Below are 288,358 nucleotides of genomic sequence, written 5' to 3' on the forward strand. Positions count from 1 at the left end.
CTCACAGGCCAAGAGATATTCCAACAAACCTGACTTATTTCATTATGGGCACTGAAACCTCACTCTCCTGATGCCTTCATAAGTTTTGTTTGTTTTAGGGAGGATATATGTATATACATATGCATATGTATATATGGTTTCATGATTGAAATATCCAAAGCATGAGCCTTAGGAGAGACTTGGTGGTAGAAATAAAAGCAAAAAAATTTCCTTTCTGGGAAGAAACAAAAATGTTTTTGTTTTTGTTTTTCTACATGTTAATAAATTCTCAATTTGAGGTAAATGCCATCCTATAGCCTTCATCCAGTAGCTGATGGAAGCAGAAGCAGACAACCACAGCTGAACACTGAGCTGAACTCTGGAATCCAGTTGCAGAGAGGAAGGAGTGATGAGCAAAAGGGTCAAGACCATTCTGGGGAAACCCACAGAAACAGCTGACCTGAGCAAGTGGGAGCTCACAGACTCCAGACTGACAGCTGGGGAACCTGAATAAGACTGAGCCAGGCTCCCTGAACATGGGTGTCAGCTGTGGAGGCTTGGGCAGTCTATGGGGCCACTGGCAGTGGACCCAGTATATATCCCTAGTACATGAATAGGCTTTTGGAGCCCATTCCCTATGGAGGGATACTCTCTCAGCCTAGATACATGGGGGCCTAGGTCCTGCCCCAAATTATGACAGATTTTGATGATCCCCCATGGGAGGCCTCAGTTTTCCTGAGGAGTGAATGGGAGGTTGTGATGGGGGGTTGGTGGGGAGAATGGGAGGACAGGAGGGAGAGGGAAGGGGGATTGGTATGTAAAATAAGACTTTTTAAATTTAAATAAAAATAAATTTAAAAATTCTCAATTTGACCTAAATATTACCAGACAACATCTCCCCCTGGTGACCAAAATATGTAAATGTACATTCAAAATGTCAAATTCTGTACACCTATCCTGGGACAAAAAGCTCACCAATTTATCATTCCCTCTCAATTTTTCATGACAAAAGTTATATATTGATTAAATAATTACTTTATATAGAACATCAATCACTAGTTCTCTAATGTATATCTGTGCAATAGCAGTGGTGATGTAACTGTTGTTCACATGATTGCATGTGTATTTTAAAGTCATAGAAAAATCACAAGATTTCCCAACAAATGTTAGATCACCTTTGCTTTAGATTGCCACAAAACTTTACACAAGTCCCTTATATGCATTTAGAAGTAGCAAACTTATTGCCTGTGATGGAAAGCATATGAAAGTATAGAAGGAAAGAGGACAAAAAGATGTTTGTGAGTTCTGGAGCTACCATAGGGAGTTGTATGAGCACCTTGAGACTTCTGGGAGTTGAAAAAGTTTCTCTCTTGAGGGGTCACCCAAGAAAATCACACTCCAGAAGTCTCCCAGGCTATCTTCAAAACTGCACCATGCATCTTGTGTACAATCCAATTTGCTTGGTTTGACGATATGAATACCTTTGCTGAATTTTCAATGATAAAATATCCCATCACTTCACAAATAAGTGATTTTGAAATAAGTCACGTGTGTTTCATATTGCTATGTCCAGCTATTTAATCTCTTTTCGTTGTACTGATGCCACCAAATGAATGTCTGAATTCTTATATACATAGGACCTGCATGCTACTGTTTTGTCTAGCACCTTCATCAAGTTAAAGACCCGTTTTTGAAGCAATCCAGCGCCGGTAATAAGTCACTTGTGTGTAGACTCCAGGTTTGTTCTTTTGACCACAATTATCTCCCCAGCTCACAATCCCAAGAAGATACCAGGTGTCTTTATTGTCTCTTACAACTAAGGGTCCTCCAGAATCACCCTGAAAATAAACAAGAGAAAAACTGTTAGCTAAACAGTTCATCATCTACAAAGGTGTGATGAACCACTTATTTTATTATTAGTGCATGTATAGATTACCAATACCAAATGAATAAATAAAACAAAGTTGAAAATTAAGGTAAGGCGACACATTTTCTACTAAATTTTGATTTTGAGTAAGCAACATAGAATTAAAGAGAAAAAATGAGAATGCACATATCTTCATCTAGTCTGTTTCCTAGGGTAGCCCTTCATGGCTTAACCGTAATTTTTAAATTGTATCTAAGTCCTTATCTAGTACTCAAATGCTGTCCCCCCATTAGACTTCTACTATTGCTTTTTCTGTAGCAGTAGTGAATATTTAACTCTTAACCCCCTTTGCAACTTTTCCTCACCAGATCTTAATGAGTTCTACAGTCTATTAATTAACAGTGACATGTGTTTTGTACGTATTACTTATGAATGAGTCAAGTTCTCCAGAAAGATGTTGCATGAACCCACCCACTGATTTCTTTTTGTTTTAATTGAAGACAGATTATTTTATACAATAAATACATTCTGATTATGGTTTCCCCTCCTTCATCTCTTCCAAGATCCTCCCCTCCCAGATACCTCCAACTCCAGGATATATTTCTATCTATCTTAAGAAAACAAACAGGCAAATAAAACAAATAAATAACAAGATGAATAAACAGAAAAACAAAGATAAAACAACACAAATACACACACACATAAACCCACACACCTACATGAAACAAAACCCATAAAACAAAATATACACAATGTACAAGCAAAAACCACAATATACAAGCAAAAGACAAGTATGGAAAAAAACAATGCCAGAACAAAAACTCTCTCAAATTATGATTGAGTTCATTTTGTGTTGACCGTCTAGTGCTGGGCGTGTGGCCTACCCTTACATGTGGTTTGTACCCAGTGAGACTCCACCAGAGAAAACTAATTTTTTCCTTTGCAAGTGTTGTCAAATGGAGATGGCTTCTTCCATCTGGGTTGTTCTGTAGTGGTTGAAATCACCTAAAGAGAGCTTTCCCTCAGTGCCTGGTTCTGGTTAATAGCCCCAATCTATTTTTATTAAACTCTTGACTGAGCGACAACCAGAAACAAAATTGCAAGTCTGTATGAAGTTGTGAAAACATTTTTCTTCTTCTGGGTTTCTCATCAGCAATTCTGATCCTTTTTTGTTTGCACTTGAATCTTTCCTACCTAGATGTTTGGTGGAGGAATTCTCATTCTCACACTCTTGGACTCTTGCACTGCTGCTCTTCCCCTCCCTCCTCTCCCTCCCTCCCTCCCTCCCTCCCTCCCTCCCTCCCTCCCTCCCTCTCCTCCCTCCCTCCCTTCCTCCCTCCCTCCCTCCTCTTCCTCCCACCCCCTCCCTTTCTCCCTATTTCTCCTTTCCCTCTTTCTCCCCTCCTCTACCTACATTAGGGACATTTCTTGAATTCTAGATGAACACTTGGTGATGCAAGGAATCCAGGTTGATGTTGGCACTTTTAATTCAGTTTTATCAGTTGCACTGAAGCCCTCATCCTGCACCGCAGTCACCATTACTGCACTTAAGCATTTGAACCTCTTTCCCCGTGACTTTTTCTATGAGTAGGGGGTTTTCTTAGGTTTCTTTGCTTCACATCCCAGTGAATCCTCTGGACCACAGATCTGTCCAGATAATCTGTATTACCATTCCTTATCTGCTCCACAGCAGAGGTTGCTCATTCTGTAATTTGTGGGCCTATGGGCAGGACTCTTAGGCATCCAATACCACTAAGTCTCATCATTTCACTGCGTAGATTCACCTCTTTGAAATTTTCAAGAGTCTCATGTCAAAAAACAATGGTTGCATATGGAAAGAAACATACTCAGACCTTCCTCAGAAAAATGTACATTCCACATGGGTTCCTGAAGACTGAGGGATACCCATGAAGAACTGTTGGATATTTACAGAATGACCTATTCATACTTTGTACCATTAAATAAACCTCCCACATGTCATGCTGCTTATGCTTTGTTAGGGGTTACCAATTATGAATTACAGTAGTTGGTTATAAATGAAAATATAAACATCCTCACAGCTTTAATTATTCTCTCTTCTAACAGTGTAATTTATAAGTAAAGCATTATCTCTCTAGTTCTTGTTCCAAAATGTTTCCTTTAAGGGAAAACTGCTTCTTTTCCATTATATTCTTAGAGTATCACCATTCACTGCACACGGTTGCTGTCTTTAATACTCGAGCCCATTGTACAAGAAGAGGTTCCTATCCTTTTATCCTGTGAGTTTAATCCTTTGCTTGTTTCAGGTTGTTTAATAATAAAACTTCTAAAAGTACTAATATACTATGATGTTTACATGTTTGAGGGTGCCAGCATGTCTGTGTCCTGTGCTAGCAAAAAGAACACAGAGTATTTCCTGGGCTGGGTGAAAAGGTTAGTGACTTTGGGTTATTTTCTCTCTTTAACCTACCCTGCAGGCGTCATAAATTCCTTCCAGATACCCAGCACAGAACATCCCACGCTTTATGTCATTGCCATACACCTGTGGTTGCTTGCAGATGTTGTTGCTTATAATCTGTACTCTGGCTTCTCGGAGCTCATTTTGAGATTCCCCTTAAGAAAAAAACAAAGCAGTCTCAGAGTTATCAATAAGTATTCATAGATGGACTGAAGTGATTGGACTCTTTTTGACTCTTCTTCATTCTCAAGTTGTTTATACAGACTAAGGTTAGTGTGAACAGTCCTAGAGGAAAAAAAAGTTCTAACTAAAATCCGGCACGTGCCTTTAACCCCCATATGTGCCTCTACCAGTTTGAGACTAGTTTAGTCTACAGAGACAGTTCTAGGATAGAAGACCCTGGCTCAAAACAAAGACAAAACACAAAGCCTGGTGCATTTAATGATGGCTATTTTATTACCTATTTTAATAAATACTCCTATAATCAGGATGACCATTTGTTTTCCTTTCTTAAAAAACTTGTATTTTTACTTTCAAAATAATTTATTTTTATTATTTTTGAGTATTATTTCATGTGTACAGAAGTTTTGCATTCGTGTGTGTTTGTGCACCCATCCATGCAGTGCCTGTGGAGGTCAGAATAGTTGGATCCCCTGGAGCTGGAGTTATATATGATTGTCAACCATCAAGATGGTGCTGGGAACTGAACCTGGGTACTTTGGAAGAACTGTCAGGGCACTTAACTTCTTGAGCCCTCCAAACCAGTCTTTATTTTAAAAAAAACTGCATCCTAATTTCAAAAGATGAACTTTGTGTTTATGGATTCCAGATTGTTCCCACAAACAATACCAGTTTCTTGGCTGGCTTAAACTATGTATGTTTATCCAGTCCCGTGCATCTGCAAAAAGCTTTCATGTATATAAGTTCATCACATGACAATGTAATGGCTTATAATACATTTGTCTTAGATAAATTTAGGCATCCAGATCCTAAGTTAGGTCCCTGTTGTAGGAAGAAGCAGAGGGAAACTAAGAACATCACAAACATTCTGGAACTGGTTTTCTCAGGCAACCATGGCACTTTGGTTGGCAGAGCTCCAGCATAGCCCCCAAATTTCTTGTGTTATTTCTCTTTCCCCAAGTATAGGTTGGACTCTGTGAACATGATGGAAATCATTTTCATGATTAGGTTTAATATATATGGCAAAGTGCTAGGAAAATTTTTATATAGATAATACAATAAATAATATTGTCAGAGTGACTTTAGAATAATCAAAAGGGAGATTATCCAAGGCACACCTGGACAAATTCAGGTAAGTTTTGGAATTCTCTCATGCTCGGACACACTTTCTTGACAATGCTGAGGATGCAGGCTCTATAGCTACAAGAAACAGAATTCTATCCACAACCAGCTGGTAATAGCTGAGAAGAGAACCCCAGCCACAGATGAGGTCACATGCAGACCACAGTTCTCAGAGACTCAGAAGAAGACACAATAAAACTGTCTGAACTTCTGATCCAGAAAACAATAAATTAATAATATTTGTATATGGTCTATATACAATGTATCATGACTCTATTATTAATTTTAAAAATGGTGTTCAATTCTGGGAAAAGCTAGTGAATATGGCAACCAACAATTTCTAGGTGGTAGAGAAGTTGATTACTTTTATAGGAACTGCTTGGTAAAATGTATTGTGGTTAATGTGTGTCCTACTGTTTTAAGAGAGAGTGTTCTAAAAATGTCTAATCTTATTGTTATTCATAATGTATTCAGTCCATTATGGGTCTGTTCCAACCTCGTACTATTGCCAGAAAAGGACTTTTCTTATACCAAGGAGAATTCATGGTGTGACTTCCATAGTTATGTTGCAGAGAAAGCCCATCAGAGACAGTGCAGGCATAGTGTGATATAGCCCTTGCTACTCAGCTGGAAGAGACAATGGGTAAAATCTTCTGCAACAAGTTATATGACCATAGAGAAAACAATGCATGGTCCGTGTGTCTAAGATGGAACTGAGTGGAGTGAACGTCTGAAGTAAATCTAGAGTCCATAAAGCCTGTCCCTGGTGATGTTCGTGTAAGTGTTTTCCCAGCTCCTTGGTGGAACCTGTGATTAGAGACTTATTCTTTGACATTTGTTGTGTCTCCAGATTATAGGCTACTTCGACTGGATTTTGCCATTTTTCAAAAGTCCGTTTCTCATTTCCTCAAGTTCATAGTTAAACCTTCTAGCAATAGTTATATATGTATCCAGAGTGTGCCCGAGAGTGAACGAAAACACTCAGCAACAGTCATTATAAGTTCATAATAAAGTTGGATCAATTTAAAGAGGGTAAGCGTGTTTTGGCGATTTATCTCCATACTGGCTTTGCTCTTAACCACCATTAAATTAGCTTCTTTAATACCAAAGCAAAATTAACCGCACAGTCGTAAAAATCCAGTACTCCGGGACAGCCTGTAGGCTACTTCTGCCACTAGGTGGAGCTAGAGTCCTCGCTGGTGAAGCTAGGAGACAACAGGACTGGGAGGTATAAAGACTTTTAGTCCAGGCTTCAGCAACATCATCTAAATTCTGCATTCTACCTACGTTTAAGCCAAAGTTCTCACACAGGCTCCTGAATTTCAAGAGCCAAATTTTCTTTGTTTCTATTTTGTGATGGATTTCTTTCTCTTGTAAAACAAGAGCTCTAACTAATCAAAAGAAGCTCTGGGGAAAGGGCTATCCACATGACACAGGTGATGAAATTACTCTGCTAAAGAGATGAGATGCCTCCTGGCTTTTCAGAGGTACCCACCACTGTAGTAGAGTGCTCCAAATCCTGTGATGTAGACAGTCGAATTTGGCGGGAAGGATGCAGAGGGTTCTGGCAAACAAATGCGGCGTACGTCGTCTGAAAAGGTGACTCTCGGAGAAAACTGCACAAGGGCAATGTCATGGTCTCTGGCTGGGGGGCGGTATCTCTCATGCATAATAATTCTTCGGACGTCCCTTTTCATTAAGGGAGGGTTTATTGTTGTTCCAAAACTAAGTGTCCATTGGCGTGGCTTTGCATTACTGGAAAAGATTAGCAGCATACATGAGCTGCAGTTTACTACATCGTTTACATTAGTTAACTACATGCATTTAGGTTAATTCAAGAGACAAAAAACACTGGTAATACTTCTTTGAAATTACAGTTTCATCTCACTTAAATGTCTGTTGCCCATGATTTGAGAATAAAGTATATACAAATAGCATATGGGAAGTGAATTCAATATTTAATTATTCACTTTTAGAAGGTGTGCGATGATCAAGAAGACAAATTTCCAGGGAAACATCTGAGGGCCTTGGGCCAGTTGGGATTCACTTTAAGACAACAGTGGAAGAAAGGTGGAAGATGATGCTGGAGAGGTAGGTGGGTACCAGAGTGTCTTACAGGGAGAGAGAAAATGCTTAGGCTATATTTAAGGGATACTGAAATTCTTTTGAAGTTTTAAAACTGGGAGTCATGTAGCCTCATTTACATAGTTATATCTTTTCATGCTAGAACATCCCCTTCAGACACCAGTCTTCCATGTAATGAATTCTGTGTTAACTCAATATTAGATCAAAATAATATTAAACCTGTTATTTGGGGTTTTTGTTTGTTTTTTATTTGTTTGTTCTTTTTATAAATCTGTATTTTTGAGAATTTCCATATTCACCTCTCAGTGAAAGGACTCCGGGCATCAGGGCTTATATGGAGACAGGGTTGTAAGAATTCTATAAAGAAATCTCAGTAACCAATCAAGTGCCTGTAGCACCACAGAGCTCAGTGATTGTGCTGTTTGTTGATACAAAGCCACTGTCAACTCTTCCTTGCCCCTGCCTGATCCCTCCTGCAGATGGAGGCATGCTCTACTTTAGAGTCCCTTTGTTCATCTTGGCATCCCTTTCATCTCTGAGCAACCTTTGCCTGCTGACAAGTTCTTTCTTGACTCCCTTAGTCTTCTCCAAAAACATGACAGGACTTCAGATCAGTTAATACAACTCTACCATCTGTATTAAAAATTTCTCAGAATAACATTTCAGCATGTAGGACAATGTTTCTCAAACATTAGTGTGCAAACAAATCATTAGGGGCTCGTATTAAAACTCAATTCCTGAGTCTGTAGCTCTGGGGTAGAGCTTAACCATTTTCATTTCTGACGAACACCCTAGTGCCGTGGGTGCTGCAGCTGGGTGAACTGCGCTTTGGGTGGCAAACAGTTTGCTGCCGGTCCCTTTGTCATTTGAGACTTTAGGAATATTCCATTTTGTCCAGTTCACTTTAACTGTGTCACACAGTTCAGAATTTGCTCTCCCAGCTTAGGTCTCACATGGCATATGTTCTGGCTCTGATTTTTAAAGATAGAATGTGAATCATAATCCAACTGTGGTGACCTGTCGATGTCAGTGCTGTAAATTTGAACAGAGAAGTTCTGCAGCAACAGTTACCCACTTCTTGCCTCCTCAAAGATTTCAGCTTTAGTTTGTTAACAACACCATGAGACTGACCAAGGGCTTGATGGCAATGGGCACCAATGTTAAGTGCAGAATATTACTTAACAAAGAACTGGATTTATTAGTAAATATTTTGCTTTAGGCTGACTTCTGCTTTGTTATAATTTCTTTAGTTGAAAATCTGAAGACTTAATTAATGGACACTGGGACAATGTTCTGCGCTTTTTGTTTTTGTTTTTTTCTTTTTTTGAAGTTTAAATTAGAACAGAGCTTGTTTTCCATGTCAATCCCAGTTCCCAACCCCCATCCCATCCCCTTTCTGCTCCCCAGGGAGGGAGAGGTTTCTGTGGGGGATCTTCAAAGTCCATCATACCATTTGGAGAAGAGCCTAGGCCCTCCCCCGTGTGTGTGAGAGAGTATCTCTATGTGGAATGAGCTCCCAAAATCCATTCATATACTAGGGATAAATACTGATCCACTGCCAGAGGCCCCATAGATTTCCCAGGCCTCCTAATTGACACCCACATTCAGGGGGTATGGGTGGGTCCTATGTTGCTTTCCCAGCTATCAGTCTGGGGTCCATGAGCTCCCCATTTCTCTGGTCAGCTGTTTCTGTGGGTTTCCCCAGCATGGTCTTGACCCCTTTGCTCATCACTCCTCCCACTCTGCAACTGGATTCCAGGAGTTCAGCTCAGTGCTTATCAGCACTACTTTCTCCCACCAAACTTTCCAAATAAGTTTGCAAGTAGAGCATTATTTTAGAGAATGACCAGAAAGATTTTCTTATTTTACTTCAGCCATATTGGGGACCTTGATTGGTACTCAGAACACGGAAGTACTCAGAGAGTTTAGCAAACACGGGAACTGACTTAAGTTCAATAACTTACGTTCTGAAACAGTGTGCTGCAGTGACCACCCACATGTTGCCAATCAAAGTGCCCCCACACTGATGGATGTTGCTTCGTTGAAGAGAAACTTGCCAAGGCCAGGCACCCTTAGCTGCAAGGTTTCCAGACACTATTCTGTTGGCAATTAATGGGATAGCTCGCTTGCCACAATCTGAAAAAGATGAAACCATTTATAAGGAATATCTGCCTAGTTTCTGATGCAGAGGATTCTGCAGAATACTGCAGTGCAGATATCTCATTTGTCACTTTTAAAACATGACCACCTAACCATTTTTTGTTTTTCCTTTTACACTGATACATTGCGTAGTCCGACCATTGCATATGTGACTATATGTTATTTACTAAATTATAAAAAAATAAAGTATTAGCAGCATCAGCCTCACAGACTCCCAATCACCATTTATCCAGTTAGTGTAGGAGCCCCACTGAGGTTATTGTTTTGCAGTTGTACATAATCCAACAGTGTTGTGTTGTTACCATGGAGTCCTCATCAGAAGAACAACTCCCTTTAGCCAGATAAGCAGTAGCCTGTTTGGTGAAAACACCTTTGATGTGTACCTTTCTAGAGTGACTACTTTGTAAGGTGTGTAAGGATGAATGCATCACAGCTAGGCATTTATTCTTTAGAATAGAGGTTTCCATGTTTTCATATAAACATTACATCTGCCATCGACAAGAATAAACATGCACTCCATCACATCAGAGGCTGTTTTGGTTCTTGGGGTGGCTGTGAGGGCAAAAATGTATTGAGATCATAGATCATTTGCTCAGGGTCACCATCCCCTGAGCAAGTTGAGAACATGGGAAGAGGGGGGAGGAAGCTATGATAGTGAAAAGGGAAGAAAAGGAAGGATGCAGAGGTCATGAGGAAGCAGAAATTTTGAGTCAGGTGCAGATTAGAAGAAAAGACATATGATAGGTAGGATTTTAGTTGGGGGGTGGTAAAACAGGAAGGGAGGGAGAAGGGAACTGGGATCGTGATGTAATTCAACCTTGTTTGTAATTCAAATATATAAAAAATAAAATACTAAAAAAAAAGAGATCATAGTGTTAAAAAAAGAGAAAGTGTAGTAGGTTGGGTCTTGTTCTAACAACTAAGTGTAAGAAAAGAAAATTCATTTTACTTATGTTATTATCCCCCAAGCACGGCTGTTTGAGAAATCTCCAGCATGCTCCCATTGTTTTCACTTGAACAACAGTTTTCCTCATATGAAAGTCTAGAACATAATTCCACATAATTCCCTTGCTTCAGTCTTGCCCTTGTACATTTTGTTTCCCTGCACTGGACATTCAATGATTTTCTGAAATGTGTGAACCTTTTGTTGCCCTCCAAATAAAGTAAACATTGTTCCAGGTGATTCTGGCCTCTGATGACTATTAATCACATCTCTTTCCCATATACTCCCAAGTCTATGTTACAGCCAAGAAGACATTTTTCATTTGCAGGAAGTGATGATGTCTTCACCTCCTTATCTTCTTGTCCAGAACACTTACTCCCAGCCTCTTGATTCATGGCTTCACTTCTCTGCCATTTCAGGGATTATTTTCTGATCCAACAAGACCAGATGAGCTAACTCTGATAGGCCCTTAAAGCATTGCTTATTTTCTTTAATCATTTGTCACACTGTATTAATAATTTCCAATTAATTTCTGTCTTCTTTTACTTTGGAAATATGTTTTGAAGAAGATCATGTCTTATTCACAGCAGTATGACCGGCTCCTGGCACACTTTTTAACACTGTATTAGCAGATGTTAAAAGGTCAATAAATAATGATAAGTAATGAAATTGTAAAATAATGAAAACAGATAAATGAGTGAACAAACAAAAATAATACAGGTGTTTGTAGCACACAGACCAAAAGCATGGATTGCTGCTCAAATCCTTCACCACAATTGCAAAATCTTTCAAAAATTAATACCACATTAAGTTGAAATGAATTGATAAAGTCACTGCTGGATATGGAAACAATGCTAGTATATTTTCAGTAGTTACTCTCAGATAATGGCTTCATTTTTCCCCTTGTATCTCCCTATATCATTTTAATTTCAGCAGAAAGCAGGTCTCAAAACTTTTTTTTTAAATTAGAAAAGTAAGCCCAATCATTAAAACCCAGAAATATATATATATATATATATATATATATATATATATATATTTCTTAGTCTTAGTATTAGGAAAACGCGTATCTGTCTGTTGCCCAATTGTTATTCTTTCAGATGAAAATGCGAATGTAGATGAGAAATTATGAGCTAATATTTGAAGATATGATTGCTGATGTGGAAATTGAACTTGTTTGTATAAGGTAACTAGACTTACATGTTCAGACAGTTAACGTCCCTGATGATGAGCACATTGCTCAAAGCCAAATAGAAGAAGAGTGATGACTTGATGTTCCCCAGGTTCATTGCAATAACCAGGAATTACCAGGCCACTGACCATAGATTCCAGACAGTTGAGCACACAGACCAGCTAGGACATGGCTTTCTCATATGCATTTGACATAAAAGGCAACATCTAATTAGTTGGGTAAGTTTTTACTCATTGTGTCAGACAAAAGTAGTGGATGAATAAATTCTGCAAATAGTTTACATTAATGTAGAACTGTGGTTTTCCAAGAGTGCCCTGTAAATCCTCTTGGATTCCAGTTTAAGATGAGAAGAGGGAATAGGTAGATAGGCCCTGAGGCATCACACTCTATCTCAACCAAAACATGTCTACTTTTGTCTCCTTTGTTTACTTAAGATTTCATATAAGCCTGTTTTGCTCAAAGAGTTTAGTTTGAAAAGACTTTGAAAACCTCCAACATAAATTGTGTTTAAAGTGCTTCTCAGATGTGTTCCCTAACTAATTAAATGCTGTGGCTTAAAACAAAAATTAAACTGGACACAGCAATGTATGCCTGTAATCCCAACACTCAGGAGGCTAAGGCACAAAAAAGACTAGAAGGACCCTTTCTCAAAAGAGAAGCAAAAATAAAAAATACAACTAAGTGCATCATTATATAATATAAGCTGAATATTGTTAAAGGTCAACTTTAATGCTGACAACTTCCAAAAGTTAGAAGTCTGACAAAGGACACAAACTTTTATGCATACCTGAAATAATGTGTTGTACATAATAAATATGTAAAAATATTTGCTTGTACACTCTAGTTCAGTAAAATGGGAAACATGATGGTGCAAATGGGCATTACAGTTGTGGTGGTTTTTAGTTATATTACTAAGCAATACAGTAACAAGCTACAGGACCATGCTTCTCAGAATTAGTTTCTGCATCTTATTTCCCTTTGAGGAAAACAAGAAGGTGTCATTCTGTCAAGTCCTTGTGAGTCCTATGTGATTAGCTGGTGACAATGACCTCTATGAAGCAGGAGCTTAAGAAAGAATGAGCTCAAAAGCATCCTTCAAGGCATCCACTAGACATAGTGACAATACAATTGCTTAAGTGCTTAGACTAGGGAAGCAACTCAATTTTTTACCTCATGTAGCTTATAAGTTTCTTGTTCAGCTAAAGCCAAAACAAAACACAAAAAGAAGGAATTTAAATTTGTCCATGGCGATGCATGGAAAGGGTGTCTCAGGTGGAAGGCTTAAGGGAACCTTCATGTGCCTCTTTCTTTCAGTTGGCCCTCACTAGCTCTGCTACCATACAAGTTTCATCTCACTGGGATGCCGCAAAAGGGTTAAAGACTTCACAGCCAGAATGCTTCCTCCCCTGACCTCTGGAAGAAAATTGCTTGGAATTCTGGGAAAAGGTGGCCATTTGCTATCCACCCTTTTCTCCAGTGAAAAGTTTCTCTTGGTGTACTGATGATAACCAGAGAACCAGTTATTCTCTGGAAAAGGCACTTTAAAAAAGACAGTAACTCCAAAAATTCTTCCTCAGTCACTTTTCTTTACAGAACACGGGCTATCCAATGATGTGGTACATGGGCAGTCTGTGTTTCAGAAGAGCAGACTATTCTGAATTTGTAACCCCCACCCCTAGTGCCTACTTTCTGTACAACTCCCTAGATAAGTTGGGTGTTTGCATCCACAAAAAATGAGATGATATTTTTTGAGAAGGTCTGTGGTAGTTTGAATAGGAATGGCACCTGTAGGTTTGTATGTTTGAATGAACGCTAGGTCCCTAGTTAATGGAACTGTCTGGGAAGGATGGGGAGGTGTGGCCTTGGTGGAAGAGGTGTGTCATTGGCAGGGCAGGTGTTGAGGTTCCAAAGGGTATGCACCATTCAAAATGTGAGCTCTCCACTCAATGTTCCAGTGCCATGCCTGTCTCTCTTCTGCTATGCTTTGTCATGGCAATGGACAAGTATCCGAGACAGAGCCTCTGTCTTCTTTGGTTTGGTTAAATGTTTGAATATTTTTTTCCCTTACTCTAACAACTTACCATTGAGTCATTGGTGTTTTTGAGTAGCAAGTGAGGTACATAGGCTCAGAATCACACATTAGAATTCTTTTATTAAACCTTCATCAATTCAGTATCAGGATAATGCAAATTATCCACCTCCAAAATGACTCTAGGGCAAGCACTAAATTATCATAGTTGTAAATGGTATTTTTCTCCTTTCTTTTTGTTTTTGTTTTGGAGAGAATATTGTCCCATAATCCCGACTTGCCTAAAACTCACTATATATACTGGTCTGGCTTTAAGTTACACCAATTCTCCTGCCTCTGCATCTTGAATGTTGGGATTATAGGCATGCACTTTCATGCCTGGCACTGTAACTGGAATGATAAGAATATTTTTTTAGGGAGAGTGTTAGAACCAGAGGTTGTCTGTCAATTCCTTGTTGAAAAAAATCTAATTTTTATAAAATATTTTTCATTCCAAGTGTAGACATAAAATATTTTTACTTAATCCAAAGTGACCATCCCCAAACGTTTTGGAAGCATGAAAAATATAGTAGTATTTGTATTTTGCAGACTACAATCATTATGATGGGAAGTGGGGCACACTTCTCCTGAGTTATTTGTACAACAGTGGTAGCCTTAGGAAGAGGAAGCTAATGTTAGCTTTGATTTCACAACACTGTATCTAGCAAAGGACCCAAACTGTACAGTTCGAATAATATATCAAAATATATCAAAATAAAACACAGAATCTCTAAAAAGTATGGAAGAACCCTGGGCTAAAAGGTTATTTCTAGCTGCTCATAAACACTGTGCATTTGGAAATTTGGAAGTCTTTAAAGTTCTAGCTCTTTCTCCTACCAGTCAATATCTAGAGGGCATAAAATTCAACAGCTCCTGAAACCATAGTTTCCAGGTGCCATACCATGTTTTCTATTTTTCTATGTTTTCTCATATTTTTGTGTTGTCAAGAAAGAATAAACATTATTTCACTTTTACAGATTAAAAACAATGCACACACAAGTACAGGTGATTAATTGTGTTAGTACAATAACAAAGAGACTTTACAATTAGATAACTCTCAAATATTGTTCTCTGCAAGAACATCTCTTCTTAAATATAGTACTATCATTAAAGTACATGAAGCACAAGCTGAGCTCATATGAAACAGAAAGGCCTGGTGGCCAGGGACTGTTCCATACTCCATCTCTTGTTTCCAATACTGCAGGCAGGCTTTTGAGTTCCTGAAAAATTAATTCTCTTTTAGCATTACATACAGCCTGTCATGTAGCTTCTCAGAATGGCCATTATTTCACAACTGCAACACCTAAGGAAAATGGATCGTATATTTGACAGGTTTTTTTTTCCTCCCAGCTGGGAGGGGTCAATAGCTTTATTGTCTTAGTAACTGACTTCATGTCAAATAAGCAAGCATCTGCTGATCTATTACCTTGGGTTCTTATTTCCTAATGAGCTTTCCTCTTAAAGAGTCATCTTGACCTTTACAAGGGCAGGGCACCTGTTTTTAGTTCTAATACAAATCATTGGTCCTTCTCTCTTACATCTGGTTCCAGTGGAGTTTATGGTATAAATCTGTACCTGTCTGCTGGAAGTAGATGTTGTGTTAGTACATAGTATGCAAGGGCAAGCAGATTTTGAGCTTTATGAACTCCTCAGAGTGCCAAATATGCTAATACAAGGATGAATTTCCAGGAGATGAAGATCATAGAGTTTCAACTATTTTTTAAGCACAAAACCCTTTCTTCGAAATGTCCATCAATAAATTAGACATTTAGATTTAAATCTTGGCTCCTTAAAATTATTTTTACACCCATGAAATAGGATTTTCCTGCTTTATTGGTACATAAAAATTAAATTAGATATTGAATATAGGGTATAGAGATGGATCTAGATAAACATAGACTCTTCCATTCAGAGAAGTGGTAATGGTGTAATGAGTTAAAGGTGAACAAAAAAGGGAAAAATAAAGTAATATATAAATGGTTACAGTGATGTCTTATTCCCACTGACTTTTAAGGTAATATTTACCAGTTGGTTCTAATGATTCTACAAGCAATTTATCTTTTTTTTCCTAAATACTCAAAAAATAAAAAACTCCACAACATCACCAAATACAGAAACTAACCATATTTTTAAATGATTCAGATGAGTTTGTGTCCCAAATAGAAATCGCATATTGCTTAACCTTTTCACTTGCTTAATCATGGAGGCAGTGGCTGGCTTGGATTAACCCAGTTTTCGGTAAAGATGACTTTATTGAGAGATGAGTGCCAATCAATTATTTCCAGGAAAGCTACTTGGTGACTAATGTCAGACTAGCTTTCATCAGAGAATAATACAAACTTCAAATGTCTTATCTTTAGGTTGAGTTTTTTCCCATATGATTTCTTAGCATTACTTAGCATGGGTATGACAAGTGAGTTTGTGGCTACACAAAACATTTGTATTACATGGTAATCAAACTACTTACCATTTATTTGAAGTACTGTGACATCAGCTGGCAAAGCTCTTGTGTTCCTTATCTTCTGATTTGAGATGCTGTGGTTCTTTTCTCCCACAGTCCTTTGCCCCGTGGAGGGGGACTGGAGCACTGTAATAATGTCCGCTTTCACATCATCTTCTTCTGGACTAGGAAACACAAGAGCAGGCTTCACATTAAAAGGGTACACCTGGTATTGTCTCACCATCTTTCCTTGGACTTCCTGGCCTATGCTTCAGTTGCTGAGAATTTCAAGGGCCAGGTAATACACTCACATTCACACTCCTCCACATGCTACTCTCTGACTTAAACACATTTCTCGTGTTCCCTCTTCTAGTTTTTTTTTTTTTTTAACATTTTGTTTGATTGCACACAACCCTCCCTCCATTAACTTGAAGACAAGTTACTGTGTTGGGGTAAGACTCAAACACAAAGTCAAAAGCCATTGGAAAAATAAAATAGTCTTGGTGTTCTCAGGCTTTTGTGATCAGTGTAGTTCTCATCCTTCAGAACTACATGGTGGCTCATAACTACCCATTGTTCTCTTCTGGCCTCTAAGGGCACAGGACAGGAATCTTTAGAAGGTGTTCAGTCTTTTGTTGTCTACTGGTAAGAAAAGCAGTCACCTCTCATCCCTTCAGGTAAATCTCTTAGTTACTTTTATCAAGCTTTTTCGTGGGTTTCATAATTACATTTTTGTTTGAGTATCTTTTTTCTCTTTGAGATGAGTCAGTCACACAAACTCCTAGTTTTGTGCCCATCCTGCTTTGTGATTTTTAAAATAACAAAGTTTAAACCACTGAGTAATTTAAGCCACCAATATGAGTCTTCCCTCCCCACCCAAACAAAAGTGAGCATCTATTACATGATTGTCTTTTGGTTCGGGCATGCCATCTGTCACTAGTTCCTTTGTTATTAGTAAAACTTATAATCCCATTTTATAATGATCTTTGCCTTCTTGATGTTTTTGTTTTATATCTGCCAGAATTGGATTTCTGTGGATGCAAAAACATGGCCTAGGCTTACCTATGGCTGTGTATTAAGGGTGGATTCCAGTCAGTGGGTAGGGCTTGAGTGCCCTTTCTGACAGCTGTAACTGTCTCTTGAGGGAACATTCAGTACATCACCATCCTTCTCCTCCCACCTCAGGGTCTCAGTTTTCAGAATGCATTTAGCTCTGTAACTCGAGACTATTGTAGTGACAATATTTATGAAGTGCCCCAGTAAAAGGCCTAAACACACAAGTTATGTGGGGAGTCTTGTATCCTTTGCCCTTCATCCCTCCAGGTTTGCAATTATACCCTTGCCCAAATATACATACATTTTTCTGACTCTGTGGGTTTTGATGTAGTGCTTATTCAAGGCTGAATCTATAAATATGTCATTTACCTGTCATTACAAAAAAGAAAAACAGTATGTTGGTAATATGGTTTATCATGAGACTATATCTCAGATTAAATGTTAAAGAAATAGAATTTTCACAATAGCAATATGATTATTTGAGTTTTTTCAATAATTCAACAATTTATTACTCTAAATAAAAGTATGTAAACAAATACAGCTCTTACCCAGAAGGTGTATGTGAATGTCATTTACAGTGAAGGCCTTTTATCAAAGTCTTTCCATGTATTGTACCAGTGATGTGCTGTAGTTTTTAAATGAACATCACATTTTTATTACTTCCAACTTTTGCTATATATAAAAGAATCTCATTGCAAAATGCTTGAAGGAAAGGAGGGAAATTCAGAACATCTCCCAAACCTACATCTTTTATACTAAAAAGAGAGATTGCAAAATACACATATAAGCATGCTGTACAGTCCCACCCTGCTACCAACCCTCTTATCCTTTCAAACTGTAGTTTTTACTTATGCAGAATTTCCAAAATTAAAAACAAAATAACTTCTCAGTTTGTAGTAAATCTAGGGGTTGTACATTTCAGGTTAATTCTGAAAAAAAAAAAAACCTCACAAGTAAAATAATTCATGTTTAAGGGAACTATCATAGAGACGTTTTCACACGAAAGTACACAATAAAAATGTGAAAACATGTTGCCATTCATTTATGGTATGTTCAGTAGGTAGTCACTTGCTCTGTAGATCTTCAGTTGTGAGTATGGGAAGTATTGAGGATTATGGAGAAACAGATTTTTAAATTCACTGTGGATGCTAAGGCCAACCAGAAAGGAAAAGAGTAAGATCATGTTGGAATATCAAGTAGAAGTGGTGGTCCTCATTTTATACTACCAAGGAAGAAGAAGAATAGCATTTTTGACAGATACATATGCAGTTTTAAGCCTGCTACATCATGATGCTGTGATCTGTCACAGCTGTGTTTGATGTCCAGTACCCTCTAACAACCACTTGGTGGTGACAGTGCCATCTGAATGTCAGCACTGTAGCTCCAGCTGCAGAGGAACCAGAAAAGCACCAACAGAAGGAAAACAAGGTCCTAAGTCCTAAATCCAAGGGTGGGAGATACAACTCTTATTTTTAAAAGAATAAAATATAAAAATGAATGAAAGATGTTTTAGGAATGGTGGAGAGTTATGGTTTCTTTACCATTATTAGTAATTCATAGATGCATCATGATGAACCAGGGTTTTCATTGCTTACTTTAACCCTTACAATTATTCCATAAAATAAGAGTATTTGATTCCTGTCACACTAGAAGAGAAAGCTAACTCTGAGTTATTGTAAAGTTCTGTAGTTCCAGGCAAATGAGGACATGTTGAGACTTAAGGTTTCTGTGTGTCATGGTTGATCTCCACTTAGTTATAGGGCTTTCTTCTTAAATGTGCTGTATCCTATACTTCAGTTTCTTTCCTAAAGCACATAGTTATCAGTCTGCAGATGCATAGTTGATTGATATGAATGTAATGTGGTATAATACTTGTAGTAGATTTAAACACAAGCTCAGAGTATTTAAAGAATAAATTGTTGGCATCTTATCATAGTTAGGTGTCTACTGCTGTGATGAAATGCCATGAGCTAAAGCAACTTAGGGAAGGAAAGTGTTTATTTTGCTTCCTCTTCCAGTTAACAAGTGATCACTGAGAGGAGTTAGGGCAGGAACCAAAAGGGCAGGAACCTGAAGTCAGAGCAGATGCAGACGCCATGGAGGAATGCTGCCTACCAGTTTGCTCCTTGTCTCTTACTCAGCTTGCTTTCTTAGAGAATCCACCACCAGCAGCCAATGGATGGCACCACCCACAATGGGCTGGCCCCTCCCACATCAATCACTACAGCAGTCTTTTGGAAGCATTTTTCTCAACTCAGATTCCCTCCTCTCAGATGACTCTAGCCTTGTCAAAGTGACAAATAGCCAGAACAGCACCCAAAATATACCCTCATCTGTATTTAAATAAGAGAAGCTTAAATTTGGTAGTTGGAATTTTATATTGCCAGAAAGAAACTATTTTTGCAAGATTTCCCCCCAAGCTTGCATTGTTGTAATAATCTCTGTCATTCAGTCTTTACTTCTACTCAACACATGTGTGTGGGGGAGTCCTCCTCCCCCCCCAAAGGCAAACCCAAATGAAGGAGGAGAAAATAAACTTTAAAAAAAGAAATGTACACTGTTGTTGAGCACTAGAAATCTTTAGTTTGTAATAATAATTCATCTAGTAGCTGATGGAAGCAGAAGCAGAGATCCACAGCTAAGCACTGAACCAAACTCCTGGAATCCAGTTGGAAAGGTAGGAGTGATGAGCAAAATGGTCAAGACCATACTGGGGAAACCCACAGAAACAACTGACCAGAGCAAGTGGAAACTCATGGACCCCAGTCTGACAGCTGGAGAACCAACATAAGACTGAACCAGGCCCCCTGAAAGTGGGTGTCAGTTGGGAGGCCAGAGAAGTCTATGGGACCTCTGACAGTAGAACCAGTATTTATCCCTAGTGCTCCGACTTTCAAAGCCCATTCCCTATGGAGGGATACTCTTCCATCCTAGATACATGGGGGAGGACGTAGGTCCTGCCCCAAATGATGTGACAGACTTTGATGATACCCCATGGGAGTGGATAGGGGGATGGATGTGGCATTTGTGGGGGCATGAGAGGATGGGTTGGTATATAAAATAAGGTTGCTTTTAATTTAAATAAAAAATAAATTTTTCAAAAATTTAATCTGAGTAAGTTCTAACCACAATTGAGTTTTGTGTAACTTGATAAGACTAGATTAAGGTTTTGACCTGTGGAGAACAGGTCTGACACCAGCTCCATGGTGGAATGAAAGCCTGTGAAGATGTGAGCCAAGGGAGCAACACAAGAAAAAGCTAAGTCACTTTCATGCTTAGAACAAGAAGGAAGGTTCTTCTTTGTGATTCTAGGACCTTATCTCTAGACAGCCTCACTAATTAGATATGGGCCAAGACCCAATGGTCTTTTGTGATGCTTCTATGGACAACACCTTGAGGAAGGAGATACAGAAACTGATAAAAAAAAAAAAGAGAGCTCCTGTAATGAATTACATGCTGGGCAGGGGGGTGAGGAATCCAACAAAACGTAAACATTAACTGTGTTACTGAAAGGGGTTTGATAGAACTAAGCCTTGTAGGTAGATGTCCCAAAGTTATATTTGAGTGGGAGATTGGGGCTGCTTTTTTCATACACACTCTGTTGGTGCTGACATTCCAAGTTCTAGGACACTTTCTTCTTTCTCCAATGTAGATTTGTATGAGTTTGCTGAAAATTTGTTGTCATTAACACAATCTAACAGAGTCAATGACTTAAAAATCCTACCCATCACTTAAGGGCATTTATAGCTTTGTAATTGGGAGTGAGTGTCCTGATACTGACCCCTTTTAGGGTACTACTTAGTTTTTGCTTGGTGACTTTGGAATGCTGCAAATTGCACTGAGTTTAAATTCTAAGAGGGCAATTTAAGGTTAGTTGAGTGTTTAATGAAAAAGTTAGGGAGAGGCTGACAACTCAAACAGAAACGCCCAGCCATTGAGCTCGTTCCCAATCATTCCTGAAGTAGCTGTTTGCACATGTCAAGGCCTTTTTCTGTTAGATCCTTCCTAATTGGCTTCTTCTTTTATATTAGTCTATGTTTTCACATGAGGATATTTCTGGGTTGACATTGCAAAATCCAGATAGCTCTTCCACTGAAGATTTAAGACAAGCTCGTATTTCCAATTAACCTTAATTGACCTCCTAAGAACTAAAAGAACCAAAACGTGCCATGAAAAAAGGAATTTTATCCTAATTATAATAATGGTAACATAGAAATCATGATGGGATACATTTAAAAAATATTTTCTCATTTTGGTTGCACAGTTATGTTCATGTTCCAGAGCATTCGTATGTGCCACAAGAGTGGAGTGCCTGCAGAGACCAGAGAGGGCATCGGTTATCCCACAGAAGGAATCTCAGAAAGTTGTGAGCCATCAGATGTGGGTCCTGGGAACTGAACCCACACTCTCTGGAAGAGCAGTTAAATGTTCTTAGCCTCTCAGCCATCTCTCCAAAAATCTTGATATAAGATTGTTCTAAAAATACCTTTAGTTTTAGTAAAGCTTCCTTGAATGTATTGTTGCTACAGGGATAAAGTCAGTAAAAACAGGGAGTTGAGTACAATTTGAACTTTGTTCATGTCATCAGACATTCAGCAACCTCCCAATCTGCTGCCAGCCTGCTTGTTCAGCCCTCCACACACAAGTACCTTGCAGCCCTGGCCTCCATCATCCTGAGTATTTGCTTTTGACCATCGAGCAAAGACTGGTTGTCTTGCTTCTCTGAATCCCAGTTATTCTTGGGGGGATCTCTCTCAGGGAGTCAACTTTGGGATTTAATTGATCCTTCATCTTCAAGCTAATCTCACTTTTTACTATCTGAGCTTTACTTTATCCAATTTACACCTTCTACACATTTGTATATTTATTTAAATAAGTGTATTATTTCCTTTATCAAACCAAAGAATTATAAGCAGAGATAATGATTTTGTTTTCATAGTCTGTAATATCTAGCCCAGCACTTTGCAGTGAGAGTTACAATGCATGTTATAGAATGAACAAATAAAATGGAGATATTTTGTATCAGGAAGCCTTGCATTTGCCAGGAAAGTTCAATGATAGGTTTAAATGTATCTCTTACATAAGGCTAAGAGCAATGCTTCTATACAAAAAAATAAAATTGCCTATGAACTATTTGAAGGTTTCTTCTTCTTCTTCTTCTTCTTCTTCTTCTTCTTCTTCTTCTTCTTCTTCTTCTTCTTCTTCTTCTTCTTCCTCCTCCTCCTCCTCCTCCTCCTCCTCCTCCTCCTCCTCCTCCTCCTCCTTCTCCTTCCTTTTTCCTCTTCTTCCTTTTTCTTCTCATGGCTTTTTCCAGCAGTTTTCTTGTAGCAAGTTGCTCCATCATGAGGCTACATGTGGTAAACGTAGGAGTCCTTATCTCTATTGTCTTCTAGCTGTGCACTAAGTTTGAACTCCTTTGCATCTGAGCACATGTGTTCTCTCATCAGCAATCAGAGGTGAATGCCATTATTATCCACATTATTTGGATGAGGAAATGACTTGCCCTAACTGACACAGCAGTGAGCCACAGAATCATGACTAGGCTAAGGCTGGCTAGCTTCTCTGCTTGCTAATGCCCTCCCGTAAGGATGAACACACAGTAGGATTTCACCACCATGGCCAGCATACTGTGCCAGAAACTGCAAAGGCCAGCAAAAAACAAAAACAAAAGAAACAAACAGCAACAACAAAAAACAGTATCATCTGGGAGTTTTTACTGCAATCCACTTACAATGTTAATTTATTGTCTGGAAATTCAGGATACAGCATGTGTGAGTGCATCTGGAGACCAGAGGCAGTGTTTGGTGGCTTCCTCAGTCATCGTTCACCTTACTTTTTGAGACATGGTTCATCACTGAACCTGGAGTTCACCAATTAAGCTAAACTTCCTGGGCAACAAGATCCAGGGACCCTGTATCTGCTTCCCTAGTGCTGCCATGATACAAATATAAGCTTATGTGCCTAGCTTACACAGTGGGCATTTTACTGACCAAGTCACAACCCCCCCACACACACTTTTTTTAAAAGTCAGGTATAAATCCTTCCTTCAGGGCTGGTTGAAGGATGGCCAGCCTGAGTACCAGGTAATGTCGATAGCATTTCCAGGGTCACTGGATGGACATAAGGTCTACTTCTCCAGGCTTTGAACACAGTGCTGTACCTACTGGAGAAAAGAATTAAATCCAGTGTCATCTGAGGTCTGGATATGTGTGTGGAGTGACATGGAAGTATGACTTTGTGATTACCTTAAATCAATAGGTAATGAGATCACTAAATAGGATGCACTGTTTCATGATGTCAGTTTCTTTGGTTGCCCTACTCTTTTTTAATGTCTCTTTGCAGGGTGCCTAAAGGAAACACACATATGTGACTAATCACATGTTGCTGGCTTTAGTGTACTAGGTAACTTTATCCCAACTTGGTTCATATTCCTGAGATGGAGAGTCAAAATAAATATATCAAAATTAAAAGATTGCAATTAAACATTATAAAAAGTGCTAACTTTCAGTGTGCTTCACAAAACAGGATCTAAAAATTATCTCTTGAAATAAATATCAAATATGCATCTATTTCAAATAGTACTACAGGAATTCCTAAGCAAAAGAGAGAAAGTCACCATGTATAAGGTCCTTGTCCTCTCCAAGGTTATTATCTTTTAAATCTCTAAATTTTGTCATGAGTGAGGGAGAGAGAGGGATTTTATTCAGTATCTTTTCTCATTGTCCAATGCTCAATGTGTTACTATATTTCAAAATAGTGAATTAATAATCTGAATAAATTACAGATTGTCTGGAAGAATGAAGACAATGCCATATTCTACATTTATCATGTTCAGAGATGTCTCATATTGCTGCCCTTCTCAGAAATTTTTCCTCAAAAAGCACATTCATGCCAAGGTTTCCTCCAACTATAGATTATATATGCTATACATTCATGTAACATTATGTCCATCATTATTGTCTCTTTGTTACAGTTGCTTCTATTACTGTTTTCCTCACCAAATACTGAAGTGGGGAAATGAGGATGAGAACTCCTTTATATAATAAGTAATTCTAGTATATTGGTAAAGAAAATGATTTATAATATTTTTGATATGAAAAACTAAATGACATAATTGCAATAAGTTTTAACAGTTTTATCTCCCACTTTAGCTGAGTCTGTCCATACCAAGAAAAAAACTCACTAGAAAGAGGCCACATTTGGAATACCTTTATGGCTTCTGACATACCCTCCATCAGTTAGTTGCTGCAGATTTTAAACTCAGAGGCTCAGTTCTCTGACTTGGGGTGGATAACAGCATCCCTATTTTGCTGATGGATATTAGAGATGACATGATTCACCCGAAACAGGTCTGCAGTTATACTCATTATCCCCCTTCAGCCATGCCTACTTCAGTTCCAGAAGGGATGCAAGTCTGTGTCCTCTGCAGGAGCTCAGCCACTTTCCAATCCCATATGCTCAGCCCAGACATGTTTTCTGGCTTCTGCTAAATATTAATTATCACTATGAGTCTCACTATGTGTCTCAGGCTGGCCCCCGACTTGTGATTACTCAGTTGTACCACCAAGCCTGTATTTGCTCTTTTCTTTTATTTAAATTTTCTTTGATCTTCCAAATTCAATGTCTTCTTTCAAGGCACACAACCACAGTTCAAATCCAAGCAGTGGACATCTCTCACATCTCTCCCCTGGTATGATTTCAAACATCAGAATTTCTTCAACAGGCTGAGTTTAAGCTCATTATCAACTTGGTCTAGCTGCTTTTGCTCAATTGAACTTCTGCTGTGGTACATCAGAGATAAATCCTTCACTCTGCCTTCTAATTGAGATTGTTCCTAAAATAACTAATTTTTTTTTAAAATCACTACCTATTTCCAAATCCTTTGTCTCTATAACTTTAGATATTTTGAGGGCAATTCTGAGTCCTGTTTCTATTATTCCTCAAAATAAATAGGTCAAGCTAGGCAATGGTGACACAAGTCTATAATACCAGCACTGAGAAGGCACAGGCAGAAGGATCTCTGAGATTGAGACCAGTCTGGTCTATTGAGTGAGTTCCAAGACGGCCAGGGCTACAAAGAGAAACCCTGTCTTGAAAACCAAAACAAACCAAAGCAAAAAAGAATAAATAAGGCGAAATTTAGAACTTCTTTGGCATGGGAAGCAGATTCTCATGACTGGGGATGGGGAAACAGAAGAAAACTCCAATTGTTGCCATTGGTTCAATCTCATGTGATCAGGGTAACTGATAGAAAATAATTTGTAAGAAACAAAGAGGTTCTGGGAATTTGAGGGATGGTATACAGGAAGCAAACTCACATAGATGATTCTTATCAATGACCACTGTCCAGGAGACAGATTTTCACTAAGGACATGGAATCTCAAATCATAGTGTCTGCTTTCAAAGGCTCATTTAACCAGATAATCAAAATGTGTGTCCTTGAACAAATTAGGTTTTCTGTATCTTCATGTTCTCACCTGTAAGATTGAAGTTGTAATTTATCTCCTTCAAAGGGTTGTCATTGAGGATTAAGTGGAACAAGATGCTTAAGGTGTTATTTCATATTATATATTATTACTATTATTATGGAATGACAAGTTTATTATTTTCATATGTATAATGAGCCTATGGTTTTAAATGTTTTTTATATTTCTGTAAATATTCTCCAAAAACACTGTCAATGATTGTATTGATCCTCATAAGACTTGGATAGAAGTTAAGTGTCTCATTGATTGTGACACCTACAGTGGTTCCACTTTGTTTGTTTGTTTGTTTGTTTGTTTAACTTTACAGTGGTTTGAAAGTTGGACATTCGGTAAAAACTGTAGTTTGAATGTTGAATTTTAATCTTTTCTTGGATTAGCAATATGGGTGTGATATGCTGTCAGTGTTGGGCAGCAACACTCTCCAATTTGATGTATTTTAGTGATTTTTTGCTTATGAATATCCAGTAAATGACCTAAGCCACCTATTAGTTTATTATAAAAAATAGGCTATTGTGAGATGATTTTGACCAATTCTAAATTAGTATACATGCTCTGAGTGGTCTTCAGGGTAGCCCAGGCTACCTATGATGTTTGGTAGATTAAGTGTACTACATACCTTTTTGGTTTATAAATATTTTCAGCTTATCTTGGACTCATTGGGGGTAACTTGATAATAACTTAAAGAATATCTTTCCTTGTGTCAGGATACCAGTCCCCTTTAAAGGATGTGAGGGGAATGGCTACTTCTGTCACATCATTTCATGGAACTGGGATGCATTTTAGAAACGAACTCAATTTACTTTTAAATCTCCATTTCCCTTCAAATCAATAAAGCCAAAACTATGAGGCAGAGCAAGATCTGCAACTCATCTTTCCTGGTAACTTAATGAGTGTCCACATAGGAGACAGAAGAATCTGGTTTTACTCATTAGGATTTAGCAACTAGTAAGAGGAGTGGCTCAGGATGAGACATGAACCCTTCCAGGAAGTCCTCTAAGGCAAACTTTGTAGGGGATGGGGAGAGCACCTGCATCATTTAAATAAGAGTGAGATAATACAAAGCTTTTTCCATCCACGGGGATCCTCTTTGATCTCCTTTACCTTTGATATTCTCCTACACTCATTGTCCTTTACGTACAATTTAATCCTTGATTATATCACATCCTGCTGTTCAGCTCCATGTGCATTACTCACATCTCCCCCAAGAGATTGCAACAATATGAGAAGACAGATCATATTTCCTTTTCTGAAAGACGAATGTGCCAAGAAAAACAATAAGCTTAGTATCAATTTTACATACTAAGAAAAGCTTAGATTGCTTAGTTGGTTGATTTTGAAAACTAGTTTATTAGATAGGGTTTAAAAATCGGTTCCTACCTAACGTCACAGGTAAAAGTATTCACCAGATGACTTAAAGACCCAATACTAAATAACATCATAAAGTTAGTAGAAGAAAATACAGTTAAAAGTTTTTATGATTGACAAAGAAGAAAGGACTATCAAAGAACTTACAAAACAGTTACAAGGCTAAGAAAATTTATATAATTGCATGTATTTAATTTCATCATCAATATAAATAAAAGGAGAAGGGTTGGTATCTGTAAAAAATGCACACTTAGTATCTAGAAGCTATATGCAACTTCTAAAAAATATAAGTGAACAACAAAAATAAAAACATAGGCAGAAATATGTGCAGAGAATTTGCAAAAAGAAAAACCCTAAAAGAAATGAGGTACAAGTTTATTTTATTATTTGAAAGTGCAAATTAAATCATGCATGAGGTAAGACCTTTACCAGTGTGTGAAATTATGCCTAAAGAGCCAGGAATTCTGCTTCCAGAAATACTTGTATATATTGATAATGGGATAAGAGAGTATGTTTATGGCATTTGTTGTAGAATATTATTTTAAGATGTTTTACATTTATTTACACTGTGGAATATTTGTTTGAGATTGCAAAGATGTGTTGTGTTCTTTTATGTTGCATTTGTTTAACTCTGTGAAGTTGTGTTGCTTTGCCTGTCTGAAACCCTTGATTTGTCTAATAAAAAGTTGAATGGCCAATAGCAAGGCAGAAGAAAAGATGGCAGGGCTGGCAGGCAAAGAGAATAAGTAGAAGAAATCTGGAAGAAAAAGATCAAGGAGCAAGAAAGGAAAGGCCAGCCAGCCAGCCACACAGCCAGACACAGAATAAGAAGGAAAGAAAAGATATACAGAAGTAGAGAAAGGTAAAATACCAGAGGAAAAAAGTAGATAGGATAATTTAAGTTAAGAAAAGCTGGCTAGAAATAAACCAAGCTAAGGCCAGACATTTGTAAGTAAGAATAAGCCTCTATGTATTTATTTGGGAGCTGGATTGTGGGCCTCCAAAAGAGTCAACATGTAAAAAACAATCAACCACAAGCATTTCTTACAATGACTGGTAAAAACAAACGTTATATATGGCAGACCCGAATTATTATGCACAAGCTAATAGCAATCAATTCAATATACAATCAATATTGTGGGTAGTTCTTTCAAAATGATCTGCACAAAAAGAGGATGGAACAAAAGTGATTTATAACAAAAGGAGGTAAGTTTAAAGTACGATCACAGAAAACAAAATGTAGTTTTGCAAGAATGATTCCAAACAATACAAAATATACTCATGAAACAGCGAAGGGGAAGGGACATGTCTGTATGTCATGAGGATAAAGGACATTAAATATGTAGCATGCCATGTGGCTCCATACCTTAGTTGGTTAAAATACCTATCCCATAAATATATAGTGAAAACCACAAAAGGCTATGAATATGCCCATGAGAATAATATGCCATTATTTAACTCAATTTCTATCCTTGATGTACTTACATGCCTAGAAACTCACACATCAGTGACCTTTAAAAATACACTTTCAAACTTAGTTTTTGTTACAATTGTACATCCAAATTTTCTATTTTAAATTCACTTAAATAATAAAAGATAATAAAATGAGATATAGCAAAAACTAGCACATTGTAATTGAACAAAACAAACCAACAAAAGGAAAAGAAACCAAGAGAAGACACACGAATAAGAGACCCAGTCATTCGCACACTCAGGAATCCTATAAAAATGCTAAACTGGAAGTTATAACATATATGCAGAGGATCTAGTACAGATCTGTAAAGACCCTGTGTATGTGCTTGGTCTCTGTTAGTTCATATGATGCTCATCTATGTTAAGATCTGTTGTAATCCTATTTAATTCAGTAAATGTAGAGTTTATTAATTGTTGTATATGTAGACAATATCAACAATATTGAATGTATGCTAAGTAAGACAAGTTTTAAGTTTCTCAACAAGTAATAATGTTTTTTTATCATTCAAAAATTTATTTTTTCAAGAAACATACACATAGTAGAAAGTTTTATGGAGTCACTTGAGGTAAGACGAATTGAGAGATATTGGGAAGGACAAACGTACACACACACACACACACACACACACACACACACACACACACACACACACACACATTCACTCACTTGCCTGGATGGGGGAACATACATCAATCTGTAAACATAAATTATATGTTGATATTTGAGGATGCAAGATAGCAAAAGATGTACAACTTAGTTTTCGTTGAGAATACACATTAGAAACATGGCCTATAATATTACTGCAACCATGATGTCGTTGAGGATGTTGCACTCAGGAAGATGGTGACATGAAAAAATGACAATGGATTTGAGAAAGGAAATGTCTTAAGGAAAAAAAGTCTTGACTAAAATATGAAATGCAATCATATTTCATTATGTCTGAAACTAATGATTTTACATATCACAAATACAATTATTTATCCCCATTTAGGTAACTTCTGTGCTTTCTTCAGACAAGTTAACCTGAGATGTTTTTGAGTGAGGATTCGTGAACATTCATAACACAACTTTACAAAATCCAAATAGGCATTTCCCTTTTGGAGAATAAAAAATCCAAATAGGCATTTCCCTTTTGGAGAACCTCCTGGACTTCAGCTTTAACTAAACTGTTAGCATTTATTTTATATATTACATAGTAAATCTTGGCTTCTTGTCTTTAATAACACATTTACAAGGCAAAATTGGTGTTTTTGTTATCTTTCTATATCTATTTTTAAAAACTGTGTTTTGTGGTCATCAAAAATTAGTTCTAGTGTAGTTCGATTATTTCTATCAGGGAAGCCTAGAGAAATTGGAGAAACAATAGGCTAGATACCTTAATATACAATCACTTGTCTTTAAAGGAGACATTTGAGTTAGAGCCCCTGGCCCCATTTATTAGACAGGCATGTTCCCTCACCCCTACTCTACTTAAACATGCCATGAAATACAGGACAAACAGATCTAAGGTGGATGGCTAGAAAGTTATGAGATGCTGCTGATGGGATGGTCTAAAAATTATGATTTCAGGAATAAAAATAAGTGGCCTACAAAATTCTTGCCATATTCTATGATAAGATAAATTTATCTGACTTACCAAATTTTCATTCATCTCCTGTAAGTCCTTCAAATTATTTGAACTCTTTTGTTCTGAATTGCTAATGACTTGAATATCTGAAATTGCAAAGGTCCCTTGATAATATTCCATTTTCTGGCCTGTGATGATAATGAAAAGTAGAAAATACATGATCTATACAGACTTCCAAGACATAATTATAATGGACATGAAATGAAGTCTTGAATATATGACCAAACTTCTTTCTACTTGAATTTAATAAAAATATAGTAAATAAACATAGTTTTATATTAACAGTAGTAGCTGATAATTGTTGAATCTTTGCCATGTGTATAAAACTGTTCTGTTATGGTGTCACATATGTATCATTTAATCATAATTCCAGTTATTGAGATTGGCATCACTTCCATCTTATAAAGGAGGAAAGTAAGACATAGCAGCATTAACTACTTTGATGTCTGCTATACAGATAGTAGGTGGTCTTTTCAAAAGTTTCAATCTTACTGTGTGGCTCTAGAGCTTGGATATTCATTGCTATGTTTTCATGTGCTTTGTTGAAGTGTAAACCATCCATGAGTACAGGTAAGTGAGCATTCTCATACACTTTCATTTGTGGCAAAAGACCCAAGTTCAGTGAAGGAAATCACAAGGAGAAACACTGTCAAGAGATTGTAAGTGAAAACAGTTTGTGATAGAGGGGCCGATCAGCTCATTGTGTGGTTATCAGGGATGAAAAGAAAAGAGATCAGAGCATGATATCAGAGAGTACTTCCGTAGTTAAAAATGCTTTTGTGAAATCAAATGAATTGCCTCATGGATGGACCTTTTGTCATTTATATAAAATACTAGTGGGGTTACAGTATGAGACTTAGAATACAGTAGAAAGTCTTTTCCTCTTCTAAAAGAGGTGTCACCCCTCACCAAGTCTTTAAAGATGATACCAGATAAAGCCATTCAAATAAGCAACTTGAGATACTCGTTTATATTGCACATGTTCATCATCTGAGTGTGCCATTGTGGAGATTTGTCAAAATATAAATGGCTTATACTTAGCAAAGAAAGATGAAATACAGAGAGAACTTTAAAATGCACTATTTACATTAATATAAACATATTAGACAATAAGCACAAAATCATTCAATACAGTTTGGGGAAGAGTAATTTTTTAAGAGTAAGTGATAATATTTGGTCATAATTTATCTGCAATTTTAAAATCCATTATTTCATTAGATGTGTTTTTTTCCCTAGAAATTCTGCTGGGCAGAGAACAATGGCCAAAAGTAAAAGAATCAATTTTGATAGTATGTACACTGTAGTCTTTCATTTTAATGTGCAGTAAATGATAAGATTTGCTTTGTCTGACTGCCAGTAGCCCACGGAAAATGATTATTTTCATTATTATGTGTAGATTCTAAAGAAGCATTGTACCTCAGCAAGTAAGAATCTTTTATACTTTGCTGAATGCTATATCATAAGCACCCAGAAAAGTATTTGCATTAATAGTGATAATATAATAATTTGTTGATGAAAAGACAAAATAAACTTTAAAATATTCTGAGTGGAGACAGTCCCAAGTGAAAGTATAAATCTCATTTACAAATATGTAAATCATGCTGTCCAATGTGGAAAATGAAATTACCAGTTCTTCCTACCAGAGACTAAGACATGAGTCAGAAGTCCAATGGTCACTGCCACCATCATTAGGGCGAGTACTGTAAGAAGGGCGATTATCCATGGCTTCAGATCTCTCTTGTGGGTGCCATGTGCTGCCGCTCTGCACAAAGGAAGACCATGGTTACTCTCACATGGGAATAGTTACAGGTTTTCTAGTTGTGTTTGGATAAATTCACATTGCTACATGCCTCCATACCAGCAAAAGACATTATTTTCAGTTTTGGTTAAGGTTTAGAGGGAGAAAGTGGAAGGGAGTAAAGTTGTAATTATACTACAATCTCAAAATGTAAAAGAATAATTTATCCAACAAGCCTGAGAGGTATAAATTCTGTGTATAGAGAATGTAGACTATGTGGACAATGCTTGATTAAAAGTAATCCAGAGTTGGCTGAAGAAATGCTCTGTGTTCTCTGACTGATGCAATCTAACACACTCAATTGTAACAACAAACAGATGTTCCACCCACCAGATAAGATACCCTTTCACCTTCTAAATGGGTTGATGCTTCAATTCAGGATGAAAGAAACCTTAGAGATATTTTAGTATAATTTAGCCACACTCTGAAAGAAGACACTTACATTCAGAGAGATCAAGTGATTTCTCTCCCATAACAAGTTGGCGATTTCTCAAACTAAGGTCTTTTGACTTCTAGAACACAGATTCCTGGTGGCAGACTATATTTCAGTTAGCTACATTTTCGATTCTTAAGTGTGCTTATAGTTTACATGTTCATCTGTTCACTGATATATGAGGCAGCTTCTCTATGGCTGCCTTGGAAGAGTTCAACGGCCAAGAAAACGGGACACAAGAGACTGTGTTCTGCCTCAGTGGGGCCCCTTCCTATTAGTGTGTCCAAACAAAAGTTGTTCAAAAAAAGAAAGGTTTAACTTAAAAATATGTACAAGCTTTCAAATATATCCATTTCCTTATCCTACAACTGTTCTTCTGAACAGAACAAATAGAGGAAGGCAATTGTGAAAAATCATATCCCTGTTACTCAGGTATTTACAGACTGTGGCATGGGCTCACAAATAGGAAAGAGTAGTTCGGCTTCACTGTTTGCTGTTAAAGTGCAAAGTGACATATTGTTGGAAGCCAAGTCTCAGGGCTTGGCATGATATCCTAGGCCATGCTTGGCAGGCCACATAATTAACCTTTACATAGCAGCTCCTTAAAACCTCAGCTCAAGAAAAGAAATAACCTGACTCAGTCCTCCACCCACAGGCTCAGTCACCTAGGCAACCCCTTCCTGGACCCCTTACTCATGAATTCTTTACCCTGCCAAACATCCTCTTTGTGGCTTCCTAATATCCTGCCTATACTAACACCTGGTGCACAAATACCCCATTCTGCCACTCCCCATATCCTGCTCTATGGACTATATAAACTAGCCTGAGAAAAGTAAAATTTGCCACTTGATCAGAATCCTGTCTTGCAGTCGTTCTTTCTGCATCTCTTGTCCCCATTCCCTATCCCTGACTCTCTTGCCCCAGGTTGACATCTTGCAGGACAGGACACCATATGAATTGCATCTTCAAATCCCACAGAGAAGCTGTGAACATCTGGGTACCAACAAACTGGAGTAAAAACTTTCATTGAAAGTGTTATATTTGGGGGAGGCCGGAGTTGGCTGAGTGGTTGAAATTGCTTGCTGTACATGCAGAGGACCCAAATATAATGCCCAGCACACATGTCTGGCAGATCACAACCTCCTGTTACTCCAGCTCCACAAAGAATCTCTGCTGTCCTTGTGCACTCGCACTCACATTCACACACACGCGCACACACACACACACACACACACACACACACACACACACACACACACGTAATGAAATAATTGTTATATGTTTTAGAGAAGCTTTGGGGACTGCAGGCCCTGTATAGTTTTGATTAAGACAAGCGGCAAAGCCCTAAGTTAATGCTTCTGCTATTTAATCCTACGTGAATAAACACTTCATTTCAGACCAACTTTTTATAGATACGAGCATGAAATGCAGGAAGGCAAAAAACACACCATTACCTTCCCTTTCTGCACAGGCTCCATTACTCATCTGCTTAAGATCACTTCAGATTAGCAAAGAAACACTTAGTAAAGCTGTTTGGAGTCTAGCCTGTCTAAATGGGTGCACCATTTTGTTAGACATTGTTTCCCTTGCCAGATTTGCCAGTGCTGTCAAAACAAACACAGGAGTATCCATTTTCTATCCCTGAGTAACTAATTACCCCAAATTTAGCAGCTCAAAGCAATACCTAGTGCTCTGTGGCATGCTGGCTCATTCCATTCTCTCCCTCCCTCCCTCCCTCCCTCCCTCCCTCCCTCCCTCCCCCCCCTCCCTCCCCCTCCCTCCTCCTCCCTCCCTCCCTCCCTCCCTCTCTCTCTCTCTCTTCTCTCTCTCTCTCTCTCTCTCTCTCTCTCTCTCTCTCTCCTCTCTCTCCCCCTCTCTCTCCTTGAAAACTATGATGTGTTTGGGTTGTTTATTTTTATTCTCACTTTTGAGATCATATTTTAATTACATTTCTCCTTTCCCTTTCCGTTCTCCAAATCCTCCCATATACCCTTCCCAACCCTCCTTTAAATTCCTGGCCTCACTATAGGTCCGAGAAGAGATCTGGAACTAGGAAGATCTCCAGAGACCTATAAGGATGGCACGATCTGACAGTCCGGGCAGTGCCTCCACTGTTTGGAGTCTAGCCTGTCTAAATGGGTGCACCATTTTGTTAGACATTGTTTCCCTTGCCAGATTTGCTAGTGCTGTCAAAACAAACACAGGAGTATCCATTTTCTATCCCTGAGTAACTAATTACCCCAAATTTAGCAGCTCAAAGCAATACCTAGTGCTCTGTGGCATGCTGGCCACAGAAACCCTTCCCCTAGAATGAGATTGATGACTACTCTCTATGCTATCCTAGAGTCTTCATCCAGTGGCTGATGGAAGCAGAGACAGACATCCACAGAAATACACTGAGCTGAAATCTGGAACTTAGTTGAAGAGAGGGAGGAATGAAGAACGAAGGGGTCTGTACCTGGTTGGAGAAACCCACAGAAACAGTTGGCCTGAAAAAGGGAAAGCAGATCGACCCCAGATGCTCTTTGGGAGGCCAGTACTGGACTAATCCAGCCCCCTGATCATGGATGCCAATGGGGAGGCCCCTGCACTCCTGGGAGCCTCTGGAGGTGGACTGGCGTTTTGCCCTGCTGGGTGGGGGGGACTTCTAGAGCCCATCCCACTTGAAGGGATTCACTCTGTCTCTGAACACATGGGGAGGGGCCTAGGCCCAGCACAGGAAGATTTGGTGGACTTGGTGGAGCCCCGATTTGGAGCCCTACCCTGCCTGGGGAGTGGCGGGTGGATGGGGTGGGGGGTAGGTTGGAGGTGGGGGAGAAGGAATGGGGGTGAGGGGAGGGAGAGGGAGAGGGGAAGTACATGTGAAACAAGCCTGTTCCCTAACTTGAATTAATAATAATAATAATAATAATAATAATAATAATAATAATAATAAATAAAAAATAAATAAATAAATTCCTGGTCTCTCCTTTTTCACTAATTATTATTACATGCATATATGTATAGATTTATAATATATTCCTAAACAGAAGAAGTTCAGTTTGTATAATGTCAAGTGTATATTTCAGGGCTACCATTTGGCCCTGGACAACCCATTGTTTATGGTCTCTTATGACTGAGGTCGAGATTCTGGTTGGGGCTGCTTTCATAGTCTATGGGTTTTGACCCATTTCCAAGTTCACTAGTGTATCAGACAGTTCAATTTCCTGAGGCTGAACTGAGGTCAAAACAAAGCTTAATCTTTTCTTAAGATGTCAGTGGACCTCCAAAGATAATATCCCATTCTTTCAAATCAGTTTTCTAGGGACATCATTACATCTGTAAAATCTCCTCACAGCTTCTAGATAGGCATTTGATTCATATTCTTTCTCCTGGAGAAGGTGTATGTACAAGATAGAGTGGAGGTGTTGGGGGTCATATTGGGATTTTGCCCCACTACAACTAAAAATATAACGACTTTAGTGAGAATCACTAAGTGTACCATTTGGGGGAAAGCATGTACGAACTGAACTTTAAGGCTGGTGGTGGAGAACTGTTCCGTGAGAAGGGAATTATGAGGTAAGCATCAAATAAAAAGAACAGGAGAGAATGTTTTATTCCAGTAATGTTTTTAGACACACAGAGTGAACTCTTAGAAATGAAAATGAGGAAAGAGCTAAAGCTAATCCCCCATCATGCCGTAATTGGCACTTTGCATTCTTCTGGGGACCAGGAAAGTACAAATGATCCCTATTCTGAACTGCACAACCTATAATCTCCATGAAACCTAGTTCATCACATCCATTACCTTCATTAGTCAGTTTTGAGAAGGGCGTGTTCGTGGCCTGTTTTCCTTTTTAAGATGCTGTCAAAGAAATATGGTACCGATTCAGTATTGTGTGTTTTGCAGATTGAAAGACACACAGGGAGTGAGAGTGTACAGTTCTTTAGTATCTTCATGTGTGGGAATTCAAAGACGACTTAAACAAAGGACATGCTGAGCTTTGTACCCCATGGGGATCTTCTTTTCTAGGAAGATCTTCCCTGACTGGCAGCCTATCCAGTTGCTCCCCCTTCAACTTTATGTCCTTTATTATTTTGTCTAGAGGTCCAAGAGTTTTCATACTTTGGAATTACTATTCTGTTTTCCCTAAGAAGGTGCATGTTATTGGTATACAAATGTGATGAAACACCATGACCAAAAGCAAGTTGGAGAGGAAAGGGTTTATTTGGCTTTCACTTCCACATCACTGTTCATCACCAGAGGAAGTCAGGACAGGAACTCAGACTGCGCATGAACCTGGGGCAGGAGCTGATGCAGTGACTGTCAAAGAGTCACAGCTTACTGGCTTTCTCCCCGTGACTTGCTCAGCCTGCTTCTTGTATAACTCAAGACAACCAGCCCAGGAATGGCACCACCCACAAGGGGCTGGGCCTTCCCCCATCAATCACTAATTAAGAAAATGCTCCTCAGACTTGCTTATAGCCCAGTCTGATAGAGACATTTTTCTCAACTGAGGCTCCCTCCTCTCAGATGACTCTAACTTCTGTCAAGATGGCATAAAACTAGCCAGCACAAAATGTATATACATAAGATTGCCATACAACTGCCCATTTACACATTGGTTATATCCCTGCAAGTTCTCATGAAACCACTTTTTTGAACTTTAGGTTACACTATGTGATGTAAACAGAGATTGTTGCCCAGTTTCCCATTCCATGAGCCTACTTAAGTAAGTAAACAAAGGTAACATAATTTTAAGGAGCCAACACCTAGAACTGAAGAGATGGCTCCCTGGTTTGGAATGCTTACTGCTCATTCAGAGGAGCTGGGTTCATTCCCAGCATCCACACAGTGGCTCACAGCAACCCCTAAGTCCAGTTCCAGGGAATCCAGCTCCCTCATGACTTCCACAGGCCTCTCTCCTCTTGCCTGGGAACCTTCATTGATAGAAAATTCCTGTAGAATCTAAATGTTTCCCTTTGAGTATTTGCTATAAGAAGTTGTCAGCCACTCACTACAGGGAAAAGGCAAGGACATTTTGTGGTGACTTTGACATATAACTGTCTACTGATTAATGTTTTAATATCTTTTAGAATCACCATCCAATATAAAAATTATAGAAATATAAGCTATTGATTGAAAGTGTATTTTATAGAGTTGATATATTATTATGTGTGACCTGTCATCACTGTTGTCACTAGAATTGCGTGTAGTACTTTTGAGAGTATTTTATTCTGATGAAGAAACAATTTAGTCAGTTCATGTATCTTGAGTATGCAGTTAGGACCTCATTTTTTCAGAAACATATATTTCTATTTCTAATTGGTGGTGTGTAGTTGTGTGTGTGTAAGGCCTATGTTGTGATATTTCATTGTATGCATAGAATGGGCAGTGATCAAATCAAGGTTGCTATATATCTATCACTGGGTGTTTATCATTTTTGTGCTATGGAAATTCAGAACCTTCTCTACCAGCTAATTTGGAATAGTTAATTCATTTATAGCCTTAATTCTTTTACTAGCTATAGAATATTAGAAATGATTCACTTTATTCAATTTTGTAATAGTATCTGTTAGGTGTTCTCTCTCAAAGGGTCTGCCTTTGGTTTCTATGAACCAGAACATTCTTTTGAGAGAGAGTTGTTCTTTAAGATATTGGCTTTTCCAATGGTACAAAGGGATGATTTGTGAAATTTGAGCAGCGTGGAGGTAAATGCTTTCCTGAAATAAGACAGCAGCTCTTTTACTGGACAGAAGCTTTGTCAGTCTTTGTTGTGCTTATGTCTTATATTTGAGTTTGACTTTGCACCTTCACCCTTTCTCTTGGCTTTAAATGTGTGTGTTTCCTTTCCAAAAGTGATGATTACCTTCAGCCCCCACTTTCAGAGAGCCTTTTGTGATAATGGCAGTGATGATTTGAGAGATAGGAGACTAAGAGGAGGCATGCAAAGGGAAATGTAATCAACACATCTTTCTGTGCTGTCAAATGATACCTTCAGATTTTAATTCGTGTGTGTGTGTGTGTGTGTGTGTGTGTGTGTGTGTGTGTGCGCGTGCACACACACACACGCGCATGCAAAAGCCAGAAGAGGAATTGGGTGTTCTCTACTACTACATATAACTTTGAGTCCAGACCCGTCACTGAACCATGAGCTACACATCTGGCAAACCACAGGAATCCTCCTCCTTCCACTGCATCTTCCCATGCTGGGAAACAGGTGGCCATGACTGAGCCTAGCTCTTTTTCATGAGTTCTGAGAATTTTTACTTAAGTCCTCATGCTTGTGATGCAAGTGTTCTTACATTTCCAAAGCTCATAGTTTAATTCCTGATAGCAGATGTAGACATATATCTTCTCCAAAATCACAAGATCATGAGGGCAGTAAATAAGTCACGCACAGCATTGAGGCATTTCTCAAGCATGTTCCCAAGCAGTAAGAAGAAGGGAGGTCTCTCATATTCAAATATAATTGGTAGATAATGAAAATAAGAACAATTTAGGAAATGTTGAATAGCATCTTCCTTTCTTGGCTTTCAGCTATTCCAAATGAAGAGACTAAAAATGGAAGCATGTCCCATTTTCACACCAGTTTTCTACATGCCCTGGCCATTGACATACTCACAGTGCATCACATACCACTTAATTCTTAGATACTGAAAATTAATAAATTAGTGAAATGAAAAATTTCCATGCCTGCATTTCATCAATATCTATTCTGCTGTTTCTTGTATCCTCCTGTTTCTCAGAAGTGACAGAAGACATGGTTGTGACATGTTCTCACCATTGTGAGGCTTCAATAACACCAGGAGAAACCAAGAGACCTATCTTCTTGTATCTCTTTCTTATCTATCTCCCAGAGCTGGTGGCCATGATGCTGAGGCAAGAAGGAGAAAACTATGTAAACTATTACCATGCACTGAGACCAAAGGGCATTTTTCTGTAGTGAACCACAATGGAATTCAGGCTGTGCTGAGTTCAGGAACTGAAGAAAGAAACTGGGAATTCAGGAGAGACTTCAGTTTCTTAATCTGTTTGCCCTGGTCCCAGGGATGCAGTCTGGAAACCCAAACCAGTGTTTAAGAGGGCTTAAACTGTGAGAAGATTGACACTGACAAAGGAGGATGTGAGCTGAAGGCATCTGAAAACACCTTCTCTAGGCCTCCATTGACGCCCTCAATGCAGTAAGTAACTTTTAGATGTGGCCATTATTAGTCAATTTGTTGTTATTATAACCACATACTATAGAAATCAGCCACTTCACAAAAAAGATAATTTTATTATGAGGATTTTGCAAGGAATTTTGGTACCAGGAACATTTTGGGTTTTTAATTATCATGGAGTTGCCCCAAAGACATTTACATAAATAGACATTAAAAAGTATCCAGGATATTTTTAGTACAAGTTAATCAATGTTAAGAATACTTTGTACCGTGGTTCAATTGACACAAGAAAATTGGGATATTATTTAATGTGTACACTATTAATAGGGCAATAAAAGATTAAACAAGCAGGCTAAACAAAGCTTTATACAATGTTCTATGTTCCCCAAAAGTTAGGCAGTACTTAATGTTCCAATGTAGTGTATGCATGTGAACACTTAGTTTTCACACATTTTTCAACTTCTTCCATTAAAGAGTGTAATGAGTATGTCGGATTGGCGGTTAAGATTCACGCTGGAATTATCATCCATGAATGAATTCTTTCTTTTAAGGATTTTTATTTATTTATTTATTATGTATACAACATTCTGCTTCCATGTATATCTGCACACCAGAAGAGGACACCATATCTCATAAGGGATAGTTGTCAGCCACCATGTGGTTGCTGGGAATTGAACTCAGGACCTCTGGGAAGAGCAAGTCGGTGCTCTTAACCTCTGAACCATCTCTCCAGCCCACTAAGAATGAATTCTATTCATGTAAATGCCTGTGTCACGGCATCCTACAACACAAACAGATCCTAAAATTTACTTGTATGAAGTTAACCAGCCATAGCAACATATTCTATTATTCATTTTTTGGCTTTTTTATCTATTAACTTTTCCATCCAGCTATATATCCACTCATCCACTTGCATCTGTTATCTCTAATCTTAAGACTTTATTGTATTTTAAACATCATGCTGAGTTTTTGGGAGAGTAAGGATTAATATGACATAGGTTCTAAGTTTAGGGAATCCATGTTACAAGCCTTTCTGTAACTGTTGAGATAAAGTCTCATTATGTTGCTCAGACTGACCTTGAACATACACATTCCTCCTGCCTCATCTCTCTAGGTGCTGACATCATAGGAATATGCTATCACACCCAGCTTCATGGTACAACTTTTAAGATCTGTGAGATTAAAAATAATTCACTACTGCAAACTTTTTCTGCAAATATTTAAAATAGCAAAAATAACAAATTTTCATTTTGTCAACAAATATGAAAGTTAAACACTTAAAAATATTCTCTAGTTCTCTCTCTGTGTGGAACAACCCTCTATAAGCATTTTATAAGGAAATACTGACTTGCTGTCTAGGATAAGAAATGCTTGATTTTAGTGTGTGTTGTGACTTGTATTTTGAGGTTTCCATAACCTTGTCAACTTCAGTTCCCCGCCCTCTGCTGAGTGATGATAATAAACTTTACCCATAGGTGGGAAGGCATGCAGTGAGCAAATGAAGGTCTCTAGCAGGTACTGAGTCCTACTCTGGTCTGAGGGGTTTCATATAGGTCAGAGATTCTCATACTGTGGTTTGCCACCTGTTGGTGGTAGAATGACCATTCCACAGAGTCACATATCAGATATCCTGCATATAGGGTTTTCATATAGGGTCACAACCTTTTGGGGGTGGAACAGTCTTTTCACAGGGGTCACCTATCTGATATCTCACACATCAGATATTTAAATTATGATTCATAACTGTAACAAATTGCAGTTATGAAGTAGCAATGAAAGTAGTTTTATGGTTTTAGGTCACCACAACATGTGGAGATGTATTAAAGAGTCTCAGAATTAGGAAGCTTAGGAAGCACTGATAAAGATGATCGCATATACTTGCTGCCACAGCTTGGTGACAACAGCCTTAGTGTACCATTTCACTAGTAAAGTCAGAACTAAGGAAAGGAAAGGCCTTGTCTGTGCTGCTGCAAAGCTGCCCATTTGCAGCCAGACCAACTTGATACCAAATGTGGAAGCCCAAGAGAGAATAGTATTCAAGGTTTTCTTACTGGATGTACCCTTATTATGTCTATTTCTGCCCACTGCCAAGGATTTTCAGACATATTAATGAGTGTGTCAGATGGAGTAATTGTGATTTGAGGCAATGTTTTCTTCTCATGTAAGCAGGGTGATCACAGAGGTTTGTTTTTACCAGAATTATAATGAATAAATTATCTAATAAATACTGTGATTCAAACTGATGCATCTTTAATAAATAGGCAATAAGTAAAAGCCCTTATTATAAAAGTATTCATAAATTGCCATCTTATATGGAATTATGTACTGCTCTGATAATAAATTTCTGCAATCTTGACTCCTAAGTGTTTTATACATATATCTTCAGTCTTCATCTTTTATTAGAAATATTATTCCCTATATTCCAGATAATCAGGAGATGAGAGCACAACTAAGACAATGATTTACTGGTCACATTTTCAATCTTGGGCTGGAGAGATGGCTCAGCAGTTAAAGGCTAGGCTCACAACCAAAAACATTTTAAATCTTAATGACACAAATATTCACTTCAGTCCACTAATTATAGACATATACCTGGATAGAAATAAGACTGTAAATACTTAACAAAAATTTAGTATTAGAAAACACAAAATATTACAATCTAAAAAATTGTTAAGTAGAGGAAAGGCAGGACACCCTTTCAATTAATCTTGGGCTTTGCCGCTACATCCAGGTCCTAGTTTATTTTGTCATTAATTTATAGTGTTGGGCTTGTTACTTCCTCTACCTATAAAACTGTGTTGCTAACAGGGCTAAATCACAGACGTGTGAGGATTACATGAGCTAACAGGTGCAGAAGACACATTATAAGACCATGACTTTGCTGAAAACATAGAAAATATAATATTCAATTGATTTACCGGTTAGTAATTTTAACTCTGAAGGCAGTTTTAGACTGTATCAGGGGCTAGACTTAACAAATTAGCAAGTAATTGAAACATTTATCCAAAATAAAATTGAAATTAAAATATGAATATTTGTATTCCTAGCTATTATTCTGAGCTACCTTTTCCTTTAAAGGTGATAGCCAAGAGATGAATTTAGTTTTTCTTTTTATTGAGCAGTGCTTATAATAAGGAGCTAGAAGATGAGAGGGCTTCTGAGAAGCCAAGTCCAGTTTCAGATTATTATTATTACTATATTATAGATTATCTGTTATAAAATATATAATTGAGATTTTTAAAGTGAGTGAAATCCCTCAATCAATAAAGATTTTGAAAGGGTAGGGACATGGCCATTCTTATGGGGAAACCTAAACAGAGAGCTCTGCAATTTGCAATTTGTTGCACTAAAACCAACCCAAGAACAATGAGATGACAGATCCCACGGAGGAGACATCCAGGTTCATGACAGCAGAAACAACAGACATGCGAATCAAAAGGTATGTTCCCACAGTGTGTTTCTTGTTAATGAGGAAATAAGAATCACAATAGTGAGCAGAACAGTAGACTTCACTTTAGAACGAGTGTGGGTGAGACAGGATATCTACCTCTGCAATTATTAAACACCTTCATGTCCTCAGTTCTTATGCATTCCTGTTAGCAGGATTGGCTATCTCTTGCAAATCTTCTATTTTGGGGGTAGTTGCCTTGAATTTGACTTAAAGCAACTATTGCTACCCAGTGTTTCTTACCATCTCCATTCTTTATCAGTAATATGCCACTGATGTCTAAAATAGTGACAATTGAGCACTAATATTACTCCTGTTAATTTATGTCCCTGAACTGTAAAAATTTGTATATACATAATTGTTCACTAGAAAAGAAAGATTTTGGTGCCTATGCTTAGAAAACTTGATAATTCTAATAGAAAAGTTTGGGAATGTAAGATTTTGCTTTACAATGTCTTAATGTCTATAAACATTGGGTATGTATTCTAATTCTATGAATTTTAACAAATAAGCAAAACATTAGCACAAAATGTCCAGTTTTTTGCTTTTTCATTTGTTCAGTAGATATCTGCAATGGTTGACTATGTGTGATACAAGGATGAACCTCCTAAGTGTGTCAGAGATCAGAGTTGCTTTATGGTTTCTTTCTAAAGCAGTGATCCAAATGAGTATGGGGGGGGGTCAGCATGTCCAGTAAAGCTCACTGACTCAGTAGATTGTCTAGGATCAAATTCTCATGTCTGACATTCCCCAGATGGTGCCTTCTACCTAGAGAGGTAGAAGTTAACAAGGTGAATATGCTAATTTATGAATAGGACTGTATGATACATGGTTTAGGGCACAGGAATTCTGGCATCGACAGTCCTAAAACCCTGGAAATATCTCCTAACTTCTGTGTCTTCAGAGTTTACTCATTAGGATAGGTATTAATGACACCCACTCTAAGAACCTTAGCAGGCTTGTCAGGCTCTTAAATGAAGCAACATATTTGAAAATATTATAAATATTAACAAAATGAAATATTATCATCCTAGCTGTTAAAATCACTATTTGAAATATATAGTAATATCAAAACAGCATTTTCTCTCTTTGAATGTGGCAAATCTTATTTAAATACTATTTTTTTTACTTATCCTTACTATTTAATAGGAGAAATTGTAGAAAGTTAGCACTCTATCACCAATCTTGATCTCCTGTTAGTCTGGTTTCTCCTCAGATGTAGGGTTCTCTACAGTAGACCAGGAGTCTATGAAGCACATAACTTCCTAACCTCCCTCACTCCACAAGAACCAGCACCAAGTACCAGGAGGAAAAGCAGAAGGAATTGCCTAAATACTGCTGGGTTGTTGCTGAGATAATTGCTTTAAAACAAATGATCAGCACAACACCAACACCAACACCAGCACCATCACCGAAGGAAGCACTTGGTTCAGAATCAACCAGGGCAAAGTGTGATTGTCTTTTCCAGTGCTGTCCCAATTACTAACTATTGAACTTGGAAATATGAAATAATAGTGCTGATGATTTTTATACAATACATTGGCTTTTTAAACATAGAGATTACTTAATCCAGCCCGCTTCAAAAATTCCAGAAATCTCTTGGGCTTAAATGACATTTCAATCCCTTAAGGCTTACTCCCAGGCCATGTTCTGCCAGGGGAATCTGTCAATTAACACACAGCACACCACAGCGTAGGAGCAGGACCCAAAGGAAACAAAACTGAACTTACCGATGCAGATACATCATGAATGGGAGGAAGGGATCTTGCAGGTGTCAGCCACTGAACTGGACTTTCCAATCAACTCTATGACATCCCTACATATATTAGACATCCACTGCTGGAAGAAATAAGGAAACAAATGACAAGTAGTTGAAATGAAACGAGTTTGACAAGTCTGAACACAGAAGCCTCAGCCCACAGGACAGCTTGGAGAAAGCAGGCAGAGGAAACATACTACCAACAGGAAAGACATGGTTTGGGTTCTATCTTTCTTTCTTTCTTTCTTTCTTTCTTTCTTTCTTTCTTTCTTTCTTTCTTTCTTCCTTCCTTCCTTCCTTCCTTCCTTCCTTCCTTCCTTCCTTCCTTTCTTTCTTTCTTTCTTTCTTTCTTTCTTTCTTTCTTTCGTTCTTTCTTTCTTCCAGTCTTCCTTTCTTTTGTATTAACTACCTTTGTCAAATAAGAAAGTGGTTCTATGGATTTAAGTGAGAAACATATTAGGAATGCTGTAGGATTTAGAATTAAAGAAGATTATTAGTAGACACGTGAATATCTTAGAGACAGCAACATAAAAGTGTTGAGCAAGAAATAAACATGAAGTTCTGCTTGAAAAACATCACTCATTTTCAGTCTCCAGGATACAGTGAATTTATCACAACACTAATGGATCATAAAAGATACATTGTTAAAATAGTTACTACACTAATAATTTATTTTAAATGCCTATCATCAGAATACAGGCAAATAAATGAATGTCAAATAAGATTTTTAAAAAATGGCCTAATGTAATAAATAGTAATATGTGCATTGGCATTTATCAGATTGGGAAAGCCTAAAAAGAAGAAATAAATTATTTCATTCAGGCAAACAACACATGTGCATTGTGTTCATTGTTCACATAAATACCTCAGAAACAAAACCAAAGCCTTCATCTCTTTCCCATTGTACTCTTTTGATGAAAGGTAATTTTGACAAATTCATTTTTCTGTGCATTCATCACCTGCATTCACGAACAGATAGAGTTTTTAGTGTGCTCCAGTTTCTTCATACAGTCACTCTAGACCCCCAAGGTGGTCACTTTCTCCCTCCTGGGTGGCAGTTGCACACTCCTCTTTCCTTTTAGTCCTTCAATCACTCCTTACTTACTAATTTCCTTCCTTCCTTACTCCATCTGTGGCTACCTTAACAATTTACTATGTGACAAGTTAGAAATAAAACTAAGTGTGATGATATATGTGTGAAATGTCACAATGAAGCCAATTACTTAGAACACTAACTAAAAATTAATAATATAAATGTTTCACATATAAAAATATCAACTTACTCTTTCATCATTATGGATACCATAAATCAGAAATCAAGATGTCAACAAGCCTGTGTTCTCTCTAGGGAAGTCTAGGGAAGATGCATTACTTGTGTTTTTTAATTGGGATAGTGAGTGTTGAATCAATGACTTCAAACATGCAAGGCTATTGCTCTACTAGTGAGCTATATACTAAGCCTGCTTGACTTTTAAACATTTTAAGACAGGATCTTGTTGAAGCCCCCAGGATGCCCTTGAATTACCACTGTATCCCAAGCCAGCCTGAGACTTTGGATCTTTCTGCTTTAGTTTCCAAGTGGCTGGAATTACATGTTGGACCATCAGGCGTAGCCTCTGCTTGGACCAGGTACCCCTTAGATTGTGTTTGGTAACTCCAATTGCTGCCTGTAGCCTCTTATGGAGATCTCTTCTGCCTCTCCTTTCTCTTTCTTTAATTTTTAAATGTTATTAACTAAATATATATAAAACATAAAACTTCATATATAAACCACTCTTAAGCATATATTTCTCTGAAATAAGTATTTCCACATCCATAATATCTTGCAATCATCACAACTATCCCCTTCCTGAGCTTTGTCCTCTTCCCAAACCGACACTCTAGATCCTCTCAGCACTAAACCCCCATTCCTCCTGAACTCCAGCACCCAGAAACTACTATTCTACTATAGCACTGCACAATTATTAATTTTAATTAATTAATACTAATTAATCAACCAATGAATTAATTCTAATTAGTGTAACCTGACTATTCATATTGCCTCACTGAGGTGGAGTCCTGTATGCCTCACCACGATGGACTAATTTCACTTAGCATAAAATTCTCAAGGTACATCTATGTTATAGCGTGTGTCAGAATTTACTTTTAAGGCTGAATAATATTACATGAGATATGTAATATTTGCTCATGATTTGCTTTTTGGTTCACCTCTCAGTCTGTTTAATTAAGTCTACTTTTTTTCTGAGTAACAATTCTGCTTTGAAGATGAGTATAGAAACTTTTCTTTGAGTATATATGCAGAAATAGAGCTGTTGAAGTGTATGACAATTTGTGTTTTATTTTTGGAGAAATCAAGTAATTGGCTCCAATGCAAAGATATTTTAAATTTTGATGTAGTCTAATTTATATATTTGTTCTTTTATTGTCAGTATTTTGGTTAGATGTAAAAAAAAAATCCACTGCCCAATCCAAAGTCATGAAGTTTGTCAACTATATTTTTCCTAATATTTGTATCCTTTAGCCTTAAAGTCTTTGATCCCATTACAATGATTTGTGTGTGTGTGTGTGTGTGTGTGTGTGTGTGTGTGTGTGTGGTATAAGTACAAATTCATTATTTTGCATGTGGATATCTAGGTTTTACAATTAATTCTGTTTGTTGAAAATATTATATCCTTTACTCATTGGTTTGTTTCTGTTCTCATTCATTAGTTCATCTGTCTGTCTGTCTGTCTGTCTGTCTGTCTGTCTGTCTGTCTGTCTGTCTTCTAGTACTAAATTCTTTAGATGGGGTATTTTTATGTAGTTCTGGCTGTCCTGGAACTCATTATGTAGAACAGGCTAGCCTCAAACTCATAGAGATCACCTGCTCTGTCTCCGAGCACTGAGATTAGAGGCTTGTGCTACTATGCCTGGGTTGTACTCCTTTAAAATATTGTAAAAGTGTGTGTGTGTGTGTGTGTGTGTGTGTGTGTGTGTGTGTGTGTGTGTGTGTGTGTGTGTGTGTGTGTGTGTGTGTGTGTGTGTGTGTGTGTGTGTGTGTGTGTGTGCGCGGAGTGCCCACGAGGTCACAAGAGGACATCAGCTCCCCGAGACCTGAAGTTACAGGAGGCTTCGAGCTATCTCATGATGCTCGCTATCGAATTCAGGTTCTCTAAAAGAACCATGAGGCTCACAACTGCTGAGTCACCTCTGCAGTTCCACCACAACACTCTTGATTAGCTTTGCCAAAAGTTTCAAGATCCTGAAGTATGAGTTCCCCACCTTTTCTTTGGAACGAGATTTGGAATAATCAGGGTTCTTTGAAATTCTGTATAAATGTTGGTATGAATTCTGCCCAAAGGTCATTGAGATGCTTAAAAGTAATTGTCTAGTAATCCCTATGTTCATTCTTCCTCTGGAATTGTTCTGTTTATCACTAATTTGTTTTCGTGTGAATGGACCGCATGTTTTTATTTTCTCATTGAAGAATAGACATGAAAAGTTATGCTGTAACACTGGAAATCAAACTACCTCCTTCCCACATTTGTCATTGTTGCTTTCTGTTGTTTGTATGTTTATTGATTTCTTTTTTGTAAAAAAATATACTTTGACATGGATGGTCTCTAAAGCCTTGGTTTCTCTAGTTTATCAATGGATAAATTTATATAAGTGCACAGAGCCTAGCTATGTGACAAAAGAAACAAAATACCTTCCTAGCTCTTTTAAAATTGGCTTTGGGAAGATGCATGCCTTCAACACAGCCAGACCACTTACAACTCTTTCTTAAGATTTGACTTGATCTCACGTATCCTATTAACTTTCATAATCTTAAGTAGTCTCAAAATGGTCTTTTCTATTTACATAAGATTTTAAACTATTTTTTCATATTAATATTAATGTGGATCACACAAAATGTCCTCTTGGAACAATAAATTACAACTGTTAGCATTTCTTTAATGGGAGTGATTACATGGTTGAGCCACTGTTCTAACAGTCTTATTCTGAAACTAAATCCATTGATCACACTGAAGCAGTTTTTGCTCATGTGGGCAGGGCACACTAAAATCCCACTTACTCAGCATTCTGGAATCTCCTGAGTGATGGTGGCTGTGAAAGCTTTTGTCCTTGAAACTTCAGGAGGAGCCTGTTTGCCCTGTTCCATGTAAAAGCTAGGATATGGCCTGATAATGATGTAAAAATTCTACCTGCATATCTACTATACTGTTCACACTTTAAATAAACAAACAAGATGTTAAAGTGTTAATGTGTTAAAGTTGCCAGTTAGTGTAATTAGTAGCAAGTATTTGGTATAAACACTAAAGACTTTTTAAATTAAAAGATTACTGTGTAAATCCTTTGTTTCAGTTGCTGCAACACTGAGAGATGAAATCTGGTTGTTTATTTTGTAGGGTTCAAAGGTAACCCTTTTGCAAGGTAATCCCTTTGGGCTTATTCTAACCACCTTTGGAAGTTTGTCCAAGTTGAGGAAACCTCTCTCCTTCCTGAACATGTAAACCCAGAGGCAGACCATTGTTCGGGTGAAGAAAATGTACTGAGAGACAGTTTGAAACTTAGTACATGGTACAGAATGGTACAGGTTTTCTTTTCATAGTACATGCATTTGGCTGAAAAGAATCATCTGCTATCCTAGAGTCTGTGAAAAGTCTACTTCCTTCTGTACACTTGCTTCACTTGTCTGCTGGGTGCGACTCGATGCTTCACTCTGGCTTTAATCCGATTTCTCTTAGAAATAAGTCACTGAAGATTTCATCAGCAGGGACCTTGGGAAACAGCCTGGTGCTTCTGGGTTTAGGGTCAACTTTTTTGGATAAATAGTGTTGTCACCTTGGTGGGATCCAAAATCACCTTCCAGATGAGCCTCTGGGAATGTCTGGGGATATTATCTTGACTGCATTAATTGAGGTGAGGAAACATGACCACTATGTGTATGGGCAATCCCTGGCTGGGATCCTAGAATATGTAAATTGTAGGGAATCTTTCTCTATAATCCATATTTTATCCCATCATTTCTATAGTATAGCCCTCCTTTTCCCTTCAGAAAGAGATCTCTGAATCTAATCTCCTTTGTTTAACTTTCTCCCCAACCATGTCCAGTAACAATTTGTAACCAACCCCACTAAATGATTACAAACATCCATAACCCATTGAATGACCAAAAACCACCTAGTCCACCTCTGGGAACGTCAGCATCGTGTTCTCTAGGCTGCTTCCTGCTCTCTGGGGGTGATGACATATTTGGGGTACCCTGAGAAAATTAAGATAATGTTCATGTCCTTGGAAAGCTAGCTGTTATCCAGTCTCTGTGTGATGGGAAAATTTAGCATTTATTTGAAGTCTGTCTAGAGTAGTCTGTGAGCCTGGATCATCTCAGCCAACAGTCTTGAAGCTGTTTTGGATGCAGAACCCCGAGGAAACGGAAACAGAGACATTCTGAGAGGCGGTATCACCCAGGGCACCTATTTTCATTGGTGTCTGGTCCCCTTGCTCTGAAAACACATAAACATTTGAAGGTAACATATATATCTGCATTAACACAAGTATGGAATATGCAGCGTACACACAAATCATTAAAAGATCATCTTTTTTTGTTCTGTGTTTGAGCACGTAAAAGGCATCTGTCAACTTTATAAATCTGTTTGGACTGTATAATCAAGCTGCAATATGAATCTTTATCCATGCCATATGAAAAGATGACATGTAATATTAAATCATTAGGACTCTGTAGCAAACAAGATTTATCATGTCTCATCTAACTTCTGAGCTCTTCCCATGCAGGGGAATCAGTTTACACATGACCTGTTCTGTGGTCTTTCTTGGTTTCTCCCCCATTTATTAGCCAAGATACTCAGGGGTCTTCCCCCAACTTGGGTCAAATTTGGTCTGTACTAACCTGGAATAATCCACAGCCTTTTGTTTCCTGTGGAAAGAAAAGCATAATCTCCTACCCAACATAATACATTTTTTACTTCCCTTTTGAAGTTAAGACATTTTTTTAAAATATGAAGATTGGTTTAGTTTAGCAGTTTCCATAATCCAATGTTCTCAGCAGCCATTGTTAGATCATCAGGAATCAAACAGGACGATATATACGATCCAGACTCTCTGTGTATTTTCCATCTTTGCCCAGTTTATCCTTTTTATATTATTTTCTTTTCTTTTTGAAGACTTTACCTTATTATTTATAAACTTTATTTTTTTCTATGACTGTCTATACTCCTTTTCTTTTTGTTTTTAAGCCAACACACATTTTTTAAATACACTGTAACCTATTTAGGGGTGTTTTTTCCATCTGGATCTGGTGGGGTTTTTTCTGAAAGTCATTTTATTTTTATAATTATAATTAGACAAATTTTAAATTAGAAACAAACTTCTTTTACATGTCAATCCCAGTTCCCTCTCCCTTCCCTTCTCCCCTGCCCCCCACCAACCCCTTCCTGCTCCCTTGGATCTGTTTTTAACTGATTCTCTGATTATGCGAGACAAATCTTAAACTTCTATGTCAGCTGCCCATTTGGCTCAGCTTAGTGCATGGCAGCTTGCTCAAGCTTGCAGACAGTCTCTGTATATTGAGCCTATCTGAGAGACCTTGGTCACCAGGAAGCTACATCAGGAAGCCACATTTAACTCCTTGTTCTGAAACTTTTTTTTTTTTTTTTGCTTTCTCTGGCCTTATGTGGACATACATAGCCAGACATTAGATGCTATACGGGTGAGACTTTGTCTCTCCCACCAGCCAGCTCCCAAATCATGACATGGCGACTATTTATTAATTATAAAAGTTTGGCCTATAGCTTAAGCTTGTTCCTAACTAGCTCTTATAACTCAAATTAACCCATTCATATTAATCTACATTCCATTTATATTAATCTATGTTCCATCTCGTGGAATTACCTCTATTCCATCTTGTACCTCCTGTTTCCTCTCAGTGTCTCCTGACATCTCCTGTGTGCCTAGATTCTCCTTTTCTTTTCTCTCCCCAGAAATCCCACCTATACTTCTTGCCTAGCTATTGGTCATTCAGTTCTTTATTACCTTTACTTCTTGCCTAGCTATTGGTCATTAAGTTCTTTATTAAATCAATCAGAAGGCACTTTGTCAGAGACAAATCTTTGCAGTATACAGATATTCTGCAACAGTAAATAAAGGGAACCCAGAACCAGCATGCATTTACTGCCTTCTGTTCCTGATTCTGGATGCAATGTAAGCAACTGCTTCATGCTCCTGCTATCTTAATGTCCCTGTTGTATCAGTTGCATTTTGAACTGTGAGCTAAAATAAACCCTTTCTCCCTTATGTGGCTTTGGTCAGGTTATTATATCTGAATAATCAAAAAGAATCTCAGACAAAAGGTGATTTTAAAAATCAGGCTATTTTAATAAACTCTACTAATTGGATCTTAGGTCATTAAAATGGTTCTGTGGCTGAAATGTGGAAGAATTTGGAACTCTGAGCTAGGAAATTTCTTAAATACAAGAAATAGAGCTTACGGGTCCATTCTGGTGGGATCTTAGAGGAAAAAAATGTGCTTAGAGAAACATAGACAGTGAAGGACTAGCTCAGGAGCTCTCAGATGGGAACAAGAGCTCTATGCACAGTTTGTCCAGTCATGTTGTATTTTGGCAAAGGATCTGCTTTGATTCTGCTGATATCCTAAAAATTTAAATGAGGTTGAATTTGAAGATTATGGATTATTATTATTATTATTATTATTATTATTATTATTATTATTGTTGTTGTTTATGGCAAAAGACATCTCAAGGCAGGATCACATTTGGCCTGATGAGACAAGGCACTGCACTGGTTAAAGAAATCATCCGTAAGAGAGAGAAATATCCTGTACTTCATTGGGACAACAGAAAGACTGTCCTTAGGGCAAAATCCTTTCCATTCAAGGCTTCATCTTGTGAAGAGTTGAATTCATTTAAAAAGCCTGTATATGTTATATATGCATTTTATGCAAGTTTATAAAATAGAGTTAACTTTGGGTGTATACAGATCCTATGACATATAACAATTTCCACCCCAGCAAGACAACCCCAGTGGTGGCATAGTGGCAGTTTTATCTTCGGGATAAAACTGTCTTATTGAACTTAAAACCCACTGAATAAAAAGGGGATTCAAGTTGGGTACTGTAAACTTATCCAATTACCTTGGAGTGGAGAGGTCATAGTAGGGGAAACTAGTACCATTTTCCTAAATCAATATAGTTTCTCATTGCGTTATAAACACTTATTCTTATAGCCATAAATAAGTGCATCCCTCCCCACTTCTATTACTTAAGGTTTCTATTGCTGTGATAAGAAACGGCCAAAAATGACATGCAGAACAAAGGGTGTGTTTCATGTTATAGCTTATAAGTCCCTCACTGAGAGAAGCCAGGGAAGGATCTCAAGGTAGTTATAGGAGCAGAGGCCACAGAAGATGTTTACTGGCTTGTTTCCCATGGCTTGTTCAGCCTGCTTTCTTACAGTAACCAAGATCTTATAGTCCCAGGCAAGGAGAGTACTAACCAGTTACATGGGCCTTCCTATATACAATAAAGAAAATGCACCACAGGCCAATCTAGTAGGGGGATTCTTTTTAATTGTTCTCTTCTTCAGAATGCCTGACTTGTGTCAAGTTGACATAAAATTAATCAGGACACACTTTACTAGGCAAGCTTTTTTTTTTTTTTTTTTTTTTTTTTTTTTTTTTTTTTTTTTTTTTTTGTAGCCGACAGGGGTTTCCATAAAGAGCTACAACTGGTTAAAATGCACAGAATAAGTGACTTAGTGTTTCCATATGCAACACTGTATTGTATATGCAACAATACAATCCCTACGCCTACATTTCAGGGAGCACCCCAGAAATGAGGATGGATATAAATATCCTAAAAGTTAGAGGGCAAGAATGCCTGCTGAGAGCTAGCTGATTTCTAGATATAACAGGGAAGTTGCACCAGTGAAATTGCATCATCTGGTTGTTTAAACAACATCTGCATAATGACCATACAAGCTGACATGGCAACATGAAAGTGGAACGTTTCACAAGGTCTCACCCCTAGATGAAAGCTATAGGCAATTAATGGAGCCAGGGAAGGAAGAAACAGTTTTCCCCACAGGGACAGGACCATTGATAAGTTGTCCCACACCAACTGGTCATCCCTGAACACATGTATATATGTGAGAAACAGTATAGGGACTCGTGTGTGTGTGTGTGTGTGTGTGTGTGTGTGTGTGTGTGTGTGTGTGTGTGTGTGGTGTGTGTGTGTGTGTGTGTGTGTGTGTGTGTGTGTGTGTGTGTGTGTGTGTGTGTGTGTGTGTGTGTGTGTGTGTGTGTGTGTGTGTGTGTGTGTGTGTGTGTGTGTGTGTGTGTGTGTGTATGATGCGTGTATGTAGCAATAATAATTATAGAAGGGGTGATGAATTTTAATGAGATTGGAGAGGAGGGGGAGAGGGACAAGTAGAAATTATGTAAATAAAATATACTCATATATGGAATTTGCAAAAAAAAATGTATCAAAAGTGAATAAGCCCAAAAATAAGGGATTCTCTACTTTTCAAGAGTCAATGCCTAGGAAAGTGTTTTCCCAGGATCAGTGGGCAAATGTTGATCTGGCTGTGGTTCAAAAGGCCCAAACAGTATCTCTAGACTGTAGCAATGCCATCCCTGTGGTAATGGTTTTGCCAGCATGGAAGATGAAAGACTGACAGGGTCTGGAAATCGTCAAGAGGCCAGGCCATGTATGGTAGGGTTGAAATCCCAACGAGAAGACCTGAGAAGCCATTATGTACAACTGTGGAGTTGAAGCCTGAGTCACAGTCAAGACTCTAGGATACTGAAGATGTCAGTACTGTGTAACATATGCCTGGGAGAGCTAAAGCAACAGAATAGAGGCAGTATAGGAGAAAATCCATGTGTGCTTAAGGCAGTTGTCTTAAGGTACTATTACTATGATGAAACACCATGAACAAAAGCAAGTTGAGGAGGAAAGCATTTATTTGGCTTACACTTCTACATCACAGTCCATCACTGAAGGAAGTCAGGACAAGAACTCAAGCAGGGCTGGAACCAGGAAGCAGGAGCTGATACTGAGGCCATGGAGGGGTGCTGCTAACTGGCTTTCATGCATGACTTGCTCAACCTGCTTTCTTATAAATATCTAGGACCAACAGCCCAAGGAAGGCCCCACCTACATTGGGCTGGGCCCTCCCCCCATCAATCCCTAATTTAGAAAATGCCTTACAGCAAGATATTCTGGAGGCATTTTCTCAATTGAGGGTCCCTCCTTTCTGGTGACTCTAGCTTGTGTCAAGTTGACATAAAACTAGCCAGCACAGCAGCATAGCTGGGGGAGGGATGCCATGCCTTTCAGAGCCCAGTTAATTACATTACAATCTCAAATGGATATAGAGCTTTAGTATTTAGTGTTTGTCTTGTGGATTGTGTGTGTTTGTGTGTGTGTGTGTGTGTGTGTGTGTGTGTGTGTGTGTGTGTGTGTGTGTGTTTCTTGCTATGCTTTGGTTCTTCTACTTTAAAATAGGAATGATGCTTTGTGCCATTATAAGTTGAAATATGCAAATTGTCTTTGTTTTTTTATAAGAGATAATGGTTAAGAGTCTCAGGACTTTTATACTGTTGGAATCATTAAAGACAATTAGAACTTTTGAGGTTAGGTTGAATGCCTTTTCCACTATCAGATGGCCATGAGTCTATAGATACAGGAGGTTATGAATTAAAAGTGATGTGTTTTAGGTTCAAGTTGACAAGTATGGAGTAGTTATGCTAAGTTTTAATTGTCAGCTTGACAGGATCTAGAATTACCTGGGATGTGAGCCTCTGGGCATACTTGTGATCCATTATTTTAATTGTATTAACTGAGGTGGGAGGATATGCCCATTGTGGGGGTGAGTCCCAGGATGGAATCCTGGATTTATAATAGAGAAAGAGAACTAAGAACCAGCGAGTATTCACAGCTCTCTTCTTGATGCCCTGTGACCAGGTGTTTCAAGCTTCTGCTGCCTGTATTTCCTTGCTGTGATGGACTTCCTTGAAATGTGAACTAAACTAAGCCTTTATCCCTTAAATTACATTGTCAGAGTATTTCATCACAGCAACAAAAGAGTAACTAAGATACCTTTACAAGTTACAATAACCCAGGCAGCTGAAATCTGAGAGGAAAGAAGGCCTGTTGGGAAGATGGAAAAGTTATCAGTTCATTTCAAATTACTTTGCTACTCTGTATAGGGATGGGTACACCTGTGTAGAACCTATAGTCTACCTATAGAAGCATAGAAGTGGTTACCACAGACTGAAAAAAGAAAGGGGGAGGAAATGGGGAGATGTTTGTCTGTGGATATAAGAGTACATTTATATAGGCATAATTCTGGTTGTCAATGACACAGTAAAGACAGTTAACAATAGAATAGTTAGTAAATAGGAGATTTTGCAACTTGATTCCAGTTGCAGAGAAGAATGAGTGATGGGCAAAGGGGTCCAGACCAAGCTGGTGAAACCCACAGAAACAGCTGACCTGAATATTGGGGAGCTCTTGGTCCCCAGATTGATAGCTAAGATACCAGCATGGGACTGATTCAGACCCCAGGAACATGCGTTTCAGTGAGGAACCTCGGAAATCTACAGGACCTCCTGTAGTAGTTCAGTACTCATCCCTAGAATAGGTGTGGACCTTGGGAGCCCAATCCACATAGAGGGATACTCCCTGAGCCAAGACACATGGGGGTGGGCCTAGGCCTTGTCCCAAAGTATATGATAGACTCTTATGACCCCCTAAGGAAAGTCTCACCCTTCCAGTCTCACCCTTCCTGGGGAGCAGAAAGGATATGTGATAGGTAGGGTGTTAGTTGGGGGGGGGTGGTAGAGGAGGAGGGGAGGGAGTGGGAACTGGGATTGACATGTAAAACAATCTTGTTTCTAATTCAAATAATAAAAAGGAAAAAAAGAAAATAGATTTTGAATATGTTCATCATAAATAAATGATGGCATGATTATTGCTGTAATCAATCGCTATGCAATATTCATATTGAATTTAAACATCACTTTATACTTCATAAATATGTGCAAATAATATGTGTCAATTAAAATTGGAAAAAACCAAGCAGTTAAATTCTAAGTGGAAGTGTTTGTAATCGAAACTCAAGCCAATAGTGGCTGATGGTCTAATAGATTGCTTGAGTTGGAATGTATAGTCACAGCACATCTGCTGTGCTTGGGTCAGGGCCCTGGGGAACTAGCTGGGAAAGCTAGGACACATGAAACCCAAGCTAGCACACCTGGAGGATGTCTGAGCATTTGGTCCTGTTAACTTTCTGAACCCTCACAGTTTATGGTCTTCCCTTAGTCTGCCTTTTCATCCTGCTGCCCCTTACTTCAAGTTTTATGCACTTCTACTCAACTGACGGTATGGCCAATAACTTACTTATCATTTGCTGTGACTGACAATGAAAGGGAATGAGTAGGTACTGAAAGGATTGTAATAGTCAATTAACATTCCTGTTCTTGCCAATGATTTTAGAGCCTGCTTGATTGAGGAATGAATAAAGAACAATTCATTAATGAGGGGGCATTTCTCAAGATATGGAATTTAACATTTGTGGGGGTTTGAATGAGAAATGTCACCACCATAGACTTGTAGTTCTGAGCACATGGTCCCCAGCTTGTGGCACTATTCAGGCAGGTTACAGAACTTGGAGAAGGTACAGCCTCACTAAATGAAGTACATCACAGGTGGTTAGGCTTTAAGAGGTTACAGCTAAACTCCACTTTTTGTTCTCTCTCTCTCTCTCTCTCTCTCTCTCTCTCTCTCTCTGCTTCTGGTGTGAGAGTGGAATGTGGCCTCTGTGCTTCTGGTTCCTGTCATGCCCACACCCCCCACCACCCCACATGAATTCTCTGTCCTTATAGAACTATAGGCAGAAGTGAAGCTTTCCTCCTTAAGTTGTTTCATGACATGATATTTTATCCCAGCCACTTAAGACCGACTAATACAAGAGCAAGGGTCACTGATAAGCCACCATTCCAGACCCCCAGACTCTTAGTAACAGGGTTTTAGCATTTCTGTGTCTGTCTTTCATGTCTCCGAAAATTTTAAATTTCACTTACATATTTTATCCTTTCCTTTCTAGGGAGCTCATCCTGTTCATTAATACATTCCTTAAGTATTAATGCACCTGTGAGACTACCAATCTCATCAACTATCCTTTCTCATTTCTTTTCTCTTCTAGGTATGCTATTTCCATCTTTTTTATGCATCTGATTGTCAGTGTCAACAGCATTCTCATTCTCAATCAAGGTGAGCTAGGTGACATCTTTCCTCATCTATTTAAGTTTTGATATCTTGTTTATTTTACAATCTTGAATGCCTAGGACTCTATGCTATCTCATCCATTATTCTCATGAGGAAGTTCAAAGTGTTTACTTTGTAATATGACTTCATGTTTTCCTAGAAGAGTCAGCTATTTTATCTGGCACTGTGGACTGAGGAAGAGCAAAGCCTGCCCATTACCTGTTTCAAGGTGAGTTTTAAGGAACAGGTTTGGGGGTGAATTCCTGGGTTGAGATCTTACAGGACGCAGTGACTATACGAGCTCACTCCCATTTGCTGACTGTCTAGCACCAACTAGCTCTCCCAGGAGGAAACACACTGATAAACTCCCAAGTGTGAAGCAGTCCCAGAGCTGGGGAGATGGCTTGGCAGCTAAAGTGCTTTCCACAAAAGCAAGAAGACAGAGTGGAGATTTGGGCAGGACACATAATTGCTGTGAGCCCTGGGTTTGATTGACAGGTACTGTATAAGGATAAAAGTATCTCATTTAAAAAAATAAAAGGTAAATGCATGAGTAGACATTTTTATGTTTGCTACATAATAGGATAGTGGAACAGTACACACAAAATTCTACGTTTCAATTTGCTTAAAGGAACATAGGAGAGAGAATGTCAGATTTTTTTTTTTTTTAGTATCATCTTCTACAGGGAAAGACTTATATACCATTATATCTTTTTTCCCAAGTCTACAGTTATTTATTGCATGAGACAGAATACATTTTAGAAGCTGAGATTCAGTACCACAGCTAATTAAAACAGAGTTCACATGCATACACATGGCGGAGGAGGGGTATGCACATACAAATAAAATAATAAAATATGATATCATTCCCAAATAAACTACAGTTCATCAAGTCACTTTCACAAGTGTAGTGCAATATCTGAGGCTATTGGTGTATCTTCTATGAGGCTATAAATGATTCTGATATTGGTCACATTTAGTAGAGAAGACACATGGAGAAAGAAATGTTTTTAAATTAATAAAAGGATAAATTGTTGCTGTGAAAACTCTGCTGTGCGATTTTAATTTTCCTCCTCTGTATAGGTCTGGAAATATCACCTACATCAGAAGATTGAAGGCCTATTTCTTTTGATTTTATGAGAAGAAAGACCTGATATCTTGAAGTTAAAAATAGAGTGTAGTTGTAAAATAAGGTGGGCCAGAAGATGGCGCTCTAGTAGCACATTTTGTGTCTGTGTCTTTACTCTTCTGTAAGCAACTGAGGTAGTGGTGAGTTGTTTTCCTGTTTCCTAGACTTAACTACAATAAAATCGTTTTGACAGATTGTATGATGCAGTTCTTGTTTTGTTTGGGTTGGCTGCTTGGCTAAGTAGCATTCCTACCACCTCAGTGTCCCGCCATTAATTCTTACTTTTTTGTTTGCCGTAGATAAGTCTTCCTAATGTAATATGTACTCACTCACAAGTAGATATTAGACATAAGGTAAAGGACAATCAGCCTGCAATCCACATCCCCAGAGAACCTAGATAACAAAGAGGACCCTAAGAGAGACAGACATGGATCTGCCTAGGAAGGGGGAAAAGACAAGATCTCCTGAGTAAGTTGGGAGCATGGAAACTATTGAGGGTGACTGGAAAGGGGAAGTGAAGGAGGGAAGGGGGATGGGGGAAATGTATAGCTCAATAAAAACATAAAATAAAATAGAAAAAAGGAATAGTATGTCAATTAAAAAAATTCTTTTTTATTTTTAATGTGACATTAAATGGTAATATTCTTTGCTTTTTTTTTCTAAGGCAGACCTATTTCTGAGTTGTAGTTTTGTACTTCAGCCTTGCCTGTGGTATGGTGCTGTGTTACTACGTCTTGAGGAGTTTTATTTTCTCTGGTACAGGTGGTTACCAGAAGAAGGCATGCCAACATATATCCCTCAAGGCGTCTACTGCTTTAGATGGTAGTAACCCAAGACACCATTAACTCCTTTGAAGGTCTTGAGAGTAGAAACCTGGTTTTGAACACAGCTCTATACACAACATCTGGAATACCCCATACCTATTTGGAGGTTATCAACACAAAAATGCAGCTATCACTTCACAGGGAGTAAGATATAGTGTATTCTGGACTAAATGTGAGTGTTCATGCAGTGGGAATGTATATTCAAGTTATGCTAAGAAGCCAGGTTCTAATGTGATAGCAGATTTGTTGAATTTTTTACAGTTATAGAACCAAAGAAATTTACAAATTAAGGAAATAAAAATATATTGGTGAGACTATGAGGTAGCTAGTTACCCCAGAGCAGGGAAGACTCTGTGGTAGGTCTTGGAGGCTATCTGATGACATTCTTAGCTTTTGGGTTCATGGAAGCTAGTGGTCTATTAGCACATTCTGAAAAAATTAACTAACAGTCACAAGGATTTAGTTCATATACAGAGGTGGGCAATGAATGGTTCTCCAAAAGAGGCTAAAGATAAACTCAGATAACTGGACCTGCAACATTCTAACTCTCTGCACTCAGACTCTATAATAAGTTAAGCAGACTTTTAGAATCTTTAACAAGGATGTGACATTTTCATTTATGGAAAATTCATAGGTTCAAGAAATTTGTTAGATAATGAATAAGTGATCATATAGGTGCTTCTTAGGATAATAGAGTTAAGTTGTATTCATTAGACTTTTCTGTGGTGACAAGCATGTTCTATATCTATGTGGCCAGAGTAGTTAGTTATTAGTCACATGTGGCTATTTTCTTTTTGCTTATAACATGATTAGTCCAAATGAGGAAATTACTTAAATCTGGTTAGTGGCTACCACATTAAACAGAATATCTTTTAGGGCTTAGTGATGCTTTGTTAGTTTCTCTACTCTGCAGTTATAGTAGGTGACAGGCTGAACCATTCTGCTTCAGCTGAATTTATAAATGCTATTTTAAGTGATACTTAATGCATTTGATCCAAAAATCACTCTTGCGGCAGCTAATTATGACTCAGGAATCTGAAAGATAATTCCACTGTACCTGCATCAGTACCTCGATGTTTTCTGTGTTTCTATGGAATGTTTGCAAATGGATCTTCTTTTAATTTCTTCCAAACAATTTTAGTTTCTGAAAGCTCTGCATTTGGCTAGGATTGTGTATATGTGGTGGGTTCATAGACACTTGTAGAATTTAAACGTGCTGGCATTATTAAAGATAAGATTTAAAAAATATTTCCAAATGCGGGCAAGGAGAACTTGAGTACATGAATTTTTGCAATGAGTTTTTCACTCATTATTTCAATGTAGCTGCTCTTAAGTGAAGGCGATCTTGCTCCACTGGGAACATGTTGTGACTGTAGCTCATTTTGAATTTTACAACTTGGTAGAACAGCTGCTGAGGAGGGATGGTGGTGGAAGTGCTGTGTCATACAGGCATCTCATATGTAGAAGTAAGGAACGTTGCCAAGTGGTCTACAATGCCCATGATGATTTACCCCCTTTCCCAAACAAAGACGTATCTATGACAAAATGTCAGCAACATGAAAGTTGAGTGATCACTCAGTGACAACTCAGAGAGGAAAATTTGGTTTATTATCATAAATACCTTTCAATATATACAGTGTAGTATGTCAGGCAAGACTCCATACAAAACCCCAATGAAAACCTTAACACAGCAGTTAACTCATCAGTTATAAAAAGAACATAAAGATGCACAGAGTAATTCTGGGTTTGCTTAGATATGACTCTGTACTCACAGGTAAGACTACAAAATGTGCAACTAAATACATATGAAAATGCCAATTATGTCATGTAAACAGAGGTATTTTAAAAATGCTTTCCTGATTATTTTGTATAAATATTTTATTGTAGAATATACATGCTATTTAACAATAAATTCAAATATTGCACAACAACATCCTTACTAACACTTTATATCAGATATTTTATAAATGTCTATTGGTACGTTAGCTTCACATGTCAGGTGTCCATATTTTCTTGGAATTAATTTATGCTGACTTCCCATCTCATAGGTAATTAGTTGTTCTAAATCTGGTTGAAAACAAAACTTTAAATAAAATGAATTAAGAGAATATGAGGTACAATTGAAAAATAAATTTATACTAGTACTGACACATCTCTCATTTTAAACATGGAACTGAGAGTAACCTTATTAGACTCTTGCCCATTTGCAGTTCATTAATGAAAGGGCCAAAAACCTCATTTTTATTTCCCAAGTGTTGAAAGGTCTTTATATGAATAAATTTCTTTAATTATTCTCCTATGTGATTCAAAAACTCATGTGCTGCTTCAAAATATGCAACAGCTAAATTGTCTAAGTAAAGTATGCACAAATATAAATACAAAATTTCAGAGAAAGATTAAATGAATATCTGAAGATGAAAAGGAATGGACCTGCTCATTGCTATCCTCTAAGTCCTAGTGAGCATCTAGTGCTTTCTCCATCATTTTGTCACCATCAGCTTAGACAAATTAACTTGGCTTGTCTAGTCAAATTGCCAATGAGGATTTTCTATGAAGAAGACAAAACCTATGTAGGCAGCAAAGAAGGGTCTGGAGAGAAGCAGAGGGTGACTGCTCAGTTAGTATTTATTCAACCTCCCAATTACTGTAAGTTGAAAAACTGTGAATTGGGAGAACAGAGGTGACCAAGGAGATAATCAGACATGTTGGTAGGTCTTTGTGGAGCAGACACCATCCTTTGTGTTCATGTGTGGTGGAAAAGAAGTCTGTCCCCTTCTACTTTAAGAAGGTCACTATACCATGATAATTTGCATCTTGAACTAGATGGCCATGTTCATGGCAGTGAACAATGGATACAATTTGCTAGAGGCCATGTGTGACACTCCAGTTTGTATAAGGGGTGGCTATTGCATTAGATGTTAGTTTTAGATTTAATCCAGTTCCGATAATGAGTCACTCTGGTGTAAATTCCGGGCTTGTTTTCTTTTCCACAGTCGATTCCCCAGCTAACAATTCCAAGAAGATACCAGATATTTCTATCATGTGAAATAACCAGGGGCCCTCCAGAATCACCCTAGAAAAGAGGAAAAGCATGTAATCAATGTGAGAAAAAAAGGTCAAAAATGAGAGCTAATTGACTCCTGTCTATCTAATAAATCCATACCTGGAACTAACATGTTAACTCCTCCATGAAGCTTGTTTAACTCCATTATCTAGAAGTAATGCCTTGTTTTAAATTAGATTTTCACTTGCTCCACTCATACTAATCAGTTGAAGGGTGTTCTGGAGTTTTCTGTCAAATGTGCCGTATTTATTACTGAAAGGCTAAGGTGAGCACCCAGTACACACCTTTAGAGACATTAATCATGAAGATTTCTCAGTTATCTTTTACCTAAAGTTTCAACAAAAGATTTAAATTTTATCTTTAAATAATGACTTTATCCTTTCTGAAAATATAAAAGAAATGCCATGTGATAGTTTATTACAACTTCTTAGAACGAGGGAAATTGTAGAGTCTGGAGGAGGCAGGGGCTCCTGAAGCAACTTTGATGCTCCTTCCTTTCCACATTCTTCCTTCTCTTAGTCTCTCCCTGTGTCTGGTGCACAGTATGAACACCCCGGTCTACTGAAGGCAATCCTCAGCTCCTTTTACTCAGGCCTCCATTGTAATCTAGATCCTTGTGTTCTTACTGTATTAATGGTAAAAGGAAGTAAGGGAGTATGAGCCAATGACATGGGACTGCCAGCACCTGTGAAGATCATGTTTATTCTCTAAGTCATGTGATTGGATTGTATGTTGGATACACATCTTGCTTCTCCTTCTTGGGGCAATGGGAAAGATAGCTTGTATTCTAGAATATGTAGATAAACCCTGACTGTCTTCCTTTGTTTTAGCAACATGTGCCCTAATGAAATTGTAAATTCATTACATTTTTTAAAATTTTAGTTTCCTTCAGCAATGTTCATAGTAACTCGTGATTTACAAAAAGTTGAATAAATAAATGAATGCATATTTATTACCATTGTATGACAGCCAATGTCAGGTCAGCATATATACAGGCATACAACAAGTGTCAGACATGTGAAGTTATCAGAGCCAATATTAATTCTTCAAGGAATCATTAAGTTCTTGTGCACAGTCACAAATGCTATAGGTCACATCTTTAACTTGTTATTTTTAGTTCTTCAAATACCATATTTGGAACTGATAATGTGCTTAAATGCTTAGTGCTTAAAATTAATGTGTTGTAAGTATGGAGAAAATGCAATTTGTGTTATCTGAAAAATGATCTGTGATGTGCTACATTTATAGAAATGAGTGCAGGCAATTATTTTTCCCAGTAGTGTAATTCTATTTGGGCATAAGTTATTTAAGTACAAATGTCAGCAGATTTTGTCTTACTGTGGCTTAACTTAATGGGAACACAATATTCAAAGTTTTAGTTGACTGAGCCTTGATTCTTTGGCTTCATGCTTGTTTCCTACTATTTGAATTACTGATCTCTAATAAAAGTTCCGATCTGCAGCGAGAAACCTTGTTTAGATAGCTCTGTTCAATATGGTGTTTCATGAGGAGCTATATGTCTAGTTGTTCTTCAGTCCTTCTTCACATCTCCTCCTTCCTCCACAAGCTAATTTCACAGAACTGTGTTAAATGACATTACTCTGTGATGAATAATTTCATTCTTATTGACCAGAGTCTTTTTTGTGGATTAGAGTATACTTACCTCACAGGCATCTAGTTTCCCTGTCAAGAATCCAGCACATATCATTGCTGATGATACAGCACCACCATATACATTTACTTGGTTACATACATCATTGCTTATGATCTCTATTTCAACTTCTTGCAGAGAATTGGGGAAAGGACCTAAATATGAAACAATAAATAGATGAGGAATTGTTGGGAGCTTCGTTAGTATGACAGATCTGTGCTTAAACATCAGTCTTAAGGTTGCAGAATTTGGAACTGGATGACAGTGTTCAGGATCAGTTACACTTTGGGGTGACTTCTATGTGAAGATACCATATTTGGCACATTAACTGCTATCATTTACCTAGTCCTTGCAAAAACTATTAAGGATAAATATGAGTACTCTAGATTTGTAGTTGAGAAAATTGAAGTTCACCTGTTTAACAGTCATGCCATGATTACTCCAATTGAATGATCACATAAACAATGGCAGCTTAAACACAAGGTATTTTTTCACCACATGGAATCTACGCAAACTCCCACAGCATCACTTCACATTGGACATAGATATTTACATGTTATAAGTCATTTAGAAAGAATAGAATTACCAAGAATAACATTTTATTCTATGGGATCTAATTGCTTCATGAGAAGGATGATGTGTACAATGAAATTGGTGTGACTTGCTGTTCAAAACAAGTATCAGTACGAAGAGGAATATGGCACACCCATTATATTTTCTTCACTAACCACATTGGTTCATTTGCATTGATTGTAATACAAAAGTGCCATTTACTTGAATGCAATACCATTTTAAGCCATTATGTTTTCATGTCTCCATTTAATGACTTCCATTAAAAATGCCACTCATATGAAATTCTATTTCTTTTTATTAAAAGAATTGGCATATTCAAGAACTCAGGGACTTCAGGTCTTTGCATGTATGCTATGGCTGTTAGCTCGGTGTTTTGTGGGAATTGTAAAAATGGGAGCAGGTGTGTCTCTCTTTTGCTTGCTCTTAGGATTCATTCTTTTGCTTGCTCTTGGGACTCTTTCCCTCCTATCTGGTTGCCTTGTTCACCTGTTTGGTTGTTGTCTCTTAGAGGCCTGCTGTTTTCTGAAGACAAACAGAGAAATAGTGGATCTGGGGGGAAGGGAGTTGGGGATAGAGCTATGAGGAATGGAGGGAGGGAAAACTATGGTCAGGATTTATTGAATGAGCCAAGAATCCATTTTCAGAAAAAAAAAGAGGAGAAGGAAAAATAAGAGGAAGAGGAGAAAGCCATGACTCATGTCTACATCTTAAAGTCTGTACTTGCTGTTTATTGGGCATTATTTAGTGAAGCAAAACGTCATATGTCTCAACTTGATATTGTACCAACTTCAGAGATACACAGCTCAGAGGCTCCCATTTAGTATTTAATGTTAGGCAGGCACAGCTATTTGGATTCCTTGGCCGAGGCCTTTTCATTTTAGCAGTTTGACCCTCCAGGATCTCATCATGACTAACTGACTCCCTACATATGAAAGATGGGGGCTGAAAGAAGGATATGTGAAAGAATATGCTCTGATAAGCTCTGAAGAGAAAGTTCTAATAGTATGAAAATAGTCTATAAAACAACTATCTGTACATTACTACATTAACCACTATATTAAATATATGAATACTGTTTATTGCCAAAATTTTCATATTTTCTCTGTTTTTTTTGCAGATTTTTAAAATTTGAATTAGCAACAAAATTGTTTTACATGTCAATCCCAGTTCCCTCTCCCTCTCCTCTTCCCCTACCAACTCCCCCAACTAAAACCCTACCTATCACATATCCTTTCTGTTCCCTAGGGAGGGTGAGACCTTCCATAGGGGGTCATCAGAGTCTATCATATCCTTTGGGCTAGGGCCTAGGCCCACCCCCGTGTGTCTAGGCTCAGGGACTATTCCTCTATATGGAAAACCTATGCTAGGGATAAGTACTGAACTACTACAGGAGGTCCCATAGATTTCCGTAGTTTCTTCACTAAAACCCACGTTTCTGGTGTCTGGATCAGTACCACGCTGGTATCCTTTACACAATGGAGTACTACTCAGCAGAAAAAAAAACAATGGAATCTTGAAATTTGCAGGCAAATGGATGGAACTAGAAGAAACCATTCTGAGCAAGGTAACCTAGTCACAAAAAGACAAACATGCTATGTACTCACTCATATGTGGATTTTAGACATAAAAAAGGATTAACAGCCTACAATCCACATTGCCAGAGAAGCTAGTAAACAACGAGGACCCTAAGAGAGACATACATGGTCCCCTGGAAAAGGGGAAACAGATAAGATCTCCTGAGCAAATTGGGAGGAGAGAGAGAGAGAGCTAGGTGAATGAGAAGGGGAGAAGAGGAGGGGTGAGGAGGACACGAGGGAGTAGAAAGGTTGAGTCGGGGGAAGAATAGAAGAAAACAAGAAAGGAGATACCATAACAGAGGGAGACATTTTAGGTTTACAGAGAAATCAGGCACTAGGGAAATGTCTGGAGATCTACAAAGATGACACCAGCTAACAATCTAAGCAACAGAGGAGAGACTACCTTAAATGCACTCCCCTGATAATGAGATTGATGACTAATTTATATGCCATCCTATAGCCTTCATCCAGCAGCTGGTGGAAGTAGAAGCAGACACACATAACTAATCACTGAACTGAACTGGAATCCAGTTGCAGAGAAGGACGAGTGATGAGCAAAGGATTCCAGACCAGGCTGGTGAAACCCACAGAAACAGCTGAGCTGAACAATGGGAAATTTTCATATTTTATGTGATTTTCATGGGAATATCTTGATTTATCCTTTGTACTTTTGTATGTGTTTGAACATTTCCATGCAAAAGCAGCTTAGTTTTGCATTGTTGACATCCTTGTTTTTCCTGAGATACTCACCATTTGCTTTCAAGGCTCCCCATCCAGTGACAAACACTTTACTCTTCGGCAAGACTTGAAAGGTAGCATCAGGGAGACAGACTCTGCGCAGGTTTTCAGAAAACAGGATGGGGCTGGAGAGCTTGACCACAGCAATATCATCATCGTGCTTGTGGGATGCATAGTTCTCATGAATGATAATGGACGCGATCTTTCTTGTCATCAGTGGATGGCTTAGGGTTGTTCCAAAACTGACTGTCCACAGTTTGGGGTTTTTGTAACTGAAAGCAAATTAAAGGATCACAGTGGGTTCCTTTCTCGTCTAGAGTTGCCCAGGATTCTGGATGGGCAATAGGACATAAACAAGGGCAAAAGGGCAAATTCTTTAAGGTCATTGTTGATTTGGACTTTCCCAATATCTTGTTTTATGCTTTCTAGGTGATAAGAAACATTCCATTACAAAGTAGGTTTAGTTACTCTCTTTTAGGATGAGTATGCATTTTATTATAAAAATATATTATTTGAAGAAAATAAAAATGTTAGTTATAATTATCTACATATATTTCTGTAAATACTCATACATATCCAAAACCAAGAATAGTTATATATTTTTATTCACAGGTATACAGAAAAGACATAGACAAAAAAGAGACAAAATACACAGAGACACAGAAAAGATAAATCTGAAGCCATATTCTATATGTTTTTCTAATGATTCTCTTCCATTGGGCATTTTACCCAGAATATTTCTCCATTTTATTTGACTTACAGTAAGGTTATCATATCTCCTTTTTTTTCCTCCAATAGTGCCAAATGTCAAATCTTTAACAGTCATGCAGAGAATAAAAACATATAGCCAATGATATTCATATAGAATATCAGTTGTGAATTTCAGATTGGGATATAATTAATGGCATTAAACAAAAACTGCAATATAATTGAGGAAAACTGGTGAGTATATTTGGTTTTTCACTGTTAATTTGTTTCTGGGTAAAACTGGGATTACTACAAAAATATATATTCAGTAGGAATTGAAAGCAATCTATTCTTTGCCTTATTGATATTCTTTTCTACTCCTGTCAAGAAAGGGCTAAGACATTCATGGAAAGAATGAAGAGGAGGTAAGAATGATGGGATATGAATGTGAGAAGCGGTGGTACTGGGAACCTCAAGGGCGCAACCTGAGGACTCACGTATCAAAGCAGTGAGCAGAGGTCAGAAGCCACTGGGAGCCAATCAGGGATGCACCACAGAGGTGGATTCCGTCCACTTGAAGGCTGCTTTGCCATGGCCAGGAAGCTTTTTCTGCAGGTTTGCCATCAGCAATTCTTGCTGTGGGTGGGTACTCCATCCCCAAGCCACAATCTGCCAGCCAGAAGGAAATAACATGGTTATTTGTAGAGTTATAAATGTGTCTGGATATCTTCAGAATATAGGTAAGCATAAAAACATTTCAGGATATTTCTTGCCTTTAAAATCTTCATTGAAATCAACAGTAAATGTTAGGAGGATGATAGATATTCAAGTTGATTGAGTATGCATATTTTGTAATTAAATTGTTAGTAATTAAAAGTTAGCAATCATCTTCTTTAGTGTATTTGAAGCAATTTTCCTTTGATATTAGTTTTTCATATTTCCTGAGTCCTGTTGTGTATAACAAGTTACTCCAGTGATATTTGACAATCATTACAGATAATTTTTATCCATAATATTTCAAAAATAATTAAATAAATATCATTTTACATGTTATAGCTAGTGGGTTTCATTTAAATCTATTGAAAATTTTATATTTTAACAAAGTAAGCCAAATAAAAATAAATTGGAAAAATTCAAGGAAAGAGAAAATATTGCAATAGAATTAATAAATCTATTCTATTAGCAATTTTCTCATTGATTAAAGGCAAGCCACATATGGATCTAGAATACTGTAGGTATTTGAGAAAAGGGATACATGAAGATAGAGAAAGGCCAAAGTGTTGTGAGTTTGATTCTTTGACTGAATAACTTATCAATGATATTCTTGGACTCACCACTGTTTAGAATATTCTCTGCTTGTGCAGCATTAATTTCTGGAAAAAAATTAAATCAAGGTCATTCCTCAGTGACATACCTGCTATAATATAAAATACAATGTCTACTTGGCATGAAATCCTCAGATTGGGGAAAACTGTACAAATGAGGAAAAGAACTAGAATAAACTATGAAAAAGGATGCTGGAATATCAGACTCTGATTGCACATAGATTCCAGGAAGATCCTGGCATGACTACAAAGTCATTGGCATAGACAAGCATTATTTGTCTGAAGGATAAATGTCATGAGGCAGATGTTAAATAAAAGGTGTGCAGGGCCATTTTTACAAATTCCCTACAGCAAGTGTAGAAGTCTTTCTGGCCTCACTTGCATGGTGGCATGTAGGATAGCCATTCAAACCATTTTCAAAGTCTGGCATCTAGGTTTGGACCATAGATATTTTTTCCTATTGTATCAAACTCTACCAACATCCAGTATATTATCATTTTTATTCATAAACCAAGATAGAAAATGGTACAATATGTGGCTGTCTTCCCAAATCACTTCTACTGTTTTTTTTTTTTTTTTATGCCAGCATGCGTAGTGAGATTCAGAGTCAAGTATATTCAGATAAAAACTGGTTAGCATTTCAGTGTTGGGTCTTTAGGTCAGACTCAAGAACACTGATTTGGAATCACTGTTAGGAAGTTAATTCTAGAAAATCCAAAGGATTAGGTTCTGTCAATGATAAAAGCCCTCTTTTGTCTTCCCAAAACTTTACAATAAAAGTAGACTTCCTCACAGGCCCTAGGTGCCCTGGACCCTACTATGTCCTCACTGTAACACTGAACATTCCTCTTCCCTACTACCTTGGCCTCCAAGGTCTTGACTGTTGGGATGTTGCTTCTGTTGGCAATCTTCGACCAGCTAGATGTACTTTGTCAGAATGCTTTGCCTGCAGGGTTTCCTGTCTTTCAGACCTCAACTTAAAAGGTTTCTTTCTTCTTTCATAGTGCTTTCTATGACAAAGAAAGCTGAAGACCCATGCTGTGCTCTGCTCTCTCACGGAATTCCATATTATTTGTTGCTGCCCAGTTTATTCACCATCTTTCTCCTTTTAGTTAGAATATTGGTTCTACATGTACACAGATTTAGGTTCCTGGATGAAATAACTTTCAATACATAGACTAGATGAATAGCAATTATGACCAATATTCTACTGAGTTCTATAAGATATGTACTGTAACCAACACCTATTTGCTTATTATATCTTTGTAGTGTTACTATGATACAAGTCTACAGAAGCACAATTTAAGATGTGTTGAAGCAACAATATCAAGGTCAGTTAGTCCTATACCTGAAAGGCAACTGTACTTTAGTCCTACATTCTATTAGGCCATAAATCATGGGGAGTGGGCTATGGCTAATTCATAGCTTATTTATGACTTTATCTTAAACTGAACTGTATTTAGGAAAAAATGATCTACTTCTATGATGGAGTTGAATCTCATACAGAGGCATGATCCAGTAGATGTGTTCTTCTTGCCTGATAAAAGTGTTGCAAAACCAGGTCTGGATCAAGATTTAGCATACTTACTTTCCACATTTCTTCTATAAATGTGCTTGCATCCCATACTGTATTTGTGGATTCTGTATCAGTGGATTCAACTAACTCCCAGTCAGAAATATTTGAAAAATGCTGAATCTGACATGTATTTTCCCACCATATTCCATAAACAATATAGTATACCAAATACTTATGTGTAATTTATGCTCTATTAGGTATTGCAAGTTTATTTATATATATGGAGGGGGGACTAGGAGAGTTGGTAAGCATTTCACCTAGCATTCCCAAGGTCTTTGGTTTGAGTTCAGGTACAATAAAGTGTGCGCACACAGGCACGCACGCACACACACACACACACACAAAGTGCATGAGGAGACCTGCCTACACTGTATGGTGATACTGTGACATTTTATATAAGTGGCTTGATATCACAATTATTTATTACAATAAAAGAACTCTAGAAGTTATAAAGAAGATAATGGTGAAAGACTTCAGAATTTGAGGAAGGATAAATGCTGGGCTTTATGATTGTTCTTTTCATTTTACTTAGGACTTGAACTAGGGGCCAGAAAGGTTTGCCAATATATGGCCATCAACAACTTCAGAGAAAACAATCTCAGGAAATGTCTGTTCTCTCTATACAAAGTACTAGGAGAGGGGAAGGAAAATAGAGATCTATCCAGACCTCTACTGAAAATTCAAGCATGGAAGTCCAATTCTTGAGACAGCAAAAATCCCTTGACTATCCCCATTCCTATGTTGTAACCAAAGCACTGATGGACAAACTAAATCATCCATGGAGACATCTACAGATACCTGTCTCTACTCACTGGCATAAGGAGATCCAGATCCACTGGCAGATATGTGACAATACAGAACATTCCAGGGAAGTACATTCTGAAGCTATGAATAGCAGGCAGCAAAACAGAAGAGTGCTGCAAAATCTGCAAAACTGAACTGCCATTGAAATAACAAAAGTAGATAAGAATCTGGAGTACCAGGGTAGGCAAATTGAGTATGTGCTAAATGGGAAAAATATTTATTTGGGATCAAAATTCTCCTAGCATAGAGTGTTGAGAATATACAAACTCTCACAGGAAACAGAACAAAAGAAAATAGGAAATTTGCAATTTGAATCAGAACACAACCAACCAATGCAAATTTTGAAAGATCTATAATGCTAGAAATAATAGAACTATATTTTGAAGAGCTGGCTGCTACAATCAAGGATAAATTCTCTTATAATAAGTGAAAAATAGGAAATATTAACAAAGCAGTAGAAATAATTTAAAAAATCATTGAAAATGATAGGAATAAGCAAAAATAGCCAAGATATAAGACCAATAATAGCAATAAGAACAGACCAACTGGCTTGATGATATCCTTAGTACAGATGGATGATGGAACAGCATCAGTGAACTTGAGGACAATAGCAGAATTTTTCATCTTAAAGAGCAGAGTAAAACACCCCGAATGAGCAGCCTATGCTGTCTATGGGATATTTTACAGAACACAGATACTTATAGTTATCTAGAATTGAGGAAAGTAAGTATGTGTCTAAAAAGAGAGTTTGAAAAGCAATGGTTGAAAATTCTGCACATTTATTAAAGACAGAGATATATAAGTTCAAATAATGAAAAAGCTCCAAATAGTATACAGTTACGAAAGTCATTATGATGTAATCACAAAGAAAATATATATTAAAGGGAAAAATGAATCTAAAGTTGACTTTTCAAAGACCCCTTTTCTATATTTCCCACTTTCAAAGGACTGAATTAGCTAACAGCGTTAAAGGGCAAACATTTGCCAGAGACCCCGGTTCCCTCCAAGTGCTGAATTCAGTGTTGCTGTGCACTACTGAGCAGAGCAAACATTTCCTGTACCCAAGGAAGCATAGTCTGTTGTAAAAGAAAATGAAGCAAGGAAGACAAAATCCAAAGTAATTCCTGAACAAATTTATGGAGCACAGAAATATATCAGGAAGGATTATTACCACTTCTTTGAAAAGAATGAGAAATGTCTATGAAATGACTTGCTTAGTCACACAGCTGAAGTTACAATAGGTGAGAGATTAGCTAATGTCTATATGGATAAAAAATTACTGAGGTCTAGACACAGTCTTGTGAAGGACATCAATACCCATAAAATATAGGGAAGTGGATGTGAGTGTTATTAATATAGGGAGGTGGGTGTGGTGGGATTAATATAGGGTGTGGGTAGGATTACTATAGAAATGAGGAAGTTGAGTTTCCAATATTTTTCTTCTTAGGGGTTCAAAATAAACTTCTAAATTTCTAAAAGTAGCAATCTGAGAGATAGCTCAGTTGGAAAAGTATTTACTACATGAGCATGCGTACTGGAAGTTGGATTCCCAGCACCTATGTGAAAGTCCAGGCAGGATGGACTGCTCTTGTAACCCAACTCCAGAGTTGGGGAAGCAGAGACTGGGCTTGCTGGCCAACTGGTCTACCTGTCAGTGAGCTCCAGATTCAGTGAGAGAACCCAACTCAAAAAACAAGGTAAAGTGTAATTGAGTGAGGAAGAGTTATGATTTATGTCTGTACTCTACAGCCAGCATAGAAGCACAGGTATATGTACCCTTCTCTTCCACAACCCCGCCCTTCAAGCACACATACAAACACCTGAGCACACATGCACATAAACAGAGATTTCTAAAATTAAAATTATATCTCATATATACTGTGAGCCCTCAAACTAAAGTTCTCATTCAGTGAGTCTTAATTCTGCCCTGTGAAGTTCAATTCTTGCATTCAGAGTCCACTCTGTCTGCTAGGATCCCATTTTCATTTGAAGCTATGTTTTCTCTTTATGGCTTTGGCAAATGCTGTATTAAAACTTTCGTTTTGATATGTCATAAATTATCACAAATATTTTGGGGAAAAAGTGATGAGAGAAGATATACTGGTAACTTGTAATTTGCTGTTACCTTTCCAATCTCATTTTGTATCTTAAACAATTCTGATATTATATGACAATTTCTAAATTGATTTAAAGGTTAACAGCTGAGAATTATAAAGACCTTTTAAAAATCTCATATACCAAATATTTATCAGCTATGACTTTATGTCTGTGTTGAAAGTGAGGTAGTTTTATTTTATTTTATGGCTGAGATACATCCTAGCTGGGGTTGACATTTTTCTTCAGCTCACTCTATGTCTCAGGCCAAGCCTATCCTGTGTGCTGCAGAAAATTCTTGTTAATCTAAAGTGAGCTCTATTTGAGCTCACCCATGTTTGTGCCCCTTATATTATTTTTTGTGTGTTCATAACACTGTCATATTCCAGATTCAGATAGGGAAACACTGTCAAAAAAGAGATTTAGAGATTAGTGTATCAATAGTGAAGGGCAGCTTGTTTTGAAATGCCACGCACATTGTTACTTAATTTAAAAGATGTCACTTAGGTTTGTTTTAATAAGAGAAAAATATTTTTGTATTTGGGTAATTATACAGTTCTTATAGCTATTTTCATTCCAACCAAGGAAAGATAATCTTTGGTGCCAAATGAGTGAGAAGTTGTTCATTAGGGACTTAGAGACCTAGAGTACAAATGGTTTTGTTTTAAAATGAAGTAAAGGAGCTTTCTCTGTAGACAGAAGATAGTTAAAAGTGTTAACTATTGTGAAAAGAAAAAAAGTAGTCTTTCTTGCCTCTAAGATGAGGTAATGAAATGTCTCTCTTCAAGGAGCTCTGGGTGGATTGCAACTTCTTGTACAAAATGCTATCAGCTTGTTTTTTCAGAGTTCCCACATTGTTATGGGGAAACTGAAATTTAATCAGTATGTCTGCTTTCAAACCATCATTACTTGGCCTGAAAAAGAAAGGTATCAAAGTGAGGTAATGGCCTAGTAATTATTCTTAATACTATAGTATTAGTACTTCAATATTGCTTCTATCTTTAAGAAAATAAAACAAATATTTCATACAACTTATTGTCATGATTATCTCCTTCATACATCACACAGATATTAAGCTTCGGATTACCCTCTGCTCATAAAACTTGATAATAATCATAGTGGAAAATGGAAAATTATAAACCCAACTTTCTATTTATATCACATATAAATATACTTTGTACTTATATCATGTATAAATACATATATATGTATATATAATATACATTCCTGTGTTTTAAATACTAGCAGATATTTACTATAAAACAAATGAAATCAACAGAAGTAACTAGGATTGAAGGAATCTTCAATTGAAATGCCTTTGTCTTTAAAAGGATAAAGAATAGACAATATTTCATGATTGCTCAAGATATCCTCTTACTATACTCTGTGTAGGAACAATTGCAATGTGAGAAGACTGTGCTAACTTTTCTTTGTTATATTTAAAGTCTTTACCTCCTGTCTGCAGCTGAAATGGGTTAATAATAACTAAACAGTACAACTTGCCTTTTCCTCATGTGAATGAATTAACTGTGGTTACCTGAAGTTGACAACATGAGATTTGACATAATGATACTTTAAACTGGATCTTTGAAATATCATATCTATCTAAAAAAGAAAATAAGAGAACTTTGTTAAGGATTAGTTGTATACCTTTCAAAATGTTTATTTAAAACCCATTATGATACAAAATGCCATTTACCTTAATGCTTGTTTATAGTTATCTCAAAGAAGTTCATTTGAGCATAATCCTGTTGTCATATAATCATTCCTATAATTTGAAAAACTTTCCATGTGTTTGAAGGTGATCAGCACAGAGTTGAATTAAGGTAGACATTTCAAAGCAGGAGTTAGAGCCTAGAGACTGTGTAGGGTTGCCATGCATGGACTCATCATTCACTTGACATCCAATATCCTGAAACTCAGTTATGTTAGTCTCTGAGTATGATGGACAGGTCAGTTTTTAAGTTTTGGTAAAACAGTTTTAAATGAAGTTTTAATCCTTCAGAGAATGTAGTTGGAAGGGTGATGCATGCACAGGTAGGCACTTCTCCAAACTTGATTACTTATGTATAAAATATTTCCATAGAATAAAAAATGTCTATGAAAGCCACAATGTGTCATTTTGGCTTTATTATATGGAATACTTTGTTGGTGGTAAAAGATCTTAGATCAGCTTATTTCTCAACAAAGCGGGAGCAATGACAACAGGATGACAATTCTTTCAAGCCCATTTATTATTATGACTCATCAAGCTGGCTTGGTCAAGGTAACCTTGACGAAACTGAATCTGAGCAGGTAGTTGCACAAATTTCAGTAGTGCTGCCAAATAGTGAAATGAGCTGTGTAAGAGTAGTGCTATTTACTCATCTCATTTAATTTTTGATGTCCTCTTCAATGAAGTGGCACGTGATGTTATGTTCGACAGACTGGGGAGATGCATGTCAGGAGATCAATAGCTGTTAGTAAAACAATGGCCACATTCTTCTTTTTAACTTATTTAGAAGAATTTTATGGAAACAGTTTTATTTATACATGTATAATTTATAAGATAAACTAATGTATATGTACATATATATATACATATGCTTATAAAATTATTTAGAGAATCTACTATAAAGAGCATTGATATCACTTAAAGTTTTTATCTAAAGAACCTGGTATGCTTTGGGTATATGTGCATCCCTGTATACATACCAACTATTATCATTTATATATTATACAGGAAATATACAAAATTTGATTTAATTACTGATTTTCATATTTACTTTATGAAAATGCAACTAATACTGTGATTTAGTCAATAAAATTCATACCAGAGACCAATCTGACTCACACTGTATCTATCATTTATAAACTAAAAATATTCTCTACATTGTTTTTTGCTTGCGTGTGTGGTGTGTATAAGTATACACATGTTTAAAAGACCATATGTGTATGTAGATCTTATGTATGTATGTATGTATGTATGTATGTATGTATGTATGTATGTATATTGTGTGAAGCCAGAAATTGACATCAGGTGTCTTCTCTAAGTACCCTCCACCCTATATACTTCCAGGGTAGCAATGGTGCTGGTGGCAAAACATAGATTTACCTCATTGATGAGTTTTTGTTTCAGGCTTGTCTGATGTCTTGACTGTTCTATGGACAAATCTGGGCTATATGTAATGCTGGGAATCCGGAAGGAGCCCTGGTAGTAATGACTCTTCTGTTCTGAAAGGCAGAACAGAAATGGATCATTTCTGATGATCTCTTTGAGCAGATGAAGGAGAGTATGCACAATTTTTCTCCGACGAATTTTATGCTGGAAGTTCAATCCCCCAGATGATAGTACTAAACAACACAGATCCTCCAACAGGTGAGAATAGGAGGAGCTGATTGCTGTGATTTCCCAGAGATTAATATTTGTTTTACAGAGTGGGTTAGTCCTCACAGGCAATTAATTCTTAGGAAATTCATGCTCTTCCTTGTCTCTCGTGTCCTGTATTTCTGTGTGATCTCTTTCTCAGGCACTACTAATAGTCCTGACATGCACTCCTCCCATAATACTATCTTCCATGTTTGGATGGAGTTTGTTGCCGTCATCTAAACCAGCCCATATCACTGTCAGTTATATGAAGCTTCTTTTATTAATCAAATATCCAGTTTTATAAAGAATTTTATTATAGCAACATTGAACAGGCTGACAGTCATATAATTGGTACACTTAAGAAAATTAAATATCCAATAGATGTAGCCAATGTCTCCCCCTAACCACTTTAAGATCATATGTCTTCATAGCCACTATGGTTGTATGTTGTTTCCTGACACAGTTACTCCCTATTATAGGTGGTATTTCATAGTAGGTGGCAATATAAAATTTTAAACAATTAAGTAATGACATAAAACAATAAGTTGACAGCAAAGCAAAAACACAGAAAAGCAAAAGCACAGTAAATTTTGCTGTTAGCATATATATCATTACACCATAAATAGAATATCAGTTGAACTTCTTGTGCTATTCGAAAGATGGTATTACATGAACAGCATCAGGTTTTGAATAATAGAAATAATTTTTTATGTTAAGGATTACTATTGCTCAAATTTATTCAAATAAAAAGTTCATTCTGTAATTGTGAAAATGCTAAGGTTTAGAAATATATGTAGTCCATAGGGAATGGGCTACATGGACTACATATATGGAGGAATATTATTTCAGCCCAAATACAGCAAGGAGGGCCTAGGCCCTCCCCCAAACAATATAACAGACTTTGAAGGTCCCTGGTGGACGGCCTCACTATCCCTGGAGAGGAGTTTGGGGATGAGTTGGGGGGGTTGGTGGGGAACATGGGAGGATGGGAAGGCAAGGGAATTGGGGGATGGGTATGTAAATGAGTAGTAATTAAAGAATTTAAATTTAAAAAATTAAAACAAGAAAAAATAAACCTATAATGACTCCCTCAATAAAAAAGAAAAAAAGAAATATATGTAGTCAGTCTTCAAGTTTCTGAAGTAATATAATAAAATGTGGCCTTACCATACACCAAAAAGTAAACAAGGAGACCAATGATTATTGACAAAGCCAACAAAACAGATGTGGTAGTAAGAGCAACCATCCATGGTTTCCAGGAACATTTTCTTCTATCCAGGATACCTGGCCTTTTGAGAGGAAAAAATGCATATAAAAAACAAGGAGGACTCTAATACAAATATTTTTGACATTCAAATTATTTCTCTTTGGAGTTCATAACTAGCTTATATCATATTTAGTAACATTTGAATATATTTAATGCAATATTAGAAAAATACTATAAAAACCAAACTCACTTTTTAACTTAAACAGTCAATATTATACAGAGGCTACTATTATATATAATTTCTAGTCCATTATTCTGAGACATACTCTGAATTTTCTTCATTTTTATTTGGTATGGGCTCTAATATCACAAATGTGGTTGGTGGGCTTCAGTTCACAATGAACCTCTGAACATGATAGCAGCTTGGTCACTCTTCCCATGTAGTGAATGACAGTAGTTAATAGATTATGAGATTTTCAAAGATGGATATTTAGAGGGACAAAAATGGGACTTTGTCTCCTGGAGTTGTTTTTGTTTGCATGTTTGTTTGTCTTTTTCACACATTTATACTTAAGCCACAGCTACTTTGTATGGGACATGTAATTTGTACTGGATACAAGGAACATGGAACTAGAATGGACTCAACCAAGTAACAAAGAAGGATGAAGAATAATTAGCAAAATAAAAACCACCAATATGATTTTAGACATATAGTAAGGAATTACCAGTCTACACAATCCACACTGCCAGAGAAACTAGTAAACAAGGAGGACCCTAAAAGAGACAAACTTTGTCCCCTGGAGAAGGGGAAAGGGTCTAATGCATAGAGAAACTGTGAAAAAAAATTCTGAAAGTTTCTTGTTCTGTAAGAACTATCCTTGAATAAGAGGAATTATTTTCTCTGGAATTGGTGCCTGGTCATGGAGAGGCATAAAGCAGTACCAGTTAACAAACTGAAGAGATTAGATAAATAGCTGCTGTGGGCAGCAATGATCTAGAGGGAGTAGCCACACCTCTGCAATACAAAAAGGAACTTAGAAGAATATCCATTTCTCGTGTGTTGAATCCTAGGTGAGCCCTTTTGCCTAGGTGAGCAACTATGCCTACCTGGCATTGACATTGACATTGACATTATTGGCAGGCCACTGTGCCTACCATTGATAAAGTATCAGGGATCTAAACTCCAAGCCTCATGTTTGCACAGAGAAAGGATTTTGTTTTGTTTGTTTGCTTTTTCACCTGAGCCATTTTCCCGGCTCTGAAAGGATGTTATAGAAAACTTAGTGATTCTTTTTTTGAAACTATAATGGTTTTAAAATGTTTTCAAAGTTTAAAAGAGATGGACTTACTCTCTTGCCTTCTTCTCTGAGTTAGCAGTAGAAAACACTTTTATAAAGAGCCAGTTGTGTCACAAAAATGTGTGTGTGTGTGTGTGTGTGTGTGTGTGTGTGTGTTCAAAAGGATATAGTTAGTAGTTAATTGCCTCTAGTCCTACCCCCAAGACATCACTGTGACTCAGTTACTATTTCATGTGTCTCAAGTGAGAAAGGCTTTATTCTCCTAACCATACAAACTCACTCCAAAATATTATTCCTTGATTTTCTATAAATAATATATGTCTCTTTATTTTGATTTTGTATTAACCTTATTTTAATTTAATTATGAGAGCTGTTCTAGACGGGTAGAAGCTTGTCCTTCATAGATACTTGGTAAATGCTTACTTACTAAATGAGAGAATGTGTTATAAAGAAATAAATCATTAGTAACTCAAAATCAGAGTTTTACAGAAAATGAACTCCTTCATCCTTTGAAGAAGGAGACATGAAATTGAGCATTACCTGTATTCTAAGTAAAAATATCAAATTTTATTATAAAAAACATCACTGAGTGACATTCTCTCTTCTCTCTTTCTTGGATTCCCGCTTCCCCTTCTCCTAATCCTTCCACCTCAAAGCATTTTGTTTTGGTTAGTTCATCCCAGTGACATGACTAAACAGGTTCATTATAATTCAGGAACTTCGAGCTTTAAAGACATTCCTGAAGTGCAACCAAAAGGAAAGTCACAAGTGACCTTGTCCTTATTGTACTAATGTCATCATGACCCATCAGTGACAAAAGCTACCCATCTATCATGTCAATGTAGAAATCTTTCACAAAGATATAAAGTATTTTGAACACTCTCCTCATTTTTATCCCTCCATGATTGCATTTGTACCTGAAGTATCTTGTTTCCTAGACAGTCTAATAGGCAAGTGTTCCTCAAACCAAGCATCAGCAGGATGGAAAAAACAAAAACCACCTTCATCATTTTTGTTTTTGTTTTTGTTTTTGTTTTTTTCATTGTCACAGTTGTTCACTAAGAGTCATTTTTAGATCCTTTCCCTCCACATGGATCTCCAAAAAGATGACAGGGATCCATAACAATGGTTCCACCTGGTTCATAATAATGCCACAAAACCAAAAATCACCACCCAAAAATCAGCTTTGGACTACAAACTGCTCATGACAATTCAAAGGTGGCTAGCCTCCGCTGTGACTTCACATAAGCTCTACACGTTCCCATTACACAAAGACTTGGCCATTGTTTCATTTGTGGTTTTTTTTTTCTTCTTCTTTTTTTTAGTGCCCTCTAGAGAAGCTGTCTCCCCCTAGACAGCAGGAAGCAATGTAAGAACACAGCATCCACTTTCCCAGGAGGTGAGATGGGTGGTTTTTGGTCTTTCTCAGGGTTATGGATATTTGTCATGTTGTAAGGAGGGTGGTTACAAGTTGTTATAGGGTATGGAGGCTGAATAAAAGAGATAAAATTCGGGGATCTCATTTGGAAAAAAAGGAGGGGAGAGATATGTTAGGATAAAAAGGTAGATTATTAAATCTACTTTCAAAATAAAAAAGCAACTATTTGTTTTAAATAATTTACATTGGTACTGACTCTTGTGCATTGACACAAATTTAAGGTTATTTTTGTTATACTGTATATATGTTTCTATTTCTGTTTAAGATATTTTTTGTATATTGTTACAGATCTAATGCCAATACTTTTCAATTTGTTTCATATAACTGAATGGGGAAGAACACTACCATATACATGCTGAGGCCAGTATTACCTAATACCAAAACCAGACAAACAGACACACTCAACACACTCAAGCACACACTCAAGCACATACACACAGGCACACATACAAACATACACATACACAGGCAGATAGGCAGGGAGTCAGGCAGGCTGACAGAGAGAGATAGAGACAGGGATACAGGGATACATACACACACACACACACACACACACACACACACACACAGAGAGAGAGAGAGAGAGAGAGAGAGAGAGAGAGAGAGAGAGAGAGAGAGAAATGCAGACTAATTTCCCTGAAAAAAGCAGATGTTAAAATTCTCTGCAAAATACTTGCAAACTAAATTCAGAAACATTAAAAGATCACAAATCATGGCCAAGTGGATGTCATCACAGAGATACAAAGTTGCCTCAACATACATGAGCCAATAAATGGAATACATGACAAAAACAAAGGGCAGAAGTCATATATTCATTTCAAGAAGTACAAAGGCAGCATTTGACAAAGTTTAATATTCCTTAACAAAAGTCTTAGAGACATTAGAAATAGAACATACCTCAGAATACTCAAGCGTATATGCAGAACATGATATCAAACATTCTACTAAATAGAGATAAACTGAGAACATTTCCTGTAAAATCTGGAACAAGAGAAGGATGCACATTTTCACATCTTTTAATTCATCATGGCATCCCAAGTCTTAACTACAGCACAAGAGAAAAACATAAAATGAGTGGATCTATAAAGTAGAATATTAAGTGAGGTAACTAAAACTCAGGATAACAAAAACCACAGAGTTTTCCTCATATGGGAATTCATACCTACCATGTATGCATATAAAATTATGTAAATGTGAGGAAAGGCTAAAACACTAGCAAGTATACCAAGAGGAGGGTACTAAATGGTGGTGAGCAAGGTTGGGGTTCTCAAAAGATACATGGGGCACACAAAAAAAGCTTCATTGAAACATACTTTGTTCAAAATGCCATAAACATGTCTAACACTTTAGGTAGTAATTGTTAAAAGAATTGGAAAGAATATATGAAAAAGAAGAAGTAAACAGCAGCAAATTCTATGAGATGGGCAGGAGGAAGCTTTTTGGGTTCCTACAGGAAATGGAGCCATGCAGCTGAATTGAAGAAAGGCTAGAGGTTGCCACAGACACAGAAAAGGATGAAGTAGTGGGGGCTCGGGAGGCCCCAGCAAGGAGGTTTTTTGTTTTGTTTTGTTTGTTTTTTGTTTTTCGAGACAGGGTTTTTCTCTGTAGCTTTGGAGCCTATCCTGGCACTCGCTCTGGAGACCAGGCTGGCCTCGAACTCATAGAGATCCACCTGTCTCTGCCTCCCGAGTGCTGGGATTAAAGGCATGTGCCACCAATGCCCGGCTAGGAGTTCTTAATTCTAAGAAACACACGGATAGTTTTAAATGCGTAAGAGACATAATAAAATTTACATTGTTTTCTAAAGAAAGATCTTAGGTTTGATGAGTTCTTGGCTATGAGCTTTCAGTGTATATTAGTATCTCCCTTCACACGCGATTATGTTGCTGCCAGTCATTCAACATCATGTTTTGTGCATGACACAAACTCCACATAAGATGTCTTTTCTACCTGTCTTTCCCCAGGTTATCAGCATTTGCAATCCCTAAGGTCTCCTATACACCACTCAGCAGCTTTCAGTTCCTCTTAAAACTTTCTTAGCAGTCAGCAGCTACTTGGAAGTTTTTTTATACTGGTTTTTGCTACTTATCACATTGGTACTGTTCTAAATCTGTTTTCTATATTTGTACCATCAACTCTACATTTCTCCTTTCATGGTCTATTCCTACATTCATGCCCTTTACCATCTAGTTAATAAAAACTTCAACTTTCCAAACATCCAACTTTTAATTATCCAACTCTTGTTTCTCTGGATATTACAAAAACTCCCTAACTTCATTCCTATTGGATTCTACAATTCACTTATTCTGCTGTTTCATCACTGTCTCTCCTCATCTTCTCCTTACCATCACTCTACTCAGCATAAATCCCATGTCCCTCATTATACTCACTCTGGCATATAGCCTTATATATAAAATCAAGCCTTTCTTTGAATACCCTTCCAGCAAAACCCAAAAAGAAGTTAAATACAACTTTCTAGTGATTTTGTTTTCAAAATCAATTTTTGGAAAGACACTTAAATATCCCTGACAAGTCTCTTTAAATTCAGAACCACTAACAATACACTGGCCTTCAGTGCTTCCTGAACATTAAACTAATTTAGTCTCTCCCTCTCTCCTAAAGTGAAAAATAGCCAACTACTGCAGACACCTTCTTTTCAAATCTCTCAAAACCTTCTTCATGCTAATTCTCTGCTGATGATCTTTGATTCTTTACAATGAGAAAACAGAAATAGTCATCATAGGATACCCCCCAAGTCCTGAGGAAATAGCAGTCAGGTGGCAGCAATTCCTAGGACCTAACACATCTGTTTATCATCATGTTAAGATTTTTGTAACTCATACGTAAGAGTGAGTTCTCTTTCCTTTTGCTATGACAATAATGTCTAGCATAGTGCCTGGCCTAAGTAGGTAGCAGATCTGATGGTTTCGATGGGCAAGTATTGCCCCATTTTTCTGGAGAGGAGTTGTACTGTAAGGGAAAGACGTTTGGGACAGAAAAGGCAAATGTTTGTTTATTGTCTTACCCTCCTGCAATCTGCCTGAAGTACTCTAAAAAAGGAAATCAATACTTAAGAAAATTTGTTAAGTAACTAATTAAAACATCCTCAAATTCTCTTATGTCTGCATGGTCTCAGTGACATCCCATGATCCATACAATCTGGTCCATGTATGGTCCATCTCACATTAAGGTGCTTACAATTCAAGCAGTAGGGTTGCTGAGGCTGGAGAATTGCTTGTTTGAGGCCAGCTTGGAATACACAGAGATTGTGTCTCAATAAAACACTCTTTCTTTCGGTTATTATTGCCTCATGGGCAAGAGTGAAGCTTACAGTTGCCTATTTCCTTCTTTGTATTCCTCTTCTTCAGATTTCCAAAGATACTACCAAAACTTGTATACATTCCAGTTGTATATTGTGATGTTGGCATGTATATACATTGCAAAGTTATAACCACAACCCTGATTGCTAATTTATTCCTTACCTCACAAAGCAGCCATATTCTAGACCAGTATGGTGAGAATGAGAAATCTGCTCCTGGGTGCATAGCCTGAACGGAGCATCCCCTGTGATGGGATTGGTGACTACCCTAATCGGCACCAGAGAGCCTTCATCCAGTGACTGATGGAGACAGATTTGAAGACCCATGACCAAACATTTGGACCAATCACAGGGAGTCTTGATGAGGAGAGGAAGGAGGGATTGTAGGAACCAGAGGGTCAGGGACATTGGAGGAAAACCCACAGAAACCCCTGACTGTCTCATGGGAACTGGCAGAGTCTGATCCAACATCCAGGAAGCTTGCATGGTACTAACCTAGGGCCTCTGCATATTTGTGACAGTTGTGCATCTTGGTTTGTTTGTGAGACTCCTGGCGATGGGAATAGGGCTGACCTTTGTGTTTTGGCTGGCTCTTGGGTACCTATTCCTCATGATGGACTGCCTTGCCCAGTATGAATACAGGGGGAAGTGAACCATTCTTTGCTGATGTCCATGGGAGGCCTGCCACTTTCTGAGAAAATATGGAAGAGGGGTGAATTTGGGGGAAGGAGCAGAGATGGGGAGAGGAAGTGGGATGAGAGGTGGGAGGGGAGGCTCTGGTCAGGATGTAAACTTAATTAATAAAAAAGAACTATCTGCTCTCCCATCAAAGGTCAAGTATATAACCCAGTATTAGTTACGGCACTATATGTTAGAATTATGAGATGCATTTAATATACACATGGAGCATTAAGAGAGAACAAGAAGAAACACTAAAGATGTTTGAATAAAAATAGGAAGCAGGATGCTAATGCTCCTCCCAAGAGCCAGAAACCATCTAACAAAACCACATTGGCAAGCATGGGGAACAGTGCTTCAATGTGTGGGGCAGTAGCAACCATTGCCATTGCCTTAGATGCCTCCCAGAACTTGGAGATAAGACCCCATGGCTTATTTCATCACTCTAAAAATCCTGTTATTGTCTTAGTTCTCATAGGAGTTTTCATATATTTGTAAAATGATACATTTTCATGTATTCTTGATAAAGTGTTAACACATTTTATAGCTTGTGAGAAATCTTATGTCCATATGGTATTAATGAAAAATAAAGAAAATGAAAGTGTGGTCAAAAAAAGGTGTATATGTGTGTGTGTGGGGGGGGGCTATTGCTGAATTGCTGCACAATTCAGACACAGGACTTGGAAGAATGGAACTTGAACTGACATAGAAGCCTCTTCTTTGAACACTAGTTCCTGAAGGTGCAAGCTGAAAATGAGAAAATAAACCAACAGTCCTATAGCTAGAAGGCCTGTCAATCATAAAAATGACCAGTATGGTCGAGCTATCATTAATTATGCAATAGTGGCAGTTTTATCTTAGGAATAATCAATACTTGTGCAACTGGACTGAAGACCTGCTCAATAGTGGGGGTATTCCTGCTTGGTACTATAAACCTAACCAGTCAGCCCTGACTGGAGAGGTCATAAACCCTAGAGAAGAACCTACTATTTCCATTTTCCTAAGACAACCTAGTCTCTAACTATATTCTAAATGCTTATCCTTATATCCACATGTAAATGTAGCTCTCAACCCTTATCAAAGAAACATCTTCTGGAGTGGATGGAGGCTAATCCAGAGATCCACAACTGCAGAGAGTAAGTGATGGTGGAGTGCCCACCTCCAAAAGGTACATCTCCAAAGCAACCCCTACCGCTGAGCTCAAAGAACAAGGAAGAGGAGGAAGAAACAATATAAGAGCTGAAGGGCCAGGACACCAGCTATAAAAGTGTCCTCTAGATGCAACAGGGAAGATGCACACATTCAATCTCTTGCCTAAAAAAGACTAGCATAATGACCATTCCAGTCCATATGACATGACAGATATGGGAAAATTCACAAGGACCCATTAAATAATGACCTATAGACAATCAGTGGCTAGAGAGAGAGAGAGAGAGAGAGAGAGAGAGAGAGAGAGAGAGAGAGAGAGAGAGACAGAGAGAGATTTAGTTTTCTTCATGGATGAGCTCTAATCCCAGACTTAAACATATCTGTATGAATAGCATGACCCCAGTGCTCTCTCTCTCTCTCTCTCTCTCTCTCTCTCTCTCTCTCTCTGTCTCTCTGTCTCTGTCTCTGTCTCTCTCTCTCTCTCTCGTGTGTGTGTGTGTGTGTGTGTGTGTGTGTGTGTGTGTGTGTGTAACAGTGTAACAGTGATTATAGAAGAACAGGTAAAGAATTTGAGAGAGTGGGGTACTTGGGAAGTGTTGGATGAGTAAAGGTAGGGTAAAAATTATGTAAATGAGATATACACAAGTATGCAAATACAAAAATTAACAAATCTTAATTTTAAAAAGGGAAGATACTTAAAGGTATTATAGTCATATGCTATTTCCTGTCTGCCCCAGGAGAAGAGCAGTAAAGAGTAGAAAGAGAGAGCATAAGTGGGTTGGGCCTTTCTTTTAAAGGGGTCATTTGCACCTGTGTGCAGACTATGCAATAATGGAACCCTGGGCTGACCAGAGTACTGCCTAAGTGCATTCTGCCAGGTGACAGGGGCAGGCCAGCACAATGCCTGAATCCTTAAAGAAAGAGGCTGGATTGTTTCTGACAGTATTCATTGGCATTTGAATGTGATTTGGACCTTGTTTCAGGTCTGCTGCCTGACTTTGTTTATTTGTAGAAAGGAAATGATTACCACATAGCTATATTGTGAGGCAGAATAGGTGGGAAGTGCTCACTCAGTGTTAGCAATTAGGAGGTTTGGTTACAGAAGTGGCTGTTTCTGGTTGACCCGGGCTTGAAACATCTAAGCATTTGATAACAGCTCTGCACATAGTTTGCTTATCTTGGAGGTGTCTATCAATCAAAGACTTCCTGGGAAGATAATTTCCCCACTCTTCCATTGCTCCCTTTTAACTTTTAGTGGCAGATGCCTGCCAGAGGGTGACTGTGTTGCATCGGCTAAATGTAAGTAGCATTTGTACATTTCTTTCTTTATTATTAAAACTCGTCTTTCTGGTGTCTGACGCATTAATGTGATATATTCAGTTTCTTGCTAGTGGCTTTAGTCTCAGGACCCCGGAAAAGGTAGGGAGTGGTCCTTTATTCCAGATTGCTCCACCTTTCCCAAACAGGTTTGGGAAAACAAAGAATGAGGTGTAAGGGTGAAGCACAGTTCACCATGACAATGACAACAATTAGAAATTCTCATTAGATGGAATGAAAGTTTAGGAGATTTAACATTCTCTGGAACTTGAGTCACCCAACATCTATGTGAAGTTCATAAGGTAAATATGACTATGCTCATTTTTCTACTAAAGTCACTGTGGCTTCAAATTCCTGCTTACAAGTTACAACAGTAATAATAGTTCAGATGACTTAAATTTCATGTCTTTATTTATTTACATTTTTCTTATATGGTTGTAATGTAGGATTACCATATCAGTGACCATGAGAGAAAATTAGAAAAATAGAATTTGAGATTAAGTTATTATAAGAAATAAATTGACTATTTTTTCAATATCCATTAGGTCTTGAAGAACCAGAAAACTTATCAATGTAGTGCATGGCTATAATTAAGGATACCTGTGTTAGGTGAATATACCTTTACAACCAAGGCTGTAGTGTGGAATTGGCCAGGAGACACTGTGAGAGATGCACATCTGGGCCACATGACAGTAAGGACACTGTCTGGAAAGTGACTTTTTGGATACTCAAAAGAAGTAGAAGCCAGGGAATGATTAAGTAAGCTAGCTAAGAGGGGATATTATTCTACTTGCAAACAGAATACAACAACCTAGTAAGTTTATTCATAAAACTTTCATACAAGTGGGAAATGATGATATATTGACATTTTTATATAATTTAAACTAGTATATTGGGGGAACTAAAAAAACTGTAAATGGATTCTTGAGAATGAATGATGATTATAGGTTTGATATGTGGAAGTCAAAAGACCTGAGAGGTCATCACTTTATCTCTTTCACTTAGTAGACCATAAAAGCACAGAAAATGAGAATTGGAAATTAAAGGAAACTAAAGATCTGGCTGAGTTATTATGGAAAGGAACAAAAGGGAAGTACAGACATCAGAAGCACTGGGCTTGGTTGGCTAGGAACATCCTTCACATTTATTTGTAAGGTAGTCTGTAAGGCATTTGTAAGGCAGAGGAAAGGTGATGGGTTTTGCTTTTGAATGCAGGCATTATGGATGGTAGAAAAGATGAAAGGCAAGAGAATTTAGTAGAGCTGAGACTGTCATTAGGGAATTTATAGTGGGGGCTAGAGAGATGGCTGAGGTGAAGGGAACTTCTTGCTCTTGCAGAGAACCAGAGTTCGATTCCCAGTACTAACCTAACAGTTCACAAGCATATATAACTCCATTTCCAGGTTTTCTGACACCCTTTGCTGGGCACCATGAACACTGCATACATGAGGTGAAAATACATGCATTTGGGTAAAACAATTACACGCATAAAATAATAATATCTAAGAATTCTCATAGACACACATTTATAATCCTACAAGAAAAGTTGAGGTAGGAATTTTCCACAAGCTGTCTATGCTACAGACTGAGGCCTTGTCTTTGAGAAGGAAAAGGTGGAGAAGGAGAAAAGAACAAGAATGAATAAACAAAAAATTCCAAGTGGTCATGGTGGCATACACCTTTAATCCTTTTAAAGAAGCAGGTGGATCATGAGTTCAAGGCCAGCTTGAGTCACAGACCAAAATTTACCTCAAAAAAGATCCTAAGAATTACAAGATGGTTGGACTTGTTCTCAAAGGGTCTAACTGAGGGCTTGATCGACCTTGGGCTAGCTGTGGTTTTACAGATCTTGTGTCCTGTGTGAAGGCAGAACCAACCGAGCTGTTCTGGGATAAGATACTGCTACTCGATGCTTCTGTTCCAAAGGATGTCAATGAGCTCCCAGCAACACCAATGGCACCAAACTGCTGCCCAACCAATGTGCTTGGACTGAACTGACTGTATGCTGGCATCCTGCCAAAAGTTCCATAGGAACCCACTGACAACATAAGCATAGGTGTATTCGGAGTAGCAGAAGGCTGTGATCCTTGCTAGAGTTGAACCACAGTGAGCTGAATGGAACTGCTAAGTCTTTTTTTTTTTTTTTTCATCACCGAAAGGATTTTTTCTTGTCACTAATTAATTGTATTTGATGATTACTTCCAGCTGCCTGCAGATAGGCTGTGATACTGTGTTGGAGCCACAGAAAGTGTGTGTGTGTGTGTGTGTGTGTGTGTGTGTGTGTGTGTGTGTGTGTCTTTTTTTCTTAATTAGGGTGCTGGATGGTAGAGAATTTTGTCAGTCAACTATGTACACACAGTCAATACTGTCTCTTAGTCGAGGGTAACTTTTTTATATAGTTGTAAAATTCCATTATATTCCATTGCCAAAGAAACGTTAAGAACTTTGTATAGCTGTATAAAAAGCAATTAATTTTTTAAAGAATAAACATTTAAAATCAGCAAAAAAGAATTACAAGATGGAGAAAAGTGTATATAATTATAGTAATCCAAATTTGTATGTAATTTGGTGTGACATATAATACACATAGAATATTACAAAATTAGAGCCACTTGTGGTTCACACTTATAGTCAGACCACTAACGATACTGAAGGAGAAAGACAGCAATCCATAGCTTGCCTGGGCTAAATGGTGAGTTCCAGACCAGTCTGGAACAGAGAACCCCCTCCTCAGAAAAAGGTTAAAACAAAACAAAACAAAAGAATAAATGAATTAACAACAGCAAATCAACTCTGATGCACTAAAACATGACTATGAGAATGAAAAAGCAGTGTTAGAAGTTCAGAGTTGTGATTCATAGAGAGTAACTCCCATTCCTGACCAACCCAGGGTGTGGACATAAGTGATGTTTGAGAGAAAAAATATATCGGAATGAGAAGTTCAAGGAAATAAGTGATGAGGATGTCAATCATCTACTACAAGGCACTTGTGCTATCTCAAGTAAATGCAAGTTTTAGGGAAGAAAAAGATAAACACAAGTCTATAAATAATTTGGATCATAATTTAGTCTTGGGTCCATAGTGACTACACTGAGGTAGTGAAGAAAGTAGATTTTACAAAAATGTGAACCTCAAAAAATCTAGCAATTTTATAAGGCCAGAAGAGTAGTGGTCCACGATGGCAAAGAGAACAATAACTAAATTCCTGGTTGTGGGGTGGCTGGAGTATGAGAAGCCCTCATTTGAAAGACCATGGTGAATTTTGTGTACTGAGTTAGAGCTATTTCAGTTAGTCAGGAAACCATATAGAACTATATAGGGAAACATAAAGAAAGGGTGTAGAGTAGTTTGCTAATCATGGGTGCCATTTCGGGGTCTACCAAATTGTAAAGAAATGAATTAATATTATAGAAATAATTTTGAATGTGTGTAAAACTTAAGTGGAGAGATAATTTTATATTTATTTTTAATTTTATTTTTTGTTTGCAAATTTCACACAGGCATAAAATGTGCTTAATAAAATCCACTCCCCCATTCTCTCCCCTCCAATCCCTCCTCTATACCCCAAACCACTTTTCCCTCCCAACTTCTTGTGCTGGGTTTGTAAACTCAGAGTCCACTTAGTGTTGCTGTATGCTTATGGTTGTGGGCCATCTACTCCTACATGGATAGCCAATTGCATGAAGAAAACTGGCCCCTCCCACAGCCAATCATCCATAGATCCTTAGATAAGAGTGGGACTCCATGAGATCCTCCCTCATCCATGCTAGCATTCTGAGTGATGCACTCTTGTGTAGGTCACATGCATGTAGTCACAGCTGCTGTGCGTTCACATATACAATGACATTGTCTTGCCTAACCAATACTGCTTCATGCAGACATCCACAGACAGTGGTTTTTACAGTCTTTCTGTCCCCTCTTCCATGATGTCCCCTGAGCTTCAGGAAACAGAGTGTGGTATAGATATAGAGCTATATTTATTATTGTAGGGTTAATGTTTGTACCACATAGTAAGTACAATGCTGACTTCAGAGTGTGTTAATGTTTTTTTTTCAGTAGAATTACTTTATACTTAAGATCATTATGATGTTGTCCTATAGAAACACTTAATCATAGCACAGCTTGTGGCTCTCATCAAATGAGCTGATTTTTACAGTGGGTGGCAGTTAATACAGTGACTCACAACTGTGGAGGCAAAGAATAAGTGATTCTGAAGTGCTCAGTCCTACATGAGACATCGATATCATTCCCTCACCCCAAGGTTCAGCAATAAAGGAAATGGGGAAAGAAAGATCATAAGAACCAAAGTTAAGAGAAAACTGATACAAAACACTGTCTTTTTGACATGAAGAGGCCATTACACTCTTGAATCCATAGCAGCTACTTTACCTGCACAAGGCATAGCCAAGCTCAAGCCAATCATCATCCTATCATGGATAAAGGAAGTGCTCGTGAGGCCCTACCCCTATCTAAGGAGTTATTGGCAATTGATGGCTGCTGGGGAAGGAAGAATCAGTTTTCTTCAAGGGTGTGGCCACTAATTGGTTGGGCATGATCCATTGAATGACACTGTACCCATAAACATATGGCCAGCACTAATTGGGCTCAGCAAGTTGTAGAAAAACAAAAATGGTATATAAAGGTGGGAAGGGTATGTGGTGGAAGAGACTAAAATAGGACATGAAAGTGGGAGGGGTATGTGGAGGGAGGAGACTAAAGGATGTGTATGATCAAAACACACTATATGAGTGTATGGAATTCTCAAGTAATAAATAAAACTATTTTAAAGTCCAATCACAAATTAATAAACATGTTTATATCTTATTTAAACGTACTTTAAGATAGAAAACATTAGTATATCTGTATATGTTTGTTTGTATAAATGTATGTGTGTGTGTACATTATGTATGCATATGTCCTGAAATAGCTCAAACTTACACCATTTGAGAAGTACTAACTACTCTTACTCAGTTTGGGTAGCATTGTTCTTTTGCTTCTATCCTAGTGTCATGTTGGCAACCCTGAACTCCTACTGCCCAGAGCAATATCCCAGAAAACAAGGACCACTCTTCACTTGTATCAGATTTGATCCCCATGGCCATGTTAAAGTCATTAGACTTGGTTTTCTACTTGCATATATTTTCATTTGGCAAAGTATTTTCCTCCTCCCTCCCTCCCTCCCTCCTTCCCTTCCTCCTTTTATATGCCCCCCCCATACCTCTTTCTTTTTTCTTTCTTCTTTCTCAGTACTAGGTATTCACTTAGGACCACTTGTGTACTAGGCAAGACTCAGCCCATTGAATTAAAAAGAAGGTTTTTAAGACATGATCTTACTGAATTGTTTAGGCAAGGCTGCATTCTTTATTCTCCTACATCAGCCTCTCAAGAGATAGGACTTTAGGCCTGGAGCACTAGGCCCGTTGACTAGTTATGTTATTATAAAAGTACAGTACAGAGGGGGAAACAATTACTAATAGGTGTTTCTACAATAAAGAAAATTCTACTATTTTGTGGGAGACAGATTCTCATTTTAAAAATAAGAACATCTGAGGGTTTATTTATTTGTCTGTCTGCCATGTTATATAGCATTTGTTGTCTCCATGCTATAGTGGCATGGAGTGGTCAAAGCATGTAACAGAACATATGTGGAGGTCAGAGGACAACTTTCAGAAGTTTGTTTCTTCTTCTATCATAGGTTATGGGGATCAAACTCAGCCTTAGTTCTATTTTGTAATTGTTTATTTTGGTAAAATAAAAGAAATTAAATCAAATAATTTAATTTAATAAATTAAGTAAAAAACAAATGTATTTAGACTTTTTTAGATCACTATAAATACAGAGTGGCTTACTAAAAAAACTATTTCTAGATTAAAAGAAGTCATAAATACTATGAAATCCATTTGAGTGAAGTTGAGAAAACCAGGAATCGATGAGTTGCTGGCTAGAATTAATTGCCCTTCAATGAATTAGAAGAACAATTATAGGGGTCTACTAGCACAGGAAGTGTTAGGCATTGTGGTTCATAATGTCATATACAAAAATAAGGTACATTTTCTTCACTCTACTCAAAAATGGTAAGAAGTAACAAATAAAAGTTCTATTTGTGTTTCCCAAAGACATTATCAGTAGGAGGAGCAGAGAAGGCATGCTAGTACCTTTTTTACCTTCTCTATGACATTTCCCTTCACTTTTCTTTGAACCAAAAAGCTAAGAAAGCCAGACCTAACAACATAAAATTGTATCAATTTATCATCTTGGTTGTCTGAATAGAGAATAGGATTGTGGGGTTTTGGGTCTACAGAAGAAAATCTTGAAAACCTTGAAATGGAGGTTTATGAGAATGTGGAAGCTCAAATGGTTTCATGATGAGTTTTCCCTAGACTTTTATTGACTTTGTTTTCCTAGTTTCTTTTCTTTTACGTCACTGTCATTTGTCCATTTACTGGTGGATTTCCTTTCCCTTTAGCCAACTGTAATATAGAGTTAACATTTTACAGAAATTTTAACAGAAATTTAAATTGTATGCCCCCAATGCTAGTACTAGTTCCTGGCATATAACGGTCCTTAACTAAATGCCAGATACTGAAGAAGAAAATTGATTAATTCTACTTATTTATTTTTATATATGTGTGTATGTGGGTGTGGTGTATGTGCATATGTGCACATGTATGTGTAGGTGCACATATGCAAAACAGAGGAGAGTATCATCATCTTTCACACTCTACCTTATTTCTTTGAGGTTAGGCCTCTTTTGGAACCCAGAACTCATAGGTTTTTTTGGTTGTTGTTTTTTTTTTTTTTCACAGAGCAAGGTCCAGAAATCCTTGTGTCTCTGTTGCTATCAGTGCTGAGGTTACAGGTATGCATTCACCTTGCCCACATTTTAAGTGGGTTTTAAGATCCATACTCTGGTTTTCACACACACATAAAAAGTACATGAGATATATCCCTGCCCTTGAACTGAGTTATATTTTTTGGTGTGCTGTTGGCATTTTGTGTGTGTTGGAAATTATTTAAATAAAAATAAAACCATAATAATTTATCATAATGTGTACTACTTCTACAAATACAATTAATTTTGATTTCTTTATTTTGTTTCTTAACAAACTAAACCTTAACTTGTGGATGTAAGGTGATCAGGTGAAGACATAATCTATTTGAAATAAATTTGTTGGAGAGGTTTCTGGTCTAGAAACCTAGTTGTTCTTAATTAAATTTCATTCATCAATATCCTGCTTTTCTAACCAAAAGGAGAGGACAACCCTAATCAGACATTTGTAATTCCTTCATTGTGAGTAGATTAAGAATGTGTGATGACACAAAGTATGTAAAAATGCAGAACAGATCAGACACAAAGGTAAAAAATAAAATATTTATGATTTACTTACTACAAACTTCTATATCTATAGTAATAAAAAATACTGTAATCATGGATTGTGTCATATTTCTCATACTCCTACATAAATTGTTCTTATATGTTTTTTATTTTCTTCCTTTAAAAAGCAAAGTATTTATCGATTTTTTAATTGAGCAGCTTTTGCATTTTTTAATTTCATAGGCTAATGTTACAAAGAATACAACAGTAAGTGTATGATTAATAAGGAGACGTTATTTTGGATAGTAAAAAGAGCTATAGGAGGAAACTCAAGGTAGGGAGAATATTAAAACATAGGTGATATGAAAAGGGAAAGTGGAATGAAGAGGTAAGAATAAAATTGGAACATTTAAATTTTGATTTATAAATTTGAGTTTCAGTTATACTGATCAACTTCAGAGTAGAGTCTAAAAAACTATGCTTTCCACAAAACATGGACATGTCATTTTTCATAAATCAACTTAGTGCATCATTTAGAATGAATACAAAGGGCATAACATCTTTTGAACTCATAGGTAGAGGTGAGAAATATTTCCTTCCTCATTCCTTAAACTTACCAGTGCACTTCAGGCTCTCTGTCTTCCCCCTAGATGTACATTATTATCTCAATCCTCATATTAAACTTTCCAATTCATATCCAGCACTAAACTGTAATTTAATCCAACAATAAAATCTCAATTCCTAAGTATAAAGTCATTAACAAGGTTTTCTGAAATAGAGAATATTAATATTACAATAGAGAAAAATAATTAACATGATTTCTAACTTCCATTTAGGAGCACAAATATGAAACAAACGCTTCATATATGAAATAAAACTCAACTTACTGATACATCACCACTGCAAGGAAGGCCAGCTTCTCCACCTCCACACTGCTCTGTGTCTGATCCCTGTCAAATGAATAGCATCCTGGATATTGTCGAAGATGTGTAAACTGGCTAAGTAAGGTTAAGAATACTTGAAGATTTAAAAGAAACTTGTTTAACAAGTTGGGACGGGTAAATGCTAACCAAGAGTATGGTTTGAGGTAAGGAAAAGAATCGCTTGATAAAGTCTGTGTTACAGGAAATAAATATTTCCTTGTTCTGGCTAATTGAGAAACAACGTCAAGTCCCAAATGTAAACTACTCCCTTGACTCGTGGGGAAGCTTTCTGTTTGTCTTTCAAGAAGCAGCCCTGTCTCTGTGAGTCAGTAATGTCTAGTCTCTGGCTCAGTCATTCATCGCTTTCAGAAGCACCTGAAACATAAGGTTTTCAGGAAGCATTTGATACTCTTGACAAGATTTTTCTTAGTGCAGTAGCATATACATTCATTATATCTTGCCCAGTATTCTCACATCTAGTCTAAAAAGAGATATCTTAAGAATGAAAAAACCTTGAGGTTTACTTTGAACCCACCACCATTGTAAGGTTCTCATCAACTGACTATATTTTTTTTCTGGGTCCAATAACTTTTAACTATATCAGCATCCACTTTCTTTGATACTGCCAGGTTCTCATTTCTTCTGCACTATTCTGTGTCTCCCAGTAACTATCTTTCCTACATATGTAAAATATCTCTTCTCTTTTCTTTGCTACAGTCCACTCACTGTCAGATCTCATTAGAGCCTGTCCACATGGATTTATGAACTCTGGAAGCCTGACCTTCCTCCAGGACAGTCATTCCTAGTCTCCCCAGCTCTGCCTAATCTAAAAAACCTTCCCCTCCTCATGTAAGCATCTAGAGTTAGTTTTGTATGCTTTCAGATTTCTAGGCTCACTCTGGTAACAAAGCTCAGAAGGTTAAAACTGTGATGTCTTTCATTGGGCTAAGCAGCCCCTATATGAGCACCAAGGCATTCAATATTCATCGACCCATTCTTTTCAGCCAGTAGCATTCAACACTGCTATTTATATTCTATTCCTTCTTTCATTTTGGAAAAATTCAATCTTCAATTGTTTGACTAAGAGTGTCCTCTACAGGCTCTACAGGCTCATATGTTTGAATGCTTGGTCCTCATTTGGTGAAACCTATTTAGGAAGGGTCAGGAGATACAGTCTTTTGGAGGAGGTGTACTTAGAGGGAAACTTAGAGGTTTCAAAAGCTCACACCATTCCAGTTCTCTCTCTCTCTCTCTCTCTCTCTCTCTCTCTCTCTCTCTCTCTCTCTGTGGTTGTTGTCTCAACATGTGAGCTCTGAGATTTTTTTATTAGTTCAAATTAGGAGCAAGCTTGCTTCACATTTCAATCACTTCTCCCTCCCCCCAGACCCCGCCAGCCCCACCCCCTCTGCTCCCCAATGAGGGTAAGTCCCCCCACAGGGACTCCCCAAAGTCCACCACATCATCCTGGGCTGGGCCTAGGCCCTCCCCCATGTGTCCAGGCCAAAAGAGCATCCCTTCATGTGGGATGGGCTCTCAAAGTCCCTTCTTACACCAGGGAAAAATACTGATCCACTATCAGGGGCCCCATAGAGTGCCGAGGCCTCCTCATTGACATCCACGTTCAGAGGTCTGAATCAGTCCTGTGCTGGCCTCCCAGCAGTCTGGTGTCCATGTGCTTTCCACTTGTTCGAGCTCTCAGATATTGCTCCAGCACCATGCCTGTTTGCCTATGCCTGTTTGCCTACTGCCATGCTCCCTGCCATGATGATAATGAGCTAACCCTCTGAAATGGTAAGTATTCACCCAATAAATTCTTTCTTTTATAAGTTTCCTTGGTCATGGTGTCTTTTCATAGTAGTGGAAGAAAAACTAAATCACTATAATAAACTGGAACACAAATTAGTCATGAACATAGAGGCAAATGTTCAAACTTTTGGAGACATAAAAATTTCAGAATATTATCAATTTTATATTGCTGTGTAACAAGTTATATAAACTTAATTGTTAAAATAATTAGTAAATGAACATAGAGGCAAATGTTCAAACCATCTGAGACACACAAAATTCAGAATGTTATCAACTTTATATTACTGTGTAACAAGTTATAAAAAACATAATTGTTAAAATAATAATTGTTTATCACATTCTTTTATTCTACAGACCAGGATCTAGATGAGCTCAACTTTGCTTTAGAAGCAGTATAATTCTAAATAGGTTTACTTCTAACATATTGCACTGTGTCCAAAGTAAAACACTTCTGATCACACTAACAAAATTGTATTATTTTAAATATAAACATTTAAAAATTTTTTCTCTGTTGTTCTGACTTCTGTCTGTAAGAGTAGAGCCATTGAGTTCTGTTATTTCTGCTTTCAGGCTAAGGGTTTGTTAGATTGTTTAGGATACAAGCTAAAGACCAATTATGATAATGATAGGAAATTTATACCATTGACAGAAAATCCCATCGGGTTGCATGGATGGAAGTGTAGTCTTCAGCAGGCAAATCTACTGTGATATTGTGGCAACTTTGAGAGATTTAATGAATTAGAAATTCAGATTCATAGACTATATTAGAGATTAGACATTAAGGTTATTTAGATTTACAAGTTCAAAGAATTGAAGGTAGTAGTGGGTCATCCCCTTTTTACTGAAATTAACCACAGTGAAGCAGTTTGGTGATGAAGTCTGCTCTGACTTTGGTGACCAATATCTCACAAATGGCAGAACTGCTAAAGAAAAGTTGCAAGAAAGGAGGCAAGGCAATTGTGGATTAGAATCGTGAGCCTTAAACACATTTTTATATATTTGTATGTAGCAAAGATTGTTGTAAAACTATATAAGTATATGGAAACTCCCAGTCCAAAGTTTGACAGAATTACAGTCGGTAAGATAGAACCAATGATTTGAGAGAGGTCAAATTATATGAAGTATTAGAAAATAAGACAAAACCACTTGTGCATATGTGCATATTCTCTCTCTCTCTCTCTCTCTCTCTCTCATTCACACACACACATGCACACGAGCACACATTTTTGCACACATGCAAACATCCATATGCATGTACACCCACACACATGAGCATACATACACCACACATATGTATATATACATGGTGTATATAAGGTGTGGAACATGGTGTGGATTTAGCTTTCCTCACATTTATTTTTGCAAGGAGAAGCAGTGATTTGCAATGGTTGCTAAGGCTACAATGACCCGGGTTCTCTAATTTGCATGGCTCAAATTTTAGCAATGGAGGTAAGACTGGGATGGACTCTGTTCTACGGCGTATGGCTCATTCTACAAACTTGTGTATATCTATTTAGTCTTAGTATCAACATTCAAAAAACAGTTTGATGTAGAGAATGTGTTATGCTTCCCTCAGCTTCAAAAGTTATGACCTTACCAATTTCAATAATTTCTTAGAAGTTTATCTTCATTTCCATATATATTATTGCTATCAAATAATTCATTAGAAGTTTATTCAGTTGAAAGGGTAGATACACTTTTATTGCTTTTAGTTTTAGTAAATCATGAAGACATCAGAACCATGCTTGACTATTACCACAACTTTTGGTTCAGTCTTTCTCAATCATAATAGTTAACAATTTAGTTAGAACCCCAAGTTTCATTAAGATTATTTTTGTGGGGGTTATTACATTTTCTGTACATTTAATCGATTTGTTCTCTTTTTAAAACCTATCAGGCTCTTGTTTGTTCAATTAAAAACATACTAAAATTATTACAGTGTCAATACATAGGAGGCAAGGCCATTTACTTGTGTGTTGCTAACTATTTTTATGTTTGCCAAATAAGCAAAGCAATAATAACTCAACACTGCAAAGAGCAAACATATCTTTATAATCATAATGCTTTTTCTATATCATCTATATTGATGTCTTCTAACAATAATATACTTTACATTTTTGAGATTTTAACGTTTTCCAACTTTTAAACTTTATTATTTATCAAGAGTGCCTCACAGTGATGCCATGAGGTAGACAGCTTAGTAACCCATGTGTCAGATGGAAAACATGAAGTGTAAGATCACTTGACTTCTATGACATTCAACCAATAAGCCAAATACCAAACTTGAAATAAGACATACAAACACTGTTATAAAAAATACACTTTCTATTTTTTAGAATTCATATGGCTTTTTATATTCATTCCTCTTATTTGTGTTATCATTGAACTCAGTCTAACTAAACATGGAAATATTTAAATCAGTATACATAGTTTCACATACACTTATATGCAAAAATTCATCACAGTCTTATGACATAAATAAAATTACATACAATGAATCCATTGTTATAGAATTGACAAAAGAAAGAATGAGGGTTTTTTTGGTAGACAAATTTGCTTTCATGTATCTACCACAAGAGGAGTTTGTATTAAATTAAAGGAAAAATCCAGCATCAATCAAGCCCATGCTTAAGCTTTTACTCTGCATTTTCTAATGTTGTCACTAACCCTCAGCTTATAAGGCTTGACTTCCAGCACTTGTAGCTCATTGAGATGTAAGTTAGAGCAGCTCAAAGGCTTTGAAAGTTGTGTTTATTTTGGCTATATATGCTGCATATAAACACAGTTACATGTAAAGTAAACCACAAACAAAACTTTTAGCCATTAAAGGATGGCTATGCCCCAGTTTCTGTCTGCTAAAGTCAAAGTAGCAGATGCAGGCCTCACATTTGAGAGCTGGTAATGAATACAGATGCATGCCTGTAGATCTAAGCATGGCAGTCATCATCCTATGATTGCCTGTCTACTGCAGACACAGTTCAAAATAAACCCAAGAAACAACATAAAAACGATTTTGAAAATCTGATACTTCATCTGCTTTTTTTTAAACAATGTAATTTAAAGTATTTTGAAATCATTTACATTTCTTTGAAGAAGTAGGGGCATTTGAAAATATAAATAGTGTGTTTTTAAAATTCCAAAGAACATTAATATTGATAGTAGCTTATTCATCCAGAGAACTTCCTGTGTGCAGTTGCTATTGCAAATACTTCACTTGTATTAATACATGTAATCTTCAAAAAAGCCAATGAGGTAGTATTTTAGTCACACTATACAGATGAAAGAGCTAATTAATAGAGAGGTATTGGGTCATTTGCATAAAATCATATACTTTGCATATGGCAGAGAGACAAAGTTCATGATACTAGCTGAATCACTAACTCTGTGCCCACCACTAGGCTTTGACTGTAGCTAAGCCCCTTTGTTAGGGAATTCACTTAGTATTATTTAGTGCTCAGTATATAAACACTATCCTAACTGTTTGCACAATACTCTTGTCATCTGACATTTTGAAAGACATATGACTTGACAATGAGTGATGATTTACAAAAGCATTGGTAAGCATATGCTCAGGTTGATAATTCCAAATAAGTATTTGGATAACACACTCCATCAAAAGTTTAGTGTTCCCTGCTACTAAATGCTTTTAAGCCAATTATGTTTCCTTTTATCCTTCTAAAGCATTAGAAAAATTCTTATCATGGTTTTATTTTTCTCTTTTCTGGGCTAATTATGATTGATATGTGGCTGGCAAGATACTGCTAACAAGTAAGCCAGAAATGCTTCTTTATGATGCAAAATGCTTCCTGAAGCTCATGCTTGAGGGCGTTTTATGGTGTTATGGCAAGTTCATATGCATTTAAATAATGGCAGCTCCTGTGGTTGAGGATAATGCTCTGCTCGGTTAGATGCAAACCCCAGTTAGTGTTCAAATTTTACTGCAGGTTCCACATTCCTTCATTCTCGCAATTGAATGTCCAGTCATGAGTTCTAGAATGCCAGTGTCTTGAATCCCTAGGGAAGATGCTAACTGATGTTTTCAAGATGAATCCTGGAGCTCTATGAATCATATGAGGTAAAGTTGTAGCAGCCTGTCAGCTCCTGTGTCCTGAGGGAAGCCATTTGTAAGTGTTTGTCATATTGAGGAGTCACCCTTATGAGTGAGGAATTCATGCTGCCTGTCATTAGCCGTGTCTTCCTTCTTCTTGGTAGAGAGTTTATGTACACAAAAGCTACTTCATGATATTAAGTTGGTCTAAGTCTGATGAGTTCTTTGATATCTGGCAGAAGCACTGATTTGATCCCCATGACTCTAAGTAATAATGTACAATCTGCAATCATCCTGCTCCATGGGCCATGACTATAACTCATGACTCTATGTGATAATATACAGTCTGCAAGCATCCTGCTCTGTGTGCTGTGACTATAGTCATGACTCTAAGCGATAATATACAATCTGCAGGTGTTCCACTCTGTGTGCCATAGCTATAACTCACAAGAGTGCACTTTAGATGCCGGTCTTGGAGGTTATCCAGTCTCGATATTTAGTCACTCTTGTGTAGACTCCAGGCTTGTTTGGAAGAGCACATGATTGCCCCCAACTTACAATGCCCACGATGTACCAGATATCCCGATTGTCATAGACCAGAGGTCCCCCAGAATCTCCCTGGAATAGAAACAAATGCCCCAATTCAAGATCATAATAATCATCTCTTTTCCACAGACCTTGTTCTCAAAAGAGAAAAAGAAGAAGAAAAAAGAAATTAATAATGGAAGTCAAGCATGGTTGTGCACTCTTAAAACCTCAGAACTTGGGTGGTGGAGAAAATAGGATCAATTGTTCAAGGTCATCCTCAGCTACATAGTAAATTTGAGGTCAACATGTACTACTCTATGATTCTCTGTCTCAATCTCCCATTCCTGTCCCCCACCAAAAAAGAGAAAGGAAAACGAATAATGAAGCATAAAGTAATTGTGTGGATAGTTGATTTTCATTTCTTAATGTATAAATGGGGAAAATTATATAGTGCTATAAATATCTGGCTACACTGAAAAATAATAATATAATAAATACAAACAATAAAATAATAAAACACTGTACTAATAATGCTTTACTTTGGGTTTGTACACATTAAACACTAGGACAGTTGTTCTATTTGTATGTGCTAATCTCAGAAATAGCTAATAGGAACTTCCTTCTGAAGGATTGACTTCAACTTTCAACTTACCTTACATGCATCTACTTTTCCTTCCATGAATCCAGCGCACAGCATCCCTGGAGTTATCAGGCCATCATACACTTCCTTTCTGTTACAAACATCAGTGCCTATGGTTTCCACCCTGGCTTGCCGGAGCTTATTTTGTGTTGGTCCTATTACATACACACAGATAAACAAACAAAGAAATAATGTGCTTTTAAAATATGATTGTAACTCTGCTATAGGTTAAAGGTGGCCTGGATACTCTAAGGAGCCAAAGCACAAACAATTTTAGGAATATTGGTTTCTGTGAAATCGCATTTACTCTATCTTTAGTGTCTACATGAAAGAATCAAACATACAAGCCTCAGAACTGTATCATATTAGTGATTCTTTCAAGACATTCTTTAAAACTACATACAGATAGTATACGTATACAAAATTTTCATGAGCACACAATCTGCAGTCTTCACTGCATGCTCTAAGATATCAACCACACTGATCTAGTCCAAGTTGTATGATAAATAAATTCAGTGTTTTTTTCCCCAGCTAATATTAAAGTAGAAACCAGGACACAGTGCAGAGAAGCATTCTCCTTGGTGTCACTTTGTAGTGTGTTGCTTAAGGCGTTTCATAACATGGGAAGTAAAATGGATGACCAACTTGTACCAGCTATCTGACAGCGGAATGGTTATTAAGGCTAGGGATGGAGGATGCTGCATGGTTGAATACTGATGGGAAGGAGCTTGGGGTTTTGGTGAACTATGGAAGAATTAACATGAGTTAGAAGTGAAAATAAATTCATAAGAACCTCTTAAAAGCCAAGAAAAACTTCATAACAGAATTCTACTTTCAAAGAGCTAGGCTAGGTGTCCTAGTATGTGTTCGTCTCCTACTTCCTTCAGTGTACTTTTTGGGGGGCATGGAGTTCAAGACAGGAGTTTTGTCTGTGTAGCCCTGGCTGTTCTGGAACTCAATCTGTAGATCAGGCTGCCTTCAAACTCAGATCTGCCTGCTGCTACTTCCGAGTGCTGGGATTATAGGCATGCATATCTATGAATGGGTTCTTCAGTAGACTCTTCATTGGATATTAAATGTGTCATTTCTATGTTAAGTATTTGAAATACCTCTGTGTATAGCAATTAGTACTTAGAATTCTTAAGGTTTGATTTTCAATTTATGAAATTCTTAGACTTGATATCTAAAAATTTCTGAAGAGGGGATAAAGGGAAAATAAAGAAAAGATACCAAGAACGGGATTTAAAATATATGCTGATCAAAAGGATTTATATCAAGGAAGTATACAATTTGTTTTAGCTACTTCTGTATTTATCCTTTATTACAATCTCTAACTTACTCTGTTCTTCATTTCTCTACTAGTCTCTGTCCTTTCTTACTACTTTTTCAATTGTTAACTCTGAGACAAGGTTATTTCTTTTACTTTCCAACCAATCTACTGTTCCCCATTCCACCAAGGGCTACACACACAAGGGCTTTGCCATCATCATCATCATCATCATCATTTGCCTGAATGTATGTGTGTTTTGTAGTACATGTGTGTGAGTATGTGTTTGTATGTGTGCACATACGAATATGGGTGCAAATGTGTATCTATATATGTGCATTTGGAGGTTAGGGGTTGGTGGTCAGTGTTTTCTTCCATCACTGTTAGCCGATCCTTTGAGACTATGAGTTTTAGGTTCTTTCACTGAACAATGGATTCATCGAATACAGGTGTGAGCCACACAGTTGGCTTCACATGGGTGCTGAGGATCCTAACCCATCTTTGCATAACACTTTTCAACTGAAGCCCAGACCCTGCACCATTATTTTTATGAAAATATTTTTGTATCACAAAAAATAGGATGGAACTACTCACCATCATCTACAATAGATCCAAATCCTGTGACAAACACACTTGATTTTGGTGGCAGTTTCATAGATGAATCTGGGAGGCAGACTCTCTGGACCACATTTGAAAACTCTACACGGGTAGTGAGCTGGGCTAGAGCAATGTCATTTTCATTGCTTTCTCTGTGGTAATCTTCATGGATGATAATCTTGCCAACATTTCGCTTCACTGCAGGTGGTGTGATAGTTGTACCAAAAGTAGCAATCCATTTACTTGGGTCTCTGTTTCTACAGAAAATTAAAAGATAAGATTTGTGATGGTTCCCATTACCTTCTTTTAGAAAATGTCAAAATCATATCTCTGCCCAACGTTTAGAATTAAGCACTTGGGAAATTCCTATGGTGAGAGAATGACAGTTGGTGGCACTGTGAAAAAGAGGTTTCCTATGGTTAAACCAAATTATTGCATGCAACTTATTAATTATCAATTTCCAACATTTATGTTTGTGCCTTGTTAGAGTTCTTTGAGTTCTCATCCTTTTATTTCAACGAATTGTGCAGAAACTAATTTGCTTTCTTCTAGATAATGAACATCCTAGTAAGTAAGTTCCCTCTGCACCAAAACGCCCATCCTGATTTGACAACTTACTTGTTGGCTCTTGTTTACTGTGATCTTTGTGGCTAAATGGAATGTGTCTGCTGTGCAATTCCTCATATTCACAGAGTCGTTTCTCCACCCATACCCACACCCCTTCCTGACATTCAAGGGCTAAACTGCCCTTACTGGAAGCCAGGCTCACACAGCTTTTTGCTATAGTCTGTTCAGTCCCCTGCTTACCAACTCTTCTTTCACATAGATGCTCTTTCCTCCAAGGTTATGTCACAAATTCCATCCAGCCCAATCAACTGTTACCTGCCATAATTCTTCTCCAAAATCCATTTAAAGCCTTTTAGAATTATTCATACTATGAATGATTAAACATATACAGAAACCAGAAATTATCTGGGTCAAGGGAAATTAGGTAGAAGGAAATCACAGAGGAGAACTTAAAAGAGGAATTTCCTCATTTATAAGGGATTGTCATGTTGGTGAATCATCAAGTCTTTTTTCTTTTTAAAAAGGTTTTTGTTCATATTTCCCCATGTGGAGCTATGTGTTCATAAATACAGGGGTCAGTGAAGGCAAGAAGCATCTATCTAATCTGCTGGAGCTTTGGGTTACAGACAGTTATTCCCCACTCAATATGTCTGCTGGGAAATGAAGTTGGGTCCTCTTTGAAAGTAGAATGTCTTCTTACACCAGAGCCACCTCTCCAGTCCATGAACATTATATTCTATATTATCTTCTCTGAAATCAGAGCCCTTGCTTCCTTGTTTTAGAAAAAGTATTTCTTTTGTACTTTGAGATTATAATAGAATTGCATCATTCCCCCTTCCCTGAATCATCAACTTTTGAGAGCAATAAAAAGCCATGCATTTTCAGTGTGTACTAGACTGCCGAGGGGTGACCAAACAGAACTAGGAATAGGAAGAGAGTTCTTCTCCCATCTGTTTGTGTATGTAATTACTAATGGAAAATTTGTTCAGTGTGGACACACTTGACTGGAACCTTCATTTGCTACTTAGACATTCACTACTAGAATTCTAGGGGAGATGATGACTAACATGATTCCAGGAGTTGAAGATATCACAAATAATGTGGAACAAAAAAATGGGATGGTCATCCCTTTGTGCACCATCTAAGACACACAAAAGCCCAAACACCTTGATTTGTGAATAAGGACACTAAGAGATACTCAGGTCTCGCTACATCTTGTCAAAACCTTTACCTGATTCACAGAGTAAACTTTCATGGCCATGAATGTTGGGGTTGTACTTAAACACCATTTTTAAATATTCTATTTTTATAGAAAAATTCATTTATTAAAAAAGGAAGGCTGTTTGGTTAACTTACATATTATCTCCGTAAGATCCTTTTATTCCCTTTCTAAATAGTATTTCAAGTATCCAATGACATGAATTATGGCACTCTGAGAATATAATCCTTTTTCTTTATGATCATCACCTTTTCCAGTTCTTTGAATTACTTTTATAAGTATCAAATTTCTATATTTGCCATATTAAATATCTTTCTTTGACATCATAATTGCCATTAACTTCCAAATTTCTTTGCCATCTCTCCTTTTAAGGAGTTTTTAAAGTTACTGCACTTATTCCTTCAATTACCTTTTGAATACATTCCCATTTTTACCACACTATGAAAAATTAGTTTAGGTCAATAGTAATCTTTACTACCAGATCCAATGTTTGGTCCCTATGTAGCTCTGTCCATCCACAAAAATTGCACTAGACTTAATGAAAGGAGTGTTTATGTTCATTACTAATATTAAGCTTACACTTTTAATTTTTACTTTATATAAACACTTTTACAAAAACATCAAACAAAATATTGGGAGACTATAAAGACATGAATGTGTCATAAAGTCTTTACAAGGCAGTGACTTGTGTTTGTTCATCCTGAAAACATGGTACTAGTTGCTTTGGAATTCATAGACACGCATTAGTGAGTCTCTTCATTGAAGGAGTAATATATAACTTTAAATTCATTAGGTCATTCTCATTACACCTTGTCTTCATAGAGACTGAATAAGTGTCTTGGAATCATTTTGTTTGTGCTCTTAAAAGAATGATAAAAAAGGCTCCTAGAAGCCGCAGGGAAAAGCTGCTTTAGGAGGCCACTGTGCAAGCAGAGCCCCTCCAGTCTTTTGAGATGCTCTTTATGCTGATGGTAATCCTCAAGGGAGAAAACATCAAGTGCTTCAAACTTCAGGTGGTCTAGAGAGTCTACTTATGTCTGAGTGTGGAAGCAACAACCATGAAAGCCAAGCTGAGAGCTCTGACTCTGCTATACATGACCAAAATAACATGCTATAAAGGCAGGGTGACAAGGTAGGTCTCTGCTACCCTCTATACACCTTCTGAGTCATAACTCCCATGGGGTTTCCTGGATAATACAGTGAGAATGGAGTGCTTCAAAACAGATTCCAAAGCCCCTTTTCCCTTTGTAATCAAATAATACTGAATGTTGACAGTGAGAAGTCACCAAGATTAATTAGTGGGGGATCGGAACAGAGGTGACTAACTTTTCTCCTTGAGAATGTAGAAGATAAGAATAATAGTCTTAATGGTGAATAAGCTGTAGTAGTATAGGAAAGATAGCACTAGAATCACAATGATACAAATGAAGCAGGTATGTAGAGAGCACAGATGGTGCAGACCAGAGGACATGTGGTGAGAGTGAGTTGTTTCCTTGCAATAAATCAATGTCAAGAGGTGACCAGCAAACAAAAGCTCCCCACAGCTAGGTGAACTTACTTCCAGAAACAGTGAGCTGCTGTGAGCAGCCATGTGTTGCTGATAAGTGTGGCTCCACACTGATGGCCAGCCCCTATGAGCTGTAGGCTGGCCTGCCATGGCCACTCCCCTTCCATAGCTGTTTCCCTTCCCTGGACAATTCTCTCAGTAGTAGACGAGGCTGGTAATGGCATATTTGAAGATGACATCCTTATCCCACATCCTGACAAAGAAACACATAGTAGTTTGTTCTCATGACAGTAGAGGAAAGTATCATGAGTTACTTGTATTTAGGGAATTTACCAAGAAAATCCTTTGCCTCAGTGACTCTAACCCATTCTCAGCTGTCAGTCACTTGCTTGTTACACACACGCACACACACACACACACACACACACACACACACACACACACACACACACACTTACTGATATGCTTAGGCATTTAGTTTAAAAATCAGCTTTTATATCTCTATATAAAACATATTGGCACATATTTGTAATCCCAGCATTTGAGATGCTTATAAAGGAATTTTGTTAGTCTTTGGCCAGCTGGGCCTACACAGTAAATCTCTCATAAACAAAAAATACAAATGGATAATATGAGCCAAAATTATAAAGGAGCTTAGAAATAGAAGCAAGAATAGCAACAGCTTTATTGGGTGCAGAATGGATTTCAAAGTTGGAAAGTATAGTCAGCTAGACTGAACAAATGTTCTGTCCAGGGAAGGTGGCCTTGGGCTATTACATCAAGTGTGGATGTGGTAACTTAATATCTTTTGAGGGACAGAAATGGGTTGGGGCAAGTTCACAGATCAGAAACTAATGAGAAACCTGGTAGTCTTAAATTTTGCAAGTCTCTTGAAACTTCTAAATCAAGAAATAAACAATAAACTGACCAATCAGGTGCGTCTTATATCTGATAATATATAGTTAGGCTGGGGAAAACATTCTCTATGGTGGAGTGGGTACCTGATGGGAGATATCTTTGTGGTAATCTGCCCATGGCAGCATGTAATTAAAGTACAGAAAAGGATTTTTGCTTTGTTTACCAGTCCAGATTCATTTTGCCATTTATTTTTATCAATACATAGGTTATCAACAATGTCTTGATATTCTTTAAAGATATATACACCATCCATTTTAGATGAGAAAACCCAGTCTTGGAGAGGCACACAAATTGCTGTACATCATCTAGCTAGTGAGTGGCAGCATGGGATGTAACCTTAGGAGATTCCACAACCAAGCCAATAGTACTTTACTGTTGAGAGACAGCCCAACACTGAATATAGGTAGTGATTTATCCTTCATGTGACAAGAATCGATTTATTACTGTAGATGTATTTTACTAATTTTAAATAATATTTTGTTTTTATAAAATATAAGATTAGTTTAGAAAAATTCTTACTCCCTGATATCAAATCTTCAACTGACCAAACTTCAAACCAGCCTTAAAAAAGACTTGCTAGGGTTCTTACAACACCAATAATAGGCACATGTTTTCCTACAAAACTCAAAATATAATCAGGCGTGATAGGGTGAAGCAAGGAGAAAACCTCAAAACTTAAAAAAATCCTTAAAACCTTAAAAAGTAAAAATAAAAACTTAAACTTGGTTCTTTTTGAATTATAAGACAATATTAAGAATACTTTAAGAAAATTAATATAACAGCTAAAGTATTAGACAACATGTATAATTTATAAAGGATAAAATCTCATTCATATACACTTAATATGTGGAGTATTAAAACCAAAAATGAAAGGACTAAGTATTTGATTTATGAAATTATAGAAAGAAATGGAAAATCTTGTGATCTGCACTTTTTTGTGATTCTTATCCATTCTCTTTATTAAGAAATACGCAATTAATTGTGGATTTTGGAACTTACGACTATTGAGAAGATTTCTCATCTTTTTGCTGTCAATAGCTGTAACAAAAGAATAGAAGTTAACTGACATAATAACACAGCCCCTTTCCTATGCTATTTTGTTCACATGTTCAGGAACAGTATTTGAAGTATCCATAATTCAGAAAAACATTGGAGTTTTCATAAGCAAATAATATACAACAATCCTCTGACTCAATCATTGGTTCAAATAACACAATGTCATTTGAAAATAAACTCAGAGCACATTATTTTATGGCTTTTCTTTTATAAACAAGTTAAACAATTAGGAATGAAGGAACAAGCCAGGCGTTGGTGGCGCACGCCTTTAATTCCAGCACTCTGGAGGGAGAGGCAGGCGGATCTTTGTGAGTTTGAGGCCAGCTTGGTCTTCAGAGCAAGTGCCAGGATAGGCTCCAAAGCTACCCAGAGAAACCCTGTCTCGAAAAAAAAACAAAAACAAAAACAAACAAAAAAAAGAATGACGGAACAAGGGTTAATGTCCCAATGGCTTTCTTTATGAGGCTGTAGCCAAAGTGGAAGAAGCAGTTTCCAATTTCCATCACAACAGGCTTCCACTCAGTGTCCACTGGCCATTCCCAAATAGTCAGTGATGAAGGCAGACCTTCAGGGGCCAAGCAATTTCAAGGTCCTAGTCTAAAAAGAATTGGGAATTCTGTTCATGGACCTTGCTGAATTCTCCCTGAGATTCTCTCATATTGAAGTGCCAAAGAAATTTGTGACGTGGCAGTAAGAAGAGCATGAAGCTCCTTCATTTATAACCTGTCTAAAGACCTCATCCACTCACACTCTTACCCCACAGCTCTTCACTGCAAAAAGGTAGTTGGAAACTAAGTAGTGACCCAGTGTAAGCAGACCCTGTCGTATCAGGCTTTTCTATCCCTGTGAGTAGATACAGGGCCCCTCTGGAAAGAAGGTCTTGTGATCTGTTGTTGAGTACAGTTAAAGAATTCCTCTGTGACCCTTTTCTTCACAGAAAGGTAGGTGGGGTCAGACTCCCTGTACCTTCTTTGGGAAAGAAGGATTCTAGTTGCTATGGCTTGCTTTAGAGCAGAGAGAGCAAAGTAGGGAGAGTGAGATCCGGAAAGAACTGTCCTTGGTGGTCCTTTAGATTTACTTTAGTTCAAAACTTTCCTTGCCAAACAACATACTTTGGAGTATTCGGTTCTGTTGTGAAAGTTCAAAAAGGAATGTAAGCCCCGCTCCCTAGTAGGGATTTTCCAGAGACTTTTTTTTTTTCTAATGAATGGTGTGTATACAACAGAAGAAAATACATACAAATGAATATTTGTTATCAAGCAGTCTTAGAATATGCTCATTTTGGTATCAAAATAGCCTGTATGATAAAATGCCATTGTATATATCCAAGGTCAAAAATACTTTTGAAAACTTTAAGAAATTCTATACCTTTAAAATGCAGTAAACTTTAATGGTTTATATTTTACTTTAACTATGTGATCCTGACTTAGGAATAGCTATATTGTCAGTCAAGATTTGCTCTGAGAATCCTCTTTATAGAATGATGAATACATCCTATTTTCTTTTGGAGCAAAATACTTTAACAATCAAAAATAATATGTAGTAAATAATGTGATCATCATTATTTCTAGCTACCGATGTAATATATGAAAAAATTTGACTTAAAGATGTCCATGTCACTGATCCAGACACCTAAACATGGATGTCAGTGAGGAGGCCTCCGAAGTCTATGGGGTCCCTGGTAGTGGATCAGTATTTTTCCCTGGTGTAAGAAGGGACTTTGAGAGCCCATCCCATGTGAAGGGATGCTCTCTCGGCCAGGAGACATGGGGGAGGGCCTAGGCCCAGTTCAGGATGATGTGGTGGACTTTGGGGAGCCCCGTCGAGGGCCCTACCCTGCCTGGAGAGTGGAGGGGGGATGGGGTGGGGGATAATTCAGGGGTTGGGGGAGAGGGTTGGGGGAGCGGAGAGAGAGGGAGAGGGTATTGACATGTGAAGCAAGCTTGTTCCTAATTTGAACTAATAATAATAAAAAAAAGATGTCCATGTCTTAGGGCCTTGATTAAAGTCAAGCTCCCCATCTAAAATGTTGAAAATAATGCATACCCTTTGGTGCATTTTAAAACATCCAATATAATTTGTTTAAAAATTTGGAAACTTTGCCAAAAGCTCTCATAAGTATAGAAAAAAGTGTAATTCTTCATTTTACCTCATAGTGAATTTTTATTTTAGTTTTCTTCCACACTTGTATGTTTTTATTTATTCAGTGTGTGTGTGAGAGAGCATTCACATACATCCATGCATGCACCATATACATACAGGAGTCCGAGGATGTCACAAAAGTGCCAGCTACCACAGAAATTGTGAGCTGTCATGTGGTTTCTGGGAACTGAACCTGGGTCCTTTGCAAGAACAGAAAGTGTTCTTAAGTGCTGAGTCATCTCTCCAGGCCCTTTGATAGAGATATTAGTGGTGAATTGGTAAAATGGGAAGATACATGAACCAGATTCTTATGACAAATTCAGGAGATCACAGTAAAAGAGAATTGGAAAAAATATGACAAATAATAACAAAATACTTACGTGTGAGGCTAAATGATGGTTTATTTATAGTCAAAGGCAACTGTTTGATCTTCAGACTTTGATATAACGTCCTTTCAATTTTTTTCTTGATTCGTTCAGCACTATCAGTAGATGGGTATCGAAACATGAGCACCATAAGAATGTTCACGCCCTGTTCATCTGGACTGGAACAAAAATAGAGAAATAGTTCCATCTTGGTGATCTCCAGGAATTTAAAGCAACATGGTGGATGGTATCTATGCACACGAGACTTAGTGTTACATCTAGACAGTTTGGAGAGTTTTGTGAGGTGCTCATGAAACCATACTTTATATTCACTTAAACAACTTACTTTTTAAGACATTTTGAATAAAAGTGGTCAGGTAGCTGAGGTCATTATTCCCACTGAAGTATGGCAGACAATGTGGTCCATCCATTACCCTTTGCCTCCTGAGCACAGAACTACACTGCATTTCTAGTCTCTCTTAAAGTTTACTCAAACTCTCATGAATTCTGGCTAGAGGGGTGTAGTCAGAAAAGATGCCCCTTAGTTCCAAGGTCTTGTGCTTCTCTTGTCTCAGGCAGAAATAGAAGCCTACATGGCAATGAAATACTATCATGCCCACTCTTTAGCCCCCACTTTTGATTCTTTGAATTGGCCTATGGAAATGCAATAAATATTGTATTAAAACACTAATATTTGGGTATTTTGTATTCGTGCAATAAAAAATTTTAATAGGGAGTACTTTATAAAAGTAAATAATTTGACCAATGATTCAAATATAGAAATTTATATCATGATTTAGAGATGGAAAGCCTCTTGTAAACTTTGGAAAGTGAATTGACTTAGAAAGACTGAAAAAGACTAAGTATCACTAAGAAGTTAAATATATACTTTTTCTAATTCACCTATCATCTCTATCATCCATCTATTCTCTATATTTCTATCATCTAGTTAGCTAGCTATCATCTATCTATTATCTGTCTAATCTACTTACCTATTTACCATTTCTATATCACTCTGCCATCTATCTAATTATCTATCTATAATCTATCATCTCTGTATCTATCTCTCTCTATCATATAATTATCATCTACCTATCTCAGTGTGAAATCTAGGCCATTTAAACATCATACTAAAACATAGATAGGAGCTGGTGAGATGGTAAAGGTGCTTGCTGCCAAGCCTAAGGACCTGAGTTTGATTCCTGGAATCCACATGGCATGAACAGGATAAAGAAATGTACCAAAAGACAGGTCTTAGTCCCTGATAATAATTCCATGTTAATTTATGTACATCTCACCAATGTATTAAATTTTGTCATTAAAATGACAAAAATATGTTGACATTAAAGAAAAACATTGAATAGGAAGTGACAGTGATGGTTATAGACTTAAAGAAAGGAAAATGAAAAGGCCTTACATCTGTTCTCTTTAAGGGAGCAGGTTGGTATTAGTACAATAGTGTCATGTCCTTCCCTTGCTGTATATTTATTTTCTGACCTAATAGCTGTGAGTCTCTTGTAAAACACCTTCTATCTTCCTATTGTGACTAAGAAGTCACTGAAATGGTTAGAGCATAACCCTTGTTGCTTAAATTTTATGAAATATCTTTGCTAAAATGATTCTCAGGGAGACCGAGCAGCCATGTGAATTAAATGTGCCATCTTTATGGTATTGGCCTGAAATTACAGGTCTACATACCTTATCTTGATAACATGTGACTTGATAAATCGACCCACTCCTGAAGAACGTCTAAAAATCCTAGACATCTGATAAAAAAAATAAATAAGACATGTTAATCCTGAAAAACGTATTATTTATCTATCAAGAATTTTTTGTTGACGACCAGGTTTTTAGTTGATTTTCATGATGCATATTGAGCTTCACAGAAGACTAAATCTGTGTTCAAATCCTTTCGGGACTGAACAACCTTTTCGAAATGGTCAAATTTACTGATCCTGTGTAAAATGGGGTGGTTTTGATAACTCTCTTACATTGTTAATTTAGGGGATAAAAAGGATGGATCAGTGGCTAAGAATGTTTTCACTGAAACCATAAGGATATGGATACAGATTTCAGTACCTGTGAGATAACCCAAGCTTCCTTGGTCTCCTGTAATCTCAGCTCGTGGGGGCTGCAGAGACTTGCTTCTTTAAGCTTAACCACAAAAGAAAGCACCCCTGGGTTCAGGGAGAAACCGTGGCTCAAAGGAACTGGTGAAAAGGGATATCAGAGGACACTTTAGGTGAGGTCCTCTTCTGGCGTTGTGTATTCACAGGAAGGTGTGCACTTGCACTCATAGAGACCCCCCCACACACATACACAGACAAGCACATAGAATTTTTAAGGCAAATAAATTTATATCATGCTTGATGTCTAGCAAATTATAAAATAATTTTAGTCTTAATTACCAAATGTGTTATTTTAATACATCATCCTCAGTTCTAAATAGGCCCAGCAGTCCATTTGCTACACTCTCGTAGCATGTAGTCTACCACTGATACCAGGTCTGCTGAATTTGTTCAGTGATTAGTGTATCACTTGACCATTTGAATGACTATAACAGCTCTGACAACTCACTGTGAGTCATCTCTCTGAGACAGTCAGGACTAAACATCTAATACTAGTACTGGTAATTCATTTCACCACACTTCAAATCATGAGCATGACATTCCTTAATCTTCCAGACTGAACCTGTGAAAGATTTGGGATGGTCAGAGAATGTATCTCCTGGAGTCCTGATTCCCTAAAAGGAGTCTTGCTGAAACTTACCATCAAAGAGCACTGGGATGACTATCGAAAGTCAGAAGACAGGTCTGTGTTAAATGAACCAAAGTCTACTTATAAGCTACATCTTACACCCCATCCCCAGTTACTACACCCTCTAGGAACAAGGGGTCTGTGTTCCTGATCAATACACTTTCTTCCTCTCCTTGACTCTGCAGATCTAGTGCAACACTCAGAAGAAACCTATTTTCCATGTTTCAGTATAGTGGTGTACTATTTTCATCACCTCAGAACCCTGTTATATGGTCCTTCTTATTCCTGCAGTGTTCCCCCACAGTGCAAGCAAAACTGGCATCTATAAAATAGAAAGATGGATGTATTAAACTCTTGCTTCCTGACAATATTTCCCTCATAGTAGATGCTATTATCTTTCTCCTTTGTTGGCTCCATCCTTGCTCTACAATCACTTGAGAGTCACCTCTACCTGTCTGTGGTTTTATAAAAAAGAATATGAATGTGTCAACAGATTCCATAAATGACTTCCGTGAGGTATCTATCAGTAAACAAATGGGCAAAATATATTATGATTTAAATGCATAATAGATTTTAAGTCATATGGAAAAGTGAAGTTGTTATTTTCAGAATAATAGATGGATCTAGAAAGAGTAGAATAAGAAAAATAATCTGGAGTCAGAAAGACAAATAAACACATTCTTTCTCAAATGTGAATCCTAGATTTTATGTATAAAATACCTTAAATGCATAAATGTATATATATATATATATATATATGTGTGTGTGTGTGTGTGTGTGTGTGTGTGTGTGTGTGTGTGTGTGTGTAACATAAAGTAGTAGTCAAAGTATCTGGAAAGAGGAAGGGGTTTGGGAAGGTGAGAGGGGGAATACGAGAGAAGGTATTAGAAGTGAATATGGTCAAAGTGTATGGTAAATGTGAATGAAAATTTATTTATAAAACCAAGAACTCTGTACATGAATACATACCAACAAAATATTTTTTAATTGAAAAGGTACTAGAGAGATGGTTCATAACCAAAACACCAAATATTTTTTAAAAATTTATGTGGAATTACCTAACATACAATTCAGTCAGTTTGTAGAAACTCAATGACACTAACAAATTTATGAATGAAAAATTAAAGAAAACAAGATTAGCCATTTATTTTAAGTTAAATCATCACTAGCAATGTTATTTTTTGGATTGGACCATAAAAACTTAAAAGTTGAGTTAATAGTTTGTACTAGATATCATCTTCCTTGGCTTTAATTCTAGCATTAAACAAAATATACTTGAAGTAGTGCATGTGGGCCCAAGCAGAGTCATGGCTACTCAGTTACTGTTTTGGGTTTCCAATCTTTTTCCTCTGATAAGTAACTGCACAAAGACTAAGTTCTCAAGAAAGATGAACTCCTCCTGGATACCAGGAAATGCTGCTGGAATTCTTTTTAAGGTCTATCAATGAAAATAAGGCTAGTTGTACAGGTATATTTCTACTATAAAGGTGGTTATGGACCAGTAGAGAAAGAGCATACTGATAGAACAGTACACCAGTGCACTCTCGGAAAGCTTCCTGCTGACTCCACAAGTTTCCCTCCTCAGATTTCCAAAACACTCTTTCAGACCACACAGTTAGCTGTTAGTTATACACTGACTGTGACAGGTCTCAGATTGTTCTATCCTGACATTACTTAATTTTAGTAGAAACTGGATTGACAGCACTGAAAAAGAAATGGTTCTGAACTTGAACTCAAAATACAGTTAGATAGTAATAAAACAGGCATTGATTATCAAGTGCCATTAGTAAAGTAATACAGGATAACAACTGAGAAATTGTAAAAGAGAAGCGATCCCCAAGTAGGTGCTGTTTAAGTGGTTTCTCAGATGATGAGGAATCAACAAGGTTGAGATGGTCTTCTATGTAGAAGCAACAGAATATGCAAAGAATACAAAAGAAAACCAAAGTGATCAAGGCAGACCACAGACAGAGATGGGAGTTGTTGGAGCCAAAGCATGACAGCATTTGGGAACTTGGGTGAAGAGCTTAGATTTTATTCTTAGCATATTTGGAAGTCATTAGGAACACAATACTTCATTTTCAAAAGGTCATTATGATTTCTCTGTAGATACAAGAGGGATCCTCAGTGAAAGCAGTGGTTTGAATATGTGACCATTGTTAGTATTCAGGCATCTGTGCTGGCCTGTCCATGGGTTGTGACAGGATACCCCATCAGCTGCAGTCACTAAGAGCATCACCTGTGCACCTTCACTACATCCTCTTGTAAAAGGGCCCTGCCCACCTCTCATCTTTCACTCTCCTTCTCTCCCTCTGTCTCTCTCTATCTCTGTCTCTCTCTCTGCCTCTCTCTTCTCTTCTGTCTTTCCTGTCCTCAGAGGTCGGTTTCTCCTCTCCCTTCTCCTCTTTTCCCATTCTCTTTGCTCCAACTAAAATAAATTAAAAAAACCCACCCAAGCTCTGTCCATGGCATCTTTCTTTCCAGCTCTGCATTTCTAAATTACAACTATTATTCTGGCTAGTCTAGGATGGAGATGATGGACTAGTGGTAGAAATGTGACTTGTGACTAGAATAGGCAGTGGATAATGGATAATTGCTAGAGTAGGTACTCTAGCAATGAGATAAACACAATTGTTCACTGAAAATTCAGAGTGAGAAGACACTAGAGGGAGCAGTCTTCAAGAAGGATCTTTAAATTAGATTAATCTGAGATGCCTCCAAGAGATCAAAGTAGAAATGTCAGATAGACAGTTGAATGAGGGTGAAGTTTTATCTATATAGTTCAAATGGACCTAACCTTATCTCCATGGCTCACAAGACTGACAGAGTTTCAGTATCTTGGCCAGTTTTCAATTCTAAATTTGGCCAACCAAATAAGACTGATTCTTCAAACATCCATCTTGGGGTAATCACAGGAAAATGTCCTGCTGCTTCAGTTTGCAACTTAGGAAAAAGCGTTAAGCAGGATTTAGCTGTGTCTTCCAAGGAGAAAACAAATAAGGAAGGACATTAGCCCCAGGCTGTTTGATCCCCTGAAATCAGCCATATCTGAAACCAAGTGAGTCTCTACTTTTTCCCACTAGTCTTCTTTTTATTTATCTGTATTTTAACTTACACTGATTAAATCTATTTTGCCCTGAATGTTCACTATATGTCAACATAGGAGAAAATTACACATAAACAAAAGGAGAAGCAAAGCCAGACTATCTGTCAGATGATCTAGAAGCATTGACCAATGGTGATTGATTGTTATAGTTGCTTGCCCAACAAATAATGATGTCTCTTTTCTTTCTTTAGAAATTTCTTAAGAGAAGCTGGAGAGATGGCTCAACCATTAAAAACTAAAGCTCACAACCAAAAGGACAAGAAATTTTTAAGGCATTAGATTATTTTTAAAATATGGCAGATTATGACAAAGAATTTCAGCATATAAATATTTAACAATAAATTCATAATTGTATTAACTAAAATGTACTTAGAAGTTAGATACACCAGTTCTTGTAAGTGCTAGCTGATAACACCTCACACTGTACTTTCCCACAGCCTTGTCCTTGTCTGACCTGGGAAACTTGCCCAGTGATGTCTGGGAAGTTATTATCTACCTTTTCAGGCATTACCTTTTGGTGTATGACAAACAGCCCAGCCCTACTACGTCTGCACAGAATCACCTCTGTGATGTAAACTAAGCCCCAAATCTTCCAGACAAATCAAGTTGAGCCTAGACGCTTGAAACCACATCTTTGCTTAGATTCTTCCTGTGTGCATTACTGCTGTCTAGACTTCTAAATTTTCCTGGAATTATTATCCTAAAAAATCATTTAATCAGGAGTGTCCAGTCACAGAATGTACTGATTGTAACTCAATATAGACAAGAATAAGTACTGTGGAACCAGAGAATGCTGTGCTAAGCCTCCATTCCACTGTGTCCTCTTCTTGGAAGTTCTGTTATCACATGTTCCCAATTTTTAGATAAGGCTTAGCTTGCAGTGAAGAATGTAGTCAATGAACTTCAGTGGGAAAGTGGTTTTCATAGTAATAGTTTGTGTCTCTCGTGCATTTTTTTGTATTTCAAGTGTTATATGCTTGATGTAGAAAGAAAGTGAAAGGAACCTTAAGACATCCCTCAAGCTTTATCGCTGTTTTAGAATATTTTTTAAATAACAAAAAGGGTTTCAGTGAATGTTGTTATGATACATGGCATTAAACGAATATAAAGCAAACAGCTTTAAGTGGTTAAACCAGCAATACTGAGCATGAAAACAATTATAACCTTGCTTTTTCTTTTGTTTTGAGAATATAATTTAATTACAGCATTTCTCCCTTCCCTTTCCTCCCTCTACATCTTCCTGTATATCCCTCCCTCCTATCCTTCAAATTAATGTACTTCATAAATCCATAAAGACACCATGTTCAGTCCACATAATGCTATCTGTATGTATGTTTTCAGGCTTGACCACTGGCCACTGGACAAGCAAATGCAGTGATCTTCCCTAAGAAGGAGTGCCCCTTCCATCCCCAGATTTCCACGGGTGCTTTATTTTAATCTGTCTTAACTCTACTCCAAAAAGCAGAGTATTACACAGTGGTCAAACAGAGAAGTCCATGGAAAACCCAATCACTGTGTAGCTCTGAGATTGCAGGGAATCTATAGACAGAGAGGTGCTAAGAACATTCACTAGCTTTAATATTTCTACTGAGGATCATGACATAAGGCATTGATTTAATTGTTCATAAATTATTCTATATAGTCATAATGCTGTATTTATCCTATCTCTTGGCTACTAATGAAACATAATGTATTATAATGATAATGAAACCACAAAGAGCAAATGGGAAAAGGTTATTTTCAATACATATATATTTTCAATATAGGTTTATATATACATGGACAACATCATTAGCAAACATTGACAGGAAAGAAATGCACACAGCAGATAACTATTGAAAAACTTAATTAATAAACAGAGAAATGAGAATTAAATCCTCAATGAGATAGAGACTGACAGCATGGTGAATTTGAATAGTCAAATTGTTAAATTTTGAGAAGGTTATAGATCAGCATTTCCCATTGATCTTACCATTCTCTCAATCTGATGACTTCTCTCTATAAACTCTCTTGATGATCTCGTTCCATAATTTTCTTTGTATTTGATGTTTGTGACTTGAAAAGAGGCAAGGTAGTAGAATGACTTATCATCTGTAAGGCAAGGAGAATGGATGATCCTGGGTTACACATACTAGGTTCTTTGCCCCCCCCCCCCGCTAAGTCTATTTCCATCTAGAGCAAAATCCCTGCTAAGTCTATTTCCATGTAGATGTATATGCATATCAAAACTTTAATACAGTTAGAAATTTAACATATAATGAAAAGTCAATATCAAATGAAATCCTAAAGTCACATTTTAGTCCCTCAGAGAACTGCTAACATAGGTTTATCATGCACAGGGTGTTGATGATGCAATTGCCTGAGCCTTAAAAATGCTATGTCTTCATAAGTCCCACTACCACCAGCAATCTAGTTTATGCTTGTGTCATTGAGAACAGTATCTACAGCCTTCTTATGAGCATCCCTGCCTCTTCTCCCATCATTCTCCACATAGTAGCCAGCGTCAAGATTTGTCCTCAAGATTACCAATTATGCAATATCACTAGCCCACCTGAAGCCTTTCCATTTTGCATTACCATAGGAAGGAGTCCCAACTCTTTTACTTTGACACACCACTTCCTTACTTGTGTGGAATCTGTCTTCTTTTTTATCTTCTTTTCTGCATACTAAGAATTTGTGTTTCAGTAACAGCAAAAGTGTGTTTTTCTATAGTTGGTATCCCCTCGAGATTTTGCTTCTACTATTGCTTTCTCTGAAAATCTCTTTCATAGGGTGTTCCCTACTATCTTCTTCCTGTTCTTGACATTGCCTCTTTTCAAGAAGATAGTTGGAGTGTCCACACTGAGCTAGCAGCCACACCGAACAGTTATACTGTACTTTGAAGGGCTCCTACTAAAAGGATGTCAGGCTCTGGAGGGGAAATTTGGACTACTTTTCATTCAAAGAGGAAGAAAAATTCTGATGATATTAGCAAAAGGAACACAATACCTTAAGAGCCTGAACTTTTTTTTTATAAAGTACTGAATTAAGGACTAGCTGTTTTCATATTCTGTACTTTCTTAATAGGTGTACAATATTTTATATTAAAAATTCCCATTTTAATTTACAGTTTCATTTCAAAACAGTTTCTAGATTAAAAATTATATCAAAGACACCTGGAATGAGCAAGAATTCCATTTATAAGAGAATAAACATATTCTAACACTAATACCTACAAGTGCTTGACAGTATTATTTGGTTCATTTTTTCTGTTTAAATTGTTGTTAATCTGGTTAAGATAGATTACTACCACAGTTTTGTACCTTCTTTTGTTGTTTATGAATTAATCCTAAGAATTTTTTAAGACATGGTCTCTCTATCTAGCCCTGGCTGTCCGAGAACTCACTCTGTAGACCAGGCTGGCCTTAAACTCACAGAGATCCACCTGTCTCTGCCTCCAGAGTTATGGGATTAAAGGTGTGCACCACAATGCCCAGCTATTATTTTGTTTCTTAAAAATACAGTTTAAAGTCGAAAAAGATGCATCAACAATTACTTTTTAACCTAAATAATCTATACTCCATTTGATTGTATTTATGATTTCATTTTTAAGATCATGAGTGGATGAATGAATCAATAATTATCAAGCAGATTTGTTTTGGAGCAGATACCAAATTCTAATCAATCACCTTTTACATGTAATATCATAATGGACCCATATTATATCTCTATGCATATCTTCATAAGATTTCATAACTGAGTTCTTGTATAGGAGGTTCTATTATTTATTTCAATGACAGGTATTTTTTCAGTGATGTCTATATAATTCAATACATTTTAATATATTATAATATCAAAAAATAAAAAGGTAATTTAAAATCAATAAAATAATGTAAAATCCTTAGTTATGATTATTAATATTTTTTTAATTTTGCCTATGGGAGTATTCTATATTATACAGATAGAGTCTGGAATCAGCAAAATGATGATCCAAAACCAGCTTTCTCTAATGATAAATCCCTGACGTTTTTGAAATTGTGTACTGTAATTAAAACAAGTAGAAAGCAAAATAGTTTATTTCTTAAAATTATAATTATATCATATCCTCCTTCCCTTTTCTTCCTTCAAACCTCACATGTATAACCCCTTTCTGTCTTTTAAATTCATGGCTACACACACACACACACACACACACACACACACACACACACACACACGCGCATAAATGTATAAATACAACCTGCTCAGTCTGTTTAATGTTATGTGTATGCATATGATTTCAGGCTGACATTTGTTATTGGATAACCAATTGGTGGGGTCTTCTCTGAGGAGACTATTTCCTCCATACCAACATCCTAAGTTGTCTGTAATTCTGTGTCTAGGGTTGCCAGTTGAGCATAATCATCCCTTGGAATGTTGTAGAGATGTAAAGATTATTGCAATAGACACTTCAATCCTTATAACAACTCTAAAATACATTGTGTACTGTATAACAATTGTAGTAGTCACTACATCATAATACAGTGGCACTGAGCTTATCTGTATCTACTCTGTATCTATTTCTGTATTGAGGAAGTTAGACATTAAAGAGGACTTCTTAAAGTTTGGTTAATAGAAACTAACATTCCGGATCACTCAAGATGGTGGGTCTGAAATTAAAATCATGGCACATCTGTCTCTATGTCTCACTGGAAAACATAACTCCTACATCCTTGGAAGGAGAATTAGTCCTTCATATAGAGAAAAAGGGCTATCCCAAAGCAGATGAACACTTGAGAAACCAAGTTTTAAAATAGTTTGAAAAATTAGGTTTATGAATTTTAGGAATGTGCAATTTTACAAACTACATCCTTCAAATTTTCATGTAACATTATATACCAGCTTTACTATTACCCCATAGCAAGAAAAATTATACAAAATTATCATAAAAATTTAACTATCTAAACATTTAAAAAACAGCTAGTATATAATTCCAAAATATAAAAGCAACAATTAAAAAGTCAACTATTGCTGAGCGGTGGCGCCAAAAGCATTTAATCATTTCACTCAGGAGGCAAAAGCAGTCAGATCTCTGGGAGTTTGAGACCAGCCTGTTCTACAAGAGCTAGTTCCAGGGCAGGCTCCAAAGCCACAGAGAAACCTTGTCTTGAAAAACCAAAAAAAAAAAAAAAAAAAAAAAAAGTCAACTATCCCTCCTAAAAAGGAGCTGACAATTTTCAAACCCACATTTGAATTTTCAGTTCATTTGCAGATCACATGATATGGTAGTAACTATGGATTTATTCATTAATCCTTACAGATACTAATATAGTTATTAAATGTATTGTAATTATTAGATATTCCATTCAGTTTTTCACTGGCAGAAATTTTTTCCAATATACAACTGGAAATGGACACTTTTTATGAGATTCCTGCCTGGTTCCATAGTTGCCTCAGAGCCCCCAAACAAACACACAAGACTTATATTAATTATGAAACCATTGGCTGGTTACTAGGGTTTCTTACTGGCTAGCTCTGCCTAATTACTAACTATTTCTATTAATCTATGTATTTCCAAGTGGTCTTATCTTACCAGAGAAAGGTCTGGTGACCTGTTACTAGTCTGGCATACTACATGTCGACTGCTCAGCCATTGTCTCCACAGAGAAGAAGTGATTTCCTGTTTCTCCCTGCTTATATACTGTTACTGCCCAGCTATGTCACTTCCTGCCTGTCTGTACAGACCTATAGACCTCTATGGTTATATAGTGGCAAGTTTCATTCTATGACCCCCAGACAGGCTTTATTTGTGCAAGAAAGATATCACCACACACACTCATCAACAAAGTATTCAAAATCAGTTAAAAAGAAAAGAAAGAAAATCAAAGACAAATGCTTTTATAAAAAATGAGATAAAAATTTTAAACAGACACTTAATAATAGGAAACAAAAACGACCTATTGATTCATTGATGGGTCTTCTACAGTCTTCAACGTTATCGATGATCAGGCAAATGCAAATTGTAATGCTAATGCTTACCTGCACCAAATTAGCAATTATAAAAAGGAAAGGAAATAGTAAATGTTGGATGATACACGACAGTGATAATTGACATACAGTAATAAAAGATAAAGATAATTTAAAAAAAGATTTTCAAAAACAAAGATTTTTCTGTAGCCCAGCCCAAGGTTTATACAGATAATTTTACATCTTAGTGTTTCCTAGGCAAACGCTTATACATGTTCACATGTATACCAAGATAAATGCCTAAGAAATTTGGTGGTTGGTATTCTTTAACATCTATAACTTTCAGTAATCCCCCTTTTTATGTACATAAAAAGGTAACTAAATTAGGTTATATACAAGCAATATAAATTTGTTTTCATATAGTTCTGGAAGTGAAAAGTCTCATGGCAGTTAATAGTTTTAAAATCCCCATGTGATGGAGTTTGGTCTTTCTGGGAAAATCTGTCTTGTCATTTCCTAGAGTGACCTCATCCTTTAGCTCCACATTATATGACCCAGTTTCCCCTTCTCTTTCATTGCCTTCCCCTTCAACTCTTTTCCCCACTCTGTCTTCGGAGGATCTTTGCCATTATACTTAGGGACCATACAGAAAATGAATACAATGTCCCCATCTCTACATTATAAATGATGTCTTGCCCTGAGGACCAAGCAACTCTGAGTCTGCTGAGAATGCGGGGCTATTCCTGCCCCCACTCAGGGCAAAGGTGACCTACTTCAACTCCTGCCTTGGCTCCAACTTCCACCTGCCCACTCTGGGAATTCCTGTCCTGGGGTCTGCAGGCATATAGACTCAGCCCCTGAGGACCAAACAACCCAGAGTCTGCTGACATCTCTGTGCTAGTCCCACTCCCAACCACCTGGAGAGCCTGTGCCTCAGACTCGCTTGCACCCACCCTGAGACCCATAAGAGTATCAGACCCTCTTGCACCCACCAGAAGAGAACCTTGGACCCATACACACCAGGAAAGGAAGAGACACCACCTGCACCCACTGGAAGAAGAGATGGGAAGACAACAATATAAGAACACATCCAACAACAGGAAAACCAATATGACACCACCAGAGTCTAGGGACTCTACACCAGCAAGACCTGAACATCAGAAAACAGATGAAGCAGAAGAGAGCAACCTTAAAAACAACTTCATGCTGATGATAGAGACCATAAGAGAGGAAATGAGAAAATTCTTCAGAGAAATGGAAGAAAAGACAACCCAAAAGATGCAAGGAATTACAATTAAACAGCTCAAGGAAACAGTTCAAGACCTAAAAACTGAAATAGAAACAATAAAGAAAACATAAACTGAGGGAATGTTGGAAGTGGAAAAGCTGAGTAAACTTCAGGAACCACAGATGCAAGCATAACTAACAGAATACAAGAGATTGAAGACAGAATCTCAGACGCTGAAGATAAACTAGAGGAAATAAATTCATCAAGCAAAGAAAATCTTAAGTCCAACAAATCCTTAAAACAAAATATCCAGGAAATATGGGACACCATGAGAGACCAAACCTAAGGAAAATAGGTATGGAAAAAGGTGAAGAAGACCAACTCAAAGGTGCAGAAAACATATATAACAACATCATTGAAGAAAACTTTCCCAACATAAAGAAAGACATGCCAATGAAAGTACAAGAAGCCTACAGAACACCAAATAGAATGGACCACAAGAGAAAGCCCCCTCATCACATAATAATTAAAACACCAAGCATACAGAATAAAGAAAGAATATTAAGAGTAGTAAAGGAAAAGGGCCAAGTAACATATAAAGGCAAACCTATCAGAATTACACCGGACTTCTCCATGGAAACTCTGAAAGCCAGAAGGACCTGGATAGATATTCTACCAACTCTAAGAGAACACGGATGCCAGCCCAGACTACTATACCCAGCAAAGCTTTCAAACACTATAAGGAGAAAAAAAGATATTCCATGGCAAAACCAGATTTAAACAGTATGTAACCACTAATCCAGCCCTATAGAAAGTACTGGAAGGAAAACTCCAACCTAAGGAAATTAACTACACTCACAAAAACATAGGCAATAGATAATCCCACTTAACCAAAACCCAAAAGAAAAAGCAGGGTAAATCCACATACAATACCACTACCAACAACAAATAAAAAACAAACAAGAATAAGCACTCAATGGTCCTTAATTTCTCTCAATATTATGTTCTTAATTCGCCTATAAAAAGACACAGGCTAACAGAGTGGATACGAAGACAGAATCCATCCTTTTGCTGCATACAAGAAACACACCTCAAATTCAAAGACAGACATTACTTCAGAGTAAAGGGTTGGGATAAGATATTCCAATCAAATGGACCCAAGAAACGAGGTGGGGTAGCTATCCTAGTATCTAACAAATTGGACTTCAAACTAAAATCAATCAAAAGAGATGAGGGTCATTTCATATTCATCACAGGAAAAATCCATCAGGAAGAAGTCTCAATTCTAAACATCCATGCCCCAAATACAAAGGCACAAATGTTCGTAAAAGAAACATTATTAAAACTCAAATCACAAATAAGGCCTCACACAGTTATGGTGGGAGACTTCAATACCCCACTCTTACCACTGGACAGGACCACCAGACAGAAACTTAACAAAGAGACAAAGGAACTAACAGAAGTTATGACCCAATTGGGATTAACAGACATCTATAGAACATTCCATCCAAAGAAAAAAAGAATATACCTTCTTTTGAGCATCACATGGAACCTTCTCTAAAATCCACCACATACTGGGCAACATAGCAAACCTCAACAGTTACAATAAAATTGGAATAACACCCTGTGTCTTATCAGATCACCATTCTTTAAAGTTAGAATTCAAAAACAACACAAATTGCAGAAAACCTACCAACTCATGGAAATTGAATAATGCTCAATTGCACCACTCCTAGGTCAAGGAAGAAATAAAGAAAGAAATGAAAGACTTCCTAGGATTCAATGAAAATGAGGTCACAACATAAAAAACTTATGGGATACTTTGAAAGCAGTTCTAAGAGGAAAGTTCATAGCTTTAAGTGCTCACATGAAGAAACTAGAGAATAGTCACACCAGAGAGTTGACATCACAGCTGAAAGCTCTAGAACAAATGGAAGCAAATTCACCACAAAGAGTATATGCCAGGAAATAATCAAACTGAGGGCAGAAATAATAAAGTCAAAACAAAACAATTCAAAGAATCAATGTAACGAAGAGTTGGTTCCTCAAGAAAATCAACAAGATAGACAAACATTTATCCAAACTAACCAAAAGGCAGAGATAACAAACAAATTAACAAAATCAGAAATGAAAAAGGGGGACATATAATTGGACACTGAGGAAATCCAGAGAATCTTCAGATCATACTTTGAAAACCTGTACTCACAAAATTAGAAAATTTAAAGGAAATGGAAAATTTTCTGAACAGATACCACTTACCAAAATTGAGGTAAGAACAGATAAGCAACTTAAACAGACCTATAGCCTCTAAGGAAATAGAAGCAGTCATCAAAATCTCCCAGCCAAAAAAAAAAAAAAAAAAAAGCCCAGGGCCAGATGGCTTCAGTGCAGAATTCTACCAGAAATTCACAGAAGAACTAACACCGATACTCCTCAAGTTGTTCCACACAATAGAAGCAGAAGTTCATTGCCAAACTTTTTTTTTTTAACGAGGCTACAATTACCTTGGTACCCAAACCACACAAAGACACTACTAAGAAAGAGAACTACATACCAATATCACTCATGAACATTGATGCAAATTACTCAATAAAATACTGGCAAACCGAATCCAAAAACATATCAGAAAAATCATCCACCATGATCATGTAGGCTTCATCCCTGGGATGCAGGTTTGGTTCAACACTTGAAAATCTATCAATGTAATCCACCATATAAACAAACTGAAGAACAACCACATGATCATCTCACTAGATGCTGAAAAAGCCTTTGACAAAATCCAACATCCCTTCAAGATAAAGCTCCTGGAGAGATCAGGAATAACAGGAACATACCTGAACATAAGAAAAACACTATACAGTAAGCCAACAGCCAACATCAAACTGAATGGAGAGAAACTCAAAGCTATTCCTCTAAAATCAGGAACAAGACAAGGCTGTCCTCTCTCTCCATATTTCTTCAATATTGTCCTTGAAGTTTTAGCTAGAGCAATAAGACAACAAAAGGAGATCAAGGAGATAAAAATTGGAAAGGAAGAAGTCAAGCTTTCACTGTTTGCCAGTGATTTGATAGTTGACATAAGAGACCCGAGAAACTCTACCAGGGAAATCCTACAGCTGATAAACACCTTCAGCAAAGTGGCAGGATACAATATTAACTAAAAAAAAATCAGTAGCCCTGCTATATATGGATGATAAATGTGCTGAGAAGGAAATCAGAGAAACATCACCCTTTACAATTGCCACAAACAATATAAAATACCTTGGGGTAATGCTAACCAAAAAAGTGAAAGACCTGCATCATAAGAATTTTGAGTCTCTAAAGAAAGAAATTAAAGAAGATACCAGAAAATGGAAGGGTCTCCCATGTTCTTGGATAGGTAGGATCAACATAGTAAAAATGGCAATCTTGCCAGAAGCAATCTACAGATTCAATGCAATCCCCATCAAAATCCCAGCACAATTCTTCACAGACCTTGAAAAAAATTCTCAACTTTATAGGCCAAAACAAAAGAACCAGGATAGCCAAAACAACCTTGTACAATAAAAAAACTTCCGGAGGCATCACCATCCCTGATTTAAAGCTCTATTATAGAGTTATAATAGTCCTGAAAACAGCTTGGTATTGGCACAAAAATAGACAGTTAGACCAGTGGAATAGAGTTGAAAACCCTGATATTAACCCGCACACCTACAAACACCTGATTTTTTTTTTTTTACAAAGAAGCTAAAACTATACAATGGAATAAAGAAAGCATCTTCAACAAATGGTGCTGGCATAACTGGATGCTGGCATGTAGAAGACTGCAGATAGATCCATGTCTATCGCCATGCAAAAAACTTAACTCCAAATGGATCAAAAACCTCAACATAAATCGAGCCACAATGAACTTATTAGAAGAGAAAGTAGGAAATACCCTTGTACGAAATTGGTACAGGAGACCAATTCCTGAACATTACACCAGTGGCACAGACACTGAGATCAACAATTAATAAATGGGACCTCCTGAAACTGAGAAGCTTCTATAAGGCAAAGGCCACACTCAGCAAGACACACTCGACAGGCCACTGATTGGTAAAAGATATTCACCAACCCCACTTCTGACAGAGGGCTGATCTCCAAAATTTACAAAGAACTCAAGAAGCTAGTCTCCAAAACACCAAATAATCCAATAAAAAGTGGGGTACAGAACTAAATGGACAATTCTCAATAGAGGAATCTAAAATGGTTGAAAGACACATAAGAAAGTGTTCAACATCCTTATATATCATGGAAATGGAAATCAAAACAACTCTGAGATACCATCTTACACCTGTCAGAATGGCTAAAATAAAAAACACCAATGACAGTTTATGCTGGAGAGGATTGCAGAAAGGGGAACACTCCTCCACTGCTGGTGGGAGTGCCAATTCGTACAGCCACTTTGGAAATGAGTATGGCGATCCCTTGGGAAAATGGGAATCAGTCTACCACAAGATCCAGCAATTCCACTCTTAGGCATATACCCAAAAGAAGCACTTTCATACAAGGACATCTGTTCAACTCTGTTCATGGCAGCATTATTTGTAATAGCCAGAACCTGGAAGCAACCTAGATGCCCCTTAACTGAAGAATGGATAGAGAAAATGTGGTACATTTACACAATGGAGAACTACTCAGCAGAAAAAAAAAAACAAAAAACAAAAAACAAAAACAAAAACAAAACAATGGAATCTTGAAATTCACAGGCAAATGGATGGAACTAGAAGATACCGTCCTGAATGAGGTAATCCAGTCACAAAAAGACAAACATGGTATGTACTCACTCATGTGTGGATTTTAGACATAGAGTAAAGGATTACCAGCCTTTAAGCTAATAAACAAGGAGGACCCTAATGGAGGCATACATGGTCCCCTGGGATAAGATCTCCTGAGCAAATTGGTATCATGGAGGAGGGGAGAGGGAACTAGGTGAGTGAGAAAGGGAGAAGAAGAGAAGTGAGAAGGACATGATGGGCCAGGGAGGTTGAGTTGAGGGAAGAACAGAAGACAGCAAGATAAGAAATACTGATACTATAATAGAGGGAGACATTATTGGTTTAAAGAGAAATCAGGCACTAGGGAAATGTCTGGAGAGCTACAAAGATGTCACCAATTAACAATCTGAGCAACAGAGGAGAGGCTACCTTAAATGCCCTCCCCTGATAATGAGATTGATAACTGACTTATATGCCATCCTATAGCCTTCATCCAGTAGCTGGTGGAAGTAGAAGCAGGCACCCACAACTAATCACTGAACTGAACTGGAATCCAGTTGCAGAGAAGGACGAGTGATGAGCAAAGGATTCCAGACCAGGCTGGTGAAACCCACAGAAACAACTGACCTGAACAAGGGACAGCTCTTGGTTCCGAGACTGATAGCTGGAAAACCAGCATGGGACTGATCCAGACCCCCTGAATGTGGGTGTCAGTGAAGAGACCATGGAAATCTATGGGGCCCCTTGTAGTGTATCAGTACTTATCCCTAGCATAGGAATGGACTTTGGGAGCCCATCCCACATGGAGCGATACTCCCTGAGCCTAGACACAAGGGAGTTGGCCTAGGCCCTATCCCAAAGGATATGACAGACTCTGAAGACCCCCTACAGAAGGCCTCACCCTCCCTGGGGAGCAGAAAGGATATGGGATAGGTAGGGTGTTTGTTTCGGGGAGCAGGGGAGGAGGGGAGGATTGACATGGAAAATGATCTTCTTTCTAATTAAAGTAAAATAATTAAAAAAGAAAAAAGAAATGATGTCATTCACGCAGTGTGAAGATTGGGATGAGGACCTCATTGGATGAGTGCCTATCACAGCAGCTTATTTAAAATGTTTTCTAACACTAGTTTTATTATTCCTTCACTGTTTCTTTCTTGAGCACCTGCAGCATTGGGCATGTGTGTGTTCTTTTGCGTTTATTTACTATTTTTAAGACATGTCTCATTCTCCAGCCAGACTGACTGGGAATTTACATACCTTCTAGACTGACCTGGTGAGTCTTCTGCCCCAGCCCCCCAGGTTCTGAATCTACCAGCATAAGAAGGGAAATTTAAACATAAACCCACTTTACTAAGTTTAACCCAAAATGTCAACAAGAAAGATAAAATTATAGGAGATAATGTGAATTGGGTTTGACTAAGAAATAAATATTAATGAGCCAATTAAGGTGTGTAGAAAAGCAAGCTGGGAATTTTGGATACTTTTCACTTTTTCTTTATAGATTGTTCAGGTGTCGTGTCATTGTTATGACTTGTGGGAATACCTAAAATTTTAAACAAAGTTTCAGTCATTTATGTTTACAAATACGCAAAGACAAAGGTAAATGGATCTTAGCTCCATGTCATTTGGCTCATCTGTGATACCATTTTTCCATGCAGTTAAAAATTAGTTCTGAGTTTTTCTTTCTCCCCCAGTCATGAAATTATTTTACTTCAAATATAATGTTGACTTTGGCTTCCTAAAGATGTTTTGGGGGTAACATTTTTATATAATAAGCTATTACCCTCCCTTTCCTTCCCCCCTTTTCCCCCTTCCCTTATCCTTTCTTCTAACCCCTCTTCCTTCATTCCTTTCTCCCTCTCTCTCCTTCCATCCTTTTCCTTCCTTCCTCCCTCCTTCCCCTCATTCCTTTCTTCCTTCCTCCCTGTCTGTCTTCTGCCTTCCTTCCTTCCTTCCTTCCTTCCTTCCTTCCTTCCTTCCTTCCTTCCTTCCCATTTCTTCATGGTATGGGGGATTTGAATCCACAACCTAGCATCTCCTAGGCAATTGCTCTTCTACTTAACTTCATCTTCACCATTCCTTACTTCTTAAATTTTGGGACAAGCTGTTCATTTGATGATACCATCCTTGATCTCACTTTTTAACCCAGGCAGTCCTTGAACTCATAATTCTCCTGTATCAGCCTCCTGAATAACTGGGACTAGTAGCTAACACTACTGAGTCTATCACAATCTTTCGCAAGCTTTCTGGAGGTGATTCATCAATATATTGAATCTGAAAAGCTCATAACTTGATGATATTTGTCCTTAATTTTAAAGATATTTTTCCTTTTTAAAAAATTCTTCTTTGTGTTTCATTTACATGTGCCTGTCAGTGTGGTACCTATTTAAAATTTTAATATTTAGAAATGTGCAATGCAGGCTTTCTGTTCTTAGCAAACTATACTTTTACATCAATAAAATAATATTTACCACTTCATGTCATCAAAATGTCAAATTTTATGCAACAGAATGCACTTGTACAATAGAAACATGACCTGGAGACTTACCTTCAACAACAAAGTGAGTCACAATGCCAATTGTTATTCCTATTATTGCTACAATCGCCAATGTGAAAAGAGATAGTCGAATAGGGTCCCAAAATTGTTGTTGTCTTCTTTGATATTCAATTCGTGGGTATTCGGTTTCTGAAAATTCAACTGGTCTGAGATAACAGAATGAAAAATATTAGCAATTCAATAGACTTCATCATGATTCCTTCTTATGTGCATTTCCTTATTTCTTCTTGTTTCGCTTTTATTCAAAATAGATTCAGTGGGTTTCCCAGTTATATTCTTGACCCGTAGAGACAGTTGACTCCAACTTGTAGGAGCTCATGGAATCTAGACTCACAGCTGGGGAGCCTGCATGGGATCTAACCTGGCCCTCTGCATGTGAGTGGCAGTTTTGTAGCCTGGTCTGTTTGTGGGACACCTGGCAGTGGGACCAGGATCTATCACTAGTATATAAGCTGGCTTTTTGAAACCCATTCTATTTAGTGGGATGTCTTGCTAAGCCTTGGTATGGTGTGGAGGGGGGCCTGGTCCTGGATGTGACAGGCTTTATTGACTCCCCATGGGAGGCCTTTCTCTTTCTGAGGAATGGATGGAAGTGATTGTGGGGAGTTGGGAGAAGGGGGAGAAAGAAAGGAAGGGGAAACTGTGGTTGGTGTATAAAATGAATAAAATAAAATAGATTCAATGGAGAGAGAGTCTAAATCAGAAGTCTCCATCAGATCCCTTAGAAGTCAGGGAACACTGCAGAAGAGAGGAAAAAAGATTGCAGTCATCAGAGGGGATAGAGGCCCCCCAGAGAACATGGCCCACAGAATCATGCATTTCTTACATTTATTTCTTTGTCAAATAATTTGTATTGCTAAGTAACACTGGGTTACTTAAATCTCACCGAGAACACCGCAGTGTGTATACCCTCCCCAAACCACAAGCACAGTACACATTTTAGTTAACTTCTCTCAATGGGATGATTTCTTTGCACTTTTGTGTGTGTGTGTGTGTGTGTGTGTGTGTGTGTGTGTGTGTGTGTGTGTGTGTGTGTGATCATGGAAATTTAAATGCTTGGTAGTGAAATATAAAGCCTAAATTTTAAAATGTATGTTTTATAAGCAATAGTTTGTCATTTAAAGAAAGAAGATTTTAAGCACAACTTTACATAGTTTCATCCGTTGTAGTTGGTTAAAAATAAAAGATATTAGTAAGACTTAAAAAGTCTTAATGGCTTATATTTTAAGTAAGCCATATGGGGCGAGAGAGAGAGAGAGAGAGAGAGAGAGGAGGGAGGGAGGGAGGAGGGAGGGAGGGAGGGAGGGGGAGGGAGGGAGGGAGGGAGGGAGGGAGGGAGGGAGGAGGAGGGAGGAGGGAGGAGGAGGAGGGAGGGAGGGAGGGAGGGAGGGAGATCTGTTGTTAAGAGCACTTTCTGCTCTTCCAGAGGACCTTGATTTGATTTCCAGCACCCACATGGAGACTCACAATCGCCTGTAACTCCAGTTGCAAATTATCTGCCTCCCTCTTCTGGCCTGTGTCGGTACTGCATGCATGTGGTGCACAAATACACGTTAACAAAACACCCATACACGTAACTAAAATAAATTAAATACAAACTAGTCTCTCTTTTATTTTAAAGTAACATCATCACTTACAAAGACATGCACAGGGTTCTTTGTAGTTTATTGTTTTCTCCAGCAAAATCTCACCCCTGATGGCATTCCAGTATTCAGGGCACCCATGACAAGTCCCATTCGTTTGTCCCAGTTTCCCTGGTACATTACTTCAGGACATCACTCACTTAGACTATTTTTTCCTCACACAAAAAGTTGCTATTGACTTAACTTCTGATTCCTCAAATAGCATCCAGTGCTATGATTTTTGTATTTCTATGAAAACTTAATTTTATTTAGAAAATATAAAATGAAAATGTTCACTACTATAAAAGCAATCTCATGTTGTTACCTATGACATTAAAGTGCTTCACAAATCATCATATTTACCTAAAGGTTTTTAAATGTGCTTTGCTTTCGGCATTCCTATACTTTAGTAGAGGGGAAAGACATAGAAATAATTGGTTACAGCTCAGTTTTTAAAAGTTTATATAAGAAACAACATTTTAGACTGATATGGTATATTTTATTTTACCATATTATAGAAGGCTACATTATTTTTGTGTTTGTGTGTGGGTGTTTCTTCATTTGTTTGTTGAGACAAGCACTCACTATATAGCCTGACTGACTTGAAACTCACTATGTAGACAAGATGGGTTTTTAACCCACAAATATCTGGGTTGATCCCTGCCTCTGCCTTGAGGGTTCTGGGACTAAGGGATGTGCTGCTGTGCCCAGCTTAAGCTACACTATTAAAACTTCAAGGAATAAAATTTTGCTAGAAATAAAAAAAAAGACAACAGAGAAAACAGAATGTGAAAAAGAAAAACTAAAAGGGTGAGATGTGAGAAAGTGCTCACTACTAATAATTGGTATCAGAAATAAAAATATAAACAAAAATTAGGCTTTGCCTTAGGGAATTTATGATCTTCAAAGTGTATGCAGAGAGCCAACTTCTTGGACATGAAAGCAGAACTGGTCCTGCCCATAACCCAGTGAAGCAATATGGAAAGCCAGTCCTGCACCCTGCTTCAGCAAAACAGTAGAGCTACCCCTGGGGGTGTGAGTTTAGGTGAGCAGGACCCAAAGGCATGAGAACAAGAGAACTGAACCCACTTCTTGCTGTCTACTACATTGGGTAAGCTAACCAGGGTAGTGCTGGAGAGCTTACCTGGGTAGTGATGATTAGGGAAAGCGGGCTGACCCAGCTACCACTCAGGCCCAGAACCAAGATTATGAAGTAGCCCACCCCTATACTCACCTTATATGTGAACTGCTGAAGCCTGTAAAGGGACCAGACCTGCAGATCTAATGCTACAGAATCTCCATGACACAAAGTAACAATAGGATATCCAAGATAAGTTCCAGTGAGGGCCCAGTATAGATAATATAGCAGAGGCCAGAGGCCTTGAGCTAGACCAGTAACTCATTGCAATGAACATTTACAAGTAAAGATGTATGGACTAAAGGGTATACTGTGTTTCTCACTGGGCCACACTATATCTCCCATGCCAAGATATTTTTTTTTATTTGTTTCTTTGTTAGGGGAGATTTGTTTGTATTGATTGCTCATTGTATGTTCTATATATTAATCCTCTGGCAGAAGTGTAGTAAGCAAATGTTTTCATTCTGTAGGCTGAAGTGTTACCTGAAGTTTATGCATATTATTAGTTTAAATTTTGATATAGTTTTTTTCATGCTATTTAAATCCCTAGTTGATGGGGTAGGTCCTTCTGTGTATATGTTTGTCTTATTGGTTGATAAATAAAGCACTGTTGGCCAATAAGGAAGCAAGTTAGATGGGACTAGGAGAGGAGGAGAATTCTGGGAAATGTAGGAAAGGGAGGGAGTCACCCTGTGATTCTGGGGAGAGAGGACGCATGCCAGTGTCCTCAATAAGATAAATCTTTATAAAATATATAGATTAATGGTTATGGTTGATACTTAAGACAGAGCTAACAAATAATAAATCCTAGTCATTGGCCACCAGCATTGTAATAAATATTAATCTCTCTGTGTTATTTGGGGGCCCTAACATGGCAGCGGAACTCAGGCAGCTGGCAAAAAGAGTTATCATTACAAATGGCGCCCAAGTGGTTTTACGAACTTCCACATAAAAACTTCACAAAAACTTAAAAAGAGATTTTAGAAACAAAAAGAACAGAGGCAAGCACAGTTTCTTGATAGTAGCATTTCTTGGATGAGCTCTATTTCCCAGGCATTAAGAGACATGCAGAGACTCCTTTTAAGAGCAGCTTCCTCATTTACATAGCAGCCAAAACCTTGGTTGCTGGCCAGCACATAAGACTCATGTGATTAGAAAAAGATACAGATTTACATTAAAGAAAAAATATACATAGGTTTGGGAGAGAAAATAAAAAGTAATGAGTAGCTGGGTATACTAATACATGCCTTTAATCCTAGCACTCCAGAAACAGAGTCAGTCAGATTTCCACAGAGAAACCCTGTCTCGGGGAAAAAAGGAAAAACAATAAACAGAAAGTAAAAGAAATAGAATAATAAAAGCCAGGTAAAGATGGAAAATACTCACAGAGTCTGGATACTGTATGTTATACTGTTGACTTTAAATTGTTTGATTGCCCAGGAAAGAGCTAAGCTGCTAAAATACATTTGATTATAGGTGCTGCTAAATTAAACCAACTTACATATTTTAAAAATGCTTTGACTTCTAAATTTAAAAACAAGGACAGGTTGGTTACTTGGGAAAGGATTTTTTGCTTATGTTTCCACCGAAAATGTAAAGCTATGGATTACTTCCAGACTAATACGGTTTGATGAAGCAAGACCCCCCCAAAACAGTGTCCCAGGTGATCCAACATCTAAAACAGCCTTACAGACTACAAAAACAAGGACCTAGCCAGGTTTCTGTGTTTTATCATGATCCCCATGGACATCACCCTCAACCAGCAGGAAGCAGTTTGGAATGAACGACGCCCAAATTCCCAAATATTTCTTATACATGTTTGTTTTCATTTAAATGGGATTGGTTATAAATAGTACTGATCACAGTCAATCTGTTTTTAAAGGAAAAATGGGGAATAGGATATAGGAATGAATATAGAGATGTGTTTGAGATGGAAAGAGTTATCATTACACCTAGTGCTTTTAAATATTCCTATTATGACTCCTGGATTGAGCATGAAATTCACACATGTGAATTAGATGCTAAATAGAAATGTCTTACAATTTCTAAGTACTTTGTGCTACCACTGTTTGAAGGAAAAGAATTAATCATGTTCACTCTCTAGGTTTCTTAGGGGACATCCGTTTGTTTTGCTTTTATTTTCTTTATGTTAAAGTAAAATGGAGACAAAAACTAGAAAATATATAATGAAGAAAAGTATAACCCAAACACAATTCACTATTTGAGCCATCTTTTTTATGTTAAATGGGAGAAAAAAAGGTATATCCTCCAAAGTGTCCTTTTATTGTTTTTTTAATATTTTACATTTTAAATTAAAATTTTATTTAAACAGAATTACATCACATTCCCCCTAATCTGTCCTTCTTCCAGCTCTTCCTAGGTCTGTTGGGAGCCATACAACTTGGCATGAACCTTTAGGCCAAATTTGGCAAGCCACACGGTTATAGAACTGTCTTTTGATTATAAATGGCCTCTAGAAACATGAGCACCCAGAAGGAACAACATGACGCAGACGTCAATCCTTTGTTCCACAAGCCCACTTACCTAAGCAAGCCTCCCGAATCCCACCACTTACCTAAGCAACCCTCCCTTGTCCCACCATTCACCTAGGTAACCCTCCCTCTCTCCCCACCACCCATGAACTTTTTACCCTGCCAACATCCTCCTTCTATAGTTTTCTAACATCCTGCTTGAACTAACACCTGGCTCTTGGCCTCTTCTCCTGCTCCCCTTTACCCCATACTACTGACTATATAAACTAGCCTGGAAAAAACAAAATTTGCCACTTGATCAGAATCCTGTCTTGTGGTCATTCTCTCGAGTCTCTTGTCCCCATTCCCCTCCCTGGACTTCTTGCTCTAGATTGCTGTCCCAAGGGTCGGGACAACTACATAGGTCTGTTCCCCACAAACTCTCTCTTATGCTCAAATTAGTTAGTCATTGGCAGTCAGACTAGTTCAGCTAAGTCTAAGCTCAGTCTCTACAATTCTAAAATAAAATCTTGATCACAGTAGAGGTAATACACGTTAAACAAAGCCATTAAAACAAAAGTCTTCTGAGATTACAAACCCACCAGAGTTTTTATTCTATCCTGATCTGTTAATACTTTAATTTGTAACTGAGTAAAAAGGCAGTGCTGGGACTCTTGAAATGTGGTGTAAGACATCTACCACCTTCTGAAGTCCTTATCATTCATGATCACCTTCAATCAAACACAGAATTAAACCCTTTGAAACTGCATAGAAATAAAACAGCTGTGGTAATAAAGTACATAGGGAAACTGTTTTTTTAAAAAAGAAGAAGAAGAAGAAGAAGAAGAAGAAGAAGAAGAAGAAGAAGAAGAAGAAGAAGAAGAAGAAGAAGAAAGAGGAGGAGGAGGAAGAGGAGGAGGAGGAGGAGGAGGAGGAGGAGGAGGAGAAGGAGGAGGAGAAGAAGAGCAGAAACCCAACCTTCAGGTCTTCATTTGAACATGTATTGGCTCTGTCCCCTCCATGCCTCTGATTCTCTTTGAATCCCTCATCTACCTAATTAACACGTGTTAGTATCCCCTAAATCTCAGGATTGCTATGAGGATTAAATTACTTAAGAATTTCATTATTAATTTCCTTCCTTTTATTGTGTGAGTGTTTCATACTTGTGAACATTTTTTTTTTTTTACCAAATCTGTCCCGTTTTTTATTCCATTTCCTCCTCCATCTTCCCAACAGTTTTTCCCCTTCATGTGTTCTACATTTTACTTCCAGTGAGTCTGCTTAGTGCTGTCTGTTTCACACGGTTTAGTACCATCTACTGAAGCTTGGGTAGCCTTTCATGGACCACATTTCTGAAGAAAATGTACTTTCCATTCCCAGTAATCATCACATATCAATAGCTCCGCAGACAGGGGTGGACTTTGTAGCTACCCCACCATGCTAGGATTTGGGGTTTTGAACTTTTTTATTTAAATTAGAAATAATCTTATTTTTATATCAATCCCAGTTCCCTCTCCCTCCCATCTTCCCATGCCACCCACTGACACCCATCCCTCTTCTGTGCCATAGAAAGGGAGGCCTCCCATGGGGGATCATCAAACTCTGTCATCATTTGGGGCAGAGCCTAGGCCATCCCCTGTGTGTCTAGGCTGTGAGAGTATCCCTCTATGTGGAATGGGTCCCAAAGTCCATTCATAAACTAGGGATAAATATTGTTCCATTACCAGAGGCCCCACAGACTGCCCAGGTCTCCTAACTGACACCCACGTTCAGGAGGCCTGGTTCTGTTCTATGCTGGTTTCTGAGCTGTCAATCTGAGGTCCTTGAGCTCCCCCTTGTTCATGTCAGCTGTTTCTGTAGGTTTCTCCAGCCTAGTCTTGACCCCTTTGCTCATCACTCCTCCCTCTCTGCAACTGGATCCTAGGAATTCAACTCAGTGCTTAGCTGTGGGTGTCTGCCTCTGCTTTCATCAGCTACTGGATGAAAGCTCTAGGATGCATTCTAGGATTTTGTATGGCTTGCTGTCATGTAGGTCATTATATACTGTCACAACTTCTGAGTTTGTCTGTACAACTTCCCTGTTCATTCAAAAAATACTGATTTGTAGTAATCTACCACCTCTGAGTCTTATAATATTCCCACCCCCTTCCACAGTGATCCCTGTGCCAATAGAGCAAGGGTTGAGATATAGATGTCCCATTTAGGGTTGGTCACTAGGCAGTCTTATTCATTGTACTTTTAGCAGTTGGAGTTCTCAGTGTAAATCACCAAAAAGAAATTTCTCTGATGAGGCAATGAGAGATGCACTTATTGATATATTGATCAATTGATATATTGATCAATCACTAGAAAGCAGTTAGTTTAATCTATGTCTACTTAGCAAAATAGTAGGTTCTCCCCTTGGCCTGTGAATTCTTTAGCATAGAGGGGGGTTTTTGTCCTTTATAACTGTGTCAGGCATGGACTCAATCTTGTGAAACTGGCCTTAAATACAATCAGAAAGTGGTTGGTTACTTTCATAACATTTGTGCTACTATTGCACCAAAAGGCAAATCTTGCCAGGCCAGTCACTCTCATAACTTAGAGGGTTTGCAACTAGGGAAGATCAATTACTTCTTTTCTCCTTTGGTAGCATTCAAAGCACCTTCCAGAACTGTGGAGACTAGCCAGTAGAGATAAAGCCTCCAGGGCCTTATTAGATTTATTTCTCCATGTTCTATGACTCAAATAGGTCATATATTTACCAATAGGTTCTTACCATCAAGTTCTAGAGGGTAAAGGGAGCAATAGCCTTTAGTATTTGAGGGCACATTGTTCCCCACTGATCAACTACTGAAAAAGAGGTAACTGGTTCTTGGCACTGGGCTTTTTAATTTGATAGTCTATCATGTGTAAGAGGAACATTGTCTTACTCTTTTGTGAGTTTTTTGTTTTGTTTTTTGAGACAGGGTTTCTCTGTGGCTTTGGAGGCTGTCCTGGAACTAGCTCTTGTAGAGCATGCTGGTCTGGAACTCACAGAGATCTGCCTGCGTCTGCATCCCCAAGTGCTGGGATTAAAAGCATGAGCCATCACTGCCCGGCTGTCCTACATTCACAGGTATCTTCATTTAAACTCTTGTCTATGAATGTTGCTTATATGTCTACAGTAGTAGGTTCCCATATGGCTTTTTCAAAGGGCATTAGTGTTACTTTTCCTTCCCTATACTCCTACCCTACCCTCCTGCCCACACTTCACTTAATCCTTCTTGATCATCATTCACCAATACCTCTCTACACTACCTATATCTTCTATTTCCTCTTCCTTAAAAGATATTTTAAAATAATTATACGAATAAGACTTGGCAGAGACCATAAGCTTCATTCAGAAAAAGAACAATATGTCATACCACTTTTTATATAGCCCAGATATATAAGCCCTGCCATAAATATCACTGCCTTTTATATGAATGAATAATAGTAAATAGGAGAAATGAAGTCTATACCTAGTTCCAGGAGAAACTGTTTATAGGAAAAATCTAAAGTATATTAAGAATTATTCTTTAGATTCAAATAATGATTTTAAAGGTGTAGAGGAGGAGGAGAAAGGTATGAAGGACCAAAAGGGTCAAGGACACCATGGGAACACTCACACATTAAACTAACCTGGGATCATAGGGGATTCTAGAGAGTGAACTGACAACCAAGGAACCTGCATGGGGATGACCTAAGCACTCTGCATATATGTGACATCTGTGTAGGTTGGTCCTCTTATGGGGCTATTAACAGTGAAAACCGGGGCTGTATCTGACTCTTTTACTGGCTTTTGGGACCCTACTTCTCATCTTTGGTCACCTTGCCTAGCCTTAGTACATGAGGAGGTGTGTAGTTTTACTGCAACTTGATATGCCATGTTTTATTGATACTCAGGACACCTGCCTTTTCCTGGATGGGGACAGAAGATGAGGGGGTTGGGGGGTGAAGTGGAAATGGGGAAGAGAGACTGGGAGAGAAGGATGGGGAGAAGCTGTGGCTGAGATGTATAATAAATAAATAGATGAATTGGAAGGAAGGAAGGAAGGAAGGAAGGAAGGAAGGAAGGAAGGAAGGGAGGACCAGGTACCAATAAAGACAAGTAGCCACAGTGATCCAGCCTCTCAGAATGCTTCTGTAGCAGTTTCTTCAGAATTCTACATCCATAACAACTTCAAAGCTACTAACTGAGATGGTTCAGCCTCACAAACTACTCCAGCCAACACTTCAGATAAGTTCTACACTTTCCAATCACACAGAGACTAAACAAAAAATAATAAAATTAGCTCTCCCAGGACTAGACCATTATCCCAGTTTTCTCAGTGTCCCCTAGATGCCTTTGTACTGATCTCCAACCATTCACAGTAGCCTTGAGTCCAAATAATGAACAGCCCAGCACAATACGAAGAATGTCCTCAAGATCATGGAACTGACACATCCACTCTACAGGGAAACCTGAGGACTAGTTAGCCAGCTATCTCCCACCCCTAATCCTCACTCGGCCACCTGATGGGGGATGTCCTTCTGTATGTGTTTCTTATTGGTTGATGAATAAAACACTGGCTGATAGAGGCAGGAAGATAGGTGGGACTAGGAGATGAGGAGAATTCTGGGAAAGGTAGGCAGAGAGAGACACCATGTGGAAACTGGGAGGATAGGATGTGCCAGGCATTCTCCAGTAAGATAAGGCCGTGTAGAAATACATAGATTTGTAGTTATGGGTTAATAATTAAGATCAAGCTAGCCAATAAAAAGCCCTAGCTATTGGCCGACAGTTTATAATTAATGTAGCATCTCAGTGTGCTTCTTTGGGGCTGAGAAGGGCCGGGGGACCTGGCAGGACAAGAAAAATTCAGCAACAGCCACCAGTGGCCCTACTCTATTCATTACATGACTCCAAGAACTTGCAAGCTGATCCTCTATGTAATGCATACCTCCAGCAAAGTCACACCATTGCCTCCACAAAATCCTGTGGTGTATCTCAAGGCAGTTTCAGACACACTGAATCTGATTATATCTTTAGAAAAAAAAATCACATGGCACTACATTCCAGTACTCACCAGAACCAAAGTGAAAGCACCTTGCCCAATCAATATTCATATTTCATTGGAAGAAAATGTCTTCCCTTCAAAAGGCTCTCTGTGAAATTGAAAGTAGTGTCTATTTGACTTCACGGATATCAATATAAAGACTCAATAAATGCCTTCAAAGAAACACAGCAATATTCTAGTAATAGTCCCCAACGTTAAATAAATCTTTAAAGTGCAAAAAAGATAATTTAAATCAATTATTTGAGTGAACTCAAGAAGAAACAAGAGACTAAGATGTTCAATTCAACAATAATGGTAATATAATGATCTTAATGAGTTCAATGCATTCATGTATTTTATCATACATAGCACATTATACAAATATATTCATTATATGTAAGGAATTAAAACTAAAAACATATCATGGAAACAGAGAATTCAGTGGTTGAAATAAAACACAACTGACAGTTTCAACAAAATAGTAGACAGACTAGATCAAGTGGAAGAGTTTCTGAACTTGAATATAGGTCTTTTGAACTAAATCATCAGATGTGGAAGCAGGATGGGAGCTGATTGCTTTGCTGAAGCATATAAAATGATGCAGCATTTATGTTGCAATGGTACTGGTATTTTCACAATGAGAAAAAATACTTGTGTTAAACTTATATATTTGAAAGACAAGGGACAAAAATTAGAGGATTGCAAAACATGCACTTGGTTTTGTCACAAAGTGAGAGAGAGAGAGAGAGAGAGAGAGAGAGAGAGAGAGAGAGAGAGAGAGAGAGAGAGAGAGAATAATTAAAGAATAGAAGGCTGAATTTGAGGGGTAGTTGTGTGGGAAACATCAACAGGATGGGGCAATGTGGGAAGCCAGGAATGTGGGAGGTAGAGGAAATATTGAAATGTGAGGAGCCGAGGAAGTCCCTAGTGAATATGAGTTGTTGATATAAGTAGAGTCATGTCACACATCCCAGTGTGTCAGACCCATGGAAAAGGCAAAGGCAAAGCCTTCCCTGGTTGAGGATAAGAGGCAAAGCAAAACCTTCCTCTTGTTCAAGCATGAGTGTTTTCAAGTGATTGTTGACAGTGTGTGAAAAATCATCAACTGCTGCTTCCTTCTCTGGGATGACAGGAGCCTGAGACTCTACCTCTGCCTCCTTGTTCTGCTATATACAATAAATGTTCTTCCTCAATTTAGATATATAAAATAAACATGCTGTTTCCAGGTTGCTATTACTGATGTTGTGTATTCATCATAGTGCATGGTCCAGACAGATCTGAGCTTTTCTATTCTTAGGTTTATGTGTCTGCCCTTTCTTCATTCCCCTGTGCATCCAGTTAGGTTTCAGGACCAAACCATGTAGTAGCAGCAAACAATATAGTAATGTAACTATATTTTTTTAAAAAAAACCAAATTAAATATATCTGGGTGTTTCGAGTAGAAAATATTAAATGAGGAACATTACCTCATTAATAGAGCACATATTCATTAAACATCTACTCTGTCCCATACACTATTTTAGGTACATACCTGTAGAAAGTCTTCCCTTTTGGCTTCCAGTAGGAAAGGAAGACAGTGAACAACAGAGAAGTTTATACTGCAATGTAAAACACTAGGGAAGAGGACAGAATTAGCAGAGTGTAAGGGAAGTCATTAGATTACATTGAACAGGAAAGAACATTTTGAATGTACAAAGGGAGATGTAAGCAAAGTGAAGAACAGAGTCATGTACATATCTACGGTTTGTTCTTCAATCAACAAAAAAGAATGATGAGTCTCAGGGGCTTAAAGTTGGAGCAGTGATGTATTTGCAGAAAACAGAAGTTCAGTGTGGATAATGTATAGTCCATATGGGTGAAAAGCAGATAACTGGGATATTGAGACTAATAAAAACTGATTATAATCTGTAGCCCAGCAGGTCATAGTGAAGATGTCATATAATTCTCAGTAAAAAAGGAAGCCATTATGAGTTTTGATCTGTGGACTGGAATAATGTCTTTTCAAGAATGACCTTCTCAAGAATGCAATGGACTAGAACAGGGTGTGATGAGTGCAAACAGCAAACTGTCAAGAGGACCAAGCAGTAACTCTCATGAGAAGTGATGGTGGCAGGAACTAGGGCATTACCAGTAAGATAATATGTGCTTGGATTCATATCTTTTAAAGTCATCTGTGAAGAATTTCTAGAAAGAGAGTTAAAGAGGGTTCTAGGCTTCCTGATAGGTCATCCAATCCCAAATGGTCAGCCATAAAAACATGTATATCTCAACAACACACACACACACACACACACACACACACACACACACACACACACACACACGATGAAAAATTTGAGAGGCAGGAACTGGGGGACAGAAGAGGAGAGAAGGGGGTAGAAATAATGTAACTACAGTACAAATTATGAAAATGTCTTAAAAACTTAAATTATGAAAAGCTTATAATTTAGCCTTAGCAGAGTTACTGGTAATCCAGTGGCCTTAACATACTATGAACAGAGTAAAATCTATTTCTCAAAATATGTTTATTTAGAATGCTAATCTGTAGCACACAAGTTAAACAGTTGTTTTGAGATAGAGAGGGAAAATAGAATTCTACCAGTATAAAATCTCACTACCAGGCAGACCTCTGAGACACAGTAGAAACTTCCCTGATGAATTCCAAATTGACATACAAACCCTTTGGCAAGATTCCGGAATTCATGTGCGGTATAAAACTTGGAGGCTGATTCACCTTTATAAGCCTTTCCCCAATACACACCCAGGAAACACATCTTTGTTTTTAACTATCATCTATCTCCATATAGTCTTTTCACTTCCAGGGACCAGCAGCCAGGTGATGGCTATAGTTATGAGCCATTGTCTTTCTCAATGCCTCAGAAGAGATATATATATTAGACAGATTTCTGTCACCATGGCAAAACACCCAAGTCATTGAACAAAATAAAATAAAAGGCTTATTTTGGTTCAAGTAGTTGAAGCTCTCAGTATATGGTTAGTTAATTCTATTTCCCTTGAACCTGCAGAAGGGCAGTACATCACCATGAGGGATAATGGTGGAGGAAGGGCAGCCAGGAAGTCAGAGAGAGGAAGAGGAAGATCCTTCGAGGGCATGACGTTGGTGCTTTAATTTCCTCCCACTAAATTAATCCCATTTAATTTCACCTCTCTGTGAACTCTCAAAAATGAAAGCCCTGCCCTTAGTAGACATTCAAGACTGAAAATATGCCAAGGAAGGAAAAGGTGACAGGCAGGCTAGTTTTTGAAAGTGAGACCTGCTTTCTCTGAGACTAGCTGCTAATATTAATGTTATTTGCTAGTGTAGAGGAAGAGACTGAGCTTCCTTCTCAGTTTTACCCAACAGCCATATGAAATCAGAATTTACAATAAAAGGTAACCTACAGTCAACACATTTTAATCACCAATGCTAAAATTATTTGTATTCTAACAACACTGGGTGTTGTTCTGGTCTAAAATATATTCTACATAATGATAAAACTTAAGGTTTATAAAGCTCTATTTCAGATTAACAAAATATTTACACACCCAGTCCTTCCTGTAATCTGTTTACAAGAGTGACCTGACAAAGCAAAATGAAACTAAATCAGGTATAAACCTAATTTAAGGTCACTCCTACTGTGTGACCTTCACACTTGTCAGTTTTAAAAGGGGATTTTTATTTACTTCTTTGTCCTCCTCAAGCATAAATCAGACTTGCTAAGTTAAAGCCAATTACAGTCAAGCTGGAAGACTCCAGGTAAAACATTCCCCCACAACCTCTCAGCTTGAATCCAGCTCTTCAGGCAGATCTTGTACTATCACTGGAGCCATACTAAGTACAGATGTGATTAATTACAGGGATAAGGCCTTACCTATTCCCCTGAATGCTTAAGACAAGTAACTAAAGACCATGTTTGTCTGCTCAGGTGTACCCAATAGACAGACATCAAATGCTCAGCGATCTAGAGAATATGACATTTAAAATGTTTTATTAAAAGGTTTTCATAACAGAGAGACATGCCAGCTCCTGGCAGCACCCCATTTCTCCAATGAAGATAGAGAGGGGTGAAGAAACTCCACCTTCAACTTGCTTTATAAGTGGCAGTGCTAGCCACTGAGCAAACCTGCCTTTCACCTCAACTGCTGCAAAGAACTCTTCAGACATTGGACAACAGATACTGAAGAATCAACTGCCTCAAGTTGCAAAGCCAACAGTAGGCTGGTCTTCCTAAAAATTCCTAATCCACAGGATCTTCTGAAGCCCGGTAGGCCTGGTTCTAACAGCATATGGCAAATGGGGCCCTTAAGCCTCTGCCCTTGACAAATATGGAGGACCATGGGAGAGGCTGTCCAGGCACCCAGCTAGTAATCTCTGTCACTTTTTAAATCATTAATTCAGATAAAATTTATTCTTCTCAAGCACTCTGATGCTTTTGATGATTGATATCTTTGCCAGCTTAAAACAACAGCTAAGGCTTCAGCTGCCTTATCAGTTCTCTGTGTAAAATTTCAAATCACCAAGTCGAAGGCCTTACTCCCCTAAAGCCAATATTAAGTTTACCTCATTACCAGACTCCAAGGAGGGATAACCTCACAAAACAGATATCAGTGTGACTTCTTACCAAAACATTGTGTGTTTTTTAAGGGTGTTTTAAGATACAAAGTTTAAGATGTGAAGATCTAAAAATGTTTTAGGGTATAGGAAGATATTTTAAGATGTAAAGTTTGTATGAGGACATGAAAGCTTAAGATGTGAGGATCTAAAAATGTTTCAGGATGTAACAAAGTGACTTAAGGTATACAAGTGCAATTTATCAGATTCCCCTCTCTAATTATGCTACTGATCATAGTCTTACCATTAATCAACAAAGTTCTGATAAGCTACTAACCCAACTCTGACAGAGTACTAGCCACTATACTATACAACAATCCGATCATAACTGCAAGAACAATATTTTAAATTCCCTTTGGTCATTTTCTAACTATGACTTCAAAGGTACTATTTGTTGTGCTAAAAAATATCTGTCACAGTTTTCCAGATGGAAGAGTGCTAATGCTTTCAACCAAAATCATTTCTCACATGAAGACACTGATGTTTCTACAATGAAAATTTCAGTTCAGATCGTAAACAGTGGAAATGCTAATGTGACTAAAATTTATGCTTTTCCAAACTCAAAGGATTCTTATAGGTTCCAGGAAGTCCTCTTGGATTCACTCCGAACAGGTCAGCACCACTCCAGATAGGTACTGTCAATAAACAGCCCAATCCCATGCCCCCCCCCTGGTCCAGACAACCCCACCTTCAGTCACCAGGACCTAAGAAAAAACCTTTTTTCCTAAACCTAACCTTGTCCTCTGCTCTGCCAATATCTTCTCAGGTCTAAGAGATGTCAGAGAGTTCCATGCAGCCTGGACCACAATGAAACAACCAGGTAACCCAGAACGTGGCAGCACCCCAGCTTTCTCAGGTCCCCCAAAGATGATCGACTTCTGCTAGATCAGTAGGAAGTAATCTTGAGAACTTGACACCTTCATTCCCTAATGGGCCAATCCTAACTCCTCACATTTTTTAATAAATAAAGAATGGAGGAATGTTGTAATTCAGGCACACTGGGTCCTGCCCCTTAAGCAGACAGTACCTTGGTGCTGTATGCAGATGCAAAGGTCCCTTTAAGAGACACGCTCCGGCCGGGCATTGGTGGCACATGCCTTTAATCCAAGCACTAAGGAGGCAGAGGCAGGCAGATCTCTGAGAGTTCGAGGCCATCCTGGTCTCCAGAGAGAGTGCCAGGATAGGCTCCAAAGCTACACAGAGAAACCCTGTCTCTTACAACCATTTCTCTGAGGAGGCAGACAGGTCTCTGCCTCTCTGTCTCCTCTCTCTCTCTCTCTCTCTCTCTCTCTCTCTCTCTCTCTCTCTCTCTTCTGCCTATTCTCTCTCTTCTGCCTTTCTCTCTCCCTTCCCCCACTCTCTCCCCTTCCTCAATAAAACTTCCTTCCCATGTGAGTTATGCCTGATGGGAATATTTGTCCCTCATCCAACATGGGACCCTTCCAAGGTTCCTGTTGTGAGGTATTCCTACCACTTAGTCTTCAAACTCCTTCCTGACTTCCCAAGTCTCTTCTCCTATTAGTCATCCTGATGATGATTTTTTTTTTTGGAAATGCATTCCCAGCTTTTACATCTATTCCTTTGGCTGTATTTTCTTGGAGACACACAAAAAGGATTGAATATTTTAGTCACACTCCATTTATTTAAGAAATATTTGCCACCTACTGTGTGCCTTGCACTGTTGTAGACACGTGTTATTGACTAATAAACAAACCTAAAGTTCTTGTGGTCACATAAATTAAAATAATCTGTTTATTTACACTTTCTTCTAATACTAAACCTGGAAGCTATACCCCACCCCCACCCCACTCTCACTGTCACAAGGAAATGCTAGGGACATGCTGATAAAGCATTTCTCATATGTCTTTTGTAACTTGATAAATATGGACAAGAGTTGCATAGGAGCTGATTTTCAATTAGAAAGCCACAGCTGTCTGAGAATGTTAAAACTTCTACTCCTCATTTGGAATGAGGACTTTGCCTTGTGAACCAAATGACAGCTATGGACATCTCTTTTTTTTGTTATAGAAGTGACAAAATTATAAACTGGAAAAGAAATGGTACAGAAAAAAGAAATGGTACAGGAAAAATTGCATATCCACCTGCAGAAAAAAATGAAATTGGATCCCTATCTTGTATCCTAAACACAAATCAATTCAAAATGGATCAAAGTCTTTATTTTGAAACCAGAAATGCTGAAACTTCTAGATGAAAACATAGATAAAATACTTCAGGACTTCGATATAAGCAGCAAATGTCTGTGTAGAACCCCATAAAAGCTAAGGAAACAGCCGAAAGCTGATAAATAGTAGTGCATAAAATTCAAAGCTTCTAAATAGCCAAAAAACCTCACAAAAAATGAAAAGATATCCTGTAGAATAAGAGAAATGTATTTGCCAGCTGTATTTCAGATGAAGTGTTTAGTGTCTAGAACATATAAAGGACTAAAAAAAATTTATAACCCTAAAAACCTGAAAATAATGGCCAATAAAGGGATCAATGATCTAAGCATACAGTTTTCAACAAAACAAAAAAGACAGAAAAGAAATGGAAATATAAATGGCCAAGAAACACTTTTATGAAAACCGTTCAACATCTCTAGCCACTACAGACATAAAAAAATTAGAACTATTTTGAGGTGTCATCTCACCCCAGTCAAGATTGCCCACCACCAAGAAAACAAACCCAACACATGCTGGGAAGAATGTAATGAAACAATTATCCTTAGCAACTATACATGGGAGAATAAACCAGTGCAGTCATTATGGAAATTTGTTCAGAAGCTTCTCAAAATACTAAAATTAGAACTACCATATGAACCATCCACACCACTCCTGAGTGTACAATCAAAGGATTCTACATCGTACTATATAGAAACTTGCACATCCATGTTTAAAGCTGTTCTTTTCACAATAGCAAGGAACCAGAACCAGCCTAAATGTCAACAGTTAGGTGGATGATGAAAACATGGTACATATGTACAATGCAGCTTCATTCAGCTATAGGGAAAACATGAAATTATAAAATTTGCAGGTAAATAGAATTGGAAGACATTAAGTGAACTAACCCAGGTTCTCTCACATGGACCTGGCATCCAATGTAAAAATAAGCATATGCAGATGAGAATAAACAGAGATAGCACCTAGGAAACTAGAAAGGGGACTTTGTGACTAGAAAAGAAAAAAGGCTTTAAGAGAGGGAAGTGGGAAGACAATAGAACAATGTAGAAGAAGAGAACACAGGGTGCCAAAAGGTATGGTGACAAGAAGGGGAGTGGAGGCAAGGAGTTGATGTAGAAATCAAACAAAATGAGGTTTATAGGAAAGGCCTGTATGGAAACTTGCTACTCTCTAAGCTAATTGATTTTTTTAGAACAACATGATATTTCTCTCAATTAGAAACAGAGACAAGGATGTGTATTGAGTAGATGTATATGTTGATTTGACTCAGCATTACAAATGAAAGAAAGAGAAAATTGTCAAGGATTTAAGGACATTCGAAAAGATACTTTATGAGGTCTATGTTAACCTCATATGATCATTCTTACATGACTTTCTCATTGGGCTTATTTCTGGTTATTTCTAGTGTTATTAAAATGTTACAAAGAAACAGAGTACAATTATTTTGAACCTTGTAAATCGAATGAATCAGATAAAAATTTCATCAAGATGAGGACTTAAATATTTAACTACCCTTAGCACCAAAGAGATGTAAATATCCAGATGTAAATTAAATGCAATATAGCCTTCTATGTGTGTTGTAAATAGTTATGCACTAATCAGATGTTCTCACAACAGCAACCCTGAGGGGAAATTCTTCCAATGTCTTACACATGTCCTAACATATTTGTATTCAAGCTGGAGAGCAGATAAACATTAGAGATTCTGCTTGGGCATAATCCGCTCTGCTTCTTGCCAAAAAGCCTTCATTTCTGGGCATGCCCATGAACAGGTCTATCTCTTTATTGGTATCTCTTTTGCAGGAGTTAACTGAGGTTAATGATTCTCCTTAGCACATATATGCACGTACACATAATGATACACATGGATATTGTAGAGCTACAGTGGGAGATAAAATATGTGATATTCATTTCAAAGGCAATTTTGAACACCCAAAGGAAAGACTGAACCACATCAAAATCTACAGGAGCATCCTTTCTTGGGCAAAACAGCATTGTAGTTTATGAAATCATGGAGGTCTTTCAGTAAAGTCTAACTTAAGGACCCTCAGCTTCCACTAATCTTGTTGAGGCTTTACTTTGGATAAACAAAAGGAGCTTTAAGAAGGAATGCATTCTAATTATCTGAAAATCTGTGTCTGAAGTAATTTATTAAAATCTAATACCTTAGGCATGAATGTTTTAAACCAGTAACAGCTGTTTTATTGATGTCTAAAACATTTTACTTGTTCTTAATGTAAATATTTATGATTATACATTCTCTGTAATTTTTATATATTAACTATAATAAAAATTTAAAGTCTATAAACATTAAAAAGTAAGTTAGGAGGTAAATTACCCCATGCTTCTCCCCTCTCTTTGTCCCTTCTTTCTGGAGTAGCATTTAGTCTCAAAAACCAGCAAAGTTACACACATAGGAACTAGCTTAATGATAGAGTTCTAAGCATGTGTGAGATCACAGTATAAAGCATTTTATGATTCAAGCTAACTTGTCTCCCAACTACCCTTGCTTAAATAATTATTTATCAGCCATTAGAATGCTTGGGTCTTCCTCTTTTCTGTTTTTCTGTTTTTCTGTTTTTGCACCTAAGGAACAACTCAGGGGTTCATAAACTGAACCGCCAATGGGCCTGAACCTGTCTGTGAAGGAACATACAAAATAATTCCTAAAGAGAGTCGGATGTGAGTATTAAGCATAACTTTCCCGATCTACTAAATACCATAACATATGGAGTTAATCAAAGACTAATAATGTACATACACTGAGTTATGTCAATTTTTCAAAGTATTTTTAAATCTAATAAATGTGCAAATGTTAAAAAATAGATTCATTAATAATAGGGACGTTAAATAAAATTATACAAATGAAGGAAGCAGTCTGTGATTTACACAAAGGTACCTTACATATTACTACTTTTATTCTATTCTTTCCATATGCATTTTATATTCTGTTATGTTGCAGCCCTGTGGATGGAGTTTACTTGTGAAAGGCAGAGTTTAATCTGCTTTTTTGAATGTGTTAGAGGCATTTGTATAGCAATCACTTAGAAATCTTGACTTGAAACATCTCAGCTCTGAATACGAATCACAGTGAACTCAGGTTCCTAGTATTTTGATGGTCTTATGGGAGGTGAAAAGTAGACATTTCACCTGATTCTCTACCTGAAGTAGAACTCCTAATGGGAAAGTCCTATTGTTTTCTGTACTGTGACTGGGGCATGAGTGACTGTCTCAAGTAGTACAGCAAAATGTAAGGGCAACTATCATGATTTGATTCTGGGAACTGTCATAGTTCTATTATTACTGTTGTTGTTGTTTTCATCATCATCATTATTATTACTGCAGTTATTAATTACTGTGTGTCCCACATGGAATTAGGCTCACCTTGTCCCTGGGAAATGCTAGCAACTATGGATCTGACATGATAAAAACTGTAATGAAAAGTTCTAAATTACAGCAAAGTATGTATCGAATCTTCTGTCTCCATTCCATAGGACACAAGTAGTTGACTAGATCCATATCTCTCATATCATCTCTTTTTTTTTTCAATTTTGTGAATAACTCAATGATATCAGTAAATTATCTTTTAAAATCAAGTCCATACCTTACAACCAAAAATAATCATTCTGATCTAAATCTCCAAGAAATAATTCATGAAAAATCAAATGCTATCGCCTGTGACTTAGATTGGGAGGTTATCTCCAGAGACAAAATAATTAAAAATGGGCCTTATAAACATTGCGTAGACTCTCACTCATACTGTCTCTTGAAAATTATATTTTAATGTTGAATATTTTTGGCATGCTATTCCTAAAATCATTAATCTTTTGTTTCCTACTCAAAGATTAGTTATATAAAGTGCTATCAGTTGCAATGAATTTAAAGTTGAAATAAATACCAGCTCTATTTTCCTGAGATCATCTATAATAGAGTGTATTATTGCTATCCAGGTTCAGGCAAAATAAGTACACACACACACACACACACACACACACACACACACACAGACACACACACAAATACATACACGTGTACGTATACAGAGGTACACATAAGCACAAACATATTTAAAATGCAATTATATTCCATGAGCAGTGATGTTCTGCACTTGGCCTTCTATATGGTTGTTTGGTGAAGAAATTTGCATATCATTAGTATTTTGCAAGCTAGTACAGAGGGAGGAGTTGTGATTAAGATATAAGTGCCCTAGATAAAGGAGATCAGCAATGTTCTCATTTACAACTCACATAATCTGCATATTAAATAAACAAAATTAACACGTCCCAGAATTTCTCTGTCACATTGCTGAAGGGTCACATGTGAGAGATAATGAGTAGGTTAGAAGGCTACATGCAGAGACATCTAAGAGCTTGTCATTCTTGTCATTTTCCCTTCAAAACTGTGCCTTCTTTACTTTTTATTGTTTTGTTTTCAATGCATCCTGATCAGTTTCCCCTCCCTCCAAGCATCCCAGCCCTCCCTATTTCCCCTCCCCCAGATCCACTCCTCCTCTATTTTCCTTCAGAAAAGAGTATGCCTCCCAGGGATATCATCTGAACACATCATAACCCTCATATCAAAGCTGGGGAAAAATCATGAAACTCAAACTAAATTTTATAAGATTTATAATTTTTGAAAAATAATTTTTGCATTTTTTGAGTCTACATTAAGAGACTAACTGATACTTAATAAAATCACTTAATCTATACAAGTTTTAGAAAACTGTGTCATGTAATTCTACAATAATAATAAGATAGTTGAATTTTGACTTCTGAAATTTTAAATATAATTTACAAACTATTTTGCTTAAAGGTTAAAATTATATTTTATCCCAGTGACAATGTCTGAAATTCTTATTATTGGTTTCATATTCAGATAGATCCTACCTGTATTTCTATACATAAATCAACTGGTGTTTGCTTCCTTATTCTTTTGAAAACCTATTAATTAACTTATTATGTTTAGCTACAAATAAAGCTACAGAAAAGTACTATAAAATGCATTACTTCAAACTTATCGGCATATTAACATTGGCATTTTATTAAGAGTATCATGAGATTTAAAAAGTCATTTCCCTGTATTTTTCTGATTTGGAAAACAGTTAAGCATTACAAATGGAACATTAATTTTTCCAACATTACCACATAAATAAATGAAATGCAACTCTAGTGAATTTATTCTATTCTAAACTATTGCTTATTTCAAATATTATAATGTACAAGCAACACATAACCTAAGCAGATAATTCAGTCCTGGGCACCAAGGGCAATTTAATAATGCCTTATTTAATGTATTAAATCACTTCCAAGAAAACAGTCATGAAAATAGTACATGTTCTTATTAATTTAGCTAAATGAACATTTTAGTGATTCCTGAATTCTTGATTCAACTAAAAAACACATTTTTAATGTGTCTGGGATGTAGGATGATGGTTAAGTTTGAAGTGACATGTGCAAATATCAGAAATACCTAGTTCAGTTTGTTCATGTTGATAACAGCTGATTTCTCCACGCTTCTGAATAATAAGTTGCAACCCTTTGTTGATCATTCAAATTTCTAACTGAGAGCTCTATGAAAGTGAGAGGAAACAAATTCCCCAGCAATCAAAACTTGACTCAGTGCCCCTGATTTTGTAAACACAGTATAAAGCAGCAAATAAGCCATTTCTTATACATTGCCACATCTGTACAACTTATCTGCAAATAAGGTTTAATGTTCTTTCAATAGCTTCTGTCAAAAGAAAAGGATGGAGCCAAGTGAGTTAAAATGTGATAAAATTAAGGCATATTGATTTTGAAAGAGTAGTAAATACTGATTGAATTCTTGCTGTTCTGATTGGGCCAGGGAGTGAAAAACACCAGCAGTACCCAGAAAAACTATGTTGTTCCCAGAACAGTGAATGATGGAAGGTTAGGAATCCAGTTCTATGTCTTCCCCACAGAGGACACATTTCTCAAGCTAACTTTACAGAAATGTTTCTGCACATTCTGCTGAAGATGGCTGCCTCAATTAATGCATCTAACACCCCTCACACTCAACTGTAATGACTCATTGGTTAATATTTTTAGAATGTGATTTGGCACATAAGCCATGAAGGTAACAACTGAGTATTCTCTTACCTATAAGACATTTATAAGCTATGATAATAAGACTAATCATTCCTTTATCTGTTAGAATGGTGGCAAAGGACATGAAAGCAATTGAAGATTGGGGTCAGAAATAAAGGTAAAATCCAGAAGTACCTGGGAGTAGATTGAACAGGGGAGTGAAGACAGACAAGAAGGACAGTGGAGCAGGAAATGTCACACTGGTGTACTAGAGACGAGAGTTAAGGTGATACTTTTCATAGAGTTTCGAGGCGGTATCTTGCTGATGCATTCATCCTCATTATTCTGTTCAGATTTATGTATATGACTGAAATGTGTTCAGTGTGAAAAATGGGAGCCAGCTAAATGACCTAATTCTTAATCTATTTTTAAAAACATTCATCAAGATAAAAGTGCTTCCTCCTCCTACCCTCACACCTTCTCCTCCTCCCTCTCCTCCTCCACTCCTCCTTCTCCTCCTCTTCTTCCTCCTTTCTCTCCTCTTCCTCCCCTTACTCCCCCTCTTCTTTCTCCTCCTCCTATTCATTTTCTATTCCTCTTTGCCTTCTCTCAGTTTTCATTGCTTTTCTGATAGCTTGATATTATTGTATGCTCTAAGTCCTCTACCTGCTTATTCACCTGATTAGTAAGAGAAGGAAAGAAGAAAAAAGAAGGAAGGAAGGGAGAAAGAAAGAAAGAAAGAAAGGAAGGAAGGAAGGAAGGAAGGAAGGAAGGAAGGAAGGAAGGAAGAAAGAAAGAAACTCCAATCAAGAGCAAGTATAAGAATCCTCCAATGATGCTCTCAAGTGAGAAGAGTTAAAGCCATTGTTTGCCACCATGCAGATCAAAAGGTTTGCCTGTTTTCATTTTCCTTAAAGTATGTATCTTCCACTCTCTTTTACAGGTTTGTTTCCTATTCTTGGGACTTATTTCTTGACAAAATGCTTTATCTTATTTGTTGGAATGTATCTTCAAGACTGTTTTACATACTGGTATCTAAGCCAACATTTAAAACAGCACACAGCACTGAAACAAGTATCTCAAGTTTGCATTAAACACTCTAAATATTACATTTGAGACCAGGAAAATACTTAATAAATTTGAACTATAGAAATTGTTAGTTTATAACTATTTTAACCTACAAATGGGTTAGTGATTTTCATTTTCTTACAATCTTTAATTGTGCATTATATTGTACATTTTCTAAAGTTGCATTTTGCTTTGTTTTTATTGTATAATATGAAAGATGCCCAAAGCGTGGGCTGCTTTCTTGCTTAACTGTAATGTCACATAAATTATTAACTGCCTCAAGTTTTGAGCAATATTAAGCATTTAATTATAACATTAAACTCTGTAAAAATAAAAAGGTCCTACATTTTAAATATGGGTAATGATAAAAAATTTGCAACCAAGATTTTTATCATAAACACAATTGAAATAATAGCATAATATACAGAGTCCAAAACAACAACTATAAGTGTCTCAGGTGTGGCCTTGAGTTGATATTGAACTTGGATTTTGAAACATTTTCAAATGTGAAGGGTTCGGGATGTGTGACAATAAATAAGTCTTAAAATGACTATGTTTCAACATTATGAAAACTTTCTACTTGTTTCTGAATATTATAGTACTATGACCTTAGGAGAATCAGCTCCACATTATTTGCACCCCACCACACACACACACACACACACACACACACACACACACAAAATACCAATTTTACAGGTTACTGCAAGTGACTGCTTCAAGCAACAGATCTTCTTGGCCCCGATCCTGTTTCTACATTCTTTTTCCTTCATTTGTTGAATACTGCTAAAAGATGCTTTTTAGGTCTTTTCAAGTTTCATTTGAGCAAAGTAACAAACGACAGCAATATTGAAAGTTTTTAAAATACATTTTGAAACTTTAATCTTGATTAATTTGAAAAATAAATGAAAAACACATCATAGAACAGTGGTTCTCAAACTGTGGGTCCCTTTGGGGGCCCAATGACCCTTTCACAGGGGCACCAAAACCATCCTGCATATCAGATATTTACATTATGATTTATAGCAGTAGCAAAGTAACTTATGAAGTAGCAATGAAAATAATTTTATGGTTGGGGTCACCACAACACGAGGAACTATATTAAAGAATCACAGTGTTAGAAAGACTGAGAACCACTCTCATAGAATATTTACATATAACCCAAAAGTTTACTTTAGAAGATAAATAAAGTGAATTGGAATTCTTCAAGGGAAAAGATACACAACCTTCATCTCACATTTATAACTCACTTCTGCTTGGTTGTTATTGTATTTCCTCCTCAGACTTGAGACACCAGAAAACATATTTTTTTAAAAAGTGTATGAATTCATCTTCTTATTCTTTTATATAATCTTGTATTTATGTGTATCCACACATGATTGACACACATAGTATGTATGTATAGATAATTTAGGAAGCCATGCAATATGTACATACTGTATTACTAGTATACTATAATCAATATTTGCTGAATTATAAATGAAATCAAAATCTAGTTAATCAACACTTATCTTATGCGTTCTTCTCTTCAATGATAAGCTTCCACCAGCAGAACAACACAAGTTTATTTAAAATAAAGCATCTCTATTGTTAAGTTTTTTATTAATCTTTAGAATTACTGTGTTATGAATATCTCTTTAGATATTGTTAATCAAAAAGTTGTGAGTCATAAACCTGAGAGTTTCATTTACTCATAACCTTTCCTATTTTCTCAATAATCATTTTTTTGGCTTAATCATATGTAGTCATAAATACCATGCAAATATTGAGGGTCTGCAATGAGACAGGAAATATGTTTAGCACAAGAAATACAGAGAGGATTCTGTTTACCTGGAGAGACACCATTTAAGACAATTAAATATAGAGATAAGTGTCAAATTGGCAGATTCTCAATGTTTTATGTGTGTCTGGAGTAAATGGCTATGCTTAAGGTAGGACTATTATAGCAGCTTAGAGGAAAACAATATCTCAGCAAATATCATTATTGTCATGAAGGAAGACTGAGGTATCACTAAATGTGGGAGGGCGCATTCCTTATAGGCTAGGAAACAATCATGAGCAGGAGGAATCTCACCTCTCCCCTTATCAAGTTTTGCTGCTGTAACTAAATGACCAGAGTTGCCAAGTGAGCTGGTTCCCTTAAAGCTCTAAATAGCAAATTCCATCATTCCTTCCTCCTTAGAGTTTTATCAAACTCTCATAATACAGTTTAGAATATTAGTCTGATGCAAAGACCCTACCTAGACCAAGCATCTCAGTTTAATTAGATAATCCCAACAGTCAATTTTGAATTACTGTCTTGGTCCAGAATATATAATTATTTTCCTCCAACTACTTTTTACATGTTTTTAAAGACAACCATCATTCCTTACATATTTAGAGATCCTTTAATGAGATTGGGCAGACAGATTCATTTTAACCTCCATGTGCTTCTAATTTTTACATATATCACATTCAGCCATCAAGGTACAGTTCATTAATTTGTCTCTCAACACCAAGTTCTGCTTCCTGGTAACTGTATTCCTATCATTGCCTCACTTGCTGAGGGTACCAGATAAAGTGACTGGCAAAATGAAACAAAACTAGACAACTATGCTCTGGAATAATTTAAATAGATCTCTTATTCCTTAAGGAAGTTGTTCTCTCTGCTAACTAGCTGTTAGCTCTTTAACATCATAGAATATAATTATTTAAGAGGACTTTCAGATTATTTGACTTGGTGATTCGGAATTACTTTTGACCAAGACCCACAGCAAAAAAAGTTGTGCATCAAAGATTCATACATCTTAAACATCTTCACAATGAAAAACTTACTACTTAAAATACGGACTATATGAAATAGTACCTTGTTATTATTTAAACAAAACAAATAAAACTAGTAATGCCAAAATTAAATCAATAATAAACCCCCAAAATAGCTTTGTATTTAATCTCAAAGATAATCACAAAGTCTGATAATGGTTATGTCCTCTCACCCTTCTATTTTGCTATTACCTCTTCCTAACTTTTATTATAAACATGAAGTCTTGAGAGGTAAAGGACTTCCCCAGACAGATGAGTGGAAATCTGGCTATAAAATGTGTAAATAAACATTCCCTTTTCCTCTTCAATGTCAGTAGGGCCTTTTCTAAGAAGCCATGAATTTCTCATTTATTTACTATCTGAAATGGGATCCCTCGTTCAAAGTACCTTTGCTAATGAAGTCATTGAATCCACTAACTAGTCTCATGTTGTCTTCATGATCAGTCCACAGTTTGGGGTAGAATATCTGTGCTAAAATCTTTTGTCAGCCACAATCCTTCCTCCTCATCTTCCACCAGGTTCCCCTAGCTCTGCCTAGTGTTTGTCTGTGGGTCTCTGTATCTACTCCCATCTGCTGCCCGAGGAAGACTCTAAGGACAATTGGGCTAGGCACAGATGGGTTTGTGTCTGGTCTTATTGCATCTTGTTACTCCTAGTTCAATTGATGTCCCTGGGAAGGCTGCTCTTTTCTGAAGTGAAATGACAGAGCAGTGGATCTGGGGGAGAAGGGAGGTTGGGGCCAGGAACTAAAGGGAGTTGAAGGAGGTGAAGCTACAATAATCATGTGTTGTATGAGAAAAATAAATAAAAAGAAAAAAAACCCTCTTGTCTAGAGGTCAATACTCATAATTATTCATTCTGAATCAAATGTGAGGAGGCTTCAACATAACATAATATAGTAAAATGTCCAGAGTAGATAGGAGAGTATAATAAAGGTATAATAAAAATATCTGAAGTAGAAAAGAGACCACAATAATATGTCAAAGTATGAAAGTAGGTATAGGTGATGCCATAAATTGGGAGGGGAAGAGAGCCAGGTTATTAGAGAGGCATGCCACTGAATTCTGAGATAAAGGTAGATGAAGACTTCAAGTTGTTTTATATGTCTCTTCAAATTTAAATTGTTAACCTATCATATTCACTCCTGGACATTTTATTTTGCTAAACAGTAAAAGTACTTTCTGATACTTTAAAGTATGGATATTGTGGTGGGTTATATTATTAGGATAGGATCTGTCTGGGTCAGCCTTAGGCATGAAATGGACAGCCATCCTTGGGTTCATGCTGGTATTGGCAAGAAAGTTGGGGAATGTAAAAAATAATTATCATTTAAGAATATCACATGGACCCCAGACTGATGTCTGGGAGGCCAGCATGGGACTGATCCAGAGCCCTGAACGTGGATGTCAATGAGGAGGCCTTGGCACTCTATGGGGCCCCTAGTAGTAGATCAGTATTTTTCCCTGGTGTAAGAAGGGATTTTGAGAGCCCATCCCACATAAAGGGATACTCTCTTGGCCTGGACACATGGGGGAGGGGCCTAGGTCCTGCCCAGGATGATGGGGTAGACTTTGGGGAGCCCCCATGGAGGGCCTTACCATTCCTGGGGAGCAGAAGGGGGATGCGGTGGGGAGCTGGTGGGAGGTTGGGGGGAGGGGAGAGGGAGGGAGAAGGAATTGATGTGAAGCAAGCTTGTTCCTAATTTGAACTAATAAAAAAGAATATGACATCTACATGTTTAAAGGATTATATTGCATTGGAAACAAACTCAAAACCAAACAATCACAAGGATCACAAAATCAGAATTAGGTTTAACACACTGATCAGTGGAAACATGGGAAATGTATATAGAGATACTAAACAGCTCTTGAAGAGATAAAATAACAAGTTTGGGGTTTTGGAGTTTGAAAGAAATCATTGATCACATATCAGTTATTCATTTCAGTATAAACCAATAGCATGAATACTACTACATAAAGTTAATCATTTTAATAAAAAATTAAATAAGTGATACTTTATTTTGGAGTTCAAGTTTTTAACTCAATAATTGTGTACACATGAGTATTTTAATTTAACTAATTTCATTCATGTGATATATACAATAATCCAGTTGTAGTCATCCTCTTACTTGGATTTAGACAAATAAAAAATGTAATATCCTCTACTATTCAATTTGTATTTTGTTGTCCCATAATATACTTCATTGAAGAATATACTATTAAAAACATGCCATGTAAGCATAGTAAGAAATCAAATTAACTATGTTTAATATTTTACCCTTTGAAGCAGAGCTTTTTCTAAATGTTGAAATATAATACTGCTAATGTATTACATTTAATTTCTATTTAGAAAGAACGTAACACCTAGGTCCCCTTGTCTCTTTCAAAAGCCAATAAGACAAAACTTTAAAATACAATGTCATGTAGTTAACGTAACTTCTCCCAGTCAAAATCTGCATAGCCTGTCCCAGGAGATGTAAATATCTGTCCCCATTGTCAACTCACTGAGAAAAGCTGGGTACTTACGCGTACATCATGGACCCAAGACTGGGAAGGCTTCTATCCAGTCACCATCTGATCTCTATCAGCCAGGTCAGGGCTGGGAGGCTGGAAAATAATGACAGTCACTGGGGACAAGAAAGGAAACAAGTCCAACAGGTTTACTGGCAGAGGTTGTAGCCTGATAGGAGAATGGACTATTTGGTGCCAGCCATTGCCACACAATGAAGTAATTGTCAATATCTACATAGAGAAGCTCCAAGCAGTAGAGGGCCCAGGTGTGCACAACTGGTGATGATTCAGAAGAAGACTTTTCCAGTCGGGGAGGCATGATCAGAATTGAGGTGTGAACTCCTGGGGGTTTTCTTGTTTTGTTATTTTAAGCAAAACACTAGAGTACAGTGATACCACTTCTTTGTTGTCAGAGATCTCCCATCTCTTCCCTTTGAGGGGATCATGAGATGTGGGGCAGCAGAGTGGTCCTGAGTTCTACACCAGAGCACCTGTGCCTGTGTCCTTCATGGTGTGATCATGGACAGTCAGATTAACTTGTTAAAAATGATATTCCCCACAAGCAAAATAGTAAACTTAATTTTATCTGACAGTATCCACTTTAGCTCTAAAAGTAAAAACAAATTTCACCAAAAAGTTTACTCTTCCAATGCAAAAAAAAAAAAAAAAACAGAAAAATAAAACAAACAAACAAAAATGTAATTTCTCTTTCTCATCACCGGAAATATTAGTAGATTTCAGAGGCATAAATAACCTAATATTTAGAAGTTGTCCTCATATAATTGCATACTTAGAGAGTTCAGAATGTATGAATTTCTCATAAAATTATATAAAGTTACAAGATAAATATTACAATTTTGAGGTCTACCTTTAAAGATTCAAAGCCAAGCTGGGCCTAGTGGCATGGGTCTGTAACCACAGTTGTTCAGAAGGAAGATGCAGAACGATTCTAAGGTCTAAAGCAGCAGTTCTCATCCGGTAGGTTGTGACCCCTTTTGGGGGTCACATATCAAACATGCTGTATATCAGATATTTACATCATGATTCACAACAGTAACAAAATTGCAGCTATGAAGTAGCAACATAATAATTTTATGGTTGGGGTTCACACCACAACTTGAGGAACCATATTAAAGAGTCAAAGCATCAAGAGTATTGAGAACCACTGATTTTGCATGATACTGACTATATATTTGTTGATTATAGCCTTCACTACATTAGCTGCATCCCCCCCCCCCCACTCTTCTTCTCTTCTAAAGGGCTGTGGAGTTATGTCATAGACTTTTTCCCTGCATCGGTTCAGTCAGTTATCAAGTTTCTGTTCGTGAGTCCATTTGTGTTGCCAATTACATTTATGGATTTGTTTTGGTTGAACAATTCCTTTATCTCTAGAATAAAAACAATGTGATCATGATGAATGATCTTTTGAATGTGTTCTTAAATCAATTTTGAAATTTTTTTGCATCTATGTTCTTCAGAGAGATCAGTCTGTAATTTTCACGCGTGTGTGTGTGTGTGTGTGTGTGTGTGTGTGTGTGTGTGTGTGTGTGTGTGTGTTGTGTGTATTTGTCGGTTTGGGCATCAAGAAAAAAGAGAATGTGGAAACATTTCTTCCTTTCATATTTTACATAATGGTCTGAGGAATTTGTGCTTTTTTATAGTTCTAGAAGGATTTAGCTGTATTTCATCTGGAATTTGATTTTTTTTGGTGGGAGGTGTTTTTTGTTTTATTTGTTTAAGTACTGCTTTAATTTCACTGTCACAAATCTGTTTAAATTCTTTTGTCACTTCTTGGTTTACCTTTATTGGGTAACATACTAATACAAATTCATCCATTTTATCTAGACTTCTCAATTTAAAGGAATATAAGTTTTAAGACACATTTTATGCTTTTTAAAATCTCATTGGTATTTATTCCAAGGTCTCCCTCCCCCTCTAACTTTATTAATTTTTGGCTAATTCTTGACTAATTTGTCTAAGGTTTATCATTATTGTTTATCTTTTCTTCTTTTGTGTTTTGTTTGTTTGGAGACAGGGTTTCTCTGTGGAGCCCTGGCTGTCCTGGAACTCCCTCTGGAGACAAGGCTGGCCTTGAACACACAGAGATCCACCTGCTTTGGCCTCCTGAGTGCTGGAATTAAAGGCATGTGCCACAGCTGCCTGGCTGTATTGTTTATATTTTCAGTAAACCACTCTTCATTTCATTGGTCTTCTTGGATATTAGTTTGTTTCTAGCTCATTAATTTTGACCCTGATCTTAACTCACTAATTTCAGTTATTTTATATTAATTCATTTTATACCTTGTGATCCAGCTAAATGTATGAACACAGCAGGTATAAAAGAAATGGTGATTATGCCAAAGGGGGGAAAATACAAACAGAAGCACTGAAGATGTTTCCCTTATTCAAAAACTCATTTATTTTTAATTTTTAATTACACTACAGGAAAATATTTCAGGTACATATAGATAAAATTTGAAAAATAGTAGCTTCTACTGTAATATTATAGCTTGTGAACTGCAAGACCAATTTCTAAAAATCCCTTTGTTATACTCTCAGGATCTTGACAGTTTCCAGATGAATTGTTTTCTTTCACAATGCTCTCACCACAGTTATCAAAAAGGGAATAGCCTGATAGAAAAAGGTCTTAGTAACATCTGTCATGTTTGATCTATATGGATGTTGAAGTGTAAGAATTGTGTTTTGTGGTTGTATAGAGATAGTCTATGTCTACAGATTGATTTACAATTATCCTCTTCAAAAAGGAAAAGATTTTGAACCTAGAATTCAGCCTCTCAACATTTGAATGTTTCCAGGTAGGAGAGAAAAAATAAAACCAAGAAAAATTCTTAATGCTATGACTGTATTCCAAAAAATGGTTTTCATATATTCTCTCTGAATGGAGAGATAGCACAAAATCAAATGCCAAAATTTAAGATGCCAACTAATCTCATGCAATCATAGTGAAGCATGAAGAGATCCCTGGTTCCCCCCAAAATAAATATGGATGGTTTTCCATCATCAGAAAGAGCAGATGCTCTGATGCATTAGAGGACCAATGAACAAGGAATTATACACATGCAGATATACATGTAACAAGAATTAATGAGAAATAGAGGCCATGAATTTGAAAAAAATTGGGGGAGTATATGTAAGGGTTTGTAGGAAGGACAGAGAAGGGTAAAATGATGCAATTGTATTACAATCTCAAAATATTAAAGAAGTAATTAAAAGCTCAAAAAGAATAATAATTAAACTTCACAGCACAACCCATTCCATATAGCAAGTTTGTAAAACCCTGTGAAATGATGATGATGCTAACATGATTCTGGGGGATACTGCTCTTCCATACTGATTTCCTCGTGAATTGGGAGTTCTTCATTTCCCAAATAAATAAAGATATTCTTCCTCAAGAACTAATGACTTTCTTGGACTATAGGATCCATTGCTTTTTCCTTTCTTTTAAAAATATTTATATTTGTATGTTGTGTGTAGAAGGGGAGATGTGTGGGAGGAAGGAGGATACACTCACACCTAGGTGTATGTACAGAAGTTCAAGAACAAATTTTATGAGCCAACTCTTTCCTAAATTTTTATTTAATTTATTTATTTTCCCTCCCCTCCTCCCATTCCCTCCCTCCACCTACCATCTACTCCTCCATCCACTCCTCCTCAGTTTTCATTCAGAATGAGGCAAGCATCCCATGGAAGTCAACAAAGCATGGCACATCAAGTTGAGGCAGGACCAAGCTCCTCCTCCTGCATCAAGGCTGGGAGGAGCATGGAGAATAAGTTTCCCAAAACCAGATCAGGTGATAGAGACAGGTCCTGATCACAGTGCTAGGAGCCCCATAAACAAACCACGCTATATGACTGTCACACTCATGCAGAGGGCCTAGGCTGGTTTCATAAGGCTCCCTAGCTGTCAGTTCAGAGCTCCCACAAGCTCAGATCAGCTGCATCTGTGGGTTCCCCTATTATGACCTTGATTTCCCCCCACACATTCGCTTTGCTTCCAGCTCTTACAATTCCTCCTCCCTCTCTTCGACATTACTCCTGGAACTCAGCCCAGTTCTTGGCTGTTGATCTTTCATCCGCCTCCATCAGTTACTGAATGAATGCTCTCTGATGGCAGAGTAGTCACTAAACTGATAAAAAGAGAAGGCCAGTCCAGACACCCTCTCCACCGGGGTCACCCAACACTATGTCTACCATGAATTCTGGGAATCAGTGTCATGTGTTCTCTCTCATATATGGTTGCTATCTTTAGAAATGTGTATTTAAATTGGAGTGTCCGTAGCAATCAAGAAACTACGAAAGGACAATGAAGTAAGATTTCAAGGGCTTGGAACACTTGTGGTGTGATGGATAAGAGAGGAATCATGGAACAGGAAGGGCTAAGTGGTAGAGGGAGTAGGACGCAAAATAGAAGAGGGAGTAAGTGGGAGACTACCAACACTAAAGACATTGAAATGCCATTTGGAAATCTAAATAAATATACACATATACTTGTTTAAATGGAATTGCCCAATAATGTGGAGACAGTGCCTCTCCAGACAGCATAAACTATCAAACAAAAAGCTCATTGCCAAGTACGCATTATATCTTTTCTTGTTGGTTACTAGGGTTCCATAGACCTCACAAACATTGAAAGCAATTGCTGTTCTTAGGTACCCTTTAGAACTTGATAATAAAGTATTATTGCCAACTACTTGAGTTATAGAACATAAAGAAATCAAACTTACACTCTTACAGAAGCTTCATCTTTATGGAACCAGAAGATTCTATACACTAGAGGTAGTAGACATATACAGTATAACAGTATTTGCTAGACATGCTAGGGCCATTGAATGCATGAACTCACAGAACCTGTGACTGTATATATAAGCTATACTCAAGCTCAAGATAAGCAAAATCCAAGTATGGATGACAGAGGGGTTCATAAAGTCCCACCTCTAGCTGAAGAGCTATTGGCAGTTGATGACTGCTGGGGGAGGAAGAGTCAGTTTTGTTCAAGACTGTGCCTGTCAGATGCTAGCCTTATTCCAGATGGTATCAGACCCATGCATATACAGGCAGAATTAAGGGGTCTCAGTGGGCTTTGAAAAATAGGAATATATGAAACTATGAGGGTAAAGTCATGAGGGAGAAAAGGGAGCAGTTTTAAGGGAGATAGATTTGATCAAAATATATACACATATGAAAGTTTAAACAGTGCTAATAAGAATAAAAGAGGTAACATTTAAAGAGAAAATATGTAAGAATACAAAAATGTGCAAAATAACAATCCTTTCTAATCTCTTTTCTAGAATCACAACCAAGAATAGAATCACAACCAAGAATTTAGGGTGCACCTTGGAGTTTATTCCTAAGCAATGAAGGTAGCATCTCAAATTGTTAATTTTTCTGTGGTGAAGATTGAACCTCAGGATTCAGGGGTGTTAAACAAGTACGATACCACTGAGCTACATCCCCAGCCCACATCTTTCTTATGTTAAAACAGTCTTTCAAAGTTGCCCAAATTGTCCTATAATTCACTCTGCAGCTTAGGTAAACCTTGAACTTGTGAATCTCTCATCTCAACTTCCTGAATAAAAGAAATTATGGGCCTTCACCACAAGGTTCAATTTCTAAATCATATTTTCTAGAAGGAGAATTTTTGGATGAATGGATGGGTAAATAATAGATATGTAGGTAATGTGGTGGGTTGAAAGAAAATGGCCCCCAAAAGGAGTGGTACTATTCGGAGGCGTGACCTTTTTGGAGAAGGTGTGACTTTGTTGGAGGAAGTATGTTGGCTGTGGGGGTGGGCTTTGAAGTCTCCTTTGCTCAAGCTACTCCCAGTGAGACATATAACTTCCTGATGCCTGCAAGTCAAGATCTAGGAATTTCAGCTCTGTCTACAGCACCATGTCTGGCTGCATGCCACCATGTCACACCATAAAAATGGACTGAATCTCTGAAAATGTAAGCCACCCCAATTTAGTGGTTGTCATGGTCAGAGTGTCTCTACACAACAATAGAAACCCTAACTAAGACAGATAAGAAAATAGATATGTAGGTTGTTAGGTAGGTAGACAGACAGACAGACAGACAGACAGACAGACAGACAGACAGACAGATAGATAGATAGAGTCTCCATAGGTTTATTTTTTATTTTTTGCTTTGCTTTGTCAACTTGACACAAGCTAGAGTCATTTGGGAAAGAGGATCTCAATTAAGAAAATATATCCAACAGATTGGATTGTAAACAAATCTGTAAATCTATATGGCATTTTATTGATTAGTGGTTGATGTAGGAGGATCCAGATCTCGAAAGGTGGTGCCAACTTAGTGAGTTGGTCCTAGGTGATATAAGAAAGCAATGTTAGTGAGAGCCTGTGGAGCAAGTCAATAGCAGTGATCTTCCATAATTTCTACTCCAGTTTCCACCTTCATGTTCTTGCCCTTAGTTTCTGTCCTGACTTTTCCTTCATGATTGACTATAAGTGTAAACTGAAATAAACCCTATGCTACCCAAATCGCTTTCAGTTAAGGTGTTTTTATCACAGTAATAGAAAACAAACTAAGGCAAAAAAGATAGATGAAAATAGATGGATAGATAGAAGATAGATATATGGGAAATAAGTAGATGATAAATTTCAACTGGAACTGAGTTCTACTGATATGTTCCAAGCAGATTTGCTGATAGTTACATTTTTTATATGCACATCCCAATTTTATAAGAAAATTTCATTTTCATTGGGCTAATCATGGGTTTTATGAAATCAAACTGATCAAAATCTATTGACACAGAAATTTAAGTTGATTATATTCTATTATGTTGTACATGTGCCCATCCCATCAATAATCTGAAGTTGTTTCTTATTCCAATTCAGATTACAACGGAAATATTTTCTTGACCATATAGATAAGATTTACATGGATCTTGATGAAAACATATACCTACATTTTTTGTAAATAAATATATATAGCTGCATGTACAGAGCTCCTATATAGCTGCATGCTTTTCGTTTTAAATTATTGGATAGTTATATGTATGGTTCTCACTCCAAAATGCATACTCACTCAAAATAATCAAATATCTTGGTTGTTTTTAAACTTTCTTAAATCAAGAACATTTCCAGATGTTTTAGACAAACTTTCATTTGTTGATGTACACAGTCATTAAACATTTTGTGTTGGACACCTGCTGCATGCCAGTAGAACAAACAACATTCATGTCTATCTAAAACAACCTTAGAATTGATATAAGAAGAGCAACATCAAGCAGGTCCTCCTAGCAGGTCTGTGATGTCCGTGGAAGGACAGGGTGCCATGAAGGAGCATATTTGACTCTTAAAGTCAAGACTGGGATTCAGAGACACCAAACAAGCCCCATGTTCTGTGAGTCATATATTTTTACTTCATTATTTGAAACTATCTTAAAACTGTTACTCTTATATTCCAGTATACCAAATAAGAATTTTTTCATCTTAAAAGCCCCATGATACAAATGCAAATATGAGCCTATATGATGTTTTATAGCATATCTAGTTCATAATTGCTATAGTTCATCAGTCTCAATCCTAGAAAGGGAATTAGAAGAAACTATAGAGTTTTCAACCCAATGCTTTGTTTTATATATTACACAGAGACACATGAACTTGTGTCAGGTTCTGAAAGCATAATTCCAGTTTTCTATTTTCAGTTTATGTTTGCAGCCTAAAATTAAACACTCCTCCCCATTTGTTCTCTCAATTCATGGTTACTTAATGATCATCTACATAATATAGTACCTTAGGTTCAATGTTCTAATAACAAATAACAACTATGATAAAGTTTATTTTAATTCAAAGTTTATCTGGCAAAAATACTTTGATTGTGTTTTACTCCTCAAATTATACGGGAAAATTGTGTCATTATGAGAGATTAATGTTTATGCTAGAAACTCTCAAGCCATGCAGAAAAGATACTTGAAAGGTATCTTTAATATGATTTTCAAGTGCAGAAATACTTTTATCCTTTAAAAATGTTTTAGGTTATAGTTACATTATTTCTCTCATCCCTTTCCTCACTCCAAACTCTTCCATGTATATACCAAAGTACACAAAACATTCTGTCTCAATGAGTGCTGTGGTAAGGGAGAGAAAAAAGTACCCAACATCTTCCTCTGACCTACTTGTCTATTCACACACATGTATACACTGCACATGTGTCAGGAATATATGCTCATGGGTGAAATAGTGACACAGATATTATGGGGATAACCAAGCATTTTTCTGAATGGATTTAAGACCAACTCCATAGGAATGGCCCTCACTGCATATATGGCCAATATCCCCGTGGTTGGGAAGCTCTTGGACCCCAGGTTGAAGCTATTGTAATTATCCTGCCAAATGCCAATAGCACCAAGTTGCCCTCTAAATTCATATCTTTCTACACTTAGATTAGTGCAGCTCTGACACCTCATTGTGAAGTGTTTTTTGTGTACTGGATGGTAGTCAATGTAGAAACATACAGGTCAACAAGTGCCAACAATAGGTGATTGTGATATATTATATAAGCCTTTTTTTGTTTTAATTCCATGTAATATTGTATTGTCCCCATATGGTTTGTTGCTGACTTTAAAATAAGCAAATTTACACTCCCATTTTCTATTTACATATACACTTTTCTTTATAGTTTTCAGTTTACAAATTACTGCTATATAGCTAGTGGGATATCCTTTTTGAACAAAAATATATGCTTTCTAGAGTAAGATCTAATTCTTAACTCCTTTTAGGAACTGGGAAAACACATCAAATTCTGATATTTTTACTTTTCTCAGAATTAAAAGCAGACAGTTCATATCTACTTTTGGCAGATACTATCAGTTGAAAGAATGAATGTAACAGGTCACCTCTGGGACATTCTTGTACACTGTCTCTGGGAATTTTCTACTTTCAAGAAACATTAACCTAAAAATCTACTAACAACTTGGAATTCTTCCTAAGTCTTCTTCCCAGATAGTTTAATGTGTTCTGCTTTAAAAATAAACACTCGTGTCCACAATTGGTATTGTGTTTCACTTAAAGTTTGTAGCTGCCAAATAGTTTTAATGCATTTTGATTTAATCCTCTATCATCTCAAAGACTGAGTATCCATTTATTCTCCTGGCATCCTTGCCTAGTCTGTCACTTGTTTCTTCAAGCCTTGGAGGTAGAGGTTCCTACACTAGGGGCTCTGGATATTTCTTTTCCAATAAATTCTTCTTTCATGATTGAATCCATTCTCAGGACTTTGTAGAATGTTCTTTTATTCAGGCAACCTCAAATTTTAGATTTCCTCTCACCTGTGATTGTAGACATCTACTAGTGCTATTTGTTTCATTATCTTGCTGGTCTTGTTCAACTGTATTTAAATCAATTTTAATCATCTATTATATACTTGACACTGTGCCTGGCATGGTACAAAGGCCAACATGTTAAATATGTTGCAATACTGCTATAAAAGAATGTAGTCTTTTCCCCTTCATGCTTTTCTGTCTTAGTCAGTCCGCTACTCTTGGTTTCAATTACCCGCTTTCAAAATTTGTAAAACTTTCTTGATTCACAGTTCAATTTCATTCTTTACATCCATCCAAAATATTAATGATCATTCCTTCATATTGTTTTGTTCAAATAGTTTCTTTAATTACAAGCTAGTTTATAATTTTAAAGCTCAACTTTATGACCAATGTACTTTTCTCCTTCCAATACATTTCATGCTAATCCAAAATCAATCATCTGTGAGTTTGCATATCAGGTGATGTCAGAGTATTAAAAACAGCTTTCTTTAATGACAACCCTTGGTAGGTCAACCACACTCCTGGGCAGGCCCCATTCTCAAGAATTGTTAGGCAAAACAAACTGAGAAAGGTGAAAAAAACATCAAAATTGAGTGGTTAGGGGTGTGAAGGTAGAGAAGGTGGATATGGAAGGAGTTGGAGGGACAGTGACTATGCCCAAAGTACATCATATGAAATTCTCAAAAATGAGACAAAAACATCCTTTAACATATATATTAGCTGGCTCTTGGGAACCTATTCCTCATACTGGGTTGCCTTGCCAGGCCTTAATACAAGGGAAGGTGCTTAGTCTTACCTCACCTTGATATGCCATGCTTTGTTGATACTCATGGGAGGTTGGCTCATTTCTAAACAGAAACAGAGGAGTGGATTGAAGAGGGGCAGAGAGGAATGGGGTGTGGGAGGAGAAGAAGAAAATGGCAAATGTGGTTGGGATGTAAAATTAATTAATTAAATTAAAATTATATATATATATATATATATATATAATATTTTATTTATTTATTTTTGAGCCAGGGTTTCTCTGTGTAACAGCTCTGGGTCCTGGAACTTACTTTGGAGAGAGGGCTGGCCTCAAACTCATAGAGATCTACCTGACTCTTTAAGATATTTTAATGGATCCCTATTTTCTACCTTACCAATAATTTGATTGATTTTGTTTAAATATAAAATTGCACTAAGGCCCCGGATATTAAAACTTGGTCTCTAACTGATGGTAGGTAGCATTTTGGGATGCCCTGAAAACTGTGGTGGAAGTAAGTCACTACAGGCATGAGTGTAAAGGGTGTCTTGCTCTTTCTCTCTGCTTCCTATCTTCCATGGAGTGAAAAAGCTCCTTTACCACTTGCTGCTCCCACCGTGACATTCTGTCAAAGCACATGAGGCCATGGGCTTTAAAATCATGGACCTCTAAAACCATGACCTAAAGTAAATCTTTTTCCCTTGTGTCACTTCTGCCAAGTATTTTGTCACAATCCAGCCAGTACATGATAGGCAGCAAATTGTTCCCAACTCATTTTCCAAGATACATCCAACATGGACTTTCAAGTCTTAATACACGCTGTCATGTAATACTCATTTAACACTGTCATCAGTCAATAATCACTGCAGCAGTAGCATTTATAAAAACAGAATTTGGATCTTAATGAGATTCAGATTTCTGTCACTGGTATGATACTACAGTATTCTTGATCTATCTTTTTGATGCCTCAAAGAACAGAAGGTAGATCTTTTACTTTTCATCTAGTATGAATGTCAGACCCAGAGCAGGAAGTGCTTAAATAGTAAGTGGCCTAGCTATTCCTATTCTGCTTCACAATTTGGTTCATAGTTACCCTGTGTGTAAGGTCTGGAGGTTGGAGCAGGATCTGCCCTTCATTTTTACCTTGACATGGGAAGTGAAAACATAACTTTCTACAAATTAAATTGTTACCTCTCCAGAACTCTTTCAATATTTATTATTCTTTCTTTACTGAGGAATTCAGGAATCAGATGTTAAATTAGACTTAAAACAAACCCAGGGTACTCCTTTCTTTTAAACACCATTTTTATCTTATTACTAACCTGCTAAGGTTTTTGTAGTGGCTTATCTAAATATCTAGAATTAATTAAAGAAATCAACTCTGGTATGAAATAATGTGGGATATCTATTGCGGCTATAAACTGTCATGCTTTATAGATGTAAATATATGTATTTATGTATATATGTGTGTATGCATATATATGTGTATATGTGTGTTTATGTAAATATAATATTAACACCAGGTGTGATAGAAGCAGACTGTTTTATATACAGGAAATCAGGGTACATATAATCTTTAAAGAATTGAAAAAATAAGGAAACCAATTAAAGTCGGTGTGGTAACTATCCCTATACACCAGCAATGTTAAGCAACATCATTGATAAAAATATTCCTCCCTGGTGGAGGTGGACCTCCTCCACTGACACCCACAAACATGCTATCTCCCACATCACTGTTCAAAATTGTCCTTATAGAAATTGGACCTTTTCTGGACCCTGTGAGCATTCTGAAATACCTTAGAACAATTTTAAAAATAAAACAAACAAAAAATCCTTATCACCTTTATTTATCTGTGTGTGTATATGTGTACACATATGTGTGTGGAGGTCAGAGGACACCTTGTAGAAGTCAATTCTCCCCTCCCACTATGTGGGTTCCAGAGATTAACACAACGTTTGGTGGCAAGTGGCTTTACCTGTGGAGTCATCCTGCCAGACCAGATTTTAGTGCTGTGTTCCAACATAAAAATACACTTCACAGCACAGCACAGTGTCAAAGATACAAATATATATTTCATACAACAGTCATATTTTACACTAATAGTGTGTGATACTGATTTTGAAAAATACTGCTGTGATATTGTGCTTAATCACCTAGATGGGAATCATTAAGAATGAGTTACAGGATGAAGTGGGTAGTTGCCATAGGCCGTTGCCAACTGGTTTTAATTCAAATCAGAAATCAACTCGACTCTTGTGTGAAGACAGAAACTGATGCTTTAATTTATGTCCTTTGAAATGGGAGGCAAGGGCAACAGGGGTGGTAGAATACAGACGCAAATACGAATGTTGAGGAATAATGATACTCCATCTTTGTTTTTCTGAGTTTCTTTCTCCACATCTGACACTGCCCTAAGGACCGTCTCTCAGGTTCTTGACTGCTACTCTATCTGCATATTCACTCTGTCACTGAATTCTGGCCATTTTTGTTACGAATTCCCAAACCACAGAACACTAAAGTATATTCATCTCTATCCTTTTCTAAACCTTGTGTTTTGTTTCCTTTGTCTCCAGTGAGTGTACTAATTCCTTGGTTATCTCTCTCACTGTCTATGCATAATTCAGGGTGCCTGTCACTGGAGGTGTCACTCTGTGCCCGTAACTTATGAATGAAACCTGCAATGATGCAATTTCTGCTGGACAGGATTTCCTTTTGAAAGCTATAGTTACATGCCCAATTAACAGCAAGATGAGAGGTTTAAACTTCATGACACATCTCAAGTATTACAAATTATTCTCTCTTATCTACACTTTGGCTTTGGATAGATACCAGTTGAAGACATGGGCAGTCATTATCATTTCTAGAATGTTATTATAAGCAACTAAAAGTTTGTTATCTAACCTTAGGTAATGGTTTGAAGGAGGATGAGTTAGTTGGTCTCAGTGCTGTATAGTCATACAAATATTTCATGTCAAGTGAAATGAACCTAAACTTATTTCCATAGGGACTTATGGAATAATCATAGATAGACATGTGGTCTTCTTTTTAATAAGTAGTATTAACCTAGACTTTTATTCTCTTTTTTTGGTTTTTCAAGACAGGGTTTCTCTGTGTAGCTTTGGAGCCTATCCTGGCACTCACTCTGGAAACCAGGCTGGCCTCGAACTCACAGAGATCCGCCTGCCTCTGCCTCCCGAGTGCTGGGATTAAAGGCATGCGCCACCAACGCCCAGCTCTAGACTTTTATTCTTAATAGTTTGTTTGTCTTAATGATCCTACGAAATGACACAAGAGCATAAAAAGACATTCGATGACTGAAGAACTAGTAAAGAGGAATATTATTTGCAGCACATATGATTTTTCTAATGCACATTTAAATATGAGAAAACTGACAAGCTGGTTAAACATTTCAGAGTGAATTGATACAACATAGGAACATAGCAAATTTAATCATTTTACAAGTTATTTCTTTTTCATAAGAAACTTTACAAAAGGGGCTTATTAATGCAAGCTTAAATATTATTTTATGTGTAAAAGGGGCAATATATAATCATTTAAACAGTGTGATATTTTAATGCAAAAGTTCATGTTAGCTTCAAAATCAGAAGGAAGGTATTATGAAAATAATAGAAATTTTAAAACAATAGAAAATAATGGAAGAAAAGAAAAGGGAATCTAAGAATTCTGTTGAGTATAAAACTCAAACCTTCCCTTTGCTATCAATTTTAGAATGTTCTCAAAGTATTTAACTATTCTTTTGTTTGTAATCCCTTGGAGTCACCAGGTGAAATAGCAATCATTACTTAAATGAACATTACAAATATATGTATATATGTATCTGGTTTTATGTTGAGGTCTTCGATCCACTTGGAGTTGAGTTTTGTGCAGTGCAGGGTGATATTTATGGATCTATTTGCATTGTACATGCAGACATCCAGTCAGACCAACACTATTTGTTGAAGATGTTTTCCCTTTTATCCATTATGGATTTCTAGTACATCTCTGAGTACAACTTAAAATCAGGAACTTCGATATCATCAACAGTTCTTTAATTGTTCAGATACATTTATCAAGGAGGGGAATAAAATAATGGGAACCTAAACTAAGCTCCCAAATTTGAATTTCAGCATTACAGTTGCCAATATCTAACTTACAGCTTAAAAAAACATTGACTTAATAAAATGAAAACCTCCTGGCATTCTGAAAAAGCAGGCAAAATTTCAAAGATTGCAGTTTTAAGTTTGTGTAATTGCTATAAATAACTCTTCAGTATTCGTCCTCAAGGTTAAATACACCCATGTGTACATCAATAGAGAATACGGTACAACACAGTTGAGAGAGCTTTTGCTGAGAAAACTCAACAATCCCTGAATTAGCATGAAATACTCTGTGTTTTCTATCTATCTCTGGGTCTCTTATTCCATCTTTGTCATGAGGAAGTTCATACTGCATTGTTCCTGATATCCTTTTCTCTTCAAAAATAATTATACTTCTGTGATAAATTGATCTAGGAAAAGTATAGCGCTGCTCTTACTAGGGTCAAAATTCTGCTCCTCAGAGTGTATACATTGTTACAGGTTCTCAGCATAATTATGGAAATGACTAAAATGTAAAGTGCCTCTGGATGAGACATCAGCATTCATTACAGATGAAATGCACCCCTGGCACACAGTATTACAGCCTTTGTAGTCCCTGAGCCGCATAGTCATCTGGTGTATCATCAGGGTGCTGAATACCACATGGGCTGAGTCACTGGGTGAAAAAGAAGAGTAGCACTTTTGTAGGCTTACATGTATTTTTAATCTAGCTATAGGAGCAATACATTAACACCCTATCATTACATGGTTGGTTTATGGCTGACTTTTTTTTTTAAAGAATTAAGCCCAACTTTTTCACACACTTCGGTGTAGGCTTATGCGTACCATCAACATTTACTATGTCAGGAATTTAAACAAGGAAATTACAGTACCAACTAATTGATTTGAAATTACACTAATTGAACAGCTTAACAAATATCTCTTTTATTTTTTAAAATTAAGTTTTCCAAAAATTAATGGATCCCACTTTCAAAGAAATAAGCATGCTTTTGGTTCTCCGTAGGATCTGAAATATATTCATTTCTTAACAGCTGTTGGTAGCATGGAATATGATGTCCTATTGTGTTATCCTAAAACTCACTGGTTCTGTGTACTTGCCTGGATCTTTCAGCATGCACAATTTTGTAATATTCACTTAGGGATGCAAGCAGATCTAAATATGGTCATATTCATCGTATGAAAACTATTACTTAACATCAGCACCAGATTCATGATATAAAATTCTAAGTGACAGGAACAATTAAATTCACAATTTTTAAATTTTCCTATTTTTAATTCAGAGTTTGAGTTTTATCACTAATCAACGTGAGGCGCTTACTTCACTGACTTTTAATAAATTGTCTTATGTAAATGTAAGTCTACATATCCATGCCATGTCAGTTTTCCTTTGCATACTCATGGTACTTCAGTATATACAGGAAGTATCAACACATGCTTTCCATTTTGCCACCCAGGACATTTATAAATGATCTGAACCCACCTTCAATATTAATAAATTAACAACCTGTACTGCTTTGTGGATAGCAGTCAGTCCTCAGGGAGGCTGTTTTTGTTTTTGTTTTTGTTTGTTTGTTTAATGTCCCTGATTCTGGCACAGTATCAGTGTTTTTATTCATTGTGGCTTTTGCTAATAAAGTAAAAACTGAAAATGGCAGTTTTGTGAAACAGTTTTGACCTCAGCAACTCACAAGAATCCCAGGGCTCCTCAAGTTTGAAAATCACCAAATTAAACACTTCAAATAATATAAGTATCATCACAATCTTTCCAAGATACTTCTAAATTTACTCAAAGTAAATTTCTTGACAATGATTAAAGCATAAAATCATTCATTTGATGTTTGAGTAGAGAAAATTTGAACAAAAGAACATTTTAAAGTAAATCTAAGAATTTCTAATATCACACCCAAAAGCTAACACGTATAAGAGAGAAAACATAATACAAATCTTAGAATATGTATTAATCCATGTATTGTTTTCCATACCTTTTGGCTTATTACCTTTGAATTATTTCTTCCTTACATAACATGTGTCTCTTTGCTTGGCTGTCTTTGAAAATGATGCCGGAATGAAAACTCTGGAATCTTCTCTCTGAGATCCAAAACAAATGAAAGACACACACTCACCCTCCTGTTCCTAAGACTTAACCCTTTACCTCTGACTCAGCCATGGGCTACAGAGTCAATCAAAAGGGCTCTTGCCTGGAAGCTAGTCACATGACACATTTCCTTAGCCAATCAAAAGGCCTTACAAACAATAGCTGCTCAATTGAGACATTCATTCAGTAACCTGTAAGTACCACTGTCATTATTTGTGGCTCTTTGCCAGATGGATCCAGAGCCAAAATTAACCCATCAGGTTTTACAACTTTCAAAGCATAGAAAGGAAACATTATATTCATTTTATGTGTGGGTTATATAATTTGTCAAGTCCTGAAGCTCATCAAAAGCAAAACTGATCAAAGTTGGAGAAAGTATCTTTATTTCTGGAAATATTTTTGTTCTATGCCTTTATGCTTCTAAAGTGAATCAGGAGGAAGTCTCTGTCAGATGTAGCACCTTGATATTGGCTACATTTTATGTTTTATAATTTTTCTTTACTCTTGAGAATTTAATACATGCATACAATTAAGCATAATCTAATTCACCCCATCTTCCCTATGTAACTCTCTCATATTATCCCTCTATGGCCCCTCCCCTACTTCACTTCTTAGGCACTTTTTTTTAATAACTTACTAAATCAATTAGTGCATTGTGGCAGAGCCATCCATGGGAGCATAGAAAATCTACCAGCAGCCACACTCTTTGCCATTGGGTATCTATCTACAGCAATGAGCACTGCATTTCTTTCCTCTATTAACAATTCAGTCTGTGGCATGGCACAGATCACTATGAGCACCAACAACTTGAAGGCATGAGCAGATATTTGCTTCACATAAATGAAATTGTTAGTTGTACCTTTAAAATTTGATCTGGCATCTAGTACAAAAGGACACTGAGCAAACATACCAAGGAAAAAATGTAACTAGACCTTGGCTTTAAATTGTAGATAATATCAATGAAGATAATCTTAAATGATGGTCTACTATGCTATCAGTGTACCTTCTGTAGTGGTGATTTATCTAATACTTGACAGATGAAAGAGATGAGTCATAAGGCACCTTAAATTTTTCATTATGGTGCAGCACCTTGAAGACCTTTCCCAGTCCTCCGCCTCTGCCCACCCATGAAATCTTTCAAATTCTCTGGGTTTGGCTTTTCTGTACCTTCTTTGTCACATTTTTTTCCAATCCACTTTCTTTGTTTAAAGCATCATCTGCATGTTCCTGATTATCAACCATTTTTAATTCTGGTGTCTCCCTTGGCTGTAGGCTTGGATATCTAAATCCCATTCAACATTTTCACTTGTGTTTCAAATTGCAGATGACAAGAGTGCAGAGAATCTCTGCAGCAGTTTATCTTTGGGATGGGAAAAAGACTGCTGCACATGCTGCCAATAGAACAACAGCCTCTTCTCAAACTTCTAGGCTTTAGAAAGTGACTTAGATGTCTATTAATCCTGGCCTTCCTCCTTTCTTTGTTTGTTTCCTTCTTCCCATATCACACAACTCACTCTAAAAATGCATTAATTACTTGGTGGTAATAACAGTAGCTATCTGTATGAGACAGTCTAGAGCCTGTGCAGACAGGATAAGGAAGGCATCTACACAGAAGATGGAAATAAACATGTGTATGCACCCATAATATTACATATATGGCTAAGTATATATTATTTAGTTCTGTTCACTAAGAGGGGCTTAGAGCCAGAGACCCAAAGCATGCAACATTCAGGTTTGATTTTTTAAACATTACTTTCCACCAGAGTTCTTTGGAGATAAGGATCCTTATAAGGATGAATCGGAAACTACAAATTGTGCCTGGAACATTTTGTTCTTCTAGACATGATGGAAACAATTAAGGGACTTGTCAAAATGCTTAATCATAAAGTTATTAACATTGAATAATTTTGTATCAACGTAAACAACAATAATACCATAGCTACCTATTATATAAAACTGGGAACCAAAAAGGAATATTGATATAAGTAACAACTGAATAAAGAAATGGAAAAATGAGTAAAGAGAATGGTACAATTAGAAAAACCAAATCCTGGCAGCCATTTAACAAGGATTGCTTTTTTTTTCTTTTTCCTTTTTTAAAATTTAAATTAGAAACAAGCTTCTTTTACATGTCAATCCCAGTTTCCTCTCCCTCCCCTCCTCCCTTGTCCCCCACTGACCTCCTATCCCAAGCCCTTTCTGCTCCCTAGGGAGGGTGAGGCCTTCCTTGGGAGAATCTTCAAAGTCTGCCGTATAGTTTGGAGCAGGGCCTCCCCCATGTGTCTAGGCTGAGAGAGTATCCCTCTTTGTGGATTGGGCTCCCAAAGTCCATTCTTGTACGAGGGATAAATACTGATCCATCATCAGAAGCCCCATAAATTATCCAGACCTCCAAACTGATATCTTTGTTCAGGGGGTCTGGAACAGTCCTATGCTGGTTTCCCAGCTATCAATCTGGGTCCATGAGCAATCCCTTGTTCAGGTCAGCTGTTTCTGTGGGTTTCTCCAGCCTGGTCTTGACCCCTTGAACCCAGAGTTCAGCTCAGTGTTTAGCTGCGGGTGTCTGTCTGCTTCTGCTTCCATCAGCTACTGGATGAAGGCTCTAGAATGGCATATAAGGTAGTCATCAATCTCATTATCAGAGAAGGGCATTTAAGGTAGCCTCTTGACTATTGCCTAGATTGTTAGTTGGGGTCAAACTTGTAGATCTCTGGACCTTTCCTGCTCCCTCCTGTCCTCCTCTCCCCTCCTCTTCTCCCCTTCTCGTTCTTCTAACTCCCTCTCCCCTGTCCCCATGCTCCCAATTATCTCAGGAGATCTTGTCCCTTTCCCCTTCTTGGGGGACCATGTATTCTCTCTTAGGGCCCTCCTTGTTTCCTAGCTTCTCTGGAGGTGTGGATTGTAGGCTGCTACTCACAAGGATTGCTTTAAATACACAGCATCACTGGGAGTTACAGACAGCAAATTCGATGTTTGGAGATAACTGACTACTCAAGTAGACTCAATATAGGACACACCCAAAAAATACTTATCAATCTTTGAATGTTACAAAGGAGAAATATGACAGGTTACCTTCTTAATAAAGTGATATAAATCATTATCACCAGAAATGGGGCAAGTTGGAATTGTGTCTTAGGATGTAAGAAGAAGACAACAGCATGATTTTTGTTGTATGTCCAAAATCTCAGAGTATCATATTGAGAGACACCTTGCAAAGTAACTGGCTTCTGGATTTCAAAATTATGATAGTCATAAAGGTTGATGGAAGATGATGGAAGCCTTCCAGAACACAACGTGTAATCCTGGTTATTTTTGTTAGGAACAACGCAGCAGGGCACACAAATTGGGAGAGAGTATTACAAACACGTTCTTGAGTTTGACGTTTTCCCTGTACTAGTTAATATCTGTATGGGGCAGAAACGGGACCTCTATGTATACAAATAATATGAGAAAAACAAATTTCTGTTAGTAGTCTTAAACTATTTTTTTCTATCTTTGAATTTTTTCAAAGAGAAAAAGAAAACTCTAATGGAGATAAAATTAATGGCAAAACCACAGTCCTCCAATTATTTTCCATAACAGAAGTGAAGGAAAGATAATTTTCAAAGTTCAGGGGGAAAGAACCACTTTGGTTTACATTTGTTGCAAACTGGATCCTCTCCAAATTCTTCAAAGTAATTAGCATGATTATATGTTTATTAGGCCACTCGATAGATATTCTTTTGGATTAATGCCTTTGATAAATATTTATTTATATTGAATTTTGTAATTCTACTATATTTACAGAACTTAAAGATGCAAGTTACAACATATTATTTTGATATTTATGAAAAACTAAGAAAAAAATTAAATAATGACAGGACAAAATTATTGTGATAATTTTTAAAGCCATGTTCTGGATGACTGTTTCATTAGATCCATCAATACTTCTTGCTATTTATTTCTTCCATAGTTCATGTTAATTTTCTGGTAAGAAATGATTAATGCTTGTGAAATATTATGTTATATGTTAACTTATTGTTACTTTTTATTTCCTTTCAGATAGTTCCTAATCCCACAGTTAACTTGGTAATATCTCATAAATATAGCAAAGAAGAGATGAAGGTGGAGGAAGAGATTATAGGTGGAGACTCAGTTGTAGATGGTTTCTTGTATTCTTCATTCTTTCTGTTTTGGGAGATGTTGTAGAATCAATGTTTACTTACTACACTTAAACATGAAAAGAAATATGGCTGCTTTTCTTTTTCTCTAATAGACTTTATCTTTCTCCTGCCTCTATTTTTCCTATATCTTTCTTTTAAACTTTGTTTCACTCTCCAACTGATCTGGATAGTTTCTTGGATTCAAAGTTCTATCTCAGGGTTTGTCTATATGATTCTGTTCAGGAACAGGCCCATTTTATTATAATATTTTACTGATTTCTTTAAATCCTTCTCTTCTCTTTTCCAAGACAGTACCTTGATATATGGTCAAATATTGTTTGTAATACACCTATTAGTAAAGGTCTCAAGATGATAGGATATACACTTCCCCTTTGTGCATCTCTGCTCTGGTGCTTGGACTTGACAAAACTGAAGTGTTATGGAAACCTATCTGAGTTAGGGGTACCATCCTGGCACTCACTACCAAGGTCCAGTCTGGGCCAGTTGTTTCTCTTGAGAATCCCTTCTTTCTTTGTACAGTTTAAGTCTAGGTTTCCATCAGTTTTTGAGCCCTCTGAGCAACCCTTGATTTTCCTCTGACTTATGCAGCAGCAGCTTTTCCCCTTGTATCTATGCCATAGAGATCAGGCTGCACACTTATCTATCTTGCCTTCTATCCTACAATGGATGTGCTACACTATCCCACAGCACACTTGGCAAAGTGTATGTGCAGGGCTTCACTTAGATATCACAGCTCCCCTCACCTGTCACATCTCCAGTGTTCTTGGGCTCATTCATATAATTTTTTTACTTTTCCTTCATTCTTTTGGAGTTCCACCTCAAGAGAAAGCATGAAAAGGCACCTGACTTCCCCTTCGAACTCTTGCTTTCTCTTTCTTCCCATATTTCAGTGGAATGATGGAAGGAAGGCCTATGTCATCTTTTTCCCAACACAAATTTATCTTACTTCATTATTGCCTTTTGCAAGGCAGTGATTCTGTTTCACTTTGAAGAAGAAATGCCTTTTATAACTATGGAAATAATTCAAACATCTTGAATGATACTGTTTATAAATTGGTTTTTCTGTTTGGCAAAGTTTAAGTATTAAAATTTCTTTATTTCTCAACTACAAGTTAAACTTATTTGAGATTTTAAAAGTTGAAGCTAGAGATAGAAAGATGTCTTAGTCATTAAGAGTACTGGATATTCTTCAAGACAACCTGTGTTTGGCTCCCAACACCAGACAGAGTGCCTCACACCAGCTGTAATTTCATATCCAGGGGATCCATAACTCTCTTCTGTCTTCCATTGGTACTGTATGCACATTCATACACATGCATACACACACACACACACACACACACACACACACACACACACACCTGCATACATACATACATACACACATATACGCACAAATTCACATACATATTCACACACTCATATAAATAATAAATGAATAGATAAATAAATTTAAGTATTTATCACTCTTTTACAAAATTTTTATTGTAAAAATCCTAACCTAAATCAATATGCTTTGCACAATAAGGGGTTGTTGATGCTTAAAAGAATACAAAAAGAGGTGTATTAATGTTATTTACAAATATCATCTTATTACATATATCCTAGGAGCCTTTATTTCTCACAACATTGCACATTTTGACAAAGAACCATCTGAACTGAATCTGGAGAATTTAGAAGACATAGGTCTTCTAGTCATTTGTGCTTTCTTTTTATTTTTGTATTATACTACCCTGTCTGTGACCTAAGATAAGCACCTTTATCTGAACTATGTGGTTCTAGGAATGTATGTTCAATTATAGTTATTGTTTTATAGTCCTAGGGATTCCTAATAAAGAAATCTATAGGAAGCAGAGAATATTGATTTAAATATCTTATTCTGCCACTCATGAGTCTTTTCCTTTTCCATTAACTATCCTTTATCATTCACTAAAAGCAATTGTGCCTACTATCAAGTTTATAAAGCAATAAGTCCCCATTTAGAACCATGTACATAGGAAATACATTTTAAACCATAATAGGAGATAAAATACTAGAGTCTAAGTGTGTTTAGTCAGTCTACAAGAAATAATAAGGCAAGACAAACAAAATACAAGGCTGTCATTGAATTTTTCCCAAACCATGACCTTAGGCAACCCTGAAAGATTCTTCGAGAACTTCACAACAGTTCTCTTGTGATGAAATTCTATATGACATACAGTCTTATCAGAATAGCTGAAAGACATGTCACCACTTCCCTCATTTTCTCATTGAGAAATTAGGTTGAGTACATTCAAATTATTGAGAGAGCTGAAACTCACAGATATGTTTAAATAAGAAAAATACTTTATTAGCAACTTAGATCTTATATTTTTAATTAGGAGAGTATTCCACTGAGATGAAACTACCTATTGGTTTATGTCATATATCACATCATATCACAATTAATTCATACCAGAGCACTCAGAGGCCACCTTTAAAATATGAAGAAACCACTTTTCAAGAAGGTAATGAACAATTTCAGTGCCACACAGTAAGAAATAGGGCCAAGATCTTCAGTTAGAGGATTTTTCCATTATATAATTTTACTTTATAATTTGGGGGGAATGTTCCACTCTGTATAGTTTTCTGCAAGTCTCTTGTCTTTGAGAAAGGCCTGTGGAATATCAGGAACCGCTGTTATCTCTAACGCCTCCAAATCTATAATCATAAAGATCACAGCTGGAGAACTGAGGCTTCTCTAGGTAAGTAACTTCTAGACAGATAGGATTAAGTCAGGCTTGGCCTCACCAGCATTTTCTGAAAGCTAACTTTCCAAAATTCAAATGACTCTATTGTCTAAAGAGAGATTGATCAATAGAGTAGGACTTCAAATAAATAGAGAATCTCACCAACTTAAAAGGATTAGAACTAAATGTTATGGACAGGAAAATTAAATTCCAAGACACAGTCCCTGAAACACACATAGGCTGAGTCCCTAGCTATAAAGCAACAAATCAAAATACTAAATAGAGAAGCAAAAAGAACTGGAATAGAGGAACCATCCCAGTGACAATTGCTCTCTGGAGAAAGGCAAGGTCGTCATCTGTGTCATTTGTCAGTACAGTATTTGCCCAAAAACTCTTGACTGTGTTTTAGTAGGGCAGAGGAAGGCTTGTGATTCCTGACTCATAGTAGCTGAGGAAGCAGTCAAGACCCAAGGGACAAGAAGAACAGGATTTGTCACTCTGATTCAGACATATTTACTCTGCCTCCATAGTGTGGTGTTTCAGTTATGTTTTCTTACCCTCTTAAAAAAATATTGCAGACCACAAGAATGGAGGCAATGGATCATTATGATGTTGGAAAGAGGTATAATGGCAGAGAAGGAACTGTTCCTGAATGTGTGGCTTTGTGTGTGATTGACAGGACAAAAAAAAAATTGGAGATGAAGGCTGGCCAAAATTTATGTTTCAATCTTTGAATATTTAGTTTTATTCTGTGGAGGATGTTGAGCCACTAATGTGTACATTTATGTGTTTATGGTGACAGATTAATGAATGTAACTGATCAAGATACACACATGGCTCTGTATAGCTCTGTCATGGGATGAGAGGGACAGGGACAGAGAGCTGAAACACAGAATTTATATATAATCTGATGTGTACCAAAATTTACTCTATATCCCAGGCTGGCCTCAAACTCACATTCCTCCTTACTCAGAATTGATTATTATACATAGATCAGGTTAGAATAAGGGAGAGGATTATGGGTAAATTATGTACTAATAGGCATAAGAAGATTTATCAGATAAAATATAAGATTCCCAAATGTATTTATATTTCAGATATATAAATTTTAATTCTAGTCCCATGTAATATTTTTCATACCCTACCTCACTAACTATAATGTCCAAATTTGAAGCCAGCCATTTATTTTCAAAGATATTTAGGGAAGCTTTCGGTGAATATTTTTTGTTAAGTGTAATTCAAATTTACCTGAATGTTCTGTTATTTTACTTGAAAAATCTTGAGATTTTACTCCAAAGTGTGTGGTTTGTCTGTCTATTTTTCCATGTTTGTATTATTGTTAACTACGTTATCTTCATATGTGTGTCATTTTGGCAGTTGTTGCTGCCTATGGACAGGGTTCCAAGGCCTGAATGGTACTTCCATCATAGCGTCAGTTGTGATAAGGTCTCGGGCCCTGTTACATTTAAGTTAGCATTTCTAGAAAACTAAATACAACCAAGTAATTCAAATGGTTCATACAGATGAACATCTTAGATATTTGGTGAGAACCCTATAGGTAGGAATACAGCAGATTTTCACGAAACATTACTAAGGTCATTGAGCAATCAGTGGTCCAGCTGAGATTCTGATATTGGGATTGACTGTGATGCTCAATCCTAGATGAGTAAACTGTATCAATCTCATCTCATCCAAGTCAAGGGGACCATCATGGAAGAGAGGACATAAAGACTGTAAGAGCTGCAGAATGGTGGGAGGGCTATGAAATACTGTCTTCTTGACATAACACATGCTCAGCACAAACTGGGTTCAGTGGACTAATAACAATAATAATTTTTTAAAAGAACATGAAAAATTTGGGAAGGAGACTGTTTGATGAGTCCTGGGATGAGTTGGAGGGAGGTTGTAGGGGATGATATAATCAAAATCATTTGTGTTCATGTGTGGAATTTGCAATGAATAAACGATGATTTTGTTTATCTCTTATAGTTTTTGAGACTTTTTTAAATTTTATTTTATTAGTTCAAATTAGGAACAAGCTTGCTTCAGATGTCAATCCCTTCTCCCTCTTTCTCCCCTCTCCCCCCAACATCCCACCTGCCCCTAACCATCCCCCCTCCACTCCCCAGGCAGGGTAAGGCCCTCAAAAGTTTTTGAGATTTTTATTATTTAAGTTTTCATGCAATCTATTCTTGTCATATTTCTTCTCCCTCAACTCCTCCCACATCCTATCTCTGTACCCACACTGCCATACATACAACTTCTCTCTCATTTTCCCTCAAACTCTCATGGCCAGGAGTAATTAGCCAATGCAAAACAGAATCCATGTTCTTTTTGTTTTGTTTTTGTCATCTTATTGTTGTTTGTTTTGTTAGAGAGAACTTTATTTTTAAAAGCTAAGGAAATAAATTCTGAACTTTAATTATCATATATCAGTGTCAATTCATTTGCAAGTATTCCACTTAGGACTCATTACAAACCTCAGCCAGCACATTTCCTTAGCACCCTGTTGGCTGGAACAGTTTCTTGTCATTAAAAATTCTTTTTTAATTACCTTTACATTTTTGAGGAATAAGTACTGTTTAAGTATTATGCAGACTGTCTCTCAGAGTTCCCTGGTGTTTTCTTCTATGTTGGACTAGACTATGAATCTTTGCTGAGTCAATACAAGACAATTTTTATATATTCCTTAGATTCTTGAGTGTGGCTTTCCTTTCTGTAGAATGTTCCTCATTGTACTGTCTGGTACCTACCACATTTGGATAAAGCAGTAAGATTGAGTTTCAGATGCTGGAGGAGTGCTTGCTGATGTCTTCATTGTGGTAGACCTACTTTCTTAGTACTCCATTAGCTTGGCCAAGCAGCTCTATTGAGTTTCTGTCCCTGGGCCATCATGATGTTGTCAAGCAAGATTTGAGTATATTGTCTCATTTATTCTGCTGCATCTCTCTTGACCCATCTGAAGTCTTCCTGCTGCCTTAGCTTGTCCAGCTGGGCCTGGGAAGCTACAGACTCTGCATGGATAGGTGCCAAGCCTTGCTGACCTGCTTCCACCCAAGAGCTTACTCCATGCAGTGTGCCTGATACTGCAGTTGCTTTCTCTGCTGTTTTTGAGGTCTAGCTTCCTCATAACTGGTACAAGGACCTAATGGAGCAAACCTAAACTATGTCATGGATAATGTACTATGAGATGAACTTTTTATAACTGCAGCTGGAAAAAGATAAATGTGTCTGTCTCTGTCTCACTGATCAGACTTTTCAGAAACACATTATCCCCTATAGAGTCGCCAAAGAAAACCCAACAGCTTGATGTGAAGGTCCAATGAAGTTGGTGATATACCCCATGGATATACTTTCCATCCCTTATTTTTCTGCTCTCCTTTCTCAGTCTTTCCCAAAAATTGCCTACCTACTAAAATGAGAAGGATTTTTTTCATTTTTAAAATTTTCTTTCCTTTTCTTACTATGGCATTCAGAAGACAGCTGTGATCTGAAGATTCACTAGCCTCAGTGTCCATTTATAGAAGCTAAAAGATGTTCATCACATTAAAGCAACTAGCAACAACTCTAAATTGTGGTACATAAATCTTTTTACACTTACTTGTTGAAAGGCAGAAAAATAAAAAGGAGGCATTATTATGAGCCACCATTGAAGAGAACTTGTCTCACCAGTAGAACTCTAACAAATATCATCTCGATTTTAACTTTTGTGCATTGTACTCAGGAGGTAGTATAATGGGTGGAAGAGATTACACATACAATGTTCAAATGCCAAAAATATCTCATTTGATTTGTAAGAGGCAGATGTAGCAATAGGACAGTATATTGACAAACAAGTCATCTCATGAATGTTACTTGACAGATACTGTGTTTTATATAATTGTGTATTGTGTATTTGTTGCCAGATGCTGCACTTAAAGAATAGCAGCCAGATTTAGAGACAGAAAAGAACATACTATGACCACTATTTGCACTTGTTTTATAGGAAGAAAACTGAATTGAACCATTCCTGTCAAGTTGTTGGGAAAAGAAAATTCATACACTTGAAAAGTCCTGACTTTTGCCTTATAGTTAGTGTAATCTAATTGAATTGGGTCTGTAGTTTTTATAATAAAAATCAGGGGACCTAACACAATAAGGACTCAGATAATATGGCATAAATACCCAAATTAAGTGTTAAATAGAGTCTTAGATGATTAATTCCACACAATTATAGATATTGTTTCTATTATGCATTTAACTAATCTCACATCATGGTGCTGTTTTTGTCTTGGAGATTCACTTGTACAATTTCAAAATAGGCATCCACATAACAACACACATTGCCCAATAATAATAATTAATATGTCATAGGTTACTTAATGTTAAAGGACGCTCTGATTGATGTCTTTATAATTTGAGCACTGAAATGAACAATTATATAGTGTCCTTGTATAGCAAAAGCAGTAATCTCTCACATAACTGGCTGCAGCCTTTTAGAACAGCTTTTATTCACTCTCACGGGTCTCACTGAAATTGGGTCAATTCTTCTGTGGCATCTCATTTACACAGAACCTCTCTTTTTAAGCAGATCAAATGACCACACTGAAGCCATTAGATGCCATTTGGATTTGTACTATTCTGAGAGCATGAAAATGGCTTCACATAACATAAAAGGTTCATTTGTCTTATTTTATACTTTTGATTTTATACAGTATTTCAGCGAATATTTATTCAATTTCTCCATGTCTGGGTATTCTTCTTGGTGCTGGAATAATGGTGGTAGATTTGGAAAACTTTTTGCACCCGTAATAACTTATGTCCAGAGAGACAGACAGAGAATGTATAAGTAACTGTGTCATATACCATCACATTGCTTTGAGTGCTGTGAAGCAAGCATGTGAGGATTATATTGGGAAGAGGCTTAGAAATCCTCTGGGGCTATAAAGATGAGACCTGAAGAATAGCAGTCACTAATAAAGTTAAAATATCTGTTATCTGACTCACTCCTTTAAGTGGGTGTGATTTTAGAAATTTTAATATCTGTTACTATTCAGAAGTGATAGGAAATATACATTCATTTTGAGCATCTATTAGAGAAGTAGTGGACTTGAGGATTTCTGGCAACAACTGCATACCCATGTCCTCCATTTGAAGGGCTTTGAAGCTGGAGCTATGGCTTCAAATAGGTCTCACCTGTGTGCTCACAATTGTTTTTCCTCTTGTCTGAAATAACAGCTGTCTCACTCTATACATATCTGGCATCTCTTCCAATTGATACCTACATTCTATTGAATGAGATTAGCAGTCTTTCTTTTTCATTTATTACATGGTAGTCACTGAGCTAAATGCTCACACAAAGAGAGGAGCTTAGTCCAACCTCAACTTAATATGTCATGCTTTGTTTACACCCATGGGAATCCTGCCTCTTTCTGAACAGAAACAGAGGAGTGGATTTGGGGGGAGTAGAGGGGAGGCAGAGAGAGAGAGAGAAAATGGGAGGAGAGAGGGAGGGTAAACTGCAGTCAGGATGTAAAATAAATGACAAAAATAATTAATGAAAAAGAACACAGACTATTATGATTCTAAATTTTCAAACAAGCACATGGGATAGTGGCGAATTTAAGACACTTGTTTAAGTTCATAACATATGGAAGTTCCAGGAACAGAATCCCAGCAGAGCTCTAGGAACTCCAATGCCCACATTTTAAGTCATTACTTTAATATAACAAACGAGATCACCAGAGACAACTATCAAGCTGACTAAGTTCTCACTTCCAGATACTATAGCAGGTGTATGCTTCCTAACTTTGCCTGCCCCCTTTCTGTTACTATTTCATATAATTTAATTCAGATTTTCAAGGCTGTAGGAAGCCCCATATTTTATCATATTTTATACTTCTTGACTGGACTCAGTAATAAAGTTTGTTGGTTTTGATAGATGTAAAATAAGAAACATTTGATAATTAAGCTCCAAATACGCATTTACTTTATTATGTTGCTCCATGTCCACATCATCCACAACTCCCTCAACTTCATTGCTTCCAAAAGTCCAGCTGTGTGTTCAGCCTCACCTTTATACCATCTACCTCTAGATGGTACAGGAGACCACATGTCTGCAAGCCCCTTCTGAAAAGCCAAGTTTATTTAAAGAGTGCACCGCAAGAGGCAGTGGGCAGGGTGGTAACAGAACTGCCTGCTGCAGGATGGCACACTCTGTGTGGCTCTTTTTATTTGAAAACTATACTTTTTTTTTTTCAGTTTGGACTTTCACCATGCAAACAAGGGCAGTTCTGATAGGTAGATATTTGGCCCTTAGGAATGCACTGTGTTTATAGGGGGCACCTTTGTGATATAAGGTGGTGGTTGATTTTGAATTTTTCCACTCAGCTACATCATTTGCATAGTGTCCTGCAGACTGAGTATGAACTTAAAATCTCAGAGTATTCTAGAAATTGTAGTTTGACTTGGAAGCAGAAATGGCTATTTTGAGTGTTCAGTTTTAAAAGAAATGATGTGGTTAGTGAAGGGGACTCCAACACAACAGGGGCTCCCTTCCAGACCCGAATTATGCACAAACCACACCTGAACACGTGTTTTCACAGAGATCCTTTATTAAGCAGGGAAGAAAAGTTAAAGTGGCTGCTTTCTGACTCAGGCAGTAAACAGCAGCATATAACCTTGCGGGTGTCGTTTTTAAGAGGAGAAGAAGGAAGGTCTGTGTTAGAATGGGCTAGGATGTGGTGGTAAAGGAGATAGGAGACAAGTGAGAAGGGGAAGGGAACAAGGGAAAGGAACAGGGATATTTGTCACAGAGGTACAAAAGATAGAGAATATATAGGCAAATCGGGTTTTATAAATGATGGGGAAGTACTTCTGTGTATATTTATCTTATTGATTGTTAAATAAAATACTGTTTGGTCAATGAGACAGCAAGTACATGGGACTAGGAGTCAAAGAGGATTCTGGGAAATGTAGTAGAGAAGTGTGATCCAGGCAAGAAGTGACATAGCAAGGAGACTCATATTTAAGCGAAGGAGAAACAGGAAGTGCCCCTTTTTTTCCCTTCCTGCTCCAGCGGCAAGATGCGATCCCAGCAAGGAGGGATGCTAATAAGGTGTCCGATAAGTCAAGTCTTATAAAATATATAGGTTTATGATAGTTAAGACTGAGTTAGCAGATGAGAAGTCCTAGTCATTGGCCAAGCAGCTTTGAACCTAATACAAGTTTCTGTGTATTCATTTGGGCCTAACTTGGGCAGGCGGCTGGCGTAAAGCTTACACGTGGCAGTGGGGCTCAGCGGCTTTTAGCAGTAAGATTTATCGTAACATATAAATGTAAAGGGTGAAACCCCACATTAATGTGAGATATTTAATTATAATTGGGCATGTTAACTAGGTGAACCAAAGGGGCTTCTGACTGCTGGACCTTGGTAGTTAGCCTCAGGAGGAAGAAGTATGACCTGGTTGTGTTCCTTCCTGGACTGCCATCACTGGGTTCCAATAGAAACTTGGACAAATTGAGTAAATTTTAGAAAAAGACAGATGTTAGGGTCACCACGGTAATTGGCACAACTTAACAGCAAGATACCAGAGGAGAGTGAAGAATGGAGGGCCAATGGGCAGAAGCACTTGGATTCTCAAAGGTACTCTGACAAAAGAGGAAAGAGGTTGACCTAAAATAATGATAAGGGCAATCTATGAAAAAACTAAAGGGGACAGTCAGGCTGTCTTTATTTTTCTTATGTTTGTTGAGGTAAAATCCGGGTTTGGAAATGTCAAAGTAGCCCATGATAAGAAACTAAAATTATACAATGGAAAAAAAGACAGCATCTTCAACAAATGGTACTTACATAACTGAATGCTGGCATGTAGAAGATTGCGGATAGATCCATGTCTATTACCATGCACAAAACTTAAGTCCAAATAGATCAAAGACCGCAACATAAATTCAGCCACACTGAACCTCTTAGAAGAGAGAAAGTGGGAAGTATCCTTGAACGAATTGGTACAGGAGACCCCTTCCTGAACATAACACCAGTAGCACAGACACTGAGATCCACAATTAATAAATGGGACCTCCTGAAACTGAAAAGCTTCTGTAAGGCAAAGGACACAGTCAGCAAGACAAAATGGCAGCCCACAGACTGGGAAAAGATATTCACCAACCCCACATCTGACAGAGGGCTGATCTCCAAAATATACAAAGAACTCAAAAAGCTAGTCTCCAAACACCAAACAATCCAATTAAAAAATGAGGTACAGAATTAAATAGACAATTCTCATTAGAGGAATCTAAAATGGCTGAAAGACACATAAGAAAGTTTTCAACATCCTTAGCCATCAGGGAAATGCAAATCAAAACAACTCTGAGATACCATCTTACTCCTGTCAGAATGGCCAAAATCAAAAACACCAATGACAGTTTATGCTGGAGAGGATGTGGAAAAGGGGAACACTTCTCCACTACTGGTGGGAGTGCCAACTTGTACAGCCACTTTGGAAATCAGTATGGCAACTCCTCAAGAAAATGGGAATAAGTCTACCACAAGATCCAGCAATTCCACTCTTAGGCATATACCCAAAAGAAGCACATTCATACAACAGGGGCATCTGTTCAACGATGTTCATAGCAGCACTATTTGTAATAACCAGAAACTGGAAGCAGGCTGGATGCCCCTCAACTGAAGAATGGATAGAGAAAATGTGGTACATTTACACAATGGAGTACTACTCAGCAGAAAATAACAATGGAATCTTGAAATTTGCAGGAAAATGGATGAAACTCGAAGAAACCATTCTGATCGAGGTAACCCAATCACAAAAAGACAAACATGTTATGTACTCACTCATATATGGATTTTAGATATAGAGTAAATGATTACCAGCTTACAATCCACACTGCCAGAGAAGCAAGTAAACAAGGAGGACCCTAAGAGAGACATACATGGTCCCCTGGAGAAGGGGAAAGGCTCAAGATTCCCTGAGCAAATTGAGAGCACAGGAAATGGATGGGGGAGCAAGAAGAATGAGAAGGGAAGAAGAGGAGGGATGTAGAGGACATGAGGGAGCAGAAAGTTAGAGTCAGGCGAAGAATAGACGATAACAAGAATGGAGATACCATAATAGAGGGAGACATTTTAGGTTTACAGAGAAATCAGGCACTAGGGAAATATCTGGAGATCTACAAAGATGACACCAGGTAACAATCTAAGCAACAGAGGAGAGGCTACCTTTAATGCCCTCCCCTGAAAATGAGATTGATAACTGACTTATATGCCACCCGATAGCCCTCATCCAGCAGCTAGTGAAAGTAGAAGCCGACACCACAACTTATCACTGAACTGAACTGGAATCCAGATGCAGAGAAGGACAAGTGAAAAGAAAAGGGGTCCAAACAAGGCTGGTGAAACCCACAGAAACAACTGACCTGAACACCAGGGAACTCTTGCTCCCCAGACTGATAGCTGGGATACCAGCATGGGAACATGGATTTCATTGAGGAAACCTTGGAAATCCACAGAACTTCCTGTAGTATTTCAGTACTTATCCCTAGCATAGGTGTGGACTTTGGGAACCATTTCACATAGTGGAATACTCCCTGAGCCAAGATACATGGACCCTATCCAAAAGGATATGATAGACACTGATGCCATCCTATGGAAGGCCTCACCATCCAGGGAGAGCAGAAAGGGTATGTAATAGGTAGGTTTTAGTTGAGGGGGTGGTATGGGAGGACAGGAGGAAGAGGGGAACTGGGATTGTCACGTAAAACAATCTTGTTTCTAATTCAAATAAAAATCTGAAAGAAAAAAAGTGGGGTACAGAACTAAATAAAGAATTCTCAATAGAGGAATCTAAAATGGCTGAAAGAGACATAAGAAAGTTGTCAACATCCTTAGCCATCAGGGAAATGCAAATCAAAACAACTATAAGATAACATCTTACTCCAGTCAGAATGGCTAAAATCAAAAACACCAAGGACAGTTTTTATGCTGGAGAGGAAGTGGAGAAAGGGAACACTCCTCCACTGCTGATGGGAGTGTAAATTTGTACAGCCACTTTGGAAATCAGTATGGCGATTCCTCAGGAAAATGGGAATAAGTCTACCTCAAAATCCAGCAATTCCACTCTTAGGCAATACTCAAAGAATGCACATTTATACAACAAGGACATCTGTTCAGCTATGTTCATGGCAGCATTATTTGTAATAGCCAGAACCTGGAAGCAACCTAAATGTCCCTCAACTGAAGAATGGATTGAGAAAATCTGGTACCTTTACACAATGGAATACTATTCAGTGGGATAAAACAATGGAATCTTGAAATTCGCAGGGAGATAAATGGAACTAGAAGAAACCATCCTGAATGAGATAACCCAGTCACAAAAAGACAAACATGGTATGTACTCACTCATATATGGTATTAGACATACAGAAAATTATTACCAGCCTACAATCCACATGGCCAGCTAGGAAACAAGGAGGACCCTAAGAGAGACATACATGGTCTCCTGGAGAAGGGGAAAGCGACAAGATCTCCTGAGCAAATTGGGAGCACAGAGAGAGGGAAGAGGAGGACATGAGGGACCAGGAAGATTGAGTCAGGGGAAGAATAGTGGAGAGGAAAAAAGAGATACCTTAATAGAGGGAACCATCATACAATTAAAGAGAAAGAAATCTGGCACTGGGTAAATGTCCATAGATATGTAAGGATGACCCCAACAAAGAATCTAAGCCATAGTGGAGAGGCTATCTTAAACGTCCTTCCCCTATAATGAGATTGATGACTACCTTGTATGTCATCCTAGAGCCTTCATCCAATAGCTGATGGGGGCAGAAGCAGACACCCACAGCTAAGCACTGAGCTGAATTCCTAGAATCCAGTTGTAGAGAGGGAGGAGTGATGAGCAAAATGGTCAAGACTAGGCTGGAGAAAACCACAGAAACAGCTGACCTGAACAAGGGAGAGCTCATGGACCCCAGACTGACAGCTCAGAAAATATTATGGGATGGAACCAGGCCCCCTGAACGTGGGTGTCAGTTAGGAAGCCTGGGCAGTCTATGGAACCTCTGGTAGTGGAACAGTATTTATCCCTAGTGTATGAATGAACTTTGAGAGCCCATTCCCCATAGAGGGATACTATCTCAGCCTAGACACATGGGTCCTGCCCCAAATGATGTGACAGACTTTGATGATACCCCATGGAAGGCTTCGCCCTTTCTATGGAGCAGAAGAAGGATGGGATGGAAGTCAGTGGGGATCATGGGAGGATGGGAAGGGGAGGGAACTTGGATTTATATACAAAACGAGATTGTTTCTAATTTAAATTTTTAAAAAGGGAAAAAATGGCTGACAGAGTGTGGGAAAGGATTCACTACAGCAAATCCTCAGAAAGGCCCCTGGAAGTCTGATAACACAGAGGCAAGAGTTTTAATGGATAACATTGAAGTGTACTTGGTCAAAGGTACTGTGCAAATATCTGAGATCTCTGAATAATATAGATATGAGCATTTTATTGAACTTTAATTTTTTGATTTATTGTTTTATGTGTATGTGTTTGGCTATTTCTACACAAGAGAACCAATTCTGTCCTCTAGTATGCATGTTCTCTCTCTCTCTCTCTTTGTCTCTCTCTCTCTCTGTCCCTCTCTCTCTTTCTCTCTCCCTCTCTGAATAAACGTAGTAACAATTTTAGGGTACTACTTGAGTTTTTACTCAATATTTAGCAGTGGAAGACGACAAAACAAAATAGTTAAAGCTCCTTTTTCAAGTCAGGTTCTTTTGTTTCTAAATTTACTTTTATACATGACACAATCTGAAAACCCCATTTTTAAAAATCAAGAAGAAGCCAGGCATTGGTGGCACATACCTTTAATCCCAGCAGTCGTGAGGCAGAGGCAGGCAGATCTCTGTGAATTCGAGGCCAGCCTGGTCTATGGAGCGAGTTCCAGGACAACCTCCAAAACCACAGAGAAACCCTGTCTTGGAAAACTAAAAGAAAATCAAAAAGAAGTCTGTGATGGCTGACAAAGTGGAATTCTCAATATATTCTTCTTATGGTACTTTTCGAAGCACTATACTTCTCTAGAGTTTTGTTGTTCATTGTTTTGATTTAACCTGGGAAATACGGAATGGGAACAGCATTTCTACAGCTCCCCTATTGGAAAAAAAAATCCTCATGTGTGTATAAACCTTTGAAAATATTTAACTTAAGCCTGTGCTCTTCAAGGAATTAGATATTAGAATACAATTAAATGGCTCAGAGGTTAGAGTACTTTCTGCTCTTTCAGAGGATCTGAGTTCAATTCCTGACAGCTCATAGCCATTTGGAACTCCATGGGAAATCTGATGTTTTCTTCTGACCTCTGAGGTCACTAGAATACATGTGACATGCGGGCATAAATGCAGGCAGAACACCATGCACATAAAAGAAGTAAATAAATAAATTTTAAAAGGATACAAGTTCAAAGACACTTTTATTCTGATGCGCTATTTATGACAGAACTCGGCACAGTGGCGGGGGGCACGGGAGGATAGAAATATCTTTAATAAAAGACAGACTTTGAGTAAAACTGATATGATTGTTCATAAAAAGATTTTGGTCCACAGTTCCTGTTAAAGAAATGGAGATCAGAAACAAAATTTTCACTTTGGCTATTCAGCTCCTTGGTGTGACTTCTCTTCATTATCACAGTTTCCAAGATGACATTCCTAGGGAAAACCTAAATCCTGATACTTGGGTTGCAGTGCCCTCTGCCGTAGGAAATGATGAGACTTGGGTGTGTTCTGCTTGTACAAGATAAATACAGAAGCCTGATGACTGAAGCCTAAAGCCAGAATAATGATTAAAGACTTAACGTGTAAACAGATGTGAGAATGTCCTTGTAGAAAAATAATCCAGGCTAACACGTTCATTATTACTTAGCTTTAGAATTTAAAATGTAATCTAGTTTTTAAAAATTCAGTTAATACCAATCACATGTGTGGAAAGCAAGAATAACTAACAAATCTGTCATATGCTAACTTTTAAAGAGGCACTCTTACAGCCTTTCATTTCTTTGTTACTGTGGAATAATAGAGCTTCTCCCAGATTGTTTGGTACAAAAAAGTTCAAACCTGTTTCAGATTTGATTCCATCCACATGACCCAGTCAGTGTGGATGAGATATATTCGTCGTCTTCAGAAATAGTTCTTACTACCTAAACTGTAGCTTATGAAGTGTGCCATTTACTCATATCATGTATAAGAAAGTCTTGTGTTATAAAGTAACCATTCTCATTATGGAAAATATGACAGGCTGGAGAAAGTAAAATCATTAATAATAACATTACTAGGATAAACTCCATAAAAATTGAACTCTTGTTTCCTACCTTCCCTGCTAATCTAATTCACATTTTTATACAGAAGAGGCATGCTATGGAGAAAAGTTGTGGAGCTCTTTTTTCTATTGTAATAATGGCACATATATCAAAGTAGCTGTAAATTCTCCTTTTGACGTATTACTTCTTCCTTCTCTTTTATACTCACTTTAGTAAAATACTGAGCTTTCCAAGATTAGACACTGATCATTCAACCACAGTGAACTCTATTTAAGGCATCTTTGTTCTGGAAATGCACTGTGACTCTTGCGACATCATCTTGGCAGATTCTCAGAGCTCCCTACTGCTTGTTGTGTGGATAAATTTTGTTCTTTCCACCCTTGAAATATGAAATTAGTACCAGGGATTTGTTCTAAGGAACTAGGTTAGACCTGAGAAATGTGACTTTTCAAATATCCATAATTTCTGTGGTATTTCTCAGTCCTGTTTAAGTTAACTTTTAAGTGTTTTAAGTTCTAATATTCAGTTTACTATCAACAGATAGGGTTTTTAACTTAAAAGAAATGTTTTTTAAAAGCTCCTTAAGATTATCAACAGTTTTGAATGTATTAACATATTCTGAAAATATAACATTTCAGAACAACAGTGTGATGGTTACCTTTAGTCATTAACTTAATTAAACATAACCAAGGATTCTCTGGGAACAGAGTCTCAGTGAAGGATTATGGGAAAGTCAGGCAGGAACTTCAAACAGCTATTCATTTCATATCCACAGCCAAGAACACAGAGAAATGAATAAGTACATGCTAATTTGATTGCCTGTGCTCCTTGTGTTCATTCATTACATAGTTCATGATCCACTGATGAGAGGATGGTTCTACCCACAGTGGGCTAGCTCTTCCTACAGCAACTAATTTAAGACTGTCTTCTACAGACATGAGGCTTTTCTATTTGGGCTCAAGTGAGAAAGATACAATGTTTTACAAATACACATGTGTATTGGAAAAGTGGTGTTGGTGTCATTTTCCAATATGGATTTCTTTTTTGTGGGAGGAGTGGTAGGAACCTGAAAGATCAGAGAAGATGGATTTCTTGAGAATATTAATTATTGCTAATCATTATTAGTACAATGATCAGTATCTATTACTAGAAGAAGTCTGAAATGGATTTCACTGTGGTACAATGATCAGTGTCTATTATATTTTACTAAAGTGGGCAAAGAAAGTACAGGAAGAAGTAATACTTCTTTTTTTTTTTTTTGGTTTTTCAAGACAGGGTTTCTCTGTGTAGCTTTGGAGCCTATCCTGGCACTCGCTCTGGAGACCAGGCTGGCCTCGAACTCACAGAGATCCATCTTCCTCTGCCTCCCGAGTGCTGGGATTAAAGGCGTGCGCCACCAACACCTAGCTGTGATGCTTCTATATAAGGAATTTTCACTCTTTAAAAAAATCAAGTATGCAAACAAACAAAAATAAAATCAGACCAAAACAAATACACAAAAGGTATGAACTGCTCAAATTTCTGGTCAGAGCTGCTTCTTTACTATGACTTCTGCTACTGGTTGACATATGACAGGATGGGAATTATTTTGTACCTTTGGGGAAGGTTGTTAACCATTTTGTGTTTCAGATTCTTTATCTGTAAAGTTAGGGCAATGACTACCTTTACAGAATAGACAGCATTAACTGAGATAGGGTCTTTAGAAACCGAAAGAACTCAGTAGTTGTTAAACATTGTTGTTTAACTTTGATAATGAATAATATGATGTGATAATAGTTGTGACATAGATTAAATATCAAGATAATTAATTGGAATTTAATATGTCAAAGCTACTTTAAGAGCTCTGAACAGTTTAAGAAACTGGAATTGTATGTAACATAAGAGAACCAAAAACACCACTTACAAGTAAATTTATAACCTGGGTGTAATGGCATATGCCTGAAATCTCTGTACCAAAATACATTAGCTTAAAATTGTTAATTTATTGTTTGTCTGGACATGATATGCACATTCATAAAACCACTATTTATGATAGAAGAAACATCAATAAAATATTTTCTACTACAGGATGAGGAACATACAAGCACAATGGAAAGCACTTGCTTAGACAGTATTTTAAAAAGAAAGAGAGAAAGAAAGACAGATTGAAGGAAGGAAGGAAGGAAGGAAGGAAGGAAGGAAGGAAGGAAGGAAGGAAGAAGAAGAGAAAATGCTTTTCTCTTCTAAATCCAGTCTAAGTCACTGAATCTTAAGTAAAAATTTAAAGTCTTATAAGGACTTATGAAGTCAATAAATGAAGGTTTCAGAAAATGCTGATTAAGAATTTTCTTTATCAAGAAGAATTACTAGATTGAAGTCACTTGACTTAGAGATACTCGTGCCTCATAAATAATGTTCTGTGCTCATTTCTGGGAACTGTGGAAGCATATGACTGGGTTAAATATTTTAGCTTATAAAACATCTTCCTAGAGACACAACATGCCTATCTATATTCCCCTCTGGCCCTACTTCTGCTTCCAGAAACATCTTAGTCTTCCTCTCATCCCTCTTCCAAAACTAACCAATACCATTGTATTTGGTTGGCTCTTTGTTGCTGACAAGCTGTAGGCTCTCAAGTCAGGCACATTATTTCATCAACATCTACAGGCCTTTCTTACTCATTTTCTCTAGTTTCTTATCTCCACCTGGATGGTGGGCACTGGAAATCATGGGTACTCTCTTGAATTGGCTAAGAAATACTCAAATGCCTGGAATATATTGAGAATGTCAAACCAGACTAATCCCAATGGAAATTGTAGCGCTCCAGGGACCAGCAGCTCTGGAGATGAGCCTGAAGCAAGATTTGATGTCTGTATGTCCTGGGCTTTAAGGCTTTGACACCCATCTCTGCAGCTTCTTGAAGAATCACTTTGTAGATCAATAAGGAGCTGAAATTCATCAGGAAGATGAGTGACCCCATTACCAAGCCCCGCAGGCTGAAGGAATCCCACCTAGGCTAGTGTGCTCACTTTTAAGTGGGACTAGAAACACTGTCCTTCCTCACTCTCACAAGGGGAAAGAAAAACTAGTCTACTTAATAGTAGAACTGCTAAGTAAACACACAATCAAGTGAACTGTTAATGAACAAAAAGGTCTTCCTTTGCTTGAATTAGGATACAACATACATTTTTATTTATTTTGGATAGTTTAAAAATATATTACACATAGAGAATTTCCCCAGAAATCTTTATTCTAAATAATTACTGTAGTTATTATCTGTAACTTAAAATGTGCTTTTCTCCCTGGTTTTATTGGTGGTGAGAAACTCATGATTATTGCAGATATGGGTAAATGGCTCAGTAAAAAGAGGTTGTAATTCAATATCTCCTTTAAGACTAGGTAAGGTCACAACCACAACTTTCCACAAAGCTCTGACATGAAAGTAGATATAGCAGGTTGCAACCTGATCTTTGGGAGGCTCTGGTCTCTCATTATTTAGTCTGATAAATCACTAGTCAAAGATATGCTTTCATAGTTCTACAAAGTCTACATGATAAAACCCAAGAGCCTTATGTTATGGTGAAATAGTGATAATGTAGGCTGAAAAACCAGGACACAGAGAGTGGTTTAACAGCATTTTGGTGGGAGTACTTTTTTTGACTAACAGCTTCCCAGATCAAGGAACTCAAGATTTCTTTTCTTGTTTTGCTCTGTTTTCTTAAAAATTTACAAATATTCCCTTAGGGCTATAATTGTTTCAAAATAGCCATTATACACATTTAAAGAGCATGGAAAGTAGTAGATGGTAGTGGCTCCACAGTTAAGAGCCCTGGCTGCTCTTCTAGATGACCTGGGTGCAATTCCCTGTACCCACAGGGTGGCTCACAAAACTCTGTAACTCCAGTCCTGGAGGATACAGCACCCTCTTCTGACCTCTAGGCATGTATTTGGTGCAGGAAAACACCCATAAACATAAAATAATAATGTTTTAAAGAGAGCTGAGGGTTTGCTGTGTGATTAAGCGCTTGCCATCAAGTCTAAGGACAGAAATTGGGAACCCAATAATGCACATAAATACCTGGTGGGCATAGAAGCCTATCTGTGCTTCCATCCTTAGAAGACAGAGGCAGGGGTCCCAAAAGCAACTTGACTAGTAAGACAGAGTATATCTGAGAGCTCTTGATTTGACCAAGAACCTGTCTCATTGAATAAGGTGAAATTATTGAGGATGGCTCTTAACATCAACTTCAGTGTCTGTATGCATGCACACATAAATGCATGAGCACAGACACACATGTACCCATGCACATGCAAACATACATGCACACAAAATGGAAAAATAAAGAAATGGATGTTAAATAAAAGTTGGAAGTACTAGGCAACAATGATCTGCATTCAGTACCAGAGGATGATTTTCTACTAGATACCAGTCTTGGAGGCAATCCAGTCACGGTAAGAAGTCACTCTCACATAGACCCCTGGCTTGTTGATTTGGCCGCATTCATGTCCCCAACTCACTATCCCAACAAGGTACCAAATATCTCGAGAATTGGGGTGAACTAGTGGTCCTCCAGAGTCACCCTAAATAAAGCAAAGAACATTATCACTTTGACAGGTTCATCTGAGGCAGTTTAGGTATACACAATGATGTTCCAGATGAAGCCTCGAATTATTGATGCTTCATCAAGATTGTCAAGAGGCATGTGGTATAAATCCCTATACACCCCTAACCTCAGTTCATACTGACCAAAATGTATTCTCAGCTTCTCTTTTGTGAGTATAAGAATTTGAAAGTATGACTTGGGAAATTACAAACTAGTTCTTGAGAAAGTTCTTAGGAAATACATTTGAGTAAGCTTGAAATTCAAAGTTTTATATCTGAAAAAAAATAACCAGTGCTCTAGCCATGATGGGGATAAGACAATAAGAGAAATTTGGGGATGTTCTAACAATAGTGAGATATCTCTGAGACTTATCCTTTTCCGATCTATGGTTAAGAGGATGCACTCTGATTTGAGACAACCCAGAATCTAGTAGCTATGTGATAATATAAGATATTTAAGGTGCTCTGCCTCCATTTCCTTATCTATGAAATTAAGATAAATTACTTACACCATACAGTTATGGAGAGAATTAAATGAGTTAATATTTGTGAAGGACCTAAGACAGAACTCAACTCAGAGAAAATCTATCATCAGTGTTTATTGGACACTTATAAACATGTGCTACCTGTAGGAAATCATCACATTAGAGGGTAACCAACAGAACTATCAAAGCACAACTAAATGAAGAACAGATGATCTCCATAATGAAGATCTTCACAGAATAATAACCGTTTTTTATACATTATATCGTCCTTATGAATAATTTCCAGACTTACCTGGCAAGCATCTATATTGCCTTCCATGTAACCAGCACAGAGCATTGTGTCCACTATCCTACCATTGTAAGCTTCTTCCGCATTACAAGTGTTTGTATCAATAATTTTAACAGATGCTTTCTGAAGTAACATTGGGGAGTTACCTAAAGGAAATCAGCATGTTCATAATGGTCAGCAAAACAGATGCCAAGAAAAAAAAAAAGAATCTCATGAAAATGGCAGGAGGTGCATGGAAAGGCTACAATAACAGTAGACAACCTGTACAGACTAGTTCAGTTCAGGAAAGGGTTGCTTCATTTGTTTATTCATTTATTTAAAACATACTTTAAGTTGTTTACTAAGAGTGAGTAATTAACCTACATCTTTTGGATTATGATGAACAGAAACCAAGATTTTGACCATTATATAATTTACAATTTTTTCTTTTGTCATAGTCACTAGCTAAATTTGAGCCACTGTAAATAGATCATGAAAATGAATTTCATTAGAAGCACAATTGTGGGACTCTTCTTGAATCTTTGTGTATTTCTGTAGTAGGTAATTATGTAATTTGTGAACATTAGCAAGCAAAGATATTTGGAGAAAAGGATATACTGTGTGTAGCTGCTATTGCCACTAAAAATAAAAATGAAGAGGTGATGGAGAAGTGGCAAAGATATAGGAACAAAGTGTTTGTTTGTTTGTTTTGGCTTTTCTTGTTATTTTTGTTTTGTAAAATTAATCTTTATTTTAAAAAAACAGGTGACATGGACCTGACCAGAAATGGAAGGACACTTGCCTGTTTTTAGGATACATACATACATACACATACACACACACACACACACACACACACACACACACACACACACACACACACACACCTCTGCTGGGGGATATCCTTTTATATGCTGTAAATATATGTCTCTCTTATTGTTTGGTGAATAAAGCTGTTTCAGTCAGTGGACAGGCAAAATTTAGCCAGGTGGGAAATCCAAACAGAGATAGAGAAAGGTAGTAGGCAGAGTCAGGGAGACACCATGTAGCTGCTGAGGAAGCAAGAGACCGGGCATCACCTGTAAGCCAAGACCACATGGAGATACACAGATTAATAGAAATGAGTTAATAATTAAGAGAGAGCTAGCCAATAAGAAGACTGAGCCATTGATCAAAATGTTTGTAATTAATATAAGCCTCTTTGTGTTTATTTCAGACTAATGGTTGCTGGAATGGGCGGGACAGAAACTTCTGTCCACACACCTCTCTCTAACTAATGAAAAATAAATGTTCAAAATAGTCACTAGAAACACCTTTCAAGTGTTGCCATTTTTCCCCTTACATCGTTGACATAAGAAACTGTTCCAGAAACTGTTCCATTAGTTTTATTTTACAGGACAGAGAGTTCTACACCTAACTGGTGTACTTTGACTGTTTCAAATCAAAGAAGTCTGTAAGGACTTGCGCAATAGTCTAAGAAATGGCCTGAAGAGATTGTGCATCCAGAGATAAAATACTGCCTAAAACTCTGTGCTCAGATATCGGCATGCTCACACTGCCCTTACATCTTACACTGTGTGCTGCCATTGGACTCACCGCTGTGTGAAAGTGCTCCCCATCCTGTAACAACGACTCCTTCACCTGGTGGGAAAATCTGTGTGGCTTCTGGAAGACAAACACGATGTACATCCTTGTTGAATAAAACTTTTTCAGTGAGCACAACAACTGCAATATCATCATGATGTTCCCCCTTAACATAGTTTTCATGAATAATAACTTCTTGAACATAATGTTGCATGTAGGGTGGAGTTACTTCAGTGCCAAAGCTGATAGTTAAGTTTCTTGGATTATTTGTCCTGGGGAAACAAACAAACAAACAAAAACATACTTTTGCATTTATTTTTAAATGACAGAAATACTGCATTTTATAGCATATAGTAGAAAATTTACATCTTCCATTTTTTATGACATCACATTTCCTTGCATTATAGCACACTGCAATGATGCAGGGTGATTTTTTTATTTTTTCTGATTTATTTATTTCATGTGTATGAATATTTTGCTTATGTGTATGTCTGTGCACCAAGTGCATACTCAATCCCTTGGAGTTGAGCAGAGGGTATTGGATCCCCTGCAACTGTAGTTATGGACAATTGGGAGTGGCCGTGTGGGTGACAGTCCTCAGCAAGTGCTCTTATGCTAATTCCTTTCTCCAGCCCCATAAAATCTGATTTTTTAAATTCATTTTTAAAACATCTTGTTTGAATCTCTTCCTTAAAGAAGCTTAAATTTAATGTAAGTTGCACACACACACGGGTAATTACAAATGCATAATATTTGTGCACATTATTAATGAGCCCAATAAACAGAGGAACATAAATCTGCATGCTTAAGAGGAAAGGAATTTTGACTTTTAGAGAAAACAGAATTTTAGACTGAATCATATTTGCTTAAGTGACCAAAAGACTTGGGTAGCTATGAGTTAGAAGGAGAGAAGAGATATGATGTGATATTGTAGTAACTATGGGTGCTTAGGATCTGAAGTATAAAGTGATGAGCAGTTAAGACTCGTGTAAGAAAAGAAAGTATATATAAATGAACGGCATAAAAAATCAGTAAAGATGTAATGATTCTTCCTATTTTTACTGGTTAAAGTTGAAAAGACTGAGTTAGGCTTAGCTGCAATCTGTTTTTCAAACCCGACACCCATGAGGATGGAAGACAATTTGCCTAAGATAAGGGCTGCCTAGCTCCTTGTGTTTCCCAAACCTTGGAGAACATGATGAACTTACTTTTGAAAGCAGTGAGCCGCTGTCAGCAGGAATCTCGCACCGATTAGTGATGCTCCACAGTAGTGTTTGCCATTCACTCTAAGACTCGCTTGCCATGGCCATTCTCCTTTCTGAGCAGTGGATCCTCCCTTAATTCTGTCATAGGTTGCTGACATCCTTGGTCGTCTCCCGCAACCTTCAGAATGGGTTGGTTTGGTTTTGGTGAAGATAGAAAGATATTAATTTGATCACAGTTGCATAAGGTGAACTGGGTTTTCAGCTGTTCTGGTTTGTTTACATGTGATACTGTCACCATCAGCACTGGACAGGAATAGAATCAACCATACAGAAATCACCAGCAGCCCCAGGAGTCTCGCATAGAAACTTTAACCTTCAGAGAATATATAAGTTGTGGAAGGCAAACTCTCGATTAACTTATGGGCTCTGCCAATGAACTCCCTGAATTGGAATCTTGGCCCTTTCATTTACAAGCTGGATGAATCCAGGCAATCTTCTTGTTTCAATAGTATCATCTCTTAAGATACAACTGTAATAATACTCCACTGTAGGAGTGTTCTGCAGATTGAGTGAGTTATTACTACATGTAAAATACTTCTTCATCCTGTTGTAATAATTTTGACTGTTGTGGTTTAGATTAGCTCGTACTTAACTGGAAAGGGTTTGAACTTACGGTTGTTGATAATCTTTTTAGCATCAACCTTACTGATTTCTGAAATAGAGCAAAAAGTTCACAGTAAATTTAAGCTGGTCAATGGAGACAGCATTTTCCACAGACCAGAGAGGTCCAACAGTAATTTGACATCCAGAACAAAGTATCATAGAAGTTAAATAATTAGCTTATGAGAATTTTTCTTTGGTTACAATTGAACACATTATATTCAAGTACCATCTTCAAAATTCCACTTGAGAAATTACATTTTCATTAACTGCATCTATATTCTACATCATCCAATGTCAAAAAGTGGGACTATCTTCTCTTGAAAAAAGAATAAGTTCCATAAGCGAATATGATTCATGTCAGTATATAAATACAACTTCTAAAAAGAGAAAGTAATAGAGGTGCAGATCTAATGTTAATTTTTATACATCAAGAAAATAAAAATAAAACACACCATCACATAAAATGTTTGCTAAGTCTATCAGTATCTACTGTCAAATGAGAAGCTATCCTTCCTTGCTCTAAGCAACTGCAATTGTAGCATTGCTAGGAGATGAATGCTCTGATCTAAGGTGACATTTGTTTAAAATATACTAAAGATCAGCTTTGTAGTTGATGTTTATGACATGTCCTGGGCACAATACAATACAGTGACACTGCTCTTATCCAATAGGTAAGCTTACCCATGAGCTTCAAAGACCTGGGATCTGTAATCAGGGATCCTGATTGGTTCTCCAGCATCTGATGTAAAATGCTTTCGATTCTCCTTCTTATGTTTTCCCTGTTTGATCTGGGATCCTTGAACACCAGCCATATATTTGCTGTCACACTGTTGCTATCAGGACTGGAAATAACACAAATTTTTCATAAATGTTAAAACTAACACTCCCTTCTCTCTTTCTTGATTTTTGTTCCCTCTTTATGGGTTTATACAGTAACATCACTTTAAGTAGAGTTTTCAGTCTGCCATATGCCAACATGCATGTGTCAATTGAATACATACAGCTATTCTATGCATTTTGGAAGACATGCAATTCTATATATCTATAAGAAACAGAAGTAGCCTAATGTACCAAGGAAAGACAATCGCATATATGATGATATATACGATATATATATCATATATATGTGTGTTCCTTAATCATTTACTGAACAATTGCTATAAATGTGTAACTCTGAGTGATGACTAAGGCACAGTGCCTACCCTCAAGGAATGTTCAGACTTTTATGAGAGACAAGGCATGTGTGAAAAGGACTGTAACAAATGACACAGAAATTGTAAGTTACCGAGCAGTGGTGGCGCATGCCTTTAATCTCAGCACTCGGGAGGCAGAGGCAGGTGGATCTCTGAAAGTTCAAGACCAGCCTGGTCTACAAGAGCTAGTTCCAGAACAGCCTCCAAAGCCACAGAGAAACCCTGTCTCCGAAAACCAAAACAAAAAACAAAAAAACTGTAAGTTATTTACCTTAACCACAGATACTTGGAGGAAATATACATAATGTTTACTTAAAGGATTAAAGGAAAATTCATGGAAGCATTGATATTTACTGGACATTAAAGTACTTTTATTTCTATTTCATCATCAAACTGAAATTTTCATCAAGCAGGGATGAAGAAAGCTTTATCAGAACAGCCATAGAAATGATATTAATTAGTATGTATTAATTAGTGCTATAGCACAGGTACTTTGTTGTTACATTTATTGGTGAATCTCTACTGCACTATAGTAAGGGTATTGGTATATGACTTTATGAACAAGGACAAACTGAATACCTTAGCACTTATGTGAAGTATTTAGGAGTATGCCACTACCAAAGTAGAAATTTTACTCAGTGCAGATGTACTCTGAATTTTTTACAATCTCCATTGTTGCCCTATGCCTAGTTATCCAGTGTGTAGGAGATTGGGCTCTGATGGAGAAGGTCCCTACTGCTTATCCAGTACACAGCAATGATGGCAAAATGTATAAAACTGACCTTGAAGTAATGTCACTATGGTATTCAGGGACGACTTGTACAGCTTGGGGAAAAAAAACTTCTCAGTGGAAAGACTGAATAATGGCTGTGTGGATATGATTTAAGATCCCTGGAGCAGTGTCTGAAAAGAGACTCAATACTGTGTGTACAAAGCAATTTCTGAGAGCTACTTAGCTCATATGAATTTGGTTTTTGAAGCAGTACATGTAAAGAGAAGTACACTGCCCTGTGGTCTCTTCTTCCCTTTGTCTGAACTCTTGTTACCTACAGACACCTGAATTACATGTATGTGTAATAAAACAAAATAGAAACACACACACACACACACACACACACACACACACACACACACACACAACACACACACAACACACACACAACACATGCACACTGTGTGCATGCAGTCACCTCTGAGAGGTACATAGATCCTTCAACATTAGTTTTCCATTTTGATCCAATAGTAAAAATTAATCCACGGTTAATGTTAATGGGAGCCTCAATCTATCCTGCAATTCTGGGAGTCATATTAGTCCAGGAATGAGAGAACAAAGGTAGACATTAGTGGCATTGATCAAGGTAAAAACAATGTTGACATTCATTTGAAATGTGTTTATTTTCAAATATTTCTACACACATTATCTTTTTATTTTGCATCCTGGTCGATGAAGAAGACAAGAAATCTGTTGGCATTGATATTTCATTAGACAGAGAGAGTCTCACATGGTAATGTGACTCTCTTGAGGCTCTGGGGCTATTAAGTCATAAAATCTGGGCTCAAGTTATCCAGTGCCTATTCTACTGCTCTCTCTGCTACTCTTTGCTATTCTAAACCCATGTTCAGGGCAAACATCATTTTTTTTTTGCTGTGTGTGGAAGCCTTTTGTGACATCAAAGCCTGGTGTAAATGTGATTTATTCTATCCCACTTAGGAAGAACCGTAAGAACACTTCAAATGACATTTGGCTGACTGTCAAATAGAAAGACAAGAGAAAATAAAATCTATATTTCTGATAAACATTAATAAAAAATAGGGTATCAAACATTTGACTTATGGACCATCTAATGGTTTCTTGATGCAAATGCTTCAGAAATGAGGATAAGTCAAATGTAATTTAAACACAAATATATTCCCTTAAACCTAATAACCTCCACCATATAAGTTCAATGTTTGCTTTGGTTTTCTGTTGAACAATGCTGATAGGTACGGTAATGTTGATATTTAATCATTGTTGGCAATGGTTGTGACACATAAGAAGATTTTAGATTCGTCTTCCCTGGAACACTTGAAGTATAGTAATAGGTATAATGGCTTTATCCCTTTTCCTGATGATTAATGATAGTCACTTACACCAATGTGATGATCTGAGAGTTGATATACTGTCTGTAAATATTAGAATTTTGAAAGGCATCAACCATCTGTTAAGAGACATCATAGAGTTAAACATCAAACTTCAGTAATATGTTTATATTCAAGTAGTTAGCAAATACAGGAAAATCTAACTTACTTTAGTCTCGAGGATTTTACTGAGATGGTTACTTTCTGGTGATGTCTCCCTCTCATAATTTCTGTCATATGGAATATTCAATACTTTAAAACTACCTTGATAGTAGTAGATCTTGTTTTCTGTGAGACAAAAAATTATCCAAGAACTATTTAAATTAAACATACTTTAAATCAAGACACAGATTGCATAGCAAAACAAAGCAGGATGCACTGTGCTCACTAGATATTGATAGTCCCTTGTGAATATTTCTGGAACTACTAAGGAGACAACCTCTGTATTTTTAGAAAGTCATTTTGAAACCAATAATAGAAGACAGATGATAGAGAACATTATAAAGAATAACATTTTTAATCTCTGTATGCACACACATGAATTATTTGTGTGTATGATGTACACCTGTGTGTGCATGTTTGTGTGTATGAGTTGTGGCATGCAAGTGTCACTGCACATGTGTGAAAGTCAAAGGACATCTCCTTACTTCTACATTGTTTGAGACAGGGTCTCTCTTGTTTGCTACTGTGTTTGCCTGGCTAGCTAGCTTGTAAGCTTCCAAAGGTTCTCTTGTATCTACCTCCTATCTTTCCACATAAGTACCGTGGTTACAGATGTGCACTACTGGACCTGGATTTACTTGGGTTCTGAAGTCTGAACCCCAGTCCTCATATGGGATGCAAGTTCCTTACCCACTGAGTAATCTCCCCAGCTGTAATAGTAGGGTCTTGATTGAGACAGAAATAACAATATACTATAGTGGGTTCTGTTTAGTGTAACCAACTGGTTACATATCATAGAATTTAAAATTTATCATTCATTAAGTATTACTACTAGATGATACTACAGAAAAATCTTAAGAAGCACACTAAGTTTTCAAGGGAAATACAGTCTCACAGCAATTAGGTAATTTGCATAATGCTATATATCTATTAAAAAGAGTCAAGGATAAAATCTCAATCATCTGCCTCCAAGGCCTACAATCAACATATTATATTCCATTCCTCAATTGTCACACAGAATATATATATATATATACTGTCCTTCTGTATGCTCTAAATAAATGTCTCTCTTATTGGTTTATGAAAACAAAGCTGTTTTAGTCAATGGACAGGCAGGATGTAGCCAGACAGGAAGAATAGCCAGGGCTACCAGACTAGGAGAACTTTGGGAAGAGGAATGGAGAGAGTGAGTCTCAGGCAAGACAACATATAGCTGCAGAGGAAGCAAGAGGTTAGACATCACTAATAAATAAACCAAGGCTATGTGGAAATACACAGATTCATAGAAATGGGTTAATAATTAAGACAGATCTAGCCAATAAGAAGCCTAAGCTATTGGCCAAACAGTTTACAATTAATAGAAGCCTCTGTGTGTTTATTTGGGACTAAATGGCTGTGGGACCAGGTGGGAGAGAAACTCCCATTTACAATATATCCACCTTATATATAATATGAATAATGTCAAAAGACATTTGCTATTTTGAAAGGACAATCCCCAGTAAGAATAGTAAAGACCCTCAAAATAACAGGCAACAAATGCTGGTGAGGCTGTAAAGGAAATGGAACTTCCATTCACTGTTGATGGGAATGAAAATTGGACCAGTAACTCTGGAAATCAGTAAAGAAAGTCCTCAAAAACTAAAAATTAATCTACCACATGACCCAGCTTGACCGCTCCTTGGCATATGCCCAAAGGACTTGGCATCCTACTCCACAGAAATTTGCACAGCAGGGTTCACCACTGTATTCACAATAGCTAGGAAATGGAAATAACCTAACTGTCCTTCAACAGATGAATGGATAATGAAAATGTGGGACATGTGCACAATGGAATAGTATTCAGGTGTAAATAAAAATCAGAGTGTGAAATTTTCAGATAAAAGGATAGAGCTAGGAAATATATTGAGTGAGGTAACCTAGACAAACCCAGGAAAACAAAAGGCTGTTTGTCCTCTCTCATCTGCAGTACCTGGCTCCAAATCTGCAGATGTGAGTATACAACATAGGGCACCCACAGACACCAGACCAGCATAGCTATGACTGCCCTCATTTCCCATCAAAGAAGCTTCCCTTTGCAGGTAATGGAGATCATCACAGAAAAAGCACAATTGGATAAACCGAAGAGATCAAAAGATCACAGAAAGGCTGGCTTAAATGTATACACCTATATCACAGCTCCAGCATCTATGGCTCAGGGAATATCACGGAATAGAGTATGGAAAGGTTGTAAGAGCCAGCACATCAGGAGGTTTACTGTGAAACATCTTAGAAATGGCTGCATACAGGTCTACATCAGATGGGGTCCTAGAGATGAAAGGAGAAGTGGACACATGCTTCTAACCCAGAAGCTATCTCCAATTGCAACTGAAAATTTAGTTTCCTCCAAAGGACTATCACTGGGGAGACATCATTCTTAAGGGTAGGCCCAGCAGTAGATGGCTAACACAAAATGAACTCAACAGCATCTTTGGAGGTTCCTTGTCTCATAATGTTGTCAAGACTTTGTCTTTTTAACCTTATAGAGATTTTACACATATATTATGACTTCTGTTCTTTTTATGGGATTTCTCCATTGTGAACATGTGTGTCTTTGCTTCTATCTACACATTTTGTACTTTTTCTTTGGCTCTTTTTCTTATTGTTTGTTTTATTTTATTTTTTAATTAGTATTCATTAGATGTCCATTTGTTTTCTAATATAAACAAAATATATTGTATGAAAAATCTATTTGCAATAAAAGGAAAGAAAATGGTGCATAAGCAAGACACAGTATCAATGAGCATGTTAACAAGGGGGAAATTTTATGGATCACCAACTCTAGGCAGAAAATTAATGATGGTTGGGAGAGGGAGAATTAGCCTTTCTCAAAGGTTAACCCTTTTATTGTTTATCCAATACATAAAGGTCAGCCCTGAAACAGTATACAACATGTAGAATATTTTTTCTTGTTTATCAGTCATCTGTTCATCTGTGTCTAAATTTATGTTCTCGCATCTTATGTGTGAAGTGTTTCTGCACTACAAAATTTGCAAACACTAGTGATGCTCTCTTGCAGGACCCAAGGTCCCCAACGCTCCTATAGAGGGAGATAATTCATGTGTTGCAATTGCTTCTTTATATTTCACAGAAATTAAAATAAAGACACAGCAAAAAGAAATGAATACAAATGTATACAAACCTACTGCCAGAAAGTGAACTAAGAGTCCAATAGTTACCCCAAGGACTGCCAGCACTCCAAGCACACCGAGGATGATTACCCACAGAGGAAAAGTTTTGCGGGATGCTATGACTGGTCTGCAAATGAAGGTCACAAAAAAATATGTCAGAAAACACACACACTTTTCTTTATTACTTTGTAAACTCCCCATAATTAGGTGCAGATATATAAGTGACATGGAAGAAAAGTGGGGAGAGAGGTAAGCAAGGCAGCTTGGTGAGTAAAAAAAAATGTTTGAAGCTGAACCCCATGGTGAGTTTAACCCCAGAAACCCACATGGTGGAAGGGGAGAATACAGCATTTTGTGATGTCCTCTAATCTTCACTTACATCATGGCATGCACACATAAGCCTGTGTGTGCTGGTACATACATACATACATACATACATACATACATACACACACACACACACACACACACACACACACACACACATACACACACACACACACACTAAATAAATAAATAAATAAATGTAATAGAAATGAAAGAAAAGAGAACATACAGTGCTTGGGAAGGAAAACACCAAGAGGAAGTGTGCATGACCATAGTTGAAAGAAGAGAAAAATGACAGGAGAGGTCAGCCAGAATAGAAACTATCATAATCCATGGAAATAGAACAATGGGAACCTGGGTGATGATATCAAAAATGTGTTTTAAATGGGAGTGCAAAATAAAGCCTAGAGGAGATCCTTTGAGGATTAAAAAAAAAAATGTGTTTTTTAAGCCTGGATTTTGAAGGACTTACAGATTTCCAGTACACATCAGATATGTCATGTTAATGATTAACTGAGGAGCCACAGCTGTGGAGAGGAACCTAGCAAGCATCTACATGCATCGAGAATAGAGATTGTAAAACTGGATCTGTATGTGAAAGAGCTGCAAAAAACTAGACTTCCTCTATCCAAAGTAAAATATTTGTTTCCACTCTAACTGTGGTTAAGTTGTCACAAGTTTTTCATATGCTTCCTGAATTTTCCCTTCCTAATGCTTGGGGCCCCTGAAGAGATGTGCCTGTTTCCTGGTTGATTTAAAACATTGCCCTCGGGGCTGGAGAGATGGCTCAGCGGTTAAGAGCAGTGACTGTTCTTCCAGAGGTCCTGAGTTCAACTCCCGGCAACCACATGGTGGCTCACAACCACCTTGAATGGGATCTAGTGCCTTCTGTTGGCATGCAGGCAGACAGCTGTATACATTTAAAAAAAAAATTGTCCTCAGATTTCACGTCAGCTCACAAGCACTCAGCTTCCCCAGTGTGTTTCTCACTGAAGGGGTTCTAGCCTCACTCCATATCCTTTGTCTGTCTTCCGTGGACTTTTACAAATTAGCACTTTTCTAATTGTCTCTTAATTAGGTATTCATGCTTCTTCTTTTGATTGGTTTTGTTTAGAAAACAGTTCAGATCAAGTCTTTGTACACTATGGAGACACTGAAATTTTCTATCTCATTTTGTCTTTATTATTTATATTCTAAATTTTTGTCTTTATAACTTGTATTCTAAAAACATAAAAGATTTTCTTCTGTTAAATTTTTGCCAGACAAAATTTCTTAGTGTTCATTTAGCCTTTTGTTTGAAAGGAGAAGTTTGAAAGGACTTCCTGCTCAATGATCTTATCCACTGGAATTACTACAGGAATGCAGGGCTTTATGGTTCATTCCCTATCTATGTTCTGCCTTGAATATTTCATGTCACTGTTCAGATTTTACTTCTGAGTTTTAGCTGCTTTTCACACATAACCCAAAGACATTACAAACTATAGTCTAACATAAATGATTAAATAGCTGCTAGCAGTCACAGGAGCCTTGTCAAGCACAAAAGAAAAAGCCTTCCAGGATTAGCAGGGTTCTGATAGCCGACCATATATTCTTTAGGAAAATCTTATTATAAGAGATACTTCTGGATGATATGAAATATAAGATGTATCTTACTATTAGAACCACTGGGCATGAACTTCTCACTGTCATGTGCACAAGGCTCTAGAACAGATTATTCTGACTTTTTTTCTAGTGTATAGCCTGTGGCTAACTCCAAGAAAACATTGAAAATGGTAGAATTTGGTTCTGAAGTCTACGTGTATACCTGGTGTTCCTTTCACTACCTGCAACTGTTCAACATTCAAGCACCTGTATGCACCCCAAAACTCACCAAAGCCTCCTTAACATCTCGAGCACAGTTCACCACATCTCCTGATCCTCCCAAACTCAGCAATGCAATTACCTCAGTGTCTTACTCTGAGAAGTGGATTACAGAATTAGAGCTTGAGTCTTGCCTAGGTATCTCAAAATTCTTCAAACAGTGGCTTAACCCTTTTACTTTTTTCTTTAACTTAGGACTTCACAGAGATGTAAACTAGTAATGGAGAAAGAATGAAATGCTCTCAAAACAAAATCTATCATGCACCCAGAGTTAAGTTGATAGCTAATCACAAAACAAGCAAACAAATCCAACCATAATGCACTGTTTAAGCTTAAATTTGCTTGATGGCTCTTTAATTGATAGATCAGAGGTATGGAAAACAAGAATAATTAAAGTCATAAATAAAATAGCATCTTTAATATAAAACAGAATCACACATAAATTCTTTAAGCCTAGAAAGATGTTCTTAGTATGTTCTATCACAGTGACTGTATCCACTCTAGAATAACACTGGATGTTATCAATATAGATATGCCTCATGGGCTGGTTTTTACCTAAATATATAGATTTAATAACATATATTTAAGAAAAATATGTAAGATACACATTTATGTCTTTACAAAGAACATCTATAAAGTAGTACTATGAAATACAAGATAAGATTCATGTATGCACTGTAGGAAGTATGAGCCATTAAACAAATACAAAGAGTCCATGATCACTGTCTCTACTAGCCACTACTTCATATTTAACTCACAAGAAAAGAAAATGTCTCTGCTGTTGCCTCTCTACTAGACAACAGTCATGCAGGCATCATATTTTCCATTGACAGGATATTAGGCTACATGCCCCTTTTTGAAGTGCTCCTCCCATCACTGCTTAACAATTTAGATTGCAAACACAAATACATGTTTGTGGCAATGTGTCTCTGAGCTGAAATTCCAAAATGCTATGGAACCACTATATATTCTCCATCTAACCACAATTATTTTGCCACAGTCCTTAAGGTGGGGCTCAAATTGAGAAGAAATTCTATTTTGTCAGAATTTTAGGTGGTAAAATTACTACTTACCTATACATAGTGTGCTGAAACAGTGATTGCTGGCGCTAATATAGAGGGAACTTCTGAACTCCTTATGCGTAGATAATGGTTCCCAGGTAAATGTGCTAGCTACGAGGATATTTGAGAATTTAAGGGTGGGTATAGTAGCATAATGCCATTAAAAAGAAACTTGTTTAACAGGTATGGTAACAACTGAGGATCTTCAGCTTCAAGGAAATAACAAAGATTATCTTTGAGTAGAATACTTAGAATAAAAACAATGAGTATAACTTGGTCATCACAAAGACCCACCCCAAAACACCACCACAAGTTGGTGAGTCAGTGTTCTGACTCAGGCGCTATCTGTGTTTCCGCACAGAGACTCTCCCCAGAGAAACAAGCAAGCCCATCCAAACATTCTGACAAATGGCTTAATTCTAAGTTGTCTTGTTTATGATAAAACAATTCTAAGAGAACATCAATCATTTGAAATGTGATTTAAATTTAAAGAGTTTCATAGGAATAGTTGAATACTTCTATAGGTCTGAAACTACAGGTGGGAAGTAGACTTAAAGTAACAAAGCATTTCACTTTTATGATTCTTTTCATAGAAAATGAAATGAACTAATTAGTCATCATAAAGTTGTTTTACTAAATGAATGTATATTAACATTTTTAGTGGCACACAGAGTTTTTATGAAAACAGAGCTTAGTGAGCCATTTAGGTATTTGTAGTACACAGACCTTGATTCTTCTGACTATTTTTGATGTCCTGAAGAACACACTTCTCTATCTGCTCACTAATTTCATAAAAATTGACATACTTGCTGGAGTTTCATATTGTTCCCAGAAATGGTGATATACCAATAGTAGTGACGAAAACCCTGCTTCACACTCTTACACACTAACGGGAAAAGTCAACAAATGTGTAACTTAATATGAGATATATAGCCATGCTAGAAAGAAAATAAGTAAAATGGAATGGTCAAGTAGAAAGTGACAACTGGGGTGGGGTGGAGTAGTTATCTATAGAGTACACAGATGAACCTGGAAGATGGAGCTTTGAACAAACACCAGAATAACATGTAACTGCTGTAATTTGTTCTCCTACAAATACATATTTGTGTCATTTTATTGAAAATATTTATTACATATCAGTGGCATTTTATTGAAAAAATAATGGCTGAGGCAATAGGCTAATTGATAATATGATTGCCATGTAAGCATTAGAACATGAGGTGAGGTCTCCAGAACCCACATACCAATCCAGGTGTATCCATCAGTTGCCGGATGAAGGTTCTATGATGATAGTTCAGGTAGTCATCAATCTAATTACAGGGAAGGCCAGTTCAGGTACCCTCTCCACTAATGCTTAGGGTGTTAACTGGTGTCATCCTTGTGAATTCCTGGGAATTTCCTTAGTGCTAGGTTTCTCGATAGCCCCATAAGGGCTCCCTCTATCAAGATATCTCTTTCCTTGCTCTCCTTCTCTGTCCTTCTCCCATCTCAACCATCCCGGTTCCCTCATGTTCTCCATTCTCCTCCTCCTTCCCCTTCTCCCTTACACCCCCACCCCAGCCATTCTCCCAATGCAGAGATCCACAGCTAAGCACTGGGCTGAGCTCCTAGAGTCCAATCAAAGAGATGGAGGAGCGACATTATGAGCAAAGGGGTCAAGACCATTTCAGGGATAGTCACAGAAACCCCTGTCCTGAGCTAGTAAGAGCTCACTGACTCTGGAGAGACTGCAGGGGAACCTGCATAGGACCAAATCAGGCCCTCTGAATGTGGGTGACAGCTGTGTGATTTGGGCAGTCTGTGAGGCAACTGGCAGTGGGACCAGGATTTATCCCTAGTGCTTGAATTGGATTTTTGGAGCCCATTCTCTTTGGAGGGATACTGTTGCTCAGCCTGTTACTCAGCCTAGATATAGGGGGAAGGGCCTTCGTCCTGCCTCGAAGTGATATGCCAGACTTTGTTGACTTCCTATGGGAAGTCTTACTCTCTCTGACTTAAGGAGTAGATTGGAGGTGGGGTGGGGGAAATGTGGGAGTTCAGGAGAAGGAGAGGGAGTGGGAACTGGGTCGGTATGTAAAATGAGAGAAGAATGTTTTAAATTTTTTTTAAAAATCCAGGTGCAGTAGCATGGTAGTGAATTCAATGTTAATATGGTGGAAATGCTGGGTCCCTGGTGTTGTAATTTAAAAAAAAAAAGTGGTGGGAGAGAAAAAGATGCCATATGACAGAGTTCAATCAGAGAGGTTTTTTTATTAAGGGAAAAGAATCCTAAAAGGGGGAAATGGGAGGGGAGGGGAGAGACCAGCCGGGGATGGGAACAGCAATAGAGAGGAAAGAGACAGAGGTGCAGGGGGGTGGACAGGGCCCTTTTAAAAGGGGACATAATGAATAGGCACAGGTGGTGCTCTTAGTGGCTGCAGCTGAGGGTATATCCTATTAGAACTCCAAGGACAGGCCAGTACAAATGCATAAAAATGAACACCTGGAGTCTTAGGTCAGTCAGTCTAGTGAAATGGCAAGCTCCAGGTTCAATGAGAGATGGTGTCTCAAGTTGTAGCATACAGAGTGACAGGGGAAGACACTTGATGCTGACATCTGACTTCTACACACTCATGTATATACCACTCACATGTATACATACACCAAATTTTTTAACTCTCATTGTTTTTCTTCTTTGTTTTATCCAGTATGTGGTCTATGTTGGTGCAGAGAAGGCTGAGGAGTGCTGATACACTCATAACCTCAGTGAGAAGGACTCACATTGTATGGGCAGTCCTCTGGCTGGACTTCTGTCAGAGAGAACTCTATCACATGTTTGAAGCATTATATTTCAGATAAATTACAGGCCAAGGAATGTGAAGGAAAGACATAAAAAAAGATACACAAAATGCTTTGAAGCTTTAGGCTTTATTTAGAATATAAAAAGAAATAGTTGTTACCATCCTACACATAATAAATAGTTCTTCCCACTAGCATTCTCAAAAACAACAATATTAAAAGCAAATGGTACTTAGGGCTGGAAAAAAAGACTCAGCCATTTTCCAGTAGACACAAGTTTAGTTACCAGAAACCACATGATGGCTGACAACCCAGACTTCAACTCCTGCAACTCCTGTTCCAGGGCATCTGCTGCAAGCACCAGGCATCCACATTGTGCACATAAAAGCATCTAGATGAAACATTCATGCAGATATAATAAAAATAAGAACAAATAAATCTTCAAAAAGAAGGTAAATGGTTCAGTGCAGTAGGAAGAGTGCAGACAACACAAGGTCTTAGAGACATGGAAGTACAGCTTTCCGTGGTCCTTATTCACACACATTTGCATTCTGCCTCTGGATTCAGCCACAAAAACTGATGTGGTGAATGTTAAGGAAAGCATGCATTTTTCAAAAAGATCTTGAAACTGTAACAACATATATTCAGGGTAGCTACGGTAGATTCAACTTGAAATGTTATATAAGTCTCACTGTCATTTTTTTTTTTTTTTGAGATAGAGTCTCACTGTGTAGCACAGTCATGTCTTGAACTCACCATCTTCCTGCTTCTGATCCTGAATGCTCGAAGTATAGTAGTATGACACCACCCTTGGTTTCCCGATACATATTTTAATTAAATTCATAATTAAGTTAATTTTTATATCTTTGATTTACTGCTGGGCAATGGTGGTACATGCTTTTAGTAGCAGAACTTGGGAGGCAGAGGCAAGCCGATCTGTTTGAGTTCAAGGACAGCCTGGTCTACAGAGTGAACTTTGGGACAGCCAAGGCTGTTGTTACACAGTGAAACCCTGTCTCAAAAAACAAATACTGAATTACCTTATTCTCAATACCTCTGTTCAGATCAGTGCTGGCTTGTGAAGCGGCATTTTTTTTTTTTTTTTTTTTTTTTTTTTTTTTCGAGACAGGGTTTCTCTGTGTAGCTTTGGGGCCTATCCCGGCACTTGCTCTGGAGACCAGGCTGGCCTCGAACTCACAGTGCCTGCCTCTGCCTCCCGAGTGCTGGGATTAAAGGTGTGAGCCACCAACGCCCAGCAGTGAAGCAGCATTATCAGAACTGTCAATGTGTGTTACTCCAGACATGTGAAAATCACCTTTATAATAGAACATCTTCCGTGTGACATAAACACTCACAGAATTTTTAAAAATGAAATAATGTCAAGTCCATCCATATTACTATATCAAAACTACCATCAATACGTGTTAGCCTTTCTGCAAGCACCCAGCATTCATTCAATAACCTTTCCCTTCCCTTCCTACTATAACAACTGACACTGTACTGCAGAGTCCTGGTGGGTACCCTTGGCGTACTTGTCAAAGTAGAGTGCCAGCAGCTAGAAAGGCCCACTTGAGCATGTGCTCCAGTGGAAGCTGCCCACATTTCATGTACTATTTAAACTCCCAGCTTGGTGGTCACTTTTAACCCTCTAAGCACTCCTGAAATCAAAAACATCTCAAGTTTCCCCACTCACTCTCCAAATGATTTGTACTCTTGTGTTCTTTCTCTGCCCTGTTCTCCCATTCCTTTAAATAATTCCATGGAAACTTTATGTTGTCCTTCCACCTCCGTAGTCCGTGGAGGCCACTGTGTGGTATGTGTCACAAGTTCTCACATCTTCATTTTTCTCCTGTCCCCTGATACAAACTGCTTAACCTGGCATACTGGGACACCATACTATCAAACAGGTAAGCTTGATGGTATTTCTTCTAGTCATAAATGTACTTTAACCAATGAGAATCGAAATTAAATATCACTCTACTGTGGTAAAATCCTTCTGTACATTGTTAAGAATAAAAAGCTGTTTGGCCGATGGCCAGGCAGGATTTGGGGGCAGAAAGAATGCTGGGGAGAAGAAAGGCGGAGTCTGAGGAAATGCCATGGGATGCAGAGTGAGCAGGATGGGAAGTACATGCATGAGGTAAAGGAGCCCCAGGGCAGCACACACCCAAAGTTTGTAACAGAGTGTTCTATTTAAAAAAAAAAAAAAAAAAAAAAAAAGCTGCTTGGCTACCTTTCTAAAGCAGTGTGCTAAACTCAGGGGCAACACTATCTGAACTTCAGAAACATTATAAAGCGTCTAAAGGCACAGATTGACTAGTCCTGCTCTAGTCCTACCAAACCAGAAACACCTAAGGATGAGGGATGGGTAGATGGCTCAATATGTAAGAGTGCTTGTGGTACAAACATGAAGACCTGAGTTTGAATCCCAGAACCCACATAAAGAGCTAGGCATGAGAAGAGTCACTTGTGGATTTTCCCCTTGCTATGTATCAATATTATCTTAATAATCAGTAGCAGATATCTGCCAAGGGGCACAGTGGTCCCCAGGGTTTGAACTTCTTTACTCAGCAATATAGCCAGCCAACTAGAAACCCTCCAGACTAGCTCTGCCACTGACTGCTGGCATCAAGTCCTGCGATCTTACCCACACTGCCATACTTGGCAACACAGCTTATCAGGAGGCTTCAGACTCAAAATCTTTGTAAACCTTAGTGCCAATTAACAGAAAACCATGATCATGGAATAAAATGGTAAGTAAATAAGAAAACTCCCTTGAAGAAATTTAATATCGATGTTTCTTTTCAATTTTGTGAACTAACAGACTGAGTACTACAGAGTAAAATTTAAAATAGCAAATAACCGATGGCCAGAAAATGAACCAGGAGCCTGATAGTTACTCCCCAGATTGACATCACTGTAAGGAAAATAAGGACCACCATCCATGGAGGCCAAGTTCCCTGAGAGAATGCACACTGCCTCTATGAAAGGAAAGACAATTCAGATCAGACACTGGGTGTTCTAACCTATCTGGTTTTCACTCAGTTCAGACATGATTTATAATTTATTATTAATACCCTGTGACTTTAGAACACACAGGACTCAAACATTTCAAGGAAGAAACCTTCCAGTGCTCATTCTCTTGAGGAAGGGAGATTTAAATATTGTGTCAGCTCATGAGGCTACCACTGAGTAAAAATTAAAAATTAAGCCTGGTTTCTCATATTTCTCAGGCCAAAAAAAAGACAGCATTTTAAAAATCAAAAGCGTGTTTTGAAATATTAGATGTGGTTTTATTATATTTTTGTAAATCATGAGTACATCATGAACACAGATATATAAATATTTATATGCATAATTAAATCCACCCTAGTACATCATTTACAGATTTAATAAATGTGGAAAGAAGCACTGTGCTGTCAGCTTCACTAATCCTGATGCTAAGAAACTATGATTGATGGTTTTCCTTGTTTATCTTTCCATCCCTGGAGGTTTTTAAATTTTGCCAACAAATGTCAATTATATACCTAATAAACTATGATGGTTATTTAGTGTTTTTTTTTTCATGAAAATCAAGCAATCAGGTGAAAAAGAATCACAAAATATGCTGCTTAACACCATGCAGATAGAATAGTTTAAGGATGTGGTTAGGTTTTCACAGCTGTACTTAACCTAGTCTATATGAAGTTTGAACATTGTCTTTCAAATCTCAAAATGTATTGTGGCATGTGATTACCTGTTTGACGGAAGATCTAACACAGACACACACAGTGTCACTTCAAATTTAAAACTACTGCAACTGTTTCTTCGGTCTGCATTCTTCATCTCTCTATATAAACCTTTAAAATATCTGTAGCTGGGACATACTTGAGAGATTAGCTATTCCCTATGAATATGTGGATGTTTTGTTCTCATTACAATTAACTGTCAGGCAGGTACTGTTTTTATTAGATAGGCTTTTCATTTGCTTTGCTTTTTTAACATTACCTTACCCATAGCTGTAGAACTCCACCTAGTTTTATTTCCTCTTTACATATTCTCTATGCGTAATCCTTCTTCCTTCTACCTGTCTCTTTTGATGACTTGTTCATCAGTGCTTCCCAGAAGAAACAATCTTATTTGTTAACTCTCTTTAAAGAAGTTCTCTATTTTAGACACATCGTGTATATGATCTCACCTGGAGCTCTGTCATTTAGTCTCATCCTCTAAAGGAAAATGACTACCCTGGCCAATATTTCCTTATAGTGTTTCATCTCTATTAATACTTGAAAACATGCCTCTCCTGACTACTATAAGGTAAGGCCTCATGTTTGTTTTGGACTAACCTGCTAACTTAGTATGTAGCTTAGTCTTTCTGAGGCATGGTTATTTGTCTGACAGACTCAAATGTCTTACAACCTAAATATTGATGCTGAAGTGATAAAATAGCTTCTATAAAAATAATTGCTACTTTATAGCTTATGAGAGAATGTTCTCCAAAACCACTTTTGAATACTTTAAAAATTATGAAGAATCCATTACAGCTCATATAAGAGTGTTTTCCTTTTGTGTGGTTCTCTTCCTGTCAAAAACAACAAAGGAAATTCCCTTGCGATGATTTATGATTAGTTCAGCCTTTCCTCTATACACTGTGATACACATATTCCAGAAAGTGACTTTTGAATAATTGCTAAATTCCATGTTTCAGGAAACAATTTACTATCTCACCAAATTCTTTTTTCATCACATTTATTTGAGACAGGGATAATGTTTCATAAGACAGCCTCTAGCTACCTATGTATACAAGGATGAACTTGGATTTATATTTTTTAATTTAATTTAGAAGCAATCTGATTTTACATATCAATCCCAGTTCCCTCTCCCTCCAATCCTCCCATGCCCCCAACTGACACACCCATCCCATCCCCCATCCACTCCCCAGGGAAGGTGAGACCTTCCATGGGGGAATCATCAAAGTCTGTCACATCATTTGGGGCAGGGCCTAGGATTTCTAATCCTACTGCCACTACTACCCTAGTGTTGAAATTAGAGCTGTGAACTCTCACACCATGTTTAGGGGTGTTTGGGGGATAGAACCCAGGGCTTTGTGCTAGCCAAGCAAACACTACAACTGAGCTGCTACTTCAGCCAGTTTGGCCATGTTCTCAAAGGAAAAAAAATCAAATCTCAGGATGAATACTTAACAAAGATTTATTTTTAATTAACTTCCAACAAATTTAAACATCCTCATATATTAAACTAAGCTTAATACTGCCTCACTTTGGTTCTTTGCTATTCTGGCCTAATCAGCCATTGACCTTAACTCAACTTGCAAAAATTACTCTATTTTTTTTAAATTAATATAATTACAATATTCACAATATTAAAACATCATCCTCACTGTGAAAACAACTTTGAATATAATATTTATTTCAGAACACAAGAGTATCACTTTTGTGTTGTGCCTGACTTTGTTGTATGTAGATATAGACTATATCAATATTATCTTCCAGTAATAAAAGTGATATTTAGTGTTTATAATCCATTAACTTCTTTAGGGTTGGGGTGTTTTGTTTTGTACAAAGCCTTACTATGAAGCCCAAGCTGACCTATAATATTCTCTGTAGCCCAGGCTTGCTAGTAGTTTATGCTTACCCTGCCCCTAACCCTTGGGTTGCTAGGATCACAGGCACTTGTTTAAAAGCATCAATTACTCAATGTGCATCACATGCATCCACTTTTTCTTTTGATTTCCTCTAATTCTAGAAACAAGTTTGAACTGTTATAGTTCTACAACCGTCCATAAATTAACAGTGTTGCTGCTGACACAGAAGGATGTCCATCTTGACTGAAGCCCAACATTTCACTTCATGCCATTTCCCCCTTTAGCTATGTAACCACAAAGGTCTTGCCCACCTAAAGGAAAAGCACTTATGTATTGGTGAATCATCATTGTTTAATGGAGTGAGTTATAGAGCGCACAATTGTTCCAAGAACACTCCTTCCAACTGTACCTCTCAGTGTCAGTTCAGCCGTGAAGTTGCAGTGGCAGCTTGAATTACAATTAATCAAATGTTCTTTAGCAACAATTCTTTGTTTTGCGTGAAAGCATTCATTTTCCTTTGGTTTGTATTTCCCAAAAAGCTTTCTCATGGAATTTGCACCTAGACCTCATAAATCCTTCAAACTTACCTTCAAACTTTCTACTGAATCTGCTGTAGAAATTCTAACTCACATTAATATTATTATCTGGGATAAAATGATGAATACCACATAAAATAGTTATGAGCTCCTGAAGCTAGGGTTTATGCATTATACTAGTGGCCCATATATTCCAATCTCTCAAAAACACTTGGAAGTTGATCCTGTTGGCTTAGAGGTTAAGCTTCTTTCAGAAGTCCCAAGTTCAATTCCCAGCAACATGTTGGCTCATAGCCATTTATAATGAGATCTGGTGCCATCTTCTGGCATGCAGGTATAAATGAAAGCAGAACACTGTATACATATAAATAAATCTAAAAAATGTTGATCATGTGACTCAGAATATCAAACAGAAAGCTCTTTCCCTCCCTATTTATAACCATGTGTTATCTGGTGTTTAGTCACACTGCATTCTTTTCTGTTCTCTTGCTTTGTTTTGTTGTTTAGCTTGGCTTGCATGTGACCACAGACTATTCTTTCTTTTCCACTTTTTTCTTTGTAGCCCTAGTTGGCCTGTAATTTTCTATATATCCCAGAATAGCCTTGATCTCTCTCTTCTTACCTTGGCCCCCAGGCTAAAATTATACTTTAAATCAAGAGCCATATAATGGACATTGTCAAGGATGAACCTTCATTATGAGTTCTGGGACAAGTATCAAATAAAGCTCACCAGCCTAACTCTAGTGGATGTGGGCATGGCTTGGAGGATGTTATGAGTAGGCAAGATTAATGGAGAAGTTTTTTGAAATATACTTATATTTTCTGTTTAACTTTGATAGCAATAATTTGAAGTGTATTTAAACTAGTAAATAAAAATTGGATAGGAGAAACAGTTCAGTGGTAGAGTATTTGGGTAGCATGAGTTAGGCACTAAATTCAATTGTCAGCACAGCAGAAAAAGATGTTCTCTGGAGCCTGCCATGGTGGTTTATCCCTATAATTTTAGACTCATGACTGACTGATGCTTTTCTTATAGGTACTGTCTCCCAAATAGTCATGCATTATAGGCATGATTGGTGAGGACAGCTTCCTCGGCTCTCCCCTGTTTGTGTTCCTCATGAGGCCGCTTAGAGTCCAACTTTATGTCATCTATTGAAGGAGTGCACTGACCATCCCAGAAGCTTAGTTCAATTGCTCTCACCTCTGATTATAATAGTTGTTGACTGAATTTCCACCTTCAACATTAACTCACAATTAGCATTAAATTACAACATGAGTTATGGTGGGAACATTCAAACCATAACACTGCCCCTTGACTCACTTCAATAACCCATGCCACCCTTCTCAAATTTATAATTATTATTGTTATAGATATGTATATATAATAATATATATTCACATATACATACACGACGTGCTGAATCCATTGAGTATTGCTTGCATGTACACATGTTGAAGGCTGACCACTTGGTGTTGGATAACCAAATAAGTAGTTTGTCCTGAAAGAAAACTGCTTCATAACTTATGCAACCACTGACTGCCTGAAGCACTTCATATAGGAATGGAGCTCTGTGAACTTTCCTAGTCTATAGTGGCACATCAACTTTTGGGATCATTATAGTCTTGCATGGTTCTAGCATCCACATCACAACTCAAGGACACTATTTTATAGCTGGTGTCCTAGTGCTCTAGGTCTTACAGTCTTTCCACACCATGCCCTGTGATGTTTCTCCAGCCTTTGTATGGATTGTGCTATAGATATACCAATTAGAGTTGTTCCCTCCATCACTTTGTCTTCTCATTTTGAGCAGTTGTGTGTCTCTGAAGTAGCCTCCATCTACTTCAGGGGAAGCAAGCATCTTTGATAGACTGCAAGCTATACTTATCTGTGGGTCTAAGGATAATATCTTAGAATACAATTAGGAATTGCTTTAGTTTAGGGAAATGGCAGTAATGAGTTTCGTCCAGCATATATTACCTCTTCAGCTGTCAATAGCGGGATAAGTTTACAGTACCAGGCATAAGTTCCCTTCTGTTGCACAGGCCTGGAGTACAATTACAGAGCCGTTGATTGTCTTCAAAATATAAGTGCCAGTATTGCACCATTTGGAATAACTTGCTGGCTTATCAATGTGATTTTTAGAACTTACAACTCATTGGAAGTATTGATTACTTTTCTCCACTGGCAGCTTGCATAGAAACTTCTGATTAGTATAAGAACTAGCCCCCAGAGGAAGCTCGCAAATCAGTAACAGCTCAGTTCCTCTAAGTGTGTACCAAATGTGTTGTGTCTTCATCAATAGAGCCTTAGCAACAAGTTCTGCAGGTCAACCAAGAGCAACTGTAGTAACCTATTTTGTTTTCAGGATCTCTTTGGAGCCCTGGACAACATACTGAAGGAAGTTTTCCTCTACAGGGGTTTCTTAATTTATGGCTCTTGAGCATTCTCACCCAATGTGATACTTTACACATTTTATGTATTAAAATATTAATTACACACTTGAATGCATTTTAAGTAAGTTTATAAAATAGTTTTCCCTTTTTCTTTTCAAGCAGGTTTTGTGTTACTTATCTCTCCTTCCTCCATCTCCCTCTAATTTCCCTCCCCCTCCCTCCACAGTTAGGTATCCCACAATGCTCTTCCCCTTTAGTACACCTGTGTCCCACCATTCCCCCTACGGAGCCCCTCCTCTCCCACGGTCCCTTTGTTCTACCCAACTTCTGCCATTTCCCATCTTATATACTCAAATCTTAGGATTCAGAGCTAAGATCTACAAATAAGACAAAACATGTGACATTTATCTTTCAGAGTCTGGATCAACTCATTCAGTATGGTTATTTTCAGGACCATTCATTACCCTGCTAATTTCATGGTTTCATTTTTCTTTGTAACTGCATACTGTACATTGTGGGTGTGTATCACTTTTTCATTATCCATTTGTCAGTTGATAGATATATAGACTGCTTCCAGCCAGGTCTTTTGGGTATATGCTGAGGAGTGGTAGAGTTAGGTCATCTGATAGAACTATTTTTGGATTTTTGAGAATTCTCTATACTCATATTGACAGTGGCTCCATCAATTTGCAATGATGTTAACAGTGATTAAAGGTTTCCTTTTCCTCGATTCCTTGGCAGCCTTTGTTCTGAGTGTTTTAGGGTCTTTTTTTTTATCTTGGCCATTTTGAATGAAGTAAGATACAGTCTCAAAGTAGTTTTAATTTGCATTGCTCTGATTACAGAGTATGTCAAAACATTTTTAAATGTGTTTATTAACCATTTTTGCTTCTTCTTTTGAGAATTCTCAAAAGATCCATAGGCAAATATTTAATTGGGTCATTTACTTTAAGGTTTGTTTTGGGTTCTTTGTATATTCTGACTATTAATCTTCCATCAGAGATATAGTTGGCAAAATAAATGTTCTCCCACTTTGTGGGCTATCTTCTTATTCAACTGATTGTTTCCTTTGCTGGACAAAAGCTTTTAAGTTTTTATGAAGTTCCATTTGTCAACTGCTAAGATTAATTCCTAAGCAAATGGGGTTCTATTCAGAAAGTCCTTTGATCTATTTGGAGTTCATTTTTATGCAGGGTGATAGATATGGGTTTATTTCATTCCAGTTTTCCAAGCACAATTTGTTAAAGATTTCTATTTCCTCCAGTGTGTATTTTTATCAAATACTTGCTATCTGCAATAATATGTGGTTTGATTGTGTCTTTTATCGTGTTTCATAGACCTATATGTCTCACAGTACCAAGCTCTTTTCATTACTATAAACCTGTAATATCACTTTGAAGTCCAATATAGATCACTCCAGTTTTATTCTTTTTGTTTGGGATTGCTTTGGCCTTCTGGAGTCTTTTACACTTCCATATGAACTTAATCATGTTTTTTTTTTCTATTTCTGTAAAGAATGTTATGGGGCTCTTGATTGGAATCACATTGAATCTGTAGTTTGCTTTTGATAATACGTCCATGCTGCCAAGGAACATGTCTGGGTCTGTGGACCTACCACCGCCTGAGTCAGTGCTGATGTCCAGTACCCATGTCTTCACTAAATACCACACAGATGCCCAGGATCTGGGACTCCACCTGTGGCCACATTGGTGTCTGAGGGCTGTGCCTCTACCACGTCCATATAGACCCGAGTGACATGTGCTCCCACCTGGGGTCATGGTGTCATAAGGATCCAAGCTGTGTTTGGGGCCATGTCTGAGTCTGTGGCCCTGCTGCTGTCAGGGTCTTGATTGATGTTGGATGTTCCTGTTGTCATTATAGGCTATATGGATCCCTGGGATCTGGGACACCACCTAAGGCCATGTGGAGGCTCAAAGGCCACACTACCACTGGTTCCATGCCTATCTAAGTGACCTGCATTGCCATCTGGGGCCATAGTGATATTTAGGCCCAGGCTGCTGTCAAGGATCATGTCTGGGTCCATGGTTCAACTGCATCTGGGGTCTGGATTGATATCCATGGCCCGTATTCCCACCAAGGGCCACATGGACATCAGGGGTCTGGCCTGCCACCTAGGGCCATGTTAGTGTCTGATGGCTGAGTCCCTTAAGTAGCCATATAGATCTAAGTGGCCTGCACTGCTACCTGGGGCCATGGTGTCATCTTAGCCTGGGCTGCTGCCAAAGGTCACATCTGGGTCTGCAGCCTCAGTCTGCATTGATGCCCGTGCCTTCTGGTACCACTGAAAGCAATGGGGATAGGGCTGCAGAGCTGGCCCCATTCCTCACTGGCCACAGCACTAGGGAGAACTGACCCTTCCCCTCACCAGTCACAACAGTTGGGAAAGTGGACCCTGCACTTTGCCTGGACAGCAAATAGAGCTGTCCCTTTTGGCTGGGATACAGGTGAGCCAACCCCGAAGGCATGAGAATGGGAGAGCTAGTTCCATTGTCTGACAGGTGGTGGCCTCTGTGAGGGAGAGATATCAGCCTCACTCATCAAACCTTGCCCCTCACTCCTACACCCTCACCACCTACTGCAGGCAGGAAACTGGTCCTGGGGTCACAAGAGTAGGAGAGCTGACCCTGTACCTCACCAGATGCAGCACTCAGGAGAGTGGGCCCTGCACTTTGCCTTAACAGCAGAGCAGAGCTGACCCTGGTAGGGGAGGGCAGGTAATCCAGACCCACGAACATGCATGAGAGATCTGGCCCCATACCTCATCTGTCATACAGTGGAGTGGGTGAGAAAGAGAAGACCTTCCGTCTCCCCCACTCCTCACCATCTGTGACAGGTGGCAGAGCTGGCCCTGAGGTCATGAGACTGGGAGAATTGCCCTTCTCTGGCGGCAGGAGTCAGGAGAGCAGGCCCTGTACCTCATCCAGGCAGCACAGTGGAGCTGACCCTGGTTGCTGGGCACAGGTGAGCTAATACTGTAGATGGAAGAGCAGGAGAGCTGTGCCCGATCCTCCCTCAAATACCATAAGGTGGCAAGGGTGAGGGAAAGTTGCCCTCCCTGTCTCTGCCCCTTGCCACCCACCTGTGGCAGGCAGGAGACCTGGTCCTGGGTTCACGAGAGAGAGAACTAGCCCCACCCTTCACCAACTATAGCACTCTGCAGAGCAGGCCCTGCCCCACACCTGGACAAAACAGTGGAGCTGGCCCTGGTAGTGTGGGTGCAGGTGAGCTGGACCAGAGAGCATAAGAGGGAACTGGTCCCAGCACTGCTGTTCGTCAACATCAGTGAACATCATACCCTGCATGTAAAACTAGACAAGAGCGGTCGATTGCTCAATGTAAGTTGTACAATGATGATGGTGGGCATTACATGGCACAATGTTTTACAGTAAACTTTTTAATATAAGGTTACATCCTAAATTAGCAACAAAAATTACAGAACACAGAACTATTGTTATGGTCATTCATTATCATTATTAAGTGCTAACTTGTTATGCTTTCATATGACACAGTGTAGTGGGTCTGTTCACAACAGTATAGCTATAAATATATTCATAACACAAGGCACTGCAGCATTATGATGGCTACAACCGAAGAAGATTAGAGAAACTTCTTAGCACCATTATACTCTTATGGAAGCATCATCCTACATGTGGTGTCTGTTATGTGGCACACAACAATTGAATAAAGCTGTTTTCTGCATAATGAAATACATAGAAGAGCCATTAAATAGCATGTATTGAAAGAATATAACATAGGGTAAACTTTACTGGTGGTATGGGATAAAAGATATGGAAGAGAAATGCCTGTTCTGTATAATTAATAAATACTGCAAACACCACTCCTTAACCTCCCCCATATGGTTAACACTGATTTCCTGAAGAACAATAAAGCCCACTTTAGTTTTCAAAAGATGTTACTATTTTAAGAGTATGGTACTATACTGATGACCTCATATAGCATTTGAATAATTTAATTTTTTGCTGTGACACAAAACCTCTCTCTTTAAATGTGTTGTATAAGGAAGTGCTACAAACACTTATCTAAGGAGCACAAAACCATCATAAAACTTAAATCTCTAAAACTTATATTTAATTTAAATCCTTAAAACTTAGTTTATAGAGATACTCAAATCACACTATATTAATTTTTAATTTGGAACCCAAATTCTAGAAATCTGGAGAGTACTAATAAATGACTTAACATGAATTCACCTATAAATATGTTTTCAAATATAAATTTTATTTTGTGGTTTTTGAGACCAAGCTACAGAATTTGGACTTCTGCTTTGACTGAATCTTGAACATACAAGTATCTTTACATTCTGGCTTTCCCTGTAACTTCCCACAGCTGTAGGGTGCCACCTAGAGGCTCACATGAGTAGGATACTTTGGGAACCCTTTTTTTTTTTTAAGATTTTTCAATTTATTTTATTTTTAATTATTTCTTTCCTTTCCTTCTTCCAAGCCTGCATTTATCCTTTCTTCTTTTTTTCAAATTCATTGTCTGTTTTTCAACAATTGTTTTGTATATATATGTACATATATATGCATATACACACACAAATACACATACATAGTATATAATTTCTACATATGTAAGTACCACCTGCTCATCCTGTATAATGCTACTTTCATGTATGTTTTAGGGATGACCATTTGGTATTGGAGAAACAATTGGTAGTCTCTTATCTAAGGACTATTTCTCCTGCTCTCTGTATGTGTGTGTCTGTGTTTGTGATGTGGGTAGGTGCCCATGGATGCCAGAGGTGTTGGGTACCCTGGGAGTTGGAGTTACATCTATTGAGATATGTCCAATGTGAGTTCTGGGAACCAAGAATCTGTCTTCCGGAAGAACAGCATGAGTCCTTATCCTCTGAGCATCTCTCTAGCCACATGAATCACTTTTTAACAGGCTTCTGAAACTAATCTAACTTTAATGGTCTTACATATCTCTAAAGTTCATCATTTTCTCATCTTTCCCACCAAAGAGTGTATTAAATAGAACAACAATAATTCAGAATATTAAACATTGACAGTTCATGTTAGTTTTCATGTCTTATTTTAGAAAAGTGCCTAAATTTTATCACTTGATAATGTGAATATTACTTGAGTTAAAAAAGTCAATATTTTTCATGACAACATAGGTTTTCAAAATGGCTACCTTATGGTACTATGTGATTTACTATATGTCCTTTTATAGTCTGTATACAATGAGGAGATGGCTGCTGAATACCTTGGTGAAATCTTAGCATGAACATGTCATAGGCCGCATCATCAGTCCTAATTTCTTTATGGTCTGGATCATTTGGATCTAGAATATCTACTGGCTCAGTAATAACACATCAAACTGAAATCACAAAGGAGGCCAGCATCCAGCTTCTTTTCTTCAGTCTTGTATTGAGGTGGATACCTTCTGCACAATTTAGATGCAGCTTCCAGGAGGTCTTCCCTGTGGTCTCATCCGAGTTGAGTGGCCTCTCAGCATGGACAGACCTAACAAACCCACTTTTCCTGCCCAGGCTGAATCTTACAGCAAAGGTAAGCATGTCTGCCATAATCTCAAAGTAGGAGACCAAGTCCCAGCTGCAATCATGTGACTATTATTACACACCAATATCTGAACCTTATTCCAGTCAAGAGTTGTAGTTTGGAAAGGGTTAGGGATAATCCTACCACAGTCAATAGTTAAGACTGACTCTTTTTAATTCTACTCAACTATACAATTATCTTACCGCATAAGCTATGCTGCTTATTTTGAAATAAAGTTTTCATTTACCTTCAAACCTAATGTTCAGTAAATTTATCAGTGAGATTCTACTCATCCCTCTTTGCTTCATTAATTTTCATGTTGTAATGTCAAACAAGTAAATGATTTGTTCATTGCTGATTGTATATTGACATCCTCTGCATGCCAATAGAAAATAGTTTTTTAATTTGTTCATGACAAGTACACTACAAAGAGTTTGTGTGATTATTGTAGTCACAGGAAACAATCATTCTCATGTTGCTCTTGTTAGTTATTTAGGAAGAAAATTAAACTATATATTAGTTTTTCTGTTTCTTCAACTTCTTCTCCAACATGAAATTTTGATCAGTCTGTTGCTGCATCTGTTTTCTGGTCTTTCATTATAAATGTGATCATTTCCCACATTCTATTTTTTAAAATCCTTAATGCTTTTCTGTACATTAAAAAATGTTAGCATTTTCTTTTTCCATTTTATTTCATTCTTTATCTTGCACTTGAAAAGTAGAAATTTACTAATATGAAAGAAGCTGATGAAATGAAGCTTCAAATTGTTTGTATGTGTGAGTACTTTGGAGCAGCAAATCCAAATTTTGGCTACAGGAAACTCATAGAAAATAAAAGAGTGCAGGTTGGCAAAGTCCATCTTGCAGCAGCAAGACACTCATGTGAAGAGCAAAGCTGGGAAGGAAATATACACTTCAGATGGCTCAGGTTCTCCTAATTTATAAATCTTCTTTTGCAGTTTGTGACTCTAAGAACGGCCTACAGACAAAGACATCCATTTCATCCCACTGGGTATTTCTGCTTTAGATACCAGTTTTGGAAGCAATCCAGTCCCGGAAGGCAGTCACTCTAGTATAAACACCAGGCTTATTGGGTTGGCCACATTCATCTCCCCAGCTCACTATACCAGCAAGGTACCAGATATCTCTAACATCTGAAGCAACCAGTGGACCTCCGGAGTCACCCTAAGGAAAAAAGAAAAGATTACTTATTTATAATTCAGCTCACAAAGGTAGAAATTTTATTTACCTAAGATAAACTATAGTGAACCTAGTGGTTTTCAAATCTTCACTGTTATGGAATATTAGTTTAAGATGTGCTATATTTGTTTATGTTGTGGGAAATTTAATGATACAAAAATGTGTTGCATTTTTTATGTTGGATTTGTTTAACTCTGTGAAGCTGTGTTACTTTTCCTGTCTGAAACACCTGATTGATCTAATAAAGAGCTAAATGACCAATAGCTAGGCAGGAGACGGATAGACAGGGCTGCCACACATTGAGAATAAATAGGAGGAGAAATCTAGAAAAGAGAGAGGTGCAAAAAAGGAGAAGACACCAGGCGCCAGCCACCCAGTCATCCACGGAGTAAGAAGGAAAAAAAGGTATATGGAATTTATGGAACAAAGAAAAGTAAAAAGCCCAGAGACTATACTTAGTTAAAGAGAAACAGGATGAATCAAGTTAGAAAAGCTGGCTAGAAACAAGCCAAGATAAGGCCAGGCATTCATAAGTAAGAGTAAGTCTCCATGTGTTTCTTTGGGAGCTGGGTGGCAGGCCCCCAAAGAGTTAAAAAAAAAAACAGCTAACTACTCTTCAGGGTATTGAAATACACAGCAGTGCAGCTACCCACAGAAAGGCATTCTGCTGCCAGAGGAGCTGGTTTGGCCTCGGGTTTCAGAACACAGACAGAAAGTTCATTTAGCTGAAGAGCAAACAGTACTGTGGACTTAGCTGATTCAGCTGACCATAGACCATATCATTCCTTCTTCTGGTCATCTCCTTATTAATATGGCCTAACTCACCAGAAAGTGGTGGATAGTCTATTGCTGATAAGGAACACAGACATGAGCTTTAGAAATCCACAGAGACCTTAACTTTCAAGACTAAAGAAGTGGCTTAACTTCTAAGAGTATGTATTGCTCTTCAGAGGACCCAAATGTGGTTTCTAGTACTCACAATACCCTGCTCACAAAGGTCTGTAATGCCAGGATATCCAACACTTATAGCCTCCACAGGCGGCTACACTCACTTGCACATATACACATAATTAAAAAGTAATAAAAATAAGTATTTAAAAATAGGATTTCAGTCCTACTGAGTTTGGGATGGCAATTAAATTTTCACATCTCACACTAACAGCCTAAAACATGTTAATGGAAATGGCTTTGACGTATGTGGAGACTTGAGATTAAATTTGGACAAGAGTTTAATTTGGAAGATATGGCACTGAGTTATCCCATCTCCTTGGGCTAAATTTGGCTAAAGCAAACAATCAACTGTGGATTCAAGAAATAAAACAATTATTATACTATTCTGAAATGTAAGCTGAAGAAAGCAAGTAGGCTAAGGCTCAGGGGTAATACAGCAAGCAGTAAATTGCTATTCACGGACTGATTATTTGAAGCTGAAAAAGTCACCAAGTTTGTCAACCTGTGAACAGGTGCAATTAAAAAATTAAATTTAAAGGTCTCAAGAAAAAAAATTCCATGGTTGAGAGATGGTTTGGCACCTGCTGTTCTTGCAGAAGACCTGGATATGGATCTCAGTACCTAAATGTTTTTTAACAGCCATTCAAAACTCCATTTCCAAGAGATCCAATCCAAAACCTTTGTGTGACCCCCCCATAAGCATCAGGCACAACTGTAGTGCACATAAATGCAGGTGAAACACTCACACACATAAAATAAATAAATTCAAATCAAACAAAAATCTCTTTAATAAATGAGTCAGAAGCAGGATGGACAGGGAAGATGGAAATACTAGGCAATCAGACAAAATCAAATAAGTAGATTTGATTCTGCCCTTGGACAAGAAAAGGCAATATCCAACCACCAGCTCTGAGGTGACACAAACATCTTAAAGCATCCCTTTTTAAAAGTTACAGTATCTCAGTGTGTAAGATCAATGAAAACTAAAGAAATAATAAATAAGAGAAATCTCAACAAAGAATACCTAGACACAAAAGAGAATAAAATAAAAACCCCAGAACTTAGTAATTTAATAACCAAAACTTAAAACACAGTTCAGCAGATGAGCTTTGTGGAAGAAAGACATTGTGAGGATAGTGACTTGACTCAAATTAAAGAACTTACCCAAGCAAATAACAGAGAAAATGAAAGTGGAAACAACAAGGAATTCATGAACCTCTGGGACTATCACCAGAAACATCACATTAAAGTCTCAGAACACAGGGAGGGGGAAAGTAGAACTCAAAAAGGAATTGAAAGAAAATTCCCTAGGGCTAGCAAAGGACATAAACCTATGGATTCAGAAAAACTGAGTAAACTCTGAGATGGAATAAAGACAAGGAAATACATGTTAAGACAGAGGATCAAGCCTCTGTACAGACAAAGGAAAATCCTTGAATACATGATGGATTGTTCAGGCAAATCTGGTGGCTGTAGACTGCTCATCTCTCAAGGAAGCCATGATGCAAGGGCCCAAAGAGAACTATCTGTCTCAAACTTTGTATCTGGCAAAACTATTCTACAAAAATAGTAACAACATTGTCATCAACATACCTACATCAAAAGTGTGCTTACAGGAAGCTCCTAAAACAGAAAAGGAATCTTAGAAATGAAAGGGACATGAAAATCTTTGAGTAAACAGATTTGTCTTCTCCACCTGAATACCTGACTTATGCTTAGCAATGAAGGGAAACATTACCTAATATAACTCCACAAAGAAGAAATTTAAATATTTATACTTAATAATATTTAATAAAAAAGGATGATAGAGATTTAAAGGAAGGTAGATTTTCTATCCTACACTCCATTCAAATGAATAAAATGTTAATAGCAGTGGAGTGTGATAAAGTATATATCACATATATGTATTTACATAAACAAGTTAGGGTAATTGCTGCATTTTTTCTACAAAGAAATAGATAAGAGTAGTAGCAGATGAAGCCAATGGAATTCCAAAACAAGTAATTATGTGATTTTTTTAACATTCTGAAAATCACAGGATTATAGAGATAGAGAAAAATAGCAATTGTGTGATATTAGAGATGGCAGGAGGGGCAAGGGTTTACTACCCAATGTACATCTTCAGAGTAATTGAATAGATTCCATCTTGACTGTAATGGAAATTCCACAAATCTGTCTTAGGCAGCAAAACACCATATACCTAGATGCATTTTTGTGCCACTGTCTACTCCCCAGATGTTATTTAACTGTATCTCCCTATAATTTTATCATAGTTGTGTAAATGTAACCACTGAAGGAAATTGAGTAAATGAAGGTACACAAGTCTTTGTATAGTATACTAGTAGGCAAGCCCATACCTGGCATGCATCTTTCTCTCCTTTTAAGAAGCCAGCACACAACATTCTAGGAGTGATGGCACCATTGTAAGACTGAGGTTGATTGCAGGTTTGCGTGTCTATGTAGTCCACCTGTACTTGCCGAAGGTGATTCTGGGTGAAACCTGAGAAAAGACAGTCATCTTTATAGATATGTGTATTTTATGAACCTCAAAAAACTGTGTTTTAAATAGATAAATAGATAAGATGACAATATACGTGTGGGGGAGTGTTTAAGAACAGTAATATTTGAAGGAGTTCTTTCTAACTAGTTTAAACTTTCTAACTAGTGACTTTGTTTGGTGGATGATTACTTAATCTTCACAATTAGGTATATCAACAAACCCTAATTTCTCACATGGCCAATTGTCTAGTATAAAATTCAGTGGCATCATATGCTTGAAACACCAGTGCTGGGGAGACAGAGACAGGTGGATTCTAGAGGTTTGTTGGCTGCCAGTATAGTTGAAACAGCTAGATCTAGGTTCACTAAGGCACCCTATCAAAAACACAACTGACAGCTTATGCTGGCAAGGATGTGGAACAAGAGGAACAGTCCTCCGTTGCTGGTAGAAGTGCAAACATGTACAGACACTATGGAAATCAATATAGTGGTTGGTTCCTCAGGAAACTGGGAATCAATATATCACAAGACTCAGCTGTTGTGGAACATTATTTTAAGGTGTGTTACATTTGTTTATGCTATGGAATGTTTGTTTAATAATACAGAGATATGCTGCAATGTTTTAGGTTGCATTTGTTCAATTCTGTAAAGCCGTATTACTTTGCCTGCCTAAAACACCTGATTGCTCTAATAAAGAGCTGAACAGCCAATAGGTAGGCAGGAGAGGTAGACAGCACTGCCAAGTAGAGAGAATAATTGTAGGGGTAGAAATCTAGGCTCCAGAGAAAAGCAAGGAGCTAGAAAAAGAGTATAGAAGGATGCCAGGGGCCAGTCATGGAATAAGAAGGAAAGAAAGATGATATATAAAGAAAGGTAAAAAGCCCAGATGCAAAATATAGTTAAAGAGAAATGGGATAGTTTAAGTTACAAAAGCTAGCTAGAAACAAGAAAAGCTAAGGCCAGGCATTCTTAAGTAAGAATAAGTCTTCATGTATGTATTTGGAAGCTGAGTGGTGGGCCTCCAAATGGGGAAAAAACTATACCCAGCTTATACTACTCTTAGGCATATAACTAAAGGAAACTTCATGTTACCACAAGGATATTTGCTCAACTATGTTCATAGCAGCTTTATTCGTAGTATCCAGAAACTGGAAACAACCTAGATGTCAAAGAATGGATAATGAAAATGTGCACTTGGGAGACAGAAGTAGGTGGATCTCTACAAATTCATGGCCAGCTTGGACTACAAAGAGAGTTCCAGGACAGCAAAGGCTACACAGAGAAACTCTGTCTCAAAACACCAAAAGAAGAAGACACGAAAATGTGGTATATTTACACAATGGAGTATTGCTCAGCTGTTAAAAATGTTGATATGAAATTGGAAAGCAAATGGATGGAACTAGAAAAAAATTCATCTTGAGTGAGGTAATCCAGATCCAGAAATAACAACATGGTATGCACTCACTTGTAAGTGAACATTCGCTGTTATGTAAAGGGTAATTGTGCTACAATCCACAGACCCAGAGGCTAAGTAACAAGAAGGGCTCAAGGGGGAATGCATGGATCTTCCTGGGAAGGAGAGGTAGAATAGATTTTGCAGGTAGACTCGGAGCAGGTGGGATTGGGAACAGGCAGGATCAGGTGGAGGCAGGGAGTGTAGGGAGGACATTTGGGGGGCAGTGTGGAAACCTAGTGCAGTGGAAACTCCTTGTAGTCCATAAAAGTGACCCTAGCAAAGACTCCTAGTAATGGGGGTTACAGGGTCTGAACTAGCCATCATCTATAACTAGGCAAGTCTTCCAGCAGTGGGACTGGGATATCAGCCTATCCACAAAACCTTCAATATACAATATGTCCTACAAGATGTGCAAGGGTAATAGTGGCACAGACTTATGGAAATGGCCAACAAATGCCATGCTACAAGAGGAAGCCCACACCTGATACTGCCTAATGGCCAGGAACAAGAGGATAGACAACCCAGAGATCCAGGATAGAACCAAACACAGCTGCCAAAAAAAAAAAAGTCAATGGAACAATTCCTAATGATTATCTGCTATACTAATGGATCAGTGCCTAGCCCAATTTTCATCAAACAGGCATTATCCAGCAAGGGATAGGAGCAAATGCAGAGACCCACAGGCAAACAGTAGGCAGAATTTGGGGAACTCTGTAGGAAAGGGGTAGGAGCCAGAGGGGTGGAGGACACTGTGAGAACATATTCCACAGAATTAACTTAGCAGGGCTCACCTGGGCTCACAGAGACTGAAGTGACCATCAGGGAGCCTTCATGGATTTGAGCTAGGCCATCTGTATATATGTTATGGTTGCATAGTTTAGTGTTCTTCTAGGATTCCCAATAGTGGGAGTGGGCTGTCTTTGGCTCATTTGCCTGTTCTTGGGACCTTTTTCCTCCTAGTGTCACCTCAACCTTGACATGATGGTTTGTGCCTAGTCTATTGTAGTTTGTAATGCCATGTTCATTTGCTATACCCGGGAAATAGGCTCCTTTTTTGAAAGGAGATGGAGAAGGAGTGGATCTCAGAGAAAGGTGAGGTAGGCAGAAGCTAGAAGGAGTAGAGGGAGGGGAAACTTAGGTAGGGATGTAATGTACAAGAAAAGAATAAAAAAGATATCCTGTCTCTAAATAAATAATGTGGATAAGGATGAATAAAACATTCTGACATCATCCTCCGGCCTATACACACACTCACATCAGAGAACACACAAAGCATACAAATATATAGCCCCCCCTACACACACACACACACACACACACACACACACACATACATACACACACACACACACACTAAAGATGCATATGTTCATTAAGGAAAAATAAATTCAGTGTCCAACAGGCGTATTTGCCCCTTCACATACCTTACAACATCATTACAGTAACAGCAGCAATGCAATAAACAGAAGCTGAAGGTGGGAAAGAATGTATGCATCTTCTAAGTGGCTTAAAGCCTGCCTTAGCCTGAGTCCACATGAACAATCAACATACTTTGTCATAATTCTCATTTCTTTAAATGCCTTGGAACTCCAAATTAGGTCACTGTGACTTGATTTTCCCTCCAGATGCTCACCATCATTTTGCAATGCTCCAAATCCTGTCACAAACATCTTCTGCCCTGGATGGAATTCATGGTTTGCATCAGGGAGACAAACCTTGTGCACTGCATTTGTGCAGGGGACCGGCCTAGAAAGCTCTGCAAGTGCAATGTCATAGTCATGCGATGGGTATTTGTATTTTTCATGAACGATTATCCTTCGAAGGCCTGTCCTCAGTTTTGGAGGTTGTATTGTTGCTCCAAAGGAAGCAGTCCATCTGGATGGGTCCTTATGCCTACCAAAAAATAGTAGTAATAATAAATTCTAGCTTACCTTGATATTAATGTAATAATTTGTAATGAATGGTTTTATCTGAAGGTATCAGTATAAAATTTAATTTTTTAAGTTGTAGTTCATATCAACAGAAATAAACTCTTTCCAATCGGAAAACTGAGCTCTGGGTTCAAGCCAGTTAGAAAGCCACAAAGAATGCTTTTCCTAGGTTACATGTCACACCATGAATCATGGTGTCCACTGTAGATCCAGGTGCCTTTGCCATAAGTGACTACAAGCAACACATGAAAGAAAATTCTGCATAGAATGAAAGTAAATATATTCTACATGCCCCACATCCTCTTCCTGCAAGGATATATATTTTCTGAAATCCACATAGTTCATGCATAACTTTCAAAAGCATTAGTACTGTGGGTATTGACAATATCTTGATGCCAGATTGAAAAGCCAACATTGCTTCTAATATAAATCAGCTATTTAGTTGTAAAATTCAACACTTCCAACTTGCTTCATACTTCCTTGTCCTTCTTCTTGGAATTTCCTCATAGGAATCAAAACTACCATCTGTGCAACATTGGTTCTTATAAAGACACTTAGTGACCATCAGTTCTCTTTGATAACAAGCTCAAAATTCAAACATGACTTAAAGGTCATATATGTTCTTTGGAAAACCATCATAAATTTCTCAATGAGTAATTATACCACAACAATGTACACTGATACCATTTTCATTTCAAGAGACTATAAAACCTCCTACTAAGTTTTCTGAGAGTTCCACCATGTTTTCTGATGAACGTATTATTTTTGATTTGTGCAAACTTACTTCTCTCAAAATTCATGATTATATAATGTAAAACCACATGCATTTTCCTTCCACTCCATCCTCAAAGTTCACAACTTACGTTCGAAAGCAATGAGCAGCACTCACGAGCCATGTGTTGTTGATCAAAGCTGCTCCACAGCGATGCGACCCATCCCACTGCAGGCTACTTTGCCATGGCCATTCTCCCTCTTCTACTTGTGTCCCACCAACAATCCTGAGACTAGTCTGTGCTGTAGATTTATTTCGCCGTGTCCCACAACCTGCCAAGTAGACAGGAGATAGCAATAGCAGTTGTTTAAGCATCCCAATTTTCTTTTACTGTGTGATTCAATAGATCAAACATTTTCTCATGTTTTTATCATTATGTAAGTGATAACATTTTATTTAGTCAACGCCTATTCATCTTGTAAGATTTAAGCTGCTTTGAGCAGGTATATGTTGCCCATTTTGCATCCCTTTTGGCTAACACTGAACCAGCACATCCTTGTTATTGGTGGCAAGAATATGTTATTTAGATAATGGGATTATATTTTTGGTTCTAGGCTTAGTGAATTCATAAACTAATCAATATTCTGAGATTTGTTTTAATTTTTAATTACCTTTATTTACTTAGTGTGTGTGTGCGTGTGCGTGTGCGTGTGCGTGTGCGTGTGTGTGTGTGTGTGTGTGTGTGTGTGTGTGTGTGTGTGTGTGTATCTATTACTGTGTGTGTGTGCTGGCCAGATAACAGCCTACAGTATTTGGTCCCCTGCTTCTTCCATGTGAGCCCTAGGGATTGAATTCAGGTTGTCAGGCATAGCAGCAAGTGCCTTTACCTGCAGAGCCATCTCATCATACCACCTTCCATTTAAAAAAATGATAAATGCCCTCCTACCACTTGTGTATATATTAAATTTATTCTTTGAGCCACAGTGACTGGTCTGCTCTGAGAGAGTGAAGGATTAGGTCTAGAATCAAGACTTTTAAATTTTCATCATATTTAATTTTATCAAATATTCCACAAGTCCACAATTATCTGCAATTTCTATTATAAACAAGAAATATCAAGATGACTTTATTTAAAGTAGTTTGACATTAAGTTAATATCCCTAGGTGAAAAATAACAGCATGTGGCTCAATGTTATATGTTGAAAAATATAAATATAAACACATGCAAAGAGAATATTTTTACCTCTCTAACAGTTGTCCAACTCACTCCTGTTCCCATGGACACAGGCACCTGTACACCCAATCTGAAGTTCTCCCAATTTTGCTATTCCTTAGCAGATCTCAGAGACAAAATAGAGTGCCATGAGCTATATACAAATCATCCAAACGCTATCTCTGCAGTCTCAACACAAAGCCCATGTAACTGTTCTAGAACGTTACCTTTTTCCAATCAGGCAATGCAATCTTTAAAAATACATTCAACTTACAATGGTTGAGATAGTTGTCTGTTTCTGTCTTGTTGATTTCTGAAATACAAACAAATGGTAAACAGGGTTAGGGTGACCTTAACAAAATCTTCACTGTCTGAGTTTGTAACACTAGACAGCTGATGCATTTCTAAGACAGCTCTTTGGGTTATAAGGAAAGAAATGTAGTTAGGTTATCACAGACATGCATTATTTTTACTGTTTCAACTAGGAGAGGAAGCATGAACAATGATCCTGGAACTCTGGTATAGATAAGAAGCACACAGGTAATCTGTTTATAATGTAGATTACTGCTGCATTTCTCAATAATGCTGACTTATGAGTTTTGTGTTGAAACCTAAGAATGTGAGTTTTCTAACAGAAAATAAGATTCTGGGAGTCCATGGCCTCTCTCTGATAAATATTAAACTATAATACTGATTCCTTAAATGAAATGATAGTTTTACCAAGCATATGAGATGCTTGGTAAAACTATGTATATATGTAACTGTTAGGCTTTTAGATACAAGTCTGCCCACAGCTTCCCACTCAACTCAGCCAGATCCTTACCTCAGTGAACTCAGAAGTCAGGACCTAGTCACATGCAAACACTTGCTCAAGCAAGAGGTACAGAATAGCCTAAGTGCTCATATTCCTGACCTAATAGTTTTCCAGGGATCATCTATTCTCTTTGAACACATATAGCAGAACAGGTGTTCTAAATGCAAAAATCCTATTAATCTCTTAGTTTTTCTTCTGGTTAATAACTTTGACATGCTGAGGTCTGAATTACAGACATTCTTCTTTTCCATTTATTTATTTTTATTGCATGTGCATTCGTGTTTTGCCTGCATGTATGTCTCTGTGAAGGTGTCAGATTCCCTAAAACTGGAGTTACAGGAAGATATGTGCTGAGAATTGAACCGGGTCCTCTGGAAGAGCAGCCAATGATCTTAACCTCTGAGCCATCTCTCCAGCTTTTTTGCTTTCCCCATCTTGCCATTGTGTGGAAATGGAAGACATAGGGGACTGATTATTGAACCTCAGTTACTATTCAGCTACTTAGTAGTCTGTTTCATATAATCTATTCTCTACCCCAACTTCTTTCTAAAAGTTTGGGTTTTATCTGCTCCCATACTACCAAGAGTTCCGTGCTTGTTTTCACGTTATTCTATTACTACCCTAAAATTTATCTTGAAATGTGTGTTTTGAAAGGGAAGTCCAATGTGACATTCAAACACATTCCATGTGGAATATGGAATTTGTGTGTCCATGATGTCCCTTGAATATACCAGTATGATGCTCTGTAAAGTCAGAATCCTGGTGAACATACAACATGTGTGAACATAGCAAGACTCAAAACAAGTAGAAGACAAGTGTGTTAAACTCAGTACCAAAAATGGAGGGGGCACTGCAGTAGAGAAGGACATGTTTGTGTTTGAACTAAAATTTGTTAAAAAAAAAAAAAACCCAAGAAGAAAGCAATGGCATTCTAATAAGCACAAATGAACATGGCACCCTATCATTGTTTTGGGGGGTTTTTTGTTTGGTTGTTTGGTTGTTTTTTTTTTTTTCTTTTTTGCATGTATTAGCTAATTGTTTTAGCTGAAAATAACCATACTGAAAGAAAGATAGGGAAAATAACCATACTGATAAATATAAAATAAATAAATAAATAAAGATAAAGAAATCTATAGTTCTTTCTCTATCAAGTCTTTCTTTCCTCATCAATAAGCCCAAGACAAAAAGCTTTGAAAGGATGTGTCATATGAGGAAGGGAACTAGAAATAGCCAGCTTAGCTTTGTGTACTATTCTCATTGTGTTGCAATGAAGATGAAATACAGTTGTCCTTCAGCATCTTCAGAGGATTACTGTAAGGACATTCCCAAAGATGTCAAAACACCAGCCATGCTCTAAAATGGTTAAGTATTTTAATGTAACATATATACATCTTCCTATATGTTTTAAATCTCTCTAGATTACCTAGAGTACCTGATAATATAAATCCCGTACAGATAGCAGTTGTTTACATTCTTAAAGAATAACAAAAAAAGTGTGTGTATTCAGTAAGAACATTTTTAATATTTTTGGTTGTATAAAAATAGTATGCTTTTCTGACTCCATGGATATGGAACCCATGAACCAAGTGGACAACTGTACTCTCATAAACTATAAAATGCTATTGCGTAGTTGTAGGAGAAGCTGTAGCCACGCCTACTTAGGGGCTGGCTACAGGTGTGTCTGACCACGCTGCTGCCACGCCGGCTGGCTAGGTCGCTCTGTAAGTAAGGCTTTTCCCTATTAAATACCCTTATATTTCTACCTGACTCCGTATTGGTAATTTCCCACTATACATAGTTCTTTGTGGTGCCAGAAAAATAAAAATATCTACCTTAATCTACTCAACTACAGCTGTAAAACACACAACAATGAATATATGTGAAACACAGTTGTTCACTGGAAAAGGTCTTAAGAAAATAGCTATGACAAAGTATGTTAAAACTCCCCTTACATCATACTCTCAGAACTTATGATGGAAGCAACACACTGCAGAAGAATATTCAAAACCACTTTTTCCATGTATCCAACATGCAAGGCACAATAAAGACACTTCTCATGAGATAATGAAAGCCTACATGGGAGGCTTTTGTTGAGAACACTTTCACGGATGAAAATGGTTCATTAATATCATTTAGTTCCAAAGCAATAACTTACAGTTGTCAGGACCTCAGCAATTAAAGGACAAAAGACTTTTTAACTGAATGTCCAAAGCTATTTTAGAATTATACTATGTAAGCAAAGCAACCTACTTTTAATTTCAACTGATTCAGGATCAACGTTGGGGGGTCCTGCAGCGTGTTTCAGCTTTTCACGCAGAACGTATTCGACAATTTGATGCACAGATTCAGGATCCTCAGTATAGCGAATTCGGAAGATCAGCAACATGTGAGCTGACACTCCATCATATTCTTTACTATTGTCCAAAAATATAAAGAAGGAAGAGGAGGAGGGAGAGAACGGAAAGAATTGATGGAGGGAGGAAATTTGTGAGTAGAGTTATTGTGCTTGGTTCTTTGGTTTTCTTTTTCTATAACACTGTGTTTTCCTAGCACTTAAACATTCTTGAGCTCAGGCTTCCTGTCCTTTCATCAGATCAGACTCACTTTCTCAGCTCCTGTGCTCAGCTAGTGTTTTAACTCTTTGGTTCTCCATTTGCCCATTCTTCCCCTAAACCTGTGCTTCTTCATGCTCCAGCACCAAAAGCAGGAAGAACAAGCAATAGCAGGATTGCTAAGATGAGTGGGCAAGCTGGAAAGTGACTTGGGGAAATAAAGCCGATGGTGCTTAGTTATTTTATGAACTATGGCGCCCAGGTGAAACAGGCTTGTGTGGCAATGGCAGGTCTCTCAGTGGTGTGATTAAATTCTTCTTAAGTTAGGGAATTCACCATACAGCCTTTTGCCAGGTGTTCAGGAACAGGCAACTAGTTAAAGAAATCAGGAAAACCATTCAGACTGGACATAAAATCTTAGATTCCAATCAGCATAAGATGCCATGTGGATGATGTGCCTTTTAAGATGATAGAAATTTAAGAAGTAGAGAGATATCCAAAAGGGATGCTATCTCAGGTATAGAATTCTTCAGGAGAAAGTCATCAATGCCTCAGAGATGTCAGCTAATCACAGACTGGGAATTAATTCAGAGTAGTACCATTTGGATAATATGATAAAGTGCTTACCCTACTTTTGAAAAACATGAATAATGTGTGCTAGAATAGATTATTTAAAACCCGTAAGTAGCATTTTACTTACAATGTTGTGTTTTGCCATGTAATCCAAAGACTGAGGCAAAAAGATTGAGAGTTCAAGGCAAACCTGGACTACATAGCAAGACCTTTTCCCCAACACAAACCAACAGTAGAAAATTATGTTCTGACCTTGCCTATTTAGCAGTAATTGATAAGAGCTCTGAAATCCTCTTAGGTAAATGTTTGGAGGATAAAAATGTAAATAGAAAAAAAACTAGGTTGAATTAACTAGGATGAGGGTGGGTAATACAAGACATGAAGACATAAAGATCTCATTTTCCAGGCTAGTGCTTGCTGTTAAATTAGTCCCCAGTTGTAATAATTAGTTTTCTCTCTCCCTCCCTTACTCCCTTCCTCTCTCTCTCTTCTCCTCTACCCCCCCCACACACACACACACTATAGCACACACACACACATGCTATAGCATTGGCACCAATTATACCTCTGCCTTCATCAGGCATCTTGCAAATGTTCATTTTTAAATTAGAAACTAAATAAAGTACACTTTAGCACATGGATTTCATACAGCATGTGAATAAATCCTTGTTAAACTGAATCACATCACATCATTAGTACTTTAATATATATTTATTACTGACCAAGTTAGAAACTTCAGCATTAAAAAACAATTTCCTCATCAAGTTAAATACAGGATAACATCTTCGGTCTACATACCTGAACTTGATAATGTGAGCTTTGACCAGTTGTCCCCTCAATGGAGATTTATAAAATGCATTTTTCACCTGTTTGAAGACATTTAAATATGTCAATAAGAATGGTTTTCTGGAATTCTTCAAGTTAATCCAATGCTCTAGCGAAAATTAAAGTACAAGACAAAGCAAGCAGACAAACAAAACACATTGAGAACATTCACAATGTACTGAAGCTGAAGACTCCTCTGTGGTATCCTAGCAAGTTCAGAGAGCCGAATTCTATTCAGAATGACAGCCAGAGTGAGGCCAGTGTGGACCTACAAGTTCTGTTCACAGGATATGAAAGACAGTGAGTGTGCTGTTTCCTTAAGACAGTTTACCCTCTACTTCCTGAGTTAAGAACTCTTACTGGAGACAGAAAAAGAAAATGAAGCATTTACTTTAATTTTTGAAATTTCTGTCACTGTGACAAAATGCCTGAGCAAAATGATTTAAAGGAGAAAAAATTGTTTGGACTCCTGTTTTGGAAAAGGAATGAGGTAATTTTCCTAAGTGGCAGCTGGTTGTAGGAATGTGCATCAGTGTTGTATGAGACAGTGACTAAGTGTGCTCACATACAGAGTGTCCAACTCAGCACTGAAAATGCTCTGAGAAAGTCCCATGAATTGAAGCTCTGAACAACCCCAGCTACAAAGTTTCTCTAGTAAGATGACAGAAGTATTTTTGTGAAGCTATTTCTTGCTATCAATAGTTCAAATGAACTTAAACTCTAAACATCAGGGCTTGAGTAAGTAAAGATTTCAGGTACTTCTTGTTGTCTGAGTGCGGATATTCTTGAGACATGGTGAGTGCAGACTGGTGTTTTGCAGAAAGAGTTAGCTTTTTCTTCTGTCCTTATATTTCCTTGATTCCTGAATCTACCCTCCAGAACTGATGCTACAGTGACAATAGTACAGATATGTCCTGTATTGGGTCTCTTGGAAGTTTTCACCTAAGGGTTTATTTTTATCAAGTAATTTCTAAATTATTATTGATTTGGAAAGTACTAAAGATCTATATTCCTGTAGACTGTATCAATTTGAATCTTAGAAAATTTATTTGAGCAAATGGCACAAAAAACAAGGGATACAGTGACATGTCGACTTTCTGGGGCTCCATTACCTTTCCTTACTTTACATGTGTATTAACATTAGAGAAGAGCTGCTTTTGATGTTTCCCTCTTGAGTACACAAGTCACCAGGAATTCAGAGAACTACACAGTTTCTGTGAAAGGGTGTTGGTCCATTTATAGTTTAGACATGGTTGGAACGCCTCCCAGGGCTTCACACTGAAATTTAATCCCCATTGTAATGTAGTAAGAGAGTGAAAAACCATGGTGTTTAAAGGTGTGGCATTTGGGAGGTGAGTCAGATTAGATATGGTTGTTAGGGCAGAGCCCAGATTGAATCCTGGTGGCTCCGAAGAGAGGGAGAGAGTAGAAGAGACTCACTACTCAAGTGCTCTCTGTCTTTTGTCTGGTGATGTGGTAAGGCCCCCTGCTGAATCTGCCAAGAAGGGAAGGCCATCATCAGATGCAACCCTTTGGCCTAGCACTTTCTAATCCATGAACCAAAATAAACCTCCATTTATTAGGAAATGAACTATTGAAATATTTCATTGTAGCAACAAAAACAGGGTGATGCAAATTATTCCATTATGTCCCTATTCAGAATATTGAAATCCTAAGACATTTTTGCAAATTATATTAATTTAATACTTAAATTAACACACAAGGATATTTGTCTGGAATGAAAGGTGACCTGCCACACACTGACATGTCACTGATTGACAGTTAATGGTAGAAGTTGCTCTTCAATTTTATTTCCATCACATCATACCATAAGTTATCTCAGTAGCCGAGAAACTTGCAAATTGTTGTCTAGGTAACATGGTGATGGGAATTCACCACTCAGGCCTTCATCCTTTTTTCTGTGCTGCAGTTTTTCTGTTTTCTTAACTATTGACTCCTCCCCCAGGATGACTACCAATGCCTTGTATGCACCAAACTGATGCATTAGATACGTCTGCAAGTAAAGCACAGTGTTTGTCTATGGGTCTAGATGGTTTTAATCTTGACATTCTTGTGTTCAGAACTCTCCCCTAGAATGGATGTCTATGTGAAAGAACCTTATTCTGGGTCAGCCTCACATCTCCAGAATTTCTGCACTGTGTTGATCAAAAGTAATATATAAGTGTAGAAAGGGACAGTGGAAGGGACATTCATGAATGGCTAGATGCTACGTGGTTTGGCCTGCTGATGGATTTTTCTAAATCAGCTAATGTGAGTTTTGTTTCTGATCCCTTATGTATGACTTCCTATCAATTTTCAGAGATATGCAGGGAATCAGCTGATTGGATATTTCAGAAGGATAAACTCTGTGTCGTAAACATAGGGGAAAAAAAAGCTACTCACCATAGTTTCAATTCTCTGGCTCATTTCTGTGAAATTTTTAGAAGCCTCTCTTCCAAACTCAGAATATAGCTTGTCACTTGTGAATGGCAATGTGGTGTAGTAATTGTAGGTCCTCCGTTGATCTAAAAGGAAAGAGGCAAAACCCATCATAATCTTTATCAGATGTATAAAGCATCATTACTATCCCATTCGGTGATTACTTGAAACACTAAGACAAGAAGAATGCTCCTAGCCCTGGTCATCAGCTCCATTGTCCTGCTCTAGGCCCCAAAGTGACATCAGAACAAAGGAAAATACTCATCATTCTATTATATAGAGTGTAAAAGTTGTGAGAAATGCCTGGTGCTCTGGAGGGATAATTACTCATATGTTATCCATTCCCTAGTTAGCCCAAAGGATATCCAGTCATGCCATCTGAATGAACACATCAAGTTGTATTTAGAAGTTCCCCAGGGTTGAATTATTTTATATTAAAGAAGTAGAACTCTCTTCCCCCATTCAGTAAATGACTGACTCATCAATCCTGATCTGTAGTGTGAGAAAATATATTTTTGCTGGAAATGGAAATGAGGGTAGGAATTCAGAAAATAGAAATTTAGAGAACTAGATTTGCCACCTGGTATAAACTTCCATAGACACTATATACGTTCACTAGATTCCTCTGTCACAGAACTTATTTTGTCCCACTGGATTTAGGGAATGTCCTGTCTGCTTGTTAGCCATTATGTCCAGTCACTGCTGCCAACTCACACAACCTGTTTTGTTGACCTAATGTATAGTTAATGTAGTACAGTGTTCCTCTTCTATACATGAATGAGTCGAGTGGGAGACTTATGTTTACCATCAGTGGATGTCAATGCCTACCATGTTTCTGTGACAGACATTGTCCCATGCATTACAAATACAATAGTAACCTAAGATCATTGAAAATGGTTATTGTAAAAAATGAACTATGCCTTACCCAGGCTCAGGCTCTTCCCTCTTCTCCTTCCTTCTCATTCTTCCCTTAAACCCCAGTAGAGAAGGGAACTAACACTGAGCACTGGTGTCTTAGGCAAGCCATACACCTGATTTAACTTACCATAACCCCATTAGAAGGCAGTGTTATCTATATCTAGGAATATCCAGTCTCAGAAACAAATAACCTGACAAAAATAATGTGACACAGCCAGAAAATGTATGACTGAATTTCAAGACAAGGCCTAACTAAAGCACAGGCTTACTTGACATTCAGCTTCTTAGACTTACTGGATTGTAATTCTACAACTTTCAGCAGTGTTGTTCACAAAGAGCTCTACCTGACACCCAGAGTAAAAAAAAAAAGTGTAAATAGAGCCCCAAAGGCACAGGATAGGAGTTACATAAACAATTCTAAGCTGTCCTTGCTTCATAATGTAAGGCTCAAGACAATGTTTTTCCAGATCTACTCTGTAACTCATCTATTTAGTCTGGCATGCAGGCTCCAGAATGCTCATTGTTTTAGCTACTCAGTTGTTAGTTTACACCCCCAGATGGTACATCACATGTCACACATACAAAATAGTAACATACTAGACTCATTGTTTATTCAGGTGTGTTGTGTGGGCACTGAAAGTCATGTGTTACAGTTTTTGAGCTGATCATCGAAACAGTATGATATAGGAACTAGTTACTGGAAAACATGACCTGGTTTTCAGTGTACACATGTGAGCAAGACCCATAATCTTTTAAAACTTAGTTTATGAAGAGGCAAAGGAAATGTAGGAAGAAGTGTTTTTCTTTCACAAAAGTGATCAAGCCTCTAATGTTACTAGGGTTTCTAATGAAACCAGATAATCCTGAAAATGTGCCATTTATTTTTATCACTCAGTATTAAATAAACAAATATAATGGTCCTAATTCATTCCAGGAATATTCCAAATTTTTGGAAATATAAAAATGAATAAATGGTAGCCTTACACATGCACAGAGAAATAACAATGCTTGCAACATAATAAAGCTCATTATATTCATAACAGATTTGTATTTTGTAATGTTATTTTAGCAACTTTTTTGTATTAAAAATATTCCAGAAAAATTTCTATTATCAAAATAAAGATATCCCAATTTTAAAGACCTGCATGTGCATAAATACCACCTCAAAAAATCCATTTAAAGCACTGTTTTTCTTTAAACAAAACAAAAGAGGTATATCCACCTTGGTCTGGAAATTAAGGTTGTACTTTGTGGATAGTAAAGGAACATAATCAGATTACAGATCACTATTTCTCTGTATAGGAAAGCACCTGAATCAGATTCCCAATTAAATTAGAATCAAGTGAGTAGCTTCTATGGTTTCAAGGCCTTCAATATCAAAACATAATCTAGTCACTCAGGGAGATAGTATACTAAGAGGTCATAGTTGAGTCAGCTAATTAAAACCCAAGGCACAGTACAGAGAAACGTCAGAAGGGTTGTTACATCCTGGAAGAAGAGCTCTGTACTCCCCTGGGTACCTTCTTAATAACAGCAACTAGCAGTTCATATGGCAGTGTGAGACCTCAAAACCACAAAGTGAACCTCTTCATAATTAACCTCAGTATATCTTGTCCTCTGTTATCACTAACATTCCAAGATGAGATTTTAAATAACATAGGCACTTATTTAACAATACACCATTGTGAACTCCTTTCCAACTTACTTAGTGCAGAATACAGCTTAGCTTTATATGATATTTCATTGTCTAATTCATTCATTGGAGTGTTAAGATTTTGATGAACTAGATTTTTTTAAAATCAAAGTTATTGGGTTAAATCAACTAACCCAAGACTTTCTATTCTAGCTAACCCCTGGTCTTCCCCTATTTAAGACTCCTTTATCACTTATCAATTATAATGAAAAGTAGCATTCTATTCCTAGCCGGAAGAACTCTTCCATTAAAGATGGAAAGATGGATCCTCCTTGGTTCGTGAAGATTAAAATGAAAAACAAAGCAGTCAAACTGTTCTTAGCTATGCAAATAAATCATAGTGATGAAGAAACAACCCCGAGGCAAGCCAAGACAGGAAATTCCATGAGGAAACAGCTGGAGCAAGTCACATGATACCAGGGCATCTCATACTTACTATATCTGACATAGTGAACAGTGAGTCCAATGCACACAGCCACGACAATTAGGGATAAAAAAGAGATGAGGCCAATAACCCAGGGCTCCACACACGTTCTCTTCCTGGCCCTCGCCACAGGTGGCCTGAGGAAGGAAACAAATAGATGAATTATATGGTAGTACATCTCTCATCTATACTTTAGCTAAGTTAGGAACATTGGACTTTCAGATGGTAGTAGTGTGCTGCTCTGGTTATCAGTTATAATGCCCAGCTGCTGAGAAGAACACTGGTTTCTGACTGTTGGACCTTGGGCAAGTCATTTGACTCTTTCATGCTGTAGTTTATTTATAACACAAAGGTGATAGGAATGGTCCCTATACCATAGGATTATTTGTTAGGGCTAAACAAAAGTTGTATATGTAGAACAGTGACAAGAGTGTCTGGCTTGTACATGGGGCTTCTGTACGAGTTAGCTGTCATATGTCCAACAAGCAGAGTACAAGCTACAGAGTAGGATTCTGTAGAGCTATACATTTAAACCTTGTTTCTGAACAGTAGAATTTTAAATAGCTTCTGAATTGTAGTAAAGCTCAAACTGCATACCCCACTGCAGATCTAATTCTATGTGCCTTCTAATTTATGAGTAAATTCCAAAGCTGACCTTGAGGGTGCAAAGAAAGGAATATGGAAGGCTTCCTAAAAGTCCTAGTGTTTGACCAAATATTTACCTGTATGCTTCCATGATGTTTTGGGAGCCCTTTCTGTGTGACTTCTTCCTAACACTTGTTGGTAGACCTGACTTTTGTTTGGTTGATTAAATTGCCAACTGCTGTTGATTATATATTTTAGTTGAATTCTACTTAATTCAAACACTAAAAAGATAATAATAATAAAATAAATAAAGTCACTGTTTGGTAAGGCTTTGGCTATAATGCAGCTATTTATTAATTTCTCCCGTCTATAAATTGAGTGAAATAGGCTCTTTTCTTTCTAGAATGCTACTTGTCCAATACATAGTGGTGGACGAGTCCCTGGTACTGAATCCCCCTTAAAGAGGATTGTACTTCTAGTCTTTTCATTACCATCTCTGACTCCAACCATTCAAATGCTAAGTTTCTCCACCCATCAATAAGGACAGGATGCCCATCCTGCCTGCAGCACCCCAGTGAGCACAGGAAGCTTCTTGCAAACTGCAAAGTACTTTGCAATAAATACATTTTACTTATACAAATTAAGAGGATTCATTGCTTGGTACATAGAACCAGCAGGAAATATTATCGAATTGATCTTGCAGCGCCATCATTATATCTTTGTGCCTGGGCACTGAGAAGGGAAAATTGGTGTTACCATCTTCACAGGATCCTGCCTGTCCCAGTTGCCAGTTATGGGATATAGTGTCTAGGCCCATGGGACCCTAGTTGTTTCCCTCCCTTCTTGTTATGATTTTCCCATGGGATGGTAGCCATGGAAACTTCAGTGTTCTCTCTCTGACCTCTTTGATCACCAATTTTCCCTTGAGTAGGGTTCCAAACACCTGTTCCTAGAATGGCAATTACTATAGCATAAAAATATTTTTTAAGAGGTGCTTATTTTTCCATGCAAACTTGTGCCCATGAAGTTCCCCAGCCTGATTCCTGTCCCATCTATCTCTGGATGCTTGCTATTCATCTGTTGCAGAAGAAAGGAGATGCATATAGCAGACGTAAGCAAGACATTGGGGTTGAAACAGGGAGGGAAGGTTACCAATGAATGTTCATGCATGCCAGATAAAGTATATAAGTTTATGTTAGAGAAATCAGGATAGAATAGCCAAAAGTATATGGTTATTATGCTGAGATATGAAGTATAAGTTGTGTGTGCTTGACAGTGGCTTTTTTAATACAGACAGAAATCCAAGCAAGGCAGTCACTAAGTTGATGAGTGCAAATCTGCTTGTATTAACGTGAAGTGGTCAATTATCCATTTAGTAAAATATATGATGATGAATACGAATGAGATGTATTTTACATTCTATCATTTAAGATAATTATATGGTGTATGCATAATAAAAATATAGGAGGAGCTGAATTATTAGCAGTAAGAAGGAGAATAACAAATGAACCAAACTTTCATTTGAATCTATGCATGTTTTAGTTTTATGATAGATTCTTTAAATAATAAATAGACTTTTGAAATAAATGGAGAAGAGGGAGAAAAGAGAGATGATAAAGAGAACTGATAAAGAATTAAAAAATGGCGAAGGAATATCAGATCTGGTGTGTGTGTGTGTGTGTGTGTGTGTGTGTGTGTGTGTGTGTGTGTGTACAAGGTACCACTCTAGCTTCCTTTCCTGATCTCCACAATATCTGAGTGGCATGCTTTCTTTGGTGATAGGAGGCAAGAAGAATATCACAGGACAAAGAGAATCCAGTCAAAACAATTTAGAAAAACAATTATTAGAGTGTATTTCTGCATGCTGCCACCAACTCCTTTATCCCAGTAGATGCACTTCTCTCCCATGTTTTTTCTGCATGAAAAACAAAGATTATTAATCCCACTCCTAAACAGATGAGCTCTATGGAAGTTAAACGTTAAGTCATTTTATCATATAGAATGCCCATGTGAAAAAATACTAATATCAGTAACATTTATCATAATTATTTTAATTATTGATAGTAATATTGGTGCTCATGTTACCAAGACATTTGCCATTTGAAGCACTATACCTTCCTTTCCCAATCTATATCATTGTTTTTTCATGCCAATTAACTTGGTTTCTTTTTCCCTTTATTAAGGTATAACTTATTATTTCTTAGTTTCCTTTTTTTTCTCACCAAGTCATCCAGCACTAAACTGTTCCAAAGCAGATATGGTTGGAAAGAGTTGTAAAAGCATCAATCAAATAGAGAAATAAATATTTGTCACATCAGTGGATGCTCCTGTATTGAGTGCATGTCCTATATCAAGTATCATGTCCAAACACTTCTTTGGCACTCCAAAACTTAGTTTAATTCACCCTAAATTCACCCTCAGGAAGACTTTTGGAATTCTAATTCCTTCAATAAGTTCAAATTGCCAAAATGCTTTCTATTTTTTCTTTTCATCTGGGGGAAATTTGTACTTAGTGAGAAGCTGAATAAATATAGGAGATGAGGTACAGATATATTTGACTGGCCATAATTTGCTGGAAGAGAAGTAATAGGCCCAATATTGTGTCATCAATATCATTTCTATGGATGTCATTTTTAGAACAGTACTAAACAAAAGAAAGGCAATGACAGCAAAACGTGAGGGAGAGGGGGGAGGTGAAACAGTCAGCAAGCCTGCTGGCAGGCTGTGGAGATTACATAAGGAGTTTGATGCTTCTGAGGAAGAACTTGTCAGAACAGGCAGCTACTGAGCCCAGTCAGCACCCTGCTGACAACAGTGGCTCTCAAATTTCTTGTTAAACTCTCCCTGGCAGCAAGCAGGGCTGACTGGTACATCTCAGCAACACAGCAGCCCCACTGTTCTAGCAAGCATGTCCATGATGTCCATGACTTGGTGATAGTGAAGAATGGTCAGCAGCTTCTTCAGCTGGAGTCTGAGCAGCTTTTGTGTGAAGGTTAAAGTGATAGATCTTTCTGTTTTTTAGGCTGTGGGTTGTCTGCTACAGCTAGCTACTCAGTAGCTGTGTGGTAAAGCAGCCACAGACAATACAGAACCAGTGGAGAGCACAGCTGTGTCCTTGCACGGTTTCGTATCTAGAGACCAATATTTAAATACATTCTAATTGTGTCAGGGCAGTATGATTTTTACTCTTTCTGATATTTCTAAGACAAAATTATAGAAGTACACAAGGAAGAAACAAAATTAATAATATATGTAGGCATAGGTAGTGTACTTACTGATTTTATATCAACTTTACACAAACTAGAATTATCTGAAAGGAGGGAACCTCAACTGAGAAAAAAACCTCCAATAAGTACTGTCTGTAGGGCGTTTTCCTAATTAGTGATTGAAGGGAAAGGGCCCAGCCATTGTGGGTGGTGCCATCCCTGGACTGGTGGTCCTGAGTTCTATAAGAAAGCAGACTGAGCAAGCCATAGGGAGCAAGCCAGTAAGCAGACCCCTCTGTGGCCTCTGCATCAGCTCCTGCCTCTGGGTTCCTGCCCTGCTTGAGTTGCTGCCTTGCTTGAGTTCCCACCCTGCTTGAGTTCCCCTCCTCACTGCTTTGATGATGAACTGTTATAGAGAACTGTGAGTGAAATAAAGCCTTTCCTTCCCAAGTTGCTTTTGGTCATGGTATTTCATCACAGCAATACTAACCCTAACTAAGACAGGGAGTATGTTTTCATTGTTGTCTTTTAATGTATTAGTGTACTGCTTGCATGTATACATGAGTACCACTTGTTTGCCTGGTGCCTATGGAGGCCAGACAGGGCATCAGCTCCCTAGAGTTTCAGATGATTTTGAGTTATAGTGTGGGGCTGGAAACTGAACCTGAGTCCTCTTCAAGAGCAACAAATGCTCTGAAATGTTGAAATGTCTTTCTAGCTGCTGTTACTTTTTGGAAGAAAAAAATCAAGCAAATTAATCTTATAAAATTGCAAAAAAAACATATTTCTCTGCTATTCATTGATGTAAGAACACTACTATGAAGTATCTAAGAGCATCATCTTAATCTATGGATTGAATTATATGCTTAATCCCTATATGATATTATTAAAAATTCTCATAAGGAAATTGTGATTAAAGCAAGAATGCCACTAGTTGTCAAACAACTATTTCTATTTTATTTTTACAGCATCAGCACAAATAAAGGAAAAGTGTTTTTATTTCTAGCTCTGGGATTCAGCAGGAACATATGTTGGGTAATTTGCACTATCAGTGTACTTATCATGAATGTTTTTTATTTGTCTCCCACATTGTACCAAACTGATTTAAGATGACATATGAAAATGTGTGTGTGCATGTGTGTGAGTGTGTGGTGGTGGTGTTGACGTTGCTACTAAATTAAGTTTGTGGATGGAAGAAGAAGGCAAAATAAAAGTAAAAATATAAAATGGAAATAGTGCTAAAATATTTGCGTACAGACATTTCCTTGAGTCATGCCACAACACTGGTAGGTTTCTAGAAGGCATCCCCCAAACAAAACTAAGCAGAAGATACAACAACAAATGGGGGGGGGAGCAAATCCTGATCTGATATCTTCTTTTTGGTATCCATAAGGAAAAAGCAACACAGTCGTTCAGCAATATCATTATTAGTCCTTCATAAAAAGCACAGTGTGCAATATAATTAACTTCAGTCTCTATTATTAACAGCTAAACCAAAATAGCTACAAAGAACTCTTATTATGTCCTTCAATACTGACAGTGTCAATAACAGTTCATTAAAAGTAATTTGCTAGGAATGGGGCTGTATGAAATCAACCAGACACAGAGTTTTGCAATAAGTTTTAAAAATATCTGACCAGCAAGGACACCATAAGAGCGTGACCCACAGAATCAAGTAAGCAGGGCTCATAGGGACTCCCAGAGACTGAAGCAACAACAGGGATCCATCATGGGTCTGAGCTAGGTCTTCTGCATGTATGTTATGGTTGCAAAGCTTGGCCTTCTTGAGGTACCCCTAACAGCAGTAGTGGGGGTGTCTCTGACTCTTTTGCCTGCTCTTGGGTCCATTTTCCTCCTACTGTGTTGCCTTGCCCAGCTGTGAGGGCTTGTGCCTTGTCTTATTGTGATGTGTTATGCCGTGTTCAGCTGATATCCCTGAGAGGTCAGTTTTTTGTTTGTTTGTTTACTTTTTAAGGCAAATAGAGGAGGAGTGGATCTGGGGAAAGGTGAGTTTCAAGGAGTAGGCATTACTGGAAGTAGTGGAGATAGGAGAAACTGAAGTCAGGATGTAATGTATATAAAGAATAAAAACTTAAATTTAAAAAAATCTGACCAGGCTTTCATAATTACTATTGCAATGACTTTAGAAACACTACCATATTATAAAATAGCTTAAGATTATTGGCATAGTCCGGGCGTTGGTGGCGCATGCCTTTAATCCCAGCACTCAGGAGGCAGAGGCAGGCGGATCTGTATGAGTTCAAGGCCAGCCTGGTCTCCAGAGCGAGTGCCAGGATAAGCTCCAAAGCTACACAGAGAAATCCTGTATCGAAAAAAAAATTATTGGCATAGTAGGCATAAAAGTAGGCTTTAAAATATTATATTGTTTGATAAATAAATTCTAAGGTATTTTAATAGAAAACCCTATACTCTATTAACTATTACCTTAGGCAAGCCCTAGAGTATAACTATTTCTGTATTTAACCAACCACAAAACTCAGGTGATATTTCTATACAGTAATGCTGGCACGACTGCGTGTGGTGGCATCAGACTTTGATAGGCATTTTATGTAAATGCTAGTAGTGACCCTGCAGGGGGGACTTGATCTGATCTACATGACCCTACCATCAATGTCCTTATAAACTCTCCAACCCATAGGCTGTAACTTAAGTTACCACAAATTGGCATGCATGTGAACACTTTGCCCAACCTCTAGAAATTTATGATTATGAATAAATGGGGCACAAAAATTTAAAAAAATCTGTCAGTGAGTAGCTAGGTATGGGATCACACATGTGATGATCTACTGTAAGCTTCAGTACCACTAATGTGTACTTTGCTCATATTCTTCTATTTAAGACACTAAATGGGCATGGGGAACTATAAAAGCCGCAGTTTGTTATAGCAGAACAAACAAAGCATGCCATGGCAGCCAGAGCTGGGGAACTGTACCTCTGCAATGGGGTGGGGCAGGAATTACCAGACATGCCTATGCTACTGTGTGCAGAGGGGTATACAGAAGGAAGGTTGAGGAATCTGAGCTGGAGACCTCCCTGTCACTGCTAACACAGAGCTTCAGACATTCAAACACGTTCTGTAATGTTTCTATGTTTCTATTAAATCTCCATTTAGACTCTTGACTTCAGTCCCCTGTGAGAGCTTGATTGACAAGGTGAACTGACAGTGAACTTGAGGCAAGTGACCCGGGTTTCAACCTTACAGAAATCTGAGTATTCAACATCATAGTAGTCCAAAGCATCCCAGCTTCTTGCAGTGTGATGTCATATGCTCTAATTTTTTAAGAAACAATGGTAATAAATAGAAATTTACCGTAGTGTCTTTTTAAGATCCATCAAAACTGATGCTCAATACCTCACATAATCCAGAAATAATGTTTAGCATTGATATAAGCATTCTTTGATGTATTAATCAATCTTCATACTATGTCTAAAATGTACTGGTTTTCTGTTGACTACAATTTCAGATTATTTGACATAATTTTCAGCAAGCAAAGAGACTTAAGGGACTACACATCATATTTTCTTAATTTTATTGATAGATTTCTTTTTAGGAAACAGGTGCAAGAAGGAAGTTAAGAAACTTTTACTTTTCATTTTTAACACTTATCTACAAGTCAATATTTTTTTAAAACTGCCGTAAATTACATCTTACATCAATTTAAAATAAAAGCCCCTGAAAATGTTACATGGACAAATCAATTAAGTATCAAATCTGTGAAAAGCTTGTAGTTTTAAATACTTGCTTTCCAAGTTAGTTTTAAAATTTTGTAAATTGTACCCTGATAAAGTTTAACATTGTGGTTGCCAGGGTTGTGGAACATAAGCTATGCCCGTTCTCTAGGCTCTATTTCCCAGGGAAGCAGAGTAACCCATAAGCAGAGTAACCCATCACCAAGGATCTCCCAAATAATGTACAAACTCCTGTGCATCCTGAAATCTTATTTGAATTACCTTAGCAATAGCATATAATTAGAAAATAGACAGCCCTATTTTCTGTATATGATGTAAATTTAGGAAATAAATTTACTTAATAAATGTTTGGCCACAAATAGTAACCTGCAACATACATGCACTAAAACTTAATTTTCAAATAGATTGTATCTTCTCATTAGAACAGAATGTCAGAGGTTGAGAGTTTTGAATATTAATCCCCCTGGCTCTTATCTTGCTTGTCCATAATCTAATGGTAATTGGAGCACCAATCTGAAAACTCTTTCCCATAACTGCAGCAGCCCTTGGCCATGCTGTACAATGATTCCCTCTAAGCCACCATGCCCACTGCTGATCATTCTAGGGCATTTTTCTGTCTTTTGTTTTATGGCCAGAATAAAGTCTATTATGGTAAATTTTCCCTGTGCATCTGTGCATATGAGAATTTGCACTCTGCCCTTCTTGGGTAGAAGGTTTGCTACAGGTCAGCAAGGTCAAATTGTTTTAGTGTTTTCAGGTCCACTGTGTCTTACCTGAGTTTCTGTCCACTTGTTCTGTCAGATAGTGACAGGGAAGAGTCAACATCTCCAGGAGTAACTGTGGATTTGCCTGTTTTACCCTTCAGCACTGTCTGTCTTATTTATTTGAACCTCTGTTCTGTAACAGGGGTAAACACATTTTAGACTGCTACCTTGTGGGTCAATTCAGCCTATTATCCCCAGTCATTTTCCTCATTCTAAAGTCTACTTTCTCTAAGATTAAAATACACTTACATACATCTTTTGATTAGAGTTTGTTGGTATTTGGGTTTTTAGCATATGTTTAACTTTTCTATATTATCATATTTATAGTGGGTTCCTTCTAGAAGGAAAATAGGTCTTCTTTCTCTTATTTAATCCCATCTGAAAAATTTCTTTCAGGGTATATTTGTGTTTCCATTTTTTAAGTTACATCCATTCATTTTCAGGGAAGGGCATGCATGCCATGTGTATGGAGATCAGATGACAACTCCCAGAAGTCAGTGCTCTCCTTCTGTTATGTGTGCCCTGGGGATCAAACTCCGTTCACCAAGCTTGGCACTGTGTCTTTACCCACTGAGTGCCCCTTCAGCCCCAGCTTTCAGTATTTGGACCAGTGGTTCTCAACCTGTGGGTTGTAACCCCTTTGGGGTTCAAACACCGTTTTCACTAGGACCATCCTGCATATAAGATATTTACATTATGATTCATAACAGTAGCAAAATTACAGTTAGGAAGTAGCAATGAAATTAATCTTATGATGTTCCTCACCACAACATGAGGAACTCTATTAAAGGGTCACAGCATTAGGAAGGTTGAGAACCACTGATTTAGACCCTATACATATAAAGTGATTATTGATGCATTAGAATCAGATCATTTTACTTTGAAATCCCTATACTATTGCAAATTTTCCTTTAAATACTCACATGTATTTTAAAATTCTTAAGAAAATAAAAATAATCTTTCTATATATGCATGTGGAACTCAATTAATGTGGATCACAAACAGTCAGAACTAGTTTGAAACAGATGGTTTGTTAGGAAGTACTCACAAGATGGAGCCAGTCTTGTACAGCCAGGCTGAAGAGGGAAAAGAAAGCCACATGCATGCGTCCCTGATATTTAAAGCCTTGTTACGTCACTCTGACCACATCCAAGTGTGCGTGGTCTGCGTCACCTGTGCCAGCCCCCAAGTGTGCATGGATGGCGTCACAAAATTATAATAATCTACTGTTATAAGCTCTGTAACTTCAAGCTAATGGTTTCCATTTTCTTACCTGGTAGATTAAGACACGGGTTTTTTGACTATGAACAGCCTGGCCTTTTTGTTACCCAAATTCATAAGCATCTTCCAAATAATTGTAAAAAAAGCACTCATCTTGGGTTTGATATAGTGCTGGGCTCTAAATAATCATACTGCTACTTCCTGTTAGCCAAGGTGTGTACATTTTTAAAGCAAAGGTTAGAACTCTCTGAATTCCCAATGACCAAGTGCTTAACAATGGCTTGATTCAGTTCCATCAACCTTTGGTTTTCCTTTATGTACTGCCATCTAATTATTAAAATTAGCTGCCTCAAGGGGTTGCTAGAAGGCAACAAATGATAAGTTATATATTGGAATCTATATCTCTCAGGGAATTTTTTTTTATTCTTCCTACATGTATCCTCTCTGCATTTTATGACATATGGCCTGACAAGATTTCAATATTCAGTCTAGCTTTATAAAATGGACTTTGAGTTAACTAGGAGGAATAAGCTCAAGAGAGCTACCACATGGTAACTACATTTAATAACAATGTGTCATATGCATGAAAAATACTGAGAGTAGATTTTACCTGTTCTCACTAAAAAATAATAATCTATATGAAGTACTATATATATTCATTTGCTCAATTTAACCATCCTGTAATGTGTAGGTATTTCAAATCAACATGTACATAATAAATGTAAAATGTTAATTTTTAAGAGGGCCATCTATTTTTATTCAAGTTCTAATAGTGTTAGTCATAACAACAGTTCGTGGGCTGTGTAGTTAACCCACACTAATCTGTCTCTCCTCCTAAACTGTGCATAGTACACAGGTGCACTGGGAGGTCAGATTCTATCTCTAGTACTGACTGACTCATGTATTCCTGTGGCCATATGCAAATTATCTAATCTTGCAGTGTTTTGTTCCCTTTGTGGAATGGAATTTTCATGCTTCCTGTTACAGAGGCTAATTTTAAAGAACATTTATTAGATAACTGAATCATTCTTTCAAAGTATAACTTCTCTATCTCTTAACACAGTAAGACAGTTAACTACATAGATGAACAGAAAGGCCCAGCCAAGGATGCGTCAGCATTGCAATTAAAACATAGGTTTTGGAGTCTACATAGGTTTTGGATGGTAGTTGTTACACAGTATACTCAAATGATAGAAGTTATTATTTTGCCCTGCTCTGACTCACAGTTAAACTTTAGACAAAGTGGAAAATCCCTCTGTGTTTACTTATTCAGCTCCAAAATACATATGTCATCTGGCATCTTCAGATGAAACACTGCACGATAAAATTTGATGATGCTTCAGTGGTATTTTGAATTTCCCTGAAACTAGTTTATCATATTAGAATTATTTGAAAACCCTGAGAACTCACCCTCCTACACAAACCATGTATGTACTTGGAGAAATGTCAGGCTTACAGGTCCTGGCATGATGTGTTAATGCCTCTGCAGCCCACTTTAAATCCTCAGCCTTCAGTTCTTCATGAACCCTAATCTACTGATCTCAGACCTGTGAAGTTTTTCTTTACATTTCCCACCCACGATCTCCAATTAAGTAGCTCCAAGAAAATATGCTTGAATGAATTCTATCTTATTCTGTTTTGTTGAACTGTTTTACTATATTGCCCAGGATGTCCATGAACTTTTGAACCTGAAGCTTCCTACAGCCTCAGCTTCCTGAATGCCACCTCACCCAACCTGAGTAACTAGTAATATCTTCTATTTTTTTCACATAATATCACAGGAGAACTACTCCACAACTACTGAGTACAGAATACTATTAGATTTGGGTATAAAACTTAGTGCTGATGTTTCCATTTGTTTCCTCCTTAAAATAACCAAACTCATTCCAGAAGAAAAGACAGATACAGTTAATTCTGGCCAATGAACTCATTTGTAGAAAACAGTGATATAATCTAAATGTGCTCACAGTCACTGGTCACCTTTAAGACAGTACGGAAACTGGGTCACATGTTCATTTTATAGCATTAGCAAGACAGCTGATTCTTTAAAGATGTTTAGAAACCCATACATGAAAGTGGAATTATCCTCCAGTCTTTCAGCACATCTGTAGACAACTTCATGTTGGCTTTATATACCATCTGTCTCTTGACCTATGTATTCATGTTTTATCCATGTAGATATATGGTGGATTCTTTCATTTCCGTCAAGCTCTCCGATGACTAAATGGTCCTTCATTTACTACCTGTGGTAGACACTCTGTTATAGGTAAAAGGGCCTGGAATTCCAGACCACAAGTGTGGATGCTAGATCCCACATTGAGCCTGCACCATTTGAACCACACAACACCTTATCTTTTAAAAGGAGTGATAACAGTAATCATATAGGAGAGCATTACTCAATGGAATAGACTTTACATGATACACAATGTGAGGCCACATAGGGCTTATCCCAACGAAAGCTTGCTAAAGCCTTTTCCATGAACAGGAATGACCTTAACTGAAAGAGAAATGAGTGCATGTTAAACCCTTGTAGCACAGACATGTTGCAACTCTAAACCTACCTGTCAATGAAAATTCCTTTCAATATCATTACTGACTAATTTCCGGGTGTGGTGTAGTTTTTACAGTGAAGTTTTTCCTGTAAACAAGCCTATTTTGAAGATGAAAATAAGACCTGTTTCCCTGTTTGACATAAACTACCCAATATGTCTGCACCCTCCCTTAAGTTTCCAATCCTTCTGAAATTACCCTTGCCTCCATCATCATCAGCATGCTGCATAAATAAGTGCTCATCTTCCTTGAAGGGAAAGGTGTCTAGGAAGAGAGCACCTCTCATTAAGATATAATTATTTCAATTTAAATAAAGCAAAGGATGACTTCTTTTTAATAACAACTGTTTCATTTATTCTTTGTTTTTTTTTTCTCCAGACTCACATATTCCTTCCTCAATATAGTCTACACTATATTGTTTTTTTCCTCAAACATCATGGACTTCAGATTTCCTTTGGGCAAATCTTTAACATGTGGTTCAATCACAGCTTTCTGGGGCTTTATGCCATGGGGCTAAATAACTCTACTTGTATTAAGTGCTGATTGATTCTAATGAGAGGGTGTACATGGGCCACTCTTTGAAAAGTAGTTTGTAAGTAAAAATTAAAGTTGTATATTTTGTTTCATTTGAATATTACTCATCTCACCTTCAGCTAAAAAAATATATATATTAGTCCCTATAAGTTTTATCCACTTACTTTTAATTTGCATTATCATCAGTTACTGGCAAACATACTTAGGAAAATAAAAATATTGGGGGGGTGGGATGGGGGTTAGTGGGGGGCATGGGAGGATGGGAGAGAGAGGGAACTGGGATTAGTATGTAAAATAAGATTGTTTTTAATTTAAATAAAAATTTATAGAAAAAAATTTAAGAAATATCTTCTCCTCCCAAGCTTCCTCCTGTAAGCTTACACAGTAAGAATTTCTTTGGCTTTCTTCTTCTGTGTGTGTTTATAAAATCAATGTGTTGATCTCTTCATACTCAAAGAATATCATAACTATTTGAAGAACATTGAAGAGTAACAGGAAGAATCTTCACCCAATCTAAATTTTTTCTTACCCTTAAATGTCTTAAATAGTGATTCTCATTTAGATGGGATAGGGAGAAGGCTGTCAGAATGTGTCTAAAGATGAATACAGAAACTTCCCAGCTATTTCTTCTATGTTCTAGTAATGAGACAAAGTCCTCCAACTGAAACCATCAACATACACTTATTCTGATTTCTTCAGAGCAATCTTTTGAAAATTTGTGTAATAAGCCCAGTTCATTTCCACCTAAGCCCACCCTTTGCTACCTCATCCAGTATTGCCCCCATTCCCACATAGTCTGTTTCACCTGTCATAAAGTCTTCAGATCTGGGAGGTTTTGGATTGTTAGTTGGTTTGGGATTTTTGTTTGTTTGTTTACTTTAAAGATAATCTATTTTGAAACAGGACTTTTGAAAATTAACAAATCTTCTGTTTTAAATAAGAGATAAATTATAGAAAAAGAATTCACCAAAGTATTTGCTTCATTTCAGCCTCTCTACATGTTAAAACTCAAACTCAAATTCAATCAGATCTAACACAGACACAATCTGAATGCTAGTATGGTGAACTCAATAAAGACTTGCTTGAAGTACTATTTTCTACAGTAATATTATAAAAGTGAATGAAAGGAAGAAGAAAAGATACAAGGAGCATCATGGGTTATTAAAATGCTTGTAAAAGGCAGACATCGCATGTTTATAAGATCTGTAACTCTTAGTTGCCTCTTTGAAAGAGTAGAGGAATATCCAACTTCTCACTGAATACATGGAGAACTTCTACCAGTGACAAAAACAGGCTTTTTCCTTATGCAGTGAAGGCACAGATTCCACTGCCTTTTTTATATTTTCTCCTCAAAGTGTTAAAGATACTTACTTATCAACTATAAGTCAGTAGATTTATCAATATGTTTTAGAAAATAAGTTTTAATATAAAATTAAATAAGATTATTTTGATTTAAAATTAGTAGACTAAAATTTTGTTACTACTTAGGTTCTAACATTGAAAGAAAACAATAGAGAAGTTTGTTATGGTCAGGTATATTGGAGTTTGATGTGTTTGTTGTGCTGAGGTTTCAGCCCAGAGTCTCTTACCAGCCAGGTAAATGCTCTGCCCATGAACTACTACATCTCCATCACTAGATTTCTTTTTGAAATCTAATTATGACAATTTAGCTCTTTAAAGCAGTCATCTTTAATTGCTTCTTATTCTTTCAAAATAGGTTACACTTTTTAATTTTGGACTACTTAGAGAAGTAAACAACTTTAACCACATGATTTCACATTTATATTTTTTATGTATACCTTATGAAATAAGTATATGTTCTCATAAGACCAATAAAGCCTAAATCAGAAAAACACTGTATTCTTCCCCAAAACAAGCAAACTAAGCATAGCAGTACATCACTGTCTCCATTACATTTTGGAAAACTTCTGAGCCTGAGCAGAGAGAGAGAGAGAGGGGGAACACTCCTACGGATTGTACAAGAACCTACTTGGCACAATGTCAAGTAAAAACCAAATACAATTGGCTGGGGAGCCAAGTCCTTGGTTGTCTCAGACCACTGAAGACTATAGTTAATTGGGTAGAAAGGAGACAGGAACTCACCGATACATCGCTGACTAGCAAGATCCGAGACCTGTGGTGACGGGTCTGCGACTGAGCGTGTGCATCAGCTCATCCGTGGCTTTGTAGGTTAAAGTGAGGTGAAGAAAGAAGTCACTTATGAACCATAGAGAACCAGTCTGACAAGTCTTGGCTAGTGTGGAGACTATTTGTGTGACTAGTGCAACAAAGACACTTATTATAGAGAGCAACAAGAAGAATAATTTATAAGCACTTTCTAGGAGCAAGAACTTAAAAGTGATTGTCTTGAACTACTTTTAAAATATTAACATGATGGGGATTTTAGGATGTCCTGTTATTTAAATTACAAAAAGGCAAAATTGGAAGTTATCCTTCTCAGCTTCCTGGAGCTTCCAGGTTTAATTAAGTTCAGTGAACTGCCTGACTAGGACTAACACCAGTATTTTTGCTTTTGAAACTAAGCTGACACATTTTCTACTCAGCCAAGCATATAAATGAAAGTTTCCCTCTGGAATTAACTATAAGCCAGGTGTTGGAAATACATCAGAGATTAGAAAAACATTAGCATCTTAAAGCTGTGTGTCACTGTTGTTCTAGAAAAGTCAAGTCATTTACAAATACTAATCTCCACTTAAGACAGTCTATGTCTTTCATTTTATTAGGATCTGGCACATTGCCTACCTCACAGTTTGTTTATTTCAGAAAACAGATAAATATGCTTGTCAATGTGTTCTTGTTCACAAAGCAGGTTAGCTATTCACCTCTGTGTTCGCATGATGTTATAACTCTTGCCTACTGAAAGCTAACTTTTTGTTTAATTGTATCTCACTCTACTAAGTTATAAAATTTCAACATAAAGGAATCTCTTGTAGCATACACAGACTCTTAAAATTACACACGAAAAGAAAAGACCACTACTTGATTGTATTATGTTATCTCAGGGCTCAGCTGAACAGGGGCAAGAAGTAGAGATTTGTGATAAAGAATAGGGTTGAAGTTACTCTAGCAGTATTGCAAGGAATCTCCATCCTGGGCAAGTTGTCCTTGTGTCTTCAGAAATGTACCTTTTTGACAAATCCCTCCCATTTGGACTCAGGGAACCCTGACGAAGAGGAGGCAGAATGATTATAAGAGCCTGAAGGAATGGAGGACACCAAGGAAACTAGGCCTTTTAAACACAGTGGGACCAGTGTACATATGGACTCACAGAGACTGAGGCAGCTTGCACAGGACCTGCAGGGGTCTGCACCAGATAGGTTCCTAGAACTGAAAGAATTGGACACAAGCCCTCATCCCTAACCCTAAAGCTATCTCCAATTGATAACCACTTGCAAATGAATATTTAATTTTCTCCAAGTGAGTCTCACAGGAGAAACAAATTACTCTTAGGGGTAGGCTGTAGGCTCAGCAGTAGATGGTCAACAGAATTTGAATTGCTGATCCTCCCAACTCTACCTTCCACTGCTAAGATTATCAGCAAGCACACCTGGTTTTATGTGGTGTTGGGGATCAAACCCAGGTCTCTGTAGTCACTTAATACAGGTGAGAAATAAGCATATTTACTTACTGGAGTCATTCAATATATGTATCAGATTTTTGTCTACTTAAAAAAATATCCAAAAAATAAAAGTCAACAAAATATAGTAAAAACAAACAAAAACAAATCCTCTGGATTTGAGGCTAAATTGTTCTTAAGCAGCTTTTAAAAAGTGATGCCTCTGACAATGAAATGTTATCACTTAGTAACACTATATCTTATTGAATTAAAGTTCTTTTGAAAATGTTCACTAGGCATTTATCTTCAAGGGAAAATGTACTTCTCTCCCAATAACTCTGGGCCAAGACTTTCCAGACTCAGCTAACAAAAATCTCCTGGTTTCTATTGTTCTTTCACAGAAACTAAATCTCAAATTCAAATAAATTCTTTTTATGTGTCTCTAAGGTTGTATATACATGGCTATATGTATAAATAGAAATAAAGATGCAGAAAATGAGAGGACAGTCTTCAACTTTGTTTAAACACTTGTTAGAACAGGCTTCTACAAAATCAGTGATTATTGGTATGTAAACAGATTTAAATAGATATCTGTTTAAAGGTATTGAAAGATAATCACAATCTGCCTTCTATTCAGGCCACTCAAAAGCCACTACTACACAGCTTGAGGAAACATTTCAGTGGACCCTGACTTCTACTTTAATGCCCACAATAAAAACAAAATAGTGTCATACATGTGTAACCCCAGCATCCTGGGGGTGGGGGTAGGGGTGTAGAGACAGGAATATCCCTGGAATTTCGTAGCTGGCCAGTCTAGTAAGCTGGTAAATTCCAGGTTTATTGAGAGAACCTGCCTCAAAAAATAAAGTGGAGAGCAATGGAGGAAAAGGACATCTGATGTTGAACTCTGACTTACACACACACACACACACACACACACACAGCTGTAACAGTATATAACATCAACTTTAATGGAATAGCTAACAGTTTGGTAGAAACTTGAAAATGACAAGGAAAAGAGAGATGAAAATATTAGACTTGAAGGCTCCACTGGGAGAATTCATGAATTTAACCATTTTTTGATAATTATTGTTAGAGTTGTAGGACATAAAAACAACATTAATTATTTCAAAAGTATCTCTAAGAGAGAAAAAAAGTTCTTAGAGAAGAAGTTCATCTTTTATTCAAATACTTTTTCTTTGCCATTTCTGAAATCATTCTATCTCTGCATCAGAAGTGATGGAGTAAAGAAAACTTCATGCTGGGCATGAATGACTTATGATAGTCACAATCTATGGAATGGTGAAAGCAGAGTCAAGGGAAGATCTGTGCAGGAGAGTCCCTTGTAAGACTATAGTAAATATGTAACATTGCATAACAAGTTAGCAACTTGACCACAGGTATTTTTATCAGTCAACAAATTATCACATTGCCCTTCTATACAGTTAGCAGTTTTACTACAATGGTTATCTGGTGCCAGAAGCTTCAGAGGTATAGTGCCACTGTGGCTAGTCAGGGATGATTTTTATCATTGCTTAAATACCCCTTAGCTTGTACCAAGTTCTTTAATGCTAGATAAAACACGGATGCCTATAATAATCTGACTAATTTCTGGAAGCCCTTAAAATTATCCCGAGGTTGTATCACTGTAATAATAAACCAATGCTTTTTATTGGTCAGTTTATTGGGATTCATATTACACACTGACCAATATTGTTAAACTAGCTGTCTGGGTAAGCAAAGATGTTATCATTAGTGAATTTATTCACATGGTGCGTACAACTCTTATTGGGTCCTAATCATTTTGTCTTGAAAAGAAAAAATATATCTGTTCACTTTAAGAAGAGGAGTAACCTTTTTCTATGAATGCTGTTCTACACATGAATCTACTGACTAGCCCTACATGGCTCTCTAAATTTCTATATCCTCATATCAGAAAATGAGTACTCAGTGCCACAAGGACAGAATACTATAAGACCTCATAGTTTGCTTGCCCTTCTGGATAGAGAAGTAACTGGTCCAAAATTTTGGCATCTTAATGAACTATTTTCAATTGTGAGTGTTAAAATAGTCGTAGTCATCCAAATATCTTGCTTATTTTTAGATATGATTTCTGTATAATTTTACACTTAAGACATTGGAACATGATGCTCATCATTTCCACTGAGTTGATGAATAGAGCTATTATCTATATAAACCCAAAATCATTTAGCTACTCCAATCCCATCTGCAAATACTAAGTCATTTCTTTTAACACATGGTCCTTCTGTTTGTTCCTGCACTACTGAATTTGGCTCTGCCTCCCAGACTTTATTATGTTGTTCCTGGCTTGTAGAATTTTTTTGCTTCCGATTTTTCTTAGTATTCATACTCTCACTTCATTCACATCCACACTCAAATAGCAACTACTCCTGAGAGTCCTGAACAGTCCATCAAAAATAGCCTGTCATAATATCCACAGTAATTCAACTTATTTTTTTTTCATTTTACGATGATATGAGAAGGGTGTATGCATTAAGTAAAAGCTATGTTTTGAGATGTGAACAGTTAGCTTTTCCTGGGCTAACACTGTTTGTTACAATATTCTCTTGGAATCCTGGGCAGCAATAGTGAGGCACAGCCCTGGGTCACAAAAATAAATTATGAAGATAGATCACCTTTTCTCAACAGTGTGGTGAATTTCTAAGCTGTGACGCTTGGTAAGTCAGGTGTTTTAGGTACATTTTTTTCTCAGTATTTTCAACTTTCAATGGGATTTTGGAGACATTAACATTGTTCCAGGGGCTGGAGAGATGGCTCAGCAGTTAAGAGCACTAGCTGCTCTTCCTCCAGAAGTCCTGAGTTCAATTCTCAGCAACCACATGATGACTCACAACCATCAGTAATAAAATCTGGTGCCCTCTTCTGGCCTGCAGGCACACACGCAGGAAGAACTCTGTTTACATAATAAATAAATCTTTTAAAAATTGAGTTTAAAAAACATTGTTCTATATAGAGGAACATCTGTATCTCCCATTATTCTTCATTTCTACAGCTGCTTTCTTTTCTGCAAGATTATTCATACATACATACATACATACACACACACACACACACACACACACACACACACACACACGCATGCACACACACACATACATACATAATTTACTATACTAGATATAGTTTGCTTCATTGAAATGCAGTCCCTTCAAACTAGAAACTGCATCTACTCTTTCTTGGATCTGTACTCAAAATTTAGACAGTGCCTGACATAAATGCACTAAGAAAATGCCTGTTTTGAGGATTGGGAGGTAGCTCAATGGCAGAATGCTTGCCTGATCTTTACAATATATCAGCTTTAGTTCTCAGCATCATAAAGAGAACATTGTTTGTTGCGTGTTGCTTTACATGCAATCTGTTCCTGGGACACCATAATACTACCTGTATAACTGAGTAGCAAGCCTCCACATTCCAGTAAAGTGGAAATAAGTAACACTTTGAAGCATTTACTGTCACACCCTCCTTTTAGCACTTCCTGTGTACTTGTTTGTCTAATCTTCACAACAATCTTGCATAGTAGGTGTTATTATTTTGTTGTCTCTTTGCTGATAAAATAATGGAGGCAGGAATTAACCTAGGTCACACAATGGTATGTGAATTAGCTGTGATTAGAACCAAACTCTAGTTTGTAGCATAGGCTATTAACAACTGTGTTGTAATGCTACATCTATCACTTCTAAACCAATGGTTTTCAGCTTTAAAGTACTTTTAAATTTTAAAAATACCTATAAGAACATCACTTTGCAGTGCAGTGGCCCACACCTTTAATCCCAGGACTTGGGAGGCAGAGGCAGGCAGAGCTCTGTGAGTTCGAAGTCAGCCTCATCTTCAGAGAGAGTTCCAGGTCAGGCTCCAATGCTATATAGAGAAACCATGTCTCAAAAAACCAAAACAAAAAACAAATCACTTTTATGAGGTAAAATTTGGATTTATTAAGTAAAGAAAATTGCAGGGTTTATTAAGACAAAATACAAAGTCAGGTTTAAGCATGGGCATTAAGAAGGGGGTTAATACTTGGTAACATAGTGTGCAACTCAACACCACAGGGAAGAGTGGTCTTATTCAGTGAAATTTACCTATGTAAGACAGCAGTGTGTTGAATGTAGGCTAACCAGAAAGCAAATATGTGTGAATTACTATATAAATTGGATGCAAGGCTACAAAATCTTATTTGCTTTCTTTTTAAAATTTATTTGACTAAAGTTAGCATAAAATCTTGTTCTGAAAAAGAGAATTATAACTTTCTAAATAATAATGTTTCAGTACATTGATAGTTTGAAAGCTATTTTTCTAATATTATGATCTTCTCCTCTTAATCAACAATCAGTAAGCAATTAATGGCTTCTGGGAGAGGAGAACCATTTTTCTGCAAAGGTATAGACCCTCATATGTGGATCCCACTACAATCCATGGCCTACACCTGGGAGTATATGGTAGCATAAACTGGAAGAAGAAGATGATTTAGAAGGAGGGGGAGGAGGAAAAGGAAGACAAGAAGGAGAAGAATGAAGAGGGAGGAGGAAGAGAGGAAGAAAGGAGGAGAAAAAGCAAGAATGGGAAGAGAAGAAAGAGGAGAAGGGAGGTGGGAGAAGAGGGAACAAAACAAATTTTGGGGTGTGAAGAGGTAGGAAAGAATATTGAATGACTTCACTTGTGGGGAGAACTGAGAATGAATATAATATATACATATATGAAGATGGTCTAAATGAAATCACAAAAAGGGTACACAGAACCCCAACTAAGCATCTCTTGTCACCAAATAAAGCTTCCAGTGCCAGGATTAGGTTACATCTTGTTGAGCTTTTGGCCAAAGGAGCCCCAGAGGAATACCTAAACAACCCAAGCTGTTTGTCAAGACTATAGGTTGTTCTTCACAAACTGACAGCAAGGCCCTATTGCTGAAAACAAAACATACACAACTCATTCAACACTTAGAAGTCAAACTGTACCTAGAACTTCCACAACTACTGGCTAGTGTTCCTGGTACCAGAAGGTATACCACAACACCAGAAGGTACTCCACAAGCTACTAAAGGAGAAACGTAAATACCAACCCAGCTACAAACACTTTGATTTACAATGGGGTCCTGCCTGCGGGATAGACTAGTGCAATAGTGGCATAAAACTTGAGAAACCAACCAATATCTGATTTGACTTAAGGACCACTCCATGAATAGAACCCATATGCAACATTGCTCAGGTGACCAAGATACATCTTTTAAATTTTTTTTCCAGCAGTACTGGGGAATGAACCAATACTTGCTAAGCAAGTACTCTTCTACTGTGTCCTTATTCTGGCATATGCCTATTTTTAAAGGTTAATGCCTTATAGAAGGAATCCTATTTTGTAGCATTTTTAATGCCTGATATGTTAGAAGAGAAAAAAACCCAGACTATTGTCCAGAGTTCTTTTGATGAAGTAACTTGAAATGTAGAGCCACATGCCATAAACAGGGGTAACATATGTGAGTGCAGGCCTTTCTTCACCTAACATCCCATTATTCTCCATTAGTCAGCCCTGATTAACTGTGTTTCCTCTATCACAACCTCAGAGGAGTTCCTCAGTGGCTAGGCGTGCCTCCTCCTGAGTTATGAAACGAGTCCCACCTCACACCTCACCTTTCAAGACAAATGTCATTGCCACCTCATTTTCTTATTGATAATCAGAACAGTAAAATAAGCCAAAGGCTTTTGAGTACTGACACAGTGCTCTTTTAATGATAAAGTGGAAAATAAATTAAAATTTAAACAATTGAGTTCATAAAATTTTACTGGCCAATGTGTTTACTATAAAGGGTTCTGAGTTAATTTTTGTGCAGCAGGAAGGCAAATAGGGATTCTTCACTTGTTTTCATAAGCAAAGGGCTAAGAGACTGTTGAAGAAACTGTTTCTGCCAGATGGAACACCACTGTTCTGTGAAACAAACATAGGTATTTCCAATCCACAAGTCCAAGTTATCAAACTCTGCAGTGTAAGAAGTTTCCACTTCAAATGCCGCTTTAGCAATCACTTTGTTTATGGGAAATCATATTTCACGATTTAACAAGAGAAAATTTTTATTCAAAGAGGGAACTGTCGATCCCTCTTTGTTCCACATGGTAAGAACATCATATTCCTGGAAGATTTCTCTTAATCTATAAAGGGAACCCATTTTATGTTTCAAACACAGTAGGACTTTATACAATGTAGTACTTATCATCCACTTTTGTAATGTCTCTTAGATTTAACTTATGCCCTTCTAACACTGTCTCTGCTTAAAGTCAGAGATTGTGCCCTTTCTAGTCACAGTAACCCCAAGGCTTTTCTAAGTCTCAAAACCATAGTTGGCATCCACCAATTATTTCTTAAATGAATGAATATACTGGCACTTAGAGATTTGGGGTCTGTGTTAGTTACTTTTCTATTGCTGTGATAAAACACCATGGCCAGGCAACTCAGGGAAGAGTTTATTTGCGCATATGGTTACAGGAAGACAAGGGTCCTCCGTGACAGGGAACTGTGACAGCAAGAACAGCTGAGAACTCACATCTTGGACTGCAAGCAGAAGGGAGAAAGAGGAATTTAAAATGGTGCCAGTCTTTAAACTCACTCCCAGTGGCATCCTTCCTCGAATAAGGCCAGACCTCCTAGAGCTCCCAAACACTACTTGAGACCAAGTGATCGCATGCCCAAGACTAAGCCAGGTCAGGAGTTGGGAGGGATATCTCATTCAAATCACCACAGGGTCTATGATCCTCTAGCAGGGTAATGATCTAGGGCTGAGTATGCCAAGTGTCTATTGGGTAAGAAAGTGAAAATCAGTCCTCCAGTGGAACATGCTATGACAGGACATCCAGAGTAAAAAAGCAAGAGTACTGAATTCAACCCTAAGTCCCCAAAAAGAATGGGGGCTTCAAAACCAAGGAAGAAAGTCAAAGACTTCAGGAGGGAGCCATTTCTAGGCTGTGTTTCTTAAACTTGGAATCTTATGCTCACAGGAGTATTTATTGGGGTACCTCAGAAGATGAGAAGCTGCAAGCCTAACATGGATCATCTCCCAGCCAGATCAAATCTGCTCAGTGGTACGTGGATCTGAAATATTTTATTTGTATTAATTAATGTTGCAGGTAAACTGAAAATTTCACATATTTCAGACATAAAAATAGTTGTGATTTCAACAGCCCTCTCATCTCCTTCTGCACTCAGGCTCACATATCAAAGCAGCACCAGCTCTCCTGGTGTTTGGGCACACAGATAAACAAACTAAACAAAACCAAACCTCCCACAAACCCCGCTAAGTACAGTTTGGAAAGGACCTTGTAAAACAGAGAGGAAGAGCATCAGACTAGCCTCAGCTAAATGTTCCTAACTTGCCTGAAGGTATATTCTGTTAGCAAGTGACTAGATCTTACCTTCTTTCTAAATAAAATCAGCATTCATTCCTTACTGTTAATTACTTAAGGCAAGATTTGGACAAAAATTTGATAATTATTGAAGTTTGCTGACATGTATGTTGTGATTCATTTAGCTATTGCCTTCATTTTCCTTAATTTACTTAATATTTTCATACTATAAGATTAAAAAAAGAAAACAATGTGTGCTGATATACCAAAGAATATTATACACATATAAAAAAGGCAAAAATTGAAAAACAATTATGATTCATTGTCTAGATTCTAGCATATTATAGCATTGGCTTTCTGGTTATTCATTGAAGACAGGTAGACACTAAAATGTCTAAGAAAAGAAATTTGAGAATTCAGATATTACATTATAGTATAATTTCCTAGAATATCCATTGGTAAGTTTAGGTTATATAGAGACTTTTTAGATTGTGTATGATTACATCAATGTATCCTACCTTTTCCTTCATCAGTAGGTAATACTTTGAGTTTGGAAACTAACCTTAGCTTGGGGGAAAGTCTGACATATGTAAAAATTATCATATTTCCTTAGCTATTATCAGTTGAAAATTGTCTCTTTCAGCATATGAATAGGAAATCAAGTAGTCATAAACAATTGCTCCTGGAATCAAAGCTTTAACTGTTTAGGTAACCAGGACTGAGTTACAGTGATATTTGGGGTAACAGAATAAAGAGGTAGAAAGAGCCTGGCTTCTTGATGTCATTGTTGAACCACCAAGTTAAACAATCCCAGAGTTCACCCTATCTCTGTATCATGTTAATTATAGTAGTACAAAAATAGACAACTCCCAGCACTCGGGAGGCAGAGGCAGGCGGCTTTCATTGAGTTTGAGGCCAGCTGGTCTATAAAGTGAGTTCCAGGACAGCCAGGACTGTTACACAGAGAAACCCTGTCTCAAAAAAAAAACAAGAGAGAGAGAGAGAGAGAGAGAGAGAGAGAGAGAGAGAGAGAGAGAGAATGTGTATGCCTCTCACAGAAAAAGGTTGGATTTTTGAGACTGTAGTTACAAGTTGCTGTGAGCTGTCTGACATGGGTGCTTGGAACCAAACTCTGGTCCCCTGTAAAGGCAGCAAGTGCCCTTAACCACTTAGCCATTTGTTCAGATTTAGAATGAAAGATTTTAATGGTGGATCTATTAAGGCCACAGTCCCAGTATCAGTAATTATGCATCCCTTCATAAGAATTAGGCAGTTTTGTCGTTGTGTAAATATTATAGCATGGAAATACATAAACAGGTCAGCCTCTCAGTGCAGTCTCCTTGTGAAATTCAGAGATGTTCAAAACACAGCATAAGGCTATATGTGATCTGCTATACTGAAAGTACAATAGATTTGCTAACTTGGACATCACCACAAATGCATGAGTAATATGTTTCATTTGTGTTACTATACAGCTATGATGTAATGACAGGTATAGTGTTGTGAAATGTGACATGAGTTTGTCAGCTCCACTCTAGTCTAATGGAACCAGTGTTATGTATGTGGCCAATCATTTCTCAAAATATCAATGCACATCTATACTTTGCATTAAATAATCATTATAAATAAGATTATAAGCATTTGTTCAAACTCATTTTATCCAAGTTAAAGGTCTGACACCAATATAGAACTTTATTCCTATGAGTTCACAGTTTTACATACTATTGTCTAACTAGGGAAAAGGTTACCATAATTTAATACTAGAACAAATTTGTCATAAGATACAGGATACTATGAGAAGTTCCTCCTCACTGAGTTCCACACAAAGGGAGGTCCCAGTCATAAGAAATTTGTCATGACTATCTTCCTGACATATCGATGTGTCACTCTGAAAGTTGAGAAAGTAACAACTCACAAAGGAACAGGAACTCTGGCTGTTAGAAGGAAAGGATGATCTGAAAACCTTCCATTTATGGATTTTATCCTTGGTGTGTCATGGTAGTCAACTATCTTTGACTGGTTGTCAAAGAACATGTTGCATTACTACATTAAAGTTAACATTTTTTAAAGATTTATTTATTTATTATGTATACAACACCCTGCCTCCATATATGCCTGCACACCAGAATATCTCATTACAGATGGTTGTAAGCTACCATGTGGTTGATGGGAATTCAACTCAGGACCTCTGGAAGAACAGCCAGTGCTCTTAACCTCTGAGCCATCTCTCCAGCCCAAAGTTAGCATTATTCATGGAAAATAAAGAATAATTTCTTTTGACCGCAGCATTTCTGTCGGTAAGGATTCCCAATATGGTACAGAAAATGTACAAGAAACAGTTTAACTGTGTTAAGTCACTTAAGAAAGCATCATATAAAATACCTTATTGTACTGAAAAGAACATGGTTGTAGCATAAATATTGGAGATGAGTACTTGAAACTGAATTCTATTTGTATCACTTCCTTCACTTTATCTTAATTTTTCAGATTTTTAAAATTTTAGCTGTGTGAATGTATTGTTCTAGCATGTGTGTGCGCGCACGCGCATGCATGTGTGTTTGTGTGTGTGTGTGTGTGTGTGTGTGTGTGTGTGTGTGTGTACTCTCGCACCATGTGCATGCTTGGTGCCATGGAGGGAAGGAAGAAGGCATCATATAGATCCCCAGGAACTGAATGTATGAGTGGCTTTGAGCTACAGTGTGGATACTGGGAGCCAAACCTGGGTCCTCTGCAAGCACAAGTGCACTTCATTGCTGAGCCATCCCTCCAGTGACCACTAAAACCTTCTTAAAGTCAGTATTTTGAAAGGATGCTAAAACATGTACCATTTTAAGTTTCATGAGAAGACATGTCACTTTTATGTTCTGTTATCCCTTTTCATTATGGTGAGATAGTGCTGCTGAATTGAGAAAGGTCCTAATCCAGATTATTTTATGAAACCAAAATATTCATATAGAATACATCCATCGCTAATATTCAGTACAATCTTTTCTTCAATTAACTAACACATACTCAAAGACACATACAGATTCTAGAAATGTCCTCATCAATAATTGTACTCATACTACCAAAACACACCACTCTTCTCCAATGAGAAATTACTTAAAATCATATGCCTCAGATTTTCACAATGTTGGGAGCTCAGTGGCCTTCAGTTTACATCTTATGTGGAATTCATAAACTCCATCAGTGCACCTCAGTCACATGTTAATGTGAAGCTCCACCATACCATAGTCTGGTTACATGACCAATTTCCATGTTCCTTGATCAAGGTCCCAACAAGAAATGCAAGGAACAACAAAAACAGATTTTTTTTCCAAGGAGGAATCATCTGCAAAGTCATTATTTACAAATGTATGGATATAACAATGAAAACATGTGAGTCTAGGAGCCAAGGATCTATACCAGCTAAGCTATTGCCCCTAGGCTGGAAATAACCAAAGAGAAAGTCTTTGGGCTTAAGGTGAAGGATGACCCTCAGTTGAAGAAAACTAGAAGCAGTTTTACTGGGAGTCAGCCTTGAGATCAGCACCTTGCTGCTGTTGTCCTGCTTCTTTCTGGTATAACATAGGTTTTCCCATTTGCTTATTGGAAATCATAGAACATGTGAATCCATAGATGATGCTCATACTTGCCTGAGTCACTGCCTCCCCAATCTGGCTCATTCAAACACCACTTAAATCTTGGTAGCATACCTGACAACAAGTTCTTGTAGACTGTTAGGCTGCAATATTCATTAAGAAGTCAGAGCAAACAAGTCATCTAGACATGGAATAAAATGCTAACACTGCAGTTTACTCCTCAGGGGGCACAGGGCGAGTTTTACTAAACATGCCTAAGCTTATTTATGCTTTAAAGAAAAAAGAATGTATTTTTTCCTCCAGGATTATTGTCCAAAACAGATGACATAATATACTTAAAGAACAGAATAATAGTAGGACGTCAATAAATATACCTTTTTTTCTCCTTCATGCAGTACCTGCTGGTTGAGAATGATGAATTCATTTAATCATAATAATTTTAGAAATAAAAATAAAAATGCACATTTTTGAATGTTAGTTGACTGCATAAAATAATATCTTACTATGCCCATGTTGCCATCTGTAAATGCCTACCCATATCAAGTTACCAAATCCTGAGTATATAACATATTCATAGACCTCCCAATAATTAATTATATCATGCAATTACATAATATACTTTGTGCAACTAAAGTACATAACAGAAAGCTTGTCTATCATTTTGAAATGATAAATATTGTCAATTTAGTGAAATGGACTATAGTTTTCATGTTATCCAGTACATTTTCTCTTGGTAGACAAATCTACTGGGAAAACCAAAATATCAGCATATCTGTTAGTTAGCATAAAATCATAAAGACTAATTATGCAATTTTAATATACCTGATATCTCTCTTCCTCCATAGTGGATATCTACATGCTAAGTTACCCAGAGACCATAGGAAGTCTGACATTGCTTTTTCCCCAATGCATATTACATCCTGGTGATGTCAGCCACTGAGACACTGATTGTTCCTGCCTTCTGCCTGGCCAGTCATATTTCTTGCCGAATTGTGATTCTTCAAATTTGTTTTGCTTTTGAACTCAATTATTGTCTCATTTTGTTGATCTGAAAGTCATTTTAAAGTCACTTTGCAGATGGCTTACTTGATGGGTAAGCCCTCTGTGATTATTTCCTTTTGCAATTAAATGTTCTCCCTAGTAAAGAAATTTGTAGACTTTTTAATAAGAGATGGCTCCAACAAGAAAGTAATTTTGTTGTTGCTGGTATGGAGATTGAGTGGGCCCCTTTTCACGAGCACACAAAAAGTATTATGCACACAAAAAGTATTATGCCCAATATACAAGAGTAGATACCACCCACAGATGTCTTGTTTTGGGGCTGGAGAGATGACTCCACAGTTAGGGACACTGGCTACTCTGTGCAGAGGACCGAGGTTCCACTTCCAATATCCACAAGGTGGTTCACAAATATCCTGAATTCCTGTTTCAGGGGATCTGGCACCCCCTTCTGGCCTCTCTGGGCACCAGGCATCCTTGTGCAGGCAAAACACTCATACACATAAAATAATAATAAAAATATTATGTCCTTCTTAGTAAATAAGATGTTCTGATAAACTTGGTTTTTCAGCAAGATGAATCTTCATTGAACTACATACAGCTTCTCTTAAATGTAGGTTCAGCTTACTCACTACCTAAAAATTCTTAGTCATGTTTATCAATTTGGGGTCGTTAGCACATGCTAATTACACATAAAACACTTCAGTCTGATATTTTCATACATGTATATAATATATTTAGATCATATTCATTCCTTTTAATTTCTCTTGTCCCTCTCTCACTCTCACCAATCTCTTCCTCTTTAAAAACAGCCCTCCTTGTACCTTCCTGTCTTTTTATTTAATTTTTGATGACCCAATGAGTTTCATTCTGGTTGGTGGCAGGAACATGGGTGACAGTTTGTTTAGAGCAGCATGGGTACCTTATCAGTGGCTATACCACAGAAGAATATGTTTCTCTCTCCTCATCAAATTCTGGCTGACGGCAAATCCTCATGAAGGGGAAAGGTCTCATGAGTCCCTCCCCATTCCATGACAACATGCTAATGGGTTCACACTTACCTAGAAACTCCAGCTGAAGTTAGGTGGAGTGTAAGTCTAACAATAAATAGTAGCAATAAAGCAAGGTGAGGAGACTGAAAGGGAAATCCTGGCTACAACAAAACTACTAAACACATTTCAGGCAGTACCATGGAAAACCTTCCAAATAGTTTAGTAACAAATGGGTGCTAATAATTAGTAAGTAAATACGCTTTTGTATAATGAGGCGTAACTTCGTGTTGTAGTAAAATGGGTGAGGCTGAAGTCATGTGTCATATATGTTCTGAAAGAAGTAGTCCATGATCATCTCTTCATAGTTTTCTATATCCTCATTTGTTTTTTCTCAGCCTTACCTTGTATGTAGAAGCAACAACAACTAAGGAAAATAATTAAGATGCTAATGTTTTGAAATCTATAGAATCTATGTTATACTATAAACTATACATACACTTTATATGTTGAAGTATGTGTGTTACACTTTCTTGTATACAGCACTTTTTAACCTCTTTTCTATTTTATTTTTATTTTAAATGTATGGGGGTTTTATCTGCTTGTATATGTCTGGGTAACATTTGTGTGCTTGGTGCCCATAGAGGCCAGAAGAAGGCATCAGATCCCAAAGATCTGAAGTTAACAGATAGCTGTGAGCCACCATGTGGGTGCTGGGAGTCAAACCAAGTCCTCTGAAAGAGCAGCTGTGTTCTTAACCTTTGAGCCATCTCTCTAGCCCTACCTATTAACCTCTTAAATCTTACACTTTCATTTGCTTTCACAGTTACAATCCATATGGGCATTTTGGATATATGTATAATAGAATTGTACAGAGCACAAATCAGTTAATTGTAGAATACATAACAATGAATTTATGCTCTTGTTTCTAATTTAGATGGATCTGCTGTTCTATAGTTTAAGACTGAGAGTTAACTTTGACATAAATTAAAATAATTTACTAGACATAAGGTAGAAAGACTGGATATCTTCTACATGAGAGGAACTAAATAAGTTAAAGAGATGGTAGGGATCATTAGACCCATGAATTATCACACTCAGGGTTTTCTAGAAGAATGGTTCTCAATCTATGGGTTTCAAGCTCTTTAGGTGTCAAATGAACCTTTCACAAAGTTTGTACATGAGAAATCCCATATATCAGATATTTACATTAAAATTCATAACAGTAGCAAAATTACAGTTATGAAGTAGCAATGAAATCATGGTTGGAGTTACCACAACATGAGGAACTAAAGGGTCACAACATTAGATGGTAGAGAACCAACCACTGGCCTAGAGAATCATTATGAGTCCAATTGTGTAATATCAGAGAGATTAGAAGGCTGTCAGATGGAAAGACAGGAAAGATTAAAATCTTCTATATGTTTGGCTATTTCCAAAAAGAATCCATGGTATTTATATGACTGGTTTTTAAGATTCACTTTATAATTATGAAACATAACTGTAAGCAATGTCAATAGATCACTAATTTTGCATGTTCTTCATAGCATTTTATAAATACAAATAAGTCAATAAAGCAAATGAAAAAAGCAACAATCTTCATGGGAAAATACTGAGATAATAAATTGGGAGTGGACATGTGCCTTTTCAACTTCATAAAAATATTGCCAAGCTTCTCCCCAGCACAGTTTTCCAAGTTAGGCAACCTTTCCACAGTGATGAGAATTCCTGTATCCCTCAATGGCTACCTCTCTCATCACAACTCAAACAGCTAGTAAATCTTTAACACATAACAATATCAAGCTGGGCCAGGCAGTGGAGGTGCAGGCCTTTAATCCCAGCATTCAGGAGGCAGAGGCAGGTGGATCTCAGTGAATTCAAGGCCAGCCTGGTCCACAGAGTAAGCTACGGGACAGCCAGGGCTACACACAGAGAAACCCTATCTGGAAAAACAAAAATAGCAATCTGGACAGATGGATAGGAAATGATGAATGATTGAATAAAAGACATGAAAGGTGTTTTAAAAACCATTAGGGCAGTCTTAAACACATGTCCAATATCAGCTACTATTGGTGATGTGTCCATAAAAAAGTAATAATTATGCAAAAGATGTACTCAGAGTAGCTGAATCCACTACAGAAAATGAATAGAGGCTGGGAATGGTTGAATTCCCGTGCAACAAGGCAGCAGCAAGTGAGACTGGTGCTATTATGTAACATTCTAAACAGTGGGAACCCTAACTCTGAAGGCACAATACCAGTTTCTGAAGATAAGTAACTACAAGGCAGCGACCTTGTAGAAACTGTTAGCTTGTAGAAAATATTGGCTTCTACAGAGAGAAAGACAGCATAATTTGCACAGTACTTTAAGGGTGATGGACATTGTGTAGACACTAAAGCGACTTCCCAAACTTTGGCTCTGTCAGACAGAGCCACTAACTTCAAATCACAGCCATGGACTCTCAGTTTCCATCAGCATCGATGTATTTCTAGCTGTAGTTCATGATCCGTGGTGTCACTGCTAAAAAGACTACTTTCCCATCGATGTTTATTTTATCCTCACCATCTCCTCCCTCTTGGCCATCATTTGAATCATATTCTTTTTCCTATTTAGTGTTTCCTATTGTGTTACTCTCCTGGTTGCTCCTGGTTCTCATGCTTTAATATTAAATTGTGACTTCCCAACTTTAGTACTTTCATTAGTGTTGATAGCTAATCCGCTGGTGTTGACTATTTTTCTCCTGTATACATTATCCTCTGCAGGATATTACTGTACGATTTTCCTCATATTACTCACTTTAGGAAGGGCTTTCTTCTGACACATGGGAGGAGTGCGAAACCAAATGATGATTCAATGAGATAGCATAAGAGTTACTGCACTGGGGGATTAAAAATCTGGTTTTAGAACCAATGAAATGGCTCAGGGTGGATGGAAAACTTCTTGTCACACAAGCCAAGTGAATGGAGTCATAGAGTGGAAGGAAAAACAGACTTCCACAAAGTTGTCCTCTGACCTCCACATATGCGCTGTAGCTTCAGTGTCCACCACAATAGTAAGTACATAAATATAAACAAATACAAATATGGGTTGAGTTTGAGGAAAAAAATCTAGTTCTGATTCAGCATTTTGACCAAGCTTTAGATCTCTACATTCCAAAAGAGTAGCTACACAGTATTAGGAAGTCTCTGCATGAAAGCCTATATAAATCATGAAGCATTATAATGACAGCACAATGTGAATGACAATATTGTCACCACTTTTCCATCTTTGCTTTATGTCTCCCATAATGCAATAACACACAGTCATTTCTACTAGACTCCTATGCAATGAAGATACAGGGTAATTTTCTTCTCTAGTTAGTTAATATTAATTCTTTTAACTGTCATTCATTTTCACTTTGTCTACTCTTCTTTTTCATCTTCTCACATATTCCAAATGAATAAGAATAATTTAGAGAATGTGCAAAATGAAATTGTGGAAAACTGGAAAATGAAAATAATTTTTAGTTTGTTATCACCACAGTCTGCTTGTGTGCTTATATAGCTTAAATGATTTAGTATCTAGACCTAAAAAGACCACTACCTTTGCCAAACTAACTGCTTCCCTGGAATCTCAAAGAGATGGTGATTGCCTTACTCCTTTCTAGGATTTTTAAGTAGGATTAATAGGCAAAAACAAATGAAGATAACAACAACCAACTCCTAAGTGAGCCAAGATTGTTTCATTATACATTTTGTTGTTGTTGTTGCTGTTTTTTGAGACAAGGTTTCTCTGTATTGCTTTGGAGGTTGTCCTGGAACTCACTCTGTAGACCAGGCTGGCCTTGAACTTACAGAGATCCGCCTGACTCTGGCTCCTGAGTGCTGGGATTAAAGGCGTGTGCCACCAAAGCTCCTCTCATTATACTTTTAAAGGCAGAAGATGACTGAGTATTGTTTAAATCAATAACAAAATGTCCTTTCCTAATAAATCTGCCACAGCTAGAAGCTAGAAGAGTAGCTCATTCCTGTCTGAAAAAGAAATCAGCAGAGCTGGAGAGATGGCTCAGTGGTTAAGAATACTAACTGGTCTTCCAGAGGTCCTGACTTCAATTCCCAGCAACCACATGATGGCTCACTAGCATCTGTAATGAGATCTGGTGCCCTCTTCTGGCCTGTAGGGATACATGCAGGCAGAACACTATACATAATAAATAAATTAAAAAAAAAAAAATCAGCAACGTTTCATGCTTGTTCTCTTGCCCTAAACTAATTTGTTACTTCTTGAGTATTAAAATCATTTAAGATACCTTCTTGTTGTCCCTGGAAAAG

General features: G+C 37.5%; 5 protein-coding genes across 6 annotated transcripts; all 5 read right to left on the bottom strand.

The window, feature by feature from the left end:
• Positions 1–1,655: 1,655 nt before the first annotated feature.
• LOC100763710 (transmembrane protease serine 11A) lies at positions 1,656–45,047 on the bottom strand. Its single transcript, XM_035453045.1, is given in 10 exon segments — positions 1,656–1,817; positions 4,296–4,438; positions 7,081–7,340; positions 9,635–9,806; positions 11,974–12,012; positions 16,501–16,658; positions 17,831–17,898; positions 30,491–30,609; positions 32,122–32,243; positions 45,034–45,047. Coding segments are annotated over 10 exon segments (1,257 nt in total).
• An 18,164-nt stretch (positions 45,048–63,211) lies between these two features.
• Positions 63,212–90,156, bottom strand: LOC100763999 (transmembrane protease serine 11G). The gene is made up of 10 exons (XM_027390711.2): positions 90,022–90,156; positions 78,906–79,068; positions 77,484–77,602; positions 75,927–75,994; positions 75,143–75,303; positions 69,925–69,963; positions 69,088–69,259; positions 67,916–68,175; positions 65,028–65,170; positions 63,212–63,373 (listed from the first exon to the last, which is right to left on the bottom strand). Exons 1-10 carry the CDS (start codon positions 90,154–90,156, stop codon positions 63,212–63,214), a joined length of 1,422 nt encoding a protein of 473 aa, XP_027246512.1.
• A 9,587-nt stretch (positions 90,157–99,743) lies between these two features.
• Tmprss11f (transmembrane serine protease 11F) lies at positions 99,744–179,144 on the bottom strand. 2 transcript variants are annotated; one of them, XM_027390987.2, is made up of 11 exons: positions 178,984–179,144; positions 162,855–162,935; positions 133,343–133,497; positions 120,878–120,996; positions 114,741–114,808; positions 113,058–113,221; positions 110,479–110,517; positions 108,613–108,814; positions 105,266–105,525; positions 103,417–103,559; positions 99,744–102,854 (listed from the first exon to the last, which is right to left on the bottom strand). In XM_027390987.2, exons 2-11 carry the CDS (start codon positions 162,863–162,865, stop codon positions 102,696–102,698), a joined length of 1,320 nt encoding a protein of 439 aa, XP_027246788.1. In that variant the 5' UTR covers positions 162,866–162,935; positions 178,984–179,144; the 3' UTR covers positions 99,744–102,695. The 2 variants fall into 2 exon arrangements, with proteins under 2 accessions (XP_027246788.1, XP_027246789.1); XM_027390988.2 differs by having other exon boundaries at positions 178,969–179,144.
• A 23,240-nt stretch (positions 179,145–202,384) lies between these two features.
• Positions 202,385–218,185, bottom strand: Tmprss11b (transmembrane serine protease 11B). Its single transcript, XM_027390989.2, has 10 exons — positions 217,939–218,185; positions 214,690–214,805; positions 211,519–211,637; positions 211,362–211,429; positions 208,720–208,880; positions 208,049–208,087; positions 207,379–207,553; positions 206,183–206,442; positions 204,611–204,753; positions 202,385–203,811 (listed from the first exon to the last, which is right to left on the bottom strand). Exons 1-10 carry the CDS (start codon positions 217,944–217,946, stop codon positions 203,650–203,652), a joined length of 1,251 nt encoding a protein of 416 aa, XP_027246790.1. The 5' UTR covers positions 217,947–218,185; the 3' UTR covers positions 202,385–203,649.
• Positions 218,186–235,554: 17,369 nt separating this feature from the next.
• Positions 235,555–269,649, bottom strand: LOC100764592 (transmembrane protease serine 11E). Its single transcript, XM_027390712.2, has 10 exons — positions 269,642–269,649; positions 254,980–255,104; positions 251,897–252,018; positions 249,467–249,534; positions 247,794–247,957; positions 245,004–245,042; positions 243,668–243,848; positions 242,507–242,766; positions 239,276–239,418; positions 235,555–235,952 (listed from the first exon to the last, which is right to left on the bottom strand). Exons 1-10 carry the CDS (start codon positions 269,647–269,649, stop codon positions 235,791–235,793), a joined length of 1,272 nt encoding a protein of 423 aa, XP_027246513.1. The 3' UTR covers positions 235,555–235,790.
• Between the last annotated feature and the right edge of the window lie 18,709 nt (positions 269,650–288,358).

Source organism: Cricetulus griseus (assembly GCF_003668045.3).
Source record: "Cricetulus griseus strain 17A/GY chromosome 1 unlocalized genomic scaffold, alternate assembly CriGri-PICRH-1.0 chr1_1, whole genome shotgun sequence".
Taxonomy (NCBI): Eukaryota; Metazoa; Chordata; class Mammalia; order Rodentia; family Cricetidae; genus Cricetulus; species Cricetulus griseus.

Coding starts and splice junctions, on each gene's coding strand:
- LOC100763999 (XM_027390711.2), bottom strand. CDS start 90,156: ATGCCAGCATACAGTCAGTTCAGTCCAAGCACATTGGTTGGGCAGCAG. Junction 75,995..77,483: donor AACAAAAACTCATCAATGAG/GTAAATCTATGT, acceptor TTTCTTTTTTAG/ATAGATATGATATTTCAAAG. Junction 63,374..65,027: donor GGAAACTAGATGCCTGTGAG/GTAAGTATACTC, acceptor CCTCTTTTCTAG/GGTGATTCTGGAGGGCCCCT.
- Tmprss11f (XM_027390987.2), bottom strand. Junction 108,815..110,478: donor GAGAAATCTTCTCAATAGTC/GTAAGTTCCAAA, acceptor TTTCTTTGTCAG/GATGTGGGATAAGGATGTCA. Junction 103,560..105,265: donor TGGATCTATTGTAGATGATG/GTGAGTAGTTCC, acceptor TGTATGTAATAG/GACCAACACAAAATAAGCTC.
- Tmprss11b (XM_027390989.2), bottom strand. Junction 208,881..211,361: donor TCTCAGATCATCACATTGGT/GTAAGTGACTAT, acceptor TGTTATTTCCAG/TCCTGATAGCAACAGTGTGA. Junction 207,554..208,048: donor TAAAAAGATTATCAACAACC/GTAAGTTCAAAC, acceptor CCCATTCTGAAG/GTTGCGGGAGACGACCAAGG.
- LOC100764592 (XM_027390712.2), bottom strand. Junction 249,535..251,896: donor GCCAGAGAATTGAAACTATG/GTGAGTAGCTTT, acceptor GTCTTCAAACAG/GTGAAAAATGCATTTTATAA. Junction 245,043..247,793: donor TGAATCAGTTGAAATTAAAA/GTAGGTTGCTTT, acceptor TTTGTATTTCAG/AAATCAACAAGACAGAAACA.